Raw genomic sequence first — 278,227 nt, 5'->3', positions numbered from 1 at the left:
GTTTGTATGATATGTCAAAATATATTCTACTGTTATATGAAACTAAAAAGAACAAATAAATTTTTTTTTGATTAAATAAAAAAGGCTAGGGATGTAACTCAGTGGTAGAACACTCCTGGTTCAAAAACCAATACTTTGAAAAATAAAATTGTCTCTCAGACAGGGTAAATATAGCTTGGAGGCTATAAATGTAGCACTTTGATAGCATAAGTGAAGCCCTGGGTTAGATGCCAGACACCACATTCTCCCTCTCTACCTCTCTCATTCTCTTTCACACACACTCTCTCTCACACACACACCTCTTACTCTTTCCTGAGCACATCCCAACACAGGCAGAGGTATCATGTGCACATGTTCCAAAGCAAATCTGGTAAAGCGAGAGGAAAAGAGACTAACATAAACTAAGAAACAGACTCATTGGGGATCCACTATTAACACTGTGTTCTAATTACAACCCACAAGTTTTGAGCTATTCACATGCAAACAAATAGCACAAAATCTCAAAGAGTTAGTATTAGCAAATCAGGATACAAATAAGACTCACAGGTCCAACAAAGATCTATTGAGTACCTACTATGTGTAAAGAAGGGATTGTGGTGGGCCCTGCCCCCACTCAGAAATGATGTCCCTCTTTTCTCTTTCACCCAACTTAATCCAAAGAATGCTGGTTCTAAAATCCCCTCCTCCAAGGGTACCAAAAGTCTCATGATGAATGCCTGTGCAAGGAAATTGAAAATAAGAAGAAAATGAGATTAGAACAATGAAACATACAAAGCAAGCAAATATTATTTGAAAGTAAGCAAGAGAGGAGAAAGGGAAAAGGGTTAACCAAGAGCCATCATCAATTTTCTTTGTATCTCAGATTGTTTGCCCTGATTCAAAGTAAGACCAAGCAGGGCTGGGGATGTGTCTCAAGCGGTAGCGCGCTCGCCTGGCATGCATGCGTCCCGGGTTCAATTCTCAGCACCACATACAAACAAAGATGTTGTGTCCGCCGAAAAAAAACTAAACAATAAATATTAAAATTCTTTCTCTCTCTCTCTCTCTCTCTCTCTCTCTCTCTCTAAAAATAAATAAATAATAAGACGAAGCAATTAAGCTGAGCACTGAAGCAAGCACCCGAGGTTCCAAGTTACTCTGGAGGCTGAAGTGGAAGGATCTCATGAGCCTTAGGAGTTGGAGACCAGCCTGGGAAACAAAGGTGAGACCATGTCACAACAAAACCAAAACCAAAGCACGGAAGGGCATGAAATTTTGTGTACCTGTAATCCTAATGAATCAGGAGGCTAAAGCAGGAGGATTGAACAACTGAACATTTGAAGCCAGCCTCAGTAATGTAACCCAGTGGTTAAGTGCCCCTGGGTTCAATCTCCAGTGCCAAAAAATGACCTATGGCCAAAGAGGAAACTCATCATATTAATATATCCACTGTGTTTCTAAAGATCACAGAATCAAAAGCATGACAACAGGGGCTGGGGTTATAGTAGAGACTGGTCTGGCACTGGGTTGGATTCTCAGCACCACATGTAAATAAATAAATAAGTGGGGTGCGAGAGCCTTGGAAGACTAAGACAGGAGGATCGCGAATTCAAAGCCAGCTTCAGCAAGAGTTGGGGCACTAAGCAACTCAGTGAGACCCTGTTTCTAAATAAAAATACAAAATGGGGTCAGGCGCCAAAGTTCACACCTGTAATCCCAGCAACTCAAGAGGCTGAGGCAGTGGGATGGCAAATTCAAGGGCAGCAGCAGGAATTTAGCAAGACCCTAAACTACTTAGTGATATTCTATTTCAAGGTAACAATACAAAGGGCTAGGAAGTGGCTTTGTGGTAAAGTGTCCCTGGGTTTCCTCTCCAGTACCAAAAAGTAAAATAAATAATAAATAAAAGGGACTGGGAATGTAGCTCAGTGGTAGAGCACATGCCAAGCAGGCAAGGCTTGCAGGGTGGGGTTAACTCACAGCACAGCAAACAACCAAAGAACCAAAACAGTAGGAGTAGGTTTATTTTTAAATATTATTACAAGGAATAAAGGAAAAAGTGGATAGTCCTTTTTTTTTTAAGAGAGAGAGAGACAGAGACAGAGAATTTTAATATTTATTTTTTAGTTTTCGGTGGACACAACATCTTTGTTTGTATGTGGTGCTGAGGATGGAACTCCGGCCACACGCATGCCAGGCGAGCGCGCTACCGCTTGAGCCACATGCCCAGCCCTTTATCATCCTCAAATTTTGTTTTATTTTTGGGTTCATAGATCTGACCCAGGAAATCCTAAGACCCACTGGTTGATTTATTGACTGCAGATAGTTCCAGAAAGCTTCATATGTGCTGGGTGTGGTGACACATGCCTGCAATCCCAGCAACTCTGGAGGCTGAAGCAGGAGGATCAAGAGTTCAAAGCCGGGGCTGGGGATGTGGCTCAAGCGGTAGCGGGCTCGCCTGGCATGCGAGTGGCCCGGTTCGATCCTCAGCACCACATACCAACAAAGATGTTGTGTCCGCCAAGAACTAAAAAATAAATATTAAAAATTCGCTCTCTCTCTCCTCTCTCACTCTCTCTTAAAAAAAAAAAAAAAAAGAATTCAAAGCCGGGATGGGATTGTGGCTGGGCGGCAGAGCGCTTTCCTAGCATGTGCGGGCACAATCAATCAATCAATCAATCAAAGTATTGTGTCCAACTACAACAAAACAAAACAAAGGCTGGGGATGTGGTTCAAGCGGTAGCGCGCTCGCCTGGCTTGCCTGGGGCGCTGGGTTTGATCCTCAGCACCACATAGAAATAGAATGAAGATACTGTGTCCACCTAAAACTAAAAAATAAATATTAAGGGGCTGGGGATGTGGCTCAAGCGGTAGCGCCCTCGCCTGGCATGCGTGCAGCCCAGGTTCGATCCTCAGCACCACATACAGACAGAGATGTTGTGTCTGCCAATAACTAGAAAATAAATATTAAAAATTCTCTCTCTCTCTCTCTCTCTCTCTCTCTCTCTCAAATAAATAAATAAATAAATAAATATTTTTTTAAAAGTTCAAAGCCAGCCTCAGTGAGGAGCTAAGCCACTCAGTGAGACCCTGTCTCCAATAAAATACAAAAATTGGGCTGGGGATGTGGCTCAGTGGTTGAGTGTCCCTGAGTTCAATCCCTAGTACCCAATAAAATAAAAATTTTAAGAAAGGGCTGGAGATGTGGCTCACTAGTTAATCACCTCTAGGTTTAATTCCATATAGCAAAAAAAAAAAAAAAAAAATTTACAATTGAATCTGTCACTGGCTATGTGCCTTTCAACAGACCCCTTAATTAAGTCCATATTTCTTCATCTAAAATTAGGTTGTTGTGAGGTCTCAGTGGGCTCCTACAGGGGAAAACCCACTTGTGATATGAGAGGTTGAGAGATGGGGAAGGTGGGAGGTAGGTTAGGAAAATGAACTTTGGAAGTAGACACACCTGGGCTATTTTCAGTTCAGAAAATTACTAGGGGCTGGAGATGTGGCTTAAAGCTTGCCTAGCAGGTGTGCAGCCCTGGATTCAATCTCCAGAAAAGGAAAAAGGTGAAGGATTATACAGTAAAGACCAAGTACTTTAAAGACCATAAGAAGTATCTCTGTGTCATAATTGAATCAATTCCCTGATGCCTCTGATTTCTCAAATATCTTTCCCAATTGATTGGCCACAATGTGAGAAATTCCACATGCCTATAATCCAGGCAGAAGAGTCACAAATTAGAGGTGATTTAGCAAGATGTTGTCTCAAAATAAAGAATAAAAAGAGATGAGGATGTAGGTCAGTGGTAAAGCTTTCCTGGGTTCAATCCCCAGTACCAAAAAGAAGAAAACTAAAGATCCAAAGGCATTCCAATTTCATTTTCCAGAAAGTCAACAATATCTTTCTAAGAATGCTTTCTTATTATGAAAAACAATCCATTCCAATCTCTAGAAACTATTTGTTTCTGAGGGGTAGTGCCAGATACTGAACCCAAGAGCACATAACAACAGAGCCACATCCTCAGCCCTTTTTATACTTTATTTTGAACAGGGTTTTGGTCAATTGCTGAGGCCTCACTAAGTTGCTGAGACTGACTTTAAACTTGCAATCCTCCTGCCTCAGCCTCCCAAACTGCTAGGATTACAGTGTGCCACCATGCCTGGACAATTTTTAGAAACTTATATCACTGGAAATATGCTTCATCTCCTGTATTAAGATTGCAATGCTGGGCTGGGGTTGTGGTTCAGTGGGAGAGCGGTTGCCTAGTATGCATGAGGCACTGGGTTGGATCCCCAGCACTAAATGTAAAAAAGAAAGAGGAAGAGAGGAAGAGAGAAAGGAAGAAAGGGAGGAAGAAAGGTATTGTGTTCATCTACAACTAAAAAAAATTTTTTAATTGTAATACTAAAGTATTATAAGTGTATAATCTAGGTATTATACTCAGCCATGAAAATTCAAATTTACGTATGTAATCTGGTGTCCTGGGATCTGTTAGTGAAAGCAGTTTATAAATTGTTTGTCTGTATCCGCTATCTTCTATTCAAGAGTCTTAGAAATTCAGACTTATAATTAAGAAAATGTTTACTAATCAAACCTTACCTCTTAAAAAAAAAGTCTGCCAAGGAAATTGAAAAGGTAAGAGCAACATGGATTGGAAGATGTGGACTCTTTTTTTTTTTTAATTTTTTTTTTAATTTTTATTTTATTTATTTTTTAGTTATTGGCGGACACAACGTCTTTGTTGGTATGTGGTGCTGAGGATCGAACCCGGGCCGCACGCATGCCAGGCGAGCGCGCTACCGCTTGAGCCACATCCCCAGCCCCAAGATGTGGACTCTTTAAAAAATGAGGGTTCCTTAATTTTAGCATCACTATGAAATGCAACCTTCTTTTGTGATAAACTAAGGTGTCTGAGGGGCTGAACTCTTTAGGGTAGGACAGTAAGCCTTCCTTGAAATTTTCAGAGGGGAAAAAAGACAGTGTATAATAGGTTCATAATTAAATATGGAATTATCCCCACAGAGCCCCCGAAGTTAAATTCACTTTTAATTTACAAACATTATTATTTTTTTAAAGAGAGAGTGAGAGAGAGAGAGAGAGAGGGAAAGAGAGAGAATTTTAATATTTATTTTCTAGTTTTCGGTGGACACAACATCTTTGTTTGTATGTGGTGCTGAGGATCGAACCTCGGCTGCACGCATGCCAGGCGAGTGCACTACCCCTTGAGCCACATCCCCAGTCCCTAATTTACAAACATTATTAAATGTATCACTTTTAGTGATTTATTTATTATATAGTGTTTAACCCATACAAACAGGTAAATTAGCTCGGGAGTGTAGCTCAGTGGTTGAGCACTTGCCTAGCATGCTGAAGGCCCTGCGTTAAATACCCAACACACACACACAAAAAGTAAAAATACAAGTGTACTTCCAGACCCCACCACCCTGATGAACTAAAACATCTCTTTATTTATTTTTATGTGGTGCTGAGAATTTAATCCATGCCTTACACATGCTAGGCAAATGCTGTACCACTGAGCCACAACCCTAGATCAGCCCTGAACTACACTCCCAAGCTAATGACTATTTCTAATATTCATATCGTTCGTTCATAACTCCACTTTCATTTTTTACTTATTTAAGACTGACTTCCTAAACCCTATCAGTTGTTTGGTATCAGGGATTAAAGTCAGGGGCACTTGCCCACAGAGTCACATCCCCAGCCCTGTTTTGTATTTTATTTAGAGACAAAGTCTCACTGAGTTGCTTAGTGCCTTGCTTTTGCTGAGGCTGGCTTTGAACTTTCAATCATTCTGCCGCAGCCTCCTGAGCCACTGGGATTCAGGGCGTGCACCACCACTCCTGACTTCATTTTTTAATTTCTAATGAAAACTGATGTTTCAGTATTTCTCAAAAGCAGTTTTATTCTAACCTAGAAGATTTTCAAGAGTCTCAGTGCTACAGGATAGCTTCATGAAAACATAACCTGAGCAGAAAGTATGACTGGTGACCCTGTTGTTAAATGCACATACTGGACCCAATGTGGGGGACTATATGCAATTAATAGACACCATTCTGTGAGTTCCTATTGTCCTGGAAGGGAAAAACAAAACAAAAACCTATTCTTGCCAGGCGTGGTGGCTCAGGCCTGTAATCCCAGCAGCTAGAGAAGCTGAGGCAAGGGAATAGCTAGTTCAAAGTCAGTCTCAACATCTTAAGCCTAAGCAATTTTGTGAGAACCTGTCTTAAAATAAAAAAATAAGATCCTAATTAGAATGAGTTATACTCCATATATATATGATGTCAAAATACACTCTACTGTCATGTATATCTTAAAACAACAAATTTAAAAATCTAATCAATAGGGCTGGGGATGTGGCTCAAGCGGTAGCGCGCTCGCCTGGCATGCGTTTGGCCCGGGTTCGATCCTCAGCACCACATACAAACAAAGATGTTGTGTCTGCCGAGAACTAAAAAAAATAAATATTAAAAATATTCTCTCTCTCTCTCTCTCTCTTAAAAAAAAATCTAATCAATAAATAATAAAAAGAGACCTGGCGCAGTGGCAAAGGCCTGTAATTCCAATGGCTTGGGAGGCTGAGTGAGACAGGAGGATTGTGAGTTCAAAGCCAGCCTCAGCAACAGAGAGGCACTAAGCAACTCAGTGAGACTCTGTCTCTAAATAAAATAAAAAATAGGGCTGGAATGTGGCTCAGTAGTGAAGTGCCCCTGAGTTCAATCCCTGGTACCAAAAAAAAAAAAAAAAGTGCTGGAATGTGCCTCAGTGGTTAAGTGCCCCTGGATTCCATTTCTGGTACCAAAAATAAATAAAAAGTAAAGAGTTTGAGATGTGGCTCAGTGGTTGATCCACCTGGGTCCTTAAAAATCTAATCAATAGGGGCTGGAGTTGTAGCTCTGTGGAAGAGAGCTTGCCTAGCATGTGTGAAACACTGGGTTCAATTCTCAGCACCACATACAAATAAATAAAAATAAAGATCCATCAACAACTAAAAAAAAAATCTAATCAATAAATAAATAATAAAAAGAGACCTGGCACAGTGGCAAAGGCCTGTAATTCTAATGGCTGAGTGCAACAGGAGCATCCTGAGTGAGTTCAAAGCCAGCCTCAGCAAAATTGAAGCAATAAGCAAGTCAGTGAGACCCTGTCTCTAAATAAAACACAAAAGAGGGCTGGGGATGTGGCTCAGTGGTCAAGTGCCCTGGAGTTCAATCCCTGATACCAAAAATAATTTTAAAATAATAAGAAAATAAATAAGTGGCCAGTTCATACGTTGAGACATAAAAAGACAATATTAGCCAAAAATAGAGAATAAAAGATTAAGGACAGAGTGGAGAAGCTTCAGTACTCCAATGGATTAGCTGGAAGTACTTATAAGACAGAGTAGAGAACTAGCCACAGCAGGCCCTGGGTGATCATGATAACCATGGCTTATATAAGAGTCTGCTATAGGGCTAGGATTGTGGCTTAGTGGGATTGTGGCTTAGTGGGATTGTGGTTTAGAGCGCTCGAGTAGCACGGGCACCATTCGGGTTCGATTCTCCGCACCACATAAAAATAAAGGCATTGTTTTGTGTCCATCTACAACAAAGAAAAAACGTCTGCTATATATATATTTTTACCACTCGGCTAAAATGCCCAGTCCTTTTTTCCTTTGGTACTGGAGATAGTGAACTCAAGGGTACTGTACCATTGAGCCACATGGTCTCACCAAGTTGCTTAGCACCTCACCATTGTTGAGGCTGACTTTGAACTTAAGATCCTCCCAGGCTGGGCTGGGGATGTGGCTCAAGTGGTAGAGCGCTTGCCTGGCATACAGTGCAACAGGGGTTCGAGCCTCAGCACCGCATACAAAGATGCTGTGTCCGCCGAAAAACTAAAAAAAATAAATATTAAAATTCTCTCTCTTTAAAAAAAAAAAAAAAAAAAGATCCTCCTGTCTCAGTCTCCCTAGCCCTTGAAATTAGGGCAGTGTGCCACAGTGCCAAGCCCATTTTATTTTTTATTTTGAGACAGTCTCATTAAGTTGCTGAGAGGCCTCAAATTTGTGTTCCTCCTGCCTCAGCCTCCTGAGTCACTGGAATTGGAGGGTTGTGCAACTGTGCGCAGCTAATTATTTGCACATAATTAATTTAAACTTACCTAACCAAACTACTCAACAAATATAATTTCCCCTCAATATTATTTGAACTTATTAAGTGATGAAAGTCTTTCTGTAGCCATTCTGCAGCTACATTCTTTTTGCTTGAAGCAAAAATAATTCACAATAAATTTGTTAATTTAAATATCAAAAAGTCTGTCCCTAAAAGGAACCTTTTCTTACAATTATTAAAATAATCACCTTGCCTATAAAATGAAAGACTGCCTTCCTAAGCCCTATGGGTTGTCTACAAATTGCAATACTGACAGCATCATGACAGAAAATCTTCTACCCACATCCCTCCCCTTTCTGGATCTCCAGAAGTCTCCTGGGCAGGAAGTGGCCGAACTGATGTAACCACCCAGCCCGCATGTCAATTTAAAATTACACTGCAATCCTTCCCACTACCAGCTGTAGCCAAAAAAGTGGTATTTGCATACACAGAGCCAGTTGCAAAAAAAAAAAAAAAAGAGTGCCGATTTCAGTCCTTCCATTCAGCTGAATAGACTTCAAGTCTCTTGCACTTGACCGAGAAAAACAAGACTTCAAACTTTTCTTTTTAAAAGCACCACCTGGCTCAGTTTCCTCCAGAAACTAAGTTCTACACAGAAAGGAAGAGGAGGCCAGGGACTGCTTGCTGTTCCTAGATAGTTTTCTACCACAGGAAGTGTGAGAGAGCCCCACACAGGGAAAGGCTGTTCAGGGAGACTCACTAGCTTGCCAGCAGATTTAGTCAAAAGCTCCTTCCATATGTAAAACACCCCTGCTGTCCTGCTGAGAGAGAGGGGGAGGACCCAAAAAGGGCCAAGGAAAGGAAAGGGAAAGGTTAAAATGGAGGTAAAATGGCCCTTCCAAAGACATAAAGCACATAAAGAAGAGTAGAAGAGTGTAAGAAGGAGTAAAATGTCTAAAAAGAAAGGAAAAGAAATGTCAAATGACTGAGTACTGAGGAAGGGAAAGAAATTTATGGTAATAAGCTAGAAAATATACATACATATATATAAAATAACTACATCAAAAGGCCTAAGACTAAAGGTAGGGCAAAGGTGGGGAAAGAAATTAAATGTGCAGGGAAGGAAAGGTACAGATGTACTGAAGAAGGCAGGGGAGAGATGGGACAGACCAAATAAAGAAGGCTGGAGAGGGAGAGAGAAACAAAGGGCAAGGAGAGTGGAAATCCAAACTCAGACCCATCCCTTCTGGAAGACCAGCACTGAGAGAAATAGTTAACTCATTAAAATGTTAAGTGGTAGCCCTAGAGTTGCAAGTGAGGGCTGCCAACCTTTGCAAAGAAAAAGGGACACTGTATTCCGCGTTCCATATCATCTTGATTCTTAATTTATACCAGAATTTAGTTTAAGACAGAGAGGTTGACAATCTAATTAGAATCCCTAAATTGGGGAAAGCAGGGACTTTGATTTTACCCTGTGCAACCAATACCTGTAAAAATCAGGAAACGCAAACAAAGAAACCAGACCAAACCAAACAAACAAAAACCCACCATAAAACAAAAAAAACAAAATAATGTAATTCCAGTCTTTTGGGTCTTGGAAATAATAATCTCCAAGCCATCTCTTGTTTAAGTACCCATTTCTCATCCACGTGTACCGCCCCATCCCGGTTTAAATGCTGTCATAAATTCATAATTTGCTCCAAATAACCCTTGCTCTAGCTTGTCATACGACTTTAGTATCCCGAGGCCTAATGAAACCAATGCCTTTATTTTACGTCTAGATTGGGGGGCTTGAGAGAAGGATCTTGAGATTGCTGCTCTCTAGCGCCTCCCTTCAACCCATCCCAGTGGAGCACGCAGCTCACAGCAGACCCAAGGCTCTGGATGCATGTTTCCTTGAAGGAAGGTCTTTCAGCACGTTCCAAACATATCTTCCTTAACCGATTATTATTACTATGAGACAGTATAGAGTGGAACCTGGGAGGAAGGCAACTAAGTGACCTATGCATGCTGGCTGGTTAATTTGGGAGGACGAAGGGCGCGGGGGGAGCGGGGGCGGGTAGAATCCCACTTCGAGCATGATCTGCGACACAGGATATTTACTGGTTCAAAAACGCCCAACGTGTGTTCCCTGTTCACGCGGAAAGGTTACTGGCGCCGGCCAGTTATTTTCTGATCACTTCTTGTACAGATAAATGAATTGTAGTTCTAGAGGATGAAATCGAGCAGGGGTGTGGAAGACAGGGAAGAAGTGAGAGGAACGGAGAGATAGAGATAAAGAAAAAGAGGATTTTAAAGTAAAATTTCCCTGTCTTGGCAAGAGAATTTACGGCGGCCTCTGCGGCCCCCTGCCCTGGGGCGGGGACAGGGCCCGCTCACGTGCTGCACGGCCAGTCCCAGGCACCCAGCTCTGCGCACCTCCCACCCTCGGGGCCCGCTCCGGGATCCCGCCTGAGTAAGGACTAATGGGAAAGCATTGCCAGTGCGATTGGCGACCGAGAGAAGCTCTTAAAAATTGAGTTTTTCTAAATTCTTTTGACAATATGCATCTTCTTTCCCCAATACCCTTCTTCCCTGGTCCACACAGCTCCAGGTCAACCCCTAACAAGACTCCTCATTGCCACCATTCGAAAAACCTCGTCCCTGAAGTCCCCTCCCTGAAACACTCAGAAGGCAGATGCCTAAATGTTTTCCTTAGCAATCTGTCCGCTAAAGAAGTATGGGGAGGAAAATTATCGTTACTGGGACGCTAGAGCACCGGACAGCCCAGGTCTCCACTCTCAACTTGCGCTAACTCTTGCCTCTCCTCCCCCTCCAGAGGCTCCCGGACCTCTGACCTGGCCAAGAAGCTAGCTCTGCGGTCTCCAGCTCGTTCAGGGATCTCCCCGAGGCTACACTTGCCCTCCCCCCGCTGCCCGATTTCCAGTAGACCCCAGGGTCGGGGCCTCAGTTGGCCCCGCTGCCCCCACCCCGCGCGCGGCCGGGCCTCCGGGGCGGGCGGCAAGGTTCTCCGCCGGGGGCATTGTTTACCACCCTCAACAAAAGCGCCCCGAGCTCCCGGAGTGGGGGGTCGCGCCGGGGAGGGGGCCTACCTCGGAGGCTACCCGGGAGTAGCGGATGCCAAGCCCCGACCACGTCCAGTCCAAGCAGAAAGCAGCCCCCAGCACCCTTCTGAGGCCTCAGAGTCGGAGTCCCCACTCCCCGCACTCTTGCCCTCTGCCCTGGCCCCAGCTCACCACTGCCTGGCTCAGGATACCAAGGCAGCGCGTGTCGCGGGTCTCCAAGCCAGCACCAGCCCTCGGGCAAACTCACCAATTTCAGCTGGTACCCACAAACTTTGGAGTCTAGGACCATCTAGGGCGCCAGGAGTGCGGGCTGGCCCCTGGTGAACGCTTACCTTCCATCACGGTCAGGGCCCGAGCACCCGGGGTGGGCAACTGCTTCCGAAAGATCCCCAGAGGAGAGGCAGGTAAAGTTGCATGACTGGGGCGGGGCAGAAGGTGTCCCGGGGGGCAGACCCGGGAGCAGAGGGGCCAGTGGCTGCGCGCGCAAAACCGCGCCGGAGCTAACTGCGCGGCCACTCCCCGCCAGGTCAGCCCCCCGGAGCAGCAGAGTCTCCCCAGGACAGACCTCAGGGAGTGAAGCTGGGGCTCTGCCTTCGCTGGACCCTGCACCGCTGAGCGAGAGGCAAAACGCGAGCTGGATTTCCCCAAATCGGAGTTGGACTCCCCTCTCGACCCCTCCTCCTTCCTTCTCTTTCCCAATATATTATTATTATTATTATTATTATTATTATTATTGTCAGAGGAGAGCGCTGAAGACGTAGTAGAGAAATGTTAAAATTTTCTTATTATTATCTTTATTCTGAGAGGCACTCTGGCTAAGATAAAGTTTTGAGGTTGTCACAAGTGAATACTCATAGGGGGTGCCAGGTCAGAAATGACAACGTTGAGCAATATCTGGGTCGGGAGCAATGGAAAACCTCCTCAATACCAAAGAGAAACCAGATGAGTGTTGTATTCCTTGACTCAGTACTTGATGTCTGCAAAGGTCACCATAATATTTTTATTAGTTATTTGGCCTTGGACCTTGCCAATGGTCTATTCACTTTGTAGATGAAGAAATGAAGCCACAGAAGTTAAGTTTTTATTGTTAGAATGGATTACCAGTACAGTACTGCCTCAAAACCAAGACTAACTAAAGCAACTGAATTTCTCCCTAAATGTTTGATGACTGTAGCTTTTTTTTTAATCACTGAATACAATATGTACCAGATTTTTTTTTTTTTAATTTTCGGCGGACACAACATCTTTATTTGTACGTGGTGCTGAGGATCTAACCCAGGGCCGCGCACATGCCAGGTAAGCACGCTACTGCTTGAGCCACATCCCCAGCCCATGATGACTGTAGCTTCTTCAGCAGTCATTACACAAGCAAGGGAAGCCAAGACTTTAATGGTGACACCATTACTGAAGTAAGGAAAATGCTGTTCATGAACTAACACCCCTTACAGTAAAATTTCAACTGAAGGGGCTAGGGATGTGGTTCAAGTGGTAGCGCGCTCGCCTGGCATGCGTGCGGCCCGGGTTCGATCCTCAGCACCACATACAAACAAAGATGTTGTGTCCGCCAAAATCTAAAGAATAAATACTAAAAAAATTCTTAAAAAAAAAAATTCAACTGAAGAAAAAAGATTAATTCTCTCCTTGCTTTTCACACCATTCCACCTCCATTCTGCACTAGATTCTTTTTTTTTTTTTTTAGTTTTAAGTGGACACAATATCGTTATTTTATATTTATGTGGTACTGAGGATCGAACCCAGTGCCTCGTTCATGCTAGGCTGAGCACTCTACCACTGAGCCAGAACCCCAGCCCTCTGTTCTTATTAATATGCAACATTAAATTGTAACTAGCTTGCTCTTTTAGGATTCCAAAATTTGCCCTCTGTAGTGTTGCATTTCTATAATCCCAGCCTCTTTCATGAGGTTAAGGCTGAAGGATCACTAATTCAAGAAAAACCCCAGCAAAAGATACCCCATCTCAAAATTAAAAAAAAAAAAAATGTTTATTAATTCATTCTCCCAAGTCGTGATACTGAGATAAACAGAAGGGGATTGGGAGATTTTGACTCAAAACTTGATCTTATTAAAAACAGAAGGAAAAATATGGTCATGAAATAGCAATGCCTTGACTTTTATCAATTAACTAAATTGACTTTTTTATTTTTCATTTTTATTTTGAAACAAGGTCTTCCTAAAATGTCTTGGCTGATCCTCCTGCCTCAGCCTCCCCAATGTTCTGGGCTTACAGGTGTGTGCCACCCATCACCCTCAGCTCTAATTGATTATTTTCCTAAGCATGGCGACACACACACTTGAAATCCTCTTGCCTCGGCCTGTGTTTGTTAGAGGCAAGAGGATTTCAAGTTGCAGGACAACCTCAGCCTCCTATCAACTTAAGGAGATAATTTAAGGAGATACTGTCTCAAAATAAAGAACCTGGAGGGGCTGGAGTTGTGGCTCAGTGGTAGAGTGCTTGCCTAGTATGTGACGGTTCCATACTCAACACCACATAAAAATAAATAAATAAATAAAAGTATTATGTCCATCTACAAGAACAACAACAAAAAAAAAAATTAAAGAGAATAAACCTACCAGCAGCATGGAGGCCGAAACTGGGGGATCCAAAGATCAAAGCCAGGCTCCTCAAAGGGGAGTCACTAAGTAAAATACAGAACAGGACTGGGGATGAGGCTAGGTGGTGGTTGAGTGCCTTTCTGAGTTCAATCCCCAGTACCCCTCAAAAAAATAAACAAAAAGAGTAAATTTGGTCCGGGGCTGGGGATATAGCTCAGTTGGTAGAGTTCTGTCTTGCATGTACAAGGATGTTCAATGCCCAGCACCGCAAAAAATAAATGCCCAGCACCGCAAAAAATAAATAAATAAATAAATAAATAAATAAATAAATAAATAAATAAATAAATAGATAGATAAATAATCTTGGCATAGTGGCATAAGCCAAACAATGCCAGAGGCTGAGGAAGGAGGATTGCAAGTTCAAGGCCAGCCTTAGCAATTTAGTAAGAATGTCTCAAAAATTTAAAAAAAAAAAAAAATGGGGGGGGGGCTAGGTGTGGTGGCTCATGCCTGTAATTTCAGCAGTTTGGGAGGTGGATTCAGGAGGATCCCAAGTTCAAAGGCAGACTCAGGGGCTGGGGTTGTAGCGTGCTTGCCTCCTTGCCTCTGCATGAGGCCCTGGTTTGATCCTCAGCACCTCATAAAAATAAAGATATTTTGTCCATCTACAACTAAAAAGTAAAAAAAAAAAAAAAAAAAAAAAAAGCCTCAGCAAAAGCAAGGCACTAAGCAATTTAGTGAGACCCTATCTCTAAATAAAAAATACAGGGGCTGGGGATGTGGCTCAAGCGGTAGCGTGCTCGCCTGCCATGCGTGTGGCCCAGGTTCGATCCTCAGCACCACATACTAACAAAGATGTTGTGTCCGCCGAAAATGAGAAAATAAATATTAAAAAAAAAAAATTAAAAAAAAAAATACAAAATAGGGCTGGGGGACTGGGGATGTGGCTCAGTGGTCAAGTACCCTTGAGTTCAATCTCCAGCACCCCCCAACATAAAATATGCCAATCCAATAACAATGATGCAATTTTGAGAAGAAAAAAGACAGGGGACTCCAGTCACAAAGGCTGTGATTCTACCCATCAGCAGGAACAGAGAGCTTTTTAAAAAGTGATTCAGGGGCTGGGGCTGGGGCTCAGTGGTAGTGCACTTGCCTGGCATGTGTGAGGCACTGGGTTTGATTCTCAGCATCATGTAAAATAAATAAAGGTCTATCAACAACTCAAAAAAAATTTTTTTTTAAAAAGGTGATTCAAAGGCGAAGTTCCATGTGTTCTCAGTCTAGAGTTGTAATTCACTTGAGATAGTAATTTTTGAGATCTTCTGGTACCATCCCCAAAGTCAGTATTACTTCCTTTGTATAGTGGCTGTGTACTCAGGGACAGATAACTCTGCCTAGGATGGGGAAGAAAGGCAATCCTGTTTCCCCTGATATAGATTAGGGAGGAGCAGGGAGAAAGGAAGAGAAAGAAACATGTCCATTTTTGTCTTAAATATTTTTTAGTTGTAAGTGGACACAATATCTTTATTTGTTTATTATTTATTTATTTATTTATTTTTTAAAGCTTGGTTTTATATATTTTTTAAATAAATAGTTTTTAGTTGTAGTTGACACAATACCTTTATTTTATTTATTTTTATGTGGTGCTGAGGATCAAACCCAGGGCCTCCCACATTTTAAGCAAGCGCTCTACCACTGAGCCACAACCCCAGCCCCAAAAGTTTTATATATATTTATATATTTAGTTGTTGATGGGCCTTTATTTTATTGATCTATTTCTATGTGATGCTGATAATTGAACCCAGGGCCTTACACCTGCAAGGCAAGGGCTCTACCACTGAGCTACAGCCCCAGCCCAAGAAACATGTCCATTTTAAAAATAAGTTGCAGGGGCAGAGCAGCCAGGGTTAAATTCAAAGTATAAAGTGGACCACTGTTTACATTTGCATGCAACTTATGCACACCTACCCTTTTACTTTTTTTTTTTTCATTTTTAAATTTTGTTAGACAATTTTTCACAAATGGAAGAGTAGAAATAGCTACACTACACAGAACTCCCATAAGCCTGTAAGTGAGGTCTGAACAATGCAATTTGGCCAATATCACTTCATTTATTCCCCAGATTTTCTTTAGTATGCCTTTCTAACTCATGAGGATACATTAGAAATAATCAGTCCTTAGGAAATCAATCATTCCTTATTATTATCCAACACCTAGTACATATTCAAATTTTCTTATTGTATCAAAGACATGTCTTTTCGCACATGGGTGATTTAAATCAGGATACAAGGGCTGGGGATGTGGCTCAAGCGGTAGCGCGCTAGCCTGGCATGCGTGCGGCCCAGGTTCGATCCTCAGCACCACATACCAACAAAGATGTTGTGTCCGCCGAGAACTAAAAAAATAAATATTAAAAATTCTCTCTCTCTCACTCTCTCTTTTTAAAAAATAAAATAAAAATAAATAAATCAGGATACAAATGGGGCATTTGCTGGTTTCAGTGCCAGTCATTTGCCCTTGTTCTTAGATCTGTTCATAGTCATGTCCCTCCTTGCTCCGCTGGAGTCCTGCAAGCCATGCTCCTCAGTCTCCCTGACTGACTGGCTTCCTATTGAGTTCAGCCAGTGGAAAACACCTGTGAGAGCTTGAAGGCTGGGAGCCACAAAGCCAGGGTATGTCTTCCTGCCTTCTCAGTGGCTCCTCATTTTAGTGGTATTGACCTCCTCCAGGAGGCCTTCACCATAATTCCAATTCTTACAGGTGGACCCAGCTCCTAGGTTCTGGTAACCTTTTACTTTTTTGTTTGTTTTGATGTGGGGGTCTTGCAATGTTTCCTAGGTTATTTTTGAACTTGAGATCTGCCTAAGTCTGTCTCTGGAGTTCAGGGATTACAGGCACGTGTCATAGCACCTAGCATCTCCCATATACTTTAAATCATCTCTAGATTACATCTAATTTCTTTTTTAGAATTTTTTATTTATATATGACAGCGGAATGCATTACAATTCTTATTACATACATAGAGCATAATTTTTCATATCTCTGGTTGTATACACTATATATAATTTCTTGTGTAAAATATTTACACCAGACAGGGTAAATGTTTTGTAAGTATTCCTTTTTTTTTTTTTTTTTGTACCAGGGTGGTTAACCAGTGAGACAAATCCAAAATGCCTTTTTATTTTTTGAGACAAGATCTCACTATGTTACTTAGGGCCTTGCTAATTTTTTTTTTTTTTTTTTTTTAATGAGAGAGGGCTGGGGTGTGGCTCAAGCTGTAGCGCGCTCGCCTGGCTTGCATGTGGCCAGGGTTCGATCCTCAGAACCACATACAAATAAAGATGCTGTGTCTGCCAAGAACTAAAAAGTAAATATTAAAACTCTCTCTCTCTCTTTAAAAAAAAAAAAAAAAACTTAAAAAAAAGAGAGTTTTTTTTTTAATATTTATATTTTAGTTTTCGGCGGAAACGTCTTTATTTGTATGTGGTGCTGAGGGTCGAACCCTCTCGCATGCCTAGCTCCCATGCAAGGCAAGCGGGGTATTGCTTGAGCCACATCCCCAGCCCTGGGGCCTTGATTCTCTTTCCTCAGACTCCAAGTGGCTGAATTATAGCCATGTTCCACTGTACCAGGCTAGCAATGTTTGTTATAATTCCTTCTTTAGAAATAAGCAAGAAAAGAAAGTCTGTAAATATTTAGTACAGGTGCAAATTTTCACCAGCATTTTTGATCTGAGCTTGGTTCAATCTTAGGATACAGAACAACTGCATTCAGAGTACAGTAGTCACCTCTTATTCATGGCTTTGCTTTCTGTGTTTTCAGTTACCCTTGGGCAATGTCTAAAAATAATGAAAAATTCCAGAAATAATTCATACATTTCAAATAAATATTATTAGTCTTATTGTAATTGATTAACTTTTAATATTAATTGTTCTTAATTATTGTGCTAAATTTGTAAATTAAAATTCATCATAGATATGCATGCATAAGAAAAACACAAAAAGAGTTTAGTATCATCTGCATTTTTAGCATGGGGGGGGGTCCCACACCATATCCCCTGAAGATAAGGTGGGACTACTAAATTTCAATTCCCCCCCATTCGATTAAATTCTGATATGGGCTAGGTCCCAAAAGACTGCCCCATTGACACAAACTGCTGCATCCCAGAACCTGTGATTCTAGCTACCTGTAAATCATGGTTTTCACAAACCCCCATGTTGGGCTTGATAATTTGCTAGGATGGCTCACAGAATCCAGGGATGCGTTTTACTTAGGATTGCAAGGAGTTATGCATTATACAAGATACAGATTGTCAGTAGGTGAAGAGATACACACGCAAGGTCATGAGTGGTGGGGAGGTGAAGGAGCTCCAATGCCCTCTCTGAGCCCATTCCCCTTCCAGTACTTACACTTCTTAAGCAATCCAGATCTCATGAAATCTCCTTGTTCAAAGTTTGTATTACCCACCCCCATCACTTTGCTGGAAGTTGGTGCTTGAAGCTGAAAGTTCCAATCCTCTAATCATTTGGCATTTCTGGTGACCAGCCCTACCCTGGGGCTATTTAAGCAGCCCACCCTAAATCTCTTCATTAACATAAACTCAGTTGTGATAAAGAGGATTGTTCTGAATAACTAAAGACATTCCTATCAGGAAATTCCAAGGGTTTTAGAAACTCTGACAGGATCTGGGGATAAGACCAAATATATTTCATTTTGTACCACACAAAGACCTAAAATCTTTTTCTCATTTAAGTTACCAAATTGAATTGGAAGAGTATCAAGAATACACAGGGTAGGGACTGTGGATTTAGTTCAGTGGTAGAACTCTTTCTTAGCAAGAGTACACACAACACATGCAGGAGATAAAAATCAAGAGCAGTGGAAAATGTAGAAGAAAAAGGAAATCAAAGCCAGGCACCAAGGTCCTTACCTGTATTCCAAGCCACTTGGGAGGCTGAGGCAGGAGGATTGCATGTTTGGAGCCAGCTTCAGCAATTTAGTGAGACCCTAAGCAACTTAGCAAGACCCTGTTTCAAAATTTAAAAAAAGGCTGGGGATATGGCTCAATGGTTAAGCATCCCTGGGTTCAATTACTAGTACCAAAAACTATGAAAGTAAAAAAAAATAATAATAATAATGAAAAGATTTAGAAATGTCATTCATTTGTAAAGCATTCTCCTGGATTACAGCTCTAGTACCACAAAATATAAATTAAGGGGCTGGGCTGGGGATACAGTTCAGTTGGTAGAGTGCTTGCCTCGCATGTACAGGCCCTTGGTTGGATCCTCAGCATCACCAAAAAAAAAAAAAAAAAACATAAAAAATTTTAAAATTTGGGGGTGGGGAGGCTACCAGGGAATGAACTCAGGGGCTCTCAGCCACAAAGCCACATCCCCAGACTTTTTTTTTTTTAATATTTATTTTTTATGTGTAGATGGACACAACACAATTTCTTTATTTTTATGTGGTGCTGAGGATCAAACCCCGGTCCCACCTGTGCCAAGCAAGTGTTCTATGGCTGAGCCACAATCCCAGCCCCCAGACAATTTTTTGTATTTTATTTAGAGACAGGATCTCACTGAGTTTCTTAGTGTCTTGCTTTTGCTGAAGCTGGCTTTGAACTTTCTCTCTTTTTTTTAATATTTATTTTTTAGTTGTAATTGGGCACAACATCTTTATTTTACTTATTTATCTTTATGTGGTGCTGAGGATGGAACCCATACTAGGCGAGCGCTCTACCCCTGAACCACAACCCCAGTCCAAGATTTTGAACTCTCAATCCTTCTGTCTCAGCCTCCTGATCTGTTGGGATTACAGGCCTGCACCACTGCACCCCGCCAATACGTGAATTTTTTAAAAGGACAGGGAGCACCCAGCATTCAATTCCCAGTAAAACACACACCCACACCCACACACCATTTTTTTCTCTCTTAATATAAATTTTAGTTATTTATTTATTTATTTTTGGTGGTGCTATGAATTGAACATAGGAGTGCTGTACCGCTGAGCTACAGACCTCCAGTTCTTTTTTATTTTTAGTTCTCACTAAATTGCCCAGGTTGGACTTGAACTTATGATCCTCCTACCTGAACCTCCTGAGTCTCTGGGATTACAAGCATACTCCCCTACTGTGCATGGAAACAAATTGGTTTTGAAAGGAACTGGGGATGAATTAGCATATTTCACAGTAACTTTAGAGTATAAATATATACTCCAGTTATGACCATGGAAATAATAATAATAATAATAATAATAATAATAATAATTATTATTATTATTATTATTATTATTATTATTATTATTATTATTTTGGTATCAGGAAATGAACTCCTGGCAGGGCACTGAGCCCAGGCCCTGTTTTGTATTTTATTAGAGACAAGGTCTTATGGAGTTGCATAGCCTGGATAAATTGCTGAAGCTGGCTTTGAACTGGAGATCCTCCTGCCTCCACCTCTTGAGCCACTGAGATTATAAACCTGTGCCACTGCCTGGAGTCTTTTATTATTATTATAGTCAACTGCCAGCCAAAAGGACCATATCCTCCCATATCTAGAACTTTCTAAATGCAGTAAAGTGAGTCTGTTTTGGTACAGACTCTCTTTCCCTGCCTCCTATCACAAGAATGGGCCAGTTTCTTCCTTTATGCTTTGTCCAGCAACTTCCATGCTAACCTTTCTCTCTCTCTCTCTCATATCAGGAATTGAACCAAGGGGAGCCTTACCACTGAGTCACAAACCCAGCCCCTTTTATTTTACTTTTTTATTTTAAAAATATCTTTACAAAATAAAGGTGTTTTTTACAATACCTTTATTAAAAAATAAGTAAACAAAATAAAGGTATTGTAAAAAAATACCTTTATTTAGTTTACTAATTTTTTTTATGTGGTACTGAGGATCAAATCCAGTGCCTCACACATGCTAGGCGAGTGCTTCTACCATTGAGCCATAAACCCAGCCCTTTACTTTTTATTTTAAGACAGGGTTTCACTAAATTGTCCAGGGTAGCCTCAAACTTTTGATCTTTCTGTCTCAGCCTGAGTTATTGAGATTATGAATGGGGGCCACTGCACTTGGCTCATCATCCTATTCCTTCTTGCAAGCAGTAGAATTCTTCTTTTTATTTACTTATTTTTATTTTTTTAGTTGTTGGTAGTCTTTTTATTGTTTTATTTATATGTGGTGCTGAGAATCGAATCCATGGCCCTGCAATCCTCACAAGCAATAGAATTTTATTGGAGACTCCATTGACTTCAAAATCTTAACATCTTGTCAAGGGAAAAAAGTCCAAATGAGGAGCTGGGGATGTGGCTCAAGCGGTAGTGTGCTCGCCTGGCATGCGTGCAGCCCAGGTTTGATCCTCAGCACCACATACAAACAAAGATGTTAAAAATAAATATTTAAAAAAAATTTAGGGCTGGAGATGTGGCTCAGTGGTAGCGCGCTCGCCTGGCATGCGTGCGGCCCGGGTTCGATCCTCAGCACCACATACCAACAAAGATGTTGTGTCCCCCAAGAACTAAAAAATAAATATTAAAAATTCTCTCTCTCTCTCTCTTCTCTCACTCTCTCTTTAAAAAAAAAAAAAATTTAAAAAAGAATGCTTAAAAAGTCCAAATGAACTAGCATTGGTTTGGGCACTTAAAATGGAGTTGGGAAGCCTTTGTTAATTAGATCTCAGACTTGCCTAGGGCTAAACCTTTGAATTAGGCCTCAGACAGGCCCACTCTCAGATGTGAGGTGACCTTTGAAACATTTTTAACCTATATGAACCTTCTGTACAACAAGACCCCTCCCCAATGCCTTTCTAATAAGTTCGACTTCTTCCAGCACCAACCATAATTCTTAACAAGTAATGTAATTTAAAGGCTGGGGTTATAGCTCAGTTGGTAGAGAGCTTGCCTTATATGCATCAAGGTCCTGGGTTCAATCCACAGCACTACATAGCCAGATACACAGTTGTAAATAAGTGTCACAGATATTACTTTTGTTTTTGTTTTTTTGACATTGGAGATTGAACTCAGAGTCTCTGGATGCACTAAGGTACATCCCCAGTCCTGTTATATATATTATTTGAGATAGGGTCTCACTATGTTGCTTAGGACCTCCCTAAATTGCTAAGGGTGGCTTTGAACTTGTGATCCTCCGGCCTCAGCCTCTGAGCCACTGGGATTACAGGAGTGTGCCATCCTGTCCTCCTGGCCCATGAGACCTCTTCTGAACCTGTATTGTTTTCACTTTCAAAGTTGTTCATTGTGCCACTGTCAGAAAAAGCCTTCAAGCCATAAGATTCTAAATGGTAACTTTATACCTTTTACCTTTCCTTCCATTCATCAACAACATTAATATGTCCTTTCTTACCTTTTATGTTATATGGTTGCCCATTAAGTTTGACCTTAAAGTCTCCATGCTACTTTATATATTTTATTTTGATACTGGGGATTGTACCCAAGGACACTTTACCTCTAAGCTACATCCCCAGCCCCTTTTTAAAAAATATATATATATTTATTTTTTTTAGTTTTCAGGGGACACAACATCTTTGTTTGTATGTGGTGCTGAGGATCGAACCCAGGGCGCACGCATACCAGGCAAGCGCTCCACCGATTGAGCCACATCCCCAGCCCCCCAGCCCTTTTTATTTATTTTTTTATTGTGAGTTAGGCTCTTGCTAAAATGCATAAGCTTTCACTGAATTGTGGAGTCTGGGTTTGAACTTCTGATTCTCCTGTCTCAGCCTCTGGAGCCACTGGGATTACTGGGATTACAGGTGTTGAAAAACCAGTCTCTACTTCAGAGCAAAGCCTGTCCAAGGAAGGGGGTGTGACCCTTGTCCTTGGAAAGACCCACAGAACACACCTAGGTACACACCCACCCTGCTGAGTTGTTTATCTACAAATAACAGGAGATATCTGCTTAGCCAGGTGTTCCTGACTCAGTCAGGCTAGGTGGGGACCAATAGCAACCCTCTAGCAGCCACCAATCAGCATGAGATTGGGAAAATACCTGGGATGCCAGATGACCCTCCCAGTAGTTTATGGTGGTTGATAAAATGTTGGAAACCATGTAGTTCAGCTTGTACACCCCTCATGGTTTAAACCAATCAGTTCAAATGAATCCCCCTCTTGTACTAGCCAATCACCCTTACCCAACTTGTTTCCGCCAGTGAATGTACTAATCATGTTTTAGAGTTGTTTTATGATTTTCCTGTGGTGTGTGATGATTTGCTAAGAGATTCTATGATATATGTGAAGTCCCTGCTTTCCCCAGAGTGCTGCAAACCCTGGGCTCAGGGCCCCTCAGTGTCACCAGTTGCTGTGTGTGCGCCGGAGGACTGAGCTAGCTCGCAATAAACACCTCTTTGCTCCTTACATCAATCTTGGTCTCTGGTGGTCTTTTGGGGGTCCCAAATTAGAGCATAACAGTGCGTGCTACCATGCCTGGCTCCATACTACTTATGTAAGCATTTAAAAAAAACTTAATTAATGAGCTGCTCTGGTTTGTATCTTAAATGCCTTATTTAAAACTTTAGATCATTAGTTCCTTCTTCTCTACTATGTTTTGTTTGTTTTATTTCGTGCATACCAAGCCTAGATGGCCCCTTAGCTTGACCTTGTTGCCCCACCTAACTTTTGTTGTTCCAGGAATTGAACCCAAGGTCACTTAATGACTGAGCCACATCCTGAGTCCTTTTTAAATTTTATTTTATTTATTTATTTTTTGTGGTGCTGTGGATTGAACCCAGTGCTTGCAACACAAGCACTCTACCAACTGAGCTATATCCTTATAAGGTCTTTGCTTAGCATCTGGATGGCCATTTTAAGTGACAGCCGCCATTTTAAGAAAAAAGCTTCATTTTCCTGCCCAAGGGCGATTCTGAGAAAGACTCACCACTCCCTTTTACCAACTCTACCCTAACTGCCTGCATTAGGATCAGCCTGGCTCTGATTTCTGAGCTTCCCCCATAAAAGTCCCAGAACTCAAGCTTGTTTTGTCTCTCTTTTCTATAGAGAGATTGCCTTATTTGGCAGCTCTGGCAAATAAACTCTCATATGTGTCTTGGTCTGGTCTCTTTCATTTCTCACTTATCTATCTCTCATTCCTCGATTTCCCTTTAATCCCCAGCCCTTATTTTTTATTTTGAGATAGAGTCTCACTAAATGTTAATACCTCACTATGTTAATGAGGCTGGCTTTGAACTTGTGATTCTCCTGCGTTAGTCTCCTATTTTTTAAATTTGAGACACTGCCTTGTGATCCTCCTTCCTCACCCTTTGGTATCTAGGATTACAGAAGTATGCCACCAAGAGAAATGTGCCACTGAAGTCAGCTTTAAAAAAAAAATTGTTTTTTCAGCCAGGCATGATGGCACACACTTGTAATCCCAGTAATCTCAGTGGTTTGTGAGGATAAATTGGATGGTGAATTCAAAGCCAGCCTCAGCAATTTAGCTAGACCCTCTGCAATTTAAAGAGACTTTTTTTTTTTTTTTTTTAATTTTGGTATGGGAATTGAACTTGGGCATTCAACCACTGAGCCACATCTCTAGCCCTACTTTTGTATTTTATTTAGAGACAGGGTCTCTAGGGCTGGGGATGTGGCTTAAGCAGTAGCACACTCGCTGGCCTGGCATGAATGCGGCCTGGGTTCGATCCTCAGCACCACATACAAACAAAGATGTTGTGTCCGCCGAAAACTAAAAAATAAATGTTAAAATTCTCTCTCTCTCTCTCAAAAAAAAAAAAAAAAAAAAAAGTTGTCAACCCCTAAAGAATAAGTATTAAAAAAAAAAAGACCTCCCTCACCAGCTTGCTGAGGTTACTAATCTGTCTTCCCAAAGCTCCTACTTTTACTCTATGCAATCCCTCATAGCATTAAAAAAAAAAAAAATAGAGACAGGGTCTCAATGAGTTGCTTAGCACCTTACCATTGCTAAGGCTGGTTTTGATCCTCCTGCCTTAGCTTCTCAAGCCGCTGGGATTACAGGCATTCACCACTGTGCCCAGCAACCATTCCCCTTTTTAAAACTGGCATAGTGGCCCACACCTATAATCCCAGAAACTCTGGAGGCTGATACAGGAGGATTACAAATTTGAGGGCCAATCTCAGCAATTTAGACTCTGTCTCAAAATAAGAAAACTAGGGCTGGTGATATGATTCAGACATAGAGGCCCCCTATATTCAATCCTCATTACTGAAAAAATTTAAAAAAATTTTTGTTTATTAAATTTTGAGACAAAGTCTTCCTAAATTGCCTAGACTGGTCGAAAACTCGCAATCCTTCTGCTTCAATCTTCCCAGCTGCTAGGATTACAGTCATGTGCCACTGTGCCTAGTCCCAGTGTTTCTGAGACAGAGTCTCTCACTAATTTGCTGAGCCTGGCTTTAAAATTGTAGTCCTTCAGTTTCAGCCTCCCAGGCTGCTTGGATTATAGGTGTGCTCCATCGTGCCCGGCTTGAAGCATTAATTTTTAAGTATACTTATTATTTGTAACTTAGTTGCAAACAACACAGGAACAAAACAGATAATCTCAGTCTTCATTGGGTATACATTCAGTTGCAGGAAAACTAAAAAAAATTCTATATAATATGGTTTATATATATATTATATATATAATATATATTAATGTGTTTGCTTATATATAAATTGCTGATAAGTGCTATAAAAATAAAATAAAAAATTAAAATAGAGATAAGTGTGAATTGTGATAGCAATGAGAATGAAATGAGTGATAATTTTAAATATCACATTTAGGAAAGGCTTTCATGAGAAGGTGACATTTGTGTAAAGTCTTAAAACAGCAAGGAAAGAGAAAGTTACATGAAACTTCTAGGGGGAAATCTGTCTAGGCAGAAGGAGAAGCATGTACAAAATTCCTGTGGGCTGACTGCTTTGTGTTTATGAGGAACAACAAAGAAGCTGGGGTGACTGAAGGGAGTCGTTTTTTTTAAGGATTTGAGGTTTCACCATGGATTTGGGATAGGAGCTCGCATATTTTATGTTTTAAAGGATTGTTTTGAATGCTATGCTAAGAATAGACAGCAGAGGGCAACAGAAAGCAGGGAGACTAATTAGGAAATTCAGGTTTGCAGACTTGAGAATAGAGTTGCTATTTATTGATAAGTAGGAAGGCTGTAGGAATAGTATGTTTGGGAGAGAAGATCTGGAATTCAATTTTGAATATGAAAAATTGATGCCAGTTATATATACAAATGGAGATGCCCAGTTAGGCATGGGGCCCACACCATAGTTCCAGCTACTGATAGTTTGAGGTAGGAGGATCACTTGAGCTCAGGATTTGGAGACCAGATTGGGCAACATAAAATAACATAAAATTAATTTTTTAAATTATCTGGGCGCAGTGGCGCATGCCTGTAATCCCAGCAGCTCAGGAGGATGAGACAGGAGGATCAAAAGTAATGGCCAGGCGCTAAGCAACTCAGTGAGATCCTTTCTCTAAATGAAATACAAACTAGTGCTGGGGATATGGCTCAGTGGTTGAGTGCCCCCTGTGTTCAATCCCTAGTACCAAAAATAAATAAATACATAAATAATTAATTTTTTAAAAATTATGGGGGCTGGGGCTGTTAGCTCAGTGGCAGAGCACTTGCCTAGCATGTGTGAAGCACTTGTTTCAATCCTTAGCACCGCATAAAAATAAATAAAATAAAGGCATTCTGTCCATATACAACTACTAAATAAATAAATAAATAAATTACAGTTGCAGAGCTGCAAGGCTTATATTCAAAGCATAAAGTGGATTACTGTTATGTCAGTCATATTATATCCACTTTCCTTTTTAAAAAAATATATAATTTTTATAATTTTTAATTGTTGATGGACCTTTATTTTATTTACTTATGTATATGCGGTGCTGAGAATTAAACCCAGTGCCTCACACATGCTAGGCAAGTGCTCTACCATTGAGCCACAACCTCAGCCACACTTTCCTTTTTTTTTTCTTTTTTTTTTAAATATTTTTAATTAATTAATTAATTAATTAATTAATTATTTTTTAAAGAGAGAGTGAGAGAGGAGAGAGTGAGAGAGGAGAGAGTGAGAGAGGAGAGAATTTTTAATATTTATTTTTTAGTTCTTGGCGGACACAACATCTTTGTTGGTATGTGGTGCTGAGAATCGAACCCGGGCCGCACGCATGCCAGGCGAGCGCGCTACCGCTTGAGCCACATCCCCAGCCCTTAATTATTTATTTATTTTTATGTGGTGCTGAGGATCCAACTCAGGGCCTAGCCTGTGCCAGGTGAACACTGAGCCACACCCCCAGCCCCATTTAAAAAATTTTTATTTATTTATTTATTTTTTAGTTGTAGATGAACACAATACCTCTGTTTGTTTATTTTTATGTGGTGCTAAGGATCAAACCCAGTTCGATATAAAATTCAGTTTTGCAGATAATCATTCCTCCTCCCTCCTCACTTCTCATCCTGTGGTCCTTTTTCTGCACTGATAATGATAATTTCTTTGATTTTTAAGATATCCACCCTCTTTCTTTTTCCTCTCTAGCTTTCATATATGTGAGGAAATGCAAGATCTTTGATCTTCTGAGTTTGACTTATTTCGCTTAACATGATGGTCTCTAGTTCCATCCATTTTCCTGCAAATGCCATAATTTTATTTTTAAAATTTTATACCACATTTTCTTTCTTTCTTTTAGGAGAGAGTGAGAATTTTTTAATATTTATCTTTTAGTTCTCGGCGGACACAACATCTTTGTTGGTATGTGGTGCTGAGGATCGAACCCGGGCCGCACGCATGCCAGGCGAGCGCTCTACCGCTTGAGCCACATCCCCAGCCCCACGTTTTCTTTATTCATTCATCTATTGATAGATTGAAAGGAAAGTGAGAAAGCAAGAGAAATGAGGGACAGGATGGAGATCAGGCAGGGAAACCAGGCAGAGATCCACAGGAAAGTCTGTCAAAGCTGACAGATAAAGGCCATCTCTCTATAGAGAAGAGAGAGAGGGGCCCTGAGACTTTCAGGTGTGGAGCTTTTGTGGGGTAGGAGTTTGCAGTTGTGGTTGTGGCGCTATGGGATAGGCTGCGGGGTGCTTGCTTCAGAGCTATATGGGTGAGGAATAGCTGGGATTGGCTTATGGTGATGGTATCAGGGCTTTCCAGAGCAAAGAGGTTGGTTCTTCTGGGATGGCTTAGGGTTAGGGTATCCTGGGGTAGGTCAGTAAGGGGAGTGGGGGGAGTTGGGGTAAGAGGAAGTACAGGAAAGTGAAAATATCTCATAAGATGGTGGTTAACATTTAAGATGGCAGATTGAATGTTAAATCAAGATCCTATGTAGATTTTATATCTTTTTTTTTTTTTTTTTGTACTGGAGGGAATTGAACCTATGGAAGTTTAACCACTGAGCCACATTCCCAGCCCCTTTTTTTATTTTCCATTTTTTAAAAATTTGTTGTACTTAGTTATACATGACAATTCATTGTACACAAATAGAGCAAAGCAGGGGCTGGGGTTGTAGCTCAGCTGTAGAGCGCTTGCCTAGCAAATTCAAGGCCCTGGGTTCAATCCTCAGCACCACATAAAAGTGAATAAATGGAGCGAAGGTATTGTGTCCAACTACAACTAAAAGATAAATATTTTTTAAAAAATAGAGCAAAGCATGGGGCTGGGGATGTGGCTCAAGTGGTAGCGCGCTCGCCTGGCATGCGTGCGGCCCGGGTTCGATCCTCAGCACCACATACAAACAATGATGTTGTGTCTGCCAAAAACTAAAAAAATAAATATTAAAATTCTCTCTCTCTCTCTCTCTCTCTCAAAAAAATATTAAAAAAAAATAGAGCAAAGCATTTTCATTCTTTGGTTGTACATAACATAGAGTTGCACCATTCCTGCAATCTTATGTGTACGTAGGGTAATGATGTCCTTCTCATTCCACCATCTTTCCTCCCACATTTGCCCTCCTCTCCCCACCCTCCCCTTTGCCCAGTCCAAAATTCCTCCATTCTTCCCACGCACCCCCCCCCCACCATTATCCACTAATCAGATATCCCCAACATCCACTAATCAGAGAAAACATTTGGCCTTTCGGGATTGGCATACTTTGCTTACCATTATATTCTCCAAATCCATCCATTTATTTGCAAATGCCATAATTTTATTCTCTTTTAATGCTCTGTAATATTCCATTGTGTATATATACTATGATTTCTTTATTCATGTATCTATTGATGGACATCTAGGTCCCAGCTCTTTTCATATTTTATTTAGAGACAGAGCTCCTAAATTGCTTAGGGCCTTGTTAAATTACTTAGATGGCTGTGAACTTGTGATCCTCCTGCCTCAGCCTCCTGAGAAGCTGGGATTACAGGCATATGACACTGTGCCTGGCATGCATACCTTCATTTAAATATAGAAGATCAGGGCTGGGGATGTGGCTCAAGTGGTAGCCTGCTCGCTTGGCATGCGTGCGGCCCAGGTTCGATCCTCAGCACCACATACAAACAAAGATGTTGTGTCTGCGGATAACTAAAAAATAAAATATGAAAAAAAAAAAATATATAGAAGATCAAATTTCTAGAAAATTGGTATTTTAAATCAACTTTACCCTAAGGGGGCTTTTGATTATTATTATTATTATTTAAAAAAATTTTTTAGTTGTCAATGGACTTTATTTTATTTTTTAATATGTGGTGCTAAGAATTGAACCCAGTGTCTTACACATTCGTGGCAAGCACTTTACCACTGAGCCACAAACCCAGTCCTTGATTTTTATTATTTTTAAAATATTTATTTATTTTAATACTCGGGATTGAACCCAGAGGCACTTTACCACTGAGCTACATCTCAACTCTTTTAAATGTTTTTCAAATTTTGAGACAGAGTCTCACCAAGTTACTGAGAGGTCTCCCTGTGTTGCTGGGGCTGGTCTTAAACTTGTGGTCCTTCTGTCTCAGGCTTCAACGTTGCTGGGATTACAAGTTTGTGCCACTCCCTGGGGAGTCCTTGTCCCCACTGCCAAACCAATAATGATAAAATGGTTTTTGAGAAAAATTATAAAGTTGTTTTATTGCTTTGCTACCAAAGGAGTCACACAGGGACTTCCATCCCAGAGACTGTGATTCTGCCCATCAAGGGGAGCAGAGGGCTTTTAGATGGGTGATTCAAAGGCTACATTTCACATGTTCTGACTGGAGTTGTTAATTTGGGAGATAAGTTATTTCTGAGATCTTCTGGTGCCATCCCCAAAGTTTCAATTACTTTTCCTTGGCTCAAGGACAGGTAACTCTGCCTAGGATTGAGAGGAAAGATAATCCTATTTCCTCAGAGATCAGAAAGGGGAAAAGATTAGGGAGAAGGAAGGAGAGAGGAAAAGAAAGAAACAAATCCTTTCAAAAATAAGTTGAGGGGGCTGGGGATATAGCTCAGTTGGTAGAGAGTGCTTGCCTCACATGTACTGTAAGGGTCCAGTGAACATCGGAGGAAGAGACCACCAAGAGACCGGCTCATGCAACAGCAAAAGGGGTTTATTGAGGATCCAATCCAGCGCGCTGGGGCTCCAGGCTCACTCAAGATGGGAGAGCGGCCAAGAGCCCCGAACAGGGGTTGAACAGTGCTTAAGTACACTTTTTTAGGGAGGGCAGGGACTTTACATACATCACAGTCTCCTTTAACAAATCACCATACACCCTGGGAAAATCAAACAACAATTCCCAAACATGATTAGTACATTCATTGTCGGGAACAGGTCGGGCGGGAGTGATAGGTCAGTCCTAAGAAGGGGGGGTACATTCAAACTGATTGGTTTGGGCCCTGAATGCCTACGTGCCAAACTGCACAGGGTCCAGGTTATTTAACAACTAAATGGTCAGTACTGGGCATTGTCTTAACTGCCTCAGGAATTTCAGGTTCTATGTGCAGTTCAGAAACTTTACAATACCTAGTCCTTTACATTTTAACTCAGGCTTTGCAGCTTAGAAACTTTACCCTTTCAGTACAAGGCCCTGGGTTCAATCCCTAGCAAAATAAATAAATAAAAATAAATAAATGCATTAAGTACAATCTTTTTTTTTTTTCTCCTGTGGAAGTCACAATCTTCTTTAAAGCTAAGTAATATTCCCATGTATGTGTGTGTGTGTGTGTATGTGTGTGTATCTAACATTTTTTTAATCCATTAATCTGTTGAAGGGCACCTAGGTTGGTTCCATAGTTTAGCTATTGTGAGTTGAACTGCTATAAACATTGCTGTGGCTGCATCACTATAGTATCCTTTGGGTATAAAATGAGAAGTGGGATAGCTGGGCCAAATGGTGGTTCCATTTCAAGTTTTTCGAGGAATCTCCATACTGCTTTCCATAGTGGTTGCACCAATTTGCATTCCCACCAGCAATGTATGAGTGTATCCCACATCCTCACCAACATTTATTGTTGTTTGTGTTCTTTTTTTTTTTTTTTCCCCCAATCCTGGGTATTGAACTCAGGGGCACTTGACCACTGAGCCACATCCCCAGCCCTATTTTGTATTTTATTTAGAGACAGGATCTCACTGAGTTGCTCACCTTTGTTGAGGCTGGCTTTGAACTTGTGATCCTCTTGCCTCAGCCTCCTGAGCTGCTGGGCTTACAGGCATACCACCACACCACACCTGGCTGTGGTTTGTGTTCTTTTATTCTTTTTTTTTTTGGGGGGGGGTGCTGGGGTTGGAACCCAGGGCCTCATGAATGCAAGTTAAGTATTCTACCAGCCGGGTATCCTATATCCTTTTATTTTTTAATTGATATTATTTTTTTCAAATACACAACAGCGGAATGCATTACAATTTTTATTATACATATAGAGCACAATTTTTCATATCTTTGTATATAAAGCATGTTCTCACCAATTCATGTCTTCATGCATGTACTTTTTTTTTGCATTACAATTCTTATTACACATATATACTACAATTTTTCATATCTCTGTAGGTAAAGTATGTTGACACACAATTCGTGTCTTCATACATGTACTTTGGATAATAATGTCCATCACATTCCACCATCCTTGCTAATCCCCTTCCCCTCCCCTACCCCCAGCCCTTGATAATTGCCATTCTGACAGGGGTGAGATAAAATCTTAGTGTAGTTATGATTTGCATTTCTCTACTTGCTAAAGATTAGAAAAATCTTTTTATTATTATTATTATTATTATTATTATTATTATTTACTTGTTGATGGACCTTTATTTTACTTGTTTGTATATGGTGCTGAGAATTGAACCCAGTGCCTCATACATGCCAAGCAAGTACTCTTTCACTGAGTACAACCCCAGACCTAGAAAAATCTTTTGAACATTTTTTCCATATATTTGTTGATCAATTGCATTTCTTCTTCTGTTGGAGTGTCTGTTCAGTTCTTTAGTCCAATTTTTTTGGGGAGGGGTGTACCAGGCATTGAACTCAGGGGCACTCAATCACTGAGGCACATTCCTAGCCCTGTTTTGTATTTTATTAGAGACAGGGTCTTACTGAGTTTCTTAGTGCCTCGCTTTTGCTGAGGCTGGCTTTGAACTCGAGATCCTCCTGTCTCAACCTCCAGAGCCACTGGGATTATAGGTGTGAGCCACCCCACCCAGCCTAGCCCACTTATTGAGTGGGTTGTTTTTTGGTGTTTGCTGATAAATGGATGGAGCTGGAAAAGATCATGCTAAGTGAAATAAACCAGTCCCCCAAACCAAAGGCTGAGTGTTTTCTCTGATATCAGATGCTAATTCACAATAAGGGGTGGAGGGCTAGGGAAGAGTTACTTCAGATTAGGTAGAGGGGAGTGAGGAAGGGGAGGGGGACTGGGGATAGGAAGGATCGTAGAATGAATCAGACATTATTACCCTATATACATATATGACTACATGAAGAGTGGGGTTCTACATCATGTATAATCAGAAGAATGAGAACTTATACTCCATTATATATGGTTAGCAAGGTGCATTCTACTGTCATGTATAATTAATTTAAAAAATTAAAAAAAATAAGTCACAGTGACAGAGCATCAAGGGCTATATTCAAAGTATGAAGTGGATGACTGTTACAAACTAGCTTGTTTTAATGACTAAGGTCCCAAAGAAAGAATAACCTGTTTAGCTCTAGAGCTACTTCAGGATGTGTGTATGAGTGTGTGTGTGTGTGTGTGTGTGTGTGTGTGTGTGTGTGTGTCCCTGTCCCTTGATGCCTGCGAAAATGTGGCATGGGTGCTTTGGAATCTTAGTGGGGCTTAGGGAGGGCAGCGACTGAAATTCAATGAGGAGCTCTGAGAAAGCAGAGTTGGAATAGTAAGCGAAGATATACTTGGAGAGAATGAAAAGCTGAAGATTGATTCTGGAAAGGGTGCATTTTAGGGAGGTTAGAAAGCATCTCAATGGGTGGTTACAACTCAATATAGGCCAAAGAATGGGAAAGCATTTTGAGGTAGTGTTTTTTTTTTTTTTTTGGGGGGGGAGGTAACTGGAGGTAACGCAGGGGTACTTGGCCCATGAGCCACATCCCCAGCCCTGTTTTGAATTTTATTTATTTATTTATTTATTTTAAAGAGAGGGTGAGAGAGGAGAGAGAGAGAGAGAGAGAGAGAGAGAGAGAGAATTTTTTTTTTTTTAATTTTATTTATTTTTTAGTTTTCAGCAGACACAACATCTTTGTATGTGGTGCTGAGGATCGAACCCGGCCGCACACACCCCAGGCGAGCGCGCTACCACTTGAGCCACATCCCCAGCCCGAGAATTTTTAATATTTATTTTTTTTTAGTTCTCGGTGGACACAACATCTCTGTTGGTATGTGGTGCTGAGGATCCAACCGGGGCCTGCGCGCATACCAGGGGAGCGCGCTACCGCTTGAGCCACATCCCCAGCCCTTGAATTTTATTTAGAGACAGGGTCTCACTGAGTTGTTTAGCACTTGGCTTTTTTTTTTTTAATTTTTTTTTATTTTTTTTATTTTTTATTTTTTAATTTTTATTTTAGTTCTCCGTGGACACAACATCTTTGTTTGTATGTGGTGCTGAGGATCGAACAGGGGCCACACGCATGCCAGGCGAGCGCGCTACCGCTTGAGCCACATCCCCAGCCCAGCACTTGGCTTTTGCTGAGGTTGGCTTTCAACTTGTGATCCTCCTGTCTCAGCCTCCCAAGCCACTGAAATTACAGGTATGTGCGGAGTCTGGGCAGGTAGTGGATTTTGACAGGACCCTGAATAGCCACCCTTTCCATCTTCTGCCCCGAAAAGCAAAGCAGGCCTGGCAGATGCCTGTAATTCCAGTAACATGAGAGACTGAGATAGGATAATCACATGTTTGAACCCAGTTTTAGCAATTTGGTAAGACCCAAGGCAACTTAGTGAGACACTGTCTCAAAATTAAAAATATAAAAGGCTGGGGATGTGGTTCAATGGTTAAGCGACCCTGGATTCAATCCCCAGTATAAAAACAAACACTGCAAATGGGGTAGTAGAAGCCAGGCACAGTGGCGCAGGCCTTTAATCCCAGGAGCTCCAGAGTCTGAGGCAGGAAGATTGTGAGTTTAAAGCAAAAGCGAGGTGCTAAGCAACTCAGTGAGGCCTGTCTCTAATAAAATACAAACAGGGCTGGGGATGTGGCTCAGTAATTGAGTGCCCCTGAGTTCAATCCCCAATACCCCAAAATTAGAAAAAAAAAATAGGGGAGTAGAGAGGTGGGGCAAGGCTCGCTGGGGAGACCAGCCCGGAGATCTCCGTCTCCCTCAGGCCCCGCCCCACTCCAGACCCTTTGGGGCGTGACCCAGGCTCCGCCCCTGGGTTACGCCATCAGCGGGCGCCGTACCTGGAATCATTCGGCCCCGCCAGCTCGGCGGTCGGCCACCTGTCACTGCAGGCACCTGCCATGGTTCTGTTCCGTGGTTTGTAAGTTGGCAACCCACGTCCCCGCGGTGACTGTGGTCCTGATGGCTGCAGCGGCGGCCCTGGCAGCGGCCGAAACCCCTCCCGCCATGCCGCAGGCGGCAGGGGCCGGAGGGCCTACGGCCCGTCGTGACTTCTACTGGCTGCGCTCCTTCTTGGCCGGAGGTGAGTGTCCGCCCCAAGTCTTCTGGTTGCTTTCCTCCGGCTAAAATCGCTGGCAGATCGGGTGCTAGCGGCCTCTACGATATTCCCTACTCTGCTTCCGTACCCTGCAGGATGTTTACCCATACCTGCCTGTAATCTCATTCTAATAATCCTTGACTTGTGCCAGCCAGGTTCAAGGGAGTGGGACCTTGGGCTCTTGGGAAGAGGCTGGAGACCTGGAAGGACTAAGTCAAGCTGATATTATCCAGAGTTGGGTAGCCAGGAAAAGAGGCAGATCCCTTACACGAAACAAACTGGGCACTCCTTTCTTTTGTAAAGACTGGGTAACTGAGTGTGCAATTAGGTTTTGCTGTTTGCTTAAAGGAAAATAAATATTGGAGGTCAGCTTTTTAAAGATGACTGAGAAATTGTGTAAAATTAGCAAACTGTGTCAAAACTACTTGACAAGCCCTACTATTGATCTGACCACGAGACCAGAACATTCACATTGTCTCAAAGAAATTTCTTCTGCCTTGTCATAAAGAAGTGTTTTAATCTCTTCCCTCATGGTGTAATTGCTTGTCTGGGTTATCATCACTTAGTTATTTGACAGAGAATTTTAAAATTCCACATTATGAAGACTTGTTGAAATATATTATCTGTATTTTGCAGCAGTAACAACAATTAGTTTGTCCTCCTGATAAAAAGGGCATTCATTTATTCGTACTGGGAATATTTGAGTGCCAGATATGTGCCTACTTTTTTTTTTTTTAAAGATTTTTTTTTTTTAGAGAGAGAGAGAGAGAGAGAGAGAGAGAGAGAGAATTTTTATTATTTATTTTTTTTAGTTTTCGGCGGACACAACATCTTTGTTGGTATGTGGTGCTGAGGATCGAACCCGGGACGCACGCATGCCAGGCGAGCGCGCTACCGCTTGAGCCACATCCCCAGCCCCTGTGCCTACTTTTTGCTTTAGTATACATCAAAGAACACAAGAAAGGGGCTGGGGTTGTGACTCAGAGGTAGAGCGCTCCCCTAGCACGTGTGAGGCCCTGGGTTTCATCCTCAGCATTACATAAAAATAAATAAAGGTATTGTGTCCAACTACAACTAAAAAATAAATATTTAAAAAAAGGAACAAAAGAAATATCTATACCTTCCTGGAGTTTATGTTGGTTATGGAGTTGTAAGGTGAAGAATAAACAGAATGAAAATATAGTATGTTAGAAGGTGATGAATGCAATGGGAAGAAGTAGAAAGAAGAGAGGGAAGGCAGTGGAGTGGACAGTATTAAAGATGATGGCTGGGCTGGGGATGTGGCTCAAGCGGTAGCGTGCTCGCCTGGCATGCGTCCGGCCCAGGTTCGATCCTCAGCAACACATACAAACAAACATGTTGTGTCCGCTGAGAACTAAGAAAAAATAAATAAATATTAAAATTCTCTCTCTTTCTCTGTCCCCCTCTCTCTCTCACTCTCTCTTTAAAAAAATAAAATAAAATAAAGATGATGGCTGTGGTGTCTCACTGAGAGCTTGAAACTTGAGGGAACTTTTTTTTTTTTTTTTGGTACTAGATGTACTAGATATTGAACCCAGGAGTGCTTTACCACTGAGCTACATCCCCACCCTTTTAATTTTCTTATTTTGAGACAGAAGCTTGCTAAATTGCTGAGGCTGGCCTTGAACTTGTATCCTTCTGCCTCAGTCTCCTGAGTCACTGGGATTACAAATGTGTGCAACAATGCCTGGCAGAGAAGGCAAAGACTTTAAAGCCAGAAGGTCTGGTCTGCTGCAAGACTTTTGGCTGAAGACAAGTGGTGTTGATTAGGGAAGGAAGTTAGGTAAAGAGAGCAGGGAGAAGAAAATGAAGGGATCTTCCAAATCATGAAGATTCTGATTTTTACTCAGAGTGAAATGGGGAAATATTACAGATTTTTGTGTGTATCTATGTGTGCTGGTGCTTGAACCCAGGGCTGTTGTGCACTGAGCCACACCCCCAACCTTTTTTGTTTTATTTTTAGATAGGGGATCCCTAAGTTGCTGAGGCTGGCTTTGAATTGCCATCCTCTTACCTCAGCCTCCCAGGTCACTACCTCAGATGTGGATCACTGCACCTGGCAACATTACAGATATTGAACACAAAAGTGTCAGGCTATGACCTGGCTGCTCTGTTGAGAAAAACTGTAAGATGCACATATAGAAGCAAAGAGACCAGTTTGGGAGTTATTACAGTATATTATAGTAATTTCGATGATAGATGATAGTGGCTTGGATCAGCATAGTAGCTGTGAAGTTGGTGAGAAGTTGTGAGATTATGGATGTGTATATATATATATATATATATATATATATATATACACACATACATACACACACACACATACATACAACAAATAGGATTTTCTGACTCATTAGAGGTGAGGTGAGGGAAAGTCAAAGATGATTTGTTTTGGCCTGAGCAACTGCAAGGAGGTAGCTGTCATTGACTGAAGGCTATCATTGGAGCAATTTTTGTGGTGGTTTTTGGAAAGAGATCAGAAGTTGTTTTGAACATGTTGTATTTTACAATGTGGACTGGGTGTTGAACTAAATTCTTGGGAGATGTAGATTAGAATAGCAAGCAGGACTCATGTATTGCTGGTAGTACTATAGATTGGTAAAACCACTCCGAAGCACTGGTTAAGCAGTTATTTATGAAGCTGAATATTTGCATGCTATATATCTAATGGTTCCTAAGCATATACCAATATATAGACTGTATTTTTTTTGTAGTTGCCATATTCATAATAGCCAAAACCTAGAAGCAACCCCAATTTCTGTCAAAGTTAGGACGTGTAACTAAAATATGGTATACTAATAAATGAGATACTATGCATCACTGAAAATTAATGAATTATTGCCACACTTAACAATATGGAAGAATCTCACAAACATAATATTGAACAGCCGAAACCAGACAGTGGACTATGCATATACTGTGTCATTTTGTTTGTATAAAGGTCAAATATGATCAAAATTATATCTATGTTGTTAAAATCAGAAGAGTAGTTGATTATTTCTGAGGAGGGACAGATAGTATTTTGGGGAGCATTGGAAAAAGACTTTTGGGGGCTTAGTATAAGTATCCTATTTCTTTTCTTTTTTTTGTGTGTATGTGTTATTTTTTATTTTATTTATTTTTTTATTTGTTGCTGAAGACCGAACCCAGTGCCTCACATGTGCTAGGCAAGCACTCTGCCACTAAGCTATAACCCCAGCCCAAGTATCCTATTTCTTGATCTTAACATGATTGCATTCACTTTGCACTAATTTGTTAGGTGGCATGCTTATGATTTTTGTACTTTTATGTTTGTATCTTATACTTTACTACAGAAAAAATTTAATGAAAGAGGAAAGATTGGAAATAGCAAATATAGGAAATACTACAAAGGAATCTTGATTAAGCCAGATGGTTTTTAGAAGTTTCTATAGTATTTTATTTTATTTTTTGAACCCAGGGTACTGAACCACTGTGTTACATCCCTAGTCATTTTATTTTTAATTTAATTTAATTTTTTTTTGAGAGAGGGAGGGAGAGAGAGAGAGAGAGAGAGAGAGAGAGAGAGAGAGAGAGAGAGAATTTTTTTTTTTAATATTTATTTTTTAGTTTTCGGCAGACACAACATCTTTGTATGTGGTGCTGAGGATCGAACCAGGGCCGCACACATGCCAGGCGAGTGCGTGCGCTACCGCTTGAGCCACATCCCCAGCCCTTATTTTTTATTTTGAAACAGTTTCCTAGGTTGGCCTTGAACTTGTGATCTTTCTGCCTCAGCCTCCTGAATTTCTGTGATTATAGGCGTGTGCCACCATGTCTTATTCCATAGGATTTTTGACTTTTTTAAAAAGTAGGCTTACTGAAGTATACTTTATATACAGTAAAATTCACTCTTTTGAGGTACATAGTTAAATTCATCTTACCAAAAATGTATGAAGTCCACCATAGTCAAGATATAGAATAGTTTCATCACCCCAAAATAGTTCCACTTCCCTTGTGTCATTCTCCTCCTGTCATCCTCAGCTCCTGACAAGCACAGATCTATTTTCTGAAGCAAAAGGATTGAAACTCTAAGGCCAGCCTGGGCAATTAAGGGAGAGCCTGTCTCAAAAAAAAAAAAAAAAAAAAAAATTGGGGACTAGGGATATAACTTGAAGGTAGACCATTGCTTAGCATTCATGAAGCCCTGCTTCAATCTTCAGTACCACCTAAATGGAATATCTGGCTTTCTTCGCTTAGCAAAATGTTTTGAAAATTTACCCATGTTGTATGTATCAGAAGTTTGTTCCTTTTTTTTTCCTTCTCTCTCACTGCTGTGGATCAAATCCAGGGCCTCACTTGCTAGGCAAGAACTCTACCACTGAGTTATACTTCTAGCCCTTGTTTTCCTCATATCTATCTATAATGGGGATCAAACCCTGGGTACTTTACTACTAAGCAATATCCCCAGTCCCCAGCCATTTGGAATTTTAAAACATTAAATATTTTTATTTTTATTTATGTTTTTGTTTTTGCAGTACTGAGTATTGAACCCGGGGAAACCATATCTACCACTGACTATATCTCTGGCCCTTTTTATTTTTTATTTTAAGGTAGGGTCTTGGTAAGTTTCCCAGACTGGCCTTGAACTTGCAGTCGTCTTGCCTCAGCCTCTCTGATACCACCATGCTGCTGTTCCTTTTTTTTTTTTTTTTTTTTTTTATAAATGTAAATGGATAGAATGCCTTTATTTTATTTGTTTATTTTTATGTGGTACTAAGGACAAAACCCAGTGCCTCACACATGGTAGGCAAATGCTCTGCCACTGAGCTACAGCCCCAGCCCCAGCCCCGCTGCTGTTCCTTTTTACTAACAATATTTTTTACTAATAATATTTTTACTAATATTGTTACTAATAACTTTTTACTCATAATATTTTGTTGTATGGATATACCAAAGTTTCTTTCTTTCTTTTTTCTTCCTTTCTTTTTTGAAATGTTTTTTTCTTACATAGCCCAGTCAGGTCTCAAAAATTCCTGGGTTCAAGTGATCCTCCCACCTGAGCCTCCCAAGTAGCTGGAACTAGACATGTGTGCCACTGTGCCACATCTGTTGATGAAAATTTGATTTCTTCCTGGTTTTCCACTATCTGACTTAAGAGACTATGAAAAGTAGTCTTTTATGTGAGTTTCATCTCCTGGATGAAATCCTTTGGTTTCTTTCTTTTTTTTTTTTTTTTAAGAGAGAGAGAGAGAGAGAGAGAGAGAATTTTAATATTTATTTTTTAGTTTTCGGCAGACACAACATCTTTGTTTGTATGTAGTGCTGAGGATCGAACCCGGGCCGCATGCATGCCAGGCGAGTGCGCTACCGCTTGAGCCACATCCCCAGCCCCCTTTGGTTTCTTTATCCTTGGGCAAATTTCTAGGAAGGGACTCCTTACTCTTTTTTTTTTTTTTTGGTGCTGGGGATTGTGCATGCGAGACAAGGATTCTACTAACTGAGCTATATTCCCAGCCCTGACTCCTTGGCTTTAAGAGTATCATATAGGCTGGGGTTGTGGCTCAGTGGTAGAGTGCTTGCCTTGAATGTATGAGGCACTGAGTTTGATTCTCAGCACCACATACAAATAAAAAATAAAGGCCCATTAACAACTAAAATAATTAAAGAAATAAAATTTAAAAAAAAAGACATCTTTCACAGTTACTTTAAAAAAAGAAAAGAGTATCATGTTTAACTTTTTAAAATATACATTTCACAATTTATAAAAAGATGACAATAAACATGTTTACATCCTTTTACTCTTTGATAGTATGAAAAATTACAATCATCTTCTCTCAGGTTGGAATTAAAAAAAAAAAAAGGAAGCCAGGAGTGGTGGCACGTCTCAGCTACTCAGGACCAGGAGTTTAAGGCAGCTGCTCCTAGGCCAGGCTGGCTCCAGCTAGAGACCTCTGTGTTTTTTGGCTGGTGCAGTGGAGGAAAGGGCTCCAGAAGATTTATGAACCTTGAGAACCAGCCCTTAACTTTATTTTTTTTAATTTATAATTTTTGCAGTGCTGGGGATTGAACTCGGCAAGTGCTCTACCAATAAGCTACATCCTCTGGCTGTACTTAATTTAATAAGAAATTGCCAATTCTGAACACTGTGATGTACACTTGTAATCACAGCAGTTCCTGAGGCTGAGACAGGATGATTGCGAGTCTGAGGCCAGCCTCAGCAATTATCAAGGCCCTAAGCAACTTAATGAGACCCTGCCTCAAAAATGAAAAGGAGTGGGGATGTAGCTCAGTGGTAAAGTACCCCTGTTTTAACTCCCAGTACCAAAAAGTAAATAAATAAATAATAAATAATCCCAGTTACTTGGGAGGCTAAGACATGAGAATGACAAGTTCAAGGCCAATTGTGGCAGCTTAAAGAGACCCTATCTCAGGAAAAAAACACCCCCCCCCCCACGTAAGGGGCTGGGGATGTAGTTCAGTGTTCATGAGTTCAATCCCCAGTACCAAAAACAAAACAAAACAAAACAAAAAACCCCTGCTAAGTTATTTCCCAAAGCATCTGTTTTATTTTTTTATCCCCACTGCCTTGTCAGTACTTGTTGGTATTGTTAGGGTGTCTATGTATGTTTTTCATTTTTACAAGTGTTTAGTGTTATCTAATTGTGATTTTAATTCTTATTTTCTTGAAGAAAATGATGCTGAGCATCTTTTCATTTTATTGCCCATCTGTGTTTCTTTTGTTAAGTGCTGGTTCAAATTTTTGGAAGGCATGACTTTGAAGGTTGTATAGGAGTTTCACATCCAGGTGATAGGAAGGAATACTGCTGGGCAAGTTATTTAACCTCTTGTACCTTAGTTTTCCCATCCTCAAAAGATAATATAAGTCTACTTACCTTAAATAATTGTTCTAATGATTAAACTGGAATAGTAAAAGCCTTGGCAAAGGCCCACAATTAAATTTCTTAGGCTAGTGCCTAGTACAAAGTAAATACTGAGTATTTGTTAACTATTATGGTTAGCAGTGCTTTGGGCAAATCTCTTTTGTTCAATCTTCCTTTTCTTTTCTTTCTTTCTTTCTTTCTTTTTTTTTTTTTTTTTTTTAGTGCTTCTACCACTGAGCTACCTCTAGTCTAGTTGCTTTCTCTTAAAAGAAAGATAAAAGCAGCAGCTGGGCGCAGTGGTGCTCCTGTATTCTTAGCTGCTCTGGAGGTTGAAGCAGGAGGATATCAAGTTCAAGGCCAGCTTTGGCCATTTTGGGGGGGACTTTGTCTCAAAATGAAATAAAAAGAGGTCAGTGGTAGAGTACCCCTGGGTTCAATTTTCAGTACTGAAAAATAAATAAATAAATAGATAGATAAATGGGTGGTGGTGCTGGAAATATGATATAGCACAGTGGTAGAGTGCTTCTTAGCTTGTACAAGTTCCTAGATTTGATCTCTTGCACTGCAAAATAAAGATGAAAGCTACTTGACCTAACTGAAATGGACTATTGGGTTGTTGATTAATTAAGCTTTGAAGCAGTAGGAAATTAAGATACTATTAAACTACTTATTGAATACATTCTAAATAATTTCATTTGGTGGTTAATCCATACATGACTGAGAAGATAATAATGTATCATAAAATAATATGAAAGCAAATAAAACCAGATGCAAATGACTTTTAATTTATCCTCAATTTTGGATAGCCTGCTATTTCTATTAGTTCAAATAAGAAAAAAAATAAAACTTTTATAAATATAAACTTTTATATTACAGTACAAATATACATTTAATTTTTGGATATCTCAAAGGGTGGGCTTTAATATTAGTTACACGCTGAGCTGTCAAGTACAGTGGGTATGGACTTTATGATTTTATGGGCTAGACCCTGCATTGGTCTTTGGTGATGCATCAGTGAAGGAGATCCACAAAATTCTTGTCCTCTTGACCCTTCTGAAATACAGATTTTTTAAATATTTATTTTTTAGTTGTAGTTCAACACATTATCTTTATTCTATTTATTTATTTATATGTGGTGCTGAGGATTGAAACCAGGGCCTTGCACGTGCTAGGCAAGTGCTCTACCTCTGAGCCACAACCCCAGCCCCTGAAATATATATTTGATGGTGAAGAATTTAATGTACTCAAACCAAAGGCTTTTTTGCTCACCTTTTATAATAGTAACAACTCATCTTATTGAGTGCTTCTACGATACTGGAAAGTATTGTAGAAAAGTCTTTATGTGATCACTTTTGAAGCATTCCATGCTGATAGGTCAGTAGCATTCTGATCAATGTTAAAGTCCATGTAAGCACTTTACTCTGTTTTCATCCACACATATGGCCAGTGGCACAAAGTAGAAACTAAATACAAAGTTGCTGAATGTATAAATGAATGACTGCTTTTATGGGTAAAAGTTGGTTGTTTTGGGACTGGGGTTGTTGCTCAGTGGTAGAGCACTTGCCTGGCATGTGTGAGGCCCTGGGTTTGATCCTCAGCACCATTTATAAACAAATACATACATAAATAAAATAAAGGTCCATTGACAACTAAAAAAAATAACAAAAAAAAAAGTTGGTTGTTTTAATGTAAAATTCATCCAAGAAGAAGAGATGCTTATTAGAAACAGAACGTTGCAGTTGGGTAAATACCTTTAAGTGCTAGTCTCCATAGATACATTTTAGCAAAATTCCAGGGTTCACCAGGTACTGGGGAGTGATTTATACTCCCCAAACTTATTTTTTTTTTTAAGTTTTTACTATTTATTTTTTAGTTATTGGCGGACACAACATCTTTGTATGTGGTGCTGAGGATCGAACCCGGGCTGCACACATGCCAGGCGAGCGCACTACCGCTTGAGCCATATCCCCAGCCCCCCAAACTTATTTTTAAGTCTGACATTCTCAATTATTAAATTACAGGAAATGGGGGCAAATCATCTGCATATCCCTGCTACTGGGCAATTCTATCCATGGAGACCAAATTAAAGATCAGTGGGTTTGCTGGTTGGACAAATAAGGATTTCCCTGTAGAAAGAAATGATATGCAATTTATTTCTGACCTTTTAAACAATTTTTAGGGATTGCCGGATGCTGCGCCAAAACAACGGTTGCTCCTTTGGATCGAGTAAAAGTTTTATTACAAGCTCACAATCACCATTACAAGCATTTAGGTAAGTTAATAGATTATAAAAATGAAAGTGAAATAAAAAAAATATCCATCTGCTTGCTGGTTTCCCATTGTAAATTATAATGGAAAGAGGTAGAAAAGGGAATTCAAATTTGGTGGTAAATATATGTCTCTTATTCATTTTAATCTGTTCATTTGTAATAGTGGTTATATGTATTTATCATTTTAGGGTACTGATATTTTCCAAGCCAAAATCTTGGAATCATGGAAGTAAGTACAGTTTTTATTGGGATCAATGAGTTACATACTTCACAGATACACATAATAACTCGGCCTGATTTTTTAATTCAATGAGTGGAGATACAATTTTTTTTTTTTTTAAAGAGAGAGTGAAAGGGACAGAGAGAGAGAGAGAATTTTTTTTAACATTTATTCATTTTTTCTTAGTTCTCGGCGGACACAACATCTTTGTTGGTATGTGGTGCTGCTGAGGATCGAACCCGGGCCGCACGCATGCCAGGCGAGCGCGCTACCTCTTGAGCCACATCCACAGCCCCGAGATACAATTTTTAATAAATATAAAACTGAAATAATAACTCCTTTAAATACTTAAATAGGCCAGGATTAGGGGGGCTAGTGGTGCACACCTGTAATCCCAGCTACTCAGAAGATCTGAGGCTGGAGGATCACAAGTTCAAGGCAGTTTAGAGAGACCCTGTCTCAAAATAAAATAAAAAAGACTGAGGATGGGGGCTGGGGATGTGGCTCAAGCGGTAGTGCGCTCGCCTGGCATGCGTGAGACCCGGGTTCGATCCTCAGCACCACATACAAACAAAGATGTTGTGTCCGCCAATAACTAAAAAATAAAGAAATATTAAAAAAAAAAAAAAAAGACTGAGGATGTAATTTAGTGGTAGAGCACTTTCCTAGCATGTGTAAAGCCCCGGATTTAATCCCCAGGACTATAGGGAGAAAACAATGAAACAAGCCTTCTAGAAATATTAGAATTTCTAGAACTTTTCCAATATTACAAGTAGAATTTATTGTAATTAGTTTCAGATAAACTTGATTTCTTAAGAAAATATCAAGACTTTAGATATTCCTCACAAATGTAAAATTCAGTCTTCTTCTTTTTTTTGAGGGGTGGGGCGTACAGGGAATACCAGGGATGAACTTGAGCACTAGGCCACTGAGCCACATCCCCAGCCCTATTTTGTATTTTATTTAGAGATAGGATTTCACTGAGTTGCTAAGTACCTGCCTTTTGCTGAGGCTGGTTTTGAACGATCCTCTTGCCTCAATCTCTTGAGTTACTGGGGATTACAGGCATGGGTCACCGTGTGCTCAGCTCTTTTAAAATTTTGTGACAGTTTCCCTAAACTGCCCAGGCTGGCTTTATACTTTTTTTTTTTTCATTTTATTTTTGTGGTACTAAGGATTGAACCCAGGGCACTGAACTACATTTTCTGTCCTTTTTGTTTTGTTTTGAAACAGGGTCTGGCTAAATTGCCCAAGCTGGCTTTGTATTTATGATTCTCTTGCCTCAGCCTCCTGAGATGCTGGAATAACAGACATATACTACCATACTTAGCCCAATATGTATAATTTTTATTTTTATGTATTAGTTTTAAAAATGAAAAAGAAAGATGATAATGGAACTGAAAAATTTCTGTCACCTGGTGAGTGACATGGAAACATCATAAGTATTACTTAAGTGTTTATGGTAATGCTGCTGTAACTGCCTATTGTAGAAAATCATAACATCTACAATTATGTACAGTGCATTAAAATTTGATTGTTATAATAAATGATCAAATTATTGGTTTTTGAAAAGCACTGTTATTGTTATTATTTGCAGTGCTAGGGATTGAACCCAGTTGAGCTCTGATACTGAGCTACATCCTCATCCCCAGACCCTGATATATATATAATTTTTTTTTTTTGGTACTGGAGAATCTAGGGGTGCTTTACCATTGAACTATATTCCCAGGCTTTTTAATTTATTAATTATTATTATTATTATTATTATTATTATTATTAGTATTTGTGCTGCTGGGGATTGAAGTTAGGGGCCTGTGCATGTGAGCAAGCATTCGACCAACTGAACTGAACTATATCCCAACCCTTTTTACTTATTTTTTTTTTTTTTTTGGTACTGAGGATTGAACCCATGGGTGAGAGCCACATTTTCAGCCATTTTTATTTTTTATTTTGAGACAGGGTCTTACTAAGTTGCTTAGGGTCTCAGTGATTTGTTGAGGCTAGCCTTGAACTTGAGATCCTCAGCCCTCAAATTGCTGGGATTACAGGCCTGTGCCACCATGCCCTGTCCCTTTTATTATTATTCCTATTTTAAAAATATTTTTTAGTAATTATTTGTATGTGGTACTGAGGATTGAACCCAGTGCCTCACACATGCTAGGCAAGTGCTCTGCCACTGAGCCTCAACCCTAGTTCCTATTTTTTAATTTTGAGATAAGTCTCACTCAGTTGCTTATGGCCTTGCCAAATTGCTGAGGCCCAGTCCCTGATTTTAAATATTGATACAGGGTTAGCCTTCAATTTGATTTTCTCCTGCCTCAGCCTTCTGAGTAACTAAAATAACAGGTGTGTACATCATGTCTGATTTAAAAAAAAAAGCATTATTTATATATTTAAAAAAATTCTAAACAATCCAGAATGTTTCAGAATAGGGAATTGGCAAAATAAGTTTTGGTTTATTCATGTTATAGACTGTTTTGCCCTCAGAAAAAATTTATTAGGGCTGGAGATGTGGCTCAAGCAGTAGCGCACTCACCTGGCATGCGTGCGGCCCGGGTTCGATCCTCAGCACCACATACCAACAAAGATGTTGTGTCCCCCGTAAATGAAAAATAAATGTTAAAAAGTTCTCTCTCTCTCTAAAAAAAAAAGAGAAAAAATTTATTAAAGCCAGGTATGGTGTTGCACACATGTAATACCAGTGGCTGTGAGGCTGAGGCAGGAGAATGGCGAATTCAAAGCTAGCCTCATCACCTTAGAGAGACCCTGTCTCAAAATAAAAAATAAAAAGGGCTGGAGATGTGGCTTAGTGGTTAAGTGACCCTGGGTTTAATATCTAATTAAAAAAATTATGAAAGAATACTAGATGGGTACATTGGTACACGCCTATAATCCAAGTTATTTGGAGACTAATTAAAAAAAATTTTATGAAAGAATACTAGCTGGGTACATTGGTACATGCCTATAATCCAAGTTATTTGGAGACTCAGACAGGGCTTCCCAAGTCATGAAATTGAGACCAGCTTGGACAATATAAAGTAATACTCCATCTCAAGTATGGCGCTGTAGCTCAGTGGCAGAGTGCTTGCCTGGTATGTGTGAGGCACTGGGTTTGATCCTTAGCACCATAAGAAAATAAACAAATAAAATAAAGCCATACTCTCTGTCTGCGACTATGAAAAAAAATTTAGTACCTTTATTTTATTTATATATGGTGCTGAGGTTCAAACCCAGGGCCTCACACATACTAGGCGTGTACTCTATCACTGAACTACAACCCTGGCAGTGTTCCATATAGAAAGATGTTTTATAAGATAAATAAGAATCAATAATTTTCCAATTAGATTTTTTTTTTCAACTGGGGATTGATTCCTGGTTCAGTTTACTATTGAGCTATATCCTCAACCATTATCTATTATTATTATTATTATTATTATTTTGTTTAGAGACAGAGTCTCACTGAATTGCTAATGCCTCAAAAAGTTGCTGAGGTTGGCCTTAAATTTACAGTCCTCCTCCTCAACATTTTTTTTTTTTTTTTTTTTTTTTGGTGGTGCTGGGGCTTGACCCCAGGGCCTTGTGCATACCAACTGAGCTATCTCCCCAGCCCCCCTCCCTCATTCTGGAATGACAAATGTACACTACTGCACCCAGATCCAATTAGATTTTTTTTTCCCATTAGATTTTTTTTTTTTTAAGAGAGAGAGAGAGAGAGAGAGAGAAATCCAATTAGATTTTTTTCCCATTAGATTTTTTTTTTGAGAGAGAATTTTTTAATATTTATTTTTTAGTTTTCGGTGGACACAACATCTTTATTTTATTTTTATGTAGTGCTGAGGATTGAACCCAGCGCCCCGCGCATGCCAGGCAAGCGCACTACCGCTTGAGCCACATCCCCAGCCCTCCCATTAGATTTTTTAAAATGAAATTCTCCTCAGCCGTTTACGATGGTGTGCATCTATAATCCCAGTGGCTCGGGAGGCTGAGGCAGGAGGATCTTGAGTTCAAAGCAAGCCTCAGCAATTTAGTAAGGCACTTAGCAACTCAGTGAGACCCTGTCTCTAAATAAAATACAAAATAGGACTGGGAGTGTGGCTCAGTGGTTGAATACCCCTTGGTTCAATCCTCAGTATCAAAACAAAAAAATAATGAGGTGAGTATGTAGCTTCATGGTAGAGGACCCTTGAGTTCAATTCCCAGTACTGGAAAAAATATTGCAACTCTTTTTGAATGTGTGTGTGGTGCAGGGGATTGAACCCAGGACTTTGTGCATGTGAGGCAAGCACTCTACCAACTCAGTTATATCCCCAGCCCTAGTAATGAATTCTATATCTTCACATTATGTACCTGTCATGTGTAGAGAAAAGCAGACCTTTGAATTTATTGAGAGATTATATAAAACCTGGAAAGAAGGAATCAATCTTCTTTTGTTGTCTAAATTGAAAGCAAAACGAGATGAATACCAGTATCTCCTGGTGTTCTACCGTGTACCAGCCTTTCAGTGTCCAAACAGAAATGTTTTATTCCTTTAACCTTCTCCCCATGCTGGTGTGTGTTGGTTTGTTTTCAGATTTGTAATCATATGTAATCATAGATTACATATTCACATTAGATTTCATGCTCTACAGAGATGCATACTGTGGGTTACAGTATACCCTATAAGGCTTGCAAAGTATGAAGTGGAATTCCTGGAATGTAACTGTGAACTATTGATATAGTATTTGGGGTGCTGTGTATTTTTAAATATACAAGCCCAAACCAAAAAAAAAAATTGTAGGTTTTTGTTTTTGTACTAGGATTTGAACCCCAGGGGTACTCTACTACTATGCTATATCACCAACCCTTGTTTTTTTTTGTTTTTTTTTTTTTTTTAGTTGTTAATGGACATTTATTTTATTTATATGTGGTGCTGAGTATTGAACCCAGGGCTCTCACATGCTAGGCAAGTGCTCTGTTACTGAGCCACAACCCCAGCCCATCACCAACCCTTTTTATGTATTTATTTTTATTTTGAAACCCGGTCTTGCTAAATTGCCCTGGTTGGTCTTGGATTTAAATTTGTAATCCTCCTACCTTAGTCTCCCAAGTAGCTAAAATTATAGGTATGTGATTAAGTGCCTAGCAGTTAATTTCATTTCTAAAAATAGTTTTAGGGCTGGATGCAGTGCCCTGCCTCTAAACCCAGCTACTCAGAAGGCTAAGGCAGGAGAATCTGAAGTTCCAGGAGAGCCTGGGCAACTCAGTGAGACCCTGTCTTCAAGCTAAAAATAAAGAGTTGGGCCAGGTGGTTCGCACCTGTATTCCCAGCAACTTGGGAGGCTGAGGCAAGAGGACAAGTTCAAGGACAGTATCAGCAATTGAGTGAGGCCCTAAGAAATTTAGCAAGAATATATTTCATTTTTTTTTCTTTAGAGAGAGTGAGAGAGAGAGTGGGACAGAGAGAGAGAGAGAGAGAGAATTTTAATATTTATTTATTTTTTCTTAGTTCTCGGCGGACACAACATCTTCGTTTGTATGTGGTGCTGAGGATCGAACCCCGGCCGCACGCACACTAGGCGAGCGCGCTACCGCTTGAGCCACATCCCCAGCCCCAGGAAGAATATATTTCAAAAAAGAATTTTGACAGGTGCCATGGTCCTCGCCTATATTTGCAGTGGCTGTGAAGGCTGAGGAAGGAAAATTGCAAGTTCAAAGCCAGACTCAGAAACTTAGCAAGGCCCTAAGCAACTTAGTGATACCCTGTCTCAAAATAAAAAATAAAAAGGCTGGGGAAGTGACTCAGTGGTAAAACTCCCCTGAGTTAAATCCCAGTGCTAAATAAATAAAAAGGGCTGGGGATGTAGCTCACTGGTAAAGTACCCCTGGGTTCATTCTTCACTACCAGAATAAATAGATAAACAAACAAACAAACAAATGTTCTGAGGATGTAGCTCAGTGGTAGAGTGCCACCACTTTCAATCCCTAGTATTATAAATAAATAAGTAAATAAAGATTTTGAGCATTTTATTCTAACCCCTTTAGATTTATAAGATAGTTATTCGAAATTTTCTTTTGAAAATATTTACCCTTTTTAATTGTTGCATATAATTGTACATATTTATGAGGTACCATGCTTTTTTAAAAAAATATATTTTTTTTATTTTTAGTTGGACATAATACCTTTATTTTGTTTATTAATTTTTATGTGGTGCTGAGGTTCGAACCCAGGACCTCACAGGGCCTCACATGTGGTAGGCGAGGGCTCTACTGCAGAGCCAGAACCCCAGCTCCTGGGGTACCATGCTTTTAAATTTTATTTATTAATTTTAAAAAAATTTTGTGGCAGTGGGGTTATTTTGGGAAGATTAAACCTAGGGATGCTCTAAGACTGAACCATACCTCCAGTCCTATTTATTATTTGTTTGAATATATATTATTATTATTATTATTATTTAAAGAGAGAGAGAAAGAGAGAGAGAATTTTTTAGTATTTATTGTTTAGTTTTCGGAGGACACAGCATCTTTATTTTATTTGTATGTAGTGGTGAGGATTGAACCCAGGGTTGCACACATGCCAGGCGAGCCCACTACCGCTTGAGCCACATCTCCAGCCCCGAATATATATTATTTTAACAAGGTTGATAATTTATATAATATAAAAGCAAAATGTTTCCTCTTCTTGTTTCAATTTGAAATTAAGCAGTTTTAAAAGTCTCTTTCATTTTCTTCCAGAGCTAACATATACATATGTAAGCATGTACTTATATTTTACCAAATATTAGTTCCTCTAATCCTTACTTAATAAAAAGTAAGTAAAAATACAGAGGAGAAGTATTTATTTATTTATTTTTATTTTTAATTTTTTTTATTTTTTTTTATTTTTTTATTTTTAAAGAGAGAGTGAGAGAGGAGAGAGAGAGAGAGAGAGAGAGAGAGAGAGAGAGAGAGAGAGAGAGAGAGAGAATTTTTGATATTTATTTTTAAGTTCTCGGCGGACACAACATCTTTGTTTGTATGTGGTGCTGAGGATCGAACCCGGGCCGCACGCATGCCAGGCGAGCGCGCTACCGCTTGAGCCACATCCCCAGCCCTATTTTTAATTTTTTTTAGAGAGAATTTTAATATTTATTTTTCAGTTCTCGGCGGACACAACATCTTTGTTGGTATGTGGTGCTGAGGATCGAACCCGGGCCGCACGCATGCCAGGCGAGCGCGCTACCGCTTGAACCACATCCCCAGCCCGAGAAGGATTTATTTTTTTAAATGTATTTTTTAGTTGTAGTTGGACACAATACTTTTATTTTATTTATTTTTATGTGGTGCTAAGGATCAAACCCAGGGTCTAGGACATGCTAGGCGAGCACTCTACCCGTGAGCCACAACCCCAGCCCCTCCCTCCCCCTTTTAAAATTCTCATTATTTTTATATCTATTTATCTATCTATCTACCTACCTAGTTATTTATTTATTTGTGTATGTGTGTATGTGTGTGGGGTGGGGATTGAACCAAGGCCTTGTGTATGCTAGGCAAGCACTCTACCAACTGAGCTATATCCCCAGCCTTGGAGAAGGCTTTCAATAATGAATAAGCTTTTTTATTTTTATTTTTTGTGGTACTCGCAATTGAACTCAGGAGTACTCTGCCTCTGAGCTACATCACCATCCCTTTTTTAATTTTAATATTTGAGATAGGGTCTTGCTATACTGCCCGGGGCACCCTCCTGAGTTACTGGGATGACAGGTGTGGCCATTGCACATGGCATAGAAATTTGATATAATATATACATATGGAACTTTGCATGCTGCTGAGAATGCACATTTTTTTCAAACACTGTTTATAACACTTGCAAAAATGAGTCCAGTGTTATAAAGAAATAGTTGATTTTCCAAAGTAAAAACAGGACAGCCTAGTGTTGTGCATCTGTAATCCCAGTGACTCAAGGGGCTAAAGCAAGAGGATTGCAAGTTCTAGGTCAGCTTCAGCAATTTAGTGAAACCCTGTCTCAAAAAATAAAAAGGGCTGGGCATGTAGTTCAGTGGTAGAGTGCCCTGGGTTCGATCTCCAATATTAAAAAAATAAAAAAATGATAGCCTATAGGTTGATATATTTAACAGGTATTAATTTGGAAAGGTTCAACATCCACTTTTTTTTGGGGCGGGGGGCGGGTACTGGGGATTGAACTCAGGAACACTCAACTACTGAGCCACGTCCCCAGCTCTATTTTGTATTTAGAGAAGGGGTCTCATTGAGTTGCGCCTTGCTGTTACCAAGGCTGGCTTTGAATTTGTAATATTCCTGCCTCAGCCTCCCAAATTGCTGGGATTACAGGCATGTGCCATCACACCTGGCTGTGCTTTCTTTCTTTTTTTATACTTTATTTATTTAAAATATTTTTTTAGTTGTTGATAGATCTTTATTTTATTTATTTATATGTGGTACTAAGGATGGAACCCAGTGGCTCACACATGCCAGGCAGGCACCTACAACTGAGCCACAACCCAGCCCTGGCTGTGCTTTCTTGTATCCTGTCCTCTTCATCTTCTTCCCCTGGTCTTTTGTTTACTAGATTTCTATTTTTGAAACTACTATATTACTTCGTTTTTAATAATGGTTTCTCTTAAAATGTTTTTAACAAAATATATGTGACAATCAACAAGTTTTAAAGAATAATGTAATAAGTATATGCAGAACTGCCACAGAGTTTTAGAAAGATATTATCAGTTATTTTTGAAACTTCCTCTTTATTTCTGTACCTTATAAACTTTTCTGTCACTTACACATCTCCAGTATTAAAAAAAATAAAAAAATGATAGCCTATAGGTTGATATATTTAACAGGTATTAATTTGGAAACGTTAAATTGTTCTAAATTTAACTTACTTTAAATTGTTGCACTTTTGAATCAAATTAAACAAGGGTTAGCTGGATTTGGTGGTATATGCATGTAATCTCAGAGACTCAAGAGACTGAGGCAGGAGGATCATAAGTTTGAGGTCAGCATTGGCAATGTGAGTCTCAAAAAAATAAAAAATAGGAAGGACTGTCATGCGTGGGGCGCTGGGTTTGATCCTCGGCACCACATAAAATAAAATAAAGATGTTATGTCTGCCGAAAAATGAAAAATAAATATTAAAAAATTCTCTCGGGGGCTGGAGATGTGGCTCAGCGGTAGCGCGCTCGCCTGGCATGCGTGCGGCCCGGGTTCGATCCTCAGCACCACATACCAACAAAGATGTTGTGTCTGCCGAGAACTAAAAAATAAATATTAAAAATTCTCTCTCTCTCTCTCTCTCTCTCTCTCTCTCTCTCTCTCTCTCTCTCTCTCTCTCTCTCCTGTCTCACTCTCTCTTTAAAAAAAAAAAAAAAATTCTCTCCTTTCTCTCTCTCTCTCTCTCTTTAAAAAATGCTTTTGGGGTATATCATTTCTTAGATGTTGAGTACCTACTGTTTTAATTAATAGGAAGGCCTCTTATAATCTAAAATTAGAAATGAGCCTAGTTTTGACTTTTATATATATTTTTTTTCATTTTGGGGCTGGGATTGTAGCTCAGTGATAGAGTGCTTGCCTAGCTTGAGTGAGGCCCTGGTTTTGATCCTTAACACAACATAAAAACAAATAAATAAAATAAAGTTTAGATTCTTAAAATAATAGGCACAAGCTTTGAGGAGGAAGGCACACCGTGTACAATAGTGTCAAAACCCAATCATCGTGCTGGGGTTGTGGCTCCATGGTGGAGCGCTTGCCTCAACTGTGAGAGGCACTGGATTTGAATCTCAGCACCACATATAGATAAATGAATAAAATAAAGGTCCATCAACAAATAAAAAAAACCCCAAAAAGTAAAAAAAACAAAAAAACAAAAAAAACCCCAATTATTTCCATAGGTATGAACCACAGAAATTTCATTTTCATTTTTGATGATTTTTTTTTTTTTTTTTTTTTTTTGTATAGGAGATTGAACCCAGGGGCTCTAAACCACTGAGCCACATCCACAGCCCCTTTTTGTATTTTGTTTAGAGAGGCCTCTGTGAGTTGCTTAGGGACTTACTAAGTTGCTGAGGCTGGCATTGAACTCACAATCCTCCTTCCTCAGCCCTCTAAGCTGCTGAAATTACATACCTGTGCCACTGCACCCATCTTGATTAAACTTTTTTTTTTTCTTTTTTGAGAAAAAGATAAAAGAAAGTTTATTTCTTTGCTAGTAAAGAAGAAACAGGGTATTTCTGTCCTAAAGTCTGTGATTCTGCCCATCAGCAGGAACAGGGGGCTACATTCCACATATTCTTTGTCTGGAATTATAACTGGCTTGTTAATTTGGGAGAGTGTCATCTCTGAGATCTTCTGGTACCATCCCCAAAGTCTGGATTACTTTGTTCCTATGGTGGGTAGTGTTTGATGAAACTTTTTCTTTTCTTTTTTTTTTAATTATAGATGTCTTTATTTTACTTTATGTGGTGCTGAGGATCCAACCCAGTGCCTCACATATGCGCTCTACCACTGAGCTAAACCCCAGCCCTTGATGAAACTTTTGATTGAAAAATTTGGAAGGGAATCTGAACTTCTTTTTTTTTTTTTTGGTACCAGGGATTGAACTCAAGGGTGTTTAACCACTGAATCATATTCTCTCTCTTTTTTTTTTTTTTTTTTTTTTTTTTTGGGTAGTTATAGATGGACGGGTGCCTTTATTTTATTTGTTTATTTTTACGTGGTGCTGAGAATCAAACCCAGGGCCTCACGCATGCTAGGCAAGCACTCTACCACTGAGCTACAGCTCCAGCCCCCTGAATCATATTCTCAGTCCTGCCTTCTTCTTTTTTTTGTGGTGCTAGGGATTGAACCCAGGGCCTTGTACATGCATGGCAAGCACTCTACCAACTGAGCTATATCCTCAGCACACCTCCCCCCACCCCACACACTTTTTAAACAGGTTCTCATTAAGTTGCTTGAGGGCCTTGCTAAACTGCCAAGGCTGGCTTTGAATTTATGATCCTCCTGCCTCAGTCTCCAGAGTTGCTGGGATTACAGGTGTGCACCACCATGCGTAGCAGAAGTCTGACTTTTGTTCATTAATATTTCTTTTTTTTTTTGTTTTTTCTTTTCTTAGTTGTCAAATGGACTTTATTTAAATATTTATTTGGACACAATACCCTTATTGCATTCATTTATTTTTATGTGGTGCTGAGGATCAAACACAGGGCCCTGTGCATGCTAGGCAAGCACTCTACCACTGAGCCACAATCCCAGCCCCGACTTTATTTATATGCGGTGCTGAGAAGCAAACTCAGTGCCTCACACATGCTAGGCAAGTGCCCTACCACTGCCACAACCCTAGCCCTGTTTATCAGTATTTCTAATTAAAATATCCTAATATTGAAAAGTTGCCCCCACATTTAAATAATTTTAATAGGTTGGCTTTTTGTTTTCTTTCTTTTTCTTTTGTACTGCTGGAGATCAAGACAAGCACTATACAGCTGAGCTATATGGTGCCCCAGTCCTTGTTTTTGTGTGTATGTGCTAGAATTTAAACCCAGTGCCTCACACGCCTCACACATGATAAACACACACTCTGTCACCGAACTATAATCCCAGTCCCAGTAAATCATCTTTTTATTTGCTTGTTCTATTTAGTAGTTTCCTCACATAAACAAAGTTTCATCAAACACACATACATCTGGGTCAGTCTGGGAAAGAGTCCTTTATCTTTTTATATGGAGTCAGTCATCTTCAGTGCAATTTCTGGATTCTTAAATATTTCCATTGGCTTTTATATATATATTTATTTTATTTATATATATATATATATATATATATATATATATATATATATATATATATATTTGTTTTGTTTTGTTGTTTTTTTTGGGTAGTTGTAGATGGACAGAATGACTTTCTTTGTTTATTTTTTTTATGTGGTGCTAGGGATTGAACCTAGTGTGTTACACGTGCTAGGCAAGTGCTCTGCCACTGAGCGACAGCCCCAGCCCTCCATTGTTAATCTTTTATAGATTTTGTAATTCAATTTAATTTTCTTTTTTTATATTTTTTAGTTGTCAATGGACCTTTATTTTATTTATTTTTATGTGTTGCTGGGAATCGAACCCAGTGCCTCACACATGCTAGGCAAGCACTCTACCACTGAGCCCCAGCCCCAGCCCCTCAATTTAATTTTCTTTTTCTTTTTAAATTTTTTTTTTAAAGAGAGAGTGAGAGAGGAGAGAGAGAGAGAGAGAGAGAGAGAGAGAGAGAGAGAGAGAGAGAATTTTTTTTTTTTTAATATTTATTATGTTTTAGTTCTCGGCGGACACAACATCTTTGTTGGTATGTGGTGCTGAGGATCGAACCCGGGCCGCACGCATGCCAGGCGAGCGCGCTACCGCTTGAGCCACATCCCCAGCCCCCTAAATTTTTTTAATATTTATTTTTTTGTTGTAGTTGGACACAATTCCTTTATTTCATTGTTTATTTTTTTATGTGGTGCTGAGGATCGAACCCAGGGTCTTGCATATGCGAGGTGAGCGCTCTACCGCTGAGCCACACTCCAACCCCTCAATTTAATTTTCAATAATTTAATATAATTTTTAGCTGTTCTTGCTATAGTAGGCTTTATATTTTATATGTTATATGCTTATTTTTAAGAATGTTATAGAAGTTTATTTAGAAAAAAATGTAACATCCAAATAGATCAATAGCCACTACAAATATTTCTTTTTTTAAAAAATTTTGTTTTAATTAGTTATACATGACAGTAGAATGCACTTATATATATCATATATATCATACATAGATGAGATATAATTTCTCATTTTTCTGAGTATACATATTATAGAATCACATTGGTCATACAGTCACATACATGCATAAAGTAATAATGTCTGTTTCATTTTACTGTCTTTTTTATTCCCATATCCCCTGCCTTCCCCTCCTTTCACTTCCCTCTACCTAATCTAAGATATATGCTTATTTTTATAATTAAGATTTTAAGTAAATATATCTGTTATATAGAAATTGCCATTTGTATAATTCTTAGCAAAATTATTTTATGAATAATGGCTTAGTTATCTCTATCAATGATTGTCATGAAAACAAATTTAGATAATTTTCTGTTTTAATTGTATTTTTATTCTGAAATCTTTCTAAAAATAGGAGTATTTTCTGCATTGCGGGCCGTTCCCCAAAAGGAAGGATACCTTGGATTGTATAAAGGAAATGGTGCAATGATGATTCGAATCTTTCCCTATGGTGCAATCCAGTTTATGGCATTTGAGCATTATAAAACGGTAGTTGAATTTTCCTCTTTCTCTTTAGTGTCATTGAATATTATACTTACTTGACCAGACATTTACTTTGAATTTTGTTTTATTTATTTATTTATTTATTTTGTAGTGCTGGGAATAGAACTCAGTACTTTGATAGAACTCACATGCTAGTGCTTTGAACTATATACTTTTTTATTTTTTTACTTTAACTTGTAGATGGACATAATAACTTCATTTTTATGTGGTGTTGAGGATTGAACCTAGTACTTCACACATGCTAAGCAAGTGCTCTACCACTGAGCTTCACCTCTAGCCCATGAACTTTAATTTACTTTCAATAAATGAATAAAGTAATATCTTTATAAGGAATGAGATTTGATAATGTTTAATTTGTAAATATAACTTGGTTTTAGAATTACCTATTCCATAGTTGTTAGTCATTTATGAATATATTCTTTTTTTGCATTACAATTCTTAATATATATTCTTTTTTTAAAAAATATTCTTTTTAGTTGTAGATGGACACAATATCTTTATTTACTTATTTTTATGTGGTACTGAGGATCGAACCCAGTGCCTCACATGTGTGAGGCACGTGCTACAGCCCCAGCCCATGAATATATTCTTTATATATATTTTTTTAGATATTTGAAATACAACTTTATTCTGATTCTAAACAAAAAGGAATGGGGAATATATTCTTTATGTTCATATTTATGAAGAAAAGTCAAAAAGATAAAAATAAACTGCGCATAGTTGTACACACCTGTACTCCCAGCTATTTGGGAGGCTGAGGTAGGAAGATCACAAATTTGAGGCCAGCCTGGGCAAATTAGCAATGCCTTGTCTCAAAATAAAAAATAATATTAAAAAAAAAAAGGACTGGGGGATGTAGCTCAGTGGCAAAGCATCTTACTTAATTTCTTACTTAATTTCCAGTAAGATAGATAGGTAGGTAGGTAGGTAGGTGGGTAGATAGATAGGTGGATGGATATCGGGTAGAGATGTAGCTCATTGGTTGAGTGTCTCTGAGTTCAATCCAATACAGCAAAAGTAATAAGAAAGCCTGGACATGGTGGCACATGCTTATAATCCCAGCGGCTTGAGAGGCTGAGCCAGAGGGATCAGCACATTCAAAGACAGTCTCAGCTACTTAGTGAGGCCCTAATCAATTTAGTGAGACCCTGCCTCAAAATAAAAAATGTAAAGGGCTGGGGATGTGGCTCAGTGGTTAAGTGCCCTTTGGTTCAATCCCAAGTACCATTTAAAAAAAAAAAAAAGTTTGTCTCCTCAAATATTATCTTAACATTAAAAAAGGGTTAAATTGATTACATTTCAAATGGTATTTATCTTTTTTCTCCCTTGCTGGGGATGGAACCTGAGCCTCTGCATGCTAGGCAAATACTCTACCACTGAGCTAATTACTTTACCATAAGTTTTGCGTTGCTAACTCTATTCCTGAGATACTTCCCTAGCCCTCTTATCTTAGAAGGAAAAGTGATAGATAGCAATGAGAAAAATATTTCAAGGTGGTTAGTCAGCACTGATGCCATGACTGTACCAAAGCCTCATTGTCTGTGGTAGCTTATTTGCCTTTTTTTTTTTTTTTAAACTCTCATTTTGAGGTGCTAGGGATTGAACCCAGGGCCCTGTGCACATTTGTCAAGCAACACGCCACTCTACCATTGAGTTCATCCGTAGCCCCTATAGTGGCTTTTTACTCCTACTACCCTCATTCACACTTTCAGTTTATTGTTGTTAATATATAGTATTGTAATTGTAAATTTGATAATCTTCATTATTAAATGGTGAAATGGACATCATGTAAAAAATATAATTTAATTCAGTATTTTTGTTTTCTAGTTAATTACCACAAAGCTGGGAGTTTCTGGTCATGTGCACAGATTAATGGCTGGATCCATGGCAGGTAAGAGGAGTAGGTCTATTTTATTTCTGAGAAGTTAATTTTTTTTCTTGTTGGTACTGTACTGGGGATTGAACTGAGATGCAGTTTACTACTGAGCCACATCCCTAGCCCTTTTAAAAATGTTTTTTATGGAGACAAGATTTCCCTAAGTTGTTTAGGGTCTTGCTAAGTTGCTGAGGTTGGCTTTGAACTTGTGATCCTCCTGCCTCAGCCTCCCAAGCTGCTGGGATTACAGCTGTTGGCCATTGTGCTGAGGAAAATATTGCTAATGTTTATTTCCCAGTTTTATGTTTGTCTTTTGACCTTGTGATTTGGTTTTACTTTTAATTTTTTTTTTGGTGCTGAGGATTGAACCCAGGACTTCACTCATGCTATGTAAGTGCTCTACCACTGATCTACACCCAACCCTTGTGATTATGTATTTATTTCTATTTCTCTTTAATTTTTTAAAATATTTTTTTAGTTGTCAATGGACCTTTATTATTTATTAATATGTGGTGCTGAGAATCAAACCCAGTGCCTCACTATGCTAGGCAAATGCTCTACTACTGAGCCACATCCCCAGCCCCAATTTTTTTATTCTTTGTGATCTTTTTGGTCGTTTTTCTTTTTTAGTACCAGGTATTGAACTTGCAGGCACTCAACCACTGAGCCACATCCCCAGCCCTATTTTGTATTTTATTTAGAGACAGGGTCTCACTGAGTTGCTTAGCACCTCGACATTGCTGACGTTGTCTTTGAACTCTCGATCCTCCTGTCTCAGCCTCCCAAGCCACTGGGATTACAGGTGTGCACCACCATGCCAGCTTCAATATAATTTTAAGAAAAGAATTCTTTGTGTTCCATTAAGTAAACAATTTCTCCATTTTATGTTTTGGGAAAATAAGTAAAAAATCAAAATCACATGTCTTGCTTAGTGTCAGAGGTATATAGCATATCCTTTCTGATATCTTAACTATACATAGAGAAGCAGTAGAATAAATTGTTTTTATAAACTGTTATAATAAAAGCCAGTCTATTTTGTATATAGGTGGTACACACCTGTAGTTCCAGCTTCTTGGGAGGCTGAGATGGGAGGAGTGATCAGGCTCAGTAATTGGAGGCTACCTTGGGCAAGCAAGCAAGATGTTGTCTCTTAAAAAATAAACAACCTGAAGTTCTAGCTCAGTGGTAGAATGCTTGCCTACCACATGTGAGGCACTGAGTTTGATCTTAAAGACCACATAAAAATAAATAAAATAAAGGTATTGTTCCATCTACAACTAAAAAAATAAAATAAACAACCCCTTATGAGCAGGGATTATTGCTCAGTGGTAGAGAACTTACTAAGCATGTGTGAGACTCTGGATCCAATTCCCAAATTCCAAAAAAGCCGCCTCATGATCTACTTATACCATTTGGTACTAAAAATACTAGTGCAAATGGGAAGAACTTTAAAAGAATTTAACAGACTGACCCTTCCTACATGTTTTTTTCCAGCTGATTATAATTCCATCATTAATGTCACCTTTGATTTCATTGGGTTTTCATCATTACTCTGGTATTGAGAACACTACTATTGATAGGAGAGATCCGTACACATACATACACATAAATGCATACATATACACATACATGTTTGTGTCATAATTTTTTTTCTATATTTAAGTTTTAATTTTCTTTCCAGGTATGACAGCAGTTATCTGTACTTACCCTCTTGACATGGTTAGAGTACGCCTAGCATTCCAGGTGAAAGGGGAACACACCTATACAGGAATCATTCATGCATTCAAAACAATTTATGCAAAGGTATTTCATATTTACCTTCCACATATTTAACATGTCCTTTTATATTTAGGAAATTATTTTGAATTATATCTAACTGATATTAATAATAATAATTATGAAAGCCTATTCTTATATTTCAGTGTGGGTCCCAGAATAATTTTTCCAGTTTGTGTGTGTTTTTATTCTTTGAATTTTATCATAATGAACACAATGTAATATCACTTCTAATTTTCTTCACAAAAAGGAAGGTGGTTTCCTTGGATTTTACAGAGGACTGATGCCCACTATATTAGGAATGGCTCCATATGCAGGTATGTTTCAAATTAGGCAGGATCCTACTTTGTGTGTTTAAATTGTTACCAGTTTTTTTCAAAAATGGTAACATGAAGGATGCTACTTACAAAGGCTTTTTACTTGCTAAATGATGAAGATAAAATTATGGTCCATATATGGTCTTACAAAGATGACTATTCATGTAGAATGATTAGATGTTCACTTTTAACATGATTTTCATGGGACTGGGATTGTGGCTCAGTCGTAGAGCACTCACCTAGCATGCGAGGGGCCCTGGGTTGGATCCTCAGTACCACATAAAAAAATAAATAAATGGAATAAAGGTATTGTGTCCAACTACAACTAAAAAAATAAATATTAAAACAACAACAACAACAAAAAAACAACATGATTTTCTTAACATCGGTGTCAGGTATAGTCTTGTTAATGCACACTATTTTAGATGATTGTTAAGGATACAGTTTTATGAGTATGTTTATTAAAAGAAAGAATTGAAAAATATTTTTTCCCTTATGATAAATAATGATGATGTATTATGGGAAATTTAGAAAATATAGAAAAGTAGAAAGGAGAGATATGATATCTGTAGTTCTCAAATTTTGTTGTTACCTTGTTTATATTCCTGTTTTTAATCTAATTTTAAATTTTGAGATAATTATAGATTTACATAAAGTTGTAAGAATCAATAAGGAGAGATCTTGCATACTCTACCCAGTTTCCCCCAATGGGAATGCCTTAAAAAACTAGTACACTATCATAACTAGAATATTTACATACTGTAACGATACAAAATAGGTACATCATCAGAAAGATCTTGCTGACTTTTATAGCCATACCCCTCCTGTCCTTTCCCTAACTCCTGAGGTAATAAACTTTCAATAATTTTATATAAATGGTATCATTTAGTATATGACTTTTGGTTATTGATTTTTCACTCATAAGTTCCTGTAGATTCATCCAAGTTGTTTGTATCAATAGTTTGTTCTTTTTTGTTGATGATTATTATTCCATGGTATGGAAGTATCAATACTTTGTGTTTCATGGAATTATATTTTAAAGATATATTCATATTATGGATAAATGTTCATTTATTTATCCAGTCGTCTATATATTCTAGTTCAAGATTGTTTTCTGGACTATATAACTAGGAGTAGAATTTTTGGGTTGTAAGTAATGTGTTTCTTCACTTCTTGTAGATAAGATCAAATTGATTGAAAATAGTTGCTATCCATTTATATTTCCACCAGTAGTGGTTAAAATTCCCATTAGTAGTCAGGTATGGTGCCACATGCCTGTAATTCCAGCTATTTGGGAAGCTGAGGCAGGAGGGTTGTATATTTAAGGCCAGCCTGATCAATTTTGCAAGACTTTGTCTCAAAATAAAATAAAAAAGGGCTCAGGGTACACCCAGTCAATGGTAGAGTGCTTGTCTACCATGTCCCAGACTCTGGGTTCAATTCTTGTACTTAAAAGAAAAAAAAAAAATCCTATTAGTATTAACTGATTTCGAAATCTTCTGTGAGTTTTTTTTTGGTGAGGTACCAGGGTTTGAACTCAGCGGCACTCAGCGGCTAAGCCATATCCCCAGCCCTATTTTGTATTATTATTTTTTTTAATATTTATTTTTTAGCTTATTTAATTTATTTACTTATACGGGATGCTGAGGTTTGAACCCAGGGTCTCTCATGTGCTAGGCAAGCGTTCCACTGCTGAGCCACAACCCCAACCCCTATTTTTTATTTTATTTAAAGACAGGGTCTCACTGAGTTGCTTATTAGCATCTCTCTGTTCCTGAGGCTGGCTGTCTCAGCCTCCTGGGCTGCTGGGATTACAGGCATGTCCCCTCGTGCCTAGCTCTTTTGTGATTTTTGTAGGGAATAAAAAGTAATTTATGAAATTTTATTTTGTGTCTCCCAGATTACTGATGAGATTGAACAATTTTTATGTATTATCAATCGCATTTCCTTTTTTGTGAAGTACCTGTTTATACATGTGTTTGGCCTACTTTTCTTATTGATTTGTCTCAATTCTCCCCACTCCGTGCCCCCCGCCTTCCGCCCCTTTTGGTATTGGGGATTGAACACAGGGCCTAACACATGCTAGGCAAGCATTCTACCACTAAGCTACATCCCCAGCCCTTTTTCAATTTATTTTGAGACACGGTCTTGCTAAACTGATAAAACAGGCCTTGAACTCATGATTTTCCTGCCTCAGCCTCCCAGTTGCTGGGATTACAGGTGTGCCACCACCATACATGGCTTGTATTAATTCTTTATGTAATTTTTATTTATATATATTAAAAATATTATCTTGCTGTTTGTGGCTTGGATTTTTTATTTATTATTTATTTATTTAGGCAATATTGGAAATTGAATCCAGGGTGCTCTAACACTGAACTTCTTGTTCAGTCTTGCCCTCCCTTTCCCCAACCACTCCCCTCCCCATTTCTTTTTTCTTCTTCTTCTTCTTCTTCTTCTTCTTCTTCTTCTTCTTTTTCTTCTTGTTCTTCTTCTTCTTCTTCTTCTTCTTCTTCTTCTTCTTCTTCTTCTTCTTCTTCTTCTTCTTCTTCTTTTACAGAGAGAGAGAGAGAGAGAATTTTTTTAATATTTATTTTTTAGGCGGACACAACATCTTTGTTTGTATGTGGTGCTGAGGATCGAACCCAGGCCACACGCATGCCAGGCAAGCGCGATACCGCTTGAGCCACATCCCCAGCCCCTCATTATTCTTTAAAAAAAATTTTTTTTTGGTACCAGAGATTGAGCCACACCCCCCAGTCCTTTGTTTTATTTATTTATTTTTTTGTGGTGCTGCGGATTGAACCCAGGGCCTTGTCCATGCAAGGTAAGCACTCTACCAACTGAGTTATATCCCCAGCCCACTTTATTTTATTTAAAATTTTTTATCTTGGGACAGGGACTCACTAAATTGTGCCACCATGTAAAGCTACCTCCTATTTTTTTGAGACACAGTCTCTCTAAGTTGCCCAGACTGAACTCAAACTTGAGATCCTCCTGCGTCAGCCTTCTGAGTAGCTATGATTACAGACATGTGCCACTGTGCCCTGTTATTTATAGTGTCTTTAATTATTTACTTTTTTGCATAACTAGTTATTAAACTCAGGGCCTCGTGAGTGGTAGTGCTGTACCACTGAGCTGCACCCCCAACCCTATAATGTCATTTTTCTTTTTTGGGGGGGGTACCAGGGATTGAACTCAGGGGCACTCAACCACTGAGCCACATCCCAGCTGGATTTTGTATTTTATTAGAGTCAGGGTCTCACTGAGTTGTTTAACACCTCGCTTTTGCTGAGGCTGGTTTTGAACTCAGGATCCTCCTTTCTCAGCCTCCTCAGCTGCTGGGATTACAGGTGTGTGCCACCACACCTGGCTCTATAGTATCATTAAAAATTTTTTAAATTTAATTTATTTAGTACCAGGGATTGAACCCAGTATTGCTTAACCACTGAACTACAACCCTTGCTCTTTTTGTGTGTTTTTATTTTGAGATAGGGTCTTACTTAATTCTTAGGGTCTCGATAATTTGCTGAGGCTGGTCCTGAACTTGCCATCTTCCTGCCTCTGCCTCTCAAGTCACCACCATACCTGACCCTATAGTTTGATGAAGGGAATTCTATGTTTTTTTAAACTTAATGTGTCCCTTTTTTTTTTTTTTTTAGTTGTAGGTGAACACAATATCGTTATTATTTATTTACTTATTTTTATGAGGTGCTGAGGATTGAACCCACAACCCACTTCCTCACACGTGCTAGGCATTCTAGCACTGAGCACCAACCTCAACCCTCTATGGGTTTTTTTTTATAACAGCTGTATTGAGTTACAATTCACATGCCATAAAATTTACTTATTTAAATGTATATTTTTATTGATTTTGAGTATATTTACAGAGTTGTACAACTGTCACCACAATCAGTATTATAACATTTTAATTACCTCTGAAAGAAACTTTTCAGCCTTTGTCCATCACTTCCCAGTCCTAAGCAACTACTCATCTTTTCATCTCTATTGATTTGCTTTTTCTGGATATTTCATACAAATGAAGTCATTTTATACATGGTCTTTTATGACTGGTATCTTTCATTTAGTGTAATGATTTCGAGGTTCATTCATGTTGCCATATTCATCATTCCTTTTCATGGCCAAATGGTATTCTACTGCATGGACGTGTTGCATTTTGTTTATCCATTCTTAAGTTGACAGGCATTTGGGTTGTTTTCTGTTTTTGGCCAAGAGGAAAAAATGCTGCTATGAACATTCATATACATGTTTTTGTATGGTTATATGTTTTCATTTCTCTTGGGTATTTTCCTAACTGTTTAATATTTTGAGGAATTGTCCAACTCTTTTCCTGATGGCTTCACTATTTTACATTCCTGCTAGCAATATGTGAGTTCTTATTTTTGTACATTTTTGGTAATGCTTGTTTTTATTTGACTTTCAGTTATAGTCAATCTATTGAGTGTGAAGTTGTATCTCATTGTGGTTATAAATTTCATTGCATTTTTTTAAATTGCTGAGTCAGATTTCATTGTATGAGCATAGAATAGTATGTTTATTTTCCCATTAATGGATATTTGGGGGCTGGGGATGTGGCTCAAGCGGTAGTGTGCTCGCCTGGCATGCGTGCGGCCCGGGTTCAGTCCTCAGCACCACATACAAACAAAGATGTTGTGTCCGCAGAAAACTAAAAATAAATAAATAAGTAAATATTAAAAAATTCTCTCTCTCAAAAAAAAAAGGATATTTGGAGTTTTTCCAAGTTAGGGTTATTATAAATAAAGCTACTGTAAACATAAAAGTCTTTTTATGTGCTTATGTTTATATCTTTGGGTCAAAAACTCAGAAGTGGAATTGCAGGGTAATAGAATAAGAATATCTTTTAATTGAATATGTTTTAATTTATACAAAGCTTCCAAAATAAATTTTTTATTTAACTTTTTAAATTTTGAGACAGGGTTTCACTATGTTGCTAAGTTGCTGAGGCTGGCCTTGAACTTGTTATCCTCCTGCCTCAGCCTGCCAGGCCACTGGAATTACAGGTGTGTGCTACCATGCCCAGCTTTTCCAAATTTTTTTTTGTTGTTGTTTTTTCTTCCCTTAGTGCTGGGGATTGAATCTAGAGCCTTGTGCATGCTAGTCAAGAGCCACATCCCCAGCCTTGGATTATTTTTTCCTTTGTTAAGGATAACCATTTGGCCCAGTACCATTCATTAAATAGTATCTCTTTTCCCTGTGGCCTGCAATGATACTTTTTTTTTTTCAAAGTAGAGTACTATTTTGTAAGGAGTCATTATATTTTGTAGGGCAAATTCCTTCACCTTATTTATTATTTTCAAGAAAATCAAGAACTATAGATATTTTGCTGTTCCATGAATGTTTTAAAATTAGCATTTGCTATTTCACAAAAATCCTCATTGGAATTTTGAATGAAATTTCATAAAGGTATTTTTTTATAAATATGATTTTTTTTTTTTTAGTTTTAGGTGGACACGATGCCTTTGTTTTTATTTATTCATTTTTGTGTGGTGCTGAGGATTGAACCCAGTGCCTCGCCCTTGCTAAATGAGCGCTGTACCACTGAGCTACAACCCCAGCTGGTAGTGGTCATTTTTGTTAGATATATTTGTAGATACAAGGATTTTGTTTTTGTTTTTTGGTACAAGATATTGAACCCAAAAGCATTTAACCACTGAGCCACATCCCTACCCCTCTGTTTTTTTTTTAAATTTTGAGATAGGGGCTCACTAAGTTGCTTAGCGCCTTTCTAAGTTGCTCAGGCTGGATTTGAACTTGAGATCTTCCTGCTTCACTGTCCTGAGTTGCTAGGATTATAGGCATGTGCCACTGTACTGGGCTGTAGAACAAGTTTTTTTGTTGTTGTTTAGACACAAGTTTTGATGTATCTTTTAGACTAGTACATTTTCAGTTTACTGTTTGATTTAATTTTTATATTATAGCTAGCCATTTTCCTACTGTTGACATTATTATAATCATTAATATTTGGTACTTGGGGTTGAACCCTGGGGTGCTTAACCACAGAATACATTCCTAGTTCTTTTTTTTCTTTTTTTTTTTTAGATGATCTCACTAAATTGCTGTGGGTGTGACTAAATTGCTGAGGCCTGCCTCAAACTTGTGGTCCTTCTGACTCAGGCTCCCAAGTCACTGGGATTTCAGATATGCCCCATGTGCCTGTCCATGTTCACATTATTATAGTCAGCCTCCATGTTACTTATAGATAGTTTGGGTTTTCTATATGAACAGTCATATTCTGTGCAAAAATATCATTTTTTTCCTTCTAATCCAATCCTTCTTTCTTTTTTGTGTTTATCCTATCTTAGTATAATGGCTAGGGACCTTTAGTGCAGTAATGAATAGAAGTAGTGATAATGGACATTTTGGCTCCTTGCTGATTTTATTTTATTTTATTTTTTGGTACTGGATTCCAACTCAGGTGCTTTACCACTGATCTACATCCCCAGTACTTTTTATTTCTTTAAATTTTGGGGACAGGGTCTCACTAAATTGCTGAGGGTCTTTCTGAATTACAGAGGCAGGCCTGGAATTTACAATCCTCCTGCCTCACTAAGATTGCAGTCCCCTATTTATTTATTTGGTACCATGGACTGAACCTAGGGGTCTTAACCACTGAGCCACATCCCCAGTCATTTTTTTTTTTTTAAAGAGAGAGTGAGAGAGAGAATCTTTTAATATTTATTTTTTAGTTTTTGGCGGGACACAGCATCTTTGTTGGTATGTGGTGCTGAGGATCGAACCCCGGGCCGCACGCATGCCAGGCGAGCGCGCTACCATTTGAGCCACATCCCCAGCCAAGCTTTCTTTTTTTTTAATACTTATTTTTTAGTTGTAGTTGGACACAATACCTTTATTTTATTTATTTATTGTTACATGGTGCTGACCATCGAATCCAGGGCCACACACTTGCTAGGTGAGTCCTCTACTGCTGAGCCACAACCTCAGCTCTGGCCTTGAATTTTCAATCTTCCTGCCTCAGTCTCCTCAGTAGCTGGGTTTACAGGCGTGTGTCACCACACCTGTCTAAAGTCATCATTCTGAAAATATGCCATTCATCAGGCTGAGTTAGATTTTTGTTCTTTTTCTTGTCCTGGGGTGGAACCCAGGACCTTTGGCATGTTAGACAAGTGATCTATCACTAAGCCACATCCCCAGTACAGGTTTAGTTTTTAGGTTTTTTTTTTTTTTTTTTTTTTTTGTATCTAGGATTGAACTAGGGGCACTCTACCACAAAGTCACATCCCCAGCCCTATTTTGTATTTTATTTAGAGACAGGGTCTTACTAAGTTGCTTAGTGCCTTGCTGTTGCTGAGGCCGGCTTTGAACTTGCCGGCCTCCTGCTTCGGCCTCATGAGCCACTGGGATTATAGGCCTACGCCACTGCACCTGTCCAGGTTTAGGTTTTTTTTTTTGTGTGTGTGTATGTGTGGTGCTGCAGATAGAACCCAGGACCTTGTACATGTGAGGCAGGAACTCTAGCAACTAAGCTATATCCTAAACCTCATGTTTAGTTTAATTTTTTTTTTCAAATAAAGGTTATGTGCAGAACCCTTTTTTAAAAATATTTACTTTTTAGTTTTAGGTGGACACAATATCTTTATTTTATTTTTTATGTGGTGCTGAGGATCGAACCCAGGGCCTCACACATGCTAGGCAAGCACTCTACCACTGAGCCACAACCCCAGCCCCTCTTGCTAAGTTGTTTAGGAACTCACTAAGTTGTTAAGGCCTGCCTCAAAATTGTGATCCTCTAGCCTCAGCCTCACAAGTCCCTGGGATTACAGGTGTGTGCCGCTGTGCCTAGCAAAATCATGTAAAATTTTTAGCAAGCACCAACTTCATACTATATTATTAAAATCTCCAAGTCTTATGAGCCAATATGAACATTTTATTATGTTCATAATTTTTTCTTGAAGATAAAATTGTTATAGTTAAAATTGTAATGCTTTTTCACTTCTGAATTTTTTGCCCATATTATCACCTTCATTATTGTTGTAAGTATAAGTTGTCATAGTTACTTGTAAATATTAATCATGAATTTTCACTCATGTAAAACTTTGGAAAATGTTTATTTTGATTCTATATAAGGTGGCATTACAGTCACTACCACTTCCTTCAATGAGTAATATGCTAGTATATGAAAACCAATGCTATAATTTTTTATAGGTGGTAAATATTTATAAATATTTATAAATACATCAATAATTATAAATACTAGATCTTTCTTATGTTAAGCCAAACATCAGTAATTAGGAAATGCTTAGTTACTTTCTTTAGTTAATTGATTATTACATAAGAAAAGGTGACTTTTTCGCGGCTCATGTTCTGTGAAGCATCATGGTGAATTTATATTTTGTTTTTCAGGTGTTTCATTTTTTACTTTTGGTACCTTAAAGAGTGTTGGGCTTTCCCATGCTCCTACCCTTCTTGGCAGACCTTCATCAGACAATCCTAATGTCTTAGTTTTGAAAACTCACATTAACTTACTTTGTGGTGGTGTTGCTGGAGCAATAGCACAGACAATATCGTAAGTTTCTTCAACAACTTAATTCAGTCAAATTATAGTTATCCAATCCTAATATTTAGCGTTGGTTAATTATTTTAGTTTTTCTAATAAATTCTTCAAAAACAGGATCCCTTGTAAAACAACAAGTACTAATTTTTATAAGCATTAATTTTTTTTTCAGACAAGCCTTAACTTTAAGGATATTAATAAGTAATCATATGCCAAATTGATAAAGTTAAGGTGAATCCACCCGATTTTATACAGATACACTCAAAAGAAAGAAAAAGAAACACTAAATATATTGTTCATCCATATTTTCTTGTGAACTTGCCTATATAAAATTTCTAAAGTTTGAAACATTTAAGAGAGAGACTGTGTGTGTGTGTGTGTGTGTGTGTGTGTGTGTGAGTGGGTGAACACATGCGTGCTCGGAGTCACAGTTGGCTTTGAATCTTGAAGTCCTACTTTGTGCCAGATAGTACACTAGGAATTGGGAAATTCACTGAAAGGAAAACAAAGTTGTTACCTCAGCACGTTTATATTTTTTTTTTTTTAAAGAGAGAGAGGGAGAGAGAATTTTTAATATTTATTTTTTAGTTCTCGGCAGATACAACATCTTTGTTTGTATGTGGTGCTGAGGATCGAACCCGGGCCGCAGGCATGCCAGGCGAGCCCGCTACCGCTTGAGCCACATCCCCAGCCCGCAAGTTTATCTTTTTATTAGGAGTAGCAATATTGTGTTACTCTAGACAGATTTTAAAATGTAGTGGGGATGTTGATAAAGGTATTACTATAGTATAATTGGGAAGGTGACTTCAAAGAATTTTCCTAGGTCAAAAGAGATTGAGTAGAATGAAATTGGAAGAAATTAGAACACAAAATACAGGGATTTTTCAGCAATAGGAAGAAGAAAAGCTTTTTATGAACAAGAGAAAATATTCTGAAAAATAAGAAGACAAGGAAATAGTAATGTTACAAACAATCAAAGAGTATCCAGGACTGGGGATATAGTTCTGTTGGTAGAGTGCTTGCCTTGCATGTACAAGGCCCTGGAATCGTTCCCCATCATCACACAAAATAAATGAATGAATGAATAAATAAATAAATAAATGAGTCAAAGTCTTAAGAAAAAAAACAAAAACAAAGAGCATCCAATGGAAAAGGAAAAGTCAGTAAGATCAGTAAGGTTTTCATTAGATTTCCAAATTGAGGATTATTATTATTTTTTTTTTTTGAACACAGATTCCATGTATTTGTAGGTGGGAGCAGATTGTACTAGATTGAAGGTAAAGAAGAAAAGGTGTGTGATTTACTTTTGGAAAGTCGGCTGTCAATCCTGCTCACTTGAGAGACATGTTCATCTCCAGCTATTATTATCATTCTCTTTTTGTTGCTTTCCTTTCTTTACTAACTCACAGCTTAGCTCCCTAAAATCTGTCTAAATTCCACTTTTTTTCTTAAAAAGTATATTCTATGCCCATGGAATCATCCATCATCCAGTGGCTCTGGTTCTTTTTTTTTTTAAAGATAGAGAGAATTTTTTAATATTTATTTTTTAGTTTTTGTTGGATACAACATCTTTATTTGTATGTGGTGCTGAGGATTGAACCCAGGCCGCACGCATGCCAGGCAAGCGCGCTACAGCTTGAGCCACATCCCCAGCCCCGACTCCAGTTCTTTAAGCCTCTCTTCTGTTGTCCTAGTTCTTGGGCTGTTTTAATAGTACCTCCATTTTCAGGTATTTTCTGATTTATAGCCTACCTTTCTGTGTGAAAATTTTAAGAACAAATCAGACTTCAGCCTCTCTTCTCAAACTAAGTATGTAGAACAGCTTATTCATCTTCATTGTTTTATTTATTTTTTCATTTTCCCTCCCTTTTCTTCCTTCCATCCATTCCTCCTTCCTTCCTTCCCTCTTTCCCTCCCTCCCTTTCTTCCAACTTTCCTTCCCTCCCTCCCTCCTCTCTTCCTTTTTTTTTTTTTTTGGTACTAGAGATAGAACCTGGGGGTGCTTAACCTCTGAGCCACATTCCCCACCCCTTTTTAAAATTTTTTACTTTGAAACAGGGTCTTGCTAAGTTGCTTAGGGCCTTGCTAGTTGCTGAGGCTGGCCTCAGACTTGCAATCCTCCTGCTTCAGCCTCCCAAGCCATTGGGATTACAGGTATGTGTCACCATGCCCAGCATCTTCATGGTGACCACCTCTGTATAGATTTTTTAATCTCTATTATTGACTCCCTATTACAGCTCCAGCAAACTTTTAGATTCTATTTGGTCTTCTGCCATCATTGAACACTCTAGAATTCAAATATTACCTTCTTGGGGCTGTGGGCATTGATCAGCAGTAGAAAGCTTGCCTAGCATGCACAAGACAGTAGTTTTGATCTTTAGCAAAACAAAACAAAAAGAAACAAATATACCTTCTTGTCTTCATCTTTGTCCTCAGCCCTCAACTTTCCTATTTGTTATCGATAGACACCCATTCTACTAGTCCTAATCAATCATTTCCCACATCATATATAACTAGATAGTCACTATGTCTTGTCATTATTTTACTTTAGAAGATTCCCTAGAATGCCGTTTTTTCTTTCCCACTGTTATTTCCCTTCTTTTGGACTCTTTTAGTTTGTCTTCTTATGTTCTTTCTACCCACACCATTTCAGGTTGGAAACCAATCCTGCAGTTGAAGTTTTCGGTCTCTATAGTCCTGTAAATCTTTTTCCTTTTCTCTTCCCCAATAATAAGTATTTTCTGGAGATGGTATTGAGGTACATAGGGAGCCTCAACTACTGGTAATGTTATTTCTTATGTTGCAGGGTTGATATGTGGGTATATTTTTTAAAATAATGAATTTAAATGTGTATGAAATGTATGATTGTTTTATTATACTTTTGTGCATATTAGATTTCATAGAAAACTTGAAATAGGAAAGTAGAAAGCAGTTTTGTGACACTGATGGATGTTTCTCAATAATTTTAAACTTAGTATTGGAATAATAATATCTACTTCATGCAATTGTTTTGAAGTTGGAATTAAATAATGAACATAAATAGTTTAGCATAGTACTGAATACAAAGTAGTCAGTACTAGGAATGTAAAAGTAGTTTTTAAAGAAATCACCTGCAGTCCCACTGCTAAAAGAGATTACCTTTGCATATTTAACTTTTAGGCAATGGTATAATTTTCTCAGTCCTTAAAATGCAATTATTTGTATCATTAACTCTAGTCCTTTAAAAAAAATTGTGTTAGTCTACTGTATATGTGGGAACTTGCTGAATATTCTTCAGGTAGTAGTTCTCACTCTTGGGGTTGATTTTGACTTCAGTGGACATTGGTTAATGTCTGAAGACATTTTTGGTTGTCAAAACTGTAGGGCCGCTACTGGCAAATAGTGGGTAAAGGTCAGGGAGGCAGATAAACATCTTAGGATACACAGGACAGTGCCCACAGCAAAGAATGATCCAAAATATCAACAGTGCCAAAGTTGAGAAACCTTATGTCATCATTCCAACAATGAAAGCACCCAGTTTGTTTCTTTAGGAAGTGGCATAAAAATATGGTTTCAAGAAATGAACTGAACTTGATATTGCGATAATGAGAAAGACGTGTCCTTTAAAGAGAGAAAGGAGACATTGCATTGATTTATTCATGTGTTTATTTCCTGATTCCCAGATTGGAGAAAACATTAAGAATACACTTTATTTCCTAGTGTGAATGGGACTTTGCATTCAATGCTTGTTGAAATAAAATGAAAAATAATGTTTTTTAAGTCTTTTTGCCTTTTCTTCTTTTAGATACCCATTTGATGTAACTCGTCGGAGAATGCAACTAGGAACTGTTCTGCCAGAATTTGAAAAGTGCCTGTAAGTTCTCCATACATCATTGTATCTTTAGAAAATGTAATGTTTAAAAGTCAGTAGGAAGATAGGACTCTGGTCTCACCTATAGTCCCTGTCTTTCATTTTGTCTCCGATAGTATACTGTGGTAACTTTGTAGAAACATAAAGAGAGGTACATGTATAATTTTTAAAATTCTGGGAGCTACATTTTTAAAAAATATAAAAACAAACATAATTCTTTTATAATTTTTTTTGTTTCATCTAGTAAGTCTGAAATGTTATCATTTAAACATTTCAAAGTTTTTGTAATATTTTGCAATATTTCTGCCAAGTATTTGAAATCCAGTGTGTATATTATACTTACTGCACATCTCAATTTAAGTGCTCAGTAGTACATGTGGATAGTGGCTATCATTACTGCACAGAATAGTTCTGCAGCTTTCCATAATCTGTAGAAATTTAGCATCATTCTGATTTGTGCTAACTTTCTGTCATTATAACATATATCTTAGATAATCAACTTATAAATAGGAGAGGTTTATTTTGGCTCATGGTTTGAGAAACTCCAGTCCATGATTGATTAGCCCTGTTTTCTTTGTGTCTGTGACGAGACAGCACACCATGGTAGGCATTCATGGCAGAGGAAAACCACTCACTTCATGGCTGGGAAGTGAAAAAAGAGAAGCAAATAAGGGGTTGGGGACTCACAGTACCTTTTGAGCCCATAATGATCCAAAAAGACTTTTAACTAGGCCTCTCCTCTTAAAGGTCTCATCATCTCCCTATAGCACCTCCCTGGGGATCAAGTCTTTAAATCATAGACCTTTAGGGGAAATATTGCAAAATATTGCAAAATCTTGAAATGTTGAAATGATAACATTTCAGAATTATTAGATGAAACAAAAATATTATAAAAGAATTATCTGTTTGTTTTTACATTTTTTTAAAATGTAGCTCCCGGGGCTGGGGTTATAGCTTAGTGGTACAGATCTTGCCTCACATGCGTGAGGCCCTGGGTTCGATCCTCAGCACCACATAAAAATAAACAAATAAAAATAAAGATATTAAAAAAAAAATGCAGTGCTGGGGATGTGGCTCAGTGGTAGTGCACTCGCCTAGCATATGTGAGGCACTGGGTTCGATTCTCAGCACCACATTAAAAAAATAAAAAATAAAAGATATTGTATCCACCTAAAAACTAAAAAAAAATATTTAAAAAAATGCAGATCTCAGAATTTTGAAAATCATACATGTAGCTCTCTTTATGTTTTTTATTTAGTAGAGCTTCTCTAAAATGAATTTTATAAGAGAAATGGGATATAATTGAAACCTTACAGAAACCAGACCCATTTACCAGTTTGGCAATATGTTGTCCCTCAAAAGAAAAGCAAAATATTTGTTCAGACCTTGGATTGCCTTGTTCATGCAAAAGGTTTTTTTGAAGATTTCAAAATTGCTTATTGAAGGGAAAAGGAAATGGTTATATATTGGTTTGAAAGGAAAGAAACAACTCTGAGCCAGGTGTGATGGTGCATTCCTCTAATCCCTGCATATCAATCCAGCCTTGGCAATTTAGGAAGGTCCCAAATACTTTATCCGGACCCTGTCTCAATATAAAAAAATTAAAAGGGCTGGGGATGTAGCACAGTGATAAAGAGCCCTGGGTTTGTCAATCCCTAGTACTCCCCCCTAAAAAAGAAAGAAAGAACTGTTTGAAACAAGAAAGACTTTATTGCTGAAATCTGAAAGAGAGTCTTTCAAACTTTAGTTCTAAGCTCACCAGCTAGTTACAGTATTTTAAAAGTTGAGCTATGCTGGATAGGGTCGAACATTCTTGTAAGCCCAGCTATTTGTTTGAGAGGCTAAGGCAAGAGGATCATACATGTAGGGCCAGCCTGGGCAAGTTAATGAGACCCTGTTTCCAAAAAAAACCAAAAAAGGTGTGGAGGAGGTAGGGGGAGCTGGAGGAGTAAGTAGCTAAGTAGTAGAATACTAGCGTGTACAAGATCTTGGGGTTGATCCTAGCATTGCAAAAAGAAATAAACAAATACAGGGATTGCCTCAATAGTTGTGAAATAGTGTTGTTAGTTAACATCATAGATGTAGCACAAATGAAATACATTGTTTTAATGAGCCTTCAAATTTATGTACAAAGCTTATATTACACTTGATTGAAATGATTTGCTGTTTCATTGAGAACTTTTAACATATTATAACACTTACTTTTCAAAAGTTATTTAACATGCCGTTTTAGCTTGTTTTTAAAATGCTATTATGGATCCTGAAATTGTGTCTTTATGAATGGGCAGAGAGGTGTCATCATTTAACTATTGTCTTTCAGTACCATGCGGGAGACTATGAAGTATGTCTATGGACACCATGGAATTCGAAAAGGATTATATCGTGGTTTATCTCTTAATTATATTCGGTGTATTCCCTCTCAAGCAGTGGCTTTTACAACATATGAACTTATGAAGCAGTTTTTTCACCTCAACTAAAAAAAAATTGCGGTTTGTGGTTTATTTTCCTTAATAAACTCTCAGAGAAAAATAAAATGTTACTTTAATTGTGAAGCAAACATTACTTGAAGGGGGATATTTACCCTGTCACAGGAACCACTGACTTTACTACTTGATTTTTTTTTTAATTCACAAATCAAAATTGCTTTTGATGCCAATATCCTTTCTGATGCCAAACATTATACCTTTGAACATTGAAAAAATATTACTAAGCTGATGATGCTAATCATAACAGGTTATTTGAGACCATTTTAAAGTGTTATTTGGGTGCAAAACTAACTTAAAATGGAGCTTAAGAGGTTGCCATTAGCTTTATCTTACTATTCCAAACTTCTTCTTCTTTTTATTTTTGCAGTGCTGGGGTCAAATCCAGCACCTCACACATGGCAGGCAAGTGCTCCATCCCTGAGCTAAATTCCCAGCCTCTTGTTCAAAGATTTTAATTGTAATCATGATTTTTTTTTTTTAAGGCTGAGAATTGAGCCCAGGGCCCTATACATGCTGAGCATGCACTTGCACTTGACCACTGAATGATTGTCCAAGCCTGTAGTCATAATTTTGTAAAGAGTCTTTGAACATTTTGTTTATATTATAAAATAAACAAGTTTGATTATATTGCAGTAGAACAATAAGAACTGAATTTTTAAGTTCTATAAAATATAGCCAGCATTCAAGTATTATTATTTCTCTTCTTATGAATGTGTTTCACAAGATAAAAGAACACTTTTCTTTTTAGTAAAATAAATATTGTATTTAAAAGTAGAAACTCGCTGGATGCAGTGGCACATACCTTTAATCCTAGTAGCTCGTGGGGCTGAGGTAGGAGGATCACAAGTTCAAAGCTAGCCTCAACAGTTTAGTGAGGCCCTAAGCAACTTAATGAGACACTTCTCAAATTAAAAAATTAAAAGGGCTGGGGATGTAACCAGTGGGTTCAATCCTCAATATATCCCCCCCCCCAAAAAAAAGAAACAACAACTAAAGACTCAAGATGGGTATGTTGGGACACACCTGTAATCCCAGTGGCTCCAGATACTGAGGCAGGGGGATGGCAAGTTGAGTCCAGTCTTGGCAACTTAGGAAAAACCTGTCTGAAAACAGGAAAAAAGGTCTAAGTATGTGATTCATTGGTAGGGCACCCCTGCAGTCAATCCCCAATACAGCCCCCCCCAAAAAAAAAGAGTGAGAGAGACTAAATAATCATCAGGTTTTGCTCAAATGTTATGACCAGGTACTATGAGGCATTTACATGTGTTTTTAAAATTCAATATATTTCCCAAAGGCAGTAATAATAAACCTGAATATCTTTGCTCTCAGAAAGAGTATACTGTAGATTTGTTCTTATTAGATCATTTGATGTCTACTGGAAAATTTATTTAAGTGGACTGTGAAATATACATTAATGTAGATGTGTGAGTATCAAAGAATGTGCCTAAGGTATTATGTCATGATGATACATCAAGTAGTTCTTCCATGTAAAGTAATTTTATTACAATATAAATTTAAGTAGAAAAATAAGATATGGTCTGATTGTTATCTTTTATATTAAGAAAACATTTTAAATGTAATAATTCCATTTACTGTATTTAGACACTTTTTATTTTTTGTTGTAAGCATGACAGAAATGGGCAGGGAACAATTAAAATTCTATATTGAGAAATAGTGATTTGTAGAAATTAATGTGATTTTTAAGACATTAGAAAAGTTGAAAGTGTTATTTCTGCATCAATTATTATTTTTTGCTTAAGAGATTTCTTGTCATACTTCAGTAAAAATTTAATGAACTGGTTTCATTTTCAAGTCTTTATTTTAAAAATAAATATGTATCTTTGTATGATTTGTAAGTGTACCAGCCAGTAGAAATACATGTGTTTCTAAAAGTATTTTGTATATTTTCATTTCTGGGGCACACTGTAGGTAACTGTTATCATGAGATCTTGAGATAATTTAAATGTATAAAATAAGTATCTCAGTTATGTTATCAATTAAAGGGAACTGCAGATATTTTTAAGTAAAAAATTGCATTCTATGTCTGTTACAGAATACACAGGATATTGAAAATAAATTTTATTCTTGTTTTGATGGTTTCTTTCTTTTGTTTACATTATTGAAGCACAAACGTGAAACATAAGCAGTCAGAATGGAAGAATATTTAAATATTCTTTGTATCTTATTTATTTAAGATCAGTAACCCAAAGTGCATCTTCCTAGGTTGTGTGTGTGTGTGTGTGTGTGTGTGTGTGTGCATGTGTGCATGCGCCCGCCCGTGTGGGTTACTAGGGATTCAAACCAGAGATTCTCTACTGCTGAGCTCCATCCCCAGCCTTTTATTTTTTATTTTTAAGACAGGGTCTCACTAAATTGTCAAGGCTTCCCTCATTAAAGTTGTGGTCCTCCTAACTTGGCCTTCCAAGTATCTGAGATCACAGGTGTGTGCCATCACTCCTAGTTTAGTTTACTTTCCATTTGAAGATTGTCAATTTCTTTCTTTTTGTCTCACCAGGCCTCTTTTCCTGCCTTTCATTTTGTTTAGCTCTCTGTCTGTACAATGGGTCAATGGTCTGATTAGGATTGATGTGTGCCGTAGCACCCCTAATTCTCAATGGTTGCCTGTGTGTAGGTGGAGAAGTTATTGGGTGTACATAATAATATCTTGCTCCATTTTCCACCGGGGTACCGAACATGCATTTGTTTCCCATATTGTACACCAGCTATACCAGCACTGTAGGGGACTTCCCTTGGGAGGCCAAATTTCACACAAACTCATTTGGATACTCAATAACATCCAACACTGGGTATCTGTCTAATAAAGTATGGGTTGCACTTTATGATAACTACTTGTTTACCTATGTTCTTCCCCATAGTTGTTTTCCTAAGGTCAGAGCCATATCCTTGTCCCTAGTGAGGAACAGAGGGTGTGGCACTATAACAGTGCTCAGTAATGTTTATTGATGGGAGAAGGAAGCCTCACTCCCATTTTTAGAGACCTTCTATCCTAATTGGGATAAATAAAGCACACATAGTCCAAGAAAACCACAATTTAGAAATAATATATTTTCTTTCACAGAAATGTTGTATTGCTAATTTGCCAATATGAGTGGTAATTAAGGAAACCTATATTATACAAGTAATGCATTGCCTGGCAGAGTAGGCCAATCATATCTGACACACTTGTTCAGCAGCTACACACTTTTCACAGTTCCTCAGATATCTTCTTTGAATATTAGACATTGTGTTAGGCACTAGAAACCAGTGATAAATAGTAATAGTCATAGATGAGTACAGTGCCACACTCCTGTAATTTCAGTAACTCAGGAGGCTGAGTCAGGAGGATAGCAAGTTTAAAACCAATCTCAGCAACTTAGTGAGACACTGCCTCAAAATAAAAAAAAAAAGTTCTGGGGATGTGGCTCAGTGATTGAGCACCCTTGGGTTCAATCCCCAGAACAACAACAACAACAGCAAAAGTAACAGTCGTGTATTTCCTTGGAACTTCTTTTATACCATGCCTTGTTTTAAGCAATTTTTATGCTTTAACACAATCCCTATAATAATGCAATGAGACACACACTATTTACTATTCTTTTTTTACGGATGGTAATAGTCAGGGCCGGGGAAGTTAAGTGATTTGGCTAGGTTCACATGATAAGTGGTGGATCTAGGATTTGAATTCAAGTTAGTCTGAATCTAGAGGGTAGTGTTCTAGTTATGTTACTATATGCTAACAATTATATCCTGTTCAGATGAAACTTAAGCATGTCTTTTTTTTTTTTTTTTTGGTACTGGTTATGAACCCAGGGGTGCTCAACCACTAAGCCACATCCCCAGCCCTGTTTTGTATTTTATTTAGAGACAGGGTCTCACTAGGTTGCTGAAACTGACTTTGAACTTGTGATCCTCCTGCCTCAGCCTCCCAAGCTGCTATGATTATAGGTGTGCTCCACCACTCCCAGCTTCAAACATGTCAATACATTTGAACATGTTAATAAACATAAGCCAGTAATAAAATGAGTGCAGTTTGTTAAAAGTGCTTACAAGGGGGTAAATACTCAAGGAGGCCACTTAGAATGGTTGAGAAAGTGTTTCTTTGATGTGCAATACATAGTATAACCTGATATGTGAATGATAAAAAGGAATCAGCCATGAAAAGAGTTACAGGGGAAGAATGGCCTTGTTGAAGGGAACAGTAGGTACAAAACTTTTTTTTTTTTAATATTTATTTTTTAGGTGTAGATGGACACAACACAATGCCTTTTTTTAAAATTTGATGTGCTAATATTTTATTCAGGTTTTTTACATATATGGTTTTGAGCGATATTGGTTTGTAGTTTTTTTCTTGTAATAGTTTATGTAGTTTTGACACAGTCTTATACTAGCCTCATGAACTGAATTGAGATTTATCTTCTTTCTTGTACTGGAGAAAACTTAAAATTTTCAAGTAGCAAAAATAATTAGATTCTGATCTTTTGGCAACTCAGAACAATTATAGTCAATGCATTAAATAAAAACAACCTACCAGAACAGTTACCTTTTCAAAAACAGAACTACTCTGAATTACACAAAGAAAAATTTTCCTTGAATAAAATTTAAAATATTACATACAATAGAAAGGAAAGAAAAATATCATAGTTTTATCAACTTGGTACTCTAGATTGTTTTTTAAGTAAACATGAGTATGACAAAGAAAAAACAAAACAAAAAAATAGTGATGGATTTCTAAACAGAATTAAGCTGCTAATGGAGTAAAATCCCAGGTGCTTATGAGATATATTTTACATGTAAGGTTTTATTCTGTTAAAAAATAAATTTTCTTTTGATAGAAAGATTTTTCTGAATGTATAGACACTTTTGCCACTTTCTTGCCTTTTTAGAGACTACAAAAATATGTTAAAATGCCTTGATTGTTCATATAATTATTTTAATTGGGGCTCTGAAGATGGAACCCAGGCCCTGCCTGTGCAAGGAGAGTGCTCTACCGCTGAGCCACAATCCCAGCCCAGGAAACTCTTAACATGGAAGAAAGCTTGGCTTGATAAGGGAATTGTCTGAAGGCCAGTGTGAATGAAGCATTATGGGTGAAGGAGAAGCAACAAATGCACTTTAAAAAGAGACAGCCGGGTGTGATGGTGCACGCCTGTAATCCTAGCTGCCAGAGAGGCTTAGGCAGGAGGATTATTATTTCAAAGCCAGCCTCAACAGTTTAGAGAGGCTTTAAACAACTTAGTGAGAGCTTGTCTTAAAATAAAAGGTACAACACACAAATTAAGACAAAGGCCAAAACATGAGGGCATGATGGCACATGCCTGTAACCCCAGTGACAGGAGGCTGAAACAAAAGGATCACAAGTTCAAGTCAGCCTTGACAACCTAGTGGGAAACTCTCTCAAAACAAAATATTGAATGTGGGTGAGAATGTAGATCAGAGGTAGAAGACCTCTTGGTTAAATCCCTACTAACACACACACACACACACACACACAAAATACACACCACACATCAAATCATGTAGAAGTCTACAGGGTGTGGCAATTTTGTCTTTTATTCTAAATGCGATGGGAAGCTACTGACCATTTTTGACAGGGAAGAAAAATTTTTTGAATATTATTTATTTATTTATTGTAGCACTGGGATTGAATTCAGGCTTCTGCGTGCTAGGCAAGCAAGGTTCCACTGAGCTACATCCTCACACTTTTTTTTTTTCTTTATACTGGGTATTGAAGCCAGGGGCACCAAACCACTTCCCAGCCCTTTTTGAATTTTATTTACAGACAGGGTCTCCCTAAGTTGCTAGGAACCTTGCTAAGTTGCTGAGGCTGGCTTTGAACTTGTGATCTTCCTGCCTCGGCCTCTGGAGCCACTGCAATTATACTTGTGCACTACCATGCCCAGCCTTAGTTCTTTATCGTTACTGAGGGTATCACTAAATTGCTGAGGCTGATCTTAAATTTACCATCCTCCTGAGTAACTGATTACAGGAATGTACCATCATGCATAGCTTGATGGAAATATTCTTACCAATGTATTAGCAATTCAAGTCTAGTGATACATAAAAAGCCATTACCAATTTGGGTTTACTCTGGAAATGCAAAATTTTTTAACATTCAGAAACCAATGGTGTAATTTCCCATAATAACAGAATGAAGGAAAAAAAAAACATGATTCTTAAATAGATGCAGTAATTGCTGGTCACATTGGTATGAACCTGCAGTCCCAAGAGTCTGATGGGGGAGGCTCTCGAGCCTAGGAGTTGGAGGGAGAGACCACATCTAGTCTCAAAATAAATAAATAAGAACATGGAACCTTCAAACAAAATTGCCTACTTATCAAAATATAATTAAAATATTAAAAACTTGGAAAATTAAAATTTTAAAGAAAGAATCTCCTTAAATTTTGTTCTACAGAATGACAGTAATGTGGTAAAAAGATAAAGGGAAGAGAATATTTTGTGGTCAGGTAAATTTGGTACATATTGTGATGAAAATTCTAGATTCCTCTGAACTTTATATATCATCCCTGCATAGTTTTGCGGTGCTTTTGAACTTATTTTATAGCCAAATTTTATTTTTACATAGAACATCTATGTTATAGGTTGGATCTGGAATGTCTCCCAAAATGCATGTGTTGAAGATATGGTCCTCAATGCAGCAATGACAGAGGTAGAGCTGTTGGGAAGGAATTGGATCATGGGGGCTCTAACCTCATCAGTGGGTTAACCCATTTGATGAATTAATAATTTGAATTGAATGTTGGGAGGAGGTGGAAACTGTAGCAGGTGGGGTCTAATTAGAGGAAGTAGGTCACTGGGGGCAAACTTGTGGGACCACATTTTGTCCTCAGCTTCTCCCCCTCCTTCTCTGTTTCTTAGATTCCATGAACTGAGCAGCTTTCTTTCTCCCCTCCTTTCTGCCATGATATTCTTTCTGCCTCACCCCAGACCTAAAGCAGCCACAAGAATTGAAGCCTCTGGAATTCTGAGTCAAAAGAAACTTTTCCTTCTTTAAAATAAAAAAGAGAAACAAAGAAGGAGCCAAGCACAGTGGTGCATGCCTGTAATCCCAGTAGTTTGGGAGGCTGAGGCAAGAGGATCATAAGTTCAAAGCCAGCCTCAGAAATTTAGTGAGGCCCTAAGTAACTCAGCAAGATCCTGTCTCAAAAAAGAAAAAGGGCTGGGGATGTGGCTTAGTTGTAGAGTACTCCTGAGTTAAATTCCCAGTACCATAAAATAATAAGAAAAAAGAAAAAAAAAATAGCCTGAGATGTATTTGAGGCAGAGGGTATGCTAAGAATTGAATCAGGAGGGTTCTTTTTTAGTGGAGGGGGTACTGGGGATTGAACATGGGGGCACTTGACCACTGAACCACATCCCCAGCCCTTTTTTGTATTTTATTTAGAGACAGGGTTGAGTTGCTTAGCAGTCTCACAGTTTGCTTAAGCTGGCTTTGATCCTTCTGTCACAGGTCTCCAGGCTCTGGGATTACAGGCATGTGCCACTGCGCCCGCCCTCCAGTTCTTTTTATTTTTTATTTTGAGACAGGGTCTTGATATATAGCCCAGGCTGAACTTAAACTTGGGATCCTCTTGCCCCAGCCTCCTGAGTTGCTGTAATTACAGGCATATGCTACTGTCCTTGGTAATTTGGGATGTATAAACAAATAAAAAAGCTTCAAGCAGAAAAGAAAACAGTTGACAGTGAATTAATATTTGGCAATAAAGCATATACTATTGCAGATGCACCAAAAAGAAAGAAAAAATAGATAAGCAACTCCCTTCCCTTACACGCCCCCCCCCCAAAAAAAAGAAAGAGAACAACAACTTATTATTCAGGGTTTGGCAAAAATGTTTTAGGTCACAAAAGACAAAAAGCATAGAAGAAAAATGGATAAATAAGAATACATAAGGAAAAAATAAAACCAGGAGGCTGAGGGTGTGTCCTAGTGGTAGAGTGCACATACAAGAGACCCTGGGTTCAATCCTCAGCACCCTCCCAAAAAAGCATACAAATGCCTAAATACCTTGTTAAGAATATAAATAGGCAATTAGGTGTGGTGGTGTATACCTTTAATCTTACCTACTCTGGAGGCTGAGACAGGGGAATTGAAAATTGGAGGCCAGCCTTAGCAATTTAGCAAAGCCCTCAGAAACTTAGCAAGATCCTGTTTCAAAGTTGAAAATAAAAAGAGCTTGGGGTGTATCTCAGTGGTAAAATATTCCTGGGTTCAATACCAGTACTAGGAAAAAGAAAAAATCTGAATAGGCAACCAATAGACTAAGAGAAATTATTTGCAAAATGTATACCATAAAGCCTTGTAGCCATAATTTATAAAGTAGTCCTGCAACTCAATAATAAAAGGGCAATTCAATTTTTAAAAAATAAGCAAATGATTTAAACAAAGGAATAGTTTACAAAGGAATATATGCAGGGGCTGGGGATGTGGCTCAAGCGGTAGTGTAATCGCCTGGAATATATGCAAATGACCAGGGACATGATAAAGTACCTGATTAGTGATTGGGAAATGTAAATTAAAACTAAAAAGATTGACAGTATCAAATGTTGTATGGGACATGGAGAAACTGATTCTCATATGTTGTTGGTAATATAAAATGTTATAATCACTTTGGTTAAAGTCTAGCAGTTTCTCATTATCATAACTATAAACTTATTCATGATCTAGATATTCACCCAAGAGAAATAGGAGTTTATGGCCATAAAAAAACTTATATAGGAATATTAGTAGCAAATTTATTCAACTTGGTAAAATACTACAGTGCTAGTGTCCATCTACAGGATATTGACCAAGTAAATTGTGGTATATTCATTGAATTCAGCAATAAAAAGAATCAAGCTGCTGATTCATTTTTAAAAATATAGATGAACAACAAAAACATGCTGAGAAGCCTGACAAAGAATTGTATATACTGTACATAGGGTGTGCTTGCATTTATGTGAAGTTTTAGAATAGACAGATTTAATTTCTGGTGAATAATAATAAGTTTAATGATTGCCTCTTCATAGGGATAGGCATGGGAACTGGCATGGGGGAACTTTTTGGGATGATAATAACATATCTTAATAAAGATATGGCAATTTGAGATGTATAGACAAGAGAACTGCTTATCTATTTGGGTTATACACTTGTATTTGTCAAAATTCATCAAATGGTGCATATGAGATTTGTGTATTTTATATAAAGTTTAAAATTTACATAAAAGGCATAAGAAGGGATATAGCTCAGTTGGTAGAGTGCTTGCCTCAAATGCACAATCCCAGCATCACAAAAAAAGAGAGCTATAAACAAATATTGAACTTTAGTTCATAATTACACTGAAGTATTTAGGTATGAAATGTAATGCTGTTTGCACTTTTGAAATGCATTAAACTTGAATTCATGGATATGGAGAGATGAATGAATAGATATACATGTGACAAATCAAAGACAGAAAAAATAATAATTGTTTATGGCTGTTTATTATAAAATTATAACTTTTCAGTACCTTTTAGAATTTTCATTATAATCTATTGAGGAAAAAGGAATGAATATCAGGGAGGCAAGACTGGAAGGAACCAGTACCGTTATATTTCCAGCTTAGTGACTACAGTTAATGACTATAAATTGGAGGGATTGTGCTTGGGAACCAAGGCTTCAGCATGTTCTAAGTTTGTGTTCTACCACTGAGCTAAGCTCTCCAGTTGAAGACAATTAATTTTTCTTTTTTCTTTTTGTTTCTGGCTCTAGGGATTGAAACAGGAGGCTCTACCACTGAACCACATCTCCAGTCGTTTTTTTATTTTTATTTTGAGACAAACTTGCTAAATTGCTGAGGCTGGCCTGGAACTTGAGATTCTCCTGCCTCAACCTCCTAAATTGCTGGGATTACAGGTGTGTGCCTGGCCAAGGTTAACAGCTTTTTAAAATGGGAGAATACCGTGGTGGCGCAAGCCTGTAATCCCTGCAGCTTGGGAGGCTGAGGCAGGAGAATTGAGAGTTCAAAGCCAGCCGCAGCAATTTAGTGAGGCCCTAAGTAACTTAGTGAGACCCTGTTTCTAAATAAAACACAAAAAAGGACTGTGGATGTGGCTCAGTGGTTAAGCGCCCCTGGATTAACTCTCCAGCACCCCCCACTCCCCCAAAAAGGAGATATATGGGACTGTTAGTACAGTATGGCAGCAAACCAATAGCGAGGGTAAGATTGATGGTAAAAGAGAATGAGGAAACAATTGATGAAGTAGCATCCTTCAAAATGCTGGAGGCCTTGAGGTTCTGAGTTCAAGTGAAATGATGGCCCATTGACAGGAGGAACACTTTAATTAAACGTGGAAAGAGGTTATGAGACAGGCAGATAGTAGCAGTTTTTTGGATTCAGTCTTGGCATGATGAGTCAGTTCCTATCTGATTGTTTCTATTTTTCTCTGAATTTTTCATTTGAAAAAGGAGAAGTTGTTTCTCCATGAATGCAAAATTCCCAAAGCCAACACCTGGTTTGGGCCATTTCTAAATGGTTCTGTTCAAACGAAAAGCAAGAGTTGGGCATGGCTTGGGGTGTCAAGAGCGTGGTCAGGGCACGTAGTCTTGGCCAGATATGAGGATTTACACTTTTCCAAGCCTTAAGTTAGGGAGCAAAGATGCAAGAGGCCTGAGTCCGCCAGTTGAGGCACTCCACTTTGAAAGCCCTGGGCGCGCGAGGGGCGGCCCCGCGCAGGTCACTTGGGACCTCGGCGGGTCGGCGCATGCGCGTGGTGCCGCGCAGATTCGCGCTTCTTTATAGCTTCGGAGATTTAAGGGTGGTTTCTGGTGCCCAGGGCTTTACCTTGTGGCTGTATGCGGTCCCCGAGCCGAGGATGGAGCAGCTAAACGAACTGGAGCTGCTGATGGAGAAGAGTTTCGGAGAGGAGGCTGCGGCGCCAGCGGAGCTGTGAGCGGAGCGGGGCGGGGGTGGGAATTTAGCGGGAGATTTAAAAGAAAGACGCGGGAGAGGCCACATCTGTGCCTCTGCCGGCTGAGCCTGGCAGCCGACTGTCTGCGGGCTGCGACCGAGGGGCCAGGTTCAGCTCCGCCCGCGCCTGGAGAGGCTCCGGAGCTGGGGACCGCTGCGCAGGGCTTTTGGGAGAGCCACATTGGGCCTTTGTGTGGACTGGCGCCCTGCAGTCATTCTTTCCCTTGAGTTCACCTCTTTCCCGAATATGGGGAGTTTCGGGCACCTGAAATGCCTTCCTAAAAGGAAACTTAAAGTGTCTGATGTTGAGTTGGAGGAATTTATCTCGGGAAGGAGTCTGCATCCTCAACTCTCTGGTCGGGGAAACTTCACGATCATGAAAGGGAATTATTTTAAGTAGTAATAGCAAAAAAAAAAAGATAAATTATTGAGAGATATTTGCATTAGGGGTTTTGATCAGCATTACTTTTTTTTTTTTTTTAATTGGGGTTAAGCCAGGGACACTGAACTAAATCCCAAGTCCCCCCTCCCTTTATTTTTTGTTTTAAGACAGGGTCTCTTTAATTTGCTTAGGGCCTCGCTAAGTTGCTGAAGCTAACCTTGAATTTGTGATCCTCCTATCTCAGCCGCCTGAGTCGCTGGAATTACAGGCCTGCGCCACCAAGCTTGGCTCACCAGTACCTTTTGAGAGAGCTTTTAGGCTCTGCATCCCACTTTGGATATTAATTAGTCTGAGCTAGATGGGGGAGTTGAGTAAACAAAATGATAGAGTGTACAGTCTGGGTGACAAAGATACAGTATTGTGAAAGACATTTGGTGTAATTGAAAGAGAGAATGACTTTGAACTCCTGCAGTCTGACAGAAAAGACTTATGAGGAGAAGGTCCTTTTCCAAAGAAGTTATTGTCCATGATTTCAGATAGCTTGGACCAAGGATAAAGTTATTTTGAAATGAACTTTCCCATTATAAAACAAATAAACTTATGAATTACTCTATAAAGGAATTTAATACTTAATACTCGGGTATTAAGAGGTAGAGTCTCAATGTTTTGCTCAGGCTGCCAGGAACTCCTGGGCTCAAGAAGTCCTCTTATCTCAGCCTGGGAGTAAGTGGGATTAGTAGTGGTGCCACCCAGTTTATTTATTTTTTTTGGTGGGGGGTGGGCACCAGGGATTGAACTCAGGGGCCTCACCACTACCCACATTCCAGCCCCCTATTTGGATTTTATTTGGAAACCGGGTCTCACTGAGTTACTTCGCACTTGCTTTTGCTGAGGCTGGCTTTGAACAAAATTGTGATCCTCCTTCCCCAGCCGCCTGAGCTGTTGGGATTACAAGTCTGCACCACCATGCTGCAGTTTATTCTTTTTAAAAATATTTTTAAATTGTAGATGGACACAATACCTTTCTTTCTTTCTTTCTTTCTTTCTTTCTTTCTTTCTTTCTTTCTTTCTTTCTTTCTTTCTTTCTCTTTCTTTCTCTCTTTCTCTCTTTCTCTTTCTCTCTCTTTCTCTCTCTCTCTCTCTCTTTCTCTCTCTCTCTCTCTTTCTCTCTCTCTCTCTTTTCTCTCTCTCTCTCTTCTCTCTCTCTCTCTCTCTCTCTCTCTCTCTCTCTCTCTCTCTCTCTCTCCTTCCTCCCTTCCTCCCTTCCTCCCTTCCTCCCTTCCTCCCTCCCTTCCTTCCTTCCTTTCTCCCTCCCAGTGCCTCACACATGCCAGGCAAGTGCTCCACCAGTGAGCCACAACTCCAAGTTTATTCTTGATTCTCATAGTGATGAGTGTACCACAAAGCTCAGAGATTAACTTGGGAAAGGCCATATCATAAGCACTTTTTAAAAATTTACTTATTGATTTTTTTGTGGTGCTGAGGTTTAAACCCAGTGCCTCATGCATGCTAGGCAAGCATTGTTGTTACTGAGCTGCACACTCAGCCCCTATAAGCATGTTTTAAATGGCATGGCTTCTGGGAAGCTTTTATAATAGGAATTTTTCCAGTATGCTTTGCTCAGTTTTAACTATTTTAACCAAAGGTCATTGTGATTCGCTCTCCAGAAGAAATAAACCTAGAAAACTAAAAGATTGACTTCCAGATAAAACAAATTGAATGACTTCTTATGTCATGGTTGTACTAATATAGTTTTGTATGTGTATGCTTTAGATTTCAGAAGAAGAAGGAAGCTTCCTTTCCTAAGACAATTCTGAGCCACGGAATGGATAACCGCTACCTGGTGTTAGCAGTCAATACAGTACAGAATAAAGAAGGAAACTATGAAAAACACCTAATCATCACTGCTTCCCAATCCCTAGACTATAAAGAACAGTGCATCCTTAGGAGTGACTGGTAATTTTTGTTTGACTTTGAGCACTGATTTGGCAGAGTCTTAAGGGTACCATATATACATATTTTTTTCAGTGTTGGGGACTGAACCCAGGGCATTATACATGCTAGACAAGTGCCCTACCACTGAACTATATCTCCAGCACTATCAAATGCTTTTGTGAATATTACTATAATGTAATTGTTAACAAGGGAGTAGATTTGAAACTGACTTAATTCTACATGAAAGTTGTTTCTCTTATCCAGGTATCTCAAGTCTCTTGTTCCAAAAGTTGATTTTTATTGTCATTTCAAATCATGATCAGGTCAAGTGTCCCTTATCCATAATGCTTGGGATTAAAAAAGTGTTTTGAATTTTGTATTTTCTCAGGTTTGGGAGTGTTTATTCTAACTTTGGCTCTTTGTCTAAAGCCTTTAGAAGCTATAGATGTACTGAAAGTCTTAAGAATGAGAAGATTAGTTATAAAAAACCCAATTCGTAATTAGAGCTATATATTACACTAGTAAATATTTGATAGCTTTTGCAGTAGACGTTGCTAACACTAAGCAGTTGTTTTTGTTTGATACTGGGGGTTGAACCCAGAGGGACCTTATCTCTGAGCCATATCCCTAGCCATTTTTAAAATTTTGAGATATGGACTTGCCAAGTTGCTTAGGGCCTTGATAAATTTCTGAGGTTAGCTTCAAACTTGAGATTGTCCTGTCTCAGCCTCCATAGTTGATGGGATTACAGGTGTCTCTATGCCTGCAGTTCCTCTTTTGGGATGTAAGGGAAGCCCTTGATTATTCTCTGGTATTTTTTAAATTTTTATTTTTAGTCGTACATGGACACAATATCTTTATTTTGTTTATTTTTATGTGGTGCTCACACGTGCGAGGCAAGTGCTCTGCCACTGAGCCACAACCCCAGCACCCCCACTCTGGTATGTTTTATGAAAGGGGTAGAGTGACTAGGAATTTATCCAGAAGACTGTGTCCTGGTGTTCAGATTTTTAAAGATACTCAGAAATTTAGAATTACTTATTCAGATGAAGTGTGTGTGTGTGTGTGTGTGTGTGTGTGTGTGTATGTGTGTATAGTTATTTTGTTTTCCCTTTTTTAGGGGAGTGGTCAGTGTTACTGAGGATTGAACTTAATGCACGCTACCCATAGAGGCACACTCCAGCCCTTTTTAATTATTTATTTTAATTTTATTTATTTAATTTTTTAAGTTGTTGATAGACCTTTATTTATTTTTTTATTATGTATTTATATGTGGTGATGAGAATCAAATCCAGTGCCTCACACGTGCCAGGCAAGTGTGCTACCACTGAGCCACAGCCCCTTTTTATTTTTTATTTTGAGAGAGGGTCTTGCTAAATTGCCCTGGCTGGCCTTGAAACTTGTGATCCTCCTGCCTTGGCCTCCTGAGTAACTGGGCTTACTTGCTTGTGCCACTGCACCTTGCTAAAAAGTATTCTTTTGAAATAGTGGTGGTTTTTTCTTTTGGTACTGAGGATAGGGGTGCCCAGGAATGCTTTACTACTGAGCCACATTCCTACCCCTTTTTTATTTTTAATTTTGAGACAGGATCTCACTAAGTTGCTTAGTACTTCTCTACGTTGCTGAAGCTGACCTTGAACTTGTGATCCTCCTTTTTCAGCCTCCCAAGTTGCTGGGATTACAAGTGTGTGCTACTGTATCTGGTGCTTGTTAGTTTTTTGAATTCTCCTCAATATCTTTAAATGCAGGAACCTACTTAACTTTCCTTTACTTTTAGGTGTTCTGTACCAGTAGAGCCAGGGGATATCATTCATTTGGAAGGAGACTGCAAATCTGGCACATGGATAATTGATGAAGATTTTGGATATCTGATTCTGTATCCAGACATGCTGATTTCTGGCACAAGCATAGCCAGTAGTATTCGATGTATGAGAAGAGCTGTACTAAGTGAAACTTTTAGGGTAAATAGTATTAACAACTGATGTTTACACAGAATCTTAGAGTTTATAGAGAACTATTTTTTGTTACGAGGGATTGAACTCAGGTGCACTTAACCACTGAGCCACATCCCCAGCCTTTTTTATATTTTATTTAGAGACAGGGTCTCTCTGAGTCGCTTAGTGCCTCATAGGTGCTGAGGCTGGCTTTGAATTCACTGTCCTCATATTTCAGCCTCCCAAAGTGCTGGTATTACAGGTTTGCGCCACCATACCCAGCCTGATTATCAGTTTTTTAAAAGGTTTTTATTTTGAAATAAATTTGCTGAGCTGGTTGCAGTAGCATATGGCAGGCTGGGGAGGCAGGAGGATTGCAAGTTTGAAGCCAATCTCAGCAACTTAGAGAGTCCCTAAGCAACTTAGCAAGACCCTGTCTCTAAATAAAATATTTTTTAAAAAGGGCTGGGAATGTGGCTCAATGGTAGTATGCCCCTGGGTTCAATCCCCAGCACTACAATAGTAATGATAATTACAACCCAGAATTTGCAAAAATAGTATGGAGTGTTCTCTTATAATTTAATTTATTAAATTTCTGATGGATATTTTGGTGGCCTTATCTTTTTTTCTGGTAGCTTGAAGGGAAAGGTTGAGCCCTATAAAAGAGTATAATGAGAAATAAAGGGGCTGGGGATGTGGCTCAAACAGTAGTGCGCTCGCCTGGCATGTGTGCGGCCTGGGTTCGATCCTCAGCATCACATACAAACAAAGATGTTGTGTCCGCTGATAACTAAAAAAAATAAATATTAAAATTCTCTCTCTCTCTCTTTAAAAAAAAAGAAATAAAATATTCTTTCTTTTGAAATACTTTTTTTAAAAAATATTTTTAGTTGTAGGTGGACACAATGCCTTTATTTTTATTTATTTTTATGTGACACTGAGGATCAAACCCAGGGTCTCAAGCATGGTAGGCAAGTGCTCTACCACTAAGCCACAACCCCAGCCCTTGAAATAACTTTTCTTCGAAACTGTCTCTATTTTTATTTATTTTTTAATATTTATTTTTTAGGTGTAGATGGACACAACACAATGCCTTTATTTTTATGTGGTGCTGAGGATTGAACCCGGGTCCTGCTCGTGCTAGGCTAGCGTTGTACTGCCGAGCCACAATCCCAGCCCCTGAAACCGTCTTTTATCGTAGGTTTAAATTTTAGTTGAATTGTATCTTTTTTTTTTTTTTAATATTTATTTTATTCTTTTAGTTCTTGGCGGATACAACATCTTTGTTTGTATGTGGTGCTGAGGATCGAACTCGGGCCGCACGCATGCCAGGCGAGCGCGCTACTGCTTGAGCCACATCCCCAGCCCCTCTTTTTTTTTTTTTAATATTTACTTTTTAGTTGTAGTTGGATACAATACTTTTATTTTATTTATTTATTTTTATGTGGTGCTGAGGATTGAACCCAGGGCCTCCAACTTGCTAGGTGAGTGTTCTACCTCTGAGCAACCCCAGCCTATGAATAGTATCTTTTATGTCCACACGTTTATGAGCTATGCTTTTATTTAGTTTTCTATTTGAGTGGATTATAAAGTGAAATTCGAGAATACTTATAAAACATTAAATGTTTGAAAATATGTTGAGCTTTTTTTTTTTTTTAATTTTTTTTATAGTTGTAGATGGACAGCATGTCTTTCTTTTGTTTATTTTTATGTGGTGCTGAGGATTGAACCCAGTGCCTCACATGTACAAGGCAAGCATTCTGCCATTGAGCTACAGCCTCAGCCCATATATTGAGCTTTTTTTATATCAATTTTATTATTTTTTAAAATGGAAATGTTTTAGAGTAACCCAGACTTATACAATAATTGATAATTCTGAATAGAAGGAAGTGTTACTTATAATATTTCACGAACCAGAAAAATATTGTTTAATAATCTTTTGGTATTTGTCTTGGTGGTACATTTTGGCTATGGTGCCTATACAATATACAGTCTTGTCTCTTAATGTATGGACTAAATTGTGTGATTTGTTTTCATAGAGTTCTAATCCAGCCACACGCCAAATGCTGATTGGTACCATTCTCCATGAAGTGTTTCAAAAAGCGATAAGTAGTAAGAGCTTCACCCCTGAAAAGCTGCAAGAACTTTCTTGTCAAATTGTTCAGGAAATAAAGCATTTGAAAGAAATGTAAGTAATTGTGAGAAGAACTGTAGGTACAACTTTATATTATATAGCTTCTTTCCTACAATGTTAGACTATTTGAATGAATTAATGTAACCTAAAATGTAGACTCCTCTAGCGGTACCTTGTTGCAAGTTGGAAGAGTTCTCAAAGTTGTACAACAGGAATTATTAGGCTCATAATTTATAATGTTTGGTACATGTGTACAACTGATTCATTAGCTGCTGTCAGATTCATTACCTGTGTCAAAATAAAAAATAAAAAGGGATGGGGATTTGGTTTAGTGATTAAGTGCTCCTTTGCTCCTGGGTTCAATCACTGGTATTCCGCTAAAAAAAGGAATGTGGATAGATTTAATAAAATTTTGACTAAATTAATGAAGTTTCACTTAGATCCTTATTTGTCATTATACATTGCAAATTTCTGACTTTCTTGTCACACCCTGGACTGTGCATGGTGACATATTATTATATTGATCATCTGTTTCCATGAAATAAATTTGTCAAAACTTAGTGACTTACTGGGCATAGTGGTGCATACCTGTAATCCTAGCAACTTTGGAGGTTAAGGTAGGAAGATTACATGTTTGAGGCCAACCTCAGCAACTTAGCAAGGCCCTAAGCAACTAAGTGAAATCCTGTCTTAAAATTAAAAATTGAAAGGGCTAGGGATGTAGCTCAATGGTAAAGAACCCCTGGGTTTAATCCCCAGTACCAAAAAAAGATGTTTGTCATTATAGTGACTTGAAATGACAAATGTTGCCTGCTGGGGGTGTAGCTTGGTGATAAAGTGCTTGCCTAGCATGTGTCAGTCCCTGGGTTTGATCCCTACCACTGCAAGGAAGGGAAAATATAAATATATAATAATGTTTGTTTATTTATTTAATTTGAGATACAGGCCCTTGCGCAGCATTGTGTTGCATGCCTATAATCCTAGAAGTAGGCAGATGGCAAGTTGCAGGCTACTCTCAGCAAGTTAGTGAGACCCTGTCTCAACATAAAAAGGGGCTAGGGGTACAACTTGGTGGTTAAGTGAGGAGGTGGGAATAGATAGGGTCTGGTCCATATTGCCTAGTCTGGCTCTAAACTCCAGGGCTCTAGTGATCCTCCTGTCTCAGCTTCATGAGTAGCTGGGACTATAGGCATAGGCTGGTGCACTTGACTTAAAATTACAAACATTTGTTAACCCAGTGTTAGAGTCTGTAAACAAGTCAGGATGGTGCCTGGCATTTTGCCAGAGGGAGTGGTTTGTGAAGTAACGCCAGCGAGCCATGAAGTGTGGAGTTTCCTTATTGGTTGACTGCTGTATCTAGTTTATGTTAATTAAGATCAGCTGTGTGGAATGTATAAATACCTCTGTTGTCCTACAATAAATGGCTCCCACTCCTGCTGTATCAATGTACACAAGTTGTTCGTCACCCCCCGGTTATTTTGCTGCAGCCGGACTGCTGCATCCCAGAGATTTTGTAGTTCAGAAATTTGGCAGTGACTTAGCTTTGTGGTTGGGCTCAGTCTCCCATGTGGGCTTGTCATCTTGGGACTTGACAAGGATTGGAAGATGAGGTTCTGAGATGATGCACCTGCATGCCTTCTGGCTAGGAAGCCTCAGTTCCTCTCCATAGGCTACTTATATGTTTTTACAAAGTAACTGCTTCCCCTAGATTGAATAACTCAGGAAGGAAAGGAGGCAAGAATCCACAGTATTCTCTATAACCTAATCTCTGAATTGATTTGTTGTAAATTTTGATTGATTTGTTTTTCTATGCTAGATATTGAATTTAGGGCCTTTTACATACTAAGCATGTACTCATCCAATAAGTGCCTGCCCAGACCCACATTTTTATTATTTTTTATTATAAGAACACTTAAAATCTATTCAAGTATTTCAAAATAAAACACTTTGCTATTAGTTTTAGTCACTATTTTACACAATAGATCTTTGATCTTATTCCTCCATGAAGAGAATTTCCTTTCCTTTTTTTTTTTTAAACATTTTTTAGTTGTAGATGTACACAATATCTTTATTTGCTTTTTTATGTGGTGCTGAGGATCAAACTCAGGGCCTCATGCTTGTAGGGCAAACGCTCTACCACTGAGCTACAACCCCAGCCCTCTTTTTTTTTTTTTTCCAGTACTAGGGATTGAACCCAGAGGTGTTCTACCATTGAGCTACATCCCCAGCCCTAATTTATTTTTTATTTTGAGACAGGGTCTTTCCAAGCTTCCATGGGTAGCTTCAAACTTATGATCCTTCTACATTTGCCTCCTGAGTCACTGGGATTACAAACATATGATCTGGCTGCTCCCTTAATAAAATTGCTACCTGAAATTTTGTATTTTTTTGTTTTTTGGTGCTGGGGAGGGCCACTTGATGCCAGGCAAGTGCTCTACCCTGAGCTATCACCCAACCCATTTATTTTATATTTAATTTAACTTAAAGACAGGTTCTAAATAAGGCTTGCCTAACACGTGTGAGGCCTGCCTCAGATTCCTCAGTAGCTGGCATTACAGGCATGTGCCACTGTGCCCAACCTAGATTGCACTTTGATGTAGTGAGGCTTATATTAGCTTTCTTTTCATATGATCTTTTCCTTTTTTAATGTTTATATATATATATATATATATATATATGTATATATAATGTATTTATTTAGTTGTAGATGGACAGAATTCTTTATTTTATTTATTTATTTTTATGTGGTACTGAGATTTGAACCCAGTGCCTCACACGTGTTAGGCAAGCACTCTACCACTGAGCTACAACCCCAGCATGTTTCTGTTTTTCATTACTTGGTTTCTGGACCAGTATCTTTTAAAACTAAAGTTATAATTTCTTTCTTATCCCAAAGATATTATTGGGACTGATCCCTCTAGTTAAACCGCGATGGTTGAATTAGAGAAAATACTGTGAAATTAGATGTCATGTCACTGTTATTTGGGTTTTTTCAAACGTGGTAGATACATATAACATAAAAGTTGCCATAATAACTATTTTTAAATATATAGTTCAGGGGCTGGGGTAGTAGCGTAGCTCAGTGGTAAAATAAATATAATATAAAAATTGCCATAGTAACTATTTTTAAATATATAGTTCAGGGGCTGGGGTAGTAGCTTAGTGGTAAAATAAATAAAATAAAGATTGTGTCAATCTACAACTAAAACAAAAATTAAAATAATATATATACAGTTCAGAGGTATCTAGTACATGCAAAGTGTTGTGCAGCAATCACCACCATTCATTTCCATAAACCCTTTCTTCCAAAACTGAATCTCTGTACCCACTAAGCAACAACCCCATTCTTCCTTCCTTTCAGAACTACTGTTCTACTTTTTTTTTTTTTTTAAATATTTTGGTTTTTAGTTGTAGTTGGACACAATACCTTTATTTTATTGCTGAGGATCGAATCTAGCATCCCCTGCATGCTAGGCAAACCCTCTACCACTGAGCCACAACCCCAGCCCCTGTTCTACTTTTTGTCTCTATGATTTTGACAACTGTAGTTTCTCATATTAGTGGAAACATTCATATTTGTCCTTTTGTGACTGACATTTCACTTAGTATAATGTCATCAAAGTTTATCCACACTGTGGTGTCAGAATCCTCCCCCCCCTTTCTTTTTGGTCCTGAGGATTGAACCTAGGCCCTTGTTCATGCTGACCATCTGCATTTTCACTGACTGTATCCCTAGCTCCTCACCTTTCTTCCTTTTACAAAGGTGAACAGTATTTCGGTGTGTGTGTGTGTATATATACCACATTTTGTTTATCTGTTCATTAGCAAATGGACATGTGAATTACCTATTTGGATGTTTTGGACCTTGTTTAATTTGCATTTCTTAGATCTATGGTTTTGTATTTATTATCTCTTATTTTTGGCAGGTACCGCTTGAATCTGAATCCAGATGAAGTAAAACAAGAAGTAGAGGAGTATCTTCCTTCATTTTCTAAGTGGGCTGGAGATTTCATGCATCAGAGTACTTCAATTGACTTCCCTCAAATGCAGCTGTCTCTGTAAGAAATGAATTTTATTTATATAGTTTTCATATATTTAGAGTGAGGAGGCTGAGGCAGGAGGGTTTCAATTTTGAGGCCAATCTGTGCAACTCGCAAGACTCTGTCTCAAAACAACAAAAGGGCTAGCAATGCAGCTCAGTGGTAGAGTGTTGCTGGGTTCAATTCTCAGTACTGCCAAAGAAAAAACCAAAACCAAAGGAGCTTCCATAACTTGAGACTTTTTTTTTTTTAATATAAAAAAGAGTGGGACCTTTAAAAACCATTTATTTTTTTAAAAATTTTTAATTATTTATTTTTAGTGTTTGGTGGACACAATATCTTTGTATGTGGTGCTGAGGATCGAACCCAGGCTGCACGCATGCCAGGCAAGCGTGCTACTGCTTGAGCCACATCCCCAGCCCCTAAAAACCATTTAAAGAGTCTGGTACAGTGGTACACACTTGTAGTCCCAGCTGTTGAGATTGGAGGATTTTCAAGTTCAAGGAAAGCCTGAGCACTTTAGAGAGAGCCCATCTCACAATAAAAATAAAAAGGAATGGTGAATTGTTCAGTGGTAAAACATCTCTGGGTTCGATCCCCAGTACCAAAACAAGAAATCAGAATAATTCATTTGAAATACTGTCATTAGCTTGAAGGGTCTAAACTGAAATCATATTGCCTTTTTTCTAATAGTAGTAATTTTTTAAAAAAATATTTATTTTTTTAGTTGTAACTGGACACAATATCTTTATTTTATTTATTTTTATGAGGTGCTGTGGATCAAACCCAGGGCCTCACACGTGTTAGGCAAGCGCTCTACTGCTGAGCCACAGTCCCAGCCCCAAGTAGTAATTTTTTAGTAGTAATTTTGTTGTCTTGTTTGCAGTGCTAGGTACTAGACTTAGGGCATTGTGCATGTTAAGCAAGCACTTTATCACTCATCTACAACTACTATGTAAGAACTTTTAGAATTTAATTACTTGTGTTTTATTAGGTATACATGTAAAATTTGACAAATAATAAATTTTGCTCTGTCTTTTAAAAATATATTTGAGTACATGGCATGATCAGAGAACATTTAATATCAGATTAAAATTTAAGGAATTTATTATAAATTGTGGCTTCCCTGATTTCCACAACTGTCTTCTTAAGTAATTCTAGTGTATATATATATTCCTCGAGATTATATTTGAAGCATCTTAAAGCAGTTTAAGAAAAATTGTTGAAGTCAGCATCCCACCCCATTTGTTAAATACCTGTTCACCTCAGTAACATGAAACCAAAGACTAAAAACAACTAAATCATTTATTCTAACAGCTGGAATTTTTTTGGTACTAGGATTGAGCACAGGGGTGCTCTACCACTGAGCTATGTCCCCAGCCCTTTTTATGTTTTGTTTTGCAACAGGGTCTTGCTACTTTGCAGAGGCTGGCCTTAAACTTGTAATCCTCCTACCTCAGCCACTTAAGTAGCTGGAATTATAGGTGCACCTTGTCACATGGGTATATGTGGGGTGAAGTGTGAGATTAGCAAAGCCTGTACTTCATAGATGGTCAAAAGAGAGAGTTTCTTCTTACCCAGTTTAATATGGTATTAAATGAAAGCGCATGCCTCTAACCAGCCACTGTGTATTCAGCCCAGTAGGCATGAACTTAAATGGACAGATAATAAATATTAAGACTTGCGCTGGGGTTGTGGCTCAGCAGTAGAGTGCTCACCTAGCGTGTGTGAGACCCTGGGTTCAATCCTCAGCACCACATAAAAATAAATAAATAAAGACATTGTGCCCAATTACCAATAAATAAATATTAAGAATGGCTAAATGATACCTGTAGAACAGAGGTCTGTAAACTGAAGAATACATCAGAATCACTTGGAGAATTTGTTAAATAGTTTGCTGGTTCTGTAATGAGTCAGTTGGAGTGGGACCAGTTATTTTGCATTTATAAGAAGTTTCCAGGTAATGCTGATGCTACTGGTTCAAGGGTGACACTTGGATAATGCTGCTATAAAGATATGTAGATTACTGGGGTTGTGCTCAGCAGTAGAGCGTTTGCCTAGCATGCTCAAGGCCCTGGGTTCAATCCTCAACACCACATAAAAATAAGTAAATAAAATAAAGGTATTCTGTCAAACTACACTAAAAAATAAATTACAAAAAAAAAAAAAAAGATTCTTTCCCATCCCCTTGTCATTTCTATGTAAAGTCAGTGCCAGCATGCGTGAAGTAAGCTGTCTCCTAATTGTTTTTGTGTTTTGTTTTTTTTTTTAGGCCAAGTGATGGTAGTAATAATAACTCAACAGGAAACATTGAAGTAATAAACTCACTGGATATTGAAGAAAGCATTTGGTCCCCTAGGTTTGGATTGAAGGGCAAAATAGATGTTACAGTTGGTGTGAAAATACATCAAGGTTCTAAAACAAAATATAAAATAATGCCATTGGAACTTAAAACCGGCAAAGAATCCAATTCTATTGAACACCGTAGTCAGGTATAAATTGTAAGAAAATTAAATGTAAATTGATTGATTGTTTGATTGATTATTTGGGGATTGAACCCAGGAGCATTCTTCCTCTGAGCTATATCCCCAGCACTTTTTAAAATTTCATTTTTAGACAGGATCTCACTAAGTTGTTGAAGCTGGCTTCAAATTTGGAATCCTCCTGCATCAGCCTTCCTAATAGCTGGGATTATAGACATATGCCACTATGCACAATTGAATGTTTATTTAAACATGTAGACTGCTTTTTATATTTTGGTTCAGTTTAGGTTATGTTTGTGTTTTATGTAATAACTTTTAATTTGTGATGCATTGGAGTACTCAATTTGTTTTGTCAATATATACAAGTGCCGTAGAAAACTGTATCTGGCAAAGTAATAAAAGAGCTAAATATATAGGCCAGTGATGCCAAATTTATGCTGCCAAATTACCAGTCTAAATAAATTTCTGAAAAACAGTAATTCCTTATTCATGTAAGTTGTGGAAACCAAAGGTATTTGGATAACTTACCATGTGTTAAATTAGCCTATTAAAAGTTCTGAGAAGGGGCTGGGGTTGTGGCTCAGTGGTAGAGTGCTTGCCTAGCATGTACGAGGCACTGGGTTCGATCCTCAGCACCACGTAAATGTAAAATAAAGATATTGTGACCACCTAAAACTTAAGAATAAAAAAAAGTTCTGAGGAATTATAAACTAATACAGTTTGTCTTAGCTAGGTTTAACTCATTTTTTTTTTTCCTAAACCTAATTATCATGGAACTATTTTTTTTTTTTTTGATACTGAAGTTTGAATCCAGGGGTGCTCTACCACTGAGCTACATCCCAAACCCTTTCTGTTTTCAATTTTTTTTTTTTTTTTTTTGATCATAGGGATTGAACTCATGGGCACTTAACCACTGAGACATCCCCAGCCCACCCCTGCCATTTAAAAAAAATTTTTTTTTAGTTGTAGATGGACACAATATCCTTATTTTTTAAATTTATTTTTATGTGGTGCTGAGAATAGAACCCAGTGCTGCCACATCCACAGCCCTTTTTTGTACTTTATTTTGATACAGGATTTCACTGGGTTGCTTAGGGCCTCACTATTTACTGAGGCTGGCTTTGAACTCATGATCCTCCTGCCTTAGCCTCCCAAACCCCTGGGATTATACGCATGCACCACCACCCAGCTTTTATTTTATATTTTGAGACAGAGTCTTTGTTAAGTTGCTGAGGGCCTTGTTAAGTTGCCCAAGCTAGCTTTGAAACTTGAGATTCTCCTGCCTCAGGCTCTCTGTAGCTAGGATTTTGGGCAATTGCCACCACTCCCACTTTCATTGACCTTTAGATTTTAAAATTATGTGTTGGCTATAAGATGATGTAGAGAAATGATTTTAGAAATTTGTGTAACAGAATTCTCATTGTTTGACAACCTGTCTTGCACAGGTTGTTCTGTACACGCTGCTAAGCCAAGAGAGAAGAGCTGATCCAGAGGCTGGCTTACTTCTCTACCTCAAGACTGGGCAGATGTACCCTGTGCCTGCTAACCATCTAGATAAAAGAGGTTGAGCTGTTTGCTTTCAGTTTTACTTCTCTGGCCCCTTCCCTCCCTTCAACTTTTGGTGATATAGTTTTATACCTAACAGTGTACTCACATACTTATCATGCCAACTATAGGTTGTAATTTGTAGTTGTGGTATTTTTAAGATAATTTTAATAATATGCTCTATAGTTGAAAATTATTAACCTTTTAAGTTTGTTTTTTTTTTTTTTAATACAAAAGTTTATCTTGAAGTTCTTATACTGGAGATATTCTAGGTAACTTTATCTTCAGCATTCACCTAATAAAACACAAGGTTCAAGTCTTATTAGTTATGAGATTAGTTGTTTCAAGAACTTATCAAGTGACTAAAAATTTGAAGGAGACATAACAAAATATAACCAACAGTGCTTATTCTCGTATAGCAGGAACTGTGAATATTATTTTATGTTGTTAAATCTGAAACTTTTACTGATACAATGGAAAGGGTGTGATAAGACACTTAGCTTTTTGTTTTTTCTCCCACAGAATTATTAAAGCTAAGAAACCAAATGGCATTTTTTTTGCTGCATCGTATTAGCAAATCTCCTGGAAAGGAGAAGACACAGCTCACTTTTTTGCCACAAGTAACTGAGGAAGAGAAAACCTGTAAATATTGTTCACAAGTGGGAAACTGTGCTCTTTATAGCAGGTAAACACTATTTTCAGAAAGCAGTATTTCAAGTTGAAAATGAACTGAACTCAAGATGACTTAGTATTGGTAGGTGGTCTGGTATTGATGATTTCATTTTTTTGTTGTTTAATTTTATTTTGTCCACATTTTTTATTGGTACATTGTAGTTGTACATATTGATGGAATTTGTTGTTACGTATTTGAACATGCACACAATAGATGACTTCATTTTAATTATTTTTATTTTCCTTTATGTATTGTATCTCTAAAATGAAGGGGGGAAAAAGTTTGTTTCCTGAGAAGCCCATTTTTCTCAGTAAATAATACAGTGCTTTTTAAACTTCTTCCAAAACTGAATGTTTTAATCTTTCTGTGTGTAGTTTCTGAAATGAAATAATTTTAGGACTTATGGAATCTGGTTAAGACAGATATAGAATATTCATTTTTAGTACAATATAAGTACAAATACTTTTGTTCTTTGACAATATGGGGAATCTAACCTACTGAGTTACATCTCCAGCCCCTTTTATTTTTTATTTTGAAACAAAATCTTGCTAAGGTTGTATAGGGTGGCTTTGAATTTGTGATCCTCTTCCTTCAGTCTGGGATTATGGGCATGGGCCTAAGTTATCTTAAAAGATAGTTCAAGAAGGCATCCATTTCTTTCTTTCTTTTTTCTTTTCTTTTCATTGTGTTTTTTTTTTTTTTTTTTAAGAGTGAGAGAATTTTTTTTACATTTATTTTTTAGTTTTCAGTGGACACAACATTTTTTTTTTTTATTTGTATGTGGTGCTGAGGATCAAACCCAGCGCCCCACACATGCCAGGCGAGCACGCTACTGCTTGGGCCATATCCCCTCTTAACTGCTATTTTAATCTGAGGTCTTTTGTAGTTGCACACAAGGAAACCAGTTTTTCCAGATGGATAGTTTGGCATGACCCAGTGAATGGGCCTGTACTGTTTGTATATGGTTATTTTTGTATAAATGGTAAGTTTATTAGCTGTTATTTGAACAGCCATGTCGGCCTTCATAGGCTAGCTGAAAATTTGAAGCACACAAAAAAGTAGTTAGATGTAAATATAGACTAAGAAACAAGGTCAAACCAGAGCCAAAGTTCTAATGCAGCCTGAAAGTTTATATGAAGTATGAACTTTAAAAGTATTTTAAGATAGACAATTGATCAACAAATATATGAAAAAATCTTCAACATCTCTAGTAATTAGAGAAATGCAAATCAAAACTACTCTAAGATTTCATCTCACTCCAGTCAGAATGGCAGTTACAAAGAATACAAACAATAATAAGTGTTGGCAAGGATGTGGGGGAAAAGGTGCACTCATACACTGCTGGTAGGACTGCAGATTGGTGCAGCCACTCTGGAAAGCAGTATGGAGATTCCTTAGAAAACTTGGAAAGAAACCACTATTTGACACGGATATCCTACTCCTCAGTCTATAACCAAAGGACTTAAAAACAGCATACTATAGTAATGCAGCCACATCAATGTTTATAGCAGCTCAGTTCACAATCGCTAAATTGTGGAAGCAACCTAGATGCCCTTCAATAAATTAATGAATAAAGAAACTATGATATATATCACAGTTTCTTTATATTATATATATTATTACATTATATATATATATATGTCATTAAAAGAGAATAAAATTATGGCATTTGCAGGTAAATGGATGGAGTTGGAGAATATCATGCTAAGCGAAATGCCAATCCCAAAAATTCAAAGGCCAAATGTCCTCTCTGATAAGTGGATGCTGATCCATAATGACAGGGGCATGGGAAAAATGGAGGAACTTTGATTGGGCAAATGGGAAGGAGGGGGTGGAAGGGAGCATGGGGGCTAGAAAGATGGTGGAATGAGATGGACATCATTATTACCCTGGGTACATGTATGACTGTATATAGTGTGACACTACATCATGTACAATCACAGAAATGAAAAGTTGTGCTGCAATTGTGTATAATGAATCAAAATGCATTCTGCTGTCATATACACTTAATTAGAATAAGTAAATTAATTAAAAGAAATAAAGTATAGAACTATGCACTAAAAAAATAGTTTAAAAAGTATTGTGTCAATATGTCCCTTAATGACAGAGTACTGTGTGGGATGTCTGGGACTATAGTACAGCCCAGTTTATTTGAAATCTTTCGTTTTACTCTCAATCTTTTGTATGCTGTCCTTTAATATATTTGTTTCTATGTGGAAATGTTTTAATTCAGTAGTAAGGAAAATTGAATCTACAAATGATTTTCCATAGTTTTAAATTGACTTCCTTATGTCACAGAGCTGGGCATACAATTTTTATGGTTTCAAGAAATGCAGTTGGAAAAAAAGCCAAAACTTATGTACGAGAATGAAGACTGGAGTATACCAAACTTGGCTTTGTTGTTTGGGGATGATCATTGAAGGAAAAATAATGCAGTAATCAATATCTTAAACATGTTGTTTTGTGAACAACTGCATGTCAGCTGGGTGTGGTGACTCACCTATAATCCCAGCAACTTGGCAGGCTGAGGCAGGAGGATTGCAAGTTCGATACCTTCCTTGGCAACTTAGCAAACCTCAAAACTTTAAAAGGGCCTAGAGATGTAGCTCATAGAAAATCACCTGTTGGTGCAACCCCCAGTACCCCTTCCAAAAAAAAAGCCACATTTTATCAAATATTCAAATGACTTTTAACGAAAATTAGGGGCTGTGTTTATGAGTTATGGTGGTTATTACATTTGTATACTTATTTTAGAAAAACCTCATTTTATAGCCAACTAGTAAAATGTTATATATACAACTCTAACTTGGAACTTTGTATTTAGAGCAGTTGAACAACAGATGGATGAAAATTCAGTCCCAGTGCTTATGCTGTCCAAAATTCAAGAAGAAACTTGTCATCTGAAAATCACACACTTAGAGTATTTCAGCCTTTGGTATCTAATGTTAACCCTGGAGTCACAATCAAAAGATAACAGAAAGAATTACCAAAATATCTGGTTAAAGCCTGCTTCAGAAATGTAAGTGGTCTATTTGAGTAAAGTGTCATTAATTTGTATTAGCTTGTGTGGGATGTGGAATTCATGACACATATAGGTTATATGGCATGTTAAAGATATGTGATTTCATTTGTTCATGAAAACTCCAGATGTCAATGAGTTGTTCCTAAGTAGAACATCATTTCTGCATGTGCTATGTGCTGTAATCATTGTTAGTTTTCTGTGTATATGAATAGATACTAATATCAACTCTGTTTTTGGGTTGGGGATACTGAAATTAAACACAAGACCTCCCACATGCTAGGTGGCAAGTGCTCTACAACTGAGGTACACCTCTAGCAAAGTCATATACTTTCTTTTTTTTTTTTTTTTTTTTAAGAGAGAGTGAGAGAGGAGAGAGAGTGAGAGAGAGAGAGAATTTTTAATATTTATTTTTTAGTTCTCGGCGGACACAACATCTTTGTTGGTATGTGGTGCTGAGGATCGAACCCGGGCCGCACGCATGCCAGGCGAGTGCGCTACCGCTTGAGCCACATCCCCAGCCCAGTCATATACTTTCAATAGCACACGACTGTTATCCCAGGAAGTTGGTTGGCCAAAGCAGGACACCAAGTTCAAGACTGGCCCTAAGCAACTTAGCAAGGCCCTGCCTCAAAATAAAATAATCAAAAGGAGTAGGGATGGGCTGGGGTTGTGACTGGGCGGGGGGGGGGGGGGGGGGGGCGAGCTTGCTTAGCACGTGTGAGGTTGTGGATTCCATGCTCAGCACCACCACATAAAGATAACTAAATAAGATATTGTATCCATCTACAACTACAAAAAAATATTTTTTTAAAACAGGGAATGGGGATGTAGCTCAGTGGTAAAGCACCCCTGGGTTCAATCCTCAGTACCAAAGAATAAATACAAATTTTTTAAAAATTATGATTTATTTATTTATGCCTCATCTCCAGACTTTTTATATTTTATTTAGAAATAGGGTCTCACTAAGTTGCTTAGGTCCTAAATTGCTTAGGCTGGCTTTGAACTTGAGATCTTTTTTGCTTCAGCCTCCTGTGTTATGAGATTATATATTTGTGATATCTGGAAAGAAATTTTTAAAATCATTTGTTAATTCTTATTCATCAGTGATATCCATATAAACTTGAGTATGTCTTAAGGTGAATTGTTACATATTGGTAGAGTGCATACTGCTTTTTTACTTTTTTTGTTTTTGTTTTTAGACTGGGTCTCACCATATTACCCCGGCTAGCCTTGAACTCTCAATCCTCTTGCCCCTGCCTTCTGAGTACCTGGGATTATGGGCCTGAGACACCATGTTCTTAAGTTTTCAAAAAGTAGTTTACTTAAGTTTTCAAAAAGTAGTGTTTTAAAAGTGTATATTTTCTATTTTGAGACAGATTCACATTTTCTGAAGGTCTATCTCATTTTCCTTGTGGCATCCACTTATGAAAGATAAATTATTAGAGGCTGGGTCTGTAGCTCAGCGGCAGAGCACTTGCCTAGCATGTGTGAGGCCCTGGGTTTGATCCTTAGCACCACATAAAAAATGAATACATAAAATAAAGGTATTATGTCCAACTACAACTAAAAAATAAATATTAAAAAAAGATAAATTATTAGGATTTTTATACCTTCACATAGTATTTTTCTGTAAGTAAAATTTAGTTGCATTAATTCCAGTTTTGTTTTACTAGAATAAGGTGATAATAGTGTGACTTTAGAAATAATTGGAAATAATTGGATCTGTGTGTCCCTAATATTAGGCTTTAATTTAGAAAACATTACAGTGGAGCAAGTTCATGTTGTAGGTTATATAACAAATATGTCAAGCACACATGCCAACAATTTGCCTCTGAGATTGTATAGTATTTAATAGTAATGTCTGAGAGGTTGTAAATGCTAAATACTTATTTATTAGAAGTAGTGTAATTATGACAACTTGCTTGTCATTTTATTTTTATTTATTTTGGGTACTGGGGATTGAACCCAGGAGTTCTTAACTACTGAGCCACATTCCCAGCACCCCCCTCCCACTTTCTTTCTTTTTTTCTGTTTTCTTTTTTTTTTTTTTCAATTTTATTTTTGAGACAGGGTCTTACTAAATTGCTGAGGCTGGTCTTGAACTTGGGATCCTCCTGTCTCAGCTTCCTGAGTCACTGGAATTACAGGTGTGCGCCACCATGCCCGGTACTTATCATTATTTTAATAATAGTATTTTAAATCCTCTTATAAACACTAAAGAAATCGGTTATTCTTTTCTTCACATCTAGTTTAGGAGATTATTATGGTTTGTCTTCTGTAATGTTACATTTATCAGCACAGGATGTGGGGGTATTGATATATCCATCATCAAGGATCCATGTGCCAATAAACACCCTGTTCAGACATCCCAGACTGTGGATGGAACAAGGAGGGGTGATTGGTCACTTAGAAACAAATGGGGCTGGGTGTATACCTCAGTGGGTAGAGTGCTTGCCTGGCATGCACAAGGCCCTGGGTTCAATCCCCAGCACTACAAAAACAAAACAAAAAAACAAAAAGAAGCGGGTTGGGGTTGTGGCTCAGTGGTAGAGCCCTTGCCTAGCACGTGTGCAGCACTGGGTCTGATCCTCAGCACCATATAAAAAGTAAACCAATAAAATAAAAAGTTTAAAAAATGTTTAAAAAAAAATGGAAGGGCTGGGGAGATAGCTCAGTGGTAAAGCACTTGCCTGGCATGCATGAGGCCCTGGGTTCAATCCCCATCACCACATAAACAATAAACAACAAAAAAGGTTTTAAAAAAATGGAGGCAATGTTTGTTTAGCGTTTCTATCACTTTAATGTTGATTGTGAAAAATGTAAAAAGGACAGACTCAGCATTAGTTTTCAGAGGCCAAATGAAGTAAATTGTAGAAAAATACAAACATAATACTTACCTGATATAAATGGAAGCATTTTCTTTCTTTTTCTTTCATAGGGAGGAGAGTGGCAACTGCATTGGAAACCTGATTAGAACAGAACATGTAAAGAGAGTTTGCGATGGACAGTATTTACATCATTTCCAGCGTAAAAATGGTTCTATGCCTGTCACAAACCTAATGGCAGGAGACAGAATTATTTTAAGTGGAGAAGAGAGAACACTGTTTGCTTTGTCTAGGGGATATGTGAAGGAGATTAACATGACGACAGTAACTTGTTTATTAGACAGGTAATGAAATAGTACATTTTTGATAATAGCGTTATTGATAGGTATTTCATGTATCATACAATTCATGCATTTAAAGTGTACAACTTTCATGGTTTTTCATATATTCAAAGAGTCATAGCTGGGTGCAGTGGTTAAGGCCTCTAATCCTAGCTACTTGGAAGGATAAGGCAGGAGGGTCTTAAGTTCTAGGTCAGCCGCAGCAACTTGGCAAGACTCCATCTCAAAATTTTGAAAGACTGAGGATGTTACTTTGTGGTAGAATGCTTGCCTAGAATGTTTAGGACCTTGAGTTCAATACTCAGTAATGCCAGGAAAAAAAACAAAAAGAGTTGTACAACCATTACCACAAGCAATTTCAGAATATTTTCATAACCCCCAAAAGAAATCTCAGCAGTCACCCTTACCTTTACTTCCCTTCAATTCCCTCTGCCCAGGCAATGCTAGTTTACTATAAATTGGCCTCTCACAAACATTTTTTTTTTTTTTTATTGGTTGTTCAAAACCTTACAAAGCTCTTGACATATCATATTTCAAACATTAGTTTCAAGTGAGTTATGAACTCCCATTTTTACCCCAAATACAGATTGCAGAATCTCATCCGTTACACATTCACATTTTTACATAATGCCATACTAGTGACTGTTGTATTCTGCTACCTTTCCTATCCTCTACTATCCCCCTCTCCCCATCTTCTCTTTCTATCCCATCTACTGTAATTCATTTCTCTCCTTATTTTTCTTCCAATTCCCCTCACAACCTCTTTTATATAGTTTTTTATAACAATGAGGGTCTCTTTCCATTTCCATGCAATTCCCCTTTTCTCTCTCTTTCCCTCCCATCTCGTGCCTCTGTTTAATGTCAATCGTTTCTTCCTGCTCTTCCTCCCTGCTCTATTCTTAGTTGCTCTCATTATATCAAAGAAGACATTTGGTATTTGTTTTTTAGGGATTGGCTAGCTTCACTAAGCATAATCTGCTCTAGTGCCATCCATTTCCCTGCAAATTCCATGATTTTGTCATTTTTTAGTGCTGCGTAATACTCCATAGTGTATAAATGCCACATTTTTTAATCCATTCATCCATTGAAGGGCATCTGGGTTGGTTCCACAGTCTAGCTATTGTGAATTGTGCTGCTATGAACATCGATGTGGCAGTATCCCTGTAGTATGCTCTTTTAAGGTCTTCAGGGAATAGACCAAGAAGGGCAATAACTGGGTCAAATGGTGGTTCCATTCCTAGCTTTCCCAGGAATCTCCATACTGCTTTCCAAATTGGCCGAACCATTTTGCAGTCCCACCAGCAGTGTACAAGTGTACCCTTTTCCCCGCATCCTCTCCAGCACTTGTTGTTGTTTGACATCATAATGGCTGCCAATCTTACTGGAGTGAGATGGTATCTTAGGGTGGTTTTGATTTGCATTTCTCTGACTGCTAGAGATGGTGAGCATTTTTTCATGTATTTGTTGATTGATTGTATGTCCTCCTCTGAGAAGTGTCTGTTCAGGTCCTTGGCCCATTTGTTGATTGGGTTATTTGTTGTCTTATTGTCTAATTTTTTGAGTTCTTTGTAAACCCTGGATATTAGGGCTCTATCTGAAGTGTGAGGAGTAAATATTTGTTCCCAGGATGTAGGCTCCCGATTTACTTCTCTTATTGTTTCTCTTGCTGTGAAAAAACTTTTTAGTTTAAGTAAGTCCCATTTGTTGATTCTTGCTATTAACTCTTGTGCTATGGGTGTCCTATTAAGGAATTTGGAGCCTGACCCCACAATATGTAAATCATAGCCAACTTTTTCTTCTATCAGACACAGAGTCTCTGATTTGATATCAAGCTCCTTGATCCATTTTGAGTTAACTTTTGTGCATGGCGAGAGGAGGGGATTCAGTTTCATTTTGTTGCATTTGGATTTCCAGTTTTCCCAGCACCATTTGTTGAAGATGCTATCCTTCCTCCATTGCATGCTTTTAGCCCCTTTATCGAATATAAGATAGTTGTAACTTTGTGGATTAGTCTCTGTGTCCTCTATTCTGTACCATTGGTCCACCCGCCTGTTTTGGTACCAGTACCATGCTGTTTTTGTTACTATTGCTCTGTAGTATAGTTTGAAATCTGGTATCGCTATACCACCTGATTCACACTTCCTGCTTAGAATTGCTTTTGCTATTCTGGGTCTTTTATTTTTCCATATGAATTTCATGATTGCTTTATCTATTTCTACAAGCAATGCCATTGGAATTTTGATTGCCATTGCATTAAACCTATAGAGGACTTTTGGTAATATCGCCATTTTGATGATGTTAGTTCTGCCTATCCATGAACAGGGTATATCTTTCCATTTTCTAAGATCTTCTTCTACTTCTCTTTTTAGGGTTCTGTAGTTTTCATTGTATAAATCTTTCACCTCTTTTGTTAGGTTGATTCCCAAGTATTTTATTTTTTTTGAGAATATTGTGAATGGAGTGGTTTTCCTTATTTCCATTTCAGAGGTTTTGTTGCTGATGTACAGAAATGCCTTTGATTTGTGCGTGTTGATTTTATATCCTGCCACTTTGCTGAATTCATTTATTAGTTCTAGTAGTTTTTTTGTAGACCCTTTTGGGTCTTCTAGGTATAGAATCATGTCATCTGCAAATAGTGATAATTTAAGTTCTTCCTTTCCAATTTTTATGCCTTTAATTTCTTTCATTTGTCTAATTGCTCTGGCCAGTGTTTCGAGAACTATATTGAATAGAAGTGGTGATAGAGGGCATCCCTGTCTTATTCCTGATTTTAGGGGGAATGCCTTCAATTTTTCTCCGTTCAGAATGATGCTAGCCTGGGGCTTAGTGTAGATAGCTTTTATAATATCAAGGTAAGTTCCTGTTATCCCTAGTTTTTCTAATGTTTTGAACATAAAGGGATGCTGTACTTTGCCGAATGCTTTTTCTGCGTCTATTGAGATGATCATATGGTTCTTATCTTTAAGTCTATTGATGTGGTGAATAACATTTATTGATTTCCGTATATTGAACCATCCCTGCATCCCAGGAATGAATCCTACTTGATCATGGTGCACAATTTTTTTGATGTGCCTTTGTATCCGATTCACCAGAATTTTATTGAGGATTTTTGCATCTAGGTTCATCAGAGATATTGGTCTGTAGTTTTCTTTCTTTGATGTGTCTTTGTCTGGTTTCGGAATCAATATGATGTTGGCCTCATAGAATGATTTGGAAGAACTCCCTCTTTTTCTATTTCCTGGAATAACTTGAAAAGTATTGGTATAAATTCTTCTTTAAAGGTCTTGTAAAACTCCGCTGTATACCCATCCGGTCCTGGGCTTTTCTTGGTTGGTAGTCTTTTGATTACCTCTTCAATTTCATCCATTGATATTGGTCTGTTCAAATCGTGTGTGTCCTCCTGACTCAGTCTGGGCAAATCATATGTCTTAAGAAATTTATCGATGTCTTCATTATCTTCTATTTTATTGGAATATAGGTTTTCAAAATAATTTCTAATTGTCTTCTGTATTTCTGTGGCGTCTGTTGTGATATTGCCTTTTTCATCCCTTATGTTAGTAATTTGAGTTCTCTCTCCTCTTCGTTAGCATGGCTAAAGGTTGTCAATCTTGTTTATTTTTTCAAAGAACCAACTTTTAGTTTTGTTAATTTTTTCAATAGTTTCTTTTGTTTCAATTTCATTGATTTCCGCTCTGATTTTAATTATTTCTTGCCTTCTGCTGCATTTGCTATTGTTTTGCTCTTCCTTTTCTAGGGCTTTGAGATGAAGTGTGAGCTCATTTATTTGTTGGTTTTTCCTTTTTTTGAGGAATGACCTCCAGGCGATGAATTTCCCTCTTAAAACTGCTTTCATTGTCTCACAAACATTTAAGGTTGATATGGTCTTTTTTTTTTTTTTTTTTTGGTACTGGGTTTTGAACTCGGGGGCACTCAACCACTGAGCCATATCCCCAGTATTCTTTTGTATTTTATTAAGAGACAGGGTCTCACTGAGTCCTTTTTTTTTTTTTAATATATGTATTTTATTTATACTTTATACAGTTTACCATTTTAATCATTTTATTTTTTAAAGAGAGAGAGAGAATTTTAATATTTAATTTTTAGTTTTCGGTGGACACAACATCTTTGTATGTGGTGCTGAGGATCGAACCTGGGCCGCACGCATGCCAGGCGAGCGAGTGTGCTACCGCTTGAGCCACATCCCCAGCCCTCTCACTGAGTTCTTAGTGTCTCACCATTGCTGAGGCTGGCTTTGAACTTGCGTTCCTCCTGCCTCAGCCTCCTGAGCCACTTGGATTACAGGTATGCACCACTGCGCCCAGCTAATGTGGTCTTTATGTGACTGTTTTTTTGTCAGTTAGCATATTGATTTTCAGATTCGTCTTCATTTTGTGGCATGTAGCAGTATTTCATTTGTTTTTGGATACCAGGGATTGAACTCTGGGGCGCTTAATGACTGAGCCACATCCCCAGCCCTATTTTGTATTTTATTAGAGATGGGATCTTATTGAGTTGGTGCTGGGGATTGAACCCAGGACCTTGTGCATGCAAGGCAAGCACTCTACCAACTGAGCTATATTCCCATCCTTCTTTTTGATTTTTTTTGAGACATGATCTGTTAAGTTCCTTAGGGTCTCACTAAATTGCTGAGGCTGGTTTTTAACTTGATCTTCCTGTCCTCCTCCAGAGTTGCTGGGATTACAGATATGCACCACCATGCCCAGCTTCTACTGAAGGGTTTTAAAGAGTACATGGTAATTGGTCTTGCATTTACTTGTTGGAGATTTGAATTAATTAAATGAAAGAGAAACCAGGAAGGTATTGTAATGACCCAGGTTATCTGTGATTGAAGTAGCATTGACCAGATATAGTGACTTTGATGAACTTGAAAGTAAGTTTGTCAGGGAGTCAGGTGCTGATTAGGTATGGGGGCTGAAAAGAGGATGAGGGAGAGGAAAGGATTCAAGTGCTGTTAACTGAGATCCCACCAAGAGGAGAGGCTCAGGTTCAACAGGAATGAGGAGTTCCATTTTAAAGATATTGAACTTTTGTAGCCTGGGTTTTAGCCAGGTAAAGAGATCTTGGTGCCTGCAAATATTCAAACCTGAAATTTGGATAGGCTAGAAGATGTTGACCTGGGACCATAAGGAAATCCTAAGAGCGAGCAGCACAGTGGGCTAGGGAAGGAAGGGGCTGTAGGCCATAGCAGGGTTTAAGGAGCAGATAGAGGAGTGGGAGGAGGAGACCTATTCTTCAGGCTAGAGGAGGGAGGAGCCAGGTGCTCAGAACCTTCTGGGGATGGTGAATTCCTGTTACATTGCAGGGTCAAATGGATTTTCAACAAATGTTACATGTTCCTGGTTCTTAATTGCTTTGACCTTAGCTTATCAACTCTTTTAGCAGATAGCAGTATATCTCTTATATAGACCATGGGAAAATGAAGAATTTTCATGTATGTTTGTTCTGCTGTTTTAGGAACTTGTCAGTGCTTGCAGAGTCAACTCTGTTCAGAATAGACCAGGAAGAAAAAAATTGTGATATAGATACCCCTTTAGGAAATCTCTCTAAATTGATGGAGAACACTAATGCCAGGTTTGTAACGATGAATGAATCTGAATTTCTCCCCACCTTTCTAAAGAATATTACTAAAAGTATGTATCTCCTTTTCAGCAAAAAACTTCGAGATTTAATCATTGACTTTCATGAACCTCAGTTTATACCCTACCTCAGCTCTGTTCTTCCACGTGATGCAAAGGATACAGTTGCCAACATTCTAAAGGGTATGCTATAATCAGCACTTTGGTTAATTTTTCTTGATTCTACTTACACCAAGAACCAAGAAATAGTCTCATTTCTTAATTAATTAGACTAGGAATTCTAATATTTACATAGGGGCTTTTTGGAAGTAGTTTTTATACATCCTTAAAAAACGCCATAATAAAGCTGGGTGTAGTGGAGCACACCTGTGATCCTAATGACTGGGGAGGCTGAGGTAGGAGGACCACAAGTTCAAGGTCAACCTCAGCAATTTTGCAAAGCTCTAAGGAACTTAGTGAGACCCTGTCTCAGAAAGGGCTATATATGTGGCTCAGTGGTTAAGCCTCTCTGGGTTCAATCCCTGGTACCAAACGGGAAAAAAAAAGAAAAGTTGCCATAATTTATATATTTTTTTAACTTTGAAAAGACATATTTAAGAAAATTCAGATTGAGATTGCTTTTCTTCGGGCTGGGAATGTGGCTCAAGCGGTAGCGCGCTCGCCTGGCATGCGTGTGGCCCGGGTTCGATCCTCAGCACCACATACCAACAAAGATGTTGTGTCCGCCGAGAACTAAAAAATAAATATTAAAAAAAAAAAAGAGAGAGAGATTGCTTTTCTTCTAAATTAGTGAATTTATTCCCTGAAATTTAATACTCTTTTTCTTGTTACTTTTTTATTTTAAATGTAGGATTGAATAAGCCTCAGAGACAAGCAATGAAAAAGGTTCTTCTTTCAAAAGACTATACCCTCATTGTGGGTATGCCTGGGACAGGAAAAACAACTACAATATGTACTCTCGTAAGGTTATTATTATTTTTCTTAGAACCTCAATATTTATATCAGCTTCTCAATTGAGAAGATATTCTATTTGATATTAAAATGGCTGAATTTTAATTCAGAATATTTATTTCAAATCAACTTTTTAGAATGACATGAGAAATAATAGAGCTGAATTATAAGTAGAATCCTGTTTTGGATTTCTTGCATTTCAAATTTTTTAAGTTCTTTTTCTGTTGGTGTGTGATATGTGTCACTATGTTTTCCTTTTCATTTACAAATGGTAAGTCATGCAGAAATGATTGAAATCAATTTTCTTGAATTTTTTTCATTTCATTAATTTTCTAAGCAGTTGTAGAGTAAGTAATCAATGATGGCAGCAAATATTTATTGGTTGAAACACTTGTGCCACATACAATTAAAAGTTTACATGTATTCAATTTTATTATCAGTTATATTATTAATAACATACAGTAATAATGCCATATAATTTTTGAAAACATTTTGGCCTTATAATTTTTTTAAGTTACTTGGCTTAGTTCTTACATATACTTCCTATTGAGCTTTGTAGTTCCATGTAAAAAATATAAGCATGTTAAAAATTACTTGAAATGGGGTCCGGGCTTGTGGCTCAGTGGTAGTGTACTTGCCTAGCACATGTGAGGCCTTGGGTTCGATCCTCAACACCACATAAAAATAAATAAAATAAAGATATTGTGTCCACCTACAACTAAAAAAATAAATATTTTTAAAAAATTACCTGAAATGTAAAAGTAATGCTTATTTTCTTTCTTATCCTTTATTAGGTAAGAATCCTCTATGCCTGTGGTTTTAGTGTTTTGTTAACCAGCTATACACATTCTGCTGTTGACAATATACTTTTGAAGTTAGCCAAGTTTCAAATAGGATTTTTGCGTTTGGGTCAGACTCAAAAGGTTCATCCAGATATCCGGAAATTTACAGAAGAAGAAATTTGCCGATCTAAGTCCATTAAATCCTTAGCTCTTCTAAAAGAACTTTACAACTGTCAAGTAAGTACAATTACTGTATAATGCTGATAGTAATTACTGTGGCTAGAATGAAGGAGAAATGATACTCTGGGAAATTAAGTCACATTGACCAGATTTACATGTGATTAATTTATATATTTATCTCAGGGAGAGTATATTAATGTGTAGCTCATTGTTTCCTACAAAACTGGAATGAGATTTTTGATTATTCCTCATGAATGCCTCCTTCTAGAAAATGAATAATAATCAGGATGTTTTAGTGAGTTTGAATTAGAAGTCTTGATACCTAAGTCTTATAAGTATTTATAGAGACTTTGGTATAGAACCTAATTTTTAATTTTTCTTTCTTTTTTTTTCCTAATTTTTATTTTATTATTTAATCTCTATTTTTAGTGGGAAGTTTTCATTGATATTTTTGTCTTTAAAAATCAACTAAAATTAGCCAGATGTGGAGGCCAGCCTTAGAAACTTCTTCTCAAAATAAAACAGCTAGGAATATGGCTTGGAGGTAGAGTGTTTCCTAATACCAAAAAAAAAAAAAAAAAAAGAAAAGAAAAAAATCAATTCCTAGTTTAATTTTGTCTTTAGATTGGATTTAATAGGCTCTTCATTCAACTCCTTTGTCCAGTATTAATACAGTTTTGCCTAAATCTATAGCAATTATTGAAATTATTGATGGATTTTGAAGTGATTTAAGATGAAAAAGTCTGATTGACTTTGTGTGTGTGTGTGTGTGTGTGTGTGTATTTTGCTGGAAATTTAACCCAAGGCCTCAACCATTGCTAATGGTAGAGAAGTGCTCTACCACTGAGCTATATCCCCAGACCTCCTGGTTGACTTTTTAAGTTAAAGTTTGTATTTTGAGAGCTGGGGTTGTAGCTGGGTGGTTGAGGTCTTGTCACCATTGGCATTGGTGAGGCCCTGGGTTTAATCACAGCACTACAAGAAAACAAACTTTGCATTTTGAGGTAATTATTGATTCACATATAGTTGCAAGAAATAATGGATACTGTGTTCTGTTGCGGACCACAAATCAAGTCAAGATGGCGCCTGGCAGTTTGCCAGGAAGAGTGGTTTGTGAGGCAATGCCACCGAGCCATTAAGATGGTAGGGATTCCTTATTGGCTGATTGCTGTAACTGGATGATGCTAATTGAGTCGAGCTGTGTGTAATCAGTTAGGTATATATACCTCTGCTGTTTTGCAATAAAGCGGCTCCCGCTACCTTGGGTGCCCACTACCTTGAGTACCCGCTACCTTGAGTTCCTGCTCACTTCCCGCTGAGTTTCCCCGCAATAAAGCAATTCCCGTTTCAACCTTCAAGTTGCTTGTCACCTCCCGGTTATTTTGCCCAGCCGGACAGCGGCAGTGTTCCAACTATCCATTGGTAACATCTTGCAGTTCTGTAGTATATAACTAGGTGCTTTTTTTTTTTTTTTAAGTTGTTGATATAACTTTATTTTATTTATTTGTATGTGGTGCTGAGAATTGAACTAGTGCATCACACATGGTAGGTAAGCGTTCTTCCATTGAGCTACAACCCTAGCCCCTATAATTACATTGTTGCCATCTTGCCATGGATACAGTCTATGCTCTATCACCATAAGGATTCCTCATGTTCTTTTCTCTCCTGCCCAATTCTCCCTAACCCTAACAACCACTAATGTATTCTTCATTTCTATATTTTTGTCATTTAAGAATATTATACTATGGGCTGGGCTCATGGCTCCATGTAGAGTGCTTGCCTAGCATGTGTGAAGCACTGGCTTCGATTTTCAGTACTGCATATAAATAAATAAATAAAATAAAGGTTCATCAACAACTAATAAGTTTTCTCTGATAAGTGGATGCTGATCCAAGGTGGGGTGTGGAAATAGGGAATAATGAAGAACTTTAGTTTGTGTAGAGGGGAGTGAGGGGAGGGGTGGGGCTTTGGGGATGGGAAGGACCATAGAATGAGGCAGACATTTTTACCCTATGTACACGTATGATTACACTACTAGAGTGACTCTGCACCACGTACAGCCAGAGGAATGAGAAGTTATGCTCCGTTTGTGTTCAATATGTCAAAATGCATTGCACTGTAAAATAAATAAATTAATTTATTTTAAAAAAGAAAAGAATGTTACAATAAGGAAGTCATACTTTTTGGAGTTGGCATTTTTTATTCTGCCTATTATCTGGATATCCACCTAGATTGCTCTGCAGATTGTTTCTTTTTATTGTTGAGTATTGTTCCAAAATGTTTCTCTGCTATAAATTCCTGGGAGTGCAATTTCTGTGTCATTTGATAGCTGCCTGCTTTTTGGAGGGTAGTTCTTGTTGAACTGGGAATTGAATCCAAGGCTTGGTGTGTGCTAGGCCAGCACTTGGCCCCTTTGCTACATCCCCACCCCTGCATGTTTATATTAAAAAGAAAAATCTACCAAATTACTTTTTATAGCATCGGTAACATTTTACATTTCCACCAGCAACGCATGTGTGATCCTTGTCAGCCTTTGGTGGTGGTACAGTTTTTTGTTTTAGTCATCCTGATAGGTATATAGTGATATCTCATTATGATTTTATTTATTTAAAATTGATATATGAGCCTGGGCACAGCGGTGCAATCCCAATGGTTCAGGAGGCTGAGGCAGGAGGATTGCAAGTTCAATGTAACCTCAGCAACTCAGCGCTAAGTAACTTAATGAGACCCTGTCTCAAATTAAAAAGGGCTGAGGTGTGGCTCAGTGGTTAAATGCCCTGGTACTGGGGGCAGGGGGGATGGAGGGAGAGAGGGAACTGATACAAGAAAGTCATGCTTATTTATAGAAGATGTTTTGATATGTGTATGCATTCTCTAATGTTCAAATAAGGACAACATTTTTCTCTTCATTTATCACATCTTTATGGTCAAAACATTCCAAATCCATAGTTACCCTACTGTGCACTGACACGCCAGAACTTCTTGCTGGCATCTAACTTTACCTTATACCTATGGATCAGCCTCTCCCCATCTCTCCTTCCCCTCTACTCTCCCCAATGTCTAGTAACCAACATTCTACTTAAAACTTCTGAGATCAGCTATTTTAGATCACAAATAATGAGTAAGGTCATATGCTAAAGATCTTTCTGTGCCTGGTACTTAACATAATGACCTCCAGGTCCATGCATGTTGTTGAACACTGTGTTACTTTGTGTGTATGTACTACATCTTCTTTATACGTTCATCAGTCAGTGGGTACTTAGGTTGTTTATATTTCTGGGCTATTGTGAATAGTGCTATAGTAAACATGGGAGAGCAGAGTTATCTTCAATATATGATTTGATTTCCTTTGGATATCTACCTTGTAGTGGAATTGCTGGATCAAATGGCTATTAATTAGCATTTCCCCAGTCACTAATGATATTTTCATGTGCTTGTCATTCATATTTACCCTCTTCAGTGAAATATCTCTTCATATCTTTTATCCATTTTGGATAATTTAGTTTTCTACTGTTGAGTTTTGAGAGTTCTTTAAATATATTCTAGATACGAGTCCTTTATTGGATATGTGGTTTGCAAATGATGGTAGCTTGTCTTTTCTTCCTCTTTACAGGGTCTTTTGCAGAACTAAATAATTTTTATAAAGCCCAGTATATAAATGTATTCCTGGGGCTGGGGATGTGGCTCAAGTGGTAGCGCGCTAGCCTGGCATGCATGCGGCCCGGGTTCGATCCTCAGCACCACATACAGACAAAGATGCTGTGTCCGCCAAATACTGAAAAATAAATATTAAAAAAGTTAAAAAAAAAAAATAAAATAAATGTATTCCTTCTATGGATTGTGTTTTTGGTACTGAATCTAAGAACTCTTAGTCTAGTCTAGAGGTGAGGGCAATATCCTAATTTTTTCCTAAGTTTTATCTTTAACATTTAAGTCTGTGGCCATTTTTTTAAATATTTTATTTTGTAGTTATAGGTGCACAAAATATCTTTATTTTATTTTTTATGTGGTGCTGAGGATGGAACCCAGTGCCTCCCTCATGCTAAACAAGCGCTCTACCACTGAGCCACAACCCCAGCCCAAAGTCTGTGGCCATTTTGAGTTTAATTTGTGCTGTACGGTGTGAGATTTAGGTTGAAGTTAATTTTTTTTGGCCTATGATTTTCCAGTTATTCCAGTACCACTTGTTAAATGACCACCATTCCTCCATTGAATTTTTTTGCACCTGTGGGCATATTTATGTGATGAAAAAATGCCCAACAAAATACTAGCACACTGAATTCAGCAGCATACTTAGAGCATAATATACCATAACCAAGAAAGATATATTCTCATAATGCAAGGACTGTTCTACATATGAAAATCAAGTTTAATACTCCATTTATTTGATTCCTTTTTTTGTGTGTGTGGTGATGGAGATTGGATACAAGGCATTGCTTATGCTAGGTAAATATTTTACTACTGAACCCCATTCCCATCCATTGGCTCTTTTTTTTTTAATTTTAAAATTTATTCTAATTAGTTATACATCCATTTGCTCTTAACATGCCTGTATTATTGTTTTGAAGTGAGTCTTTTGTAGATAGGTAAGTCATGTTTTGCCAATCTCGCTTTCTCTCTCTTTTTTTTTTGGTACCAGGAATTAAATCCAGAGGCACTGAGCCACACCCCCAGCCTTTTTATTTTTTCATTTTGAGACAGGATCTTGCTAAGTTAAGGGACTTGATAAATTGCTGGGACTGGCTTTAAACTCTCAATCCTCCATTCTGCCAGTTATCTCTCACTCTTTTTTTTTTTTAGGATACTTTTTAAAAAATATATATTTATTTTTTAGGTGTAGATGGACACAGCACAATGCCTTTTTTTAATGTGGTGCTAAGGATCGAACCCGGGTCCCGCCCATGCTAGGCAAGCGCTCTACCGTTGAGCCACAATCCCAGCCCCTTAAGATACATTTTTAAAAAAATATTTTTTAGTTGTTGATAGACCTTTATTTATTTATTTATATGTGGTGCTGAGAATCGAACCCAGTGCCTTATGCACGCTAGGCGAGCGCGCTACCACTTGAGCCACATCCCCAGCCCATCCCTAGACCTTTTTAAAATTTTTATTTGGAGGCAGGGTCTCGCTAAGTTGCTACGGCCTCACTAAATTGCTGAGGCTGGCTTGATTACAGGCTTGCACCACTGTGCCCTGCCCCATTTTCATTTTGATGTAGCTGTAGTTTGTTTTCCCCCCAGTCCTGGGGATTGAGTCTAGGGCTTTTTGTATGCTAGGCAAATGCTCTACCACTGAGCCCAGTCCTTCCTAGGCCACTTTTAAACTCACCAAAAAAACAAACCAATAGCCTTTCAGACTTATTTATTTATTTATGTTTTAATCTTTGTTTTATGGGTTTTTTCCTGTAGTACTAGCGTTGAACCCAGGGCTTTGCACATGTAAGGCAAGTGCTCTACTACTAAGCTACATCCCTAGCCCTGATCTATAGTTTTTTTTTTTTTTTGTACTGGGGATTAAACAGCTCAGGGGCACTGAGCCACATCCCCAGCACTATTTTGTATTTTATTTAGAGACAAGGTCTCACTGAGTTGCTTAGTGCCTTGCTTTTGCTGAGGCTGACTTTGCACTTGTGATCCTCCTGCCTCAGCCTCCCAAGCCGCTGGGATTACAGGAGTGCACCACCAAGCCGGTCTTGATCTATAGTATTTTGGGGAGTATCTCTTTGAATAACTTTCAGTGATTTTTTTCAAGGCATTATATTATATTATATACCATCATAATCTAGTGTCATTTTGCCAGTTCAGATGAAGTTGGAGACCCTTTACTTCCCTCTTCTGCTTATAATGTAATCATCTTAATTTAATTTGAGAACTAGATCAGACAATTATAAGTTTTGTTTCAATAATTGAACATAAATTTGAAAAGCCTGTTGTTTTTATCTATAGTTTTGCTTACTGTGTGTTTTGTTCCCTCTAGATGTTCCTGATTTTCTTTTTTATTATATCCTTTCTGTTTAGAGAACTAACTTTATCAATTCTTTTAGGATGATAGGTAAACTGGAAACCAATTCTCTTCATTTTCCTTCAGTGTGGAAAATTTGATTTCCCCTTCAGTTTTCAGAATTTTCATTATAATATGTTTTGTAGTGGATATTTTTAAATTTTGTGGAGAATTCTCTCAGGTCAATGATTCTGTAAATTAATTAATTCCTTCCTTGCTTGGATTTACCCCAAGGGCACTTCATCCTGTGCTATTTTAAGAGTGGGTCTTAGTAGGTTTTTGAGTCTGTCTTTGAACTTGAGATCCTCTTGCCTCAGCTTCCTAAGCTGCTGAGATCACAAGCGAGCACCGCTCTGCCTGGCTTCACTTACTGTATTTTCAGTTCTAAAATTTCCATTTGGTTCTTTTTATCGTCTGTTTCTTTGCTGAGTCTACCTATTTTTTTTCATTTAGTTTGAGATTTTCCTCGTTCTAGTTTATAAAGAGTGAATTTTGATTGAAACTTGAGCATGTTGGCATTGTGTTACTGAAGAGATCTGTATGAGTTGGCTTGCTCTGTGTGCTCTGGTAGGAGAGGAAGTTGTGCCACCTCATTACTTCAGTGGGAGTGGAAGTGCAGTCTCCCTGCCTACCCGTCCCCATCCCTCACCCCCCACCCCCCACTTCCCACCTCCATGGGAAGCCAAACTTCCCAGAACACTTTGGGGTAAGTGGTCTTGGGATTTTGACTTCCCATGTGCTCTCTGTTGACATTGCGGAGATGAATTATGGCCTGATCCCCTGCTTGGCCTCCAGTACCACCCAGTGGTTACTAGGGTGCCTTGTTACAGCATGGAGGGCTGCAATCTAGGCTGCCTACTCAGCCTTTCTTGGCACTAGGGGGGCTGGGGCTATGGTTGAGGGTTTTTCTTCCCCTCTGTTTGTTTCTTTTGTTTTTATTTTCAGTGCTGAGGATCAAACATAGGGCCTTGCGCCCGTGAGGCAGGTGCCCTTTCACTGAGCTACATTTCTGGTCTAGGTTTTTAGAAGTACTTTGTGGGAAGAATAAGGAAACCTAGTGGACATTTTTAAAGAAATTAACTAACTTCTTGCCTCTTAAATGTTTCAGATTTGCATTTAGAAACACTAAGCCTGAGCATTATTCATAATGTCTGAAAATTTTTACTTGATTTTTTTTTATTTGTAGAAAAAAATTAAAAACCACTTTTACATACTATAAATGCTTCAGAATTAAATAATATTGGAGAATTCTTGCTACTAGGGGCCAAAAATTGGTTTTGATCTTTTAATTTCAAAAATGGGAAAAACCAAACTGTATTTCTTTCATATACTAAATGACTAATCTATTTTCTTCATTTGTTTTTAGCTTATAGTTGCAACAACATGCATGGGAATAAGCCATCCAATATTTTCCCGTAGAACCTTTGATTTTTGTATCGTGGATGAAGCATCTCAAATTAGCCAACCAGTTTGCCTGGGGCCACTTTTTTTTGCTCAGAGATTCGTGTTGGTGGGGGATCATCAGCAGCTTCCTCCCCTGGTGCTAAACCCAGAAGCAAGGTAGGCAGGTATTTAAGTTTTGTTGTATTTTGATGTAATAGAGTTAGGCTTTCTCTGGGTTGTCCAGGCTGGCCTCTTAACTTCTGGGCTCAACTTCCTCCGGCCTTGGCTTCCCAAGTACCTGGGGACTATAGGCTCACACTAGCATGCCTATCTTTAAATTCATTTATTTATTTACTTATTTATTTGTTGGTGTCTGGGTGCAGGGTATGAACCCAGGGGCATTTAACCACTGAGCCACATCCCCAACCCTTTTTATTTTTATTTAGTGACAGGGTCTCGCTAAGTTGCTGAGGGCCTCACTGATTTGCTGAGGTTAGCCTTTGAACTTGTGGACCTCCTGCCTCAGCCTCCTGAGCTACTGGGGTTACAGATGTGCAACATCATGCCCAGCTTTAAATTTTAATTTTAAACTGGATTCTTTTTTTTTTTTTTTTAATATTTGTTTTTTTGGTTGTAGTTGGACACACTACCTTTATTTCATTTATTTTTATGTGATGCTGAGGATCGAACCCAGGGCCTCGCACATGCTAGGTGAGCGCTCTACCACTGAGCCACAATCCCAGCCCCAAAACTGGATTTTTTTTTTAACATTTTTAAAAAATTTTTAATATTTATTTTTCAGTTTCAGCCTACACAACATCTTTGTTTGTATGTGGTGCCGAGGATTGAACCCTGGCCGCACGCATGCCAGGCGAGCTCGCCACCGCTTGAGCCACATCCCCAGCCCAAAAACTGGATTCTTTTTAAGGGACAATATTACTATAATGATAAGCCTGAATTTGATTTATTTATTTATTTTTGACAGTGCTCTTGGCATGAGTGAAAGCTTATTCAAGAGGCTGGAGAAGAATCAAAATGCTGTTGTACAGTTAACAGTGCAGTACAGAATGAACAGGTATTTATAACAGTGTCAGCAATAAATGTTTTTTAATGTACACATTTTCATGTACCAGAACTTAAGTTTGTGTTTTGCAATTCTCTTAGTAAAATTATGTCTCTAAGTAATAAGCTGACCTATGATGGAAAGCTGGAGTGTGGATCAGACAAAGTGGCCAATGCAGTGATAAACCTACCTCACTTTAAAGATGTAAAGCTGGAACTGGAATTCTATGCTGATTATTCTGATAATCCTTGGCTGATTGGAGTATTTGAGCCAAACAATCCTGTTTGTTTTCTTAATACAGAAAAGGTAAAAAATATTTTTTCTTTTGGTTTTACTGCTTTTGTTCTGTTAATTAAATTTCTCAGTTTCTATTAGTATACGTTTCACTGGACCTTATCAGTAGAAAGGCAAAACTGATGTGTACTTCTCCCACTTCAACACAAGAGTCTTTTCTTTCTATAGCCCAATATTTGGGGGAGGAGATTTATTTTGGGGGTTGATAGATGTCAAAATTAATCATTTTGTGGGAGAGGATTGAACCCAGAGGCACTTAACCAATAAAACACATCCCTAGCCCTTTTTATTTTGAGATAGGGTTTTGCCAAGTTGCTTAGGGCCTTACTAAGTTGCTGAGGCTGTCTTTGAACTTTTTTTTTTTTTTTTAAAGAGAGAGAGAGAGAGAGAATTTTTAATATTTATTTTTTAGTTTTTGGCAGACACAACATCTTTGTTTGTATGTGGTGCTGAGGATCAAACCCGGGCCGCACGCACGCCAGGCGAGCGCGCTACTGCTTGAGCCACATCCCCAGCCCTGTCTTTGAACTTTTGATCCTCCTGCATCAGCTTCCTGAGCTGCTAGGATTACAGGTGTGTTCCGCCACACCTGGCTTGTTTTATTTATTCACTTATTTATTTTGCAATGTTGGTGATTGGAACCAGGTGCTGGGCAAGTGCTCTGCTACTGAGCTATATGCCTGCCTACCTTGTTTTATATAATGCTTCTCAACATTGAGTTGGAAGTTCAAATAAAAGTATAGTGACCAGTTATATATATGCATACTCCTCTAAAATAATTGTCTTTTGGGCCAGGGTGTGGCTCAGTGATACAATACTATTTCAGCATGTGTGGGGTCCTGGATTTAATCCCCAGCACCCCCAAAATAATACTTGTCTTGTTATTAAGTCAGATTGTTCCTAGCCAGCCTCAGCAACTTAATGAGGTTCTCAGCAACTTAGTGATACCCTGATTCAAAATAAAAAATGAAAAGAGCTGGGGATGTGCCTCCATGATTAAGTACCTCTTGATTCAATCCCCAGTACCAAAAATTTAAAAATAAAAAAAGGAGATGGGGGCTGGGGCTGGGGCTCAGTGGTAGAGCACTTGGCTTGCATGTGTGAGGTACTGAGTTCTTTATTCAGCACCACATAAAAATAAATAAACAAAATAAAGGTATTATGTCCATCTGCAACTAAAATAATATTTTTTAAGAGATGAAAAAAAATAATCGAGGTTGCATAGGGATAATGTAGGTAAATAATGTGGATGATGTAAAGTATTCCTTAGAGAGTTATATCAGGTTTGGCAGAGCCTAGCACCCTTATTTTTCCCATTATTTGTATAAAAGGAGACAAGAAAATGTAAAAACTGGTACTACAACCAGGTCTAAGTTTGAATCTTGTGTCAGGATCTGTTGTGAGGCCCTGGGAAAATTACTTGTTAGTCTGCCTTTGATTCCTATAAAAGGTAAGGTAATAGAGTGAATTACGTGAAGCCCAGCGTAAGGTCAGCTTTCCTAGAGATTTTAGTCTGAACTGCACAGCATGTTTAAGTTGAGTTGCCCTCATGTTCCTTTTTAAAAGTGCTCATATTCATTTCTATTGATTTTTTTTTTTTTCACCTTCACTTCAACAATATTTCTCCTGTCTCCAAACCATAGCAGTGGAGTTTCTAAGCTACCTGCACACTTAAGTACTCTGAACTTTAGAGACTGTATTATAAGTGAACTACGTATTTTTTTTAACTTAGGTTCCAGCACCAGAACAAGTTGACAAAGGTGGTGTGAGCAACGTAACAGAAGCCAAACTCATAGTTTTTCTGACCTCAATGTTTATTAAGGTAATTTAGAATTTTTAAGGCTAATCAATATTAAGGAGCAGAGTAATAGGAAATTTAAGATCTGGTTTTAACTCTTGTTAACATAGAAGGACTGAAGCCCTATTGTTTTTGCTTCATTTGGAGAAAATTAATTCAAGATGTCTTTTTTAATAAGGACATTTGGGTTTTCCATCTAGGATGGTTTTGTCTAATCGTGTCACTCTGTTGCTGTAGTTAATGTGATTGGGCATTGGGAACTTTTACACGGGGATGGGTTTTCTGTGTGCTCTTCTTTTGTGGGGTAGCCCTTTTTAGTGGCCCATAAGCCATTATCCATTATCCTTCATAAATCTCTCAAAATCGAAGGAATGAAAGTCGGGATTCTTCATTTAAAACTGTGTCCTTTTCTGTTTAGGCTGGATGTAATCCCTCTGATATTGGTATCATTGCACCATATAGACAGCAATTAAAGATCATCAATGATTTGTTGGAACATTCTTCTGTTAAGATGGTGGAAGTGAATACAGTAGATAAATACCAAGGAAGAGACAAAAGAATCATCCTAGTGTCTTTTGTTAGAAGTAATAAGGATGGAACCGTAAGTTGATTGTATTTGCCACTGACTCGTTCGAGAATCAGTCATAGTCTCTGTCTTCTCTCTCTTTCTGTCATTTTTTTCATTTGGGGTCCAGGGCCTTGTGTGTGCTAGGCAAGTCTTCTACCACTGAGCTACACCTCTAGCACTCTTTTTTAAATTGTGGTTAAAAATAAAAAAAGAAAAATGAAATTTACCATTTTAATCTTTTTTGGAGAGGAGCAATGCTGGGGATTAATTAAAGTCAGGCATGCTTTACTGATGAGCTGCATCCCCAGCCCTTTCTATTTGTTTTTTAAATTTTGAGACAGGGTTTCCATAAGTTGCTTAGGGCCTCACTCAGTTTGTGGTCTTGCTCAATTGCTGAGGCTACCCTTGAATTTGCAGTCCTCCTGACTGTAATCCCCTGGGGGTATACAACCACAGTGCCCAAGTTCCCTTTTCATTTTATATTTTAAAACAAGATCTTGCTACTTTGCCCAAGCTGGCCTTAAAGTTGTGACCTTCCTGCCTCTGTCTCTTGAGTAGCTGGGACCACAGGTGTATGCCACTGTTCTGGCTCCATTTTAACCATTTTTAGGTACACAATTCAGTAGACTTAAGTATATTCATGTTGTTGTTCAAGAGATTCCAGAACTTTTACATTTTGCAGATCTAAAATTCTGTACTCATGAAAAACTCTCCATTATGCCCCACTTCAGTCCTATAACCACCATTCTGCTCTCTGTCTCTGAATTTGACTTTTCTGGGTATAAATGAAATCAAACAGTATTTGTCTTTTTGTGATTATCTTATTTCACTTGTGTTCATCCATGTTGTAGCATATGTCAGTATTTTTTTTCTTTAAGTGTTCCCATGTCTATACGTACCATGTTTTATTTATCCATGGGATGGACATTTGGGTTGCTTTCACCTCTCGGATATTGTGTTTGAGGCTTTGTGGGTTTTTTTGTTGTTGTGGTTGTTTGTTTGTTTTGGGCATTGGGCATTGAACCAGTGGCACTTGACCATCAAGCTATCCTCGCCTTTTTGTTTTTTATTTTGAGACAGGATCTCACTAGGGTGTTCAGGCTGGCCTAGAACTTACAATGCTCTTGTCTCAGCCTCCCAAGTTTCTGGGATTACAGGTGTGTGCCACCACACATGGCTAGGCATTTTAAACACAGAGCCTTCCTTATATACTTTGACATTAAATATAATTACAGATTTTATTTTATTTTGTTTTTGTTTGCATTTTTACCCCTTTATTTTTCTTGACTACCTGATACATTCTTTTTTTTTTTTTAATATTTATTTATTTATTTAGTTAGTTAGTTACTTAGTTAGTTTTCGGCGGACACAACATCTTTGTTTGTATGTGGTGCTGAGGATCGAACCCGGGCCGCACGCATGCCAGGCGAGCGTGCTACCGCTTGAGCCACATCCCCAGCCCCCTGATACATTCTTATGGTCTTTAAAATATGTATAAAATCTCCTTCCTCCTCTACTGCTCATCTACTCGGTTCTTATATTAGAGATACTCACATCTTTTTAGTTATTTTTGCAGTCTTCTAGATAATATTCCAGACTTTGCTTTTTTGACTTAAAATATGTTAGAAATCTTTCCATGTGAGTACACAAAGGAAGGGTTTAATTTATTTGTTTGTTTGTTTATTTATTTATTTATTTATTTTCAGTTTCGTAGTTGCCAGTGTATAGACATGTTGTATTTACTCCTCTATTTTCACAATTTTAATTACTATTATAAACATTGCTACAGTGAATGGAGATAGCTTTAGTCCTTTTTGTTACTTGTAATTAATAATTTAAAAATGTGCCTAGGATATCACAACATAAAATATTTGAGGTTGGCAAGTTTTTTTTCTAGCTGCCTAGAATTGTAATTGTGTTGATAAATCTTTTTTATAATTCATATTTTAAAAGTAGGGAAATACTTCATGATAAGCTAAGTTCTGTGTCAAAACAAACTCAAACATACAGTGTAAGAAAACTCAAAGAATCTAAAATTATTTATTTTACAGCTTGGTGAACTCTTGAAAGATTGGCGACGTCTCAATGTTGCTATCACCAGAGCCAAACATAAACTGATTCTCCTGGGCTGCGTGTCCTCACTGAAGCGCTATCCTCCTTTGGAGAAGTTATTTTGTTATCTAAACGCAGAAAAATTAATATCCTTTTTATTACGTGTATGGTCACATTCAATTGTGCTACTGTGAGTACTTTATGTCCTTATATAAATTAAGATTCAGAGTCTTACGTTTTCCATGGGCATATTTCAAAGATCTGATTCAGAAAAGGAAAGAGAACAATATTCAGGAAGTCATGTAAGCCAGTATTGAAGTAATGAGTTGATGGAGAAGGATAGTTTCTGAACTGAGGAAGAGAAAAAAGGAATGTGATCCATTGTCCTACAAATCGCAGGTGCAGGAAAATGGGTTATCCCTCTGGTTCTGCAACTCCAAATTTATAACTTTGTTTTCAAACCAAGGTAAAATATTACATTTAAAAACTGAGCCAGGTGTGGTGGCACACAGCTGTAATCCTGGCAACTAGGGAGGCTAAGACAGGAGGATTGCAAGTTAAGGCCAGACTCAGCAACTTAGCAAGGCCCTTGTCTTAAAACAAGAAATAAAAAGGGCTGGGGATGTGGTTCAGTGGTTAATCCCTAGTACCAAAAAGAAAAAAAGGGCGGGGGGGAGGGTAGAGGGCTGGGGTTGTAGCTCAGTTGCCACTCAGAGTACTTGCCTCGCAAGCGTGAGGCCCTGGGTTCAATCCTCAGCATTGCTTAGTACCTCGCTGTTGCTGAGGCTGGCTTTGAACCCACCACCCTCCTGCCTCAGCCTCCAAACCACTGGGATTACAGGCATGTGCCACTATGCCCAGCACATTCCATTATTTTTTATTTTATGGATATTATTTGTTCCTGACAATTGAACTTGGGCTTCATGCATGTTAGGCAATGACTCTACCATTGACTACATCCCTTGCCTTATTTTACAGTCTTAGATTAAAATATATAAATCTTATTGCCTCAGTGTATAAGTATCCATAGAATACCATAAGATCTTGACATTTCTTTGTAGTAAACCAAATCACAAAATGTGAAATAATGTCATGAATGTTTTTGTGCAATTTCATACTGTGTTTAGTGTATCTTCCTTAATTTGTCCTACATCATTGATCTCCCATCAAGAGAACATGAAAGTCTCTGTAACATTTTGGATGATTTTCAAAGAGGATAAAATGCTGTTTTCCTTGCTTTTTGATGTCTGGACAGTGTCTCTTGGCTCGTGTCTAAGATTCATAATTTAGCTTTGCTATAAAGGCCGTGTTTGGTTAAACTATGAAAATGACTTTTCATCTTATTAACATAAAATTCTATTGCCATACAAAATTTAACACTACCTTTTTTCCAGTACAGATGTGCTCCAAACTTTGGAAAGTCTAAATTTATAAGTATGATAAATTCATTTTTGTATGACCTAGATAAAGAGTTTGAGGCCGGGCGCGGTGGCGCAACTTGGGAAATTGGGAAGCGGCTCAGTGGTCAAGTGCCCCTGAGTTCAATCCCTGGTACCAGACCCCCCCCCCAAAAAAAAAAAATTGACAAGATTTTTTTTTACCAACTTTAAAGATGGATTAAATTTTGGATCTAAGCTTTACATTTTTAAGTCTAAAATTTCAAAACTAATTTGATTTATAGATTCAGTCATAAGAATTGTATCTGCAAGTTGGGCACAGTGATGCATGCCTATAACCCCAGCAACTTGGAAGGCTGAGGCAGGAGAATCCCAAGTTCAATCCCAGCCTGGGCAGCTTATCAAGACCCTGTCTCAAAATAAAAAAGGCTGAGGGTGTGGCTCAGTGGTATAGCCCCCTGGGGTTCAATCTCCCCATCCTCAGTATCACACTCACAAAAAAAAGGTATAGTCCCTATTTTCAATTATTCTGTTTGTTTACCTCTTTGTTTGGGGACATTATTAAATTTTCCCTTTTTGTATAAAGATACCTCAGAGTGATTAATTGTATATATGATGACAGAGTTTAGCCTTAGGGTTTCCATCTTCTGGAAGAAAAATCTTTCTATTGAGTGTTTTTGTTTAATGAATGTTAAATATTTTTAAAATTATTGCTTCTACCTTTGAAATTCTTATTTAATAAATTGTTTTTTACTGATGGACTTTACTGTGTCATACATTATTAATATCGACAAATCCAGAAACCAAGGAGAGTTAGGATCATAGAGAGATTCCTGAAGGATGCACAGAGTGGACCTGATCATAGACAAGTCATTGATCTGACAGGGAAGACTGCAGAGGACGCTGTTACGTATCATGAAAATATAAGTCAGGAAGGAATCTAAGATGATTTCAATTCCTGGGAGTGAAATGGATCAGAAAGTTCTTTGGTTTAGTCAAGTGGTTGCTTGTTTGTACGGCCTGAGAAGTAAAGCTTCAAGAGGAGCCTGGGGAAGAGTGCCCTGTCTCCTTTCATTTTGGGATCTCTCTTGGTCTCCAGATCTCACCATTTAGGGGCTGGAGTTTTGGCTCAGCGTAGAACGCTTGCCTGGCATGTGTAAGGCACTGGGTTTGATCTTTAGCACCACATAAAAAATAAAAGAAAGGTATTGTGTCCATCTACAACTAAAAAAAATTTTTTTTAAAGGTGCTATGAATTGGAGGCGGGGCATAAATTTGAGGTTCAGATCAAATCGTCAAAGAACTAACAGTGCTTGTGCCCCACAGTGTGACTCCATGCTCAGGGCCCAGAATAGGTGGCTACCAGTCACCAGTAACAGTAGTGTCATTGGTTCCCCACTTTGTGCATTTCTAGGTCAAAAGCACTATTAATCTTGAGAAGGCTTTCCTTATTGTTGGGTTAAACATGAACCAGTTTCTGGGAAAACTTGCAGTGAGATAAGTTCTCTAAAGGAATGTGGTAATGAGGGAAATGGGAAGGGGGAGCTGGCCATTCCTCTTATCTCCAGTCCTTGGGAGAGAATCTGAAGAGAGTCACCTTGGTTGTAAAGTAAAGGAATGTGCTCATAAAACACCTCAAGAAAGCCTCCTGTGCACTATGCACACAGCCTGTCATTTACTCCTGCCTGTAGGCACAGCGAGGCCCTCCATTGCATCCTGGCCCACTGCTGCGGCGGAGTCGGTCAGTATTACAATGTCTGTTCCTCTGTTACCATTTATGCAACTCTATGCAGTACCAAAGACTTTAAGGTTCCACCTTCTCCAAGGGTGCTTTTCTGATTTTTTTTCCCTTCCAAACATAATTATCCCCCTTTCTACTGTAATAGTATATATGTGTTGCATTATGATATCTATATTTTAAAAATCATCAGTATTAATAGTAGCATGCTTTAAAATTTACCAACATTTCTCATAGTTATTCTCTCAATTGAATTAAGCCCTGTGAAGTATCTAGCATAGATATTTTGGTTTAGTTAATGACTTTGGCCAAGTCATTGCCAGATCCAGATGTTCCAATTAATAATTCAGCAATATTCACAGCCATTGTGTGTTCCCCATTCAGTGTTTATATATTTTCCAGGTGCTATGCAAATGTTTAGAAGCATTACAATTGTCATTGTAAGAAAATCGAATCTTGGGCCAGATCGGGATACAACTGAAAGCTCTGTGGTGTGATGTGACAAGCTGGTCCACCTGAATTTAGTGGACTGATTGGTCATTAAAAAGACCGCTTTTGCTGGGCATGGTGGTGCCCACTGTAATCCCAATGGCTCAGGAGGATTGTGAGGCCCTAAGCAATTTGGTGAGACCCTGTTTCGAAATAAAATATAAAAAGGGCTGGGACCACAAAAATAGGAAGTTATACCCCATGTATATATGATATGTCAAAATACCTGCTACTGTCATGTATAACTAAAAAGAACAAATAAAAAATTAGAAAGGGCTGGGGATGTGTTTCAGTGGTTAATCACCCTGGGTTTATTCCCCTGTACTCCTGCCGCCCTGCTAAAAAAAAAAAAAGAGAAAAGAAAGTGTTTTTAGCTCATAGGGGAGGCCCATCCAGTCCACACAAGTCACTACTGTTAAAGTGATTGGGACTCAACCCTGGGAAGATTGAACCAAGATATACCCAGGGGATTAAGTCTGACTTTCAATTCTTGTTTGGATATTGCTTTGGCACATGAAAGATTTTTACATTAATTTTTTAGCCTTATTTTATTCGCTTTTATTTTTTTTATGTGGTGTTGAGGATCAAACCCAGTGCCTCATACATCTAGGCAAGTGCTCTACCACTGGACCACAATCCCAGCCATTTTACATTAATTTTTAGAAACTGTTACTGTGTTTGTGGGTAGTGTACTAGGGATAGAAACTTTGACTAGCATTTTGTGATTTAATTAAGTATACTCCCTGTACTTAAATATGTCACTAGGGATGGAACCCAGGGGTGCTTTACCACTGAGCTATATCTCCAGCCCTTTTTAATAGAGATCTTTTATTGCATCACTGAAATATCAGATTGACTCCAGGACTTTGTTTCTATGGCTGGAACACTCCTAGATCTTATTCATCAGCCTGCTGAACTGTTCCATTTTCAGAAACATAAATACCATCCCAAAATTTTCTGATATCCTTGTTTTTCACTGTTGGGGCTTGCAAAATTAAAGCAGCTGGAATTTGAAACAAGTTCAATGTCATTTCCTTCAAAAATTAATTCATCTTTCTGAGCTTGAGACACTGAACAAGCAACACCTGTCATCATCCGAACCCTGAGGATGTATTTTTCACCCAAGAAATTTCGGATTTCAATAAGAGACCCATTCTCCTCTCCTGAATAACAACGTTAATAGGACGTAAGCATAGACAGACCTCATCTTGTCACGAAGCCCAGTGTAAAAACCCTGATCACGTTCTCTACATCACCGCAGATCATGCGAACAGTGGCCAGTTCCCTTCTATTTCCCCACCATTTGTCAACCGTAGCCTCTCTTTCTTTCCAAGGAGGCTGAGGTCTACATGGATATGACTGAAATCCCTCCAGAGGGTTCTTCAGAGTAATGTTGACATTTTTTAGAATGTTGACAGTCTGATTGCTGAGAATGGTCTTCATTCTCACAGTAGATGTGGCAAAGAGTGAACACAGGGGATCTTAACCACTGAGCCACATTCCCGTCCCTTTGTATATTTTGTTTTGAGACAGGGCCTCATTACCTTGCTGAGGCTGGTTTTGGATTTGTAATCCTCCTGTCTCAGCCTCCTGAGCCACTGGGATTACAGATGTGTGCCACCCAACTGGCTTTTATTTTTTATTTTGGGACAGGGTCTCTAAATTAGTTTAGGCCTAGCTAAATTGCTATGAGTGGCTTCAAACTTGCTATTCTCCTGTCTCAGCCTCAAGAATCACACTGAGATTAGAGGTATGGGGATTGTAGTCATGAGCCCTCTATGATGAGCTTTTCAAAATATTTTCAAAGAGACAGAAGTAGAATAGTACAATGAACTCACATACTCATTACCCACATTGAGCTGTTGTAGATTTTGTTGAATTTATTTTCTTTTTTTTTAACAGTTTATTTTTTAAGAGAGAGAGAGAGAATTTTTAATATATTTATTTTTTAGTTTTCGGTGGACACAACATCTTTGTTTGTATGTGGTGCTGAGGATCGAACCCAGGCTGCGCGCATGCCAGGCGAGCACGCTACCACTTGAGCCAAATCCCCAGCCCTGTTGCATTTATTTTCAACATCTTTTATTTCCTGAGTTATTTTAAAGCAGACATTTGATTTTTTACTCCCTGTACTTCAATACGTGCTGACTTTTAAAAAATTAATATTTTTATAAAATGACTAAGTTTAGAAATCCAAAGTCTTGAGGCTGGGCGCGGTGGAGCATGCTTGTAATCTCAGTGGCTTGGAAGGTGAGGCTGGAGGATCCAGAGTTCAAAGCCAGCCTCAGCAAAAGCGAGGCGCTAAGCAACTCAGTGAGATCTTGTCTTTAAAAATAAAATACAAAATAGGACTGGGGATGTGGCTTAGTGGTTGAGTGCCCCTGAGTTCAATCCCCAGTACCAAAAAAGAAAAAAAAAAATCCAAATTCTTGGGAAACGGGTTTAGCTCAGTGGTAAATGCATACTTACTATGCACAATGCCCTGCATTCAATCCCAGCATGCATGACCTTCGGCACCACGCTATGTCCCCCTTATCAAAAATCTAAATTCTTACTTTCTGATAAAGTACTCAGAATAGGTTAGTACCCTCTGCTTCAATCCTACCAAGAGTTTGTAAACACATAGATGACACCGAATTCCAATTCTGCTTAATACAGGAAGCTAGAGTATCTTGTAGAACAGTGGTAGAATACTTAACCTAGCAAGCAAGTGACCCCAGCACCCAAAGAAAAATAAATTTACCCTATAGGGGACAATTTTTTTTTTTAAATACATATGACCAGTTGGGCACAGAGATGCAAGCCTGTAATCCCTGTGACTCAAGGCTGAGACAGGAAGACTGCAAGTTCAAGTCCACCCTGAACAAGTTAGCCAGACCTTGTCTTTTATTTTTTATTTTTATGTTTTAGTTGTAGATGGATACAATATCTTTATTTTATTTTATTTATTTTTTATGTGATGCTGAGGATCCATTCCAGTGCCTCACATATTCAAGGCAAGCGCTCAACCCTTGAGCTACAACCCCAGCCCCCGGACCGTGTCTTAAAATAAAACTAAAAATGCTCAGTGGTAGATGGCCCTGGATTATATGCCTAGAGGCACAATAAATACATACATACAGGGCTGGGGATGTGGCTCAAGCGGTAGCGCGCTCGTCTGGCATGCGTGCGGCCCGGGTTCGATCCTCAGCACCACATACCAACAAGATGTTGTGTCCGCCGAGAACTAAATAAAATAAATATTTAAAAAAAAAATAAAATAAATAAATAAATACATACATACATACATACATACATACGGCTGGTTTTTTGTTTTTTTTTGGTACTGGGGGTTGAACCCAGAAGTGCTTAACCATGGAACCACATCCCCAGCCCATTTTTAAAAATAGTTTATTTAGAGACGCTGAGCTGCTTAGGGCCTTGCTAAATTACTGGTGCTGGCTTTGAACTCAAGATCCTCCTGCCTCAGCCCCCTGAGTATCTTAAATTATAGGCGTACACCAGCACATTTGGTAGCTGTTTTAAAATTAAACTTCTATTAGTTACCTGTGAAGTCCCTAGTGGAAAAACAATCTATAAAATAAAGCTCTTTTGCATTGTTTTCATGGTTCTATTAAATAATTATGGGCTGAGGATGTAGCTCAGTGGTAGAGTGCTGGAGTGGTAGAATACCCTAAATTTGATTCCCAGAACCAGTGCACCTCAAAAAATATCTTAACGGAGACTTCATGGTGCAAAGGTTGTGCATCTGACTCCAGATCAGAAGCTTGGGTGTTCAAATAATTAAATATGTAGTAAAATTTTATTTGCTTTTCTAAATTCCCTTTGAATATAAATTCCTGCTGCCCAATTTAGCACACACCTGTAATCCTCCAGACTAGAGAAGTTGAGAGGATGGGAAGTTCAAGGCCAGCCTCAGCAACTGAACCAGGCAACTTGACTCTGTCTTTAAAAAATAGAAAGGGCAGGGCAAGTAGCTTAGTGGTAAAGTGCCCCTGGGTTAAATCCCCGGTTCAAAAATAAATAAATAAATGTATGGGATGTAGCTTAGGGGTAACAGGTCCTGATATGGGGTTTGACCAAAAAAAGAAAATTCCTTCTTTAACCTGTCATTTGGAGAGGATGAAAATGAACAATCCAGTAGTATCACAGTTTTTTTTTAATATTTATATATTTTTAGTTGTAGGTGGACACAATACCTTTATTTTATTTACGTGGTGCTTATGATTGAACCCAGGGCCTCGCACATTCGAGAGGAGCGCTCTACCACTGAGCCACAGCCACAGCCCCAGTATCACAACTTTTTTTTTTTTAATTGGGATCTCATTATGTTGCCTAGACTGGACTCAAACTCCCAACCTTCTGGCTCAGGCTTCCCTATAGCTGGAATTGCAGAAATGAGTCACCATACTCAGCTCTTATTTCAATTATTATTTTTTTTTAGTTATAGTTGGACACAATACCTTTGTTTTATTTATTTATTTTTATGTGGTGCTAAGGATTGAACCCAGTGCCTCCCACGTGCTAGGTGAGCGCTCTACCACTGAGCCACAACCTCAGCCCCTCAGCCCTGAACTTTTTTTTTTTTTTAATATTTATGTAGTTGTAGATGAACACATAGTATCTTTATTTATTTATTTTTAATGTGGTGCTGAGGATTGAACCTGGTACCTCACCCATTCGAGGCAAGCACTTTACCACTGAGCTACAGCCCCAGCCCTGCACTTTTAATTGCCAGATAACAGTAGACCAATTTAAACTTTTCATGAATTTTAAACTCTATGAAACACTATCAAATGTTCATTTTGAGATTATGAAAATGGTGACTATTTTTGTGCTGGTTAAAATTCTGGTTCTGTGACATTGGGCAGATTATTTACCCTTTCTGAAGTTAGTTTCTTCATCTGTAAATTGGGTGTAATTCCTTCTGGTAGGGTGATTTCGAAAGCCAAATGAGATTTCAGCCTAAAAACTGACCTGCTCATATATGTTCATTGATGGATAAAGGAGATCAACATGAAATGAAAACAGTACAGTTGACTGTACATAAGGACCTATCTCACATTATTCACAAAAATCAATTCTGGATGCCATAACAGACCTAAATATGAAAAGCAAAGCTATTCTCTCAAGATTTTCATGCAGCTGGGGTAGTGAGGATTTCTTAAACAAGATACTAAAGCATAAACCATAAATGTAACTATAAGAAAATTAAAGCCTGGTACAGTGGTGCACATCTGTATTTCCAGTGGCTAGGGAAACTGCAGCAGGAGGATGGCAAGTTTAAAGCCAGCCTCAGCAACTTGGCGGGGCCCTAAACAACTCATCAAGTCCCTGTCTCTAAATGAAATACAATAAAAGGCTGGGGATGTGGCTCAGTGGAGTGTCCCTGAGTTCAACCCCATTACACCCCCCTCAAAAAAAAGAAAAGAAAAAATGGCAACAAAGAAAGAAAATTGGAATACATACTTATCAAAGGTCATCATAAAGAGAAAAATCAGGCAAAAAAACCCCTAATACTGGCAACATATAACTGACATCAGAGTAGTATGTAGCATGTTAGGAAAATCATACAAGCCAATGAAGAAAAGACAATACAAGAATGGGCTAAAGACCTGAACAGTTTCTTGGCAAACTTGGATCTCCAAGTAAGTAGAAAATATGGGCAAAAGTGCTCAATGTTATTAGTAATAATGATAAATACAAAGTAAACTCACCATACAAGTGCATATTCACAAAACTGGAAAACAATTTGACAATTCCAAGCACTTGAATGGACATTAAGCAACTGAAAACGTTAAGTGCTGGTAGGAGTGCAGATTGTGGAAAAAGTTTTGAAACCATTTTGAATTTATCTGGTCAGTTTAAAGAAAGGTATACCCGCATTTCCAGGAATTCCAGTTAATCATATGCCTTTGAGACTTTTAGCACATGCACTGAAGGATGGATGTGCACCTTGAAAACAGTCCAAAGTGGAAACTCCTTGTGGACTTGGATGAATCTCAAGAACATGGTGGTGTGCAAAAGAAAAAAGCAACAAAATTACTCAGTATTATGCGGGTTGGAAGCGACATTGTTTAGGGGTACATACTTAGGTGATGGTGTTATACATAAAAGCAAGAAAATTTTTCTCATAAAGGTCAGAATGGTATTTAACTCTGGGGGATGAGTGAGACTACTGTTTAGGGGGATTTTCCTGGGAGGGTGACTCTGTTCTATGCTTGATGTGGTGATGATTACTTTATAGTGATTCCTTAAACCATATATGTAGTGTATATATATGGTTTCAGTGTGTGTGTGTGTGTGTGTGTGTGTGTGTATATATATATATATATATACACAGTGTATATGTATGGTTTAAGGAATCACTATAAAAGATATCTATCTATATACTATATGTTTTAAGGAACCAGTACATATTTTTTATACATTTTATCCATTTATGATTATCTCACAATAAAGAAAATTTAAAACCACAAGAAACAGAACAGAACTTTATAGTAGCCAAATTGATAAAGAGAATTTCAATTTCACAAGATACCAGGTCTTTCAAGTTCAGTTATAATCTGAACTGCTACAGATCTGACCAGGTAATAGATTACTTTTGCTGGGTGCAGGGGTGCATGCCTGTAATCCCAGCGACTGAGGAGGCTGAGGCAGGAGGTTCTCAAGTTCAAGGCTCAAAGCCAGCTCCAGCAGTTTATCAAGACCCTAAACAATTTAGCAAGATCCTGCCTCACAATAATAATTATAATAATGGCTTAGGGGCTAAAAACTCAAACAAAAATACATTAACTTAAAAATAATTACTTTCGAGCATTGTTTTATTTTTAAACATATTTATTTATTTAGTGGCACGGGAGATTGAACCCAGGAACGCTTTACGTCTGCACTACCTCCGCAGTCCTTTTTATTTTCTATTCTGAATCAGGATCTTGCTGTGTTGCCCAGGCTGGCCTCGAATTCGCAATCCTCCTGCCCTAGCCTCCCCAGTCGCTGGGATCACAGGCGAGCGCCGCCGGTGCCTAGCGCTGTTCTCATTTTTCCGCTCCCCGAAGGAGAAAACACTAGTTTTCCCTCACACCTCTCCTTGATCAACGGGACCGTTGCTCGTGACACCTTATAAACCTGTGTATTTCCTGATTTAACGCCGTGATTTGGAGCTGCCTGCCTAACTTCAAGGGCTTCTACCTACTGTGAACTGCGTCCTGTTTTCTGCATTCCCTGGTCCGCTGTGAGTTTGAGAAGGTGAGAGGCGAGGTCTGGGCCAGCCCGTGGGCACGGAACCGTTTGCACGCGCCTCTTATCCCCCGTTAAAACCCGGGATTTGGGCTCTGGCGAGGCGCCGGGGAGAGAAGCCCCGCCGAGGTCCGGCGCCGGCTCCCACTCCCGAGCTCTGGTCTCTTCCCGGTCGAGTGGACGCCGAGGCTGAGCGGGGCGGGCTTTCTCCCGTGCGGGCTGCAGGCTCCGTCGTCTCCCACCGGAGCCCGGGCGCCGCTTCCCTCGGGGGCCGCCCGGGCGTCCTCCCGCCGCCGGGGGCGCTGTGGGCCGCAGCGGGCCCGGTGCAGATGCGGTGGCGGCCGCCGAGCGGCTGCAGGGAGCTAGTGGCCGGGCCCAGGGAGCCCCCGCCCGAGACCGCGCCGCCGCCATGGGTAAGGGGAGCCGGCCGACAGCTGACGCCGCCCTCGGTCGCGGGCTGCAGGCTGCGGCCGGGCGGGGAGGCCCGCGCGGGGGCTGCGGGAGCCGTGGAGTCGGATCTGGGGCCGGAACCTGGGGTGGGCGGGGGCAGCCTAGATTCGGGGGCTCGGGGTCGCCATGGCAACGCGCGGCCCCACCTTGTTCTTTCCCGCCCCCGCCTGGATTCTGGGGTCTGGTGGCCGAGGACTGCAGGTCTGACGGCTTCCAGGAAGCGAGGACCAGGCGGGCTGGGTTTCGCTCCGGGGTCGGGGTCACAGTCTGGGAAGAGCGATGACTTTTCAGATTTGGGGGTGGCGGAGGGAAGACGCATCTCAGGTTTTGGCCTGGGCGCCCCACGCCGAGAGAGGGGGAGCGATGCCGTGCCAGACCCTGGGTGAGCCCTCCGCGGGGGTCTTGGGGGGGCTTCGGGAGGCGGCCTGGGGTTGGGGTAGGAGGAGAGGCAGGGAACGGGCTCCAGGCCTCGGCTAGGTGCGCAGAGGGGCCCATTGCCTGGTCTCTCTGTGCATCTGCAGCCTCACCGAGTCACGGAGTCCTGCTAGGGCGTGGCCGCAGCGTAAAGGTCCTCCGCCTGGCAGTCTCTGGTACTTAGCACCAACCTGCGCCCAGCAACTGCGGTCACCCTTTGTATGGTTGTCATATCCCGCGTTACGGGTTTTGATGGGCACTATAAAATGAGAATCGTCACAGATTATGACACATCAGGTGGTTTCACTGGGGAGCCCTACCACCATGCAGATTTGAAGAAATAATGGTGCACACGTATTCCATTAAGTCGGCCTGGTCATAACACTTGGGTTTGGGTTTTAAATTCTTAAGAATTCAATGTCATGCTTCATGATAGCTAGCTGAAGTCAGATCTAGAATACTAAATTATGCAGAACTCTGAATTTTTGTTCAGTGAAGGAAAAATGGGCACTTTGACTACTTGGGCTTGTACATTAGTCAGATATTATAGATAATTAAGTGTTATACGAAGTGCTTTGTTCCCCCTTTGTGCTAAAGGGGATTAAACTCAGGGACGCTCTACTATTGAGCTATATCCCCAGCCCTTTCTATAATTTTTTATGTTGAAATAGAGTCCTGCTAGGTTGCCAAGGCTGATCTCAGATTTGCAGGTCTTGCCCTTCAGAGGCGCTAGGATTATAGGCACGCACCACAAAGTGTTTCATTTTTCCGCACCTCAGCTTTGTCATCTCTGTTTTCTGAAAATATTCCTGCCAGTCACAAGTGATGAGAGTATGGGGAAGCATCTGTATTTCTTAAAGAATAAAATTTGTGAGAGAGAAGATATATTTGGGAGTTGAAAATGTCATTTAAAAATCTGGACTTTAAAATATGTCTTGGCATTCAAACTCAAACACAGACATCATCAGCTATATGGAAGGACAGGGAACTGTGGTTCATGCAATACAAAACTACAATTGGAATGGAAAAACAAGATAGAAAGAAAGTTGAAGTGACTGAAAGAATTGAGCAGCTTCCGCTTCTCCGTTTTTGTCGGTGTTACTGTTTTAACTGCTGTGTTTGTTATGAGAGATAGTAGTATCTTAGAGCTTTACCTTTTATTTTATTATAGGTTTATTCTGAATATTTTTTGCTTGGAATTTATCCTTAAGAGCATATCTGTTATCTACCATTTGCATGAGACCCTTAAATGTGTCGCCTATGTCCCCAACCTATCTCCTTAGAAAATAATTTTTAAAAACTCATTTTGTTAGGGAAGAGTTTCCATAAAGTAAAACAACTGTAGGAGAATGGCAAAACTGCAGAAACTTAAAAATGATTCAGACCTTTGTCTGGAGCAGGCATGGCAGTTTGCTATGGTACGAGTGAGAGAGACATAAAGAGAAATTAGGTAGGAGATATTCAGGAAAAAGGAAAAGCAAACCAGTGTTCATTTTATAGAGGAAGGGACAAAGTTTGTATATTTTTTATTGTCTTGTGAGTGATATTGGATTCCTTTCTTGTATTTCCAGCTACAAAAGACCCTACAGCTGTAGAGAGAGCAAACTTGTTAAACATGGCTAAACTGAGTATTAAAGGACTCATTGAATCTGCTCTCAGCTTTGGTCGCACTTTGGACTCCGACTATCCCCCTTTGCAGCAGTTCTTTGTCGTTATGGAACATTGTCTGAAACACGGTCTTAAAGGTATCATGAAATTTAAAAAAATTCACTTTAGAATCCCTCCCTTTCTATCTTAGCCTAGAAAATGTATTTTTGAGGCCATAATTACTGTTATTTTGTGTTTAAAAAATATTTAGTGGGTTGATTTGGGGGAGAAATACCATTTTGTTTTCTAATAGGTGATCTTCAGAAAATGCTTAATTGTTTGTAAATTTTTTTTCTTTATTAAACATTTTTTCAACATGTACCCTAGAACTGGTTTCCATTTTGTAGAGCAATCAGAATTATTTTAAATTTCAAACTTCAAATGGTGATAAGAACTCAAAGTTTGAGATCTATTAAACAAATACATTGAAATAGTAGATAGCGTAGCTGGACATGGTGGTGCACCCCACCCCTGCAATCCCAGCTCAAGTTCAAGGGTACCCTTTGCTCAACAACTTAGTGAGAACTTGTCTCAAAAAATAAAAAGGTCTGGGGACATAGCTCTGTAGAATAATATCCCTGCGTTCAATCCCCAATGCTATGAAAAACAAAAACAAAAAAACATTAGATTGTTAAAATAGGAACCTCCTTATTCTATGGGAACATATCTAGAGAAAATATTCTCTGGTTTGGGTTATTATAGAAATGAAAGTGATCCCTGAAAAAGATCATCCATTCTATTATACATTCATATTGTGAATGTAAAATGTTTGTTTTATGCTTAATTTCTTTTTCCAGTACTAGAAATAAATCTCAGAGCCTCCTGCATGCTAGACAAGTACTCTACAACTGGGTCACCTCCCCAGTCCTAATAATTAAAAGTTAAAGAGTAGGTCTTATACAACATATACTTAAAAATTAAATATAGACTTGAGGATGTGGCTAAGCACTTGCCTAGTGTGCTTGTAGCTCTGGGTTGAGTCTCTATCACCAGACACACACACACAATTGACAGTTTGATTTGTAGTTCATATGATCAGCATCTACATGGATGGTATATAAGAGTTGTATGCTAGCCTTCATGGTGGTACACACCTATAGCTAGTAGGGAGGCTGAGGCAGAAGGAAAGCAAGTTCCAAGCTAGCCTGGGCAACTTAGTGAGACCCTATCTGAAAAATAAAAAGAGCTGGGGATATAGCTTAGTGGTAAAACATCATTGGGTTCAATCTATAGTAACCCCCTGCCAATTTTTTTTCTATATGATAATATTCATTTTTACTTTTGTTTAAAAATGATTTTTTAAGATATTAGGGATTGAACCTATGGATGCTCTATCACTGAGCTGTATCCCTGGCTTTTTATGTTTTGGTTACTACGGATTGAACCCCTAGCCCTTTTTATTTTTTATTTTGAGACAGGTTCTTGCTAAGTTACTTAGGTCCTCACTAAGTTTCGGAAGCTGGCCTGGAACTTGTGATCCTCCTGCCTCAGTCTCCTGAATCACTGGGATGACAAGTATGCACTGGCTAAAGAATTAAAATAATTTCTTAAAATTGCGCTGGGCATTGTGGCACACACTCTAATCTCAGCAGCTTGGAAGGCTGAGGCAAGAGGATTGTAAGTTCAAAGCCAGCCTCAGCAACTTAGTAAGACCCTGTCTCAAAACATAAAAGGGCTGGGGAGCAGGGCTTGGTGACTCACACCTGTAATCCCAGCAGCTTGGGAGGCTGGGACAGGAGGATTGTGAGTTCAAAGCCAGCCTCAGCAAAAATGAGGTGCTAAGCAACTCAGTGAGACCCTGTTGCTAAATAAATATTATATATACACACATATATTTTAGGGGATGTGGCTCAGTGGTTAAGTACCCTGGGTTCAATCCATAGAACCAAAAAGAAAAAAAAGAAAAAAAATTATATGAATGATAGTGAAATATACTTTTTGGCACAGTATTCCCCCACCCTACCTTATCTGTGACCCCTCAGTGGATGTCCAAAACCATGAATAGTACCAAACCCTATGGTTTACTTTGTTTTTTTCTTATGCATGACTATGAAAAAGTTTAATTATCATTTAGACACAGTAAGAGATTAACAACAATAATAAAATAGAAAAATTATTACAATATACAGTAATAGAAGTTGTGTGAATGTGGTCTGTATGGAATTTTCTATGTAATACTTTCAGACCATAGTTGACTACAGGTACCAAAGTATAGAAACCTCAGATAGAGGGAACTATTGAAGTATATCAAACAATATAACATAAAATAAAATAATGCCTGGCATAGTGGCAAAAATCTGAAGTCCCAGCTACTCAAGAGACTGAGTTGGGAGGATTCATTGATCCCCAAGTTTGAGATCAACCTGGGCAACACAGTGAGAGCCCATCTCAAAAACAAAAACAAACAAAAATCATAACTACAGAGAGCAAAATATGAATTCTGTTCGTTCCTTTCCATTCATCTTCCTGAAGAGAATCATTCTTTCAGCTCTTTTTCTTTTTTTTTCCCTTTTACTCTAAATACCATTGTGTTTTATTATCCTGCAATTTTTGTTTTTGGAGAACTTTACGTAGAAAGATTCCTAAGAGTATTATTACCAGGTCAAAAGATATAATTGGCATTGTACAGGCTTCACTGATTTATCCACTAGCAGTGGACAAGAGCATTTGTTTCCCCACATTTTTGTTCTCTCCTGATGTCGTCAGTCTCTAAACACGTTTTTTGTTTTGTTTTTGAGAGGAGCTCTCCTTATCTTGCCCAGGCTGGTCTCAAACTCTTAAGATCAAGCCACTCTCCTGCCTCAGACTCCCAAGTAGTTGCAACTCCAGGTGCTTCCACATTCTGCTTCAAAATACTTTGAATACATAGAAAATCACCAGTCTGGTCCAATCAGACCTTTGTGATTTTTAATTTCCTTTTCAAAAAATTTTATTTTTAAAAATAGCAGTGATGTAGATCTTTATTTTCCCAAAGCCTAATAAATTGGAATTTAGAATTTGCTGGCCAAAATAGTTATTTTCATAATTCATTATCATTTACAAAATATAGTAAACCATTTTCTAGTAGTCATAGACTTATCCCCCCCCCCCCCCCGCTTTTTAGTACTAGAGATTGAACCCAGTGGCACTTTACTGCTGAGCTAGGTGCCCAACACTTTTTAAATTTTTATTTTGAGAAGGGTCTCACTAAGTTGCTTTGGAATAAGTTGCTTAGGGCTCACTAAGTTCCTGAGGCTTGGAAGCCTCATGCCTCAGCCTCCATAGTTGCTGGATTACAGGTGTGTGTCATAGTGGCATCCCCAACCCTTTTTATTATTTTTTTATATCTTTATTTTTGTTTATTTTTATGTGGTGCTGGAGTATGAACCCAGGACCTCACGAGTGCGAGGCAAGCACTCTACCACTGAGCTACAACCCCAGCCCCCCTTTTTATTTTTTGAGACAGGGTCTTGCTAAGCTACTGAGAACCTTGCTAAATTTCTGAGACTGGCCTTAAATTTGGGATCCTCCTGCCTTAGCCTCCCAAGTGACTGGTGTGTACCAACCACCAAGCCTGGCTCCTGCTTATCTTAATGCATCTAGGTTTTTTTTTTTTTTTTTTTTTGTGCTGGGGATTGAACCTAGTGGAGATTAACCCCTGAGCCATATCCCCAACCCTTTTTGTTTTTTTATTTATATATATTTAGTTATCAATGGACATTTATTTAATGAATTTATTTTTTTATTTTTATTTTTTTAAAGAGAGAGAGAGAGAGAGAGAGAGAGAGAGAATTTTTTAATATTTATTTTCCATTTCTCGGCAGACACAACATCGTTGTTTGTATGTGGTGCTGAGGATCGAACCCGGGCCGCACGCATGCCAGGCGAGCGTGCTACCACTTGAGCCACATCCCCAGCCCATGAATTTATTTTTATATGGTGCTGAGACTTGAACCCAGTGCCTCACACATGCCAGGCAAGCACTCTGCCACTGAGCTACAACCCCATTCCCTTGATCAAGGGTCTCGCTAAAAAATAAATTCATAATTTTTCATAATTAAAAGGAAAACACCTTGTTATTTGTGCTTGGCTTATTTAAACTTGTAAAGATCAATCTGCAAGGGCTACCAGTCTTTATTTTTGTACTGGTCAAGAATGAGTCTGGGGTTGAAGATGTAGTGAATTCAATTCTTAGCACCACATAAACATAAACAAATAAAATAAAGGCATGCTGTCCATCTACCAAAAAAAAAAAAAAAAAAAAAAAAGGATGAGTCTGGTCATTGTTTAATTACTTGCTATATTCTTTTCTTTTTAAAGTGGTATAGGGGATTGAACCCAGGAGTTCTTTACCACTGAGTCGTATTCCTAGCCCTTTTAATTTTTTGATTTTGCAACAGGGTCTTACTAACTTGCCTAGGATGGTGTCAAACTTAGAATACTCCTGCCTCAGCCTCCTGTGTGGCTGGGATTACAGGGTGTGCCATCATGACCAACTCTGCCTGCATACTTTTGATATGAAAGACTGTCCCAAATGCATTTTTCCGATATGGCAAAATGTGTGTGTGTCAGGGGCAGAATGGGCAACAAGTTCCTGATTGAACAGGTTCCTGATCAACAAGAATGGAAAAGTGGAGCATGGAGGGGCACACCTATAATTCCAGCTACTCAGAATGCCAAGTCAGTCTAGGCAATTTTATTGATACTTTGCCTCAAAATAAACAAAAACAAGGGCTGGAGATGTAGCTCAGTGGTAAAGAACCTTTTTACTACTTTGGGGCTGGGGCTGGGGTTGTGGCTCAGCAGTAGAGTGCTTGCTTAGCACCACAATAAAATAAAGGTCTTGTGTCCAACTGCAACTAAAAAAAAAAAAAAATATATATATATATATATATATATATATATATATATATATATATATTTCTATCACCTCTGGGTTAAATACCCAGTACCAAAAAAATTAGTTAAAAAAAATAAAGGAGTGGAAAGGTCTTTGAATAATGGTATGTTAAGTTAGAAATAATGAAACTAAATATTTAAGGTGAAGTTAATACCATTTTATATGTTGAAACTGTCGGTATTGTACTTTTTTCTTTCTTTTTTTTTTTTCCCTCCAGTAAGAAAATCATTTTTGAGTTACAACAAAACTATTTGGGGCCCTCTGGAACTGGTGGAGAAACTTTACCCAGAAGCAGAGGAAATAGGAGCCAGTGTCCGAGACTTACCTGGTCTTAAGTAAGTAATGTTATTAGTGTTCATTCTTAACCTCCGCAGTGTATTTACTGTCCTCTAACATACCTCATAGTTTATCATCTTCTCTCAGCCTTAATGATACCAAGAATTCAGTCCTAGTCTCCGGTAAAAATCCAATGACAAGGACAAGGTTTTAAAGAAAAAGAAGATTATTGCTTTGCCAGCAAAGGAGAATACACAGTGGACTCCTATCCCAGGGGCTGTGATTCTAACAACCAGGGGAAATAGTGGGATTTTAAAGAGGGGATACAAAGGCTACACTCTGGCTGTGCCTCCTCAGGAGTTTCAATTCAGCTTTAGCCTTGAGAGGTAGCCATTTCTCAGACCCCTTGGTGCCAGCTCTGAAGTCTAGATTCCTTCATTCCTGTGCCCTGAGCTGAAAGATAGATAACTTGACCTAGGACAGAAAGGTTAATCTTGTTTCCCCATGATTAGGAAGGAAAAAAAGGAAGGGGGGGAGGATTCAGTTTTAAATTAAGCTGCAGTGGCAGAGCAGCAAGGGTTATATTCAAATCATGAGTGGACCCCTATTGTATTACATACCCTTCTTTCCTTGTCTTCTAATAAAATTCTGTTCATGCTTTGTTTGTTTTTTGAACTAGGGATTGAACTCAGAGGTGCTTTACCACTGAGCCACATCTCCAGCCCCATCCCATTTTATTTTTTTAAAATTTTTTATTTTTAGGTGAACACAATATCTTTATTTTATTTTTATGTGGTGCTGAGGATTGAACTTAGTGCCTCACGCCCATCCCCATTTAAAAAATTTATGTAAAAATTTTTTGAGACAGTGTCTCACTAAGTTGCTTAGGGCTTGCTAAGTTGCTGAGACTGGCCTTGAATTTGTGATCCTCTTGCTTGAGCCTCTGGGATTACAGGCATGTACCCCAGTATTTGGCAAACTGTTTATTCTATATGATTCAGCTCAGATTCCACCTCCTTCAATAGAAGTTAACCATCCTTCCTTTTTTAAAAAAAAATCTTTGCTTTATTTTATTTATTTTTATGTGGTGCTGAGTATTGAACCCAGGGCCTCGCACATGCAAGGCACGTGCTGTACGGCTGAGCCACAACCCCAGTCCCCCCATCCTTCCTTTTAAGTTCTTACCACTAACAGGGGAAATAAATATATATATGTGTGTGTTGTATCATTACTTCAGTTTCATTGTATTGTAGGAAATTGTAAGTCACTTTAAGAGGCTGTATCAACCTGGGTGCAGTGGCACACATCTGTAATCCCAGCAATTCTGGAGACTGAGGCAGGAGGATCACAAGTTGAAGGCCAGGTTTGGCAATTTAGCAAGGCCCTAAGCAATTAGCAAGACTTTGACTCAAAATAAAAAATAAAACAAGGCCTGGGGATGGTGCTCAGTGGTAAAATGCCCCTAGGTTCAATCCTAGTTACCAAAAAAAAAAAAAAAAAAAAAAGGATATATTAATTCTACATCTGTTCTGAGGGTTAAACTAGTTTCTTCAAAGTAGGCAGTCAATAACTATATGTTGAAGACTGAAGTAGGCTTAATCCAGGGCAAAGGTTCAGGAGAGTTTTCAGTTAAACTCTTCATATACCATAGGATTTGTGCAAATTGTTTCCTTCCACCTGAAATTGGAGCCTATAGCGCCATCTGCTTATTTTGTTGGATTAATGTATGTGAAATGCCCTAAAAGCTGGAAACTTCCAGCTAAGAAATCATGACTGTTGAAACCTTTGCTGAGAATTGGATTCAGGGCCTCACACGTGTTAGGCCGGTGGTCAGCCTCTGAGCTACACCCACAGCCCAAGGCTAAGTTCCATGTTTCTTTCTTTCTTTTTTTCCTCTTTTTTGTACCAAGGGTTGAACCAGAGGCACTACACACTGAGCCATATCCCCAGCTCTTTTTTATTTTTCATTTTGAGACAGGATTTCTTTAAGTTGCTTATGGCCTCACTAAGCTGCTGAGGCTGGCCTCAAACTTGCAATCCTCCAGAGATAACATTTTTATGCTTAGGATTTTCTGTCAGGATTATCAGTTTGTTTTTTCCAACCCTGACTCTCTCAGTTTGTATTTTCTTTACAACTTAGGGTTTTATATGTTGTGGGGAGTATGATAGTGTTTTTACAAATATTCAGATATTTGTAAATTGGGCTTAATTGAGTGATAAGAATAAATCAATACTACTGAGTACTGTGTGGGTAATATATAATCTTTTTACAAAAATTGTCTCATTTGGTTGTTTTTTTTTTGCTTTTGTAATAGGTGTTGAACCCAGGGGTGCTGAACTACATCTCCAGCCCTTTTTATGTTTTATTTTGAGATAAGGCCTTGCGAAGTGTCTAAGTCTGACTTTGAATTTATGATCCTCCTGCCTCAACCTCCCAAACTGCTGGGATTACAGACATGTGGTACCACATCTGGCTCATTAAATGTTTGCTAATCTTATAGGGTAGATATAATAATTGTATAGATGGAAAAAATTAAGGTCAGATAAGTGGTATGGGCTGGGCATGGTGGTACATTTCTGTAATTCTAGTAAGTCAGGAGGCTGAGAGAGGAGGACTGTAAAGGCCAACCTCAACAAATTAGTGAGGCCCTAAGAAATTTAGTGAGACCCTGTCTCAAAATAAAAACAAAAACAAAAACAAAAAAACCTACCTGCCATTGGCTGGGGTTAGGGCTCAGTGGCATAGCACTTGCCTAGAATGTGTGCGATACTAGGTTCAATCTTAGCACCGTATACAAAAATAAATAAAATAAAAGCATGCTGTCCATCTACAACTACAAAAAAATAAAAATAAATAAAACTACCTGCCAGAATCTTCTCTGCAAAAGAACATGTGAAAGTAAACTGGGCAAGGTGGTGCAGGCCTATATTCCCAGCAATTTAGGAGACTGAGGCAGGAGGATTGTTAATTTGAGGGCAGCTTCAGCAACTTGCAAGGCCTTAAACAACTTAGCAAAACCCTGTCTCCATAAAGGGTTGGGGATGTGGCTCAGCAGTTTAAGCATCCCAGGGTTCAATTCCCAGTACTTATAAAAAAAAAAAGAAGAAAGTATGAATGATACCATTCTCTTAAAAAATCTTTAAAATTTGATTTTATTTTTACTAAAATATAGAATTTAAAATTTGGATAAAAGAAGTACGAGGTTTAATTTCTCTTTTTGTGTGTCTGGCCTCTTTCTCTCTTTCTTCCCACCCTACCCCCAACACCCTGTACTAGGGATTGAACTGAGGGGTTCTTTACTACTGAGCTACATCTCTACCTTTTTATTTTTTATTTTGAGACAAGGTCTCACTAAGTTGCCAAGGCTGACCTCAAATGTGTCATCCTCCTGCTTCAGCCTCCTGAGTCAGTGGGATTACATGGTGAGCCAACATGTCCAGCTGTATACAGCTTTATTGATGCATTTTTGCCTATTCACTTTTAGAGGGCTAAGATTATTTAGACAAAATATTTCTTATAGAAATATTCTTACTATTTAGTGAATCATTTCTTTGTGTTTATTTATTAATTTTTAGATGAAGTCTCACTAAGTTACTGAAGGCCTTACTAGATTGCTGAGGCCAGCCTCAAACTTGTGATCCTCTTGTTTTAGCCTCCAAAGTTGCTGGGATTACAGGCATGTGCTCCATGCTGGCTGTGAATAATTTCTTTATTTTTTTATTGGCACATTCTAATTATAATATTGTGATTTATTGTTACATATTTGTAACATAATTTGGTCAACTTCATTTCCCAGTATCGCTTCTTTTAAGGCATAAAATGGTACTTACATACTTTATAGGAGCAGGGACTGGTTAACTTGCTGGCTTAAAACTATAAAAACGAGCTTTGAACCCTGGTAGCATCGTAGCCAATGAGGTTATCCAAGGTGTGATTATTGCTAATTGAAAACTATAAAATTGAAAAGAACACCATGATAAAATGGCTTTTTTCTTTGTTGTGTACCACAACAGAGATGGAACATGTATTCCATGGTCTTAGAGCTAAGGCTATTTTCTGACCATTTGGTTCTTCTTTTTAGGACCCCACTGGGCCGTGCAAGAGCATGGCTTCGATTAGCCCTCATGCAGAAAAAAATGGCTGATTACCTGCGTTGCTTAATTATTCAGAGGGATCTCTTGAGGTTGGTACCATTAACTCATGTTCATTTTTTTTCATTTATATTCTCTCTTCTAAAAATGATCCAACCTGTAGTATAAAAGGATACAAAAGATATAAAAATGTGACATAAAATACAAGAGGAGTAAAATGAAAGAGAGGAACTAACCCCAAATAGGAATACCATGGGGTTTTTATCAGCTAATATAGGAAAATTTACATATGTTCTGTTTCTAAGTTAGTTTATTTTTCTGAATTATAGTTAATTCTATGGATAAAAATTTGTTTTGGAATTTGGGGGTTAATTCTGTTTCTTCCTAGATCTTGAATGTCCAGTACAGATAAATGCTTCAACTGTGTTGTGAGCACTGTTTAAACTGAAGGTCAAATATTTAAGACAGACAACCAGAGAAAGGCAATCAGTCTTTCAAGGAAGTGTACCCAGGCAACCTTTCATTTGTCCTTGGTGTTATAGTCTCTCTCTCAAAGTTTTGAAGAGCATGTTCCTGTTTTTGGATTTACGTATGACTTTGGTTCTATATCTCAGTAGTCCCATTTGTAAAATGAGAATATCCATACTGTAAGCCCTGTTATATTTCTCAACAATATTCTGAAGAGGAGGACATGAGATAGTGGTAACTACTTTGTGAGTATAGACAAGGGATTCTTAACCACTGAGCCACATCCCCAGTCCTTTAAAAATTTTTTAAAATTTTGAGATAGGATCTTGTTAAGTTGCATAGGGCCTCGATAAATTGCTGAGGCTGGCTTTGAATTTTCAATCCTCCCTCAGCTGGGATTTAGAAGTGTTAGCCACCACGCCTAGTATTAGATTACCCTACTTCTTTCACAGGTCTCTTATTTGAACTTTTTTTTAAATACAGATATCCACATGTGAATCTATCTATCTATCTATCTATCTATCTATCTATCTATCTACTTTGCAGTACTGGGAATTGAACTCAGGGGCATCTCTACCACTGAACTGCATCCCCAGTCCTTTTTTTATTCTGAGACAGGGTCTCACTAAATTGCTGAGGCTATCCTGGAATTTGTGATCTTCTTGCTTCAGCCTTTTACCTTGCTGAGATTATAGTCATGCACCACTATGCCTGGCTTTCCATAAATATGTTTAAAAGATAACTTAAAATACACCTTTTTGGGCTGGGGATGTGGCTCAAGTGGTAGCACGCTCGCCTGGCATGCGTGCGGCCCGGGTTCTATCCTCAGCACCACATACAAACAAAGATGTTGTGTCCGCCGAAAACTAAAAAATAAACATTAAAAAAAAAATTTCTCTCTCTCTCTGTCTCTCACTCTTTCTTTAAAAAAAATACACCTTTGAAATGCACTGATTTGAACATGGGCTTTGAAATATTTTGTTATTATTTTTATTTTTATTTATTTTGGTACTGCGGATTGAATTGAGGGGTGCTTATCCATTAATCCACTTCCCCAGTCCTTTTTTTTAATATTTTTTTTTAGTTATTGATAGACCTTTATTATTATTTATTTATATGCGATGCTGCGAATCAAACCCAGTGCCTCATCCATGCTAGGCAAGCACTCTACCACTGAGCTATAATCCCAGCCCTTCCCCAGTCTTTTTTATATTTTATTTTGAGGTCTCACCAAATTACTTAGGACCTTGCTACATTGCTAAGGCTGGCTTTGAACTTGCAATTCTCCTGCCTTAGCCTCCCAAGTTGCTAGGATTGCAAGCATGTGCCACCATAATTGGCTATTTTTATTTCAAAAAAATTTTTGTGTAGTATTGGGGATTGAACCCAGGGATGTTCTACCTCTGAGCCATGACCCCAGCCTTTTTAATTTTTAATCTTGAGACAGGATCTCACTGAATTGTCAAAGTTGGCCTCAAACTTTTGATCCTCCTACCTCAGCCTCCCTAGTGCTAGGATTATAGGGGTGTGCCACCATGCCCAGCTTGAAATGTTTTATAGTTATTTTCCACCTTAGTTTTTATCCCAAAGGTTTTAGTGAATCCTAGTTCTGAAAATTCAGTTCTAATAAAATGAATAATCAGATTAGCAAATCGCTGCATGTGCTTGTTTATTACTGAGAATTGAAACCAGTGTGTTCTACCACTAAGCTATATCCTTTTTTTATTTTGAGGTAGGTTCTCACTGAGTTTTTGAGGCTACCCTCAAACCCGTAATCCTCTTGCCTCAGTCTCCTAATTGGCCGGGATTACAGGCCCCTATGCCAGCCCACTGTCCTGAAAGTCGGAAATATTTCAGGTGTCAGTGTTGCCTTTCTTTTAATCTCACTTTGCTTTTCTCTTTCTCTCTTAAAATTACTTTTCCTGTTTTATTTCCTTTAGTCCTTTTTCTTCCAACTTTTTAAAAATATTTAAATTTTGAAAAGTTAACATGTAGAAAGGTTAATTTTAAAGTTACCGAACATGGCTGGGAGCATAACTCAGTGGGAGAGCGCTAGTGTAGAATGCATGAGGCCCTGGGTTCATCTCATAGCACTGCAAAAATTTTAAAAATAAAGGCATCTAATATGGATTGCATCCATGTCTGCAAGGTGGGAGATAAGTTGCTAAGATTTCAAAGTTTTATTTTAGAAATAAATTTGTGATTTAAAGTTTTTGTTCTTCTAATTTTCACAGTGAGTTCTATGAATATCATGCACTAATGATGGAAGAAGAAGGAGCAGTAATTGTTGGACTGCTGGTTGGTCTGAATGTAATAGATGCTAATCTTTGTGTGAAGGGAGAGGATTTAGACTCACAAGTAAGTGCAGAAGGTTTTCAGTTTGCAAACTTACTCTTGATCGAGATGTCACTCCAGGTTGTAAACAGTGCTATTAAACACTAAAGAAAAATTAAGAGGGGAAAAAGAGTTGCATGATTAGGTATCATTTCTTCCCTTTAAATAAAAATAACCTTATTAATTTCAGGTTGGAGTGATTGATTTTTCCATGTATTTAAAAAATGAAGAAGATATTGGAAATAAAGAAAGGTATGATTTTCCTAAGTTATTTCACTTTTTTAAAATATTTATTTTTCAGGTTTAAGTGGACACAATATCTTTATTTTACATTTATGGGTGCTGAGGATAGAACCCAGTGCCTCGCGCACGCTAGGCGAGTGCTCTCCCACTGAGCTACAACCCCAGCCCCTTATTTCACTTTTTTAAAAAAATATAGCTCTTTAAAAATCAATTTTAGATTAATCTATTTACATTGTGGTTTGTGTCCATGTCCCCTGTCACTCCAACCCCATGACTCCTTTTTTGTTTCATTTTACTTTCTTTAAAAGCTTTACAAAGCAAAATGAGAAAAATCAGTTGGAAGAAGGTGACTTTAATGTGAAGTAGGACTTTTGATCATACCTGTACTTAATAAGATCCATTTTAATAGGTGTGTTTTGTAATAATGCTGATTTATTTCAAAGTCCAATTATTTAAAATATACTAACAGTGTTGTTAAGTCTAGTATTAGTGAATAATTTATTGAACAAAAATTATGATTACTTAGTACACAGTTTATATCTGAGACTACAAAAATCCTTGAATTTTGTTTTAAAGGCAAGACAATGTTGTTTTCTGATAATTTTTTAGATGATTTAGATATTTTTCCCACCCTTCCAAATAGCATAAAGCTTCTTTTTCTCCCCTCTAGGAATGTTCAAATTGCTGCTATTTTAGACCAAAAAAATTATGTTGAAGAATTAAATAGACAACTCAAGTAAGTATTATGGATACCTCACATACTTATTAATATTCTTAGGCTTTGCTTTCAGTTTACATCTTTCCTTTCTCCTAAGCTTAGTTAAGAAAGGGTGGAAAGAATATATAGAGAGAACAGAAATTAAGAATACATAGAATTGAGCTGGGTGTGGTGGTGCGTGCCTGTAATTCCAGCAATTTGGGAGGCTGAGGCAGAAGAATTTCAAGTTCAAAGCAGCCTCATAAAAGCGAGGCGCTAAGCAACTCAGTGAGACCCTGTCTCTAAATAAAATACAAATTAGAACTGGGGGTGTGGATCAGTAGTCAAGTGCCCCTGAGTTCAATCCCTGGTACCCCAAAAAAGAAAAAGGTTTGGGGATATGGCTCAGTGGTTAAGTACCCCTAGGTTCAATCCCAAGTTCCAAAAAAAGAAAAGGAAAAAAAAAAAAGAGATAAAGAAAAATGATTTAATATGAACAGAAAAACATTTTTCTTATTTCACCAATCTTATATACAAATACTTGTGTCTGAGGGTGGTATAAAATTTGTTGTACCTATAGATATAAAAAGAACAGATAAATAAATAAAAATTGTTTGGTTTACTATAAATATTGCTGTAACAGATTATATTACATATTATTGGGAAAAGTTTGAGAGGATATTATCAAGTAGGCCTTGGACAACAAACCTAATAAATGTATAATAGTGTCCACTCCTTTTTTAAAAAAATTTTTTAATATTTATTTTTTAGTTCTCAGCGGACACAACATCTTTGTTGGTATGTGGTGCTGAGGATCGAACCCGGGCTGCACGCATGCCAGGCGAGCGCGCTACCGCTTGAGCCATATCCTTAGCCCACACTCCTTTTTTTTTTTTGGTTTCTAGATATTGAACCCAGGAGTGTTTTACCACTGAACTTCATCCCCAACCTTTTTAAAATTATTTATTTATTTATTTGTTTGTTTGTTTGTTGTAGTTGGACACAATTCCTTTATTTATTTATTTTTATATGGTGCTGAGGATCTAACCCAGGGCCTTGCACGTGCAAGGCGAGCACTCAACTGCTGAGCTACAATTTCAGCCCTAAAATTTTTTATTTTGAGGGGCTGGAGTTGTAGCTCAGTGGTAGAGTGCTTGCCTCACATGTGTGAGGAACGGGGTTCGATTCTCAGTACCACATAGAAATAAATAAATAAAGGTCCATTGACAACTGAAAAAATATTTAAATTTTTTTTTTTTTTTGTGAGACAGGTCTTACTAAGTTGCTGAGGCTCATCTTGACCTCGCTATTCTCTGCCTCAGCTTTCCAGTCGCTGGAATTATAAATGTACACCACTGTGTCCTGCTAGTATCCACTCTTGATCCACTTAGAAATACAAAACCAAATGTGTTTGTGTAGAGTTACATGCGTTTTGACTATATTCACGAAAGATAGTGTGTCTAGGTATCAGCCAAATGGGTACCTGCTGCTGGGTATCTCATATCCATGTTTTTCAAGCTATGTGTGACTTTGAAGGTTTGTTTCTAAGTTATTATGAAAATAGGGGAAACAGATTGGGAGTTGAACTGAAAAGCACTGTATGCTTCATTAAGCCACATGATTATATACTGTACATTTAAAATTTATCCTTTTAAAAATAATTTAAATTTTAACAATATTTATTAATTTTGTGTGGAATTTCCATTCCTCAACTGGTAAATGTTACCAGTTAAATGTAAGAAGGACTCTAAGAAGACAATGAAAAATGAACAGTCCTAGGTTGATTATTTTGTTTTTTTATGATGGTGTTGGGGATGGAACCCAGGGCCTTGCATATGGTAGGCATGTGCTCTACCACTGAGCTATATCACCAGTCCTGGTATGTGAGTAGAAATATTGTTTTGCTGTCCTAGCCAAATAAGTTATCCTAGTAAATGAAATTTCCCACTTCCAGACATTTGTTCAGGATAGTTGGTATATGTCACATAATGAGTCCAGGATAACATTGATTTTCTTGCCTTCGTGAGTTTGTATGATTGTGAATGAGTTTTTTCTTTTGTTAATTTCAGCAGTACAGTCAGCAGCCTCCACTCAAGAGTTGATTCATTGGAAAAGTCAAACACTAAGCTGATTGAAGAGGTATTGTCTCCCAGTAATGGATGATTTTTTTTGATGGATCTACTATTTGTGATCCTTTTCCCTTTTAAGTATAAAGCCATTAAGTGGATCTGTACACACACACTTTTATCATGATGGAATACTTGCATTTATAATTGTGATTGTGAATTCTAGGAACAACATATATTCATAGACAAATTCCCAGTTATGCAAATCTGTGAGATACTATTGAAATACTTCTGAAAATGAGCGCCAGAGATGAAGCTCACATAGACTTTTCTATAGATAAGTTATGATTCCCATTTTAAATCTGAATGATATGTATTTAGATAGTGGATTGACCTATAGTTAGAAATTCTTTTTTCATTGACACTGTGTGTCCCTGTTTTTCCACTATTCAGCTTACTTTTCTTCACAAGCATCATTGCATGGTTGTGTCTGCCCTTCTTCAACCCTCTCGTGTGTAAAAGTCATCCCATTTGTCCTGGTTTCCTCTGTTGTGAATGTGGCAATCCAGTGGTCTGAGAGCTCATTTGAAGAACCAGAAACTTGTCTTAGCTGTCTTGTTCAAACTATTTGCAGTTATTTTTCTAGAAAAGTTAAAAATCTATCAGTCAGGAGTGGTGGTGCATGGCTTTAATCCCAGCTACGTCGGAATCTGTGGATTGGAGAATCACAAGTTTGAGGCCACCTTGAGAAGTTTAGTGAGACTCTGGCTCAAAATAAATATCTACCAAATCAAAGAACTTTTGCTTCCTATTTTCAAGATTTTTTTAGACTAGAAGAAGAAGCCTGTTATTAGTACTATGAATTCTATTTTCCACGTTAATTAAAATTCTTAATTCTTTAAGAATCGGCCTGTTCTTGAGGCTGGGGTTGCTCAGTGGTAGAGCACTTGCCTAGCATGTGTGAGGCACTGGGTTCAATCCCCAGCACTACATAAAACTAACTAAATAAAATAAAGGTATTGTGTCCATCTACAATAAAAATAAAAAATAAAAAAGAGAATTGGCCTGCTCTTTCTAAATCATAGAATACTTGATGCTTTATAGTATTGCAATTCAAAATCTATCTTTATGTTGATGATTGGACTCATTGGGCCCATTATTGCTGCTTACTAGTTCGTGCCTCTTCTTTTTGGTGCATGTGTGGCACTGGGAATTGAACCCAGGGATACTCCACTACTGAGCCACATCCCCAGTCCTTTTTATATTTTATTTTGAGATAGGATCTTGCTGAGCTGTTTAGAGCCTTGCTAAGTTGCTGAGGCTGGCTTTGAATTCGAGATCCTCCTACTCGGGCTCCCAAGCTGCTGAGATTACAGGTATGCATCACTGAGCTCAGCTGCCTTTTAAATTTTGAGACAGATTCTCTCTAAGTTGCTGAGGCTGGCCTTGAATTTGCCATTCTCCTGCATCAGTCTCCTGAGTTGCTGGGATTACAGGCATGAGTTACCATGCACAGTTATCCTGTTACATTTTCAATGATAGCACAACCTTCTTTTCTTATGTGTGTTTCTGTTTTTACACAAGGCTTTATTATCATCTTGTTTAATGCATAATTGAGTACATATATATTTATTTATTTATATAATGCTCACAGACTTTTCATTCTGGACATATTATAAACCTCACAGTAAGCATAACATGATTGTTATAAGCATAACAAATAAGCTTAATGTGTTTTAATGACAAAAGGAAATAGTAGAAATAGTACAAGAGGAAATAATTTTTTATTGGTATTTTGGGATAATAACACATTTTTCTCATGAAAATTTTTGTAAGTGTAAGACATTTTACTAGTTTTAGGATTTTATTTTCTGTTTATAGCCATGAACATAACCTGTAAGGCAAGTATGTTTAAAATCTTTTTTCTTTGTTCTTGTTTCATAATATTTAGTTAGCAATAGCAAAGAATAATATTATTAAACTCCAAGAAGAAAACCATCAATTACGGAGTGAAAATAAAATGATTTTAATGAAGACACAGCAGCACCTAGAGGTAAGTACAGACTGCTTCCAGACAGATCATCCTGTGTCAGAAATTAAGGGACTTTTGCTTAGTCTAGATATTTCTGTGCTATATTAATAGTAGTAATTATAGAATAAAAAGTTTGTTTTCTTAGCCAGTCATGGTGATGCCTGCCTGTCATGCCCGCTACCCAGGAGACTGAGGCAGAAGGTTGGCAAGTTTGAGGCCAGCCCCAGCAATTGAACAAGACTCTGCCTCAGAAATAAATAAATAAAGGTTGGGGATGTAGCTCAGTGATAAAGAGCTTTTTGGTTTAATTCCCAGCAACAAACAAAACAAGACAAAACACAAGTTGTTTTGTTCTTTTCTTCCTAGGTCACCAAAGTGGATGTGGAAACAGAACTTCAAACATATAAGCATTCTCGGCAGGGGCTGGATGAGATGTATAATGACGCCAGAAGGCAGCTTCGAGATGAATCTCAGTTACGACAGGTAGCTTCCATTCAAATTAGTTAGCAAAATCCTGGGAATAATTTACCTTCAAGCAAGTACCATTTTGAATCTTCCAGTCTTTGATGTGGGAGAGCAAATTCACCTCCTTAATGCTCTCAGAGTTTTTAATGCCCACTCCATTAGCATTTTTGAAACTGTGAGTTATAATTTATGGTTATAAAATGAATGAATTGTGGGCTGGGGATGTGGCTCAAGCGGTAGCGCGCTCACCTGGCATGTGTGCGGCCCGGGTTCGATCCTCAGCACCACATACCAACAAGAATGTTGTGTCTGCCGAGAACTAGAACATAAATATTGAAAAATCTCTCTCTCTCTCTCCTCTCTCTTTAAAAAAAAAAAAAAAAACTAAAAATGAATGAATTGTGATCAACATTGCAAAAATGAAATAGAATTTAATTAAATATGCAAATATTGGTAAAGTCATGTTTAAAATTAACTTTTTTTTTAGCCCTTTAAATTATGTAATGTACAGAAAAAATAAATGTTCAGCCTAATCTATAACACTGTAACCACTACCCAGGTCAAGAGGAGAATATTGCCAGTTTTGTCCCCTTTTGCTGTTTGTAACATTAGGACACTTGTTTTTTTAAAATATTTATTTATTTATGTATCTTTAGGTTTTTTTATGTGGATATATTAGTTTGTTTTTATGTGGTGCCGAGGATCAAACCCAGTGCCTCATGCATGCTAGGCGAGCATTCTACCACTGAGCCACCACCCTAGCCCCAGGAAACTTCTTAATCTGACAAAAATTCTTTAAAAAATTAAACTTATCTTGAGCTATCTTTGGTCTTGTTGCTTCATTAGCTTTTGCTTACAAAAAATTAATACTGAATTTATGAGGCATAAAATATCTTAAACATTAGAATAATAATGATTAACAGAATATAGAAGATATTTTCTTATTCTTTTAAAAATTTTTTTCAGTTGTAGATGGACACAATACCTTTGTTTATTTATTTTTATGTGGTGCTGGGGATAGAACTCCGTGCTTCACACATGCTAGGCAAGTGTTCTAACCATTGAGCCACAACTCCAGCCCAGAAGATATCTTCATTTCAGTAAAAAATGCATTTGAAAATATTTAAAATTATGTTGTTATAGACCTGGTTGATTTCCTTTAGTGGACTTAAAAGGAGAGAGTAGTAAATCTTTCGGATCTCATTTATTGTCCTGTAGCTGATTTTGACATTTATTTATTTAGTTATTGATAGACCTTTATTTTTAAGTTTTTTTTTATATTTATTTTTTAGTTTTAGGTGGACACACTATCTTTTATGTTTATGTGGTGCTGAGGATCAAACCCAGTCCTCACGCATGCCAGGCGAGCGTGCTACCACTTGAGCCACATCCCTAGCCCTGGAACTTTATTTTATTCATTTATTTATATGTAGTGCTGAGAAATTAATCCAGTGCCTCACACATGTGAGGCAAGCGCTCTACCACTGAGCCAGAACTGCAGCCCTGATTTTGACATCTTGAAGTGGCATGTGAATTGAAGATATGTTTAAATTGCAGGATGTGGAGAATGAGCTATCAGTACAAGTTAGTATGAAACATGAGATTGAACTTGCCATGAAGTTGTTGGAGAAAGATATCCATGAGAAACAAGATACTCTAATAGGCCTTCGACAACAACTAGAGGAGGTTAAAGCAATTAACATAGAGATGTATCGAAAGTTACAGGTAAAGAATGTTCAGTTCTTACACTTTTTTCTTTATCTTTCTTTTCTCTCTCTCTTTTTTTTTTTTTTTTTTTTTTGTATTGCTCAGGCCTTATGCATATACCAGGCAAATGCTCAGACACTGAAATACACCCCAGCCCAATTTCTTTTTATATAAATTAAGACAAATATTTGTAGGAAAGGTTTGGTTTTTATTTTTTATTTTTTTGAGGGTACAGGGGATTGAACTCAGAGATAAAGCACCTCTGAGTTCAATCCCCAGTACCATCCCCTCCTCTCCAAAAATGTAATGAAAACATCAAGGAACAAGTTAAATATAACCTGTATGTATGTATGTGTGCATGATGGGCTCTGGGGATTAAACCCACGGCCTTTCATCTGCTAAACACATACTCTAAATCACAGTTATCAAGAGCTCCTAGTATCAAGATTAAATCTTTTGGAAAAACTCTCAAATCTAAATTTGTAATATATTTTGTTAAACTTCTTCACACACTGGTCCTGAGAAAGATTTCAATTTGATTGAAATACTTTGTGATCATAGTTGGAATTTTCTAGTAGTGTGGTAAAATTGCTATTAAGTAGACTTGTTGCTGAAAGCCCTTTACAATTTAATTAATTTTTAAAATGGCCTGTTCTACATGAATTTATCCTGTTGTCTTCCAAAAACATTGAAGTTTGAGTTTTTTCTTTATTTTAAATGAAGACTAGTAGCACTATTTTATATCATAGCATTATTTTAATGTGTAAATTAATCCTGCTCATTTAAAGTAACAATCCCATTGCAAGATGCTGTAGGAAGCATAAACATTCAGGTTTAAAAATGAAAACCACTGTGGCTTTTATGTCTTTGTAAAAAGGGTTGTGAAGATGGCTTGAAAGAAAAAAATGAAATAATTGCCCGACTAGAAGAAAAAACCAATAAAATTACTGTAGCCATGAGGCAGCTGGAACAAAGGTACAGCATTTCCAGTACTAGTTTCTTTTTTCTCCTTCTTCCCTCCTTTTTCTTTATTTAGCTCTGACATTTGCCACAAAAAAATTAGGAAGATATAGATTAGCACTTTTTTGTTTAAGCTGAACAGGATTTTGCATTTTGTTTTGGTTGTTGCATGGAATCAAGTTGCTTTATATTGGGCTGATTCATTTGAAGTCCCCATCTTGTAGATTTTTTTTTTAAAGGCCTAATGCCAGCAATTTCATGTGGTTCAGTCTATTACCTAAAACATACACAAACAAAAACGTGAAAAAAATTAATAGTGAACAAAATCAATGTTGGGATTATCCCTGATTGATTTCCATGCATATGAATTGTCATACTGTTTGTCATTCACCATCTCTTTATCTGAAATCAAGCATCTGAACTAGTTGTTTATTTTTGCTTCTTGGAGCTAGGACCCTCAACCCAACCCAAGATACAATTTTGTTTAAATTGAATCGTTTTATATTGGCATTTTTCACTTTTATTGTTGGAAAATGTAATGTATTTCCATTGCCCTGTCATGTTGATGTCAACATATGTCTTATCATTGCTTTCTTTGAATCTATTTATGAAAAACATAACTATTAATGCTTTATTGACATGGATATTCTTTTATTGACATCCTCTTTCTTCTTTTTTCTTTTTTGTTTTCTTTATCCCCATTTTTACATTTTGGACATCTTTATTACCTTTTTCTGTCTTTGATTTCTGTCCATTCCATTATGAAGTGACAATGATTTGCTAACTCAAACTAGGACGATTGCAATGTCATTGGTGAAATGTGCCAGCAGTGACACTCAGGACCAGTACAAGCTGGTCAAAGATATATCTTTCTGAAAACCATTTGTGTTGAACAGACTGAAATATAACCCACAATTTTATAATATACTAAATAGAAAAGAATTTATGCTATTAAGTATTCTAAAAGGGTATTAGGAAGGAGCCCTGTACATTTCTTGGTTGGCTGCTGTGGTAGTACACTGCCATAAAGCAGACATGTGCACTTGGATTTACAAAAATACATTCCTCAAACCTTGTGCACAAGGGCTGATTTGAGTATTGACCGTTTGGAGGTCAGGATTTTCAAATGCAGTTTTATCTTTTTAGCTACTTTTTGATGGAAAAATATAAAAATAAAATAAGTTAACTTTTGGTTTCACAGTATGTTGGCACAGATATTTCCCCCAACATTGGCCCACTCTTTGCCTCATGACTCCCTTACTGATTTTTAAATATGTTTTAATATAGTTTACAATCCAGATTGGCCATCATTCTGTGCTTTAGCATTTTTCAGTTTTCCAGTTCCCTCTAGCCCTCTTTTGTGATAGCACAATTTCAAGGCCTACCTCACTGACTTTTATTTTACTTTCTGTGTCCTTAGATAAGAGCTTGGGTCCACCCCCACTGCCTTAATATTTTAATTTAAATTAAACTTAGAGATAACTTAGTAACTTAGTTACTCTCCTTTCCTTGGAAGCAGCATTTATACTCTTGAAATATGTGAGGGTTGCCCCATTAGTATGATTTTAAGGCTCTTACAGAGGCTTTAAGGCTCTAGAGGGGCTGGAGATATAGCTCAGTTGGTAGAGTGCTTGCCTCACAGGCACAAAGCCCTGGGTTCAATCCCCAGCACCACACAAACACACACACACACAAAAAAAAAAAAAAAAAAAAAAAAGAAAAGAAAAGAAAAGAAAGAAAGAAAGGCTCTAGAAAGGAAGAGGCAGGTTTTTTTGGTTAGTAGAACAGAAATTTCTCTTGCGATTCCCTACAAGGAATTAATGTCCTTGAATCTTGGGAAATATTTTCTTATAAAATAATGAAGTCAAGTCTCAGAAATCTTGATGGCCAAGGGAGGTAGGGAGTGGAGCTAAGGCTGGGGCGAAGCAATGACTTACAAAGAAAAACAGGAAAAATTGAAAATCATGTTTTTAGCTAATTTTTAATGTTTGGTGGTGAGGAACAAAAATGATCTCTAGAGAATGGTGCCAACTAGCACTAAATTCTTTTTGAATCTTAAATGCATACACACATACACACATATAATAGAGCTTTGGCATTATTTAGTAAATGCATAAAGATCCTCTAGGAAGGATCCTGCTGTTATTGGAGTTATTGTAGGTCTTTGCTCTTGGCCCCATAGCACACTTGATTCCTGGCGTAGACATCTTAGCATAACATACAGCAGGTGGCTTCTTCACCTAGTATAGACATAAGTACTATAGTTTTCATGGTTTTGTAAAAAGGCAGTAACATACCTATCGATTCATTATGCTCTAGATAAATGGTAAAGACTGTATTGCTTTGCATTGTTAATTATGAACAAGAAATAAAACAAATTTGAAGATAGTATTCTGGGCATATTATATGTTGTGTTGAAAAAAAAATCACAAAAACAGTTTCTAGACATTGTGTGGCTCTTTCACGTTTGAGTTTGTGAGTTTTCCCCCAAACTTTGTTTTCATTTAGAAATGTTTCTATTTCCCCATTTTTCTTTTATTTGTCTTCTTCACCCTTTTACACCCTAGTTCTAGCCTCAGTTTTACCCAAAGTTGATTTGAATTACACCAGATTGCAGCAAGCAGAGAAGGCGCAAATGGAAGCTGAAGATGAGGATGAGAAATATCTACAAGAGTGTCTGAGTCAATCTGACAGTCTGCAGAAACAAATCTCTCAAAAGGAGAAACAGCTGTGAGTATTTTGCTCTTGGAAACAAAAACTGTATTAATATGATCCACCCACCCGACCTTTTTGGCACATATGATAGAATACCAATGTTTTTATTTATCCGGTGATACCAGCCAGTATGTTCACTTAAAAAAAAAAATATATTGGGCTGGGAATGTAGTTTAGTGGAAGAGTGTTTGCCTAACATACACGAGGCCCTGGTTTCAGTCCCCAGCCCTGAAAAAAAAAATCAAACATTTAAAAAACTGTATTTATGGTAATATTTATGTTTTTATTCCAATTATTAATTTTAAAAAAATTTTTAAGTTATTGATGGACTTTTATTTATATGTGGTGCTGAGAATTGAACCCAGTGTCTCACACGTGCTAGGCAAGTATTCTACCACTGGGCTACACACTCAGCCCTCTCATTATTATTATTGTGACTATTTTGGCACTGGGGATTAAACTCAGGGGTACCACTGAGCTGCATCCCTAGTCCCTAGCCCTTTTAAAAATTTTTTGTATTTTGAGACAGGGTCTTGCTAAGTTGCTGAGGCTGGCTTTGAATTTGTGATCCTCCTGCCTCAGCCTCCCAAATTATTGGGATTACAGGTGTGTACCACCACACCTGGCTGCATTTTAGGTTTTTTTAAATCTATTTTTAAATAATTTTTAAATATTTATTTTTTAGTTGTAGTTGTACACAATACCTTTATTTTACTTACTTATTTTTATGTGGTGCTGAGGATCGAACCCAGGGCCTTGAACATGCTAGGTGAGCGCTTTACCACTGAGCTACAACTCCAGGCCCAACTTTATTTTTTTATGTGATCCGAAGGATTGAACCTAGTGTCTCATGCGTGCTAGGCAAGTTACAAACCCATCCCCTGCATTTTAGTTTTTATTTTATTTTACTTTTTTAAACAGTGTCAAACACCAAACTTTTTTTTTTTTTTGAGAGAGAATTTTTAATATTTATTTTTTAGTTTTCGGCGGACACAACATCTTTTTTTGTATGTGGTGTATGTGATCGAACCCAGGAAGCCCGCATGCCAGGTGAACATGCTACCGATTGAGCCACAGCCCCAGCCCTAGTTTTTATTTTATAAATATCGATATTTCCCCCCAGGAAATATGTATACCACTTTTGTTATTAAAAGCAAACAACAATGAAAAATAGAGATCTATGTATTATGTTAACATATCATTGAAACAAGCATGTATGCTGTGTACGTTTCTAAGCTGCCTTTAGTTTTATGTCTAGTAATTCTATCAATAACAGATGGTCCCCAACTTAGTGTTTCAATTTGTGATTTTTTTGACTTTATGATGGTGAAAAAACTATTCTGTAGAAAGTGTACTTTGAGTTTTGGTGACATAGGGTATCCGACACTCTGACCATCCTGTGTGGTGGCAGCAAGCCATAAGTCAGCCATGCCATCCTGAAAGCAAACAACCAATACTCTATTACTATAATATTCAGTAGGTTAGATATATTTCTTTTTTTTACATGTGGTTCTGTGGATGAAACCCAGGGTGTTGCACATGCTAGGCAAGCATCCTACCACTGAACTATACCTCCAGCCCTTAGGTGCATTTTTTTTTTTCCTTTTTGGTACTGGGATTGAACCCAGGGGAGATTTACCACTGAACTATATCCCCAGTTTGTTGAAATACCCAACTGTAATTGTGAATTTATATATTTCTATTTTTGGTTCTATCAGTTTTTGCTTTATTCTGAAGCTCTATTGTTTGCTGCCCATACATTTAGGATTGCTATGTCTTCTTGGTGGATTGACCCTCTGGTCATTATATTCTTGTCTCCGGTAATTTTCTTCACTCTGAAGTTTACTTTTTCTGGTATTAAAATAGCTGTTCCTACTTTCTGTTGATTTATGTTTGCATTTTTTTAATCATTTAACTTTCAGCCCACCTTTATCTTATATTGAAATGAGTTTCTTACGATACCATACCATTTTTTTTTAAAAAATCAATCCTGCCAACTTGGTCTTTTGAGTGCATTTAGTCCTTTTACATTTAGTGTTAATTATTGATTTATTCAAGCTCAAATGTCATTTATTTATTTTGTTGTTGTTGTTGTTTTCCATTCCTCTGTTTGAGTCTTCTTGCCTTCTCATGGGTTATGTGAACATGAAAATTTCATTTTGGTTTTTGATTTATCTGTAGTGATTTTGAGTGTCTCCTCTTTATAGTTTGCTTAAATATTTTTTCTATATATTGAGAATATACCAATTTTATATGTTTCAACCATTAAACATAATTAACTTTAGAAAGTCATTGTTTGCTCTTTTTCATCTTTCCCTTATTCTTTTTTCATTTCTTCATTCCTGAGGTTCCTTTTTGAATCTCTATTTTTCTTAGCCATTTTTTTTCAGGTAGGTCTGTTCTTTTAGGGTCAGTCTGTTGGTAACACATTATATTTTACTTTAATTTCTGAAGGTTGTTTTCATTAACTATATCCCTGGCCCTTTTATAAAATAAAAATTTTGAGACAGGTCTTGCTAAATTGTCCAAGCTGGCCTTGAACTTGTGATCCTCTTGCCTCAGCCTCCTAAGTAGCTGGGATTATAGGTGTGCATCACTGTGGACTTTTTCTTCATACTCCCAAGGTCCCTGAGACAGTTCTTCTGCCCCAATCTGTTTTCTGTTATTAAAACTGGGAAAACTGGGTAATTTGACTTGTTCTGTTTTCAGGTTGGTTCATTCTTTCCTCTTCATCTTTATTCTTCTCTTGAGACTATTGCATTTTTCAGTTCTAAGATTTCTATTTGACTTTTTTTTTTTTTGTTTTCTCTTTGTCCTTGTCTTGTCTGTCTTTCCTTGATAAGACTTCTTATTCTTGAAAGTATAATTGGTCATAGGAACATTTCCAACATGACTGCTTTAAAATTCTCATTGTCTGACATGTTGGCATCTGTTGATTCTTTTTTCATCTGAGTTGAGATTTTCTAGGACTTTGTATAACAGATGTTTTTCAATTGCATCTTGAATACTTTGGGTATTATAACATTCTGGATTTTATTTAGATCTGTTTTAGCAGTGACCCTTTATACCAAGTGGGGATGAAAGCCCAAGACCATCCCAAAGGGGATGGAGAAAGATACCCAATAACTTCTAGGTTCCCTACTCAAGGCCATGTCTTCCCCATCTCCCCTGCCTTTGGTGTTTTGCTGGGATAGGGCATTCATTGTCAAAAAGTTTCTATCTCATTAGACTGTCTCTTTCTCAGAACTTTGGTAAGACAACACACTTCATGTGAAGGTTCTTTTGTTTGCTCTTCTTGTCTGTGCCCATAGGTGTTTATGTATGGGACAAAATCTTCGACATCCAAGCTGAGCTACCTGGAGACAAAAAAAAGAAGCCTCTGGAAACTTACTACCATGTTGTTTCTTGAATCCTGGGGTTCCTAGCTCATTTGCCTTCTCTCCATCTTTCTGAGTTTTCTTATGTCTTATATATAATATCTAGAGATTTTTAATTGTCTGGAATCTTTTTTTTTTTTTTTAAGCAATACTGGGGCTTGAACTCAGGGGCACTTTACATTCTGTTCTAGCTCTTTATACTTTTTGAGACAGGATCTCAAAAAGTTGCTAAAGATAGCCTTGAATTCGCTGTCCTCCTTCTTTAAAAGCCTCCTTTTAAATATGCCAAAAATAATATTTTGAGGAATTAGTATACAGAACAAGGCTTTAGGCCAGAAAATTTTACCTTGGTTAAAAACTTAAATATTAAGTATCATTTTACTTTATCATTTGTATACTGAAACCCAGCATCTGTCCAGGAACTGGCCTGTAATTCCAGCTACTCGAGAATCTGAGGGGTTGGGGTTGTGGCTCAGTGGTAGAGCACTTGCCTCGAGTGTGAGGCACTGGGTTTGATTCTCAGCACCACATATAAATAAAAAATAAAGGTCTATCAACAACTAAAGTGAATAAAATAAATAAAATTACAAAAAAAAAAAAATCTGAGGCAAGAGGATCACAAGTTCAAAGCCAGCCTGGGCAATTTAGAGAGACTCTGTTTCCAAAAAAAACTTAATGAAGTTGAATATTTTGTTGCAAGCCGTTATTTCAGTGTATAAAAATAACACCAGAAAATGCAGCATATTATAAAATTAAGACACTTTCCTCCACGCCTAGTTTTTTCCAATGGGAAGATCATTAAATATGTTAATCCAAATCCAAGGATGTATATAAGCAAGTTACAATATTGTATAAGGCTTATCCTTGAATTACATGCCTATTGTAAGTAGTTTTTACCACAGATAATTTCATGAATTCTGAAATCAGAGCCTAAATCTTAACTCTAAAAATCACTAAAAAAAGTAAAAAAGATTCATGCATACACTGGAATTTTTTTTTGAGAGAGTGAGAGAGGAGGGAGGGAGAGAGAGAGAGAGAGAGAGAGAGAGAGAGAGTTTTTAATATTTATTTTCTAGTTCTCGGCGGACACAACATCTTTGTTGGTATGTGGTGCTGAGGATCGAACCTGGGTTGCACGCATGCGAGGCGAGCGCGCTACCGCTTGAGCCACATCCCCAGCCCTAGACACTGGAAATTTAAGGGGTAATCTTCTTCCAGTTAGCAGTGTGGAGAGTAGTTCCTTTTTAAATCTTCTTTTACCACTAATTTAAGACAACTGCTTAAGTTATTCCACACTAGTTTACTTAGGGTGCCATTTGTACTTCTCAATACATTTTACATATTTCTCACGTTTCTTTACTTCAGATAGACTGCAATAAACAGTATATTGTGCAGAATTGCTGATTCCCATTGTTCCAATACCATTTTCTATAGTTATCCATTCATGTTCCTCTGTAAATTTATGTACGGAGAGCAGAGTGGGTCCTGTGAGCAGTGCACAGCTTCCGAATGGCGCCCCCATCAGGCGACAGGGCTTTGGGGGGCCCAGCACAGCCTACACAAAGGCTGCAGGAGGCAGCTAGCATACTCTGCACCACTTGCAGCGCCAAATTCGCAAGGGTACCAAGGGTTATCCACTGTGCCTCTATTACCCCCCCAGTACTTTAAAAACATTTAATAATAATAATAATAATAATAATAATAATAATAATAATGGATAGTACTTTTTCAGGACTTCCTTTGGCAATAAAAATTACAAGGAGCATTCATGTCACAAGTTTAGTAGCAGTGCCAAGGGCTTTAAGTCCCTGTGCTTGCCAAATAAAAACAAATGAAAACAAAAGATTGGGACACCTTGCCAATTAGTCGAATATAGCATAGAAATCCAGATACTCTGTTACTAAATCACCTTTTTTAGTGTTTGACAAAAACATGCAAGACAAAATTGATATTTATTTTGCAATGTTACAACTTACTCTACTATGATATTGTTATTTGATACCTGCCCAAAGGATGACCTAAACAATGCTACAGGGACCTACCCCTTTCTTTGTAAGGCTAAACTAACTACTAAGATCTAGGTGTAGCTGTTGAGATATGTTTGTCACTGGTGAAACTTTATTTTTTAAAAATATCTATTTATTTATAACTGGTGAAACTTTAATTTTTTTCTCTAAGTTGGTGCCTTTTTGAAGGGCATGAACATGTTAACAATTTGGAGACCGAGGAAATCCTGACATTGGAACTGTATGTATAGGAACAGTCAGTTGAGAAACTTTGTTAGAGAAAAATGAATTCTAGATTTTCCCCTAATGTGGAAATAACTTTTATCAGTTTCTGACTATGAAAAGATTATATCCTCTTGGCCAAAACACAAGGAATCATGGAGAAGCATGAATAAAATTAAAAGAACATGGATAACACTTTAATATATATCAGTATTTTTGTTTTTTGAGAATTAGGATCATTCTGTATGTGTGTGTGTGATTTTTTTTTTTTTAAGAGGTATTGGGGATTAAACCTGGGGACACTTTACCACAGGTTACATCCCCAGCTCTTTTTACTTTTTATTTTGAAACAGTATCTTGCTAGATTGGTGAGGCTGGCCTGAATCACTGGGATTACTACCAGTGTGCTAACACGCCTGGCTTCCCTTTAAATTATTTATTCATTTGGGTATCAGGAATTGAATCCAGGAGTGTTTAACCACTGAGCCATATTCTCAGCAGCCTCCCCACCTTTTGTTAAAAAATTTGAGCTTAAGAAGTCTTAAAATTTAAAAAAGGGCTGAGGATGTGGCTGAGTAGTAAAGTGCCCCCAGGATCAATCCTCATTACCAATAATTAATAAATAAATAAATAAAAATTTTATACTTCAACACCTTTTGTCTTGCCAGCTAGCCGCTGTTAGAATGATATAGGAGTGCTTTCAGATGAGAACTAGCATTTCCACACAGTATAGTCTGCATGGTTTTGGATCTATCCTGCAGCTGGTCAGCTTCCAACAGTAATCTGCAAATTAGCACTTTACACCAGGGCAGATTTTGCTGTTACTGATATTACATTCATTTAACAATTGTAATTATCAATCCCCTTCATTAGTTAGTTTGTTTTAAAATTTTCCATATGGCACAGAAATGTAAACAATTAAAACCCCACATTGCTCCTCTGTGTTGAATCCCCAAGATAAAAAAGTTTTAGTAGTATGATATATACCCTTCCATTTTCTATACTTATACAACTCTAATGTATATCGACAAAATGACATAAATTGTTTAGCAGTTATTTTTTTTGTGGCTGGCAAATGTTTTCAGAAAACCCCTATTGCGGGTGTAGCCCAGTGGTAGAACACCTGCTGAGTATGTGCAAAGCCCTGGGTTCAATTGCCAGTATTGTTTAAGGAAAACAAACAAAAAACAAAACAAACAAAAAAACCTGTGCTGGATTTGTTTACCAAAAGATATTTATGAAAGAAAATGAAGCCAGACATGGTGGCAAACACCTGTAATCCAAGTGACTCAGGAGAGTGAGGAAGGAGGATTGCAAGTTCAAGTGTTAGCAATTTAGTAAGGCCCTAAGCAATTTAGGAAGATCCTGTCTCAAAAAATAAAAAAGGGCTGGAGATATGGCTCAGTGGTTAAATGCCCCTGGGCCCTGGGTTCAATCCCTGGTACAAAAAAGAAAAAAAGAGAAAGAAAAACACAGAAATGCATCATAGAGGCAAAATTAATCAACCAAAAGGATGCTTGTATTAAGGAATACATTTAACTGTTATGTAAGAAGTGGTACTGAGCTTCTGTGTATTATTTGTCATTTAAGGATCCAACTGGAAACTGATCTGAAGATTGAGAAGGAATGGAGACAGACTTTGCAGGAAGATCTTCAAAAGGAGAAAGATGCCTTATCTCATCTTAGAAATGAGACCCAACAAATCACTAATCTTAAAAAAGTAAATTGTAGTAAAACTTTAAATATTATATCTTTTGACAAATATTCACCTATGTTAAAATTTATTTTATTTATTTTTGGTACTGGGGAATGAACCCAGGGTCACTCTACCACTAAGCTGCACACCCAGATCTTTTTATTTTGAGATAGGGTCTTGCTAAATTGCCATGGTGGGCCTCAAATTTGTGAGCCTCCTGCTTTAGTCAACTGAATTGCTGGGATTACAAGGGTGTACCACCACCAGTGATTGTTGTCTTGTTTTAAAGTTAACTTAGTTTACATATACAAGGAAAACAGGTCATACTATTTCTTGTCAAAAATATTAAAGAGATTTAAGTAAATATGAAAAATGTGAAGTAGCTGATACACAGAGCAGCTAGGAAAGGAGTTTGGACACAGTTTTTGTTTTTTATAAAAAGCTTAAGGATGCTAATTAATGATACATATACAATGTGAAGTTGCTCATTCCTTTTAAATCACATTTTCTGTCTTTTATTGTTTTGACAGGAGTTTCTTAACCTCCAGGATGAAAATCAGCAGTTGAAAAAAATATATCGTGAACAAGAGCAAGCTCTTCAAGAACTTGGCAACAAACTTAGCGAGTAATTTTTTTTCCCCTTCAACTAAGTAGTCATTGACAATTATTAAAGGTTCATGAAGGCATCAAACTAATTAGAAAGGTTTAAATACAGCTGTGTGGTGAATATACCTGTAATACCAGGAGGCTTAGGTAGAGAAAAGAGCACAAGTTTGAGGCCAGCCTCAGCAATTTAGTGAGACCCTATCTCAAAATAAGCAAGGGCTGGGGGATGTAGCTCTCTGTGGTGGCATGCCCCTGGGTTCAATTGCAGTACCAAAGGGCAGGGGAGGTTTAAATATAAGATAAAAATATGAACTATTATAGATAAATGTATTTTTATCTCTGTATCTTTTATTTTTTGGTGGTACTGAGGATTACACCCAGGTGCTAGGATTACAGGCATGCGCTACTGCACCTAACTTGTATAGCTTTTCTTTTTTTTTTTTTTTTTAATATTTATTTTTTAGTTCTCGGCGGACAACATCTTTGTTGGTATGTGGTGCTGAGGATTGAACCCGGGCGAGCGCGCTACCGCTTGAGCCACATCCCCAGCCCCTTGTATAGCTTTTCACAGAACAATTTGTATTATGTTTCTGAAAGAAAGATATTAGTTTCAATCTGACATCCATTTGTTGAGCACTTTGAGCCTAACCCTGTGGCTAAGTGCTGGTTACTATATTTCCCAGTATTTCACAGGTACTTATTGCGCTTCCTCCATGTGCAGGCACTATATTTATAATCTAAATAGTGAAAACAAAAAAATCTCCATTTACTGAGATCTTAAAAGTTTAATATTAGAGCATACTGGCATAGTAAAATAAGGAATATGTTAATTTTCACCTGTTCCAGAGACTTTGTAGTTGTATTAAAGAGGTGGTCATTTGAAGATCTGGGTGCTGCTTTCAGACCCTTGTTATTTACTTTAGTCCAGTTCATTGCTTCTCAAATTTTAGTTTGCAGGGAAATTACCGCACAGGTTAGATATACTACACAATCTATAAGTGAATTTATGGGCTAGCTATGTGTAAGGGATTTTCAAGGGTTATTTTGACTACTGAATTATTCTCTTACCTTGCATACCTAACCTAATTCCATATAATGCTTGTTCTTTTGTAGTTTGAAGGTGTTTTATTTATATGCTAGATAGCTGGGCCCAGTGGCACATGCCTGTAATCCCAGCAACTCAGGAGGCTGAAGCAAGTTCAAGATCAGCTTCAGCAATTTAGCTAGGCCCTAAGCAATTTAGCAAGACCATCTCTAAATAAAATATAAAAAAGGGCTGGAGATGTGGCTCAGTGGTTAAGCACTGAAGTCGAACTTTTTTTGTAAGCAGTACTGCTGTGAATATCTTCTATGTATATTTTGGGCTTAGGAATGTAGTACTGACCTGACATGGTTGAGGTCCTAGGTTTAATCTCCAGTACCAAAGAAAATCATATGTTGATATGGCTTGAACTGTTGGGCCAAAAAGAATGTGCTGTAAAGTTTTGTTTTGATATTAGGGATTGAACCCAATGGTGCTTTACTACTGAGTTATATTCCCCAATCCTTTTTAATTTTGAGAGAGGGTTGCTGAGGCTGGTCTTGGACTTTCAATCTTCCTGCCTCAGCCTCCTAAATTTCTGGGATTACAGGCATGTGCCACTGCCCAGCATGTAAAGTTTTTGTCATCTTTCTTGTAGTAGGAAGTACCAAAGAGTTTAAAAAAATATATTATTTTGATTTCTATTTCTTTAATCATGAGCCAGGTTGATCATGTTTATTCCATTATTATATGTAGTTTATTTTTGGTAAAGTGACTGTTGTACATTTTTTGGATTATTCATGGGATCTTTGAAAATCAATTATGGCACATTTTTTTTCTAGTTTGTCATTCATTATTAGTTTGTAGCATGTTTTTCCCTTGTTAATATTTCAGTTTTTACATGTAACCTTTTGTCAATTTTCCTTTATTACTTCTGAGATCATAGTCCCTAAAACATGGATAGGGGTCAGAATTTTTTGGTACTGGAGATTGAAACCAGGAATACTCTATCACTGAGCCACATCCCCGGCCCTTTTTATTTATTTATTTTAAAAATTTAATTTTGAGAGAGCATCTCACTGAACTGCTTAGGGCCTTACTGAGGCCAGATTGGAATTTGGGATCCTTCTGCCTCAGCCCCTTCCGGAAGTACAAGCATTAAACCTAGGGGTACTTTATCATTGAGCTACATTCTCAGCGCTATTGTCGGTTTTTGTGATCCTGCCTCAGCTGCCTGAGTAGCTGGGACTACAGACCAGTACAGCTTATACCTTGTACTTTATTAAACTTTTGTGGAAGTTCAACAATAGATATTAACTTTCATATCCTTTTTTTATGGTACATAACATGTAACCATTTATTATTGCTTTTTTTGGTACTGGGGATTGAACCCAGAAACTTGTGCAAGCAAAGCAGCTATAGCCCCAGTCCCACCATGTAATCATTTAATATAATATGAAGCAGATACTTAGTAACAACTAATAGCCTTTAGCTGTTCAGGATACCTTGCTAGGAGAAAAAGAGCTGGTTATAAAAAACTATGTAGGTAATGATTCCATGTAAACATATATACACACACACTCATAGACATGTAGAGAAAATCATCCCTCGGTATTGGAATCTAGGTAATTAAACATTGCTTTTTATTATGTGAATTTTCAATAACTTGTATTTTCAAAAGGTGGGAAATTATCACTAATACATGTTCTGCATATTTCATTAACACTTCTGTATCTCCTTAACTTTTTATTTTTTCTTTTTCTTTTTTTTTAAAGAGAGAGTGAGAGGAGAGAGAGAGAGAGAGAGAGAGAGAGAGAGAGAGAGAGAGAGAGAGAGAGAGAGAATTTTTCAATATTTATTTAGTTAGTTCTCGGCGGACACAACATCTTTGTTGGTATGTGGTGCTGAGGATCGAACCCGGGCCGCACGCGTGCCAGGCGAGCGCGCTACCGCTTGAGCCACATCCCCAGCCCCAACTTTTTATTTTTTCAAATTATGTTTTAGTTGGAGATGGACATAATATCTTTATATGTGGTGCTGAGGATAAAACCCAGTGCCCCATGCCTGTGAGACAAGTGCTCTACCACTGAGCTACAACCCCAGCCAATGAACTTTGTATATAGGTTAGCAATGTGGGCTTTGGAGGTTACATAGACCAGGGTTTGGATGCTGGCTTTCTCATTGCTACCTTTGTGACTTCTTAGAAGTGACTAAATCACTGGTCATAGTGGCACATGCTTGTAATTCCAGCAATGTGGGAGGTTGAGACAGGAGAACTGCCAAATTTGAGGCCAGCCTCAGCACTTTTTAGCAAGACCCTGTCTCAAAAAAAAAAGGGCTGGGAATGTACCAGTGGTAGAGCACCCTTGAATGTTTTTAGGGCCTCACTAAGTTGCTGAGGCTGGCTTCAAACTTTGATTTTTTCCTGCCTTGGCTTCCAGAATTGCTGAGATTACAGGCATGTACTACTACACCTGGTGCCAATTATTTCTTTCCTTTAAAAAAAAAAGTTTTGCAAAGTGCAGTGGTGCACACTTATAATTCAGGAGGCTGAGGCAGGAGGATTGCAAGTTTGATACCAGCCACAGCAATTTAGACCTTAAGCAATTTAGTGAGACCCTGTCTCAAAATAAAAAATAAAAAGGGTAAGATGTAGCTCAGTGATAAAGCACTTCTGGGTTCAATCCCAGCATTCAAAACACAAATAAACAAAAAACCACCAAGTTTTAAATCTAAAAATGCATTTTCTTTTAGGACATTTACAAAATATAAAATATGCCAGACAGAGATCATTAGAGTCATATATACAATTATAACTGTAAAACCAATACCTTTCTAATTAATTACAAGGTTTTATATTTTAATGTGTACTGAAATTTGGACCTGTTTGTAATCTTTTAGATCCAAACTTAAAATAGAAGATATAAAAGAAGCTAACAAAGCATTGCAGGTGAGTAGAAAATGTTTCCATAAAGCAAAAAGGTATATGAAACTACAAAAGTAGGTGAAGTCCTGCATAAATATAAGGTATTTTAGGGATGGGGTATAGCTCAGAGATAGGATATATAAGGCCCTGGATTTGATCCCCAGTTCTGAAAAACACTGGGGATCTTGGACAAATGGTAGAGCTCTCCCCTTTATGTCTAGTATTACAGTGATCTTCCAGATGAAAATTGACATTAGAAATAATTTTGTCCACTTCCCTATAGTGTGGAATAACAGATTCCTGAATTTAAGAATTCTGCTTTTGGCTTTTACTGTCTCACATATCCTTACTAAGCCTATTTTACTCTTCTAAAACAGTTTTATCATTCTGCATAGGTTGTTATGAATATTGACTATAGAGTAATATACATAATAGTAGTTAGTATAGTTTATCCTTATATGGTTGTGGCCGGGTTTGGTGATGCATTCCTATAATCCCAGTGGCTTGAGAAACTAATACAGAAAGATCAAAAATTGAAATCCAGCCTCAGCAACTTAGCTAGACCCTATCTCAAAATTTAAAAAAAAAGTGTGGAAGGGGGTCTTTGGATGTAGATCAGTAGTAATTTGCCTTTGGGTTAAATGAATAGTATGCCCCACTACCATACATACAGTTGTGGATGTATTTGAATTCACTTCTACAACATAAAAAATACTGAGAGAACTTCAGTGATAGATACCTTTCTACCTCTACCGTCTACCTATATTTTAATTCAAAGTATTAAATCTAAAAAAGTGCTAAACAGACTTAAAACAAAAAGTAATCGTCTTTTTTTTCACTCTTGGCCCTTACCCACCCTTGCTCCTGCTACCCAAAGGGATCTACTAAGTCCTTTACCTGCTTCTTCTGGCCTAATTGCATTTCTAAGAAAGATGCAGTATATGTTGTCTATTCTTGATTAATTAATTTTAAACCTAGTTATTAATATGATGGATGGGTTTTGGCCACTTTCACACTGGCCTTCTCTTCATTGTCCTCCCAGTAGTTAGTTTCTTGTGAAATGCATTTACTTTTTTCCCTTTGGTACTAGGGGTTGAACTCAGGGGTGCTTTATAGCCAAGCCATATTCCTAGCTCCCCAGTTTTTTTTTCCTTTAGAGGGTCTTGCTCAGTGGAGGCAGGACTGTAATTATTGCTCCTCTTCTTAAGTTAGCTGTATTTGAATATCAGTTTTCTCATACCTTCTAGAATACCTCTATAAAATGTTTTAAGGTTTTCAAACTGCAAAATTTATCACTTTTTCATGCAATCATCCTTCCTGTAGTTCTCTGTTCTGCTTATGTCTAACCTGATTACTGCTGTTGGATTTCCCTTTGATTCTATTCCTGGAGTTCCCCTTATCCTGTGTGTGGGTTTTTATTGCCTGAATCCATAATATCTATCTTGGGTTACTCCCTTATTTTGGGGCAATACATCCTTTATTCTAAGGATTTACACATCAGTTCATTTTTTCTGCTCACAAGAGACGGGTGGGGACAAGGATTAAAACTGGGCAAAATAACATCGTATATACAGAGAATGCACATTGTATAACACTTGCATACCCTTTGCTTAGCTTACAATCAACCATGATCCATACTTGAGGGCCCCCAGTGCTTGCTACTCTTCTTCCTTTTATAAATTTCCTCTACTTTTTTGTCAATCAGTACCTTGCTTTTCTTAATTATTCATGTATATTTTTAACAAAATGTAGTTCTGTTTTTGTATGTAGGAAAGTGGCTTTATGACTTTTTTCTATATTATTGACCAGTTAAAGGGTTTGGGATAACTTCTCCAAACTGTATTCCACATTACAGATTTTAACTGAAAATAAACTTGTTCCCGTTTCCTTAATATCTGTGAGCTGGGTTAAAATCTAGGGTCTGCACTTTTGAGGTACAACCTTTCATGTGATTTGTTTATATACTTTTAATATTCATTAGGCTTTTTGCTCATTTTCCCTTTTAGAAACAGCATCCTGACATTTTGTCTTTGAACTTATTTAGTAAGGCTTCGTATCTCCAAATTTAAACAAAAGGCACAAAGCTCACCTAAGTCATATGTGTATGTTGGCTGGGTGGATGGCAGCAAATTGTTTCAGTGGTAGGTAGGCCTCATCAGAGAAAATTTTTTAACAGTAGAAATACCAGATACCCTCTTTCCAAATGTCTATTTTCTCTAGGGAAGTGTTTTATATAATAGTGGCTAAAATTCTGGAACTAGACAGAAAAAGTCAATTTATTTGAAGAGCAGCAGCCCACTACTTCCTTCTCGTCCTAGGTTTGCTTGTAGCTATTTCCTTGAGCAAGCAACTTCTGAACCTTGTTCTCTCATCTATAAAGTGAGAGGGGTGGGAATGTTTGCCTGATACTTTAAACCCCCAGTACCAGAAAACAAAAAATATGCAATTCCAGTTAGAAATTTTATTCAGGGAGCAGCCAGGTACAACAGGCACATTTGTAATGTCAGTGATTTAGGAGGTTGAGGTAGGAGGATCAAAAGTTTGAAGCTAGTTTGGGGCCACTTAGTGAGACCCTGTCTTAAAAAAGGTTGGATGTATGTAGCTTAATGGTAAAGAACCCCAGATTCAATCCCTCATACCCCAAACCAAAACCACACCCCAAAACTTCTTATTTCTCCCTTTACATGTCTGATACTATAAAATGTCCTTGGGCAAAAAAAATTCCAAGTAATCGTTCATACTTTTCTTTCCTACCAGGGACTGGTCTGGCTCAAAGACAAAGAAGCAACACATTGTAAGCTTTGTGAAAAGGAATTCTCACTCTCTAAGAGAAAGGTAAGAGAGGTAGGAAAAGAATCCAAAAACTCTGGATGCAAAAATGGCTTCTCATTTTATTCATCAAAATTTTTTTTCTCTGATTTTTAATAGCACCATTGTAGAAACTGTGGAGAGATTTTCTGTAATGCCTGTTCTGACAACGAACTGCCTTTGCCTTCTTCACCAAAGCCAGTAAGAGTCTGTGATTCCTGTCATGCATTGCTCATTCAGAGATGCTCATCTAACTTGCCATAAGATTGTAGAACTAAATCCTTACCTATGAAAGTTTCTGCAATGAATGCTTACAAGGTATCCAAACATAAGCAGCCTTTAGTCAGTATTGGTACCAGTTTATCTTCTACATATTTTACTCATGGGAATTATTAAGTTGTATCATTTGGTATTTACTCATTGTTACATTCTCAACAGCATGTTTTAAAATAACTTTAATTATTACATGGAATAATCATGGAACCCTTCACTTCATTTAAAGGCCAGATATAACAGCTCAAACACATTTGCCTTATCTTGTAAAAAGGCCTTCTTAAAAAATAAGGCTTCAGATTGTTTTCTTCTTGAATTCTGTCAAGTTGGTATTTGATGGTGCCTGTAATTCTCTTAATGCACTTTAAAGCTTCCCTACTCTCAGAGAAAGAGACTGGAAATGCACAAACTTTTTAGAAGTATTAATTCTCTAACAACAGAATTATTATTTTGGTAGAATTCCATATTCACCTGTATTTTCCCTCCCTTTCCCCCCTCTTTGCAGTAGAAAAGGTATTTTATCCTACAAGATTGTCTTTCCATCTTTTCTAAACAACCATTGTGCTTGCTGATACTTTTTTGGAGTGATCTGGTATTTACAATTTACTTCTTATCTTGAAAGGAACTTCCTCTTAAGTTATTTGCAGATGTTCTTAGGTGTGGTTACCCCCTTCCCCCAAACATGAAAACATAAACCTGCACCATGGGGGGAAAATGTGTATTAATATGGAATTACATGTTTAAACTTTACCACTGATGACACAGAATTGAGAGTTCATGCAGACACAATCAACCTTAACACTAAGTTATATTGTTTATACCATACCAAGAATTTAATATGAAGTTGCCTGTGTATAAGAAAACAAACTCCTACTGACACTATTTCCTTTTTATTAATCTAATTTTCAGCCATGCACTTTGTAAGCCTTTCAAAAACTACATAGAAACTTTACATTCCTAAGAACATTATACTGAATGATCAAATGCCTTCCTGACCCCCAAGTACTTTTATCTGTAGGCTCTTTTCCATGTGACCATCTCCTTTAAAATTTAACTAAATTGCCAAAGAAAGGAACCAATGTTTTAGCTGGGCATGGTGGCACACGTCTGTAATCCCAGCAGCTTGGGAGGCTGAGACAGGAGGATCTTGAGTTTAAAACCAGCCTCAGCAAAGGTGAGGAGCTAAGCAGTTCAGTGAGACCCTGTCTCTAATAAAATACAAAATTGGGTTGGGGATGTGGCTCAGTGGTTAAATGCCTCTAAGTTCAATCCCTGGTACCCCCCACCCAAAAGAAACCAGTGTTTTATTTGAAGATTATTTTTTCCAGAACCCATAAATTCTAGTCAGTTTTTGAGGTTGGTTAGTCTCTGTGTGTATGTATGTGGTACTTAGACTGAACCCAGGGGCTTTCTTCCACTGAGCTGCATCCCCAGTCCTTGATATTTTTTCTTTTGAGACAGGGTCTCACCAAGTTGCTGAGGCTGGCCTCGAACTTGTGATCCTCCTGCCTCAGCCTTCTGAGCTGCTGGGATTATAGGTGTGTGCTACCACACCCAGTTTAAATGGTCTTTCTTGAATACTGACAGAAATGTACTTGAGATAGGATTATATTCTTGAACCATTTTGTACTGATGGGATAGATTAACATTTTTATGACTGCTGAAAACAAGTAAGCATAAATGAAAGTTTTCAAACAGGTTTTTAAAAATTATGTACTTGGAATGAATTTTAAAATGTAATTTAAGTTGCTTAAATTCCAAGGCAGTTTCCATTCGATAAATAAACCAGGATTTTTAGTCACCCTTTAAAATTTCAACATTCAAAACTCATTTTACTATTAATTTGGGCTTTTTTTGGGGGAAGCAGCTTTAATGACAATAATATAACTTGTTCATTTAGTTTTGGCTTACTTTAAAACCATTTATACTTTAGATTTTTGTGTTCCATTACAAAACTTTCACAATTCTTACTTTTTGATCATGAACCTGCTGCACTTTTGTTTTCAAAATAGATTTCGTATACCATTCCCTTACCTAGCCAGTACTACCAACAATGATGCGATCATGGTGCCAAGGAATTGCGATTGTAATTCTTCTAACCTGTAATGTTTTAAAAATAAAAATGTAATGTTTTAAAAATAAAATGTGAATTTTATAAATCAAATAAAGATTTGAACAATTAGCCTGCTTTATAAACACAGTTTTCGTTTCTAACAACTTTATACTGTCACTGCTTAAAGATTTTAAGAACACAGTTCTAGGAAAATAAAGTACATGGCTTTTAAAAATAGGTTGTTTGAGCCTTAATATTTAAGTAGCTAATTAAAGTAAGCTGGGCATAGGCACTAATGACTGGGGGTATAGCTGGGGGTAAAGACCAGTGGTACAGTACGTGTTTAATATGCACAGTCTCCAATCGTTGATACAAAAAAAAAAAAAATTTAAAGTTGAATCATTGCCAAAGGTCAAAAAGTTCCAAATATACATGCCACAACACTTCCTTTTCTACACCAAAAACCCTTCTCCTTTGGAGTCACTTTAAATTTTAATCAGTCTAGATATTATATGCAGTGCTTTCTACCAATATGGGTTGTAATTAGTAACCAACACAAAGCATTCTAGGACAAACGCCACATGATTATCTCCCACATTGACATTTATTACATTAATAACATTCTAGCAAAAACAAATAACAAGTTCAGTAACTGAATTCACATTGACAGGTTTCATTTTGATCCATTAAGCCAATTTGAGAAAAAAAGCCATATTGATCAAAGTGATGAAATTAAAAAGCACCTTTTCCTTGCTACATATTTTTAACTAAAACTCCAAACTGACAGATACAAAATCCAACTGCAGTATTGTTTTTGACTATGACATGGATTTGTGTCTTACATTTTTTAAATGTAGTCATTTAAACACTTATTTAAAACCCATATGCTCGATTGGATAAGAAACTGAAAATACATCTGTGAGAATTATGATTCATAGTAAATGCCTATGTACTTACACACTGAATTCTCATGTCATTGAGAATCCTACCTACTCTAAACTTATTTATCCTGAAATAAGTTATGACTCTCACCTTTTGGAAACATTTTTGGTACTTCAGTCAAGTGCTGAGGGAAATGTATTCTAAAATCTAGGGCTAGAATTCAAACTTCCAACACTCCCATACCTAGGTAACACAATTAGGAATACTCAGAAATCCAGATACCTCTTAGATCATCAACATTTCAGAGCTATGCCTGATAAATGACATCTGAAAAAGAATAATATAGAATTAGCTGAATTTATATTCCTGAAGCCACCTAAACTGTTCTTTAGGCTTTATATTTACAGTGCTTTTCAGGAGAAATTAAAGAAAAAATTATTCAAGCTCTTATTTCAGATGTCTGCTTATAAAGAATTGCAGTTTATACCAAAGTGAACCATTATTCTCTAATACTACACTATACTATACTACTGTTTGTAGCGCTACCAGTAAAATACATCAACCCAAATCTTATGAAGGCAGCACATCTTTAGGAGTAACTAGTATATATAAAAAGTATCAACATCAGTGGTTTGAATATAAAAATTTATTTTTTAAGTCAAAGTATGCAACAAATAAAACCTACAGAAAACAGATTTTCCCATCACAATCTGTGGCTTTACCAAATAATATTTTGAAAACACATTCCTTCAGTCATTATAAAGTTCTTAAAATACAAAAGAAATTAGATCTGTAAGAAAGTCTAGTAGACCAGATGCTGTTAGGACTTGTATGTTGGCGATTATGTTTTCAGTACATCCCACGCCATCCACCTCCACTCATGCCACCTTGCCCATAGTAACCTCCACTGCCTCCACCACCACGGCCTTAAGAGAAAAACATTAAGAATCATTTATCAGAAGAAATCTGTGCATCAGATATTAAAACTAATATCTGCACTTTTTTATGGGCATTTCAATTGGGGATTAACACAAACCAAGTAGAAAAACTTACCATAACCACCCAAGCCATCAGGAGTACCATATCCTCCACTATAATTGTTCCCCATTCCCATTCTTCCAACAGATCCATATCCTCCCTGATTATCTTTAAAAAAAAAAAAAAAAGTAAGTAAGTTTGAGATCAATTGCCAACAAGCCAATAGTGCTTATCTTTAAAACTTCACATACCCATTCCATCTCTGCCGTAGCCTCCCATTCCAGAACCTCCCATTCCAGAGCCACCTCCAGGGGTAGAATTCAAGAAGAGTTCAATGTACCGATGTTCTTTAAGAAAAAAGGTTAAGAGTAATATGAGAGGAATGATGGATCAAATTTTTTAATAAAAGCTTTAGCAAGTCAATTAAAATATGTATCAATGCTTCGGTAAATCACCTAAGGAAGCCATTAAAGTATAAGCTTTATTATGGACTGAATACTTTGACTGTACCAAGAGCCATCTACAGATCCTAATATCTCTTATACTTATTTCAATAAATAAGACTTTTATAAACCAGTGTACATCTAGGAAACAAAATAGCATGCCGAGGACACCACTTACGCATGTTATTTTTATCTTTAGACATGGCAGCTACTGCATCTTCATGTGTCACAAACTCTACATCTGCTTCTCCTGTTGCTCTGCCATCAGCTCCAATATCAATATGAACTCGAATTGGATTTAGTGGTGAGAAGAACTAAATCAAAGAAAACATTTATTTTTAAATTCCAATTATCAAAAGTAAATTACCAACAGCTTAACTTTTTCCTCAACCACTGAAATAAACCCTTTAACTGCTTAATCAACCAGAAGGTCTATGAACATGAATATGACTACATTCTTATTTAAAAAAAAAAAAAAGTGCAATCAAGACCAAAGCCCAAACAGGTATTTTTAAAAAACCTCACACTGTACTATCGAGTAGAACAAAGTCAACTAAACTACTCCCTTTACTCTCAAAAGAAATCATTTCAAGGGCTATAGATGTCAGCACACTGGTATAGTGCTTACCTAAGTGTATGTAAGGCCCTGGGTTTAATCCCACCACCACCAAATAAAAACATAGAGAAAATCCAAAACCCCCCCAAAGATTTCAAAATTGCTGAAATATAACAGTTCATGTGAGAAGTACAAAATATTTACAGAGGAAACAGCATACACCATGATTCAGAACAATGGATTTGATAAACCTGCTAACAATACATGAATATCCCTAAAAATGTACCATTTAGTTCTAATCCCAAGTTTATATTAAACTTATCTTTAAAGGTACTTGGAACTTAGGCCAATTGGTTCCCAGTAAGATATAGAGTGAACTTTTGCTTTACTAACCAGATCAAGTATATTGGGCTTTGAAGACCATTAGGTCTGTCATATTACAACTCTATGGGTTAATGAATGGGTGGAAGTGACTAGATTTTGCCCATGGGCTGCAGTTTGCTTATCCTCTAACCAATCTGAAACCAACAAATTTCAAATCAGTGACAGCAGCAGGATTTGTCTACCTTAGAAAGCCAAATCAAGCCACTAAAACTTTACATATTTACTCTTTCAAAATATGACACAACAAAAGAAATTATCTATTCACAAGTCTATATCAATCAGTTTTTCACTATTAACTGGATTTGGATCCCACTGAGGTCACCAAAAAAATTGACAGAATATCTATCAACCACTGAATATGGGACAGATGTGAGGGAATGAACCCAGGGCCTTATGATAATTCACTAACAGAATACTACTGAGCTACATTCCCAGCACCAATCTTGATATTGTCATTAATAAAGATAAAGGGAAAAAAGGAGTGCTTTAAAATTAAGATACCAAGTATAAAACCACAAATGATCACCAAAATTACTCACATTAGCAATATCATTTTCAGTTGCACGAAAAGGCAACCCTCTCATATGTACAAAATGACCACCATGAAAACCTGAACTCGCATCACCAGCTCCACCATAGCCATGACCTCCCATACCTAGAAAATAATTTTGTCAACATTATAAACCATTATGGATACATGTAGGAAAGTATATATATATACACACACACACTATACAAAAGGTATAAAGCCCATAAAGGAAAGCACTGAAATATACCTGATTAATTTCTTTTATACGAGTCACTGATGTTACCACAGGAAGCTTACAAATACTAAAAAGTTTACTCCTAAATGAAAATACTATTTTACCTCTTCCATCTCTCATTCTGTCATCAAAGCCATCATTTCCATAGCCATAATTATTATAGCCACCATAGTCATCAAAACCTCCATAGCCTGTGTAATTTAAGGAGAAATTACATGAATACCAGAGATAAATATATGGAGTTTATAAATCACATCTTGTAGTAAGCAGTCTATTTAACTTCTTGATCATTATGAGTTTGCAATCCGAGTTAGTGCGTATAAAAAAGGCAGTTAACAATATAAGCTTAAAACCTCAAAAAGATAAATTCAGACATGTAAATTAAATTACATCCTGATACCCAGAAGAAAACATACCAATCATCTTCATTTTAACTTCTATGCAATTTTTCTAGGTGCTAATATGTGCACCAATCAAATCCCAGATCTGACCATGGGAATACGTACTTTTATGAACAGGTTTTAAAACCTAGTAGGTACTGAAATTACCGCCATTTCTATATTTCTTGACAAAGTGTCAGGAACATTAAGAAAATGACAACAGAACCTTTGTTCATTAGATACACATACCACCATCATATCCATCACCTCCTCGTCGCATTCTGTCATACATACTTCCACGCCCAGCTCCATAATAACCACCTCTTCCTCCTATTGGTCTATCATATGGTCCCGGTCGCTGTCCCAGCAATCTTCTTGGTGGGTCATAAAATCCTTTGATTTCACTCCTGCTACTTCTGAAGATCTCAATATACCTATTTAAAAATGTTTTTAAGGTACAGGTTTCAGCATAAATGTATTAGAGTAAATTAGATATTGGGCAAAATGCAGCAAGTTTTCTACATCTAGATACATAACCCAATTTAAATTGCCTAAATACACCATAAGTTAACAGTTTTTACACCTACAAACTTAAATAATTAAATATTTAAGTTTTACATAGACAAATGAGTCATTTGAAAGCAATTCATAAAATATGAATATATTTTTAGTTTGTTTCCTTTAGTACATGATAGGTGTTTAAGAAAAATAGGTGATTATACAAAAGCATTCATCAACAACATCCTACAGAGAAATGGAAACAATCTAATTTTAATTTAAACAAACTATTAGAATAATTCCCCACCCAAAGCTGTAGTTTCCAAGTTAAATTTAGGTAATTATCAATTCTTTTAAAACTACCCCAGAAAATGTTATGGTTACCCCCCCATTTAAGCAATAGTGACCCACAACCCCCAAAAATAAAAATTTAACACCATCCCAAACTCTCCATCCCCACCTGTGCCCTATTCTTTCCTTGTGTTTCCCCAGAGCATTTTCTGCTATCTCCTTTGAAGCAAACTGCACGAAGGCCTCCCCTGTGCTTCTCCCCTGGTAGTCCATCGTCAATGTTATCCCATTTGGCACGATTTCCAACCCTTTAACCCAAGGACAAATAACCCCATCAAGGGGAACAGTGTTAAAGGCTGAAACATTCCCATCTGAATCAAATATTTAAAACAAGACTAAACAAAACAAAACAAAACAAAAAAGCTTAGTTTCCCATCACCCCATAATACAAATGGAATATTTTTTCAAATATTGGAATAAATAAAATTTTGTGACCACTGTCTTTTTAAATTATATACTCTAAAACCCCACCTATATTACATGAAAAAGGTACAAAATTTATGCTCCATATGCTAATTCATGGTTCTTTCACGACACAAAATTATTCTCAATTAACTGCACTGCACAGCAATTAGTTTTTACATATTCTATACATTCTGTATTGACTATTAACTGGAGCACATTTCATATTTTACGATATACCATAATCATCACAAACTTTAAATAACGTTCCAAAATCAAATGTTTTACAAATTAAAAACTGAATAACATAATAAAAATATAAAATTAAAATACTACTAAACTTTGACTAATACTAGAGGTACCTTGAAAGAACTGAACTATTTCCTCTTTGCTGCAACCAAATGGCAGTCCACGTAGTCGTACTGTCCCATCACTAGCGTCATTTGGACCATTATGTTTCATAACCCAATCCATCTCAATACCGTTTGATTTAAATGCTATAAAAAATAAACAAGCACATAAAGCAGTAAATCAAAATATACTCTTGTCAAGAGGTACTGAAGAAACACCTCTCAGAGGTATCACAACAGGAAATGTAACATCACTTTTTATTGTGGGGTAGGGTTTAGGCAATGAAATCTGACCCCTCCAACCAAAAAGTTCTGAACTTTTTAGAATCAACCAATTATCACACACTGCTTAAATAAGAAGCAAAAATAAAAAACACCCTGCATAATTCTACTACCAGAATCTTCAAAACTTTTGATTGTGTTATCTTAATGCCAACTCTAGCCATTTTTCTCTCTCTCACATTTTCACTTTTCAAATTTTACTATTCACTGGAAGAAAATTTCTTTAAAACTTGGATATTGTATATAGTATTACTATCCATTCATAGTGAGGTCCAAATAAAAAAATGCAATAAACACTTCATGCTGGAAAAAACTTTAGCTCAAGCTTTTTAGATTAACTACTAATTTTGAACACATCAAACTGTTTAAGGGGATAAGTTTAAAAGAATATTTAAGTAACAATTAGACTGAGTTTTAAACCTGATGTAAGAGGCTATTCAAAACAAATGCCTCTAAACAGTACCCGTGTTTTTGAAGCCACCTATGTGGGAAGTCACTAAAGATAGCATATAACCAATATACTCACTGCCTTAAATTTATAATCAATTCAGACTTAAACATGAATTTTTAAATATATTCACATTAAGGAAGTATAGAAAAAAGCACAGTGAGAAATCCCTCTACCCCTCCAAAATGAACCAGTACCCAGTTCCCTTCCCAGAGGCAAACAACCTTCCTTTAAAAATTCCAGAACATTTTCAAGGTTAATGCAGAAGTCCTCCAGCTGCAGAAACTTACCAGACCTTACAAATTTCACTAGGCAGCTGTAGGAATCCTACTCACCTGAATATTTCAAACCTTTCCCTCACCACCTCCTCCCCTGTAAACAAAACAATTTGTTCACTTGATTCCTTTATGCTTGAAGATTGTATTTTACACCAACAGCATTCACTAATGTTTAATCTCATATGGTTTAATTATCAGTATAACTATTAATACATCTACAAAGGGATAAATTTCTTTTTCCTAATATTAATGCGTTAAATAAAAAAAGTCAACGTAGCCACTTGGGAGGGAGGAAGGCAAGTTCTAGGCCAGCTTAGGCAACTGAACAAGACCCTGCCAATGGTGGGACAGGGCGATTGGGGATACAGATCACTGGGCCACTGTCCCAAGATTCAATCCCCATTAGCTCAACAAAAAAAGTGAATGCAGTAATCCTTAAAAGTGGTTATTAATCTCTACATATAAATCTTTGTCACTTTTCTTCTTAAATGATGGGATCGAACCTCCAGAGCCCCACTGAACTATTCCCCCAGCCCATTTTGTTTAGGCTAAAGGCCCAGTGCCACTCTAGAGAGAACCAAAATAAAGATACCACACATTTTAAAAACTGACCTTACAACTAATTCTTAAGTACATAAATAACCAAAATGAATTTATAAAAGAATAAATCCTGGGTCTGGATTTGGACATTGGTTAAACTACTTAAATTTCTGAGCCCATTCAACCGTGAAATACAGCATCAGTACCTACAACTGTTACAAGAATCATGTAAAATGCTTGGTCTATTTCTTGGCAAGCATTCACTGGTGGCAATGATTGGTGGATTTTAAGACCTCAGTATACCAACTAGACAGACCACAAACAAAACCTCAAAGGACAGAAAACTATTCTGAATCTTGAAAAGAAAAAAAAAAAAAAACTGTTAAGTCTTTCCCAAGGTTAACAAAGGCTTTATAAAGTTTAATGCTGTCCCCGAATAACCCTATATGTTTAGAGGGGGTGGGGAGTTAGATGTGAAGATCTCCATGATTTTCTTAAAAGCACCAACCTGAGGTGTGTGGGGTGGGGTGGGGGTGAGGCAGTGATAGAACACTTGTCTAGCATGCACAGGGCCCCGAGTTCAATCCCCAGAACCAAATAATAAGCAGAACCAACCTAAGAAATAAAAGTTTAAGATCCAAGATGGGGGAAAAGTGGAAAGGATCTAATATCATGTACTTCCTCATGAAAAATTTTAAGAACTTTGTCCAGTCAATCTAATTTAGCATGGAAAGATCTTAGTACAGTGTTTTTTTCAGCTCTCAGCACTTTCTTTTCAATGTAAAAACATTCATCACAAAAGATTTGTATTTCAGAAACAGAGAAGTGTGGAGATTCACTTAGTATTTCACGAGAAAATACTATCAAACAAACTAATTTTTATTTTTGGATCAGAATTTTCCAAGATGATTCATATGAAACCAAGAGATGAAGTACTTATTAAAAATATTAAAAATTTTAATAATTTTTAATTGAGGCAAAAATTTACCAGATTTGGAACATTAACTACTTTACAGAGTAACTTTCCATGTGAGTATAAAAGAGTATATACAAAGACAGCCTCACTCTAATATGCCTTCAGAGCCTTGTTCCAGTACCCCTTCACAACTCAAGTCTAGAATTCTACTTACAAACAAGAAAAAATTCTAAAGGCATACAAAGGGCTCTGAATAAATATCTTAATAATGCTGTCAAAAACTAAACAGTTTATTAATGATTCAGATAATCCACCTAATCTTTCTTTGTAAGGCCATGGCTAATCATTTCTCTACTTTATGAATTCCAAATGTTAGCCAGGCATAGTAGGGTGTGAATAGACCCAGCTACTTGGGAGGCTGAGGCAGGAGGATGGCTTGAGCCCAGGAGTTCTGGGCAATGTAGAGAGATTTTATCTCAAAAAAGAAAAAACAAAACACCCAAGTGTTAGCACCAATTTAAAATGCCAGTTGAAATGAGGTTAACTTTATTTGGTTTTATACAAATACTTTAAAATTTCCTAACCTAAAGTCACTAATAACCATATTTTGTATTCCACTTACATGACCGTCCAGAATATAAAAATCTACTACATAAGATTTGTGGTTGTCCTGAGTCTTGAAAGGAGGGCAGGTGTCTAGTATACGGAATAAATGCTAATAAATATGTGTCTTTTTTGGAATGATAGAATATTCTAAAATTAGATTACAGTGGTAGTCTTACAACTGCTTATATACTAAAACCCAGTGAAAATACACTTCAAATGGGCAGCTGGTGGAATGTGAATTATATCCCAAAGGTGTTAAGAAGCATAATCAAACAACTGAAATATAAAAATCTCAACATGGAGGCACACTGTCTTCTGAAGTATATGTAAGGATTTGATGCATCAGTCAATTATCAAAACAATTTCATCAAAAGATAACACTGTTACTTAGCAAAGGCAATTAGATGGATTTCCAGATTATGATGCAGATGAAAAAGAGGGCAGAAAAAATTCTAGTCTAACTCAATAAGGAAAGCTGTTGGTTATGTCATACACATTACATGAAAGTCTGAGCTGTTTTTCAGTCCATTAAAAATCCGTTTCAAAGTAAGATTTCTGTAAACTTTCTTTGATGATCTTCAGAAAGCATCAAAGAACATCAACAACAGGCAGGTTTTTGTTTTTAAAGTTGGAAAGTATAGTTAACAGACTCATTTATATAGTTTTATATGTATTACTGGAAACTCATTCTCAGGCCTTGCCTTTCTCTTCTGTACTGTCTTCAATGACACTCCTCTAAAGACCAAAACCAACCATCAAATAAAAACAAAACAAAATCACCCCACTCCACCACCATGTGACTAAGCTTACATTTGTCTAATAGGCTTATTTCCTAGTTCAAAACACCAGTATACTCTAGCACTAAAGAAAAAATATGCTTAGCTACCAAAAGAAAATAAACTTTATGAAGTATTTGACTTCCACAGCCTTAATGCTAAGAAAAAAATCACAACTCGTGCAGACTTAATAATATTGAGTCAATTCTCTACAGAAGCATACATACATTTTTGCCAATCACTGATTGCGTTTTAACAGCTGTTTCCCAAAAAGTAGAACCCCTTCTTAAAAACAAATTCTAACTCGAACGTGACAAACTACACAGAACCATTGCTAAACCACCCACCTCCACCCACGAATTTAAAAAGAGGTACCATGTAGTTCACCGGGCCCACACGACTTATTAAAATATATGCCCGTTTCACAGTCCTATTTGATAAGTCACCCACTTTTCTGCTTATAAAATTACTCAAAGTCTTTATAAACGTTTAAGCGTGAGAAAAAAAAATCCTTTGGAAAATGAGTACGTACTCTTTTCGAAGTTCCAAACCTGGAATATAAGGGCCGGCTAAGCGTCCTTTATTCCTCCCCGGAGACTTTCGTTATCTAGCGGCCCTAGAGACCGGAGAACTAGGGAGAGTACTTCCCCCTCCCGTCCGGCAGCCAAGCCTGGCTTAAAAACCTTCGCCACCGGGCGGCGGAATTACAAAGGAGGCCGTCCGCCTCCTTTGTCCTGGATTTGGGAGTTGAGCGCCTTCGTCGCCATTGGCTTTCCTCCCCCAGCTCCAGCCTCTCTCATCTTGGGAATCTGCGTCAGAAGTCACTCGCAGTCCCGCCAGCCCAGGTAACCCTGCCGAGACTGCAGAGGAAGGAGGCCGCGGTGGGAGGCCAGGCCCATCCGGCGCCATTTCCATCGGGAGCGCGCCCGGCAGCCCGATCCTCCCCGCACCCAACTGCCCGGCCTTACCCTGCTCGCTTCACTGCCCCCCCTCATCCCTTCCAGGGAGCTAGGCCACCCCCACACCCCCGCCTTCTAAATCAGTTTTCCGAAGATGGGGAACAAAAAGTAGAAAAAGCGGGGAAGGGCGGGAAGCCTAGGTGTCCGCGCCACCGTACCCAAAATGGCGGAGGCCAAGCCAGCAGAGAATGGGGGGAAATGCTGAAAGCCCCCACTTCGGGTCTCGGCGTCGTCCACTGAATTCCACTTGAACAAGTCCTCCCCTCGGCAGGCCGCCCTCCTTGAAGTGGGAGATCGCCCGGGAAGCGCAGCGGGGCCGCCCCGGAGCGGCGACCTCCACACTTCCCCACCCCACCCCCTCCCGGTCTCTTTCGTCCTTCTCCCGACTCCGCTCTCGACACCACCAGCCCAACCTACCCCCTTTTACTTCAGATACCCTGTCGAGCGATAGTAACGCCGACTCCTGTGCACGCGGGATTCGGTCGTGAGGAGGGAGAAGTCGTTCGTCTTTCGTCGCGCTGCTAACAACGGTTTTTCCAACCGTCTTCGGCGGCTGCAACCGCTAAGGAAGCTGCGCAGCACAGCAACTGGCTGGGGGGGATGGGAGAGAGCGAGCGAGGAGGAGGGGGTGGAGCGAGGGCTACGAAGACGGGCCGCCTTGCTCTCGCGAGACCAGGCGGTTCCGCCTTAGCGCGGGGAAATGCGCTTGCGTACTGATGGGCTGATCAGCTGAGGCCGGGAGAGAGAAAAGCCGAGATTGGTCCAGTTAGTGAAAGGCTGGCGGTATTCTGCGCCTTTCTTGTTTACCCTACAACCATCAAATTCTTAGAAGCCACCTTTTTGCTCTTCGATAGGATGGGAGGTTGCAGAAGCAGCCCTTGCAATTAGCCTTGAAAGAACCGTGGTGACGCGGATTGGAGAAGTTCTCCCTTGCTCCCGAGGCTCCACCGGGGATTTGTTCCCGTAAAGGCCCCGCCTTTACCCAGCGAGAAAAGGGCGCCACGTGGTTCATCCACCAAACACTGGGAGCACTTTCCTTATCCACCATGTTTGCATTCTGCGGTTAAAAGGAAAAAAAAAAAAAAAAGAAAATAGTGTTGCGGCTGCCAATGTGTATACCAAGCCTGATTTCGGCTCTCTTTTCCCCTAACCACCACCACCCGGGAGGTGCCAGCCGCCCCCTAGCGGGCCTTATTCGGGTGTGCAGCACAGGCCCACATTAATCAGAACCGCGTAGGTTCTGATTGATTTCCTATTTACTATTTTCCCTTTTCTCTCCATTAAAACCTAATTGACCAATCAGCGGCTCGTGGCTGTGGACTTGGACCCCCCCACACACATTTTTTTTTAAATCAGTGCATTATAGTTGTACATATTGATGCATTTGTTATTACACATTCGTACTTGCACGCGATGTAACAACATTTACCCCCTCCCTTCCTACCTCCCACTTCTTGATATCATTCCTCTACTGATCTCCGTTTGATTTTAGGAGCTATAGGATTGTTTTCTAAATGGAGCTTTCCATTCTTGAAGATTGTTCTTAACAGCTAATAAATACTTTTTACTGTGCTGTCATGCCATCAACGTTCTCAATGACACATTATGGCCTTTTATTTTTTAAAGTTTCAAAACAAAAGTGAAATTCTATGGGAAAGGTGAAAGGCACTCCGGTAAAGAGATGAAAGCAAATAAGTATATGCATGTAACTAACCTTGAAAGTCCAGCCAAGAGATTTTGGATCTTGTGTTACAGACTTGGGGAAGTCATTTAGGGATAGTAGGGGTGTTCGGAGTGTAGACAGATGAACGATTTTTCCCCCCTATGAGAACTTTAGTGTGTAATAAGGAGACAGGAAGCCAGTTACCTTGAAGTAATGGAAACTTCTATTTTATGGTTTATTATTATCTATTTCATGCGTAGCGCAGGCCTGAATCCCAGCAGCTTGGCGGGCTGTTAGGAGGATCGCGAGTTCAAAGCCAGCTACCTCAAAAGCGAGGCACTAAGCAACTCATTGAGACCCTGTCTCTAAATAAAATATAAAATAGGGCTGGGATGTAGCTCAGTTCCCTTGAATTCAATCTTAGGTACCAAACAAACAAACAAACAAAACCCGACTAGTGCAGGGCATTAGGAATCGGCCAGGTCATGGTGCCCTACTGCCATTCTTCTTTTTTTTTTTTAACCCACGGGCACTTAACCACTGAGCCACATCCGCACCACTATTTTTTTTTTTAAGATTGTTCTTAACAGCTAATAAATACTTTTTACTGTATATTTTTAGCCCCACCACCACCATTATAATTGTTATTTTTAATTCTATTTAGAGAAAAGGTCTTGCTGAATTGTTTAGGGCCGGTAAATCTGAGGCTGGCTTTGAATTCGTGATCCTCCTGCTTCAGCCTGGGATTACAGGTGAGCTCCATCCATGCCAGTCCCCTACACCCATTCTTTAGTCCACCTTCTCAAATATTCCTTAGAGGGGAAGGAATAGTGTTATCATTCTTTAAAAAAGATTAAAAAAAAAAAAAAAAACGAAGATGTTGTAATATGCAATTCATCGTCTTTATAGCCCTGAAAATTATTATTGTCATTCTACCAATGAGGTGCTTAGTTCCAGAGAAGTGAAAACTGCTGAATGACGAAGCTAAGATTGGAACCAAAAAGTTTTTACTCCAAGGGCCAGGGTCTAACGAAATTATTGGTGGTTACAAATAACTCATCTGTGCATTAATGGAACAGACCTAATTTTAGGCAAATTGAAGTTACTTTTCCTAAGGAACAATGGCTTTACCTCAGGAAACCTGAAATAGTTCCAAGGTTATCTGTTGGAGACTTTTGAACAGGCCTAAAACTTGGTTGTCCTGGTTATCACTGACACTTTGCAGTACCCTTCTTTTTTATTTTTATTTTTTACTGTACTGGGATCCCCCACCTGTTTTTGTTTTGTTTTGTTTTGTTTTGTTTTGTTTTTATGAACTATAGATTGAAGACCAGGCCTGGAGTATGTTCTCCCTTTTAAAAAATAATTGCTGTCTAGCTCCCACACTAAAGATGGAGTTCTTCCCTTGAGTTCAAGTTACATTGCTACTTTATTCTTTCCATCTTTCAACCTGACTTGGTAGGTGGAATTCTGTAAACCCTTTCACTCCTTGCCTGAATTCAAATAATCTATTTACTGCCTGAATGAATTTGGCATTCTTTCCACATACCTTGTATGGTCATGGGTGACAGTCCTAAAATTATTCTAATGACATGAATGACTTTTCACCACCAAATAGTAATGTTTCCTTTGGGGTATTTTGGCCATATTTTCTTTGTATTGGGCACTCTGCCAATGTTAAGATTAGGAAGGGCTTGGAGTTGGTTCATATATTCTTTTTTGTATTTTTTTTATTATTATTATAGCAAGTAGGAAGTTTTTAGCTAAAAATACCTTAAATAGGGATAAATGTAAATCTTATTGGGCTTCTTGTTTTACTGTTTTTCTCAAAGAAAAATAAATGTCTATCAACTAATTCCATTTGCAAGTCGAATCCTATAAATAAGGCTTGGGGAGACTGGCTTACTGCTTCTGTCTGATCCCTATAGAATTGTTTCTAGATTGATCTCTGAGGAACTGTTTCCATAGAGATGGTTAGACCTAAGGGCTCCCAGCTGCTTAGAGGATTTTTTTCTTCTTTGTCTTCCTTTCAGTCTTTCCGTGCTTTCCTATTAACATAGAGATCAGAGGGACTCTGAAGAGGCCATAATGAAAGAAAAGATGAAAAAGGAGAAGGAAATAGAAGTACCCACACCTCCCAGAGGAAAACAAGACAAGGAACACGTAATCGTGTGTTACACCATCAGGATGAAGCAGAGAGGAAAATTCCATGCAGAACCCAAGTGAAAAAGAAAGAGAAATTGAAAGAGATGGCACTCTTCTGGGGGGAAGTCTCATTAGTTAAAAAAACTGGTATACAATAATTGTCCGTATACGGAGTTGGAATTGTGGCTCCTTGGTAGAGTGCTTGCCCCGCCTGTGTGAGGCACTGGGTTCGATTCTCAGCACTACATACATACATACATAAATAAATCAAAGGTATTGTGTCCATCTACAACTAAAAATGTATTTTTAAAAATTTTCCATATATTAATAGTGGCATTGTAAAGTATCATAAAAACAATTATGATAATTTCGCCTACATGAAAAACAAATTATCCAAAATCACATAAAACCCACAGAAACTTATTTGGACTATGTGTAATTAATGTATTCAATGCTGTTTTTTTGTTTGTTTTGTTTTGTACTAGGGGTTGAAACGGGCTCTCACTAAGCCACATTCCCAGCCCGTTTTTTTTTTTTTTTTTTTTGAGACAGGGTCTTGCTTAGTTGCTGAGCAACTTGCAATCCTCCTGCTTCAGACTCCCCATAACTGGGATTATAGGTGAGTGCCACTGCACCCTGCAAAGATATTTATTCAATGCCTTTTATACATTAAATCTGATTTACTAAGTCCCAAGTCTTTGTGAACCATTTATTCTTTGATTTATATCACATATATCTAATATCTTTATTTTTATTTTTAAATTTTTTTGCACTGGGGATTGAATCCAGGGGCACTTTGCCACTGAGCCACATCCCCAACCTTTTTTTTTTCTCCCTCTTTTAATTATTATTTTTTTTAATTGTTGATAGACCTTTATTTATTTATACGTGGTGCTGAGAATCGAACCCAGTGCCTCACAAGTGCCAGACAAGTGCGCTACCGCTGAGCCCCTGCCCTAGGCCTTATTATTATTATTATTATTATTTAAATATTTTTTGTAGTTGTAGATGAACAGTATACCTTTATTTTGTTTATTTTTATGGTGGTGCTGAGGATCGAACCCAGTGCCTCACATGTGCCAGGCAAGCACTCTGTCACTGAGCTACAACCCCAGCCCCTATTATTTATTGTTTTTAACATTTGCAATATGCATACTTGTTTACAAAATATACAAAGATTGGAAAATTCAACAATCAGCAAACAATGCAATTAAAAATTAATAAAAAACATAAACAGGTGTTTCACTGAAGAGGATAATCAAATGGCAAATAAGCATATGAAAAAATACCTAGTATTATTTGTTGTTAGAGAATTTCACATTAAAACCATAATGTGGTACCTAAGAGATTGCCATGGTAATACACACACACACACACACACACACACACACACACGCACACACATGCATATATGTATAATTTTTTATTTGCAAAATAAAAAGTGTTAACAAACAATAAAATAAATCTGTTGCTGTGTAGCATATGATAAATGAGAGAATTAACAATTGCAACAAAAGTATCCCAATGATCTTCTCTCTGATCCTGACAGCAGGACTATTCAACCCATTTTCCAAAATATTACATCATCAAACCTATTATTTACCCAGTTTCTCACTTGCTTTCAAATCAAGTGTTGTTTTTTTTCAACAATATCAATAATTAATTTAATATAAATTATCTAGATATTATAATTAAAAGGTATAAGTATATAGTTATCATTTGCTTTTTACAACATATGTAAAAAGCAAATGATAACTATGTGCTCTCTCTATATGTCACACTTTAAATATCAATACACCAATAAGTTAAAAACAAAAGAAGGGGAAAATAAGCATGAGAAATCTGAAGTAGAGCTATTAATATAAAATAAATTTCAAGAAAAAATATTTTCAGAGATATAGGAGAATATTTCATAACCATAATAGGGTAACTTCTTCAAGAAAGTATAATAATCCTAAATGTGTGCCTAATAACAAAACTCCAAAATACATGAAGAATAAATTAATAAAACTAGAAAAACAAATACAGTCATATTTGGAGATTTTTTAAGCCCCCTCACTTTGCTGGAAGGAGTAATAATATAGAAGGCTTAACATTTTCAGCCACCTTGACCTATTATTTATTGAGAACTATACACAAAAATGACAAGTAGAAAATTAATAGGGATAGACTATATTCTGTCATAAAATGAACTTTTCAAGAAATTTTCAAAATTTGAAATTATGCAGACTGTGTTTCCTGCATGATTTATTAGAAATCAATCACTTTAAGATATATAGAACTCCACCTTCACATCTCAACTACTTCAAAATTAAATATCACACTTATAAATATCTCACAAATAAGAAAGCCCAAGAAAAGTAAATAAAAAGTGCTTTGAACTAAGTGATAATAAAGGCTTAAAATATCAATTTCTGGAACGAATAGTACTCATACACACTCATAACTTAAAAGTATTTGTATCAAAAAGAAGCTAGATTAACAAGTTATTTTCAGATTAGGTAGTAGGAAGGAAAAAAGAGTAGGAACAGAAATATGTAAAATAGAAAAGAAATAATACAGCTAGAAGTTGATAAAAATCTAACAAGTCTAATCAAGAAAAAATATCAATGGAAAGGAAGCTATTAAAACAACTCTACAGATGCTAAAAATGTATTAAGTTAGTATTACATTGTATAATTGCAGTCATATAGCTTACATAACTTGGTCTATTTTAGAGGATAGAAACCCCTGCTTGTTTACACCATCCAATCTGTGTGAGTGATACGTTTTTTTCCCATCCTTTCACTTTCAGTCTATGGATGTCTTTGCCTATGAGGTAAGTTTCTTGGAAACAGTATATTGTTGGCTCTTGTTTTTTAATCCAATCTGCCAGTCTCTGTCTTTTGATTGATGAGTTTAGGCTATTAATGTTCAAAGTTATTATTGAGATATGATTTGTATTCTGGGTCATTTTGGTTTATTTCTAGTTTCTAATGTGAATTGTTTCTCCTTTGATTGACTATTCCTTTAGTGTAATTTCTCCCTTCACTGGTTTTCACTTTTTTTTTTTTTTCATTTCTTCTTCGTGGAATATTTTGTTGAATATTCTGGAAGTCCAAGCTTTCTGGTTGTGAATTCTTTTAATTTTTGTTTATCATAGAAGGTTTTTATTTCATCTTCAAATCTGAAGCTTAATTTTGCTGGATATAGGATTCTTGATTGGTGTCCATTTTCTTTCAGAACTTGGTATATGTTATTCCAGGACCTCCTAGCTTTGAGGATCTGGGTTGAAAAATCAGCTGAGATCTGAATCGGTTTCTCCCTATGTATAATCTGATATTTTTCTCTCGAAGACTTTAAAATTTTATCCTTATTCTATATGCTAGGCATTTTTTTATAATGTGCCTTGATATGGGTTTGTTGTAATTTTGCACATTTGGGGTCCTGTAAGCTTCTTAGATTTTATTTTCCATTTCATTCTTTTATTTATTTATTTATTTTTTAGTTGCTCAAACATTACAATGATCTTGACATATCATATATCATACATTTGATTCAAATGGGGCATGAATTCTTATTTTTCCCAAGTTTACAGATTGCAGGATCACATTGGTTATACAGCCACATTTATACATACTGCCATACTAGTGTCTGTTGTATTCTGCTGCCCTTCCTATCTCCTTCCTAACCCCCCTCCTCTCCCTTCCCCTCCCATCAACTCTCTCTACCCCATCTACTGTAACTCATTTCTCTCTCTCTCTCTCTTTTTCCCTTCCCCCTCACATCCTCTTATATGTAATTTTGTATAACAATGAGGGTCTCCTTCCATCTTCTGTGCAATTCCCCTTCTCTCTCCCATTCCCTCCCACCTCTCGTCCCAGTTTAATGGTAATTTTCTTTTTCTCATGCTCTTCCTCCCTGCTCTGTTTTGAGTCACCCCCTCATATCAAAGAAGACATTCGGCATTTGTTTTTTAGGGATTGGCTAACTTCACTTAGCATAATCTGCTCTAATGCCATCCATTTCCCTCCAAATGCCATGATTTTGTTATTTTTTAGTGCTGAGTAATATTCCATTGTATTTAAATGCCACATTTTTTTTTATCCATTCATCTATTGAAGGGCATCTAGGTTGGTTCCACAGTCTAGCTATTGTGAATTGTGCTGCTATGAACATTGATGTAGCTGTATCCCTGCAGTATGCTTTTTTTTTTAAGTCTTTTGGGAATAGTCTGAGAAGGGGTTCCGTTTCATTCTTTAGCTTTGGCAAATTTTCTGATATTATTTCCTTGAAAAGATTGTGCATTTCTTTGATTTGTATCTCTGTGCCCTTATCTATCCCAATAAATCTTAAATTTGGTCTTTTCATGTTATCCCATAATTCTTGGAAGTTCTGTTCATGATTTCTTAATATTTTCTCTCCATGGTCAACTATATTTTCAAAATTATATATTTTGTGTTCATTGCCTGAGGTACTCTCTTGCAAGTAGTCTAGTCTCTTGATGATGCTTTCTATTATTGTTTCCTTCAAGGATTCTGTTGGTTTTTTCCCCAGAGACTCTCTTTATTGAAGTGATTTTTTGCTACCTGTATTTGATTTCTTACATCATCTTTTACTTTGCAGATCAATTTAACTATGTACATTTTAAACTCCTTCTCTGGCATTTCTTCCACTGTGGTATCTATTCTGTTATTGGAGTATCTTGGTTTGCTTGGGGTAATTTGTTCCCTTGTTTTTTCATGTTGTTTGTGTGTCTACCCATCAAACAGTATGGATCTGAAGCATAATAATAACAACAACTAATGCATACAATTTATAGCACTAAGCCAAATAGTTCCTACTATGATGTCCACAGTGTTAATTATCACAATAAACAGAAATGATATGATCAGTTATGCCTATAAAAAAAATAGCACGTTTGCAAAAGGGTTTACATTTTCAAACGGTGGATGGGGAGAGAACAGAAGTGATATAGGATGTGATGATTATGAGGGAGGAGGAGTAGAAGACATCGCTTCTCGGCCTTTTGGCTAAGATCAAGTGTAGGAGTAGAAGACAGAAGTAAAAGATTAAAGAAGAGTGAAAGAATGATAGGGATTGGGGCTGGGGATGTGGCTCAAGCGGTAGCACGCTCGCCTGGCATGCGTGCGGCCCGGGTTTGATCCTCAGCACCACATACAAACAAAGATGTTGTGTCCACTGAAAACTAAAAAATAAATATTAAAAAATTCTCTCTCTTTCTCTTTAGAAAAAAAAGAATGATAGGGATTGGCTGTTAGAAGAAAAGAGAATCAAGAGAAAAACAGGAGAAAAATTACACATAAAGCAAAAATTTAAATAAAAGGAATTTAAAATAAAAGACTACAAAACAAAACTAAAATATACTAATCAAATATCCTAGTTCACAAAAAACTAGTCCATGTAAAATAATTGGCTTCAAAAATGCTAGAGATGAGGGGAAAAAAAAGGAAACTATATACAATGTTCACGTACCAATTAAGGTCACAATTAAACAGTGAAAAAAAATAAAAAACATCTTGATGAAAATTAAAAAAAAATTTTTTTATTGGAGTTCAAAATATTCTCAGCTTCTCTTTTCAGAAGTTTCAGGTGGGGTCTTCTGGAGTGTGATTTTCCACCCTCTGGATTGCTGGAGTCAGAGAGGTGATCCTGCAAGTGGAATTCCTAGAGACAAGGTTTAGCCTTAGGTTGGCTCCAGGCTCTTTGCTGAATGCCAATAGGTCTGGAGTTTTAAAATCAGCACACCTCCAGCTCCCAGTACTTGCTCGTCCATGATGGAGAACTTTACCCTAGGGCTTCCCTGGGTTCCACTTGTGTGGTGGGTGGAGCCCATTCTTAGTCGCCTATGTCACCTGCAGACCCCACGTTTCTTGGTCTTGGGTTCAGTCTCCAATTTCTCCTGCCCTGGCCCTTCTGAGTTGCTGGCCAGATGTGAGTTCCTGGCCAGATGGGTCTCTCCCAGCCAGTCTTGCAAGCAGTCGGGTTCAAGGGAGAGGGGTAGAGCTGGATGGGTTTCCCTGACCAGTTGTACCTTGTGTAAACATCTCTACATGTTTGATTTTCTTCTTGTCACTTAAGTGCACTCTATGTCATGCAGCATGTGTTTACTGAGCTTTTATTTTGGGCCAAAGTCAGGTTTTCCAGGAATCAATTGGCTTCCTCAGTTGAGGGCTCCAGAGCTGCCACTGCAAATGGTTCCTTCATTTGTCCTCCATATGCTGCCTGGAGAGATAGTGGCTTCTTTTCCCACACTCGGATGTCCTGCAGGACGTTCTTCAGGTTTGTTGGCAATGTCCATGGTCTCTAAATGCTCAGTACCCAGACTCAGGCCTTCCAAAAGTGCAGGTTCCTTTAATTCCCTTATCTTCTACTATGCTCACAGAGGGACCTCTCTGGCTAGAGCTTCTGGCCTGCCTGTGGCCTTCTCTGTGCCACCAGGGATTTCTTCCTTATTTTATTATGTACAACCTCCTGTGTCCCTAATCTGCTTTGAATGTCCAGTTTTAGTTTCCAGTAAACTCCCTTCTCTCTTTTTTATGTTCACTTACTTTGTGGAGAAGCTGCCTGTTTTCTAAGTTTTATGCCCGGAGCATCCAGAAACTCGACCCTCTCTATTCTGCCATCTTGGATCTCCCTTTTTAAATTTTTTTGTTTTGAGATGGGGCTAAGTTACTTAGGGCCCCCATAAGTTGCAGAGGCTGGCCTTGAACTTGCTATGGAATCATAGGCATGTGTCCCTAGGACTGGCTGTACCTACTGTCTTTGGAAAGCACTGATCTCCTTTGGCATGATTTAACGTTGTGTCTCAAGATAAGGATTAATTACATTTTTTCTTCCTGAGACTTTTTATTTCTCTGAGTCACCTAAGTGTTCATTGCGGGACTATGGAAACCAAAAGGCCTCATTCAAATTTAATAATTATGATATTAAGTAAACAAATAGAAACTCAAAAGGAAGAAAGAACCTAACACATTCTTTCTCTAATGTTTGAAAATAATTAAAAGTATCCAACATTCTTTCTAATCCCCTGGATTACTGTGAATGCCAAGGAAAACAACTACAGAAGACAATTAAAGACTATAAATCAAATTTTGGTACTGCTTTTAATATGTTATAAGCACATTAATGACTTAGAAAATATAGCATAGATAATAGATTCTCCTACCATAGTTTAAAGCTTAATATAAAAATATAGTTTTCATTATATATGTACCTATGCCTGTCAGTCTCAAACAGTGATGGTCACACTGGTAGCAGAGGCACTTTAAGTGATTCATTTCCAAGTCTAGTCTAGAAAAGTTATTATTTTGTGGACCAAGAAACTAAAGAATAATTGGGAATAATTGGAGAAAATGTTCTAAGTTTACAAAAAAAAAAATAAATAAAATTTAGAATTGCCCTCATCATCAAGGAGACAGGCCTAGGTCCCAATCCTAGTTCTGGCATTTACATACCAGCTCCCAGTTAGTTGATTCTGTAGTAGTTAACTTTTTTGAACCTCAGTTTCTTAATTTCTAAAATGGGTTATTAGGTTATTATACAAGGTAGTGATCAGAAGTTAAAATATTAATAACCCTAGTCCTATGCTGTTACTTGTAGTTGTTATGGCACTGTTAATAAATTTGGTTCTCTCTCTCTCTCTCTCTCTCTCTCTCTCTCTCTCTCTTTTTTTTTTTTTTTTTTTGGTACTAGGGATTGAACTCAGGGGCACTCAATCACTGAGCCACATTCCTCAGCCCCATTTTGTATTTTATTTAGAGACAGGGTCTCACTGAGTTGCTTAGACCCTCGCTGTTGCTGAGGCTGGCTTTGAACCTGTGATTCTCCTGTCTCAGTCTCCTGAGCTGCTGGGATTACAGATGTGTGCCACTACACTGGTCTACCCCTTTTTATTTTTTATTTTGAGCTAGGGTTTTGCTAAGTTGCTGAGGCTGGCCTTGAACTTGCCATCCTCTTGCCTCAGCCTCCCAAATTGCTGGAATTACAGGCATGTGCCACTGAGTCTGTCTCTTTAGTTCATTTAAAAAAAAATAATTTTAGAGGGGCTGTGGCTGTGACTCAGTTGTAGAGCTTTTGCCTAGCATGTGTGAGGCACTGAGTTTGATCCTCAGCACCACATAAAAATAAATAAAATAAAGATATTATGTCCATCTACAACTAAGAAAAATATTTTTAAAATAATAGTAATAATTTTAGAAATTTTACAATAGTGGTGATTCATGCTTTTAATCCCAGCAATTTTGGAAGTCTGAAACAAGAAAATCACAAGTTTCCAGAGCACCCTGGGCAATTTAGCAAGACCCTGTCTCAAAATTTAGAAAAGGGGTAGGGTTCAATCCCAGGATCAAAATAAGAAGAAAAGAAAATCACAATAGTAATTGATTTACCAAAAACTATCCTCAAAAAATGTGCAGAAAATTCCTATATACATCTTTACTCAGCTTCCTCTGTTGTTAACATCTTTCATCATTTATGTTACATTTGTGACATCTAATGAACTAATATTGGTTTATTGGAGAATGTTCCATGTGCACTTGAGAAGAATGTGTTGTCTACTGTTTTGGTCAGCTTTTTTTTGCTGCTGTGACTAAATGGCCTGAGCAGCACAACTGTAGAGAGGAGGAAAAGTTTATTAGAGGGCTTACAGTTTCAGATGTCTGATTCCATAGAAGGCTGGTTCTGTTCCGTTCCTCAGGGTTCAAGGTGAGGCTAAACATCATGGCAGGAGAGTGTGGCAGAAGGAAGCAGTTCACATCATCAAAAAGCAAAGATGTTATAGGGACAGATGAGGCAAGACACTGAAGACAGCAGGAAACAGTTTTATTTGGCTGCAGCCAGGTTCAGAGGGCACAGCTTTTGCTGTAATCAATCAATCCCCTGAACCCCGAGTTCAGGCAATTTCAGAATTTTATACCCAAAATGTAAGGAGAGGGGCTCAGAAGTTCACAGTCTGCAGAAGTTCACATAAAAGCAGTTTTTTCTTTCACTGTTCTGGGCAAGTTAACCCTTCAAGGTCAGTGCCTGAGAAGGGGAGAGCTTCTTCTCTCCTTCTTTCCTCCCCCTGCCAGCTGTTACCAAGAAGCCCAATTGGTGAAGCCTCAGCTCAAGGCCAGAGGCCTTGTTTACACATTTCTTCAAACTACTATACTGGATACATGTTTGTGAAAAACTAGTAAGGGGGGTTTCCAATACCTGGAGTGCTGATTTCTTCCTGGCCAGTGGCCAAGTAAAACAGGGCAACATGAAAATAGGAAGTTTATCTACATTGAACTCTTTTGCAGAGACTCTTTTGCTGACAGTCCTAAAATTAGCCATGGTTAAGATTTCTGGAGAAGCCCAGTTAAGACTTTTCTGTGGAGAAAGGGGGTGCCACTACAGAGAGAGGAGGGCTGGGGCTGCAGCTCAGTGGTAGAGCACCTACCTTGCATGTGTGAGGCATGGGTTGGATCCTCAGCACCACATAAAAATAAATAAATAAAGATATCCTGTCCATCTACAAGAAGAAGAAGAAGAAGGGGAGGAGGAGGAGGACTCTATTTGCCAGCCACACCCTACCACTTCAGTTACTACTCAGTTAATCCCTATCAGGGGATTAATTCACTGATTGGATTAAGACTTTCACAACCCAATCACTTCTCCTCTGAACCTTCTTGCATGAGCTTTTGGGGGATACCTCACATACAAACCATACTATCTACTGTTGTGGAGCATTCTACAAATGTTATCTTCTTTCTTTCTTTCTTTTTCTTTTTTTTTTTTTTTTTTTTTGGTGGTGGGAATTGAACCCAGGTACATGCTACGTACATGTTTTACCACAAAGTATATTACGTCCCAAGTATCTCTACAAATATCTTCTAGGCCTAGAGGGCCTAATACTATAAAGTATTACTGAAGTCTTCTTTTTTCTTATTGATCTGTGTAGTTTTATCCGCTATTGAAAGTGGGCTTAGAAATCTCCAACTGTCATTGTTGAATTGTCTATTTCTTCCTTCAATTTGATGAGTTTTGCTTCATGTATTTTGGGGCTTTTTCAGGTGCATATATGTATATAATTATCCTATCTTCAGTTAATCCCTGTATTATTATAAAACTTTCTTCTTTGTTTCTATTCACAACTTTTATATTGACATCTATTTTGTCTGATATTAATAAAGCCACTCTGGCTCCTCCACTCCCTCAGTATGAGAAAACACACACACACACACACACACACACACACACACATATACACACGCACACACATATTGGGGTTTGAACCTATGGCCTGTGCATGCTAGGCAGGCACTCTACTAGAGTTATTTCCCCAGCACTTTTTAATTTTATTTTAAGATATGGTCTTGCTGAGTTGCCCAGGTTGGCCTACAATTGAGATCCTCCTGCCTCAGACTCTGGAGTAGTTAGAATCACAGGTGTGAGCCACCACCCCTGGCTCTAGTATGAGTCTTTTAATGCAGACTGATGCTGAGGATATCTGAGAGATTTCCTAGTCCCATTACAGTTGCTAGGGTTCTCTTCAGTTTATACCTCATCAGGCTTATTAGCAAGAAGCACATTCTGCCATACATTAAACTCCTTAGGCTCACTTCTGCATCGTTTCTATTTTATTTTATTATTATTATTATTTTTAATGTGATGCTGGGGATTGAACCCAGGGCCTTGTGCACTCGAGGCAAGCACTCTATTACCTGAGCTGTATCCCCAGCCCCTCTATATGGTTTCTATTATTTATAGCCAGATTAAAATATGGTTTAATGTCCAATGAAATGTTTTTCCTGATTCAACCCTCGGTTGATGGTTGATGTGATGTTTTTGTTGGTGATTACAACTTGCCACAAATGTTTGTCTTGGTTTTCCTTGCTGATCTCAATCAGGTCATCTACTTTCCAAATATCTGGGAGGTTTCAGTTTGGAAATTCTTTTGTCACCCATGGCTCTACTTCTTGTTCCAACTTGAAGGGTTTGGAAATGAAATGCCCAAGAATGTATTCATTTTCTTAACTCTTCGGCACAGAGGACTCTGGAATCATAGCTCAGTGATACAGAATCCAACTCCAGAGCCTATGGAGAATCTTAGGGAGAGTCACAGGGTCAGGAATTTCTGGGCTGAAGATGGCAGAGTGGGCCTGGCTTTCTTTGATTATTCCTTGCAAGTTTTGTTTTAAACCTATTTGTGTTTTTGAATCTAAAGTTTCTTAGAGAAAGAATTTGTTTTTTTTTTTCTATTTTTTGTTTTGTTTTACAGTAAATCCCCAGCCCATTTAAGTTACCCAGACTGACCTTAAACTTGCTATTCTCCTGCATCAGCCTCCTGAGTCACTGGTTTTACTGGTAAGTGCCACCACACCTGGCTGGTTAGATCATTTAAAAAAATCTATTCTGCTTCACTGGGGATATAGCTTAGTGGTAGACTGCTTGCTTAGCCTGCAGGAAACCTTGAGTTCAATCCCCCCTGCCCCACACCCCAAAAACCATTCTGCTGATCTCTGCCCTTTAATTGGAGAGTTGATCCATTAATCACTTATATAACAGGGTTTATATCTACCTTTGTAATATTTCTTTTCTATATATCTTTTTGATTTGTTTTTTTGAGATGGGGTATTCCTATGTTGCCCAGGCTGACCTCAAGTGTACCATCCTCCTGTCTAAGCCTCCCAAATAACTAGAATTATAGGCTTGTGCCATACAACTCACTTCTATATATCTTATGTCTTTATGGTTAATTGTTCTATTTTTCAATTTCTTTAATTTGTTCATTTTTGGTTGTGCTGCAGATCAAACTCAGGAACTTGTTCATATTAGCAGATACCATACTGAAAGCAAAGGACAACTTCTAAATGAACCCTGTATCTTCACTTGCTTTTAGCTATTTGTGTTTAGTTGATCTTAAAAATTACTAATTTGGGCCAGGCATAGTGGCACAGGCCTGTAATCCCAGGGACTTGGGAGGCTGAGGCAGGAGGATCACGAGTTTGAGGCCCTAAGCAACTTAGTGAGACCCTATCTCAAAAAAAAAAAAAAAAAAATGGCTAAGGTTGTGGCTCAGTGGTAAAGTTCCCTTGGGTTCAATCTCCAATACCAAAAAACAGACAAACAAACAACAACAAAACCCCCTAATTTTGAAGGTCACACAACTGAGCAATATTTTGTTAATCTTCCATTATCTTTGCTATAGATAAAACACCTCTGATATGTGGATCATAATGCTGATGGTTGCCAAGGTTACTTTTCTAGGACTTGAAGGCCACTTTTGTTGAAACCACTGACTCTTCACTTGGGCCTGTGCAGGTGTTTAGTAGGTGAGCTTTTGATGTCAGATGGCCAAAAGCTTCATCCTCAGATCATGTTAAAGCTGTCATTTTCTGGACATGTGATCCTGTGAAAAGCCATGAAGTTTCCTTACAAATGTGCAGATCACTGATTACTTCACCTCCAATCATCTTTACCTATGCCTTAAATCAGCCTGTTTCTTTATCTCATAAATAAACCCCATCTTCAGAGAGGTGGGTTTAAATCTTGAGTCTCCCTTTCCATATTCAGCTGCTTTATGAATTCTTTCTCTTTTGCAAAACTCAGTGATTGGCATACTGTGCAGCTGGCAAATGGGCTTGGTTTGGTAACATTATTACTGAACTACATACTTAGCTCCTACTTCCTTTTCATTCTTTCTTTTCTTTTCTTTTTTGGTACCAGGGATTGAACTCAGGGGTACTTGCCTACTACTGAGCCACATGCCCAGCCCTATTTTGTGTTTTATTTAAGGGTCTCTCTGAGTTGCTTAGCACCTTGTTTTTGCTAAGTCTGGTTTTGAACAGCTGATCTCCTGTCAGCCCCTAGAGTTGCTGGGATTACAGGCATGCGCCACCACATCTGGCCCTAGGAAACTCTTAATTTATCCTTTGCTTTAAAAGTTTTTCTGGAGATTCCTGGCACAGAGGCACTTACCTGTAATCCCTGCAGTTTGGAGCCTGAGGCAGGAGCATCACAAGTTCAAAGTCAGCCTCAGCAAAAGCGAGGCACTAAGCAACTCAGTAAGACCCTATCTCTAAAGAAAATACAAAATAGGTCTGGGGAATGTGGCTCAGTGGTTGAGTGCTCCTGAGTTCAATCCCTGGTATCCCGCTTCTTCCCCTCAAAAAGTTTTGCTGGATATGATTCCTTGGTTGACAATCTTTTGTTCGTTTGCTTATTTTTCAGTCTATATTCTTTCTCATCATATATCATTTTACTCTATTCTGGCATTAAGAGAAATCAGCTTTTAATCTTTTTATGGATCAGTCTTCCAGACGAATCATTTCTCTCTTGCTTTTTTTTTTAATCTTTATTTATTTATTTTTATGTGGTGCCATGGATCAAACCCAGTACCTCACATGTGTGAGGCAAATGCTCTACCATTCAGCCACAAACCCAGCCCTCTCTTGCTGTTTTCATGTCACTCTTTTTTTGTCATTTTCATTGTCATTTACAGTTTGATCATGATGTGTCTAGGGTATAGATTGCTTTGAGTTTATGCTACTTGGGATATGCCTCTTGGCTGTGGAGATTAATATTTTACATCAAATTTGGGAAGCTTTTGGCCATTATTTCTTCAAGTACTTTCTCGGCCACTTTCTCTCCAGTCTTCTGGGACTCTCATTGTGCATATTATGGGGTACTTGATGTTGCCTCAGATCTCAGACTCTATTCCTTCTCCTCCTCCTCCTCCTCCTCCTCCTCCTCGTTTCTCAGACTGGATAATCTCAATTGATGTATATTCATATTCACTAGCTTTTTATTTTGTCTGATTAAATCTTCTGTTGTGCCCTTCTGGTTAATTTTCCATTTCAGTTACTATTCAGTTTCTAAAATTTCTACTTGGTTCTTTTAATAATAATAATAATAATATCTCTTTTTATTGATATTCTCTACTTGGTTAGGCCTGATTCTCATAATTTTCTTTTCTCATACTTTTTTTTTTTTTTTTTTAGTTCTTCAGACATATAATTTCCTTCTGTTTCTTGGAACATATTTAAAATAGTAGATTTCATGTTTTTGTCTAATAATTCCAACATTTGAGCTCCTAGAGGGACAATTTCTATTGATTGCTCTTTTCTCTTTACATGTCATATTTTCTCATTGCTTTGCATGTTTCATTATTCATTGTTGAAATCTAGAAAATATACATAATGTTGCATCCCTGGATATCAGATTCTCCCTTTCCCATTATTTGTTGTTATTGTCATTTATCTAGTGACTTTCTCTGAAGTCTGTGTTCTTTGGTGAATGTCTCTAGTTTGAGTGTCTGAAGTCTCTAGTTTGTTAGCTTGGCATTAGCTAATAATTAGACAGAGATTTTGTTAAATTCCAAGAACCCATATGTCTCCCAGTGTTTGCTGAAGGGCTCAGTGTGTTTGTTTTGGGTCACACCTTCAGTACTCAGTCAGAGGTGACAACTTTGCCTTACCTTTCACTTTCTGCTTGTACCAAGTCTTTAGGTCAGCCAGATGTTAAAGTGTAGGGTATCTCAGGTCTTTATGTACATAATTTTAGGATATATCCAGAGTCCTTTTCATGTGTTTTGCCTTCTAAATTCCCAGGAATATGCCAGAACTTTCCTTTTTCTTTTCTCTTTTCTCTCCCTCTCTCTTTCAGAGACCAAGACCTCATATGTGCTAGGCAAGTGTTCTACCACTGAGCTCATCTGCAGCCATGTCAGAGTTTTTTTTAAAAAATCAATTAATTAGTTATTTTTAATTAGGTATATATTACAGCAAAATTCATTTTGGTTCTTTGTACACAATTGCAGCGCAACTTTTCATTTCTCTGGTTGTACAAGATGTAGAGTCACGCCATATGTGCAGTCCTACCTAGGATAATGGTGTCCATCTCACTCCACCATCTTTCCTGACCCCATTCCCCCACCCCCACCCCTCAGAGCTTTAAAAATTTTTTTTTTTTTAGTTGTCAATGGACTTTATTTATATGCAGTGCTGAGAATTTAACCCAGCTCCTCATATACCAGGCAAGTATGCTACTGCTGAGCCACATCCCAGCCCATGTCAAAGCTTTTTAAAACCCCTTTTTAAAACCCCTTCTGGATATCACATTCCCCTGCTATTCATTAGGCCTGTAGTTTCCCCCAGTTGTTATCCACTGACTCAGGATGTTATTAAAGAATTGCTGCTGATTGTTTTTGACAAATAACCCTGGAAAAAAGGCTTTTTGCACCAGGTGAACTCTGAATCAGGTCAATAAAGACAAGGGTTGTTATTGGGCTCTACCAAGGAGATCTCAGGTAAAATAATGATAATTATTTATGAATGGGGCTTTCAAGAAACTTCAACCATATCTTGTCTTTTGCAATTGGTTGTTGGGCAATTACAGGATGGTAGTTTCCAAGGTGACCCATGAAGTTGAGGAGAGAGGATGAGATAGGGCAACTTAAAATGCTGCAAAGCTCACTGATCTTATTGAGAGTCATGCTTCCCCCACCCCCTCAAGTGCTGGAGATCAAATCCACAGCCTTCCCCATGTTAGCTAGGCAAGTTCTCAACCACTGAGCTATACCCCAGCCCACACATTTTATGAATAAACATTTTCCTTAAATATATTAACATTATGAACTACATTAATGGATATTCTAATATTGAACACTATTGCATTCCTGGAATAAACCTTTAGGAACTTTGTTTTAAGAAGGGAATGGGGAAAGTTTACAATAAAAGGGGAAAAAAAAAAAAGAATCTAGGATTGGGAAAGTAGCTCAGTGGTAGAGCACTTGCCCAGGATGTCCAAGGTCCTTTTTCAATCCCTAGCACCACAAGAACAAATAAATAAAAACTAAACAAATGGCAAACTTCAGTTACTTCATTTTTGTTCAGGGCTAGCTTTGGGTTCAAGAGGTGCAAAATCAACTACTTTTATAATTCTCCTCTTTTGAGCTTTTCCCCCCACCAAATTGGCCATATCTGAAATCATACAAAAATGACTATGAAAAATAATGTGAATGTTAAAAAGAATGAGTTGTGTACTCTTAAGGAATAAGGAATATAACTCTGTGTAATAACATGGAATGTGCCTACCATATATTATTATATACTAAGTTGTTATACATATATAACAATATATGGTAGGCACATTCCATGTTATTACACATTGTTACATTCCTTATATACTAAGTTGTTATACATATATATCTTCTTCCACACACACATTAGTAGCTAAATGAATCTAATTTTAAAATTAATTTTATTCCAAATTTTGAGTTAAAACATATTTTACTTAAAATTTATAATCCTTTTTATATTTACTTTGTTTTTACCAACTGAAAGAAAAGCAGATAGTATTTATGTATGCTATGAATGCTAATACTCTTTTATTAAATATTTACAATTTCAAAGAAGGAAATTGGTGTTCATTAATGAAGGAAACACTAAGCTGGGTGTGGTGGTACAGCCTGTAATCTCAGCAACCTAGGAGGCTGAGGCAGGAGGATCACAGGTTCAGCAACTTAGTAAGCCCCTGTCTCAAAGTAATAAAAAATAAAAAGTTCTGGGGATGTTGCTCAGTGATCAAGCTCCCCTGAGTTCAATCTCAAGTATCATAAAACAAAAAACAAAAATGTGAAAACCAAGTAGATTCTTATATGCTAACAGCTACAGAATAAACAGTAGTCAACTTTCCGTTATCTGTACTCAAAGGACGCCTTGAACAAACTAAGGCTATTAGAAAAGGACAAATAAGCGTCAGAGTTCCCAGGTACACCCATGGGAAGGTTTAATGACCAAGCTATTTGGACAAGATGAGTTTATGATTTCCCTACATTTTCATGGTAAATGAAACCAAAATTAGAATAGAAGGAAGCATCTACAGTGTTTTCAAAAACAAACCACATGGCCCAGTGCAATTGGACATACCCATGATCTCAGCTCTCAGGAGGATGGTTAAATTGAGGTTAGCATGGGCAGCTTAATGTTACCCTGTCTCAAAATAAAAAATAAAATAAAAGGGCTGGGCATGTAGCTCAGAGGTAGACTGTTCCACATGGACTCTCCTGGGGAAGGTAAGGCAGGGAATTGTCAAAGGGAACTTAAACTTTTTATACTATTTTACTGTTTATGAAGGAGGTTATATTCATATGCTAACGTGGTGATTAAGGGCTGGGGTTGTGGCTCAGTGGTAAAGCGGTTGCCTAGCACATGTGGGGCCCTGGGTTGGATTCTCAGCACCACATAAAGGTAAATAAACAAAATAAAGGTATTGTGTCCAGCTAAAAATAGATAAATAAATAAATAATTTACAAAATTAAAGTGGTGATTAATAACCAACTTATAAAAACAGAGTTTAAATAAAGAGATGAGAGGGGCTAGGATTGTGGTTCAGTGGTAGCGCACTAGTCTCACATGTGCGAAGCACTGGATTTGATCCTCAGCACCACATAAAGATAAATAAATAAAATAAAGGTATTATGTACATCTACAACTTAAAAAAATTAATAAAAAAGATGAGAATGTTTGAGGGGCTAGGGATGTAGCTCAGTTGGTAGAATGCCTGCCTCATATGTACAAGGTCCTGGGTTCAATCCCCAGCACCCCCAACCCCGCAAAAAAAAAAAATATTGGGAATGTTTGAGAAGTCATGAATAGATTTATGAGCTTATACTGTCAGGAATAATAAAGCATATTTGTTCAACATTATTAAGGGACATAGAAAACCACTATAGGTGTCCAAATGGAATGTGAGTGAAACTAAAGAAAAATCCTTTAAATTATTTGGATCATTTTAAAATACATTGAGAGAGCTCTGCCTGACAGCTGTGCCTCAGAAATAGCCATTAGTTTGACCAGTATGCCCAAATTTGTGCAAATTCACTCACTTGTTGGGCAAAGAAAGCAAGTGAATTAAACTTTACTGCCTCAATGGTATAGTAGTATAGTGGTAGAGTGCTTGCTAAGCATGGGTGAGGCACTAGTTTCAATCCTCAGCACCACATAAAAAACAAATTTTAAAAAAAGTTAAATTCTTTAAAATTCTTTTTCTCTCTCAGTAACTTAGGGGGAGGGTAAGGCTGACTTTTCTTTAGATATGAAATTAAAAATTTATTATTGGGGGAGGGGAGAGAGAAAGAAAGAAATTGAGGTTCTCAGAAATAAATTCCAGCATAGATGCCCAGGGAAGACCAGTGTGGTTCTTTCATGAGCCTCTGTCCTGTCCCCAGGAGCACAGCATTGGAGCCTGACACACAGTAGCTCTTGAACTTAACTTTGGATTTCTGAACCTGCAAAGATGAAGAGCAAATTATTAACATTGGCTCTAGCAGGTCTTTGTACCCTTATCACCATTCCTTCATATCCTTTCTCTCCTCTATTTTTGTAACCAACTGATTGTCCTATGAATAGGACATGCACTCTACCTAACATGCCCATTTCCACTTCTGATGAACAGTTTTTTTTTTCTTTATGGTACTGGAGATTGAACTCAGGTCCCTGTTGTGGGAGCAAGCACTTTACCAACTGAGATATATCCCCAGCCCAGATGAGCACTTATTTTTGTGTGTGCTTGTGGATCCACTTGACTATCACCTGTTAAAGAAGGCCATTATTTTGGACTTGCACGAGACCCCAATAGGTCCAATTAAAAATCAAATTGGATCGTCCATACTGTAGGGCGAGTGTCACAAAGTTGTTATCTGATGGTCCCAGAAATTAGCACAAAGAAAGCCAGATTTTCTTAACGGACCAATCTATGTAACAGTGAAATTTCCTCTGCTTTAATCCTTATACCCTTTAATTCTTACAAAAAGTAACCTGAAGTTTTCTGATGTGAACCAATCAGTTGTTTTGTACTTTTCTTTCTCCCTGTTCCCTACCTTAGAAGGAAAGTAACTTTGAAATGACCCATGCACATTTTGTCTTTGTTTTTGCTTTTTTCAGGCCTTTTCTGCTGTAAGTCCAATCTCTAAAAATACAACAATAACCAGAATCAAAACAACATTTTCTACTCAGTCCATTGGAATGCTTACTCTATTTTATGGAGTGAAATGTTATCCAATTCTAGAATTGTAAAATAAAGTAAATTAAGATCTTTAAATAAATTGTTGTAATTTTGTTCTTTGATACCCTGCATCTCTGGAGCTCCCTCTGACCATCTCCTGGGCAGATTTATTGTCCTCTCATTGTGTTCCTGAGCATTTTATCTCTATATTTTTTTCTCATATATTATAATTTTTATGTTGGCCCACCCCACTGGCTGTGATTAATTTGAGAGAGCAATAGGATTTATTTATCATTTTATTCCCCAAATCTAGCATGTACCTGGCATTTAGCAAATATGCAGTAATTTTTGAAAATGAAATCATTAATGTGACTTCTACCTTAAGCATAATCTGTCACCATAGAGTACAAACAAGGACATTCATTGACTAATGATTTGGCTGAGCGTACAAATTAAAATTAATATATTTTAGAAAAATATTTTTATATTTTTATGGTGTTAGAAATTTCATGCTCTTTCTCTAGTGGTTCTCCAAGTACAGCATCAGCGTTACCTGGGAGCTTGTTAGAAATGTAAATTCTTTTTTTTTTTAATATTTATTTTTTAGTTTTCGGCGGACCCAATATCTTTGTTGGTATGTGGTGCTGAGGATCGAACCCGGGCGGCATGCATGCCAGGCGAGCACGCTACCACTTGAGCCATATCCCCAGCCCAGAAATGTAAATTCTTGGACCCCACCCGAAGATTACAAAATCAGAAGTTCTGGGCATAGAGTTCAGCAATCTGAGTTCTAACAACCCTCCACAGGTTCTGATACATGCCAAAGTGTGGTTCTGGAACCAAATAAAAATACTTAGAATCTTACACTTGGTCACCAACTCCTTTCATTTAATCATATAAAAATCTTTTTTATTTTTTATACATAAGACAATACAGTTTTCTAATGTTTCTTGTACCAGGTCCCTTAGTTCTTTTTGTTGTTGTTTCAGTGCATTTCAGATGTAGAACAATAGATTTCATCATGGCATATTTGTATATGCAAATAATATACATTGATCATCCACATGCCCTTAGTATTCTTGAGTATCCTTTTTTGGTGGGGAGAGGTATTAAGGATTGAATTCAGGGGTACTCAACTGAGCCACATCCCCAGCCCTGTTGTATTTTATTTAGAGATAGGGTCTCACTGAGTTGCTTAGCATCTCGCTTTTGTGAGGCTGGTTTTGAACTCGAGATCCTTCTGCCTCACCCTCCTGAGCTGTTGGTATTACAGGCACTCGCCACCATACCCAGCTCAATTCTCTGTATTCTTAATTTCTGTTCTCTCTCTATTCTTTCCACATTTTCTTTTTTTTTAAAATATTTTAGTTGTAGATGGACACAATACCTTTATTTTGTTTATTTATGTTTATGTGATGCTGAGGATCGAACCCAGTGCCTCACACATGCAAGGCAAGCGGTCTACTGCTGAGCCACAACCCCAGCCCCTCTTTCCACCCTTTCTTAACTAAGCTTAGGAGAAAGGAAAGATTTAAACTGAAAGAATACATGGCAGCTGGGAAGCGAAGAGAGACCAGGTTCCCAATATCCCTTTCAAGGGCATAATCCTAATCACCTAACCCATCACTTCCCAATAGCATCACATGCTAAGGCACCACTAAGCCTTTAACACATGAGTCATTGGGGAACACTTATCCAAACCATATTGTACAGTGATAATTCACAATTTCCATGGACTAAGATTTTAGTTCCTTAAGTGAGGATTTTTCCAGCTTTGACCTTGAATATATAAGGTGTAAGATGTGGTTAAGAACATTGTCTCTAGGTGTGACCTTGGACAACTTTTCTGAGCCTTAGTTATTCATCCATTTATCTCATGGCAGTGCTACGAAGATTAAATGCTCTTAGAATCTTACATAGCACATAATAAGTACTCAGTAAGTATTGATAACTATTGTTCTTGGAGATTTATGCAGCAATTAGAATTGTGTTGGGCTGCAAGTAAGAAAATTCTGGACTATATTAGTTTCCTATTGCTGCTGTGACAAATGATCATAAACAGTGGCTTAACATAAAGTTTTTATGATACAGTTCTGGAGGTGTGTTATTATATTTGTTTTGTTTTGTTTTCATCCATGGCTGCCGCTCATAACTCCCATAGCTCTTGTTATTTCCTAAATGACTAGAAAACTAAGGTTTAAGTATTTGGCCTTTTATCTTTGGTTCCTTAAGCAGCTTTGAAACAGCTTTAGAATAATAAAGATAAGATAAAAGATATCTTTTGTTATAACGTTGGGGCACTTTGTGCAAAATTCTGTTTCTGATCTTCTCGTGTCCTCCTTTACCTGCTCCTTTTTCTTCTTAAACAGGTCATAGAAACTAGAATTTCCCTTTTCTGTGATGAGTCATCAAAGGTAAAAATATAATTTTCCCCTGCCTTTCTGTCTTGGAACTAGACATAAAGAAATTCTCTGATTTACCTTGTTGGGTAGTAGGTCTAAGCTTTCCATTTCAGAAGTGGTCCTAACCAATACTGGAAGGAAGGAGTATGACACATAGAGTCCATGAAGGCTCTCAACAGATAGAACTTGTAGGTTTTCCCCACTCCATTGTATTAGCATTAAATTATGTCCTTTTGTCCAATCACAGTTCTATATGTTTATTCATGTTCCAACCATGCTCATGCAATAATCGAGAACCTAAAAGGATAGTGTTCAGGAAGCTTCTTTCTTTCATACAGAACAGATATGGAAGAAGCTCTAGGCCTTTTCTCCTGTATCGCATCCTGTACATCTCTTCATTGCTATTCTTTAAAATATCCCTTTGATAAACCAGTAAAAGTAAGTGTAGTGTTTCCCTGAGTACCATGAGCTGCTTTATTTATTTTTTTTAATAGTTTTTTTTTTTTTTAGTTTTGAAGGACCTTTATTTTATTCCTTTATTTGTATGTGGTGCTGAGAATTGAACCCAGTGCCTCACACATGTGAAGCAAGCTCTCTCTATATCAGTGAGCCACAAACCCAGCCCTGTGAGCTGCTTTAGTATATTAATTAAACTAAAGGAGGGGTTTGTAGGAACCCTAGTTGGTAGCTGGTTGGTCAAAAGTTCCAGAGGAATGGACTTGTGACTGGAGTCTAAAGTGGGGGGAATCTGGTGGGTCTGAGGTCTCAACCTGTGGGACCTGATGCTAATTTTGGGTAGATATTGTCAAAATTCAATTAAGTTAGAGGACATCTAGCTTGTGTCCAGTGCAGGTTTGTTGCTGGCTTGCTGGTCGAGTGGCATTCCTATACATTTTGGGATCAAGGACGTGGTCTGTGTTGTGGGTATGTCTTAGGAGAGACTAAACTGGAGTTTTGTTGTGTGTGTGTGTGTGTGTGTGTGTGTGTGTGTGTGTGTGTGTTTCTCTATATATTGAAAGGGGAAGTCAGAAGGATCTCAAAATCAAAGCGTTGGCAGGGCTGCTGATATGGACAAAATTGTGTCCCCCTGTGCCCCCCTCCCCCCCAAAAATTCATGTGTTGATGCTTTACCCAGAGTGTTATGGTATTTGTAGATGGGATTTTTGGAAGGGTATTAGGATTAGATGAGGTCGAGAGGGTAGGGTCCTTATAATAGAATTAGTGCCCTAATAAGGAGACACTGAGAACTTGCTCCCTGTCCCTGCCCTATGGCCATGTGAGTACACAGCAACATAGCAAGAAGATGGTTCTCTACAAGCCAGTAACAGAGCCCTCCACAGGAACTGAATTGGTCAGTGCCTTGATCTTAGATTTCCCAGCCTCCAAACTATGAGAAAATAAATTCCTGTTGTTTAAACCACTGAGTCTATGGTATTTTGTTATGGCATTCTGAGCTGACTACTATTTTTTTTTTCTTCTGGAGCACTAGGAGAGAATTTTTTGTTGTTATTGATCGCAGTACTGGGGATTGAAACCAAGCTGCTCTACCACTGAGCACCACCTCCAGCTCTGTTTAAATTTTGAAACAGGTTCTCACTAAGTTGCTGTGGCTGGCCTCAGACACACTATCCTCCTGCCTTAGATTCCCAAATAGTTGATATTACAGGTAGGCACCCCCATATCCAATAAGAATTTGTTTCTTTCCAAAACATTTCTAACTCCTAAAGGCCACTCATATTCTTTAGTTTGTGGCTCCTTCCTTGTGTTAGTCAGCTTTTTGTCACTGTGACCAAAATACCTGACAAGAATAATTTAGAGGAAGAAAAGTGTTTTGGGGTACATCATTTCAGAGGTCTTAGGCCACAATTGGCCAATTCCATTGCTCTGGGCCTGAAGGAAGGCAGAACATCCTGGTGAAAAGGTGTTGTGAAGGAAAGCTTCTCAGCTCATGGCTTCTCAGCTCAGCTCATAAGAAGCTGAGAGAGAGAGGAGCCAGGGACAAGAATATAATCCTTAAGGGCATGCTCCCAGTGACCTGCTTCCTCCAGCCACACACCACCTGTCTATAGTTACCACCCAGTAACCCACACAGATTATTAATTCATCAAATGGAATAGTCCACTGACTAGGCTATAGGTCTCATAATAAATCATTTAACCTCTGAAAATCCTGCATTGTCTATTACAGGCCTTATTGGGGAATACCTCATATCCAAACCATAACATTCCTCTTTTTTTTTTTTTTTTTGGTGGTGGTGGTACTAGGGATTGAAACCAGAGATACTCTACCACTGAGCTACATTCTCAACCCTTTTTATTTTAAAATTTGAGACAGGGTTTTGCTAATTGCTAAGCCTGGCCTTGAATTTGAGATCATCCTGTCTCAGCTGCTCAAGTAGCCAGGATTATAGGTGTGCCCCACTATACCTTACTCCTTCCTCTATCTTTTTTTTTGGGGGGGGAGGGGGGAAGGTGGTACCAGGCATTGAACTGTGGGGCACTCAACCACTGAGCCACAACTCCAGCCCTGTTTTGTATTTTATTTAAAGACAGTGTCACTGAATTGCTTAGCGCCTCACTATTGCTGAGGCTGGCTTTGAACTCATGATCCTTCTGAGCCGCTGGGATTCCTTCTCTATCTTTAAAGCTAGCAGTAGCATCTTCAAATCTCTTTCTGACTTGGACTTTTATGTCTTTGTCTTCTAACAGCCCACCTTGATAATCTGCCATAATCTTCTCATTTTAAGATCACTTGATAAGCAACTTTAAACCCAGTTACAACTCAGATTGTGGGAATTAAGATGTGGACATCTTTGGGGACCCCTATTCTGGCTACCACATGGACTAACAATGGTTTGAAACTTCAGGACATTTATTATTTACTAAACAAGAAGCTTGGAGGTGGGAGCTTCTAATGTTTACCTAGCAGGTTTAACTATATCATCAAAATCCCATACTCTTTCTTCCTTACCTAGTATCTAGTATTTTAAGTTGTAGTATTTTTCAGCTGAGACCAATGAGGCTGAATTCCAATCAAATTAAAAACATGTTCTTGACATACCTCTGATATTCATAATGGTATCAATCCTGTTCAATTTATGAAAACTACGCTTCATTATCAGAACTTTATTTCCGTTCTCTACTGAAATGATCTAAAATAATAAAGGCAATCTACAGTAAAATTTACAAATAATTTCATAAGCAGATCATATTGTACTGTTGATAATGGCGATGCTCCTGAAATGGAAATGTTGTCGGGCAGTTGGCACCATGATGAGAAATCCTCACATTTGTCAGCCAATATATCAAAGTTCAGTTTGATGTATGTTTAGTATACTACTTACTTAAATAATTACTTCAATAAATATTTATTGGGTGTCAGGCATTGTTCTAGGAGCTGAGATTATAAGCCATGAAGAAAATCAAGAAAAGATCTGACTTCATGTTGTTTATTATCTGACTAGAATAATCCCAAAATGCAAATGAAAGTCCAAGATATTATTTTTTATTTTTTAAAATATTTATTTATTTTTTAGGTGTAAATGGACTCAACACAATGCCTTTATTTTTAGGTGGTGCTGAGAATTGAACCCAGTGCCTCACGAATGCTAGGCAAGCATGCTACCACTTGAGCCACATCCTAGCCCTTAGTAACCTATTATAATTGAAGAATCAGACATACAGACCAAACATCATCAAGTTTGTTTACCACATCATCTTTAAGTGAAAAATTAGAAACAACTTAAAAATTCACTGAAAGGGAAATGGCTAAATAACTTATACCCATAAGCCTGCTGTATATATATTAAAATGATATTTTTAAAGCAGTTGTTGTCGTTGGAAAATACTCATGCTATACTGTTAAGTAGGTTAAAATTTTCTGATTAAAAACTATATATCTAAAACATTAATAATGTTGTTTCTGATTTGTATGATTATAGATCAATTTTTTATTGTCCAAGATTTTTAGAATGAGCATATTTTTTATAACTAGAAAAAATGTATTATTTTAAAAGAAAGTAATCTTCATTGGGAGACTGTAAGTGAAACATGTGTCTCTTGGATATTTCAAGTATTTTATTAAAACATAGCCTGAGGGCTGGGGCTGTGGATCAGTGGTAGAGCACTTGCCTAGCATGCATGAGGTACTGGGTTCGATTTCTGGCACCACATAAAAAAATAAAATAAAGGTATTGTGTCCATCTACAACTAAACAAACAAACAAAAACATAACCTGAGCTAGTTTGGGCCACTCGAAGAAAGAATATGATTATTCTTCTAAGTTTTATTTGTGATATGAAAAGCCAATGCAAATTTGAACAATATTCCACTTAGCCAATATTTTTTTTCTAGTAGCAAGCAGACTTTTATTAAGGATAATGAAGATATCTTATTTGAAAATATTATCTAATGGAAAATAAAATAATCGCAATTATCTTTTATTTATTTATTTATTTATTTTTTTATTGGTCGTTCATAACATTACATAGGCAATTATCTTTTAATCATAATTAATTTTGAGTTTTAAATAATTTCATAAATGTGGTTGTGTCAAAAATGCTGATTTTTTTTCTTAATTTTACCTTAAGCATATCATACACATTGAAAAGTTCCCAAAACTTCGTTTAAGCTTAAAAAATAATTTAAGAATTAACTTAGAAGTTTTTAGGGGCTGGGGTTGTGACTCAGTGGTAGAATGCTCGCCTAGCACACTTAAGGCACTGGGTTTGATCCTCAGCACCACATAAAAATGAAGTAAAGATATGTGTCCACCTACAACTAAAAAATAAATATTTTAAAAAAGAAGTTTTTAAAAAAGATTCTTGGAACTGGTAAGTTTATACTTTCATCAAATTAAAATGAAATTTTGATTTTTGAAATAAAACCAAATTTTCCTGCTTCTTTACATGCCTGATTTTAAACTGATTTTTTTTCTATATTTTTTTGTTGGTGCATTATTGTTGTACATATTGATGGAATTTGTTGTTACATATTTGCACATGCACACAATATAATTTCCATTTAGCTAAATATTTTAAAACAAATTCAATATAGTAGCTCAAAAACTTAGCAGATCTTTAAATGAAAATATGTTAGAATAATTGCTTGACCTTTTTTTAAGGTTTTTTTGGTAGTTATAGATGGACAGAATGTCTTTATTGTATTTGTTTATTTTTATGTGGTGCTAAGGATTGAACCCAGTGCCTCACACATTCTGGGCAAATGCTTTGCCACTGAGCTACAGCCCCAGCTGAATTGCTTGACTTTTTATCAGGAAACTGTTAGTTGCTTCTAAACACCGAGTAAAACATTAACTTTTTGGTTTTTTTTTGCAATAACAAGAAGTAAGGAAAGCTACGGGCAACTCTGAGACCTTGCAAAACAGCTTGCAAGAAAAATGAAGCTCCCGATTTTCGTAGTAGATGCATTCACAGCAAGAGCATTTCGTGGGAATCCTGCTGCTGTTTGCCTCCTAGAAAATGTAAGTACTGGATTTTCAAGTGCAGTACCTGAACTTTATAGATTCCTATAGAATCAATTACTTCTTTAAAAAAAAAAAAAAGCCAGGTGCGGTGGTACCTAAGGCTGAGGTAGGAGGATCACAAGTTCAAAGCCAGCCTCAGCAACTTAGCAAGGCCCTAAGCAACTCAGTGAGACCTTGTCTCAAAATAAAAAAGATTGGGGATGTGGCTCTGTGGTTAAGTGCCCCTGGGTTTAATCCCAGGTACCAAAAAAAAAAAAAAGAGAGACCCTAGGGCATTATGTAAAATTGTGGATGTGTAACTGACGGGATTCTGCAATCTGCATTTGGGGTAAAATTGGGAGTTCATAACCCACTTCAATCTAATGTATGAAATATGATATGTCAAGAACTTTGTAATGTTGTGAACAACCAATAAAAAAAAAGAGAGAGAGAGAGAGAGAGAGAGACCCTGCCCTGCTGTTTACTTCTTTGGTTTGGGTGTTCTTTTGACATGATATAAGTGGTATTCATGTTGTTGAGTTTATTATGACCAGATTATGTGATGAGAATGCTTATACCTAGGCTGATTTCAGAGAAGTGAAGATTCATATAAAGAGAATCTAGAGTCAATTTAAAAAGAACTAGCTAGGTACACTGGCGCTAGCCTGTAATCCCAGCTACTCAGAAGGCTAAGGCAGGAGAATCACATGTTTCAGGCCAACCTGGGCAATTCAGCAAGAATTTCTCTCAAAAAAAGGGGGGTTGGGGGATAGGGGGGTGACTAGGAATGTAGTTTAGTGGTAGAGCACTTGCCTAGCATGCATGAGGCTCTGGGTTTAATCCCTAGTACTACAAAACAACAACAACAACAAGAATGTGGTCTTCCATTAGCCATCAGGGTTCCATTTAGTTAGCACCAAATGTTGAGGGGAATGAAGTTTTATGTGATTAGATGTGTCTGATAATAGATTTGTCATAACTAAGACTGAATATTTTTAACCTTACTTATAGCTTAGACATTTAGAAATTCTTTTCAGGACCAAGAAAATGAGACATTTTGTAAGGAATTAAGTAGGTAGAGAGGTAGAAAGAATTAAGCTCTGAATGTACAGAACTTAGCTTACCAAAAGTCTTATTTTTAAAATAACTTTTTGAAGCCAGATGTGATGGCACATTCCTGTAATTCCAGCTACTTTGGAGGCTGAGGCAGGAGGATAACAAGTTGGAGGCCAGTTTCAGCAAATTAGTGAGACCCTGTCTCACGATAAAATAAAAAGGGCTGGTAGCTTTGTGGTAGAGTACCCCTGGGTTCAGTCCCCAGGACTGCCCAAAACAAAAACAAACAAACAAACAAACAAAAAACAAAAAACAAAAACCCCACAACTTTTGGGTTAGGATAAATGTTAATGGAATAGTTAAGTATTCTTGACTTTGTAATTTTGGGGGGTAGTAAGAAACAGATGATCTTAAATAACTCATATAAATTGGGCAAATTGTGCACTGGGGCTTTTGCAGTGAATCTCAGTTTGTTACATAAGAAACTATTGATTCCTGGGGCTGAGGCTGTGGCTCAGTGGGAGAGCTCTCGCCTCACACGTGTGAGGCTCTGGGTTCGATCCTTAGCACCACAAAAAAGTAAAACAAATAAAAATAAAGGTATTGTGTCCAACTACAACCGGAAAAAAAAAAAAAAGAAAGAAACTATAGATTCCTATCCCTGGACCAACTGCAACAAACTCCTTGGAGGTGAGACCCATGCAGCCCTGTTTTTCAAAGCTCCCCAAGTGATTCCTGTGTGTAATCAAGTTGAAAAACTGCTGAGGTTTGACTGAAATTGGTCAATATTGTTAATTGAGTCCTAGGAACACTTCTTTCTCCCTCAGTGGAGAAGGAAAATGTGATCAAGTGTCCTTACCTTGCCCTACCTGTGCATTCCTTATGCAACCTTGCAGCTGAGAAGGTAATAAAGTCAATAGACTTTATCCAGTAACACCAGAGCGTGGGGAGATTAGTGAGAGGATTATTAACCAGATTCCAAATCGTGAACTTTCATTAGGAACAATCTGGAAAACATAACTTCCTGTCAAGGAATTGCGGAATTGACTATAAATGCTTGTCAAAAGTCTTAATATATTTGTCCCATCTTCCCATGGAATATTATTGAAGAATTCTGAATATAGTTTTGAGTGATTTAATAAAAATTGGCATTATTCTCCAAATTACTCCTTTTATCTTCAGAACTCTTACTAAACATCAGACCTAAAGGACCTATATCTATCTATCCATTAAAATATATTTGTATGTTACTTATATATTTGGGAAAACTATCAATAAAAATTTAAGTGAAGTTCTTAACAGTTCAGTAAGAATGAAAGGAGGAAAAAGATAGAAAGTCCATGACTCAGGGAAGCTCTCTAAATATCAATCTTTTAATTATTCACTTCTTTTTGGCCTTGGATCTATAAGACTAGCTAATTTGATTGACTGTCAGGGTCACCTGAATAGGTATCTAAAGATTATTTTGTTAAACTTCTTAATCATGTTTTTTCACTCTTTGGACATGAGAACCTTGTCTTCCTGGAGGCTGACATAGCATTTTCCAATTCACAATCAATAAAAATTATAATAAAAGTGACAAACATGATCCTTGGATTCTGGATATGGTGCATACCCAAAACACTTAGAGAAAATGCAAGTGAACACAGGAAAATATCAAAGATAAATAAATGCTAAACCTTATAATATTGATTACAATTCCAAAGGCAGTCAGCTTACCTTAATGCATTCTACAGATATTTATCAATATCTACCACAAGCCAGACTCTGGGCTAGGGGTCAGGGTTATAAAGATTAACAAGTCGATCAGATCTGTAAGTACACAAAGTCTAATGATAGAAATAGATATGGATAGCTCATCCTTATTCAGTAATCACCACTGAGGCTTAAAGACCTAAAGGTAGCAAGTATAGTAGGGACTTGGAGGATTGGACAATGTTGGGTTTTATGGAGGACAGAAATACCTGAGAATTTAAGTGCAGGGCTTCAATAGAATTTTTGTTGTGTTTTGTACAGTTATATTTTAACTTATTTAAAATTTGACCAACAATCTTTTATCAAGTATTCAAAAACTAGGGATTGAATCCAGATGTAACTCTGAGCTACATTTCTATTCCTTTAAAATTTTTAAAAATTTTGAGATCGTCTCATAAAGTTGCCAAGGCTGACCTCAAACTTGTGATGCTTCTACCTTAGCATCATAAATCACTAGCATTATAGGTGTGCGTCACCATGCCCAACGAAGGTAAAAAAAATTTGAGAAATGAAGTTCCAAGGGTTTCTATAATATTCTAAAGGTTTTTCGTTTTCAAGATAACTCCATTTTAAAAATTTCACAAGGAGGGTTGGGGATGTGGCTCAAGCGGTAGCACGCTCGCCTGGCATGTGTGCGGCCCGGGTTCGATCCTCAGCACCACATACCAACAAAGATGTTGTGTCCGCCGAGAACTAAAAAATAAATATTAAAAATTCTCTCTCTCTCTCTCTTTAAAAAAAATTTTTCACAAGGATATTCTTTCACTTTAAGATTGTACAATAGGTGAAAACACAGAGATCAAGAGCTAAGTGGAAAAAGGAAGAGATATTTGAAAAAAAAAACACTTTAAAAAATTGATGGTGTTCTCAAATACCTTACAGCGTTTGACAATAAGGGCCATATGGAAAATATATATAGAAATAATGTAATAATAAGGTGGATACAATATATGACAACTATGTAAAAAAATTACTGAGACCCACGACTAATACAGGAATATAGTCCGGTAGTGATAATGAGTGGTATTTTTTTTTGGGGGGGAGGTAAATCAGCTATAATATTTAGTGAAAATAACATATCAACAGGGAGAGGGAATCTATATTGAGTCTCCCTCATATTCTAACAGTCTCAGGGTGTTTTGTTTTGTGGTTGTTGTTGATGATGGTGGTGGTGGTGTGTGGGTGTGTTAGAACAGGGTTTCTCAACAATAACACTATTCACATTTTGAATGGTTCTTTTTTTTTTTTTGTATGGGGTAGTTATTGCATTGTAAGGTTTTTAGCAGTATCCTTGGTCTGAAGGATACAGTATGAAGTATCCTTCCCAGAAGATGAGAGTGGTACCTCCCCAGTTAGGACAATCAAAACTGTCTCCAGATATAGCCAACAGTTCCTTAGGGCAAAATTGTTCCCAGTTGAAAACTGATTGTTTCAGAGGATACCTATTCTTTTTTTTTTTTTTAAAGAGAATATACATTTTTTTAGTTGTTGATAGACCTTTGTTTCATTCATTCATCTATATGCAGTGCTGAGAATCGAACCCAGTGCCTCACACATAGCAGGCAAATGCGCTACCACTGAGCCACAGCCCCAGTTCCCTCAGAGGATACCTATTCTAAGAGGGGTTTATTCTTGAGTTTTCCTGTTAAAATTATTTAAGAAAAGAAACTGTGTTGTGTGTCCAATGTATTTACTCCAGTTCAGCTGACACTTATTGGGTGTCTACCATGCTCTGGGCACCATGTGAGGACCAAATATAGAATTCATCTATATGCACTATTTTCCTCATCAACACTAACAATAATTTTCAGTAATAGGGCAAGGAAGAGTTTTATTTATTTATTTATTTTTAGTTCTGGGATTAAACCCAAGGCCATGAACATGCTAGGCAAGTGCTATACCATTTATCTACACTCCCAGCCCTGCAAACAGGATTGGCTTCACATTTTTACAAAGGAATGCTTAGTTTTAATTCCTCAACTGCTTGCTGCTCCAGGTTCCCTGGTGAAATTTAGAGAAAACCAAAAACGTGTTTACAGCTTGGTGGGGTTGTATAGTTAAGAGAAATCAGACATTCAGCAATACTGTGTTTAATCCATGCTTTAACTCATGTGGAGAAGCTTATGATGCAGTGGCCATTTCCAGACTTGGTGCCTTTCCTTAGAGAAAGGATCATTGGCTAGGTGTGACCACAGTGGGTGAGAGGCCCCTGGGGTTTCTAGAGTGTTCCCACCTTATATCTCATTAGTATGCCCAGAGAAGAGATGAAGAACTCAGAGAAGGTTCTTCTAGGGAGACTGAGGTCACTGAAGGGTTTTTCTTTGCCTAGTATTTGAGGGAAGAGCATAATGCAAAGGATGAGATGTTTATGTGGGAATTTCTGCTTCCCATGTATCTTCTCTGACCTCTGGAATATAATTCTCTTTGTTGGAGTAGTGACTTCAGGCAAATTCAATCAGATATTATGTTGGTTTTTTTTTTTTTTTCATGTATCTCACTTTATCTCACCACCACTTTGGAGTAGATCTTATTGTTTTTGTCCCCATTTTACACATCAAGGAACAGAGGCAGAGGAAGGTTAAATAATTTGCACAGTGTCACACTTCTAAGTAGCTGACTTAGAATCCCACCCCAGGTCTGCTTGACTGCAGAACCTGTGCTTTTAATTACCACTCTCAGCACCCGGTGGTTCTAGGAGGTGACCTATGTCTCTCTTGTGATTCATTTAATGCTTGTCTTCCTTACTAGACTGCAAATCCTATGAGATCTTAATCCATTTTGACTAGTTCCAACATATTCTGCCTATCCCATGGTAAGTGAGGGTATCTGTAGAATGAATGTGAAAATATTACAATCAGCTAATTATGGCAAAACTTTGTTCTAAGAGTTCTTGTTGACTAACAATTACTGATTTTATGTTCTCACTGGTTAGGGTGGAGTGGATGGGATACAAAAGATGATATGAGCTTTGGGTTCTGTGATGGAGCTGGAGAGAGTAGGCATATGTAAAAATTATCAGGAACAATCGAAGGCAGCCCACAATGCGAATCCTGCATTGTATGGACACGACTTCACTATAGGAAACCTGAAAGTAATCTCCTGTTTCTTTCTGTGTGGTTTTAGAACTGTCTACATCAAGGTGCTTTCATTTTATGGGATCTATTTAGCATAGTGCAGGGGCAAAGAGGGGTAGGGCTGTCATATTTAGGTTGCCATATTTCTAAACTGCCACAAGATGGGAGTATTTTAAAGCTTATTCTGGTTTTTTGATCATTAATCTTGTGGGTCATAAGATGGCAGAACCTCAATGTCCTGAGAATTGGACACTGGAACTCAGAAAAGCAAACATCACTCTTTTTTGATTCATGTGAGAATGCCAAAGGGAAATGAATACTAAAGCAAGAGTATAGCTCTCAGTTTGTCATTTGGGGGAGGGGGTCAGGACTGGGGAATTAAACCGAGTGTCTTATGCATGCTAAGCTATATCTCCAGCCCAGGTTTGTAACTATTACAGGAAAGCATTTGAAATGAAGCCTGTAGTATAAAATGGAAAATATTGCTGGTAAAAAAAATTCAATTTTTTTTTGGGGGGGGGGTTCTGGGGATAGAACCCAAGGCCTTATGCATGCTAAGTATGTGCTCTACCACTAAACTGTACCCACAGCTCCCAAATTCAGTATTTAGATACACTGTTTCTAAGCCTCCCATAGTTGAAGCCTCCTCGTGATTCAACATTATTTTGACCTTTTGTTCCAGTGTAGCAATCCAGTGAGAGTTCAGTTGTTTGTGGTACATGTTGAAGGCTGCCATTTTCAAACTTTCTATGTTGTCTCCAGTTGCTCAGGCAAATAGCAGGTGTATTTTAAAGTGTCCTGGGACAGAAATTAGTTACAGAAATTCAAATTGCAATCAGTGCAATATGGTAAGGTAGAGAGAATTACAGAGTTGATGGGCAGTGAAATGAGTGTCCTAGCTAAAACAAGTCCATTTGCACACAAGTTTATTATGAATAGATGGTGACTTTGGCTACAATTTGGGATGCTTTAATGCTTTTCAAGACTCTTGTCCTAAAGATCACAGGAAGCTATAGACAAAGAAAGGAAGAATAAGGAGAGGAAATTTCGCTAGATCAAATAGAAAGAACTGGAAGGCATGCCAGGTTTCTGTAGCCCTGGAGGTAAATCCAGGAAAGTCAGCTAAAGGTTGGCTTTTTTTTTTTTTTAAGATTTGAGATTTTTTAAAAATTAATAGTACCATGTGCTTTTTACAATGCCAAAGGGATACCTCTGATAGAGATGGGATCCCCTACAGCAACTTTCAGGTTCTTGGTAAAACACATGCATTTTCTTGATTTTATTTAAAAAATAGTGAAGCTTACAGAGCAACTGCCTACACATCCACCTGTCCTTGGTCTTCATTGTCCTTGCAGTTTCATGGCCATATTTAACATTATTTCAGGGGCTGCCTCATTTGATATGAGAGAAAAACAGTCACAGCTAACAAAGGGAGGAAGTGACAAAGATTTCAGGCTTAATTCTGCAAAAGATACTAGAAATCAGAACCAAGCTCTTGTAATTGACTGCAAGTCTTGCTGAAAGTATCTGGAAGGGTAAGTCATGTGTGTCTCCTGGAACAACTTGTGGGGAGGGTGAACCCTGCCCCTGCCCAGGAGGGATCCCACCTTTGCCACCTGTTTCTTCTTTCTAGAACCTCCTAGAGAGTAAGTTGGCTTTGTAAGGACCTTGCCACAGAGATGGTCAACTCTGCTCCCCACCATTGTGGTACTGGGGATTGAAACTGGGGATGCTCTACCACTTTTTAAAATTTTGAGACAGGGTCTTGCTAAATTGCCTAGGCTGGCCTTGTACTTGCAATCTCCTGCATCAGCCTCCAGAGTGGCTGGGATTACACCACACTCAGCTCTGGTCAACACTTCTTCTAGAGGCAAAATAGTTGCCAGTGTATAGAAGCCAGGGCAGCCCTGGTTTTTCTTTATCTCCCCTTCAGTCACCATTGTGGCCTGTGATTGTAGACTCTGAACTACAGGACCTAAACAGTTCCTGGTTTTCATCAGGTGTGTCGTATGCACAGGCAGGTGGGTCAGTTTCCACAGAGAACATCCAATATACCAGTGGAAAGTATCTGAGTTAAATTCTTAGCATGATTGCCTTGGTGACTTAAACAGCAACTCCACCCACTCTTCTACTCAGGTGGGACTTCTCGCTCAAGCCTACAGGTATGACAGTGCTCATTCTACTTCATTAAAACTATCCAATTTCTTCCTAACTTTGGTGCACAGAATTCTAGAGTGTCAAAGATGTTGTATCTTTTTTTGGGGGGAGGTACTGGGGATTGAATTCAGGGGAACTTGACCACTGAGCCATATCCCCAGCCCTATTTTGTATTTTATTTAAAGATAGGGTCTCACTGAGTTGCTTAGAGCTTAGCTTTTTGCTGAGGCTGGGTTTTGAACTTGTGATCCTCCTGCCTCAGCCTTCCTAGCCACTGGGATTACAGGTGTGTGCCACTGCACCTGACTCAAAGGTGTTGTATCTTAATCTCTGATTTAATAAGAGAACACAAGTGAAGTTATGACTTGACCAAACTCTTTGCCCACATTTTCCTTCTAAATCTGCCTTATTAGAGGTGCACCACAAGACCTCATCTTTAAAGTCCTAGGGTATTTATTGTCAAAATCTACATATCTCAGGGCTGGAGGCATAGAGCTCAGTGTTAGAGTACATATTCAGTATGTTCAAGGCCCTGAATTCAATCCCCAGCATCAAATGAAACCCCAAAATAAACAAAATCCCCAAACCCCCTACATACCTCAGTTACGTACTCTTTAGTATTACTTACTTGTTGCACCTCCACACCCAGCATAAGTATGAGTTTCTTAAGCTATTTCTTTTTCTGTAGGACTACACTGACTTAAGTGCTATTACCCCCATTTTATTTATTTTATTACCCCCAGGTGTGGAAACTGAGGCTCTGTACGATTAAATAGATTGTCCATTCTTACCCTACTACAAAGTCTGATCTAGGTTATACATACAGTTTTGTCTGTTTCCAAAGCCCACATTTTTATTATTTCTAAGTTTATTTTGAAAAATTAAAAACCTACAGAAAAGTTTTAAGAATGGTACTATGGGGTCAGGGGCTGTAGTTCAGTGGCAGAGTGCTTGCCTAGCATTTGTGAGGCACTGGGTTCGAACCTTAGCACCATATAAAAATAAACAAAATGAAGGCATGCAGTCCGTGTACAACTACAAAAAAACTTTTTTAAAAAGAATATGAATAGGGACTGGGGATGTGGCTCAGCGGTAGCGCGCTCGCCTGGCATGCGTGCGGCCCGGGTTCGATCCTCAGCACCACATACCAACAAAGATGTTGTGTCCGCCGAGAACTAAAAAATAAATATTAAAAATTAAAAAAAAAAAAGAATATGAATATAAATAACCATATGTCATTGCTCTCAATTCACTAATTTTTTCCATTTGCAAAGCCTACATTTTTCTTTTTTTTCCCCCCCTTTGTCAAATGGGTCTCACTGTGTTGCTCAGGATGGCCTCCAACTCCTGCACTCAAGGGATCCTCCTACCTCACCCTCTGGAGTGGGAGGCTCATATTACCATGCTGGCTCAAAGTCCACATTTTTTTTTTTTTTTTTTTGGCTGTACTGGAGATTGAACTCAGCACCTTGTACATGCTAGGTGAGCTCTCTCTAGGTTAACATTTTGAAGCAGGTTCTTACCAAGTTGCCCAGGCTGGCCTTGAATTTGTGATTCCCTTGAGTAGCTGGGATTATAGGCATTTGCCACAATGCCTGGCTTTAAGCCCACATTCTAGCACTGAGCTATATCCCCAGCCTTTTAGAGACTTAAGCCCATATTCTAAATCACTGTACCATTTATTAGTTATATTACAATCTTACACACATACACAACCCACATGTTTTTTTTTTTTTTAAAGAGAAATTTTAATCTTTATTTTTTAGTTTTCGGCAGACACAACATCTTTGTATGTGGTGCTGAGGACCGAACCGGGCCACACGCATGCCAGACGAGTGCGCTACCGCTTGAGCCACATCCCCAGCCCCAACCCACATGTTTTTAATTTCAGCTGTAAGAGTATAAAAATATCTGTCCTGAGGGCTTCAAATGTGTTAGTTTTCTGTTGCTGAGACCAAATACCCAAGATAAAACAACTCTGAAGTAGTGAAGTTTTATTTTGGCTTATAGTTTCAGAGGTTTCAGTTCATAGTTGCTTGTCCTGATGCAGAATAGCACATCAAGGCTGGAGTGCATGGTGAAAGAAGATTGCTCACCTCATAGCAACTGGGAAGCAGAGAGAGAGAGGGGTAGGAGAGAGATGCTGGGGTCTCATAGCCCCTTCAAGGGCCTTCCCCCAATGAGCTAACTTCCTTCCAGTAGGCCCCACCTCTTAAATGTCCCCATAGCACCACGGACTGATGAGTGGGCCTCTAGCATGTGGGTTGGGGAACATTTAAGATTCAAACCATAAGCATTAATGAAATGCAGTGAAATAATGGGTTTATTCTTTCAGCAAATATTTATTGAGATCCTACCATCCTGGATTGAGTACCAGGCATTGTCTTGGGCCCAGACAAAGCACAGTCCATACCCTTAAAGAGTTTAGAGTGAGGTGAGTAAGGGCAGACAATAAAGAACTCTCCAGCTACAGGAAATCTGAACACCAAGGATGAAATTTTTGAACAGAGTGGTACTGGGAAGAACTAGAAAGGCTTCCTGGAGGAGGTAACCTCTGGCCTGAGGCCCTTCCCACAAGAGGGAGTGACCCATGAAAAAAGGGGGGAGGAGCGGTTTAACCTGGCAAGAGTAGCTACTGAACATTTCAGTATCCAACTTAGCATGGAAGATTGAGGAATTTCCTTTTGTGGAAATTGGTTTTAGAAGAGAGCGCATGAATTCAGACTAGACATTAATCTGATAAAAGACCAGGCCAGTTGAGTTTTCAGTCTGTCTTAGCTTTGCACATTTATAATTTTTCTTCACAGGACACTGCAAGTATCAATTTCTGGAAAATAATCTTTGTGAAAGTGTCTTGAATTCCTTGGCATGTAACTTGAATTTCCTTTTAAGTGTATATATATATTTTTTTTTTTTTTTTTTTTTTTAAATATATTTATTTATTTATTTTTCGGCAGACACAACATCTTTGTTTGTATGTGGTGCTGAGGATCGAACCCAGGCCGCACGCATGCCAGGCGAGCGCGCTACCGCTTGAGCCACACCCCCAGCCCCAAGTGTATATATTTTAATATTAATAAATTGTTATGTTAGCTAATGGTACTTGCTATCCAAACAAGTCTGATCTGTTTCTGGAGTCTCAATAATATTTTTGTTTCTAATTAAGAAATTGGATGAAGACTTGCATCAAAAAATTGCCCGGGAGATGAACCTCTCTGAAACTGCTTTTATCCAAAAACTGAACCCAACAGACAACTTCACACAAAGTAAATATGCATTTTTTTTCTTACCCTCTTGAATGGCACCAGAAGTTCCTTTTTGGGAGGGAATGATTTTATGTAAGGGAAATTCTCATTTATTATTTGTATGCAGATAGTAGATCTAGAAGATTCTGATTTGCTTTTTGGTTCATCTCAGGTAAAGGGTATGCTATGGTTTAAATGTGTCACCCCCAGATGAGTTAGCTCATTGGGGGCAGGCCCTTGAAGGGGCTATGAGACCCCAGCATCTCCAATAATTCATGTATTAGAAACTGAATTCCCAATGCAAATGTTGCGGGTAGGGACTAATGAAAGGTGATGGATTAATGTCATTATTGTGGGAGTGGGTTCATTGTCTCAAGAATGAACTTCTTATAGAAGTAAGTTTGGTCCCATCTTGCTCAAGTGCTCATGCATATGAGTTTTCTTGCATGTCTGCCTTCAGCTGTGGGATGATGCAGCAAAAAGGCCCTTATCAGTCATAGGCCCCGTGACCTTGCACTTCCCAGCCTCCTCAACTATAAGAATTAAATTTATTTTCTTTATAAATTACCCAACATATGGCATTCCATTGTAACAATACAAAATGGACTAGGAGGGTGTTTGGTGAACCTGAATGTTTCAGCTCCAGATCTAGAGCCAGGGGCCCTGGGATGCTGGTCTAGCCTGCACTCATCCTTTCACAACGAGTTTTGGTATTAATCATGCTAGTGATGTATTTAGGAAAGAAGAAAATGAAAAGTTTGCAATCTGCTCTTAGAGGAATAACCTTGTCTCTGTTTGACTTTTCCTCCTCTGAAGGTTCCTGCTTTGGACTAAGGTGGTTCACACCAGCGAGTGAGGTCCCGCTCTGTGGTCATGCCACCCTGGCATCTTCGGCTGTGCTGTTTTACAAAATAAGTAATGTGAATTTCTTTAATGAACCTATCACTTAGCTATAGCAAATATATATTTTTAAAAATTCTCATCCACTCTTTCTAGTGGACCAAAGTGAGTGGTATAAAGGTATTGCAGTTTATTTCATACAATACATGGTGCAAAAAAAAAAAAAAAAAAAAGCAACCTTTAATCACACTTTAGCCTTTATGAGTATTCAGTGGGCATTCTTGGGTTGTTCCCTGGAAAGCCATTTTATTATAAATAGATCTCTGGGGTTTTTTGTGACCAACATAGCAGGGGGATTGGCTAGGGCAGAATAAGTGCCTCACATGATATGATACTGGGGAACCACAGGCACACCTTGTTCCAAATATTGGGACATACATTGAAATTTGTTCTATAATAAGAATTTCTTTGCTCTGAATTTTAAAGATTCCTGAGTCCTGACCATCAATATTTACCTTAAGATGGTGCAGCCCCTTAATCCTGCCAGTTCTTATTTGCATGATAACCCTCAAGGATTTGTGGGAATGGGATAGAAAAATGTCTGGAAATGCCCAAAAAGAGAAGACAACAAACAGAAATGTAACACAGAAACAGGATGATGTGACAGAGCCTGGAAGTGGGCAGCTGGGAAAGGAAGGTCTTAGGTGAGTTACTTCAGATGGTGATGGTAAAGGAAGATGTCACAGGGCAAACTCTCCCAGGAAACAGGCTGCGAGACATTTGTACTCAGGAAGAATTGAGGGGAATTTTTCTTGGGCTCAGGATTGGGCTCAAGAAAGCAGGATTGAAGAGAGGAAGAGGTGGACCTGAAAAGTAGTAGCAACAAAGACAGACCTTGGCTCAGGCCACAGGAGCTATGAAGCTGGAAGTTTTTTCAACTGGTAAAGTTCAGAACAGAGGCAAAAGTTCAGGTCTTTTTACCCTCCGTGAACCAACTCTCAAGGCCTGAAAAGAAGCATTACTTTGGGTAAAGTACCCCTCTTTGGCTAAGGGCAATTCCCAGAGAGAGACTCAGCTGAGAGCTGTCAGCTGTCAGACTACTGGGAGCAGAGTCAGGGCGTGGAAAAGCAAGCAAGCTTCAAGGTTGCACCTGAGAACAGGTGCCTCCTTAAATTTGGCACTTTCTTGGACTTCCTTGCTTCACCTAGTCCCAGCCCCAAGGTGGGAGATAGAATCTGGATACCAGCACCCTCTAGAGAGATAGACCTTTGGGGTGAAGAATGAGACAAAGTCTCCTGAGCAAAGAGCTGGAGTGGGTGGATCAGCATCATAGAGAGGCAGCAGCAAATGCAAAGCTGCAGTAAATTTGATCTGAGTATCTGGAGCGTCCCGAGGGAGGACAGGCTTAGCAGAAAGGGCTAGACCCAGAGCCCTCTATCATGTAACCCAGCATACAAGAAGATGATTTGGGTTTATGTGCATAAGGGACCAGAGTGAAGAAAAGCAAACATCCTGAAATATTGTTTTTTTTTTTTTTTTTTTTTAAAGAGGGAGAGGGAGAGAGAGAGAGAGAATTTTTATTTATTTTTTTTTAGTTTTCGGCAGACACAACATCTTTGTTTGTATGTGGTGCTGAGGATCGAACCCGGGCTGCACGCATGCCAGGCGAGCACGCTACCGCTTGAGCCACATCCCCAGCCCAAAACAAAAGAAAAAAAGAAAAAAAAAATTGTGTAGGAACTCTATCTTGAAAAGAAGGGCTTAATGAAGTTGAACTGAGTCTTTTGAAAGCAGGGTCCCACATTGGTTGGAATGGCTCTGAGGTTTGGAATAATAATCTCTCAGTCTCCTATGGAGTCTTAAGTTTAGATGAGATGACGTGTGAAAAAAAATGCTTTGCAAATTATGTCTTACACCAATTATAATGAGAAAAATTAAGCTTTGGGTTTCAGAATGTAAATTTTATGCTCAGTGAGTTAGTATGCAATGCTGAATTTCTTTGAGAAATAGTTAAATTTTACAGAAATATTAGAGAAAAAATTAGTTTACAAATTTAAAAAAAAGGTTAGATAAAAAAAAAATGTTAGATGAATAACCTAAGTTGGTTCACAAAGGGATATGGCAGCATTTGTGGTCCATTTTTTGTTTTGTTTTGGGTACTGGGATGGAACCCCAGGGCACTCAGTATTTTATTTAGAGACAGGGTCTCACTGAGTTGCTTAGAACCTTGCTAAGTTGCTGAGGCTGACTTTGAATTGTGGTACATTATTTTTTAAAAAATATTTATATATATATATATTTTAGTTGTTGATGGACCTTTATTTTATTCATTTATTTATATGCATTGCTGAGAATTGAACCCAGTGTCTCACACATGCTAGGCAAGAATTCTACCACTGAACCATACTCCCCAGCCCTGTGGTACATTCTTTTTTTTTTTTTTTTTTTTTGGTGGTGTTGAACCCAGGGCCTTGTGCACATGAGGCAAACACTCTATCAACTGAGCTACATCCCCAGCCCCTGTGGTACATTCTTTAAGTCAATTTTTTTATATATAGCTTGGTTTACTTAGGGTGAACTTGATTTGTTTGCACATAAGACTATTGTTCACAATTACCTGTTTTGTCATCTCCTTAGAATATCTTAAATATGATCCACAATAATGGGGAGCAGAGAATAGAAGTTCATTGGATTAGACAAAGGGGAATAAAGGGAATGGAAGGGGAACAGGAAAGACAGTAGAATGAATTGGACATAAATTTCCTATGTTCATATATGAATACATGACCAGTGAATCTCACCACTGTGTACATCCACAAGGAATTAACTTAGAAAAATAATAATAACTATGGATAAATGGTAAAAAGATAATAGAGGGAGGGGAGCAGGGATCAGGGGAAGGAAAGGTACTGAGGTCTGAATTAGAATAAGGTATAATCCAGGTATGTATAATTGTGTCAAAATGGATTCTACTGTTATGTGTAACTAAAAAGAAAACAACAACAACAACATCTCCCCCCGACACACACACACACAAAACAAGTTAAGGAACAACTGGATTTATCAGACAATGGAAAAAGCAAGGATTCTTCCCTGTAGCCTTTGTAGGTCACATGGTTCTACTGACACTTTGATTTTAGACTTCTGCCTTCAGAACAGTAAGAGAATGAATCTGTTATTTCAAGGCAAAAAAAGAGAGAACATCTTAAACTAATCAAGTTTATGATTCTATAGTTATCGTTGATGGATATTTTAAAATCTGCATTAGAAAACATTATCCCAGTGACTGGAGAAGCTGAGGCAAGAGGATCACAAGTTCAAGACCAGCCTCAGCAACTTAGTGATCCACTGTCTCAAAAAATAAAAAGGGCTGGGGATATGGCTTAGTGGTAAAGTACCCCTGAGTCAATCCCGATAACAAAAGAAAAAAAAAGAAAAGAAACATGATAGCAGCTCTATCAGGTACACTTACTTATTACCCCATTTTTCCCTCCATGCTGGAGATCAAACCCAAGGCTTAGTGCACATAGGCAGGTGCTCTGCCACTGAGCCACACCCCTAACTCTAACCCCATTTTATAGCTGAGAAAACTGAGGCTTAAGGAAGTTAAATAATTTGCTCAAGAGCATATTTAGTAAGCAGATAGGAGTCAAATTACAAAGCCTTGCAGTATGATGACACATTGCAATAGTTGTATTCCTTGTTCTCAAGTTAGAAACCAGTGAGGGTTTTCTCCACTTGAGACCCCAGCAACTCAGACCTGAGCCTCCATCACAGGAAAGGACAGCACTGCCAGAAAATCTGAAGACATGCCAGGCATGGTGGCTCGTGCTGTAATCCCAGTGGCTTAGAGGCTGAGGCAGGAGGATTGCAAGTTTAAAGCCAGCCTCAGCAATTTAGAAAATCTTAAGACAACACTAAGGTGATTGAAATAGATATACAAACGTACAACAGTTTATTTTCTTGATTCTTTTTTATTTTTATTTTTGGCCAGAAAACACAAATAACACGCTAACCTTTGTCACTCTGAGTGGGGAACTAAAGGCCAGAAGAGCAGAGGATGGTATCATCCTGGATTTTCCTCTTTATCCGACCTACCCACAGGTCAGCTCTTTTTAATTATGACACAAAATATGTATAACCAACAGCTTGTCTATTTTACAATGATTTTATGTTTTTTTTTCCACTTTTAGGACTTCCATGAAGTAGAGGACCTGATAAAGGTTGGTGAAAAGAATCAAATCTGAGCCTATGTGATTCATTCATTTATTATCATTTGAACACAAAGATTTGATATGATTTGATCCTGAAAGATAGTCCTCTACCAGTATAAATGTTCTAATGGAATCTTAGCTGAATAGTGCTTGGTAATTTCAGGTTTAAATTTTAATATTCTATCTGTTTGGTGAGAAAGTTGACTACTTATTTATCTATTTTACTTTTGTCTGTGTTAGGGCTGGGGCTGGAGCTCAGTGGTAGAGCACTTAGAGCAATTGCCGGGCATGTGCAAGGCCCTGGGCTTCATCCCCAGCATTGAAGAAAAAGAAAAATCAGCATTAGCTTCCAGGATGAGAGAAAGACTTGTGGGGGCAGACTGAAAGACCTGAAGGAGGTGCAAGAAAGAGAGTAGGACATCTTCAGGAGATGTTAAGTGTCTGGGAGAACACAAACCTTTAGACAAAGAGGGGATGTGGAATTTCTATCCATTTCTAGCTATAAAGATAGAAATGGGCCTGAGGCATGGCCACAGAAGTTTAGATATGAGAGTTGGGATTTCTGACAGAAATGGCCATTCCAAGAAATCCATACAAACAACAAACAACAATGGAAGCTGCCTGACAGTTGTTAGTGTCTCCAGTATTTGTGGAAGAGAGACTGAGGAGGGAGGGTGTGCTTTGGTGGAGACCAGGAAAGTGTGGGTGCTTCCAGAGAAGACAAGACACAGCCTGGCCCCCTCATGGATCTTCCATGAGCATGTGTCGAATGATAAGAGTAATAACAACAACAACAATATAATAATAGTGTTTTTGAGAGCCTCCTCTGTGCAATACCACGACTAAGTGTTTCACTTGCATTGTTTCATATAATTCTGAATATTATCTTGTGAGGTAGACACTACAATTATCCTACAGTAGTTCTGGGGCCAGAGCAGCCCCAGATGCCCAGGTGCTTAGTGTGCAGGGAAGTAAATGATTCTGTTAAATGGTCTATTGTGGGTTCCATTGGAGTGTTTCTCAGTGAATTTACAACTAGAGCATTTATAATATCTTTAGTGTTTTGTTTCATCTAAGTTTTCAAAGAGTATAATTGAGTATCATGGATTCTGATTTTATACCCAGCTTCACCCATGGCTTGAGTTTCAGGAGATAGATAAGCCAAATTTATAAATTAATTGCTTTATTCACATTGGTGAGAACCTGGAAAATATTCATCATGGTCGACCTTGTTCAGGAAAGAAAAAACTTCACCTGGTCTCTCTAAGCCTCAGAGTCAGCATTTGTAAAATAGGATAATAAAGGTCCATTTGTCATGAGCGTGTTATTTTGTGTTCCTTCCTAGAAACTGGTATTCAGATTCCCAGCTGAGAAATAAACTTTTATTTTTATTTATTTTTTTTAAAAGAGAGAGAGAGAATTTTAATATTTATTTTTTAGTTTTTCGGCGGACACAACATCTTTGTTTGTATGTGGTGCTGAGAATCGAACCCGGGCCGCACGCATGCCAGGCGAGCGCGCTACCGCTTGAGCCACATCCCCAGCCCCGAGAAATAAACTTTTAAATCAATGTGTGAATTCAGGCAGAGAAGGGCAGTTTGCTGAGGGTAGAGAGCAGATGGGATCTGGCTGTCAGAGTTCCCGTTTCTTTGGGAAGGGCCATTGGTCAATCCATAGGGTTTCTACCTCTTTGTGCCATTGAGGTATAAAGCCCAAGTACCACCCAAGGCAGAGGGAGTCTTGGCTGTGGGAGCTTGAGCAGCTCAGTCCTAGAGAAGCCAAAGCCACCTAAGGATGGCCATAGACAGTTATGTAATCATCTGCTTCACCTGGAGGCTGGGGTGGTCCCAAAGGATGACTTTTGGAGAGGAAATTGTCCCCTCATAACCTCCCTCAGCACCAAGCCATTTCCAAACAAACAAATAATGTTCTTGGGTTTGAGCAAGGTTAAGTGTAGTCTTAGGTAGAGTGAACTCAGGTATCTTGAGAAAATGTTGTGTGACTGATCTGTACCATACCACCCAAGTGTAAGTGGTGTGCCTTCTGAGCAGAGCAGCACAAGACAAGTTCCCTAGTCTCCACTTGAGTTCTAACATGTGGAATGTTCTAGTTGTTGCTGCAGGTACTCTACATATGTTATTTATGTGCCACTCACAAGAACAATTCCAAGAGATGAGAATGAAGCCCCTATTAGTTAAGAGTTGGGTTCAGAGCTTCAACTCCAGATCTGGATCAGGATGGGTGTGCTGTGAGAGAGAAACCCTGGGCTCTCTGAGTCTCCTCTGTGGGGAAGATACCCATTGAAAGGAGTTTGTGCCTTCAGGCATGTGGTAACCACTCGTGGGCCTTGCCTACTTTGAGGCTGGCAGAGGGTGAGCTAAGTGGCTCCTGAGAGGCCCTTTGGGTAGCTAGGAAACTGGACATCTTTGAACAATACTTTAAGCCCCCAAAGTGAGCTAATGCACTTGGAGACTGAAGAACATGGGGTTGCCTAGCTCACAACAGATGCTCAATGAAAGGTCATTCCCCATTGAGGTGATCAAGAACTTGACTGCAGATGTGCTCCTGAGGAGTTTTTGGTCCATGTCCACAGATGGCCATAGGCAACACACTGGTCCAGGATATCCGCTATTCTCCAGATACCCGGAAACTCCTTGTCCGGCTCAGTGATTCTTATGAAAGGTAAATGTGATCGTTAGCTGTGTCAGCACTATGAGGAGGGCTGAGCACCTGCTGGCTTGGTCTGTCTGTGCTGTGTCCTGTCAAACCATGACTCTTGTGACCAGGTTCTTTCTAGAGAGATACTACCACTGGCCCTTCCGTCCTCTCCTGCTGAGCTGTCTGGGCAAGCTTCCCCGGGCCTGTTACACATTCTGTGTAGTGGGGAGGTCTGTGAAATGGGTTTTCCCTAATCCATCCTTTTATGAACAAGGTCATTTCTGGAGACTCTGAAAGTGAAAACGGAGAACCTGCTGCAAGTTGAAAACACAGGGAAGGTGCGAGGACTCATTCTTACCCTAAAAGGAGAGGCTGTCGGGCAGACCCAAGCATTTGATTTTTACTCCAGATATTTTGCACCATGGGTTGGTGTGGCTGAAGATCCTGTAACAGGTACTTTTTCCTTAAGTCCAGGGGAGGGTTAAACATGAAACAGGAGGACACATGTAGCTATTTAAGTATCCTTCATGTCACCTTTCAGGTTTCCTTGGTTCTGAGCTTCTTTTTTAAAATGTTTTTTTAGTTGTTGATACACCTTTATTTTATTTATGTATAATTGATGTCGAGACTCGAACCCAGTGCTTCACACATGCCAGGCAAAGTGCACTACCGCTAAGCCCCAGCCCCAGTCCCTGAGCTGCCTTTTTTTAATTAGTTGCTCATGACAATACAATGATCTTGACATATCATACATTTGAATCAAATGGGGTATAATTTCTCATTTTTCCAAGTGTACAGGTTGCAGAATCACATTGGTTATACAGCCACGTTTATACATAACAGCAATACTAGTATCTATTTTATTCTGTTGCCCTTCCTATCCCCCCTTCCCATGCCCTCCCCTCCCATCACCTCTCTCTACCCAATCTAAGAAGAGAGGTGGGAGGGAATGGGAGGGAGAAGGGGAATTGCACGGAAGATGGAAGGAGACCCTTGTCGTTATACTAAATACATGTATGATGATGTGAGGGAAAAAAAAAAAAGAAATGTGTCTCTGAGCTGCTTTTGTTTCTCTCTTTCTCCTTGCCCCTCCATCCTCTCACTGAAATCTCATGTGACAAACACACTATAAAGGAGATATTACAGGGTCCAACTGTGGTGACAACAGCCTGGGTTTGCATGGCTAGCTTCCTGTTTCTTGACCTTGGGCAGGTAACAACATTTTTAAAATCTCAGTTTCCTCCTCTATAAAATGTGGATGATACTTCCCATGATTATGTAAACATGATGCATGTTCAGTGCTTAGTACAGTGCCTGGCACACGGTCAGTATGCAACAACTACTGTTTTCATAACCAGAAACTGGATCTCCTGAGCCAATATCTCTAGGTATCCCACTAGCCTGATGCAAAGGGATGAAATCCGAGATGGGTAGGAATGTCAAACCTCTTTCTTTCTACTGGAGATTGAACCCAGGGTCACTGAACTACTTACCAGCCCTTTTCATTTCTTTTTTAAATTTTGAGACAAGGTCTCATTAAGTTGCTGAGGGCCTTGATAAATTGCCCAGGCTGGGCTCAAATTTGCAATCCTCCTATCTCAGCCTCCTGAGTTGCTGGGATTACAGGCATATGCCACCACACCCAGGCTGTGTCCCATTTCCATCCTCTTTAAGAATAGTAGGCTGAGCAGCAAGGGTGGGGATGCTTGATGGAGCAGGTTTCTGGGTGGGATGAGGCTGGAGGAGGCTGGGTAGAGACTTTGTGGTTCCCATTCTGGTCAGATGGTAAAGACCAGGCTGGTTCAGGACTTTGACTGAGTTACTCTCTGAGGAACAAAACATGTGAAATTCAAAGCTCAGCAAACAAGCACTTTTGAAGACTCAGGAAAATGCCCAACAACATTGAAACAGTCCAATGTAACCTCTCCCCATGGAAGAGAATTTCTGAGAAGATTTCCACATGCACAGCTGCTTTCCAAAGATTTTAATTGGCACAAAGAACACGTGTCCTCACCCTTCCCTCATTATGTTTTTTTTTTTTTTTCCTAGAGTGGGAAGGTTTTTAGATCATGATGACCAAGTTTTGAGGTTTTCTTGGGAACTTAAGGGTTTTTTGGAATGTGGAATTCCCGTGCTAAAGCAGGTTAATCTTGGGCAAACCAGGACAGTCGGTCTCCCTACTTATATTCCCTAACAGTAAGTTTTCCTGAAGCAGGGAACATTTCATTCTTTTCTCCTCCAAAGACTTTTCTGTTAGTGATGACTTCACATTTTGTTTCTTCATTTTTATATCCAATCTCTGATCTTTTGAAAAAAAAAATATTTGACTCTAAAGAAAATTTCTTTTGACCTCCAAAGCCCAAGAATATTTGCTTAGAGAAAAAAAAATTGGCTTTTTGGTCAGAACTCCCCACTTTCCTTGAATATGGACTCTAAGAGGAAGAAGATACTTTCCTGGAAAGATGTAGAAATATTTATGTGAAGGCCTGGTTTTCCTACCAAGAGCTGATAGAAAACTGATAGATAAGAATTAAAACCAGCAGCCAGGAGTGATGGCACATACCTGTAACTTCAGTGACTCAGGAAGCTAAGACAGGGGGATTGAAAGTTCAAGACCAGTGTCATCAACTTAGCAAGGCCCTAAACAACTTAGCAAGACTCTGTCTCAAAATTTAAAAAAAATAAAAAGGGCTAAGTAAGGAATGTGGCTTAGTGGTTAAGTGCCTCTGCTTTTAATCTCTGGTACAAAAAATTAAAAAAAAAAATTTAAAAAATTAAATAAATAAATAATAAAACCCAAAGTCTAATTCAGTCTTCAGAAACAGTAAGGCAGATTTGATATATGATTTGGAGGAGCTTATTAGTAAATTCTGTGTGTTCCTTTCTATCTCCATTCATAATTCCACATTCTGCTGTGGCCTGGTCAATATAAAGATTAAATGACCTAAGGTTACTCAAGCTACAATTAATTGTAAATGCTTATAAATTTACTGTGAAGTCACCCCTGTTTCCTTTGGGATTGTTATAATATTTCATCTCTATTCAGGGTCTGCACACACTGTTCTCGGCAGCTACTGGTCCCAGCAGCTGGGGAAGCAAGAAATGCATGGTAAGACATCTCTTTGTCTAACTTTAAGCTAGTGTTCCTTCACATATGCACTATCCCCTTGAAAATGTAGTGAGGTGTTAAGGCTCTTCCATGTGAAATATCCCTAAATATTCTTAAATATCTACCACCTCAAACATCCTCCACCTCTGCTTCCCCCAATACACAAATACTCCTGACACAATAAATGCCCAATAAGTTTTTGTTGAATAGAATTAAATTGCTGTATAACTTTGGCTCAGAGAAGTTATTCATAATGTGATAGATTGAGACTGGATGATGACTAAGGTTAACTTACATCTTATTGTTAGTCACAGGATTAATCGAAATTGCTCTTGAACCAAATCCCCTGGTGATGATATATTGCTCAGGGCTAAAGCCAATGGAGGCTGCATGTTCTGATCATCAAAGCAGGACTCTAACCCCAAAGGATGCAGGTCTGACTTAGTGGGAGGATTAGGCCTCTGTGATCCTAGTGGATAGCAAGGTAGCTCTTCTCTTTCCTTGGTGAGTCTAATTATTCTCCTAAGCACTGAGCCCCTGGAAGGCTAAGGCCATGCTCTTTTGTCTGCCATGGCACATGTGGTTGCTTGAATATGTTATGATTGAATGAACTCCCTCTGTCCTCTTTAGAATGAGAAGATGGGGCCTTCTCAGGAGGGCCAAGACCACCCCTCTTCATCTTCTTAGACTGCTGGTCCATGCCTCTTGCTTTTCACACATCCTTGCTTACACCTAGAGAAAGCTAAGTGTTGAGTGTAGCTGGGGCATTACGGGAAACACTAGAGGAAGTGGTGCAGGAAAAGGCCCAGGAAGGGAAGAGGCATGGTTGTATGTTTTGTACATCAAATTATGTTTATGTCCCTCTCAATCTTCAAGAGAAGGGAGGGGAGGTGGACAATGCCATGAATAGATGAAGGATTTTTTTTTAATTCTGTAGTTGTAGATGGACACGATACTTTATTCTATTTATTTATTTTTATATGGTGCTGAGGATTGAACCCAGTGCCTCATATGTGCTAGGCAATCGCTCTACCACTGAGCCACAACCCCAACCCCTAGATGAAGAAATTTATATTTTAAACTGACTTGGGAGGACTCTGGGGTTTATTATTTTCTGTATAAATTTTTATTTTTTTATATATTTTTTGGTACCAGGGATTGAACCCAGGGCATTTAACCATTGTGTCACATTCCCAGCCTTTTTTATATTTTATTTAGAGACAGGGTCTCACTGAGTTGCTTAGGGCCTTGCTAAATTGCTGAAGCTGGCTTCAAACTCATGAGCCTCCTGCCTCAGCCTCCTGAGTCACTGGGATTACATGCATGTGCCACCAAGTCTTCAACTCCAGGGTTTATAATAAGAGGTCTTTCGTTATCTTCTGTTAATACAGAGTGTGAAAGTGTTCATAATTTGTGACTCATTTTATTTTATTTTTTTAGCATTTCAGTGTTCCCCTCGAGGAGGAGAACTGTTCATTTCACTGCGACCTGAAGGAAGAATTGACATTAAGGGTGGTGCTGCCCTTGTCCTGGAGGGCACACTGACAGCCTAGATACTTGTGCTGTAATGCTGCTATCTATAACAACAAACCATTGTTTCCATGTAAGGAAATAGAATGGCTGCCTTTAGCAAATTAGCATGGTAGTCCACTTAATTAATCCTCATGTTAGGAAGATAAGACATGTTGATGGAAATTTAGTAATGCTTCCAGACTAATTAACTAATGGCGTTTGAACTGAGTGTATTTGAAATGTAAATAATGAGTAGCAAAAAATAATGTCACTCATTTTGATTATAACTACACATCAAAGAATGAGAAATACATTTAGTAGAAGTGAAATTAAACCATTTAAACTTAGGTGTGAGTACCTTTTGCAGCCATTTTAAAGGCTCAATAACTATGTGGAGTTAGAAAACTATTTCATGGTAGAACACTAAGAAAAAGTACAGTAGGCTATAAAATGTTTGCAATGTTATGCTGTGAATATGGAGAATATGAATTTATGTGCACAAGCATGGGTTGTGAAGATAGCAAAGTGAAAAATAGCTCATGTGTCGGGATAAGAATGGAAGTAACTCTAATGTATATAAAAATCGTTCACTTCATTGCTGCCCTCAAGTACAATAACTAAAAATTAGGACATAACCAAAAATTAAAACAAAAAAATGTATATTCCTGTCATTGTAAAATTACACACTAAAAGTAATGAAATCTTTTAATTTTTCCTTTTTTTCTGGTACTAGGGATTGAACTCATTTGGGTCCTATCACTAACCTACATCCCCAACCCTTTTTGATTTTTGACTTTGAAGCAAAGTCTCACTAAGTTGCCAAGGGAGGCTTCAAACTTGTGGTTTTCCTGCCACAGCCTCCCAAATGGCTGGGATTATAGGCATGTGCCACAGTGCTTGGCTAATCTTTTTTGATATGTGACCTTAGAGTGATAACTTAAAAGGGATTCTTCTCTTAATAAAATGTTTTAACATAACTTCATATTCAGTTAAATCTATAATATTGAATACCTAGAGTTGATTTTGGGATGGGGAATGTTTTGAATTGTTTCAAGTGTTTAACACTGATGCCAATTCTTAGCCATTTCAAGAACCACAGGCTGATTAGTTATGTCCCTGTAAAGTCCCTAGTTTTTCACCTTAATTGCATTAAAGAGTGAATTTATTGTTGCATTAATCTTATGTCTCTTTTGATTGGCAATAAAAATAAATAATTTCCCAGCTTTCATGTCTCAGCTTAATGAGTGACCCCTGGCCTCTCACATGCCTCACAACTTATCATGACATAGCCATGGATCATGATTCCAAGAGCAAGAATCACTGCAGGGTTTTCATGATGTATGAAGTTTTTCCAATCTGAGACTGAAATATATGAAGAATTTTATATAAATCCGTAGTTGAAAGAGCCTGAATCTGCTCTCTCAAATGTATGCTTTTTTTTTCTTATTTTTTTTTAAATTCTTATTCTAATTTATATAGGCTAATTTTTAATAGATATTTTTGGGAAACAGTTACTGAGAGAACTCTGAATTTTTTTTTGGTGGGGGCGGGGGGTTGCTGGAGATGGAACCCAGGGTCTAATACATGCCAGGCAGCTTCTCTACCACTGAGCCACATCCCCAGCCCCCTCTGAATTGTTTTTTGCAAAGTTGCTATTGGTAGCACAAGACTCTGTATCTGCATATATTTCAAACCATGTATCCATTTTTGGAAGTCATTTTAAAAAAAAATTATCCATGTAGCAATGTACAGTTGAGTCAGAATAGTCAGCACAACAGATCATGCTTACTGTATTTACTGAGCCTCTGAAGGTTGACTGTGACCGTAAGTACATAATGTAGCAGCAGCCTGAGAAGCAGGGACAGGGCAGGATGGGCATATCTGAAAGAATAGACAAGTGGAAATGAAGCCAGGTGTGGCGGCACATGCTTGTAATCCCAGCTGCTTAAGTGACTGAGGCAAGAAGGTCTCATGTTTCAGGGCAGCTTCCACAATTTAGCAAGCCCCTGTCTCAAAATAATAAATACCTAAGTGAATCCCACCATCGTGGGATCCTAATTAGAATAATATATATTCCACACTTGTATAATTTTATTAAATGGATTCTATTATCATGTATAAATAAGAAGACCCCCTCCCCCTCTACACATACAGAAGAAGAAGAAGAAGAAGAAGAAGAAGAAGAGGAAGAGGAGGAGGAGGAGGAGGAGGAGGAGGAGGAGGAGGAAAAGGGAGAGAGGGAGGGGGAGGGGGAGGGGGGAAGAAGAAGAACCACCAATTTAAAAAACAACAAAAAACTAAAAGGCTGGGACATAGGTCAGTGGTAGAGCACCCCCTTGGGTCAATAATCAGAACTGCAAAAAACAGGAAAGGAAATGATGTCTTTAGAATACAGAGCCTCTAGGATTAGCATATGTGTGCAATGAGTTTTCTGCTAATATGAGCAGAAGGTTTGAGAGTGCTTTTAAACACTAGTTCCAGCCAAGTTTTTTCCTGCCTCTTCCACTTCTTTTTACCTTAACCTACCTGATCTTCCCAAGAAGGAACATAAGAGAACATGGAGGGAGAGCCTTAGAAATATATCCTAGCCATTGGCTGAAAAAAGTGATTCCAGCAAGTTGGCATCCCCTGCTGTATTGAAGTAGGTTAGGCTGTGCCAAAGTCTGAAATATATACAAAATCATAGTGGCTAGAAACAATGAATTCCATCATTATGTATAATTATAATTCACCAATAAAAATATGGAAAAAATCACGGCAGCTAAAATAGCAAACATTAATTTCCTCTCACTTATCTACTATAGGTCAGGAGTGGTTCTGCTCCTTATATCATGCAGCAACCCGGTCAGACTTTTTCATTCTGCCATCTGGTCTCCTGTTTGCTGCATCAGGAGGAGAGGTGGTATAGAACCTCACTGTGCTTTGGATCAGAAGTGATAGGTGTCAGTTATGTTCACAAACTGTTGACTAGGACTGGTCACATAGGCCCATCTAATAGCAAAGGAGTAGAGAAATGTCTAAGAGCACATGGGTATGTTCTATGTACAACACAGAGCTGCCACACCCAGGAAGGTTTTCAGGCCACTTAGATGGCTTAATTCCCCCTAGGGTGGCATTACTTGGGTAGATTCATCAAAGTTCACAGTCTTAGGGGTAGGGTCTCAGGAACCCTATTATGCAAATACACCAGGAATTAAGCCATCTCTCAGATGCAGACACACATTAACTTAGTGCACAGAGAATGATAGGTAAAGTCAAAATGCCAATTTGTTATTTTACAAATAAGAAATGTAGTCATGTATACTAGCCCATTTTCTGATGCTATAAGAGAATACCACAGACTGGGTAGTTTAGAAAGAATAGAAATTTTTTTGACTTATGGTTCTAGAGAATGGGAAGTTTAATATCAAGGTGCTACCATCTGGGGAGGGTCTTCTTCCTTTTTATCCTAATTAATTAATTAGTTTATTTTCAATACTGGGGATTGAACCCAGGGTGCTCTACCATTAAGCTATATCCCCTGTCTTTTTTATTTTTTATTTTGAGACAGTATCTCAGTTGCTGAGGATGGCCTCAAACGTATGATCCTCCTGCCTCAGCTTCCTGAATTTCTGAGATTACAGGTGTGTGATACCATGCCCAGCAGTGAAGGTCTTCTTGCTGCATCATAAAATGACAGAAGTCATTACATGGTCAGGGAGCATAAGAGGGGGTAGAAATAACACATATTCTCTGAAGAATAACCTTAATCTGTTCCTGAGGGCAGTGCCCCTATGACATAGTGAGTTTGTTTGTTTTGTTTTGGTGGTGGTGGTATTGGGGGTTGAACCCAGGGTCTTGAACATTGTAGGTAAGTACTCTACCACTTAAGCTACATCCAGCATAAAGTCCTGCATCTTCATACTGCCACAACTGCAATCAAATTTCAACATGAGTTTTGAAGGGGACATTTAAATCACAGCACCATGGAGTACATTAGATTAGAGCAATTTCTTCACATTTATCTGTCTGGAAAGTTACATTGTAATTGGAAAGCTCCGTGGAGTCAAAACAAGGAGAGTCAGCTAAATGAACTTCATCCAGACGTGATAATATATTTCACCAGTACATTAAAATCTCATCACATCTCATGTCATTTACTTGAACTGGACCACATGCGCTCAGGTTGGGGTCAAATGTGATCTTAGTTTTTAGGTAGATTTCTTTTTAGAACAACCACTGTCCCTAACTCAAACCAACAACTTCATCTAGCATGCAACAATGTGTTCCAGCTCTGTAGAAAAAACTGGCAATGCTGGGCTTTATGAATTTTGTATCGGCCTACCAAACTTTATAGATTTTTAGGTGGGATTTTCAAGGACACTTTTGGCAACATTCAGTTTTTGTCTTATACACAATGATAGCCTGTCTCCAAAGTGGCTCCCAGTGACCCCATCTTCTGCTTTTCAGACCTTTTTGCACTCCCCTCCCTCACTGTACCAGGGTTGGTTTCTGAGGCTGATGGCAGAGCAGGTTGTAAAACTCAGAACCTGCTTCTGAGAGCAGGTTGTAAAACACAGAACCTTCTGTTCTGGTTGGTTTCTGCCTGTCTGTCTCTCTTGCATCACTTTTCCCATGAGAAGCCAGCTATCTCACCATGCACAGCTTGGAAAGAGATTCATGTAGCAAGAAACTGAGGCCTATAACCAACAGCCACATGAATGAGCTTGGAAGCGGATCTTCAAATGACGGCAGCCCTGTTGATGCCTTGACCATAGCTTTGTGAGATGCCCTGAGCCAGAGGCACTCAGATAAGCTGCTCCAGATTCCTGATTCACAGAAACTAGGTTAACAATTTTTTTTTTTTCTGATACTGGAGATTGAACCCAGGGATTTGCACGTTCTAGGGAAGCACTCACCACTGAGCTATATCCCCAGTCCTTCTTACTATTGTTTTAAATTTTGTGACAGTTCTCACTAAATTGCAGAGGCTAGATCACACTCTTGAACTTGTGATCCTCCTTCCTCAGCCTCCTGAGTAGCTTGATTACAGGCATTCTTGGCTTATGTTTGCTGTTTTAATTCACTGAATTGTGAGGTAACATGCTGTCTTTATCAATTCATTATTTTTTTCTCATTGATTTTCTTTTGAGATTGAGGTCTCATTATGTTGTCCAGTCTGGCTTTGAACTTGTAGACTCAAGCTGCTCTCAATTCCTGATCCATAGAAACTGAGATTTTTAATATGTATGTATGTATGTATGTAATACTGGACATTGAACCCAGGGGCAAGCTACCTCTGAGCTATATCCCCAGACCTTTTTATTATTTAATTTTTTTTTCTTTTTGTGGTACTGGGGATTGGACCCAATGCTGCTGTACTGAACTATATCCCCATCTCTTTTTATTTTTTCTTTTGAGACAAGGGCTTGGTAAGTTGGCTAGGCGGGCCTCAAATTTATAATCCTTTTGCCTCAAACTCAAGAGTAAATTGGAATTACAGATACAAATAACTAAGCTAGCACATATTAATTTTATTAAGAAAATTTCAAACATTTAAAATTAGAATATAATGAGTCCCCATGAAACTTTCACCCAGGTATAACAGGTTTTTGGGTTTTTTTTCCCCTCAACTTTTTAGTGTTGGGGATTGAACCTGGGGTTTTGAACATGCTAACACAACACATGGTCTATCACTAAACTATACTCCCAGCATGGTTCAAAGGTTTTTTAATGTATGACCAATTATCTATACCTCCACCCACTTCCTCTCTTCCTGGATTATTTTGAAGCAAATTCCAGATAGACATTATGTACTCTTTTTCTAAAAAATATATATTTTTTTAGTTTTTTAAAAAATTTTTTGGTGTTATAGTTGGATACAATACCTTTATTTTTATTTGTTTTTATTTTTATGTGGTGTTGAGGATCAAACCCAGCGCCTTGCATGTGCTAGACAAGCACTCAACCACTGAGCCACAGCCTGAGCCCTATTTTTAGATTTTGATGGACCTTTATTTCATTCATTTATTTATATGTGGTGCTGAGAATCCAACCCAGTGCCTCACACGTGCTAGGCAAGTGCTCTACCACTGAGCCACAGTCCCAGCCCCCATTATATACCCTTTAAAAAATATCTTTATTTATTATTATGTGGTGCTGAGGATCGAACCCAGTACCTCACATGTGTGAGGCAGGTGCTCCACCACTGAGCTACAGCCCCAGTCTCCCATTATATACTCTTATTAGCAAATATGTCAGTATTTGTCTTTAAAATAAAAGTACAATGGGACTTAGATCAGATTATAGTCAAGCCATCAGATTTCTTTAATGTTGCTAGACATTGCCAAATGATCCCCCTTTCTTGGGGGAGCGCAAAATTCATCGCCCTGTTGAGAACCATTGCTTGGAATGTAGCTTAGTGTATAACACACTTAGCACACATAGAGCCCTGGTTTTGATTCCTAACACCAAAAATAAATAAATAAATAAGTAAACAAACAAACAAACAAACTCTGAAAAAAGGAAACACTAACCTTCATAACAATCATACCTGTGGTAGACAGATTCTCTTTTTTTTTTTTTTTCATGGTATTGGGGATTGAACCCAGGGATGCTCAACCCCTGAGCCACATCCCCAGCCCTTTTTAATTTTTATTTGACCCAAGGTCTTGCTAAGTTACTTAGGGCCTCTCTAAATTGCTGAGGCTGGCTTTGAATTTGCAATTCTGCCTTGTTCTCCCGAGTCACTAAGATTACAGGCTTGTGCCATGGTGCCCAGCAGTAGACAGATTATTTTTTTTTTAAAAAATATTTATTTTTTAGTGGACACAATATCTTTATTTTACATTTATGTGGCGCTGAGAATCAAACCCAGTGCCTCATGCATGCTAGGCGAGCACTCTACCACTGAGCCACAACCCCAGCCTCAGTAGACAGATTCTTAAAGTGGCCCTATGATTCCTGCTCCCTAGTGTTCATGCCCTCGTGCAATTACCTCCACTTGAGTGTGACTTTCTTCTAACTAAAAAGTACAACAAAGACAATGGCATGTGTCTGATTACATATGCCCATTACATGATGGTGTTACAAAAGATGGAACTACAGTCTTGCAGGAGGAGGTTTTTTCCTTCTTTGCAAACCTTGAGGAAGCAAGGTACCACAGAGGGGAACCCAAAAAGAAATGAGGGTGGCCACTAGAAGGCAAGAGCAACCTCTAGCCAAACCCTCAGTCCTGCAAGTGCTAGGAACTGAACTCTGCAGATAACCTGAGTTCATTTGGAAGCTGATATTTCTCCAGTTAAGCATTCATAGGACTGAGACCCCAGCCCTAGACAGCGCCTTGATTTCAGCTTCCAGAAGACCCAGTCATGCCTAGATTCCTGACCCACAGAAACTGTAGACTAGTAAATATGTATTGTTTTCAGTTACTACTTTTGTGGTAATACTGATATACAGCAATTGAAAACTAATATAACATCCAAAAAATGATGAACAATTACTTAATATTATTGAATGTCTTGTTAATGTTCTTACTTCCCTGCTTGCTTTATACATTTTTTTTTAAACAGCATTTTTGTGAGATATGCTGACTTTAGTCTGCACCGGTGTGAGATGTGAGTCTGCAGCATATCCCGACTCACAGCAGAGCTCCTTTTTTTTTCGGCCCAGCCTTTCTCAGATCCAACCTGCCTGGGTCCTGTCAAAGCTTATATCCCTGAACAAGCTTTCCCAGGGCCTCATGCTGATCAGCCCTGTCTTTCCACTTAGATCAGATTATAGTCAAGCCATCAGGTTTCTTTAATGTTGCTGGACATTGCCAAATGATCCCCTTTTATTGGGCGAGGGCAAAATCCATCATTCTGTAGAGAACCATTGCTTTTAGGTTAACCTGATTTTCTCTTCTTTGACTTACTTTGTTTTGTGGTTTAATTTTCAAAGGGTTTTCCTCTTTCTAGAGTGGGGATCCCACTTGCTATCATTCCCTGAATCCTGCAAGTTAGGTGCTCAGCTGAGATCTGAATTCACAGCCTTTGGGTCTAATGTGCTGTTAAGCAATCTTATATGGTCGTAAAAAGCAATGTTAAGATTTGCTGTCTCCTGTTATAAGGCACCCTGCTGGAAGCTAGCAGGGTAGAGAGCTGAGGGACAGACTGCAAAGGAGATTAGAGAGGGAGTATACAAACTCTCAAGGGACTCCTTTTAACCAGGGAGACCAGGCTAATCCTTTTGTGAAAAGATAATGAGCACTTTTGCTGGTCTGTGATTAGGGCCTGCATATGGCACAGATACCAAGTGCTATGGCATAGTCAGGGGAGTGTTATAGGAGAGGGTTTAGAAAGACCAGGGCAGAATAGATTCAGAAGTGAATGCTCAGGGTGTGTGTGGGTTTTGTCTAGATTTCCCACATCTATAAAGTAATTTTTAAGTTTTGTGGGGAAAAAGAGAAAAATTAAAAATCAGTAATTCTTAAATTAATAATCCAACTGGCTAGACAATCTATAAATATAAGGACAGATAAATGATACTAAAAGTTATTGATTTTTTAAAAACTATTAAAATCTATAGAAGAAATCAGGCACAGTGGTTCATGCCCGTAATCCCAGTGACTCAGGGCAGAGGCAGGAGGATAGCAAGTTGGAAGCTAGCCTCTGCAAATTTATGACATCTGTCTCAAAAATTAAAAAAAAAGGGGGCCAGGTATGGTAGCGCATGCCTGTAATCCAAGCGGTTCAAGAGGTTGAGACAGGAGGATCTCAAGTTCAAAGACAGCTTCAGCAACTTAACAAGGCTTTATGCAACTTAGTGAGACCCTGTATCTAAATAAAAAATAAAAAGGGCTGGGATTGAACTCAGAGGTTAAGCGCCTGTGGGTTCAATTCCTGGTACCAAAAAGTAAATAAAAATATATAAATTAATAAAAAGGGCTGGGAGTGTAGCTCAGTGGTAAAGTGGCCCTGAGTTTTATTCCCCAGTATTACAACAACAGCTATTTATCTATCTATTCATCCATTCGTCTATATAGAATTAGCAATTGTGAGTCAGCCATGGTATAAGAGAAAGGGTAGGGTAGTACTGTGGTTCTCCAAGTGTGGTCCTTCATCATCAGCATCAGCATCACTTAAGAGCTTTTAGAAATGCAAATTCACAGGCCCTATCCCAGACCAACTGGATAGGGCCCAGCATTTGGGGTTTAAAAAAGCCCCAAATCTGGGAGCCAGAAAACCCAGTGGTTCTCAAATTAAATTTAATTTGAGAACCACTGGGTTTTCTGGCTCCCAGATTTCACCACCACTTCCTTCACTCCCAAGTGACAATTGCCTAGGCAGCTCAATGACTTTTAAATGTGCATTGCCTCAAAATCTCCCTGACTATACCAATATACTTGCTGCTTAGTGCACTTTTAGAGGAGCTTTTTTTTTTTAATTTTTTATTAGCTTCCAGTTCTGTTCAGCATAGAAAAATTAGCTGTGCTCAGGTGGGAACTGTTCAGTAATGTGTTGGTAATAAACAGATTAGTTAATCAGCCATGATTTATTAATGATGAATTAATTATACCTGATTGTGCAGTTCTGCTAGCTAAATGGAGCTTTAAAGTAGTTATTTTATTAATCATCACAGTGCTAATTGCAGACACTTACAGAAGGATCACTAATTAAACATGCAACCATATGCAGAACAAGTTGGGCTGCTGAGACCTGCAAGAATAAGAAACATTCACTTTTAGGGCAGCCAAAATAAACTTTATTTTATGCACTATTAGGGAGTTTACTTGGCAATATTAATTAATCACTGTGCACTAATATTGTAATATTTTCCAGTAGGAATTGATCCCTATATCAAAATGTATGTAGTTCTCAGTGAAATTCTGTTATAGAAGTATTGCTCTGTTTTACATTCATGCAGACTGTTTTAACAGAGACCATTGATCTATGGGATGGGTTATAGAAGAGAGTTAAAATTATACACTAGACTTTTGTACAATGTAGAGAACATCAGGTGAGTGGGAAATTGTGAACTCCTAGGGATCAGGAGTACCCTTGTGTGTTGAATCAGAATAAGAGGATTTATAACCTTGTGCTGTTGGAGCCTAGGAAGGAATGAGACCATTTAGATAAGGAGGCCTCCGGTAAATTCAAGGATAGCTAAATCACAGGGAAATTTTAGCTCAGGATAGATTAAAAGCACCACATGCCTTTTTTTTTTTTTTTTTTTTAATTTCATGGCTTTTTGTTGTGATGAACATTAATTGTTTGGGGTTATTCAGCATCCAAGCACCATCATCCTGGCACCTTGAGCTGGGAAATTCTCTATGAGTAGTATAAGGAGAGAGTGCCCAACTTTCCCCATGGAAGCCAAAGCAACCAGATGTTACTTCTCTCTGCAAATCTGAGGGTGGGCCTGCTACTCAGGCTCACTCAAAACAGAAACGTTCTGGGAGTTTGGTCCTGAACGGGGATGCAGTACTGTGGAGGGGGCTGGGCGGCTTGGTCCCTGCAGTGGCAGCTCCATGAGATAACACAGGATTCTGACAGTTGGTGAAACTGCTCAGAATAATGGCTCCAGGAATAATATTTGCTTAATATTTGTCCAACAGATTATTGTTTCAAATCAGTATTATATGAATATATGATAATTGTGTGATGATAAGCATGAGATTTCAAGTTGATCAATATTTGTAGAGTCCATACTTTCCCATGATCTGAAGTGCTACCTCCCTCAAATGCCCACCCTCCAGATGTGATTGACTGTTTCTGACCCCTCTATTCTATTGTATTTATCACTTGTTTTTTTTCTATACCAACAATGTACTGTTTTCATTGTTATTTTTATTAAACATTTGAATCTTCATTATATATATTCTGCCATATAATTTCCCAGAATTTGTTTAATTTTATAATTATTTTAAAATACAAGTTGACTCTTGGTAAAGAGTCAAATAATACATCCCAGCAGCTCAGGAAGCGGAGGCAGGAGAATTGCATGTTCAAAGCCAACTTCAGCAACTTAGTGAGGCACTAACCAACTCAGCGAGACCCTGTCTCTAAATAAAATACAAAAAGGGCTGGGGATGTGGCTCAGTGGTTGAGTGCCCCTGGGTTCAATCCCCAGTACCATAAAGAAAAATCATAAAGTAACACAAAGTATGCAAAAGTGAAAACTAAGTCTCCCTCCCACCACTGATCCCTTTTCTACCTTTCCCTTCCTCAGTGACAATCACTATTATCAATTTGTATTTTTCCAGACGTATTTATGCAAGTACAAGTTGTGCATATGGTTGTGCATATACACATATCTTTGTGTATGTGTGTGTGTATGTATGTGTGTGTGTATATATATATATATAAAGGGTAACTTAACTAATCACATGGTTCTGCATCTTGATTTTTTTTTGAATTTTAATATTTATTTTTTTTTAGTTTTTGGCGGACACAACATCTTTGTTTGTATGTGGTGCTGAGGATCGAACCCGGGCTGCACACATGCCAGGTGAGTGCGCTACTGCTTGAGCCACATCCCCAGCCCTGCATCTTGATTTTTAAAATGTGATATATGTGGGGCTGGGGTTGTAGCTCTGTGGTAGAGCACTTGTCCCACGTGCGTGAGGCACTAAGTTTGCTTCTCAGCACCACATAAAATAAAAAAATAAAGATATTGTGTCCATCTACAACTAAAAAAATATTTTTAAAAATATAATATATGTTTAGTCAGCCATTATTATTATCCCTGTTTTACAGATGAGGCAAGCAATGCCCTGAGAAGAAACTGACTGTTTAAGGTTACTCAGTTAGAAAGGTGGTTGGGTCTGAATTCAAAACCAGGCTGTGTGACTAGAAATCTGATGGCCTTTTGGCACTTTAAGGAATATTCCCCTAACTCCCAGTTCTGGTTATTATCCTGTGTATCCCTCAAATTTAGAGGCCTAAAAGTCCTTCGTTATGCTCACAGATTCTGTGGGTCAGAAATTTGCACAGGACAGCGAGGAAGACTTGTCTGTACTCCATTTAGGAATGGAGGAACTTGAGGAACTCAGTTATGGTGGCTATGGTCACCTGAAGGCTTGTTCTGACACATCTTTGGAGCCTATGTAGGGAACACTCAAACAGCTGGAGCTAAAACAGTTGGAACTCCTTGACCATCTTTATCTCAGTACGGTCTCTCTGCCTAATGTTTCCAGCATGGTGGGTTTAGGACGGCTGTACTGCCTCCCTGTTGGCTTGGCCCCTAAGGCACAAGGCCTGAGAAAGCCGGTGGAAGCTCTGTCTCCTTTTATGAGGTAAAATTACACAGCTGTACTTCTGTTGCTTTCTCTTCTTTCTGTCTTTCTTCCTTTCTTTCTTTTTTTACTTTACAGTACTAGGGTTGAACCCAGGGGCACTCTACCACTGAGGACATCCACTCTAACACTCCACCATATCCCAATCCCTTTTCACTTTTTGAGACAGGGTCTCGCTTGGTTGTCCAAGTTGGCCTCAAACTTATGATCCTCTTGCCTCAGCCTCTGGGCTCCTGTTGCCTTCTGGTGATGAAGACATTTACAAAGGCCTATCTAGGCTCAAGGGCAGGACACCTTTAGAGAGAAGAGTGTCAATCTCCATTGTAAGAAGAACAAATGGGATGGAATATATTTGACTACAGCTAGTTTGGGAAAATATAGTGTGCCACAGAGGGTTTTGGGTAATTCCCCATAGTCTTAGAAAATTTGGGTATAAAGGTTAGCAGGAACAAAGAATGATTTCATTTAGAAGAAAAAAAAAAAAAACCTCATGTAATTTTTTTTTAAATTTCAGTGAAACAAATGCAATCCTGTCAATGAAATATTGTCACCAAACATATGGATGTACTTACAGATGATTATCAAAGAGACTTTTGAAAATGTTCTTAGCTGAATGAACCCAAAGAAACTTTTAAAGAATCAGAAACACGTGTCAGCTTTCAAGAACTTGGTGAGCTCTCAAGCATGCTCTGAAAGTAGATGGACCTACTTGGCTGCATTCCCTAGTCCTGCATCATTTAGAGGGCTTATTAGTCTCCTTGGCTTAACCCTGCTGGGACAGTGCCTTGTAGTCATTGATGCTGCCAAATGCTCCTGGGGAGGCCAGAGTGGCCACTGTCGGATGCATGGCCTATGACTTTGTGTAATAGCCAGTTGAGGTTATTGCAATACCTTTGGGTCAGGTTATTTTAAGTTACAATAGACAGTTTGTGAATTTCATCAAGCAACTGGACGTTCTTTCCAGCTAAAATCATGATTTCAGCATAAAAGAAAAGAAGAGGTAAGTTAAAAGCCAACACCTGTTCTTCTAAAATTGCTCTACTGCAGGTACCAACCCTAGAGAGTTGGCAGATGGCTCCGTGTTTCTAAGCCTGACCTTCGTAGCCCTTCATCAATCTTGAGCTGATTGATTCTCAGGAAAGAGGAGATTGGCTTCCCAGGGTACCCAAGATACCTTTGATTTAGTTACTACCTGAAGACCAATTAATTAGCACACACTGATTCTCTCAAGCTTTCCTAACATAAGCCAGGAAACACTGGGCATAGCCTAGCTGGGGCAGCTTTACACTAGCTCATTAATTACTGTCACTCCTGGCATGGATGCTCCTAAAACATAAATTAAAAAGCATCATTCTGTACCATGGAAGACAAATCTTCAAGGCTTGTGGCTCTCCTGTGCTATGATTCCTATAGTTGAAGGGCCCCCCATATTTAAAAACTTCTGCCTAAAACTACCAACTGCTTTTTCCAATCCTTCTTTACTCATGGCTGCCAAGAGAGTTTGTTCATCGTGAGAGAACTGGCTCCTTGACTATCTGGCACTTTGTTCTATTAAATTTAGGAGCTTTAGTTATTTTTTTTTTTTTATTTGAGTCAAAAGGGATTGTATTGCTTTTTTATGACATGGAAGTAATTCACATTCACATCTCAGTTGTCCTCTGGAAGGACTATTGGGATCTCATTCTTCTCCCCTACATGAGGCTCTTGGCCTCTCTCTCACTTGGTCCCATTTCTTTCCTAGTCACTCAGTTTTTGCTCTTCCAAGCTAGCAAGGAATACTAAAGTGGGAAGAGCCAGGGCTGGATCTGGGGGTGTGATGTCAATGTGATGAGAAGTGATAAAGGAGAAATAATAGAATAGTATAGCCCATGTATCTATTTTTTGAAATGGAGTTTTACTGTGTTACCCAGGCTGGCCTCAAACTTCTGGGCTCAAGTAATCCTCCTTCCTTAGTTCCCTGAGTAGATGCAACTACAGGAGTGTACCAGCACTTCCATTTTTAAAAATTAGCTTCTCGGGCTGGGGTTGTGGCTCAGTGGTAGAGTGCTCACCTAGCATGTGTGAAGCACTGGGTTCGATCCTCAGCACCACATAGATTTAAATAAGTGAAATAAAGGTGTTGCGTCCATCTACAGCTTAAAAAAAATAAGTAAAATATAGGTATTGTGTCTATCTACCACTAAAAATATATTTTGAAAAATTTAGCTTCTCTATAACTTGTTTCCATTAAGAAGATAACCTAAAGTTGACTTTTGCTGTTAAGGACTTTCTCCCTGGGGCTAGGGTTGTGGCTCAGTGGTAGAGTGCTTGCCTAGCACATGTGAGGCACTGGGTTTGATTCTTGGCACCACATAAAAATAAATAAATAAAATGAAGGTTTTTTTAAAAAAGAACTTTCTCCCTGAGGGTACAGTCACACGCTTGTAATCCCGGGAACCTGGGAGGCTGAGGCAGGAGGATTGCAAGTTCAAGACAAGCCTCCGCAATTTAGCAAGGCCCTAAGCGACTTAGTGAGACCCTGTCTCAAAAAGGGGAGTGGGAGTATCTGGAGATGTAGCTCAGTGGTAAAGCTCCCTTGGACTCAATTCCCAGTATCCCCAAAAGAAAAAAGAACTCTCTCCCCATGATAAATCCTATTTTGGATAGTGCAATACATTAATTAATTGGTACTGGGATTGAACCCAGGATGCTTACCACTGATGCTTACCACTGAGAAGACAAAGTCTCCTCAGTTACTGAGTCTGCCCTGGAACTTGTGATCCTTTGCCTCAGCCTCCCGAGTCACTGGGATTTACTGGGATTGCCTGCATTTGCCATCAAGCAGGGCTTATATTTTTATTGTCAAGGAAATTTTAAAACATACCTCTCTCCACAAGTCAAGTGCTCATCAGGCAGTTTCAGCCGTTATTATTATCAATTCGTGACCAATTTTGTTTCCTGTGTATCCCACAAAGGCAGGCATTCTACACTCCCTGCTTGGGTTCACCCTTGGGTTCAGACCCATTTCCTCAGCAGAACATTCTCTGAAGGAGGCAACCTGGTGTGGTGGACTCCTTCCTGTCTTCCTCTCCACTCTTGAGGACAGAAGCTTGAGAACACCTCAAGTGTCACATTCTATTTTACTTGATGGGGAAACTCGAGGCGTCCTGGTGGCAGCAGGACAAAAGGACAGCTGTGCTGGGCTGCCCACAAATTAGGGCATCTCTGGAGACTACCTTCCAATTCTCATTTAATTTTTAGGAGAGCTTTAATTATGCCACCAACTGTCCTCACTTGAACAATCACGGGCACTAGGTTGATGGGGGGAAAAGAGTGATTGACTTGATTTGCATAACCATTTACCTTAATTAGAATGTCAAAAGTTGGTGGCAAAGAGGCCTAGTTGTGCTTTGACTTAGGATCATTTTAATTTAGTCCAATTTACCATTATTACAACTGCCTTCCTCTGCATCTCCCGTCCTCTTCTAAAGGATTTGTAGCAAAAACAAAATTAAAGCAACTAGTAACTTGCTCTTTAGACTGAACTCCTGGGGGGAAAAAAATCTAAGAGATTCATTTCCTTAATCCAAACCATGATCTTAGTTTCTAGCTAAATTAATAGCTCCATGGATATTTAGATTGAGCACTGATAACACAGGCAAACACTTGACTGTGAATCCAGAAGCCTGCTTTTTACACGTGAGTAAGAGGGTAGAATCATCTTCAAGTTGTTCTACCAGGAAAAAAAAAATGTGTTTGAATAGCCACGTTTACTCCAATGTTTAAACACAGGATTGGTGTGTAATGATAATAATTGTAGAGGTTTGCTAATCGAGAATATTCTTTTAAATTATATGTAGAGCTTCTATGAGGACATGATTCTAAAGTACGAAGGGACTGAGAATAAACGGAGCTCCAGGTCTCAGGCATGGAACCACCCAGATCCATTAGAGACTCTTTAAGCACGCCTGGGTGATTCTGGGTCTGGCTGGTGAGCTACTTACTCAGGTCCTGGTTAAATCAGGCATCCTCTGTTTTTCCGCCCTCATTCCCTTTTAGCAGCAGGAGGCCACCTATTTAATTAGTTGAGGGTGGGAGCGTCTGTAATCTCCTGGGGGTGGCTTCAGCCCCAGGGTTGGATAAGAGGGTGAATCCGACAACGGGTGTGGCTGGCCTCTCCCCTGCAACATATGGGGAGCCCACCATGCCTTCATCCCAAGTTCCAGCAGCAAGCATTAGAGGAGAGGCCTTCCCTGCTGGGAACACACCCTGCTAAGCCAAGGGCAGGCAGCGTCACTAGTAGAGGTCAAGGCAGTTCTGAGAGCAAACAGCATCTGGCAAACTATGCCAATTGGAAATCAATGGCCCTCCCTGGGTGGGTTTAATTTTATGGTTATTTGCACAAACTTACAGTCCCTAATGGGCAGGGCAGAGCTCCCAGCATCCTCCCAGAATTGTTCCAATGGAGTCTGATGTCTTGGCAGCCAGTGAATAGGTTGAATTGAAGAGTCTGTTCCCTGGAGGCTAGTGCCGGAGTCTGGCTGTCATGCTACGCCAGAGTAACGGTAGGGTTAGCACGGGGGATGTGACCGTCAGCACACTATGTGGAAGCTCCTGAAGCCATACACACTGTCTCCTGCCTGAGGGAGACAAGCAGGTTCCTCTGCAAGCAATACTGAATCTTTATGTTCCGTCTACAGATTCCATGTTTTTCTTAGAGGTCAGTGATTCTTGAATTGACATAAGATTTCACAGTGGTCAAGAGGTTATGTTCTATAGTCAGGTAAATCCAGGTTCCACTTCTCACCCACAAAAGGATCTTGGGACAAATTTCTTGTCCTCCCTAGGCCTCGATTGCCTCATCTAGGAAAGGAGGATAATAATAGTACCCACCTTACTGAGCTGCTTTGGAGATGGAAATAAGATAACATGCTGGGGGGCTGGGGATGTGGTTCAAGCGGTAGCGCGCTCGCCTGGCAAGCGTGCGCCCGGGTTCAATCCTCAGCACCACATACCAACAAAGATGTTGTGTCCGCAGAGAACTAAAAAATAAATATTAAAAAAAAATTCTCTCTCTCTCTCTCTCTCTCTCTCCAAAAAAAAAAAAAAAAAAAAAAAAAAGATAACATGCTGAACAGGCCTAATAGAGTATCTGACACATTGATGCACTTTAAACAAATTTGAGGTTTTCAAAGTGACAATAGGGACTGGGCATATAGCTCAGTGGTAGAGCGCTTGCCTAGCACGTGTGAGGCACACTGGGTTCTATCCTCAGCACTACATAAAAATAAATAAATAAAATAAAGTTTTGTGTTCATCTGCAACTAAAAAAATTTTTTAAGTGACAATAAAGATAATAATTCCTGCCAAATATGAACAATCTGGGACTCAAAATTTGTTAAAATAGGCAGGAAGAGAAGACTGGAATGAGCAGCACTAGTTTTAAAATATTAAATTTTGTCAGGTGTGGTGGTGCACACTTGTAATTCTAGCAATTCAGCAGGTTGAGTCAGGAAAATTGCAAGTCCAGCTGGGATAACTTAGCGAGACCCCTTTTATTTAAAAAATAAAAAGGGCTGGGGATGTAGTTCAGTGGTATGGCACCTCTGAATTCAATCCCCCAAATCAAATAAAATCTTAAACTTTAATATTTTTACCATTGAACTGTTAAAGTTCTTAAAGTTGTGTGGGAATTCTTTCACTTGCTCATTTGTCCCTTGTTCTGACTCATTAATCTTTCTTGTTTTTCATCAGCAAGATGATGATCCAGCCAATATGCTATATTTTGGCTGCACCCTGTGATAAATTGGTTATCACTGTGGAAGGCCTTTAAGCCAATCCTTGGGTCTAAACAGAACCAGAACTCAGGGAACCAGCAATGGTCATGGTGATGACTTCTGCTGTATTTCTTAAATCATTCCAAGGAGAGAGATGAACAATCAAGACCAAGTGATGACCCACAAAATGGAGAAAAGCTTTTATGTAGCTGGGGATGGGGTTGTTTTCTTTAGAGCCAGACACTAACATTGTAGTTCATAAAGGACCAGTGGATGTTTGTTATTTGAAGAATTAATATTCCAGTGTCACTTGTTTTCAAGGAAGCCCACTTAGTCATTTTGTGTAGGCACAAATTTGAGTCCCAGATTGCCAGAGGATTAGAGAAGGAGTAGATCAACTTGGTGAACCAACTGGCATGAGCACCTCCTTGCAGCCCTTTGCCTCTTGGGCCTTATAACTGGTGTAATCTTCTGTGGGGAGATTTCATGTTCTGATGATGTTCTCAAGGTTAGAGAATCCAGAAATTACAGAATCCCAGACACTATGTGCCTCACGTTCTCTTCTCCCCCATCAGAGGCAATTTCATTGCAGTGGACACTGGGTGAACAGGAATGCAGAGCCCTACTTCTGGATAGGGCTAGGTGAGGAGGACAGGAGACGCAGGGCCGGTTCTCCCAGACAATTAGATGGCAGCCAGAAGAACCGCTCCAAGTCAGAATCACGACTTCTGCATGATGCTTGGTTACTTTCTTCCTTAGTCTACAGCGTTAGTGGGGTCCCATCATTGGGTGAGCCGGTCTGTCTTTCTCAAGTAGCCACAACTACAGTGGCTTCTGGCTAACTGCAGGTCCCCTGGTGACCATGCTGATGCTCCTTGTCCTGTTTTCTGGCTAAACCTAGAGCCACCTGACAAACTAGTGAAGCCAGATTTAAAATTAGGTAGTCAGTTTAGTTAGGTAAATCGGGTCTAATATCAGTGAAATCTAAAATGGAGGCCATGCTGAGAATGATTCATGGAATGTTAATGAAGTCCCTAGGCCAAAGTCCACCCCAAAGAAATGTTAATGGAACCCAGGAAACAGCCCCCAACAGATTTGGAGATAGCCCATCCCAAAGAAGTGATAATGAAGTCCTTCCTGCCCAGATTACTTGTTTGGCCCACCAAAACTATAAAAAGGGGAGACAACCGCACTTCCTCGGATTCCACCTCTTGGGTCCCCTTCTTCCTCGGGAGAAGTCTTTTCTGCTGTCCTTTAATAAACTTCTAATTTCTACTCTGGCCTTGCCTCGGCATGCTTCTTTGGTGTTATTCTTCAACATCGGGGAAGCAAGGACTCGTCACCGGTCAACAGCGGTAACACTAGCCAATCAAATTTTCTCTCCTAGAATTTTTTTTTTTTTAAGAGAGAGAGAGAGATAATGAGAATTTAAAAAAAAATATTTATTTACTTATTTAGTTAGTTAGTTTTTAGCGGACACAACATCTTTATTTGTATGTGGTGCTGAGGATCGAACCCAGGCTGCACACATGCCAGGCGAGCGCGCTACCGCTTGAGCCACATCCCCAGCCCCTCTCCTAGATTTTTGAAAACTTGACTGGAATAGACAAGTGGTTGGAGCAGAGTCCTCTTGTGATAGTGCTCGAGGGCTAGGTCCCAAGCTGCTTTTGTTCATGGCCTGACAAAGAATTGCTTTAAGCTTGATCGAGTGAGCTATTCTAGTGATTTCCTTATAAATCCCCTAATTTTTGCTGAAATTTGCCAAAGACTGTTTTTTTTTTCATTTTGTTGATTTGTTCATAGCATACAGCATATATGCATGGAGTATAATTTCCCATTCTTGTGGTCGTGCATGATGTGGAATTACATTGGTCATGTATTCATATATGATCATAGGAAAATTATGTCGATTTATTCCGCTGTCTTTCCCATTCCTGTCCCCATCTCTTCCCCCATTCCCCTGTCCAATCTGGTGAACCTCCACTAAGACTGTTACTGTTTTTGCTTCTGAAAGAACCTTATGTGATAAGTCTTTCCTACTGAAAACTTTGAAAAAAAAGAGAGAGGATGAGGTTTTGTACAATAGGCTTATGACATTTACAAGAACTCTTTTTAAAAATTTTTATTTATGTAGAATGCATTTGGACATATAATCCACAAATGGAGCACAACTTCCCATTCCTCTGGCTGTACATGGTTCAGAGTTACTCCACTAGTGTAATCATGTATGTATATAGGGAAATAATGTCTGTCTCTTTCTACCATCTTGTACTTCCCATCCCCGCAATCCCACCCCTCCCTTCACTTCCCTCTACCCAAACCAAATTTCCTTCATTTTTCCTTATCCCCCCACCTCACTATGGATCAGCCCCTGCTTATCAGAGAAAACATTCGGCTTTTGATTTGGGGGGATTGGCCTATTTCACTTAGCATGATGTTCTCTAATTCCATCCATTTACCTGCAAATGCCATAATTTCATTCTCTTTAAGACTGAGTAATATTCCATTATGTATATGTATCACATTTTCTTTATCCATTCATTTATTGAAGGGTATCTAGGTTGTTTCCACAGTTTAGCTATTGTGAATTGAGCTGCTATAAACATTGATGTGGCTGTATCACTGTAGTATACTGATATTAAGTCCTTTGGGTATAAACTGAGGAGTTGGATAGCTGGGTCAAATGGTAATTCCATTCCAAGTTTTCTGAGGTATCTCCATACTGCTTTCCATAGTCGTTGCACAAATTTGCAGTCCCACCAACAATGTATGAGTGTGCCTTTCCCCCACATCCTCACCAACACTTATTATTGCTCGTATTCTTGGTAAATGCTATTCTGACTAGAGTGAGATAAAAATCTTAAAAGTAGTTTTGATTTGCATTTCTCTAATTGCTGGAGATGATGAACATTTTTTCAATTGTATTTCTTCTTCTGTAAAGTGTCTGTTCAGTTCCTTAGCCCATTTATTGATTAGGTTATTTGTTTTTTTTGGTGTTAAATTTTTTGGGTTCTTTGTGTATCCTGGAGATTGGTGCTCTGTCTGAGGTGTGTGTAGTAAAGATTTTTTCCCATTCTGTCAGCTCTCTCATTATATTATTGATTGTGTCCTTTGCTGAGAAGAAGCTTTTTAGTTTGAATCCATCCCATTTATTGATTCTTGATTTTTACTTCTTATGCTTTAGGAGTCTTGTTCAGGGAGTCATGTCCTAAGCCAACATGATGAAGATTTGGGCTTAATTTTTCTTCTATTAGGTGCAGGGGGTCTCTATTCTAGTGTCTAAGTCTTTGATCCACTTTGAGCTGATTTTTGTGCAGAGTGAGAGATCTTCTGAAGTCTTTAACCTTGCAAAAATTGTCATAACATAAAATATCCCCCATAGAAGCTATCAGAGCTATCAGACCCAAGAGGCAAAGGGCTGCAAGAGATGCTCATGCCAGTTGGTTCACCAGGTGGATCTTTTCCTTGGTAATCTTCTGGCAATCTGGGACTCAAATTTGTGCCTACACAAAATGACTAAGTGGGATTCCTTGAGAACAGGTGACACTGAAGTATTAATTCTTTAAATATCAAAGTTCCACTGATCCTTTGTGACTACAATATTACATTTAGTGAAGAGCTGGAATGTAGCTTCAGCTCTGCCAATCTTACCGTGAAGCAGGCCCTGGGTTTCCCACCATCATCACTGGAAATAGCTTCTTCCCTGGTACACATCTTTCTACTCTACGTTTGGGCACTGGTTCAGCCTGGAAGGCTCTGGCCTCATCTTCTCCAAAAGGCTTCCTCTAAGATCTTCCTCTGAAGTTGGATTCATTTATTAGTTACAGCTCTGAAGCTGGGCGACATTTTGAGCAAGAGATCAAAATCTCTCTCCCAGCTTCCTCAAAAGGGGAAACATTCCACCATGGTGTCATCAAGGATTGTGTAACTTTGCAGCAAAGCTGAAGACACAAGTCCCTGTTAGGACCAGCGCAGCTTGTAATCTCTGGTTGTGGAGCACATCCTCTTTCCCATGACCAACCAGCATCTCCCAGATAGCTGCCCTTGGTCACTTCTACAGGATGTACCCAGAATTAGTGGCACTGCTTTAGCTTATGGTAGACATCCACATGATCTACTAGAACTTCCCTCAGGCTTCTTTTCATGCTTCGCATTATGAATTAATAGCATAACTTCTTCTGGTGGTCCCTCTTGAGGACTCTTGCCCCCACATTCATCTCTAAGTCTCTTATTTCTCTCTCCCCCTCGACCCCCGCCACATGTTCAGTGATAGGATTGGAATCAGGACCAGGGAAGCAGCTGGGTATGTGTCTAGGCAGTCCCTAGCCCTGTCATGGAAGCTCTTCCAGACAAGAACCCCTGAGCCCAGTATAGGACATCAGTGGAGGAAGAGATCTGGGTTCAAATCTGACCACTGCGTTTATCAGTTTACCCAGGGCCACAGGCTTCTTGGCCACAAAATGAGGATTTTAAGAGTCCCCACTCAAAGGACATAGTGAGGATGGGCACTAACACCTGGTAAGCATTTGGCAAATATTCCCTCAATGAGTTTCTTTATGGTGATGATATCGGTTTCCTTAGTTCAAGTTCAGCCTTAGGAAGCCTTAGCCAACCAAGCAGCATATATGTATTTATTAAACATTCTAGCAAGACCCAGATATCTAAAATTTGCCCCTCCCTCAAAGAACTTATAACCTATTTGGAAAAATAGGAAATACATTTTAAAGGAAGATAACAACAATATCAATTTTAAGTATTCAGATCATTCAGTACTATGCCTAGTGCCTAGAACAGTATCTGGCACATAGTAAATACAATAAATAAATGTTGAACAAATGAAAATCAGTTCACTGGGTGCAGTGACACACATCTGTAATCTCAGCTACTTGGAAGGCTGAGGCAGGAGGATCACAAGTTTGAGAGCAACCTGTCTCAAACGAAAAAGGCGGGGCTGTGTGTGCTGGGTATAGCTTAGTGGTAGAACACTTGCCTATGTTCAACACCCAGTACCAAAGGTGTGGAGGGGGGGGTGGGGGAAGGGGGGTTGCCAATAGCACTAAAATAAACAGAAAATGACTTCCCCCTGGGGCAGGGAGCTGACATCAGCCCACCAGGGAAGCCTCTGGGCTTTTACACTGAGCTGACTCAGGTACTGCATGAAACCTGGATTGTAAGGAGAGCTACCCTTTGGGGAAGTAAGCTACCTGCTCATTGCAAAACAGTGGATGCCACATTTTCACAGCAGAAACAAAAGCAGCAGATTTGGGGCTATTGATTTTGGAGGACATGATTCCCCCAACAGGGACTATAAGCAAGAGGAAAAAGAGCTGTGTGGTTAAGTGAACAGGGACTGCGCGCCCCTTGTGTGAATCCCTTCAGTTATCTTTTCCATTTCCTTTGCTTTTTTTCTTTCATCAGTATTTCTGGATCATCTATTCTAGGTGCTAAAGGTACAGCTAGGAACAGTACAGAGGAAGCTCCTGAATTTCTGAAGTTTCCAAACAAAACACTAAGGAAACTGAACACCAGATAGAGTAGGAGCTGAATGACACAGGAGCCAGACAGGAAGATCTGGGGAAATTGCATTTGACGCAGATGGGGCAACAGTGAAGAAGCCCCAAGTTGGAGGAAAGGAAGAGAAACTGCAGCCTTTTGAAGGGACAGTTGTAAAGATGACATCAGAGACACCAAAAGGAAGTAAGAAGTGGTGTCATTTCAGGCCACCAGCTGAACTCCTTCTTCCTCCAGAGCATGATCCATGGCCCTGAGCTCCTAAGGATAGTAACTATGTACTGCCTCATACCTAGGAGAGTGGGTTCAATTTTTCTGGTCATGTCCTCCTACCACAAAAGGTGGGGAAGCAGGAGCAGGACGAGTACATACTCACATATAAGTGTATGCATGGATATTTTATATTTTATAAAACAGACCTCAAAACCGAAATTTAAAGGATGAGGTAAAACAAGAATCAGTGAAATGTCTACTCTTTTCCTATACCTTAGTGTCCTCTCTTCTGCGCCTCTTAATGAGTAAGACCTGATTTATTGCTCGGGGTAGTTTATTACGTGTTGAATCTCATTTGTACAAATGGATTGTGAATTCCAACAACCTAAAGGCTGTCTTTCCCTGTTTGCCTAGCAAAGGGCTGAACGAATGGAAACCCTGATTACTGTCTGAGAGATAAAACCTCTAATCGATAGTTGGCTTTTGGTGTGGAGAGTCTCTAATATGAGGTAAGGTCCCGTGGTTTGCATGAAATGTTCCTTGTTTCAATCAGAGTCCAACCAGGAAAGCAAAGTCATGGTGAGTATAACGGCAAAAGGATCAGATCTTACACAGGTAGGGGAGGAGTTAGAGACATGAAGGTCCAAAAGAGATTGTCAAAGGGTCAGAGCACAGCGCTGCTGGGTGAACGAGTCAGAGCTTCCAGGAGTATCTGGAAGCCAGGCATGACCAGCTGCTAAGGTGGGACTGGGTGTAGGGGCTGGTATAGAAGTCAGGTTCTTTGTGGCTCCCACTTTTGTAAGTTCACATGAAACATTTACTGTCGACTCACAGGACCAGAGGTTGGGAGGGTAGGATGAGAGAGAACAAGGACAAATAGTTCCATAGGCACTTCGGTACCTGTCTCGAGGACTCTAACCAATTGTCTTCACAGAATGATGGCTTCACTTCTGCCTCCCAGAGCTCATACAACTTTATTTTTGCCCAACCCAAGTCTGGAACCACAGAGGAATGGGCATTCTGAGAAATGTAGTGTCCAGCCTAAGTTTACCACAGGACAGTCCAGCACTAGTGGACTATATCGTTGTTGTGATTTGGATCTGGAATGACCGCAAAAGGTGCCTGTATTGAAGGCTTGTTCCCAATGTAGTGATATTCAGAGGTGGGGCTTTTCAGAGGTGATGGATCATGAAGGCTCTAACCTCATCAAATAATCAGACCACTGATGGATTCATAGCTGAATGGACTATTGGGAAGTGGTGGAAAGTGTAGGAGATGGGACTCTATCTTGTGCCGCCTATTTCCTGGCTGCCATGAGGTGAGCAGCTCTCCTGTGCCATACCCTTCTGCCATGATGCTCTGCCTCACCACAGGCCCATAGGAATGAAGCCAACTGACCGCGGCCTGGGATCTCTGAAACTCTGAGCTAGAAATAAACCCTTCCTCCTTTAAGGTGATTTTTTTGGGGGGTTTTGTCATAGCAACAAAAAACTGACTAATATACTCATGAAGGAATATCATGATTATTGATTTGTCTTCTGAAATACCTCAGTATTAGGAAGGGCCTTGATTGATAAACACAGTAGATAGTGAAGCATCTCCTGAAATTTTTACTTCTGGGGGGTAGTTTTTTATGGTCTTATTTAAACACAAATAAAATATTCACATGAGCTTTCTGTTTATTTTCTTGGCCGTGTAGCCTGGCATTGAAATTGATCAGTCTGATGACTGACTTTAATCTCAGCACAGTAAGATGTGTTGTACATCAGCAGAATTTCCAGTTCCTTAAAGTTATGGACCAAGACTCATATGCTTTTTTGTTTTTTTTTATTGCTTCCATAATCAATGTTTGGCTTCAAGATCTGGCCCTGGAATCTTCTCTGTACCTGTAGTCCATACCTCTGGGTTTCTACCATTTATTCTGAATTTAGATGAATTTCTCAGTCCTCGTTCGATGATCTTGGGCTTTGCAGGGGGTCTGAGGATGGTCATAATGCTGGGCAGGAAAAGGTGCCACTATTTGGGAAGAGAGGGTAGTGTGCAAGGGCTGATGGGGCTCAAAATTACACTTAAATATGTGGCTGCAGCTGTAAAATTGAACCTCAAACTATGATGAAACCACTAAATTACTACCCAGTAAAGCTTTGCTTGAGCTGACTTTTGACTTCTGTCTGATATTTCAAGCTCAGGTTGCTCCAATATCAAAACCCTAATGAACTCCTTTGAATTTTCCTTCCTCTTGTTCCCCTGATCACTCTGTGGTATAAGCACTAAAGAATGGAGAAAAAGGAAGCAAAAATGAGCAGAAGGAGCAGGTGACTATTCAGCACCCTGGAAAATTGCAACAGGTCATTTTGTTTATTCAAGCAAATACCTATATCGAATTTAATTGTATGTTAGGCATAGATTTAAATGCTTACAAAGAACAACTCTTTTGATTTTTTTTTTTTTTCAGTACTGGTGATTGAACCCAGCAGACCTCTACCACTGAGGTACATCCTCAGCCCTTTTTATTTTTTAATTGAGACAGATTCTCACTAAGTTGCCAGGCTGGACTTGAACTTCCAATCCTCCTGCCTCAGCCTGCTGAGTCACAGGTGTTTGCTACAGTGCCCAGCTTAACTCATTCAATTCTGTTCCATGAAATTGACTTTATTATTAACCTTCTTTTACAGTTAAGTAAGAGACACAGAGAGGTTAAGGCGTCCAAGGTCAAAAATCCAGGATTCACACCATGAATTTATGTGTGAATTTAGCTTTATGTGTACAAGGCTCAAAAATTATTAATTACATTCAAAAGTTGTGGAAACTGATATGTTTACTTTCATTATCATTTATAAAATGTTTAGTATATGTATTCTGAGTTGTTGTTTATAGGATGGCCTTTTTAGAGGCCAGGCAGAATCTTTTACAAGCACAATCTCATTTAATGTTCAGCGCTGCCTGTGAGGTAGGCATTATGATTCCCATCTTGTGGATGGAGAAATAGAAGTGATTTACTCAAGAGCATACAGCTCGGGCTGGGGATGTGGCTCAAGCGGTAGCACGCTTGCCTGGGGCCCGGGTTGGATCCTCAGCACCACATACAAACAAAGATGTTGTGTCTGCTGAAAACTAAAAAATAAATATTAAAAAATTCTCTCTCTCTCTCTTTAAAAAAAAAAAAAGAGCTAGTTGATGGAGATTAAGGATCTAAAAGGAACTCCAAAGCTGCAAAGATCCATTGGGGGTGGGGTGGGGCTGGGGTTGTGGCTCATTGTTAGAGTGCTTGCCTAGCATGTGTGAGGCACTGGACTTCATCCTCAGTACCACATAAAGATAAATAAACAAAGTAAAGGCATTGTGTGCATCTAGAATTAAAAGGAGGAGGAGGAGGAGGAGGAGGAGGAGGAGGAGGAGGAGGAGGAGAAGGATCATCCATTAGCAAGAAGAGTGAAGACAGAGTTCAAACTGCACAAATCAGTGTGGCTCATGGCAGCTGGCAATGAAAGCAGGATGCTGAATCAGAATTCTCAAGAAGTGTGTAGTCACTAGGGTTAGAGAATCCACTTGGGGCCTTTTGGAAAGCCTGTACTTTCTGGTGAGTGATAACTTCTGTGGCCTAGGACAGTGTTTCACATCATTGCCATTTTTTTTTTTTCCTGGATCTTATTATTAGTTTTCCCTTTTTAGTTTCTGCCCTCCTTGTGATTTTCTTTTTCCTGGACCTTTGAGCAGAAGGGAGTGGAAATCAATCCTGGTCTCTCCCTTCCTCTTTCTCTACATACTAATCATTTGGGGATTTTTTTTTTTTTCCTTTCTAGTAACTACATTATAAAGCTACAAGAGCTCTTAACACCTTCTACTTGTGGCTTTTAATAAAATGTAAGTGAAACTCAACTTTATCATTCCTTTTTGCTGGCTTACCTTTTTGTCTTTTGAGTATCCATAGCTCCCTGATTTCCACACCCTTCATAAAGAAGGCTTAGTCTTCTTTTCCATATTTTTCTCTAAAAATTTCAGGATAGACATTTTTTGGGGCCTCTTTTTTTTTTTTTAATGGTGTGGAATTTTTGTTTTTTGGTGTTTTTTTTTTTTTTTTTTTTTTTAGAGCTTCCATTGTTTATTTATTTGGTACCAAGGATTGAACCCAGTAGCGCTTAACCACTGAGCCACATCCCCAGCCCATTTTATTTTTTATTTTGAGATAGGGTCTCATTAAGTTGCTTAGCCTTTCACTAAATTGCTGAAGCTGGCCTCAAATTTGCAATCCTCTCGCCTCAGCCTCCCAAGTCACTGGGATTACAAGCATGTGCCACCACACCTAGCTAAGATCTTCCATTTTAAAAATGAAATATGGTTTTGAATAATACAAGAATGTTTACCATGGAGTCTATTCCACATGTGTAATAATTCCCAACCTTTGATGTTTTTTAACTCTAAGATAGTATTTCTCCCATTTTCTACCCATTTTACAGGTGTAAGCTCCTTCTTGTCTGCCCTACCCTCTGCCATCTCCATATCTTTACCCACCAATTTTGACTTCTGACTGGCCACCAGATAATAGTGTCAAAACACAAAACTGCAATAACTTAACTGATCTTATATTTATGTCTTTTATTTATGATTCTAGAATTGGGCAGGCTTCTGAATCATAACATGTTCAAAGAACTTTGGCCAGGGACATGATTAGATAGTACTTACAAATAGTAATTACAGACAGAAAACAGAAGTCAGGTATAGCACTTAATTGGTTGTAGCTTTTACCTTAATCAGTTGTCTGCCTAGGATTGACTAAAGCTTTGCTGCTATAACTAATTGACAGTCAGCCATTTGTTATATGAGTATACTCCTAAGTCAATTAGTTTCATTTAGCATGAATGACTCCATATTGGTTTGGTCTGTGGGGCCCAATAGAGGAACCAATTCAGATCAATGGTCTCTTATAAACTTTATTTAATAACAGTAACTGTCCATTCAACTGATAAGATCTTAGCCTCAATATAGGAACATTATGGAAATTAGTCTGACGTGCAAAGGTTCAAATGCTATGTTTGAATTAGGTTCTTCTGGTCCAAATGCTATGTTTCTTTCTTTCTTTCTTTTTTAATAAAAATAACCCATTCTACATACAAAATATCGAACAGTTTCTGTTCTTCTTAAGTGAGGGGATGAACATGATCAGTAGGAGTTTATTCATCAGGAATGTGCTCATTCTGATAATTTTCTATCATTTATCTAATTTACTTTTCCAGTCATTTTATCTGGTTTGTTATTTTTAAGCTGCTGCTAGACACTAGAGTTGTAATATAAAAACATTATCCTTTAAGCACTACCTTTCTAATTATATTCCTGAAACTTTTATTCATGACTTGCTTGACTGGGCTGGATCTCTGTTACTCCATTACAAAATAAGGGTCCTAAGTGATCTCATAATTTTAAAGCATCTAAAATCAAAGGATGCAGAAGATTTGACTTCTTGTTTTAATCCCGTCATTAAATGGCTTCATGCCTTCAAGCACAGTGTTCAGTATCTGGATCTCAGTCTCCTCCTCTACAAAATAAATGGAAGATGCTAGAACAAGCTTGGAAGATTGTCCAAGGAATGTTAATAGATCCTTTTAGAAAAAAAGAAAAAAAAAAGAGTCTGTGTTCAAGCAAATGCTGAAGTCTAGGTCTAGGAAATGCTGAAGTCAATAGGTTTCTTTTTTTTTTTTAATCTTTATTTATTTATTTGTTTGTTTATTTATTTATTTATTTATATGTGGTGCTGAGAATCGAACCCAGTGCGTCACACATGCTAGGCAAGCAATCTACAACCACAACCCAAGCCTCATTTAGGTTTTTTTTTTTTTTTTTTTTTACTTCAGGATTTCTCAGAAACTTTCCCATGCCAATTCTGCTTCATGACTCACCAAGTGAGACGTAGTACCCGTGTTTCCCAAACTTATTTGATGGTGGGATCCTTTCCCCAGAAGCATCTTTATAATACTAATAATAATTTAAGGATACATTTGGGGAATGTTTTAAAATATGCTCATAGGCCCTTTAATTTCAGCAATACTCTCTATCCTTGGATCAATTTCATGTTGTAGTTATCTTCTAGTTTATGTTCTAATCTTGTGTTGTTCACATAGTGCTATTTCCTTTTTCTCTTTGAGTTAATGCTTTCAATGCTTGGGTACATGGGCTATGCTCATGTATATGACTTGCAACCCAGGTACATGACTTGCAAAACCCAGGTACATGACTTGCAAAAGCACACATGTCATTACTGCTTTGTACAATTGTAACCAGAACGAGCACATTTTGCAGAGAAACATCCATGGAGCAGCCCAGAGGGAGCTCTTTAGGGGAAAGAGATTAGATAAATGAACTTGAGAAGCAATAGCATTAACAGGGCAGATTTCCAAGAAAAATGGGGGAAAAAAAATCCTCATATATTTGACATTTTGATGACTAAATAACACAGTCTTTGTTGTCACAGGACTGCTGTTCCTAACCAAGGCCGTTTAGGACTCAGGGTAACAGAGCTGAGTGGCTCCTTGCAAAAGTCTGTGTTTAACATCTGTCATGCTGAAGATCATTAATGTTCAATTGCATCCTATTGTCTTCATGTTATTCAACTTCATTTCATTGTCATCGTTTCAGCTGGGGATTAATCAACTATTTATGGGAAGATGGGACTTGGAGTCAGGGCAGTCACAATGGGGTTAAGTCTGAGGCAATGACGGGGGAAGCAAGTCACAGTTAAAAGACTTGATTTGTGAGAGCTTGTTGATAATTAAATTAATCCAAAATATCCAAAAATAATGCTGACATATCCATAATGCAAAAGGAAAAATAACTTATCTGGTCTTTCTGAAATATCTAGAATTGATTCTGGATTAGACCTATTTGGAGTCTCTTGAGTCCTCTTAAGAACAAGAAACAAGCTGATATGAGAGAATCAAAATAATAATTTTCCTGTATAAA

At 38.3% G+C, this 278,227-nt stretch overlaps 5 protein-coding genes and 2 pseudogenes across 12 annotated transcripts; 5 read left to right on the top strand and 2 right to left on the bottom strand.

Moving 5' to 3' along the window:
• Nucleotides 1–34,547: 34,547 nt before the first annotated feature.
• Nucleotides 34,548–78,357, top strand: Slc25a16 (solute carrier family 25 member 16). Of its 2 annotated transcripts, none has more exons than XM_026394648.2 (9): nt 34,548–34,760; nt 43,818–43,910; nt 57,251–57,384; nt 59,227–59,290; nt 60,957–61,078; nt 61,302–61,368; nt 69,772–69,934; nt 73,707–73,775; nt 76,093–78,357. In XM_026394648.2, exons 1-9 carry the CDS (start codon nt 34,640–34,642, stop codon nt 76,247–76,249), a joined length of 990 nt encoding a protein of 329 aa, XP_026250433.1. In that variant the 5' UTR covers nt 34,548–34,639; the 3' UTR covers nt 76,250–78,357. The 2 variants fall into 2 exon arrangements, with proteins under 2 accessions (XP_026250433.1, XP_026250434.1); XM_026394649.2 differs by having other exon boundaries at nt 76,065–78,357.
• An 8,749-nt stretch (nt 78,358–87,106) lies between these two features.
• On the top strand, nt 87,107–130,403 carry Dna2 (DNA replication helicase/nuclease 2). The gene is made up of 21 exons (XM_026394671.1): nt 87,107–87,180; nt 89,357–89,539; nt 91,296–91,479; nt 93,492–93,640; nt 97,513–97,644; nt 99,899–100,118; nt 101,555–101,672; nt 102,177–102,339; nt 105,152–105,346; nt 108,288–108,518; nt 113,991–114,107; nt 114,186–114,295; nt 114,963–115,072; nt 115,858–116,082; nt 123,392–123,585; nt 124,394–124,483; nt 124,573–124,777; nt 126,498–126,587; nt 126,982–127,164; nt 129,183–129,329; nt 130,335–130,403. The coding sequence occupies exons 1-21, from the start codon at nt 87,107–87,109 to the stop codon at nt 130,401–130,403; spliced, it is 3,189 nt and encodes a 1,062-aa protein (XP_026250456.1).
• A 3,300-nt stretch (nt 130,404–133,703) lies between these two features.
• Nucleotides 133,704–134,250, bottom strand: LOC113187028 (large ribosomal subunit protein uL6 pseudogene; annotated as a pseudogene).
• A 6,130-nt stretch (nt 134,251–140,380) lies between these two features.
• Nucleotides 140,381–182,615, top strand: Rufy2 (RUN and FYVE domain containing 2). Of its 3 annotated transcripts, none has more exons than XM_026394667.2 (18): nt 140,381–140,459; nt 142,482–142,655; nt 147,654–147,771; nt 151,795–151,896; nt 154,507–154,630; nt 154,797–154,858; nt 155,520–155,585; nt 157,616–157,685; nt 159,564–159,665; nt 160,011–160,127; nt 161,667–161,834; nt 162,694–162,791; nt 165,387–165,506; nt 172,687–172,816; nt 173,323–173,417; nt 177,321–177,369; nt 180,103–180,180; nt 180,274–182,615. In XM_026394667.2, exons 1-18 carry the CDS (start codon nt 140,456–140,458, stop codon nt 180,415–180,417), a joined length of 1,821 nt encoding a protein of 606 aa, XP_026250452.1. In that variant the 5' UTR covers nt 140,381–140,455; the 3' UTR covers nt 180,418–182,615. The 3 variants fall into 3 exon arrangements, with proteins under 3 accessions (XP_026250452.1, XP_026250451.1, XP_026250453.1); XM_026394666.2 differs by lacking the exon at nt 140,381–140,459 and adding an exon at nt 140,691–140,878; XM_026394668.2 differs by lacking the exons at nt 140,381–140,459; nt 172,687–172,816; nt 173,323–173,417; ... (1 more) ...; nt 180,103–180,180; nt 180,274–182,615 and adding an exon at nt 140,691–140,878 and having other exon boundaries at nt 165,344–165,457.
• LOC113187031 (U4 spliceosomal RNA) lies at nt 151,598–151,729 on the top strand (annotated as a pseudogene).
• A 445-nt stretch (nt 182,616–183,060) lies between the features above and the next one.
• On the bottom strand, nt 183,061–193,927 carry Hnrnph3 (heterogeneous nuclear ribonucleoprotein H3). 4 transcript variants are annotated; one of them, XM_026394621.2, is made up of 10 exons: nt 193,690–193,927; nt 188,480–188,614; nt 187,825–187,963; nt 187,161–187,300; nt 186,591–186,677; nt 186,262–186,377; nt 184,961–185,096; nt 184,591–184,686; nt 184,415–184,507; nt 183,061–184,287 (listed from the first exon to the last, which is right to left on the bottom strand). In XM_026394621.2, exons 2-10 carry the CDS (start codon nt 188,589–188,591, stop codon nt 184,211–184,213), a joined length of 996 nt encoding a protein of 331 aa, XP_026250406.1. In that variant the 5' UTR covers nt 188,592–188,614; nt 193,690–193,927; the 3' UTR covers nt 183,061–184,210. The 4 variants fall into 4 exon arrangements, with proteins under 4 accessions (XP_026250406.1, XP_026250408.1, XP_026250404.1 ...); XM_026394623.2 differs by having other exon boundaries at nt 187,188–187,300; nt 193,690–193,926; XM_026394619.2 differs by having other exon boundaries at nt 187,116–187,300; nt 193,709–193,925.
• On the top strand, nt 192,871–248,740 carry Pbld (phenazine biosynthesis like protein domain containing). Of its 2 annotated transcripts, none has more exons than XM_077798493.1 (10): nt 192,871–193,158; nt 223,800–223,935; nt 235,126–235,225; nt 236,021–236,119; nt 240,039–240,148; nt 240,238–240,267; nt 242,852–242,940; nt 243,191–243,369; nt 245,963–246,025; nt 247,466–248,740. In XM_077798493.1, the coding sequence occupies exons 2-10, from the start codon at nt 223,852–223,854 to the stop codon at nt 247,576–247,578; spliced, it is 867 nt and encodes a 288-aa protein (XP_077654619.1). In that variant the 5' UTR covers nt 192,871–193,158; nt 223,800–223,851; the 3' UTR covers nt 247,579–248,740. The 2 variants fall into 2 exon arrangements, with proteins under 2 accessions (XP_077654619.1, XP_026250413.1); XM_026394628.2 differs by having other exon boundaries at nt 223,797–223,935.
• The last annotated feature ends 29,487 nt before the right edge of the window (nt 248,741–278,227 follow it).

The sequence above is a fragment of the Urocitellus parryii genome, chromosome 5 (genome assembly GCF_045843805.1).
Source record: "Urocitellus parryii isolate mUroPar1 chromosome 5, mUroPar1.hap1, whole genome shotgun sequence".
Lineage (NCBI taxonomy): Eukaryota > Metazoa > Chordata > Mammalia > Rodentia > Sciuridae > Urocitellus > Urocitellus parryii.
The sequence above is the reverse complement of the archived record's forward strand: the minus strand, read 5'-3'. Positions and strand labels throughout refer to the sequence as shown.

Bases quoted from the DNA above. Each gene is read 5' to 3' on its own strand.
- Slc25a16 (XM_026394648.2), top strand. From the start codon at position 34,640: ATGGCTGCAGCGGCGGCCCTGGCAGCGGCCGAAACCCCTCCCGCCATG. The intron at 43,911-57,250 runs GTAAGTTAATAG...TTCTAAAAATAG, and splicing joins TCACCATTACAAGCATTTAG to GAGTATTTTCTGCATTGCGG. The intron at 57,385-59,226 runs GTAGTTGAATTT...TTTGTTTTCTAG, and splicing joins CATTTGAGCATTATAAAACG to TTAATTACCACAAAGCTGGG.
- Dna2 (XM_026394671.1), top strand. From the start codon at position 87,107: ATGGAGCAGCTAAACGAACTGGAGCTGCTGATGGAGAAGAGTTTCGGA. The intron at 97,645-99,898 runs GTAAGAAATGAA...TTTTTTTTTTAG, and splicing joins CCTCAAATGCAGCTGTCTCT to GCCAAGTGATGGTAGTAATA. The intron at 114,296-114,962 runs GTATGCTATAAT...TTTTAAATGTAG, and splicing joins AGTTGCCAACATTCTAAAGG to GATTGAATAAGCCTCAGAGA.
- Rufy2 (XM_026394666.2), top strand. From the start codon at position 140,776: ATGACTTTTCAGATTTGGGGGTGGCGGAGGGAAGACGCATCTCAGGTT. The intron at 147,772-151,794 runs GTAAGTAATGTT...TCTTCTTTTTAG, and splicing joins CGAGACTTACCTGGTCTTAA to GACCCCACTGGGCCGTGCAA. The intron at 154,859-155,519 runs GTATGATTTTCC...TCTCCCCTCTAG, and splicing joins GATATTGGAAATAAAGAAAG to GAATGTTCAAATTGCTGCTA.
- Hnrnph3 (XM_026394619.2), bottom strand. From the start codon at position 188,591: ATGGATTGGGTTATGAAACATAATGGTCCAAATGACGCTAGTGATGGG. The intron at 185,097-186,261 runs GTGAGTAATTTT...TCTTTGATTTAG, and splicing joins CTGAAAATGATATTGCTAAT to TTCTTCTCACCACTAAATCC. The intron at 184,508-184,590 runs GTATGTGAAGTT...TTTTTTTTAAAG, and splicing joins CTACGGCAGAGATGGAATGG to ATAATCAGGGAGGATATGGA.
- Pbld (XM_077798493.1), top strand. From the start codon at position 223,852: ATGAAGCTCCCGATTTTCGTAGTAGATGCATTCACAGCAAGAGCATTT. The intron at 236,120-240,038 runs GTAATGTGAATT...ATTTTTGGCCAG, and splicing joins TGTGCTGTTTTACAAAATAA to AAAACACAAATAACACGCTA. The intron at 240,268-242,851 runs GTTGGTGAAAAG...CCATGTCCACAG, and splicing joins AAGTAGAGGACCTGATAAAG to ATGGCCATAGGCAACACACT.